General features: G+C 39.8%; 10 protein-coding genes across 24 annotated transcripts in view; 5 read left to right on the forward strand and 5 right to left on the reverse strand.

Annotated features, from left to right (window-relative positions):
* Nucleotides 1-11,457, forward strand: part of usp22 (ubiquitin specific peptidase 22) — a 13,463-nt gene extending 2,006 nt beyond the window's left edge. Inside the window, exons 2-13 of one of the 3 annotated variants that reach the window (XM_055057500.1) lie at nt 785-917; nt 3,392-3,505; nt 4,235-4,435; nt 6,005-6,171; nt 6,250-6,397; nt 6,496-6,598; nt 7,482-7,640; nt 7,750-7,876; nt 7,972-8,063; nt 8,484-8,546; nt 8,985-9,134; nt 9,210-11,457. In XM_055057500.1, coding sequence (XP_054913475.1) covers nt 785-917; nt 3,392-3,505; nt 4,235-4,435; nt 6,005-6,171; nt 6,250-6,397; nt 6,496-6,598; nt 7,482-7,640; nt 7,750-7,876; nt 7,972-8,063; nt 8,484-8,546; nt 8,985-9,134; nt 9,210-9,252 — 1,500 coding nt within the window. In that variant the 3' untranslated portion in view covers nt 9,253-11,457. Of the gene's footprint in view, nt 1-784; nt 918-3,088; nt 3,506-4,234; nt 4,436-6,004; nt 6,172-6,249; nt 6,398-6,495; nt 6,599-7,481; nt 7,641-7,749; nt 7,877-7,971; nt 8,064-8,483; nt 8,547-8,984; nt 9,135-9,209 lie in introns of those variants that run through there. The other 2 variants (XM_055057502.1, XM_055057503.1) reach the window with 2 other exon arrangements.
* The window catches only part of LOC129377515 (uncharacterized), a 288,482-nt gene extending 232,963 nt beyond the window's left edge, over nt 1-55,519 (reverse strand). The window contains exon 1 of the mRNA XM_055057514.1: nt 55,512-55,519. The gene's annotated coding sequence lies outside the window, so the exon portion shown is untranslated. The remainder of the gene's footprint in view (nt 1-55,511) is intronic.
* Nucleotides 12,526-16,882, reverse strand: LOC129377519 (tumor necrosis factor receptor superfamily member 13B). The gene is made up of 5 exons (XM_055057517.1): nt 16,719-16,882; nt 15,207-15,342; nt 14,477-14,593; nt 13,446-13,745; nt 12,526-13,370 (listed from the first exon to the last, which is right to left on the reverse strand). The coding sequence occupies exons 2-5, from the start codon at nt 15,319-15,321 to the stop codon at nt 13,108-13,110; spliced, it is 795 nt and encodes a 264-aa protein (XP_054913492.1). The 5' UTR covers nt 15,322-15,342; nt 16,719-16,882; the 3' UTR covers nt 12,526-13,107.
* On the reverse strand, nt 26,126-35,881 carry sstr2a (somatostatin receptor 2a). Of its 2 annotated transcripts, XR_008607938.1 has the most exons (5): nt 35,331-35,881; nt 31,693-32,359; nt 30,410-30,735; nt 27,591-29,184; nt 26,126-27,243 (listed from the first exon to the last, which is right to left on the reverse strand). XR_008607938.1 is itself a non-coding variant. In XM_055057508.1 (4 exons), exons 2-4 carry the CDS (start codon nt 32,072-32,074, stop codon nt 28,753-28,755), a joined length of 1,140 nt encoding a protein of 379 aa, XP_054913483.1. In that variant the 5' UTR covers nt 32,075-32,359; nt 35,331-35,881; the 3' UTR covers nt 26,126-28,752. The 2 variants fall into 2 exon arrangements, 1 of the variants encoding a protein (XP_054913483.1); XM_055057508.1 differs by having other exon boundaries at nt 26,126-29,184.
* A 5,677-nt stretch (nt 55,520-61,196) lies between the features above and the next one.
* LOC129377551 (somatostatin receptor type 2) lies at nt 61,197-63,091 on the reverse strand. The gene has a single exon (XM_055057579.1). It carries the CDS (start codon nt 62,740-62,742, stop codon nt 61,723-61,725), a length of 1,020 nt encoding a protein of 339 aa, XP_054913554.1. The 5' UTR covers nt 62,743-63,091; the 3' UTR covers nt 61,197-61,722.
* Nucleotides 63,092-67,071: 3,980 nt separating this feature from the next.
* On the forward strand, nt 67,072-73,201 carry LOC129377582 (homeodomain-interacting protein kinase 2-like). 2 transcript variants are annotated; one of them, XM_055057632.1, is made up of 11 exons: nt 67,072-67,304; nt 67,652-67,859; nt 68,798-68,989; nt 69,474-69,655; nt 70,471-70,594; nt 70,780-70,905; nt 70,993-71,055; nt 71,134-71,300; nt 71,370-71,441; nt 71,550-71,722; nt 72,544-73,201. In XM_055057632.1, the coding sequence occupies exons 2-10, from the start codon at nt 67,695-67,697 to the stop codon at nt 71,647-71,649; spliced, it is 1,191 nt and encodes a 396-aa protein (XP_054913607.1). In that variant the 5' UTR covers nt 67,072-67,304; nt 67,652-67,694; the 3' UTR covers nt 71,650-71,722; nt 72,544-73,201. The 2 variants fall into 2 exon arrangements, with proteins under 2 accessions (XP_054913607.1, XP_054913608.1); XM_055057633.1 differs by having other exon boundaries at nt 72,589-73,201.
* Nucleotides 73,202-75,133: 1,932 nt separating this feature from the next.
* Nucleotides 75,134-195,641, forward strand: LOC129377490 (zinc transporter ZIP11-like). 4 transcript variants are annotated; one of them, XM_055057472.1, is made up of 11 exons: nt 75,134-75,213; nt 77,161-77,278; nt 79,629-79,667; nt 98,918-99,076; nt 143,145-143,286; nt 177,510-177,677; nt 190,547-190,616; nt 191,431-191,529; nt 191,599-191,757; nt 192,219-192,412; nt 195,517-195,641. In XM_055057472.1, exons 2-10 carry the CDS (start codon nt 77,171-77,173, stop codon nt 192,295-192,297), a joined length of 1,023 nt encoding a protein of 340 aa, XP_054913447.1. In that variant the 5' UTR covers nt 75,134-75,213; nt 77,161-77,170; the 3' UTR covers nt 192,298-192,412; nt 195,517-195,641. The 4 variants fall into 4 exon arrangements, with proteins under 4 accessions (XP_054913447.1, XP_054913450.1, XP_054913448.1 ...); XM_055057475.1 differs by having other exon boundaries at nt 143,145-143,265; XM_055057473.1 differs by lacking the exon at nt 195,517-195,641 and adding an exon at nt 194,458-194,562.
* Nucleotides 194,199-199,024, reverse strand: asb12a (ankyrin repeat and SOCS box-containing 12a). Of its 2 annotated transcripts, XM_055057480.1 has the most exons (4): nt 198,822-199,024; nt 197,830-197,945; nt 195,504-196,271; nt 194,199-194,592 (listed from the first exon to the last, which is right to left on the reverse strand). In XM_055057480.1, the coding sequence occupies exons 3-4, from the start codon at nt 196,264-196,266 to the stop codon at nt 194,441-194,443; spliced, it is 915 nt and encodes a 304-aa protein (XP_054913455.1). In that variant the 5' UTR covers nt 196,267-196,271; nt 197,830-197,945; nt 198,822-199,024; the 3' UTR covers nt 194,199-194,440. The 2 variants fall into 2 exon arrangements, with proteins under 2 accessions (XP_054913455.1, XP_054913456.1); XM_055057481.1 differs by lacking the exon at nt 197,830-197,945.
* Nucleotides 199,025-200,030: 1,006 nt separating this feature from the next.
* Nucleotides 200,031-204,793, forward strand: LOC129377491 (PI-PLC X domain-containing protein 1-like). 3 transcript variants are annotated; one of them, XM_055057476.1, is made up of 8 exons: nt 200,031-200,082; nt 201,332-201,456; nt 201,538-201,661; nt 202,789-202,913; nt 202,993-203,124; nt 203,272-203,439; nt 203,525-203,705; nt 203,810-204,793. In XM_055057476.1, exons 3-8 carry the CDS (start codon nt 201,586-201,588, stop codon nt 204,049-204,051), a joined length of 924 nt encoding a protein of 307 aa, XP_054913451.1. In that variant the 5' UTR covers nt 200,031-200,082; nt 201,332-201,456; nt 201,538-201,585; the 3' UTR covers nt 204,052-204,793. The 3 variants fall into 3 exon arrangements, with proteins under 3 accessions (XP_054913451.1, XP_054913452.1, XP_054913453.1); XM_055057477.1 differs by lacking the exon at nt 200,031-200,082 and having other exon boundaries at nt 201,169-201,456; nt 201,546-201,661; XM_055057478.1 differs by lacking the exons at nt 200,031-200,082; nt 201,332-201,456 and having other exon boundaries at nt 201,576-201,661; nt 202,746-202,913.
* An 80-nt stretch (nt 204,794-204,873) lies between these two features.
* spata20 (spermatogenesis associated 20) lies at nt 204,874-241,277 on the forward strand. Of its 5 annotated transcripts, XR_008607937.1 has the most exons (17): nt 204,874-205,157; nt 206,878-207,006; nt 207,105-207,169; nt 207,595-207,749; nt 207,836-207,979; nt 208,693-208,894; nt 209,093-209,223; nt 210,286-210,390; nt 211,331-211,405; nt 212,340-212,552; nt 212,678-212,870; nt 213,780-213,948; nt 216,931-217,139; nt 221,276-221,475; nt 223,033-223,113; nt 239,854-240,105; nt 240,189-241,277. XR_008607937.1 is itself a non-coding variant. In XM_055057467.1 (16 exons), the coding sequence occupies exons 1-16, from the start codon at nt 204,967-204,969 to the stop codon at nt 240,046-240,048; spliced, it is 2,457 nt and encodes an 818-aa protein (XP_054913442.1). In that variant the 5' UTR covers nt 204,874-204,966; the 3' UTR covers nt 240,049-241,277. The 5 variants fall into 5 exon arrangements, 4 of the variants coding, with proteins under 4 accessions (XP_054913442.1, XP_054913446.1, XP_054913443.1 ...); XM_055057467.1 differs by having other exon boundaries at nt 239,854-241,277; XM_055057468.1 differs by lacking the exon at nt 204,874-205,157 and adding an exon at nt 205,262-205,319 and having other exon boundaries at nt 239,854-241,277.
* Nucleotides 241,278-261,420: the final 20,143 nt, after the last annotated feature.

Genomic DNA, 261,420 nt, shown 5'->3' on the forward strand with positions numbered 1-261,420 from the left:
CCCATGACCCACTTTTCCCATTTTGAACAAGTTTTACTTCCCGCTTTCACTTTGGGGGTTCAGTCGATCTTTTTGTTTTCTCTCTGCATCATTATTATTTCTTCTTTTTTTTTCAAGCTCCTCAATTTCAGTTCCAGTGTCTCCTGCGGCATTATTGTGTTACGTCACATCTCAGCCGTGAATCTATTTTCATTGATCCGACGCTCCCTCCACGCAGCACTTGTGTTATCAACACACAGAAATCGTAAAATTTCACTTTCGCTCTCTTCTTGCCTTCAATACCTCCTTCATCCTCTCATTTTGCCCTCCCTGCTGTTTCCAGCATTCCGCATTTCTTCTCATTTCCATGCATTGGCATGCCAGCATTTCATCTGCATGCACCCACCCCCCCAGCCCTCTCTGCCTCTTTTCACAGACAAACAGAATGAATGTGTAGCACAATAATAATTCATACCAATCTGAACACACTGTATTTACACTCGAAGAACAGATGTTTTTCTGTTTATTTTAAAAGGAACGATGCACATCGTGTAATATGCCACAGTTAGCCCTCAATGTGCAATCAGTATAGATACAAGGTATGTCTGACAATCTAATAAGCTTCTTTTTCAAAAAGAGAATAGTGTTGTTGTTTTTTTTAATAAAAGCATATCAAGTTAAAAATTAAGTAGAATAAAGAGCCATATAGCACAAAAGCTCACCACAATACATAAAAAAAAAAACAGAACGCAATGTTTTGTTCCGATCCGGTGACCATTATGTGTCCCACCTCTCCGTTCTGCAGGCCAAGTCATGCATCTGCCACATGTGCGGAGCCCACCTCAACAGACTCCACTCCTGCCTCTACTGTGTCTTCTTCGCCTGCTTCTCCAAAAAACACATCCACGAACATGCCAAGAGTAAAAGGCATAACCTCGGTATGACCCCACACACACACACAAGCTAACACAGATTTGTGTCCATTTACTTTTTTAAACGTCTGATGTTGTATGGAATTAAGTACGTTGGGACAAACGGAGCACATTTGGGAAAATCATTGACGTCCCGGGTAAGGGTTTCTCAGAGTTTCCCCCTGGTGGACTGGGGCAGTGCACCAGTTGCCCCATAGTGTTTTCGTATTAAAAATGTTGAACGGTGACAGGAAAGTTTGGAAGTAAAACGACAAGCAAGCTGCTACAGCAGCGGACTAAATACAACTAGCCTCTGTGGGATGTGTATTCATAATCAAGTACCATTATCTTTCAAAATAGAAATTTTGTCTGCTAAAGATTACTGATGTTTTATTATTCGAAAACGACAGGTAGAGTTGAACGTCAGACTGCGTTCTCCAGATGCCCAAAATTGGGGTCAGTTTTCAGTCACTTATTTTTGTGTTTTGTTTTGTTTTCATGTTATTGTCCTGAAATCTTTTTCCAATCTCAAGCTTGAGACGATTTCCTTTTTTGTTACACAAATTCGTCGATTAAATTGTGGAAAATCTACTGGTTTTAATGTGAATTCTAAATGAAATAGTTTTTTAGTGGAAATCGATGGTGCAGTTGACAAGCTTCCCTCCACATGAGAGACCATCTACGCCCCTGACAAGATGCTACCCTGAGCAGTGAGCCGTATTAAGAACCGCCGTTTTCAACCCTGTTTTATCTTTCGTTCATCAGAGTGTGTTTGTGTATAAAGAGAGCTTTTAGTTGTGTGTTTGAACAAACTCAGACCTCAGTGTGGTATGCTGACACATTTTATTAAGGGCGACATAGTTAGGAGTTCTTACGCAAGCTTGTGCAACATAATTGCAACACCTTCAACAAGGAAATAAACCTTGAGAGGCTTGGTGAATGACACTGGTGTATTTGTTTCCCATTGGACGGAATATGTGATAATATAATATATTTACACCTAACACCTTCATTCAGAGGTGCCATTATTAGGAAGGCAAATCACGATGACATTAGATTTTTATTTCAGAAACTCTATTTTAGAAATTTGGATGTTCCTCCAGCGAGTTATGGGAAAAAACTAAACACAAAAACAAAAAAAAAAAACATTTCATCTCACTAAACAACATCATTTTATGAAAAAGACTCCAGATCTGAGCAGAAGAGGCTCCAAGGAGCCAAGAATTTCTTGGACGCTATTTAGAAACAACTAATTGTTGACCCAACGTCGACTTTTAATACTGGCTGCACATCAGATACAATTTCAAAAGACGTCTGTTTTCAGTCGTTTTTAGATTGTTTGTTTAAATACTTTTATTTTTTATGAAGGTTCTTTTTTTTTCTTTTTTTATTTGCTACATCAAAGCCAGAAGTCTGGATTCTAGTGCATCTTGATTGATTTAGCTCATATCTATTTTGTGCTGCTGAATTCTGAAAGCTTGGGGCTGGCAATTTTCATATTGTTTATCACTTTTCTTATCAAATTTTCTGTAAGGATTTTGAAAAAGGAAAAACTGACATTAATGGAAATGACGGCTCACTGCCAAGGGGGGCATCTCTTCAGGGGCGTCCCTAAGTGAATTTTCTTACCACGCCGACAAATGCTGATGGTGCCAAGACAAAATCTGGGGTTGGCAGAAGCTGAGACACCAAGATTTAGTGGGTTTTTTCTGTTGTTGTTTTTCTCCCTATACAGCTTTATCAGCCCGCTCAGGAAGACTCCCTGCTGTGTTCAAAACGTGCACGTCCCACTGAGCCTAATTGTGAGTTTAATTAGGGTGGCGGCTGAATTATATGCTACAAAAATAGTTGAAAAGAAGGCGGAGAAAAGGGACAGATCTCAGCAGAGCGGGGACGGAGTAATTAAGCCGCCCTTAACGAACCCGACGAAACCGGCAATTATTAAATAATCCTCCTCGTTTGCCGTTTTTAACTCAGCCATTTATGTTGTTAGTTTCCTTCTGTGTTTTTTTTTTTCCATCCTCTCGTCGATTGCCCTCCTGTTCCCATGGTTACCCAGTGACCCTCTCGACACAGAGAAATGTCGGCGTTTGGTTATTTCCACCGTTTTTTCTCTTCTCAGATCTCTAAAATCCCTCCTTTCCTGTATCCTTCACTCCGTTTTGCTTCATTTTTCCCTCCACTTTCCATACCTGCAGAGGACATCTGTTGAGAGAGAGGCCCACAGTCTGGTTGTTATGGCGACATCAAACGGGTAGCTGCATACTGTAGAGGAGGAAAAAGGAGTTGTTGTGTGAACTCTTAAAGTGCAGTTTGCACCGTTTCTTCTTCTTCACGTTTCCAAGCGGTGTAGATTGGTAATCTGAGGCGGCTCACACAGACTGCACCAACATCCTCTTCCTCACGGTCCAATGAACCAACGTGTCCTCTGGTTTTTGTCATTGTGCTCTGTCTGTTTGTCTGTCTGTCTGTGTGTGTCTCTCCTCTCTCTGTGTGTTCAGCCATCGACCTGCTGTATGGGGGAATTTACTGCTTTATGTGCCAAGACTACATTTATGACAAAGAGATGGAGCAGATTGCCAAAGAGGAGCAGAGGAAAGCCTGGAAGATGCAAGGTATGTTGCAGAACAGGTCGCCATCGTTTCTACTTCATGGTACTGCATCTCGGTAAAGAACATCGAGCGTCTCCATCTAAAGTGACCTCCAGTCTTCCTCGGGTTCTTCTTCTGAAAATATTTTAATCCGCTCATCTGAAAATGCAACCAGAAACGAGTCTCCATGGTGAATTGACCCAACATTAAGCTGCGTCGTTCTGTTCAAAACATATTTGAAACATTACACATTAAGGCCAAACTGTATTCATTAACTACGTCGCTGTCGTTCAAATGCAGCGTATGCTACCATTAAGGGCGTTTTCACAGGCTTGAAACTGAAAGTGCGTTCAACATAACCTTCCTTAGGTTCCTTTCTTTTGCCTTTTCTCTCCCTCCACTTCATTTTGCTTCACTCCTGTAAGCAGCACAGCACACAGTAGTCTCACAGCCATGTTGGTTTTTAGCTGTGGCAGCTTTCATGTTGTCGTAGCGGTGCGTCATGATCAGTTACATGTAGAGGAAACTCCGAGAAGGTCAGCTGTGACAAAAGTGAAGCATTCAGACCTACATGCCAAACGTCGTGGGTGTGAGGATGATTTTCTATGTTCGATTTTGGAACGACGCTGCTCATGGTGGCAGCATCAGTGTCAGGGTCATCTTGTCGTAGCCCGACAAGCTAACTGCGCTAAAATCTATAGAGTGTGACTCTGCAAAGTATTCGCCGTCACACTGTACAGCTTTGTCCAACAGTGCCGTCGCTAGATCACCCTGCATCCACAAGTCCTGAAGTGAAATTCAAATCAAAGACGCCGATGAATTTTGAAAAGGCGCCTTCATTCTGCGCCACAGGCATCGGGGAAAAGTACTCGACATGGGAGCCAACCAAGAGGGAGCTGGAGCTGCTGCGCCACAATCCCAAGAGGAGGAGGATCACCTCCAACTGTACTATTGGTTCGTGCCTCTGCACACACGCACACACACACACACACACTAAAAAGCACAGGAGCCAATTGCCGTCTCTGTCATTTTGCCAGCTCTTCTGTTTCAAGATGGGAGATCAGCAGAGGCGTAAAGAGCAGAGATGTTTTATTTATGGGGTTTTATGGTTTTGGTGTAGCAGTTGGACCTGATGGATTGAGCCGTTTCACTGACGCGTTCAATGAATTAGACCATTAGACGATGCGGCGTGTAGATTGCTGGTGAATTTGAGTCCTCATATCACGTCAGGGGCGTAATTAGGACGCAGCATCGGTGAACGTTGGACAGCAGCAGCCGTCCGGCCGTGTGCGACGCTGACTGCTCCGGCCGTTACCTTTTAACACCTCGCAGCAGCCTGCCGAGATCTGCCCAGCGCCATTAGCATCACTGGCACCGTTAGAGGATGATGGGATTTCCAGGCCTGGCTGCTCATCAGTGAGAACGCCGCCTCCTGATCCCCCACCCCTCACCTCCCTCGCCTCAGTCAGCAAGCGGTCAGCTTATAGGGGGAAAACATAGACATTTTTAGTTACAACCATCAATGGATTTATTGGGATTTTACGAAGTAAAGCTTAATTGTGTACTGGATGGAAATGATGCGCGGTTTCATAGATGCTTTTTCTTGAAAAATAGCTCAACTTGGCCTGTCGCAATAAATGAATTAATTGCATGATAAATAAAAACGAACTCAGATCATTTCCATGTGCATGATTTATTGTTTTTCCTCTTTTCTCTCTTTCTACCAAAAAAAACTGTTGCAACAAATAAAATAAATTTTATTTGTTGTTTCTGTTGTTTTGTTTGTTTATTTTGGACATTTCAAATGTCTTCGACTTCCAGTTTTAGATGATTATTAGAATATAAAAGTTTATTAGACATTGAGAATGTGTTCTTGCATTATTTTGCCATTTCCATTATATTACTTGAAAATGTTTTCAAGACAACAATATTGTCAATTATCGCAATGACTTAACAATTTATCGTCCAACAAAATGCTCAGGATCAGTCAGATTAGATGGATTATATTTTCAACTCTTCCTGCTGGATGTTGATATGATTTAAGACCAGACTTTGACTGGACCATTTCAACACAGGATGAAATGGTCCTGTGTTTTTAGGACCTGACCTGCTGATTTCGATCTTGGCTGATTTGTAGCAGCAGTGGGTTTGCAAAGTGCTTAATTTTTATATAATGTCTTTGAAACTGCATCTTTTTTGTAATAATTCTATAATAAACCTTTATGAGAAAAGATTCCTTATAGTAAGTTGAGTGATTATTTATTTTCAATGTATTTCAGCCTTTAATTTGAGCACAAAGGTCATTTATCTTAACACAAACCGATGTGTTCAATGTAAAGGATGTTTTATTCCTGATGGCTCAATGAGTAAATGATCTTTGTAAACCCATAACGTCCCAGTGAAACATGGAGGTTTATGGTTCTGACTGGACACAAAGCAGAAAAGTCCGAGGCTTTCAGGCGGCTCCCCTAAGCGTGCGTCAGAATGATTTCCTCATTGATGACCAATGCCGTTGACTTGCAGGCCTGCGCGGTCTGATCAACCTGGGCAACACCTGCTTCATGAACTGCATCGTCCAGGCGCTGACGCACACGCCGCTGCTGCGCGACTTCTTCCTGTCCGACCGACACAAGTGCGAGATGCAGAGCAACTCGTGCCTCGTGTGCGAGATGTCCCAACTCTTCCAGGAGGTGACAATCTTTTTTTTTTTAACTTGCCTCTCAAAGATGGGGAGACCCAGAGGAAAGTTGACTCATTTCCTCGTTCAGTTCTACTCAGGCCATCGCTCCCCTCACATCCCATTCCGCCTGCTGCACCTGGTGTGGACCCACGCCCGGCACCTGGCCGGCTACGAGCAGCAGGACGCCCACGAGTTCCTCATTGCGGCGCTGGACGTGCTGCACCGACACTGCAAAGGTGACACACGAACACAGAGATTCCCTTTGGGTAGATCATGAGGGCGGTGTGGGGTGTGTGGCTGTGAAGTCACGGCGAACGTTTCTGTGTGTCTGCAGACGACAACGGGAAGAAAGCCAACAACCCAAACCACTGTAACTGCATCATTGACCAAATCTTCACAGGGGGTCTGCAGTCTGACGTCACCTGCCAAGTGTGCCAGTAAGTGCCTGTGTGTGTGTGTGTGTGTGTGTGTGTGTGTGTGTGTGTGTGTGGTGTGTGTGTGTGTGTGTGTGTGTGTGTGTGTGTGTGTGTGTGTGTGTGTGTGTGTGAATAACAAGCATGAAGCCCCGCCCCGTTGGAGACTCGGAGTGAAGAGATAAAAGCATGAAAAGTGGAAGCGGTGACGCTGCTCTGCCAATAAAACTCCCGTCTCCTTGTGATCCACCCTGTTATTTATCACTCACATCTGCACTCTGAGCCGCTACACTGCAGCAGCATCAAGACCGCATGTCTGAGACACGGCTCTCTAGCTCCACCTGGTGGAGGCTGTTACTCCTTTTGAACATATTAAAGTCTTTGAGTGTCGTCTGTGGGGCATTCCTAAGATGTCTCTTTTATTTTTTTTATTTAGCATTTACAGAAAGGTTGTAGAAGAATGTGTAAAAAATGTTAGGAATAAGAGAAACTAACTAAAAACTTGGTGCACGTTATGGGCTGATTCAGTCACAATTGATGGCCTAATTAAAGGCCTCTCATTACCAAGAGCATGCCTCCTCTGAACCGATGGGTCCCAGTCCATTGTGTTTTAACCTTGAAAAAGTATTTAAGAGATATACATAACTCATGATACTTGTTGTATTTTGTATTTAAATTAGTTGACCAGCTATAAAGAAGAGAGTTGGGGACGTGAAATTTATTGTCATTATTCATTTTCCTGTCATGTAGGTAACTTCAAGCAGCTTTGTTTTAATTTCTTTACACGCTCTTGCTTCTGCTGGGCCAGTTTGACTTATTTTGTGTCTTTGCCTTAAAACACCGGCTGTCATTCTCTGTAAAGTCACGTTTCCTTGACATCTTTCCACTTCCTCCGTTGCGTCCTCAGTGGTGTTTCGACAACCATAGACCCGTTCTGGGACATCAGCCTGGACCTACCCGGATCCTCCACACCTTTCTGGCCCCTTAGCCCCGGAGGAGATGTGACAGCACTTAATGGGGAGAGTCACGCCACTGGAGCCACGACACTTATGGACTGTCTGCGCAGGTAACCGGCACCAAATCCAAAGTGTTTGCCTCCAAATCTCCTGAAAGGGTTGGGCGGCTGTGCAGATTTGGGTGGAGAAAAAACCCAAAAATAAACCGTCACCTGTCAGGTTCACCAGACCGGAGCACCTCGGCAGCAGCGCCAAGATCAAGTGCAGCGGTTGCCATAGTTACCAGGAATCCACCAAGCAGTTAACCATGAAGAAGTTGCCTATCGTGGCCTGTTTTCACCTTAAAGTAAAACAGTTTTTCCTTATTGTTATTATACTTTTTTAAACGATTGTGTCGATAAACCAGAGCGTAGACCTAATGCTCCTTTGTGTGCGTGTCAGAGATTTGAACATTCAGCCAAACTCCGGAGGAAGATCACTACTTACGTCTCGTTCCCACTGGAGTTGGACATGACCCCCTTCATGGCCTCCAGGTGAGCGGAAATGAAAAGAAGAGCCGGCAATCTGGACATGACCAAGTAAAACAAACCACCTTTTAACTTGATCAACTTACCCTTAGAAGTCCAAAAATCCAACTTTGCAGCATTTAACTAACACAATCTGTTAGAAAAAAAAAATTTTTTTCTCCTAAAACCTTTTATTGGTTGAGAAATATAATAGGACATGAACTGATTAATGTCATCAATTTAGTCAGAAGATTGATTTTCTCTAAATCAATTTAGAATAAAATCCTGACCTGATTGAGAAAAATTGTAATTGGTTCCCCGTTTGAGGCTGGACCTCGCATCCTTCACACTTTCAGTCTGATGTGTTCACTCATGCGGCCCACGCATTATTTGTAACTTGAATGTGACGCATGGATTGATTTATCTGTGTTTTTGTGTTTGTTTCAGTAAGGAGAGCAGGATGAACGGGCAGTACCAGCAGACCGTGGAGGCGTTCAACAATGACAACAAGTAAGCTTTACACCAATGGACACAAGCCTGGTTTCTGTAGTGAAAATAAGCAACTTCTCACTTTTCCCCTGACGTTTTGTAAAAGGTCTGCCTAAATAAAAAAACAATCAGACGGCTGCAGAATGTAGAATGTTGCCCATTAAAGATCCGTTGATGTTTTTGTACCAAGCTTCCAGACCTCTCAAATCGACTCCAGAGTCAGAACCAAACATGGAGTTTTTGTGCTCCTCTCATCTGGGACAAACGTCCAGAAAACCTTCCAGAATTCTTTGAACTGAAGCCTAAGCCCTCATTTGTTTAGAGCTGCTTTTGATTGAAAATAACAAAAACAGCTCTAGAATTAACGTAGCTTAATTCTTGCCCGTGTCTCTGTTTGATCAAATTTTCTAATTTTGAGAGAGTTGATATTTGTCGTTCTTTTCCCCTCCCTCGTTCCAGGTACAGTTTATTTGCCGTGGTGAACCACCAGGGGACACTAGAGAGCGGCCATTACACCACCTTCATCCGGCAGCACAAAGACCAGTGGTTCAAGTGCGACGACGCCATCATCACCAAGGCCAGCATCAAAGATGTGCTCGATAGTGAAGGGTAAGCGGACCTCATCCGGGCTCCACCGTTAAGACGAGGCTTGGTTCTGACCCCACGCTCCTCTCCTCTCCTCAGGTACCTCTTGTTTTATCACAAACAGTTCCTGGAGTACGAATAACCTCCGGGAGGAACCCAATCAGGAGAAGGTGACGAGTGTGTAAGGGAGAGGCATGGAGACGAGGAACGCCAGACTGGCTGAAAACGCAGAACCACCGTTCCTCCACGCAGCAGCAAGACCCTGCTGCAGGGACGAAACCCATTAAAAATGACTCGTGCAAAACCGCTAGAAATACAGACATTTGTGTTCTTGCTGAAGTCATCACTTGAATTCAGGACATAAGGAGGGAAAAAGAAGCTGTGAAAGTCTGCTCTTGCTTTTCAGATCATGGACAGTTGGTGTCTTATCCCGACATTTTTTTTTCTGTTGATCACGACGTAAAACTCCGGGAAGTTTTAGATTTTTTTTTTTCTTTTTCTGTTTTTTTTTTTTTTTTTCAAACCCCTCTTCCGTCTTCGTGCTTGCACAGCCGCATTCATCACAGGCAACGTTTCCGGACACGAGCGCATACATCCTCTGCAAGACCAAATATTTTCAGCACGGAAGTTTGTCTTATTATGCAGTTTCTATCCAGAGTTGGGAATAATGGAAGACCATCATCTGACAGTATTCTAACATTATTCCACAATTATTATTTGTCAGATTGTTGTAGTGGTACTATTATTATTATTATTATTAATAAAAAAAAAAGGCTTCCATTGTTAAAGAGGGGAAATGACCCAGTAAATATATTTTTATACATCTTGCATTCGAATGGTTTGTTTACGGTTTTGCATTCTCTTTGACAAAAGAAAAACAAAATGCATTATTCGTCTGTTGAATCGTGTCGTCAATCATGTTTTTGTGCACAGAAGACAAAAAGATGCTAATGATTTTTGTGAAGCTGCTGCTATTGCCGTATTTTTGTTTGTTTTTCTTCATCTAGTGCTCAACAGTTATTGGCACCGCCGGCTTAGCTGGTGTAAAAACCGATAAATTTCTCTTTTATTGCATTACAATAATCTCACCCCGACAAAATTAAGAAGAGTCCAATTTTTTGTGAAATCATTGTCTTATTTCAGTCACCCCCGTCTTGGCACGCTTCAGCTCAAACCGTCCGATTGTGTGTTAATGCCAAGACATGAGTGTGTAGGACGCTCCGCTTCAGCCATGGTGTGTTTTCATCTTTAGCTGCTACAGTATTTTTCTATTTGAAGTCGTATCGGTGGCTCCTCTGTCTGGGTTCCTCCACTTTAGGAGGAGCTTTAACACAAATTCATTCTTTTTTTCTTTTTTCCCTCCACACCAGTTGCAGTAGGTTTGACAACTGGTTGGCATGTAGACGGTGTCTTTATGGTTGCAATGGACACTTTTCTCTTTTACCTTCCTGTTGGGGGGCCAATCAGTGTCCTTGTACGTAGTGTGGCCAGAATAAAAGAAAGCTGACCTTCCTGTGTTTACTTTAACTTTTTTTTTTTTAAAGTAAAACAGATATAAAAAAAATTCCTTCAGGATATGAATAGTTGTCTCTTTTTTTAAAAAAAATCAACATTATTCTGCATAAATGTACAGTTTTTGTGAGGTTATTTACTGCAGTAAAATATAAATTTATGACGATCTCGACACGGAATGCCAATAGGTTTTTTTGTTCGTTGGTTTTCTGTGACTTTTTTTTTTTTCCCCCTCCCCGCGTCGACGGCATGTTGTCGTGTTGCTGTTTCAGGTAAAAGTCCTAAAGCGAAACGAATGGAAGACAAAGAAGATCGAGTCTGTGTGAAGGGTCAAAAGCCGCAGCGTTGACCCGTCAGCCGCACGCCGCTCCGACTGAGCCGTCCGTTTCCGTCTACGAAAGAGGGAGAAACTCAAAAAGCGTAGAGGAGATGTTTGTATAAAATGTGTTCTGTGTAAAGAGAAAAGAAAAAGACGTGTGAGATCTTGTTTGTATGCACGTGTGTCGTGCGTATGCACTGTACGTTTGTGTACTGAATCAGTACTTGCATTCAGCATGCTGTCTAAGCTGGTATCACAGTTTGATATGTTTTAAAATTTTCTTTCTCTTCTGCTCACATGATGATGATGATGATATGATGTGCGTAAAAGTGTCTACAGTTTGTACGTACGAGACAACAGGTGAAAATTCAAAAGCCGACGGAAGCCGGGGAAACTGTCCTGACTGAGCTCAGCAGCTGTCCCATACACACACACACACACACACACACAGTTGTTATTGCTGCAAAAACTGGCCAGAGTGATGGAAACACTCAAATAAACTATCTGGGAAAATCATTTTTTTGTTTGATTTCTGTATTTTTGTTGTTGTACACACCAAACATTCAGTATGCGCACTTTCACAGCGGCAAACATGACATCATGCCCCACCACGTCCCTCACAACATGCCGCCCTGGGCGGTTCCCCCCCATGGTGCCCATGTCAGAAACCGCCACTAGAATGATTGACAGATGGCTTCACGTCAGCTGGGAATCAGTCATTGAAATAAGCTGATTTAGTAAACTGAAATGTAGCAGGCCATTTGCTGAAAAAAAAACAGCAGTATTTATACAACAGTACACATTTTTCATCTAAGATATACATTTTTTTAAATTTATTGTACCCAGAACTCAAGTGGCCTATTTCTAGCTTCACCTGCTTCAAAATCTGTTTACAAACCCCCACAAAATAGAAAACTATGAAGGACTTTTGTTTTTTGCTACTCAATTATCAATCCGTTACTCCATATCAATATACTCATATTGGCGTTAGAAATGCTGTTTTTAGCCGCATAGTTGCAAGCGATCAAACGTACACTATAAAACTATACTATTGCATTTTAGGCAACATCTTTATTTTCTTATTTTAAGAAAAATTATTTTTCAAGTGCATCTTTGTATTTGTAAGTGATTTAAATCTGGGGTCCGGAAGCGTTGCTTGACTTTTTGACTCCAGATCAGAGTCAAGATGTTGGCCTTGAGGTTGCTCCATAAAACCAACATGTTTATTCGGTTTGTTGACACTTTTATAACCTCTACAATGTTCCTTCCTTGTGCTCCCGCTTCAGACAGCTTCATGCCCTCTTACTGAGACCTTGTGATTTGTATTTAATAATAAAAAAAACCAATCGAGGGTTTGCATATCACATTGATTTATCACTCGACCACTGATCAGCTTCTGTGGTCACTCAGAATTCCCAACACCGTTTTTCCCAAGACGGCTTTAGAAGCTGTAGGTATTCTGCTTTGAGTCTTTTTTTTTTTTTTTTTTTTTTTTAGAAATGACTGCAGGAACCTTTGACCTTTACACCTGCTCTTGGTGGTCAAGTACTTCGGCTCACTTTACCTTTCGGTGGGATTCTCTTTATTTGTCATGTTTCGTTTTCTCAGGCAGACAAGCAGACGCCAATGAAAATGTAGCAAAGCATTTTACATAGAGTCGGACCGCTGAAAGCAAACTGGATGATAGCAAGTGAATCTTTACAGAAGCAATATCCCCACAATTTGTCACGTTACCCTCACTTCACTAATTACTCATTTTTGTTGGTTGGCCACAAAATTCTTAATAAAATCTATTAAGGCTGTGTTTGTAACGTGACAAGATGTGATGGCATTTTACGTCCCTGCAAGCCAGTGCAACCAGAGCTGCCTTGTTGCTCCTCGACTGCATTTTAAGTGTCATCATGGAGAAACTATACAGAAGAATTTCATAACAGACGTCACGTATTGAGAAACATGAGGTAAAAGTGTCCCTGAAAGTTAGTTTCATGTGTCCGACCTAATTAGATCTTAGTATAATGGTTGCTTGTTAGGCCTAAAACGTTGCAGGTTGCCAACAAAGTTCTGCGTTTTACCACTGAGCACTACCTCATCAGTCAACTGTGCATTAACAAGTAGTCTCCGATATCCCAAGGAGAAATCCTCCCGCTCTAGTTTTGCAGACGGACCTCATCCCACTGCTGCCTCCTGCTGGGCCTTTGGACCCGAAGCGCTCAGGCTGCTCCCCATCCACAGGGAGCCCCCGTTTTGGATGTTGGCTCTATGAAGGATGCCCTGCTGGTAGAATGAATAGGAAGGCCTCTGCTGTCTGTTGCTGTCCTGGCTGAGCCCCCTCAGGTCAGGGAAACAGTGGACACACACGCAGGTCTCTGTTGGGTAGGAGTCCTCTGATGACTCACGGCAGGGGGGATAGGTTGAGCTGGGCGGACAATCTGGAAAAGACAGAAACGATATTTCAGGAAATGTAACTACATCAATCGGGTCTGTTGGGTTTCTACCACACCAACCTTTGAGGCTTCTTCCGGTCTGACTTTCTGGAAAGCCGGACTCCTGTCCTGGCTGAACAGCACTTGTCTGCTTCTGGTTTTTGGTGCTTGTGGGTTTGGTGTTTGAGTTTTTGGCCTTTCCTCTCCTCAGAAACACAACCAAGGCAAGACACAGGCTGGAAACCAGCAGTATTGTGCATAAACCTAGGAGGGCGTACAATTGCATGGCAGGATCCAAAGATCCTAGTGGTGGGTTGGTGGTAACAGCCTGTTTGCTAACTTCAGAAGGGAGTCTTTTGGTCGGCGTCAGAGGTGACTGAGCTGAAGGAGGAAACAAAAAGAACATCTTCCTGACGGCTCTCAGTGTTGTCGAGTCTTAAATGCCTGCTACTGCTGCTGGACTTGTTCTGTGCTTTGCTTCATACACAGGCGCTGGATCCTCGACTTTTGAGAAAGGATTGCTTGCTGGAAACATGGACTCGGTTGAAGTTTGAATCGACTGGATCTAATTTTGGCCAATCGCTAATGTTTGACCGTGACTTATGTATTGAGTCTGGTCTATGAAGCTTATCGGATAGAGATTCATAGAGCTTCATAGAGCTATATATGAAGCTATATACGGTGGGTTGCATTGTAATCAACCCACTGAATACGGCCACATCTTATATGTAATGTCAAATGTTCCTGTTGCTCTGACTTTAATTGGCCAACACCAACTGAATGGCTGTGTTCACTTCCTCTGCTGCCATTACCTAAACTACAACCCAATATAGACAGACAACAATTTTTAAAACCACAAAAATCAAGGTCATTGTTGCAAACTCTTCCTCCTGTTTGCTAATTGGCCCATTTGAAATTCAACTAGAAAAATCAAGCTCAGCGGGAGAAATTCTCAGTACTGAAGAGAGACCGGAATCGAGTGGAATTGCGTAGAAAGTCGAAGGCGAGGCTGTGACTTTCTAATTTTTTTCTGCCTGGAATTTTTCTCGAATTCTCTGCTGCAAATCTGGCATTCATGTCAAAACTGGAATCCCTGGCAGAGTGGTACTTACTCGGGCAGTGTGGGGAGCACTCTGCTGGATGTTTGCCACAAATATCTGCACACTTCATGCATCTCCTCAGCAGCCTGTCGTAGTAGTGGCCGGCCTTAGCCTGGCAGAGTGCCGGCTCTTCGGGAAAGAAAAGTGAAAGGAGTTAGAAAAACAAGACTTTGGACCCTTAACATTTATCATTTTTGTAATATCAGCAAGTGCGACCTTCAATGTGGCATCTCCGTGGGATCTTTCACTTGTGACCATAAGTTTACATACACAGGATAAAAAAGTAACAGTTCCTCTTTCCCTCCCCCCCTCAATATCTCTGCACCAAATTTCTCTTGATTTAGGTCAGTCGGAATTACCAAAATTTTTATTTGGTAAACGTCACAATAATGATTGAAAGAACATGTCAAAGTTGACTTTAAGATTAGAAGTTTGCATACATTCCCTCAGTATTTGTTAGCAACTGACTGATTTGACTCAAAGCATTTTGGGATTCCCCCTCGTCATTCAAAGAGGCTGTAATCAAGCTGACATCATTTTGGTCCGATCTCAGTTTTGGGCGGCGAGAAAAAAAAGAAAAAGGTGGCGTATTGCTACTCAATGTGTGTAAACTTCTGGATTCAACTGCAGGCCATAGACAGCACAGAAAATAACTGAAGTGGAAGAAAGAAATAATGTGTTTTCAAAATGTCTTTCCCACCCCTCCCAAAAAAATCAGAAAATGACAGAGTACTTTGCTCACCACAGTAAACGGCACAGCTTGGGGATGCAGGCAGTCGCTGACATAATCTGCGACAGGGCACACATGATCTGGTCAAGGTGTCTGGCAGCTCACCCTCTTTGCATCTTTTATCCATCGCCCCCCAGAGGCCGTCACTCTGAAAAGAACACACACCCACACAGAGCAGACGCCCATGTGAAACAGAAGCACACTTTTAAATAGTCAAAGAGGCCGGCGAATGGTCTCTAATAACTGATCGAGCCTTTGATATGTCACAGGATTAGATTTAGTTTTTTGCTAAGTCTTCTTACTTTATCACTCTCCCATTAAGACTTTGTGGTCTTAACATGGCAAAATGTCAAAAGCTTCCACATGTCCAGCTCCTGTTATTCAAGGAGCTTGTTCATAATTTAAGAAACTTCCAACTGTTGCTCAGATCTTTGATTCTGATATAAGCATTGTATAGCAGTAAGAATTTTATACGCTTTAAAAAAAAAAAAAAAAAAAGAATATTGGAAGGAATATATCTGCAGCCAAAGTGACGCTTTATGCAGATGACGCCGTGATTGTATTTTTCCAGCTGGCTCTATTCTGTCGCAGGTAGCTATGAATGCTTCTCGGTTTTTGAGTCGAAATTTGTGGAGATAAATCTAAACACTTGAGTCATGTAGTTTCATTTGGAAATTGTCTTCTACTTTCCCAAAAACCCCACCTGGATGTCATCTTTTCTTTCAGAGTGAAACTTGAGCATTTAGTTGAAAATAGCTGGGGGTCAGACTGGACTTTAAAATTCAAACTATGGCCTGTTCAGAACAAAAGTTAATTCAGGCTATCCGTTTGAACTTATATATAAATATATATATACCCATGCCAGTCGCATATTATATTATTTGCGTACGTTATTTGTACTTAGAGTTTCAGCTGAGTTGTTTTTTTGTTTCTGCTGTTATAACCAGCGCTTCTTCTTCTGGCCTTTTGAGGCTCTTTCTGAGCAAACGTGGCAAAAGTTAGAGTGATTTCTTTTTTTCCCCCCTCGTCGTAAAAAGAAAAAAAAAAGAGAAAAAGAACAAAAACGTAATTACCAACATCTCAGCTTGGCTTGAGCTCAAACGCATTTGTCTCTTTACAGTTTGTATCTTCTTGTTCTCTCTCTGCTCCAGCGAGCAGCGAAGCAGCGGAGTGTGAAAAGCTCACAGGTCTCCTCCGCCTGCGGCCACCTTCTCGCTCAGGGCTGCGGGCCCGATTTATTCTTGTGTACGCCTGTCACACCCCAGCAACCAGCAGCCTGTAGTGTTTCTTTTTCTGTTTTTTTTTTCTTTCTCGGATTTACCAAGCACCAAGCCTGCGACTACTTTAAACGTGTCGATGGCCAAAAAAAAACACAAACACCTCTTGTTTGTTTCTGTGTAAACTCAACTTCAGAAACAGAAAGAACTGAGCCACTCGACGGATTATATTCAAACTTCCTATGCAAGCGTTCAGCTTATTCAAAAATGCCAAAAGAAAATAGATATTCCAGCAGAGATCACTTACCTTGTGAGACGAAGGGAGGATCTGTTTTTGAAGACAACGGCGTGAGAGAAACACTCCTGTTTTTCTGCATGGAAGCTCATTTGGATATGATGTCGCTGTTTGGTGGGGGACTTCCCCCTCTGTGTGTCTGGAGGACCCCGAACCCCACCACCACCTCTTAACACTCACACACAGAGGTAAGACCCCCCACAAAGTCTGTATATAGTTAGGACTTATCATGTAACTTTGTAGTGTGTCTTAAATACTAAATGAAAAGTATTGCATTTGATTTGCAAGTCTAAAATCCAAAGATCTATATATATATGTATAGCCTATATATATATAAAGGCATTTCAGCAGCTGAGGTATGTGGCAAATTGCAAGATAACGAAGCAGTTACTTAATAACTAACTTTTTTCAAGGACTTCAACTTACAAAAATACAAATTAATCCATTTTATTTTGGGACTGGATTGAGTGCAGAATCTTCAAATGGCTCCTTTATGATCACCATGCCTTACAGAACACAACCATGTTACTGAATAATGAACAAAAGGTGCAATATGAACAGGAATTTCAGGCGGCTTTTAACTCTACACCTTTGTTGAGGATTTTTGTGTTTGTGCGTGACTTTCGATCCGCTTGTTTGAATAAATCAGCTGCTCCGCTCTGAGGAGTCGGGGTCAAAACAGCCAATCAGACGCAGAGTTCAAGAAATCAGGTTGCCGGCCTAAAGGTTGGAGGGGGGGTCAACAAAGGACAAAACAGAGAGCCGTGGAAATGTTTGAATTAGTATGAATGACATGATAATGAATCAGGAAAAGACTGCAACAGTTTCAATAATAATAATAAAAGAGAGATTAATGAAGCGTTCTGATATTTTTGTTTGAATTTTGTCACTGGAGTGTGATTGGCGTAATTACTGCAATTAGAGCCGGCACTAATTGCTTTGCATAAGTAGCTGCTGCGTGAGCAATTCTGGAGAAATGAGCTCAAACTTCATCTGACGCCAGAATGCAGCTGAACAATCATTTGCCCTCTCACATTCCTGCTCTAGTTTTTCTTCTTTGCTTTAAAATGCTGATTTCACCTTTTCAAGGAAGAAAGCTTTCCAAGCCGGCGTGACCCCCGGTCCGTTTGCGACCTCTCCTCGGGTTTTTCGGCAAGACGTCGATCCAAAGCACACCGGAACAAAACCTCTAAACGGGTTTTGCTCCGGTTTTGTCACAAGTCATGTTTAAATCTGATCAGGCAAAACCATGTGGATCAATTCAACCAATTCTGCAAATAAGACTGGGCCAAATCCCTCCATAGTGATGGAGAAGCCTCATTGCCGGTTGTTTAGAGCTGCAATTAAATTTTTATTAGTAACTACAGTTATTTTATGTTAAAATTTGGGTGACCTTTTGGGATTTTTTATATTTTTCATCGAGGGCTTATTGATCAATTCTGTGAGTCATCAGACTTGCATGTGTTTGAAAGAAAACAGAAAAAAAAAAGGAGAAGCGACGCGGTTGAGCTCAGTTGTGCAGTAAAATGAAGCGGCTGCAATGACTCTGCTGACAAGCACCAGTGAACTTCGGAGCATTTCTGGCAGCTGAGAGAAACGCGGGCGAGGAAACGTGGTTTCGCGACGTCAGTGTCTGAATCCGGCGTCAAGCATTTCCGCTGTTTGTCGTCCACCAAGGAGAAACTTTGATTTTATCTCTGGTCTCAGTTCAGATTTTTCCAGCTTTGTTTTATGAACCTTTACTGAATGAACGTACTCAAAATTTGTAATTCTATGTTTTTCTCTGCCCCCCCGCCAAAAAAAATTTCAAAAATCAAATTTCGCTTTCAAACTGTTGACCTTTGACTTTTTACTTCAAATCCCCATGTTTCTTTACCATGTGCGTTTGTGTGACTCACACTGTTTCACACTTCATTTTCTTTGAATTTCCACATAAGCAAGCCTTCCTCAACATCATCTGGATTCGGTTAATCCAGTAAGTAAACCAGGACAGAAAAACTTCAGTCTTAGCAGTTAATGACTTCGTGGCTCAATATTACAGAACCGGTTATTTTTTTCTTGTTCTGTTTCAGCATTTTGCCCAATATAACGAGACAAAAGCACTAATAGAGATGCATCAAAATTGACAGGATGAAATCAAACAGCCCCCAACTTAAGGAGCAGGTCGGGTTTGTTCCTCGTCGAGTGACATCGGAGAGGAACAAACCCGACCAGGTGTCCAACGGAGATTTTCTCAGTCTGCTTCACCGCTGCAGCTGGTCGGGCCGAACGGAAACTGTGCAGTTGCAAATGATCAAAAGGTGTTAGTTGTGTCCTGAGATGCACCTATCTAGTTCCGCTGAGAAATGAGAAAAGTGTGTACTTTTACTGCCATTTGTTTTCGAATGTTTTTTTTTTTTTTGGTCCACCTGCGTGGGGTTTGTTTCAGCCGCGTACAAACAAAAGGAAAGTCGGTGTGAAGCAATTCCCCCAAACTTGGAGCGTCTCATGGAGAGCGGTGCAAAACCATATTTCAAAATTTTTAAAAGAGTATGTGGCCCGACTGCAAACCTGCAAAAACACGGCCACAAGCCAAAGACTGTCGTCCTGTGCAGGGAGAACATTAACTAGAAAAACTACCTACAGTGGTGCATATTACGTTTCTCTCTAAAGAAACGTAATATGCACGTTTTAAAGCGTGTCACGTGTCCTGTCTAGGTCAATTTAACTACTCTATATTCTTACTTTATAGAGTATTTATTCTAGTAAATAAGAATTATCTTATTTAAAAAAACAAAACAATTCTAATACTTAAGTTGTCTTTTGAAAGAGCTGATCGACAACGCAAAATGGCCGCCCTGTTTGTGCCGTGAAACGTGCTGGAAATGTCCTGCCTGTTGGTGTGGAACCTGAGGAATCGGAAGGTGTTCGTTTCAATCACACCTTCAAACCAGCCGAGCGTCCACAGAGACTTGTGCTGGCCCAGATTAGACGCAGCAGATGGCCACTTGAACTCTGAAAAAGGAAGAGGAACCCGCACACACGAAACCAGAGAACAAGGTTTAGTTGCAACTCCAGCTGTTTGTAGTGAATTTCTTGTATCCATATATTTGATTTGATTTTTTTTTTTGCCATTTCTTTAGGTATTTGGTTGCTACAAGTTTTTTTTTTTTTTAAACTCCGTTTATGTCTCATAAAGGCATTTCTATTGCAGTCCTGAATATGGCCACTAGATGGTGATGGAGCGCAGAGTGAAATTCAACCAGACCTTCAGTATTCTAGTCAGAGGTTGAATTGGTTTACATTTTGCTCTTCATAAAGCTCTTAATCTTACAGGGATATTCTGCAGTGAAGATGAAGAACGGAGGTTTTCCTAACACCAGCTGTGACAGAATATTGACGATGAAGGTGTCAGTGTGGCGTGAATGAGAAGCGCTTTATTAAGAGTTCACGTCGACAACCGTACACCCATGTCCAAAGGACGTGAGTGTGCATTGAACATGTCGTTAACTGCTGGCCGAGATTTCCACCCGGAGACAGAATGTGGCCCTTCAGGACTGTGGACGTCTAAAGTCTGGTAGTTTATGTTACCCAGTGGTAAACCTTCTACCTGTAAATGCACCACATATGACACATTTTCCCACAGACGAATAGATGATGTGGATAAAGTTCCCGACTTTTGTCGTTAACACGATGAAAGGTGAGACCTCAGGCGTGGAGCATCTTTCCATATTTGTGTCATGTGGTTTTAAACGCAACGACACAAATGGACATGTACCATAAACAGGTGAACTCAGTGAAATAGCAGTAATATCAGTGCAACAATGTGGTCACTGTTTGAAGAGTCGATTTTCCTGTGAATGTTTATGTGTGAATGTCAATAAAATGTATGTGACGTCACACTTCAAGTTTGTTAAAGATTTATACGAATTTTTTTTCACAGTTTTTTCGGTTGCACGTTTGGACGTTTATTCCCTCTGGGTTTGGATGCTGTGCAGGTGGAAGGATAATTTTTTTTTGGACAGTTATTATGATGTGTAACTTTGGTAACAACATTATTTTCACAACCGGGAGACGCTGATTAGCATAGCCAAGCTACGACGCCCCCAAAGAAAACCTGGCCTGCTGCGATGTCATAGAAAGTTAAATGTAAGCAAATGTTTGTCTTGCTTGTGTCATACATTTCATTAAAAAGGCAGGCGGTCTGTTCAGGGGTCACATCTATGTTTCCTCAAATCAGTTTTACTCCACCGGGTTCATGCAGGACTTTGCGTTTGGAGCGATTCACCTGGAAGCGCCGGCGTCAGTTGACCTATGACCTCTCAAAAATGACAAACTTTGTTTGAGGAACGCTCAAATGAAGGAATGTGCCTTGGTGCAAATGTATCTGGAAGGGATTTTGATTTTAGAATTCATTTTAAACACCCTCAGGTGTCAAATGCCTGGTACTTTTTCCCCGTTCTGTTGAGTAGCTGCCTTTGCAGTTTCTCAGCGAGACAGACGGATGCATTAGGCATCCCAAGCCCATCTCAAAAGACTTTTTTATTTTTTTCGCTTTGATTGGTCACTTTTCCATTTGCTTTTTTGAAAAGGTCACACTCGGAGGCTTAACCATATCTCCCTGAAGCTCCAGAACCGGCTCTAACCCGAAACAACGGAACTGTCGGAGTTAGCTGACATTTTTATGTTGACATTCAAAAAGAAGAGAGCCGCATAACGCCCTATGTGACAGGCCGGTGTCAGTCTGGAAAGTTCTTTTTTTTGAATTTTTTAAAAAAATTTTCCCCTCTGTGCATTTGCATCCGTCCTCTCGCCTGCCAAGGCGACAGCAAAACTCTCCCCAGCACGGCGTCCATTACAGAATACAATGTCTTCACAGTGGAAGTGAATCCTCGGATCGGCGCCGCACTTCCACTCGTGACTCACACGGAGGCGACTCGGGCGGGAGAGCGAATGAGGAGTGATGATGTGAGGGAACGCTGTCGCAAGTGGTTCTCTCTCAAGTGTGGGAGGTTTGAGACGGAGGCCGCAGAGTCAGATTAACCTTTAAAAAAAATTTTAAACAAAAATAATCACGATGAACAAAAAGCGAAACGTGGTGGATTTTTTTGTGGAATATGGAATATTATTCATTTACAGTACAGTCAGGACAAAAATGTAATCATAGCCGTGGCAGATTTATGTTTAGAGATTTAATTTAAACAAGAAATGCATCTTTTTCTCAAAAAAAAAAAAATGCAAAAAATACAATGCATCAAATTTAAGCATCCGCGACCCCAGTCATACCTGCTTGTCTAAAATGAGTCATTTTAGATTTAGCTGTAATGAGAGGTCGTAAATAACCGCAGACGTGTGAGACAAAAGAATTGGCGCATTTGTTTTGACTAATGTCCTAAAATCAAGCAATTTCTGTCAAGTGCAGGAAAAAGATCCAAACAGTAAATAAAACCCTTTACAAATGTATGCTGGATTTCATTTTGAGATGCACAACATTCTCTTAGACACTCGAAAGATAAGACATTGGAAGAGACTTTTGATGTAATTTAGCAAAAAATAAAAACCAAATGAATATTGAGCATTTTTAAGTGTTTTATTACGTCGCGTCGCCTGCAGGTGAGCTATCCTGCTGAAAAGACACAGAGCCATTCCTTTACAATGACAACAGACTGTTTCAGGCATTTTTAAGATGCAGAAATTAAAAATAAAAGCTTCGCTAAGACTGACTCATTTTTCTCCCTCTTTAAAAAAAAAAAATCACATCTTGCTGTTCTCATCATAACAGGGATCCTGAAGGGAGCTGGAGAACACCGAGTCCCTGGAGTCAGCAACAGAGAGATATCAGCAGAACAAAAACTATGTAAGTGAGTTGGAAGTGAACTGTGACGACTAGACGACTGGGTCAGAGGATGACCGTAATGGCTGCTGCCGCTGCTGCTGTGTGCTGCAGTGGTAAGTGGCCATTAACAGGAAAATGGTTCACGGAAGGAGCAACAGCGAGAGGAAACCGCATCGTTAACACACGACCTACTCCAGCTGAAGTTGTGGAAATAATTACTGATGTAACTTTGCCTTTTTTTTTTTGTTTGGTTTTGTTTTGTGGTTATTATCTGTAATGTCACCCAGAACTCTAGCAGAAATATCCCATGTCACCGTTAGCTTGCGAACGTACCAGTGGCTGCTTTGCATTAACCCGAAACTGAATCTGCTGCAGCGTTTTGAATATGTGACAGTTCACTGACCTCTCTGCTGAAAGAACCCAACCCAACCCAACCCTCTGTCTAGCTCAGAGGGTTTTTTGTTTTTTCCCCCCCTTTCAGTGTTTTCTCTTCATTCCACTTGTAGATTTTCTCTCAATCACGTCAATTGTTGGAGCCCCCTTGAGGAATTCCCGGTCCCTTTTTTGTAACATTTGGTCCCATGTCTGCTGGGAGGAGTTTATCCGCTCGACGTTTTTATTTGTTCAAGAAGAAACTTCAAATTCCACCAGGGACTCTATTCCCGGCGGGCCCCTCTGAGCTGCCGCTGCTGAAACGTTCTAAGAAAAGCCAAAGCAATCGCAAAGAGCAACATTTGTCCACACAGTCGACGCGCCACTCACTCACTGACGCACAGACACGGCAGCTGGACCACAGGCTGCGCTTTAATTGCAGAGACAAGAACACTGACCCGTCCGTTTACAATCGCTGATCACATTACAATACAATAAAGAGTCACAAAAAAACATTGGCTTTAAACATAAGCAATGTGAGCTGGGTATATAATATTAACAAAAAAAGATATCTGACAGTTCTCTGTTATGGTTACATTGCCAACCTGTCTGTAGAGTACAAAGACCTTTGGTCGGTTAGGTTTTTTTTTTCTTTTTTGAGGAAAAAAAAAAAACGCTCTGCAATGCCGTCATCACATGAGTTTTAGACAATATGAAGTGTCAAGGCACATAGAGAAAAAGTAACAGCACGATTAAAAAGCACACGTTCACAGCTGTACACCACTGGGAGCAAACACCTTGGAGCCACTCGCCCTACGCTGAAGGTTGGCGTTTCAAAAAGCCGCACGACTGGACCGGTTCTGAAATGCGAGGCGACGGCTCAGGGGACGGGTCAGGACGTCTGAGGCAGAGTCGTTTCTAAAAGGTAAAAGCCATTAACATCTTTCCTGCAGTTAAAAAAAAACAACAAAAAACTTGAGTCTTCTTTTAGTTCAAATCTTTGGTTCCAGAGGCTGAAGCTAAAAGAATATAAATCTGCTTCTCCGATCTCCAAAACAACAAACGTCCTTCCTGCGAATGCTATATTTTATTAATTGTGATGTTTCCGATGGAAAGTCGCTGTGTTCTCTTTCCACTCCAACTTTGTCAGCAGCAACTGAAAAGGGAAAAGGAGCTTCACCTCCAATGACCTTCCAGTGTGAGACGCTTAAAAACATGCAAATCACTCAGTCTGACACAAAAATAAAGAAAAAAACAGAAAGTATTACTGTTAATATGATGATGTAATTAAAAGCTAGTTGTTTTGACCTGAAACCCTTGGAATGGTCCATTTTCAGCACTTGTTTCAAACAGGCGGACTGTTGGCGGCGCACAGCATCCAACCTCCATTTCCTTTGGTAAAAATGTCCTCCCACATAAACAGAATTTGCCCCCTGCCGCCACGGCCTGGTTTTACACCGGACTAGCCGTCAGCTTTAGCCTCTGCAATCCACCGATCCGGGCTCGCGTCTCATGAAGACGCTAAGAAATTCTGTTGTATTGCAGGAAAGATTTTAAGAGTTCAAAGGTGCTGAACTTTCGCAGAACGCCAACGCGTGTGGCTCCAGCCTTCCTCCATGCAGGGGTCAAAGCAGGTGATGGGACAAACACAGTTTATACTGAACGGTGCATCCTCCGGAGTGCACGCAATAGCCCTTCACAAATTAACTTATGTTCACCTGGGGAAAACCTCCGCTCATCTGTACAAATATACATAAATCTGAACAAATCTTTTTTTTTTTTTTTTGTAACATTTGGTATCCATCTCGCTCAAAACTTGTGGTGAATCCTAAAAAAAAAGAAAAAAAAATTGATTTCACAACATGATAAAGAAAGCAGCCAGTAAAGGTTTTCCCATTGCAGCCAATCGGTGCTTCTAGCGCTACATTTGCGCTGGCTTTGGCACAAACTCTCTTGTACCGACATTCGTTTGAACAGCTGTAGGCTCAGTTTTTATACATTATCTACACGGCGAGTGGAGATGCATGAATCACATAATTTTTTTCTCTCTCTCTCACCTGTATGATTAATATTTCACACAGTGAATAGTGCTGAAGGTCACCTTATCAGTTGTACTTGCAAATGAAAGAAGCCAAGTCCATGAAGAACACTGAGGAAGCTAAAATACTGACTGTAAGAGAAACTGAAAGAAACACAGTTCATCATTGCAGAAAAAAAAAAAAAATAAAATATATATATATATATATATATACATGAATCTCAATGAAAAGTAACATGTTTTAATTACTGATTGTGGGTTTTTGTAAACTTTCTATCACCTTTGCTGGGATTTTACGCAACAGAAAAACACAAAACCTTCACACAAACATGTTACGACTTAAAACCTGAATTGTGACATGAATTTCTATTCAGCCCCCTTCACTCTGCTACCTCTGAGGAAAAGCCAGGGTAAATCGATCAACTGTGGGATGTTCAAACTTCCCGCTCTCTGAACCCCGCGGTTCAAACAGTCGGATGTTCAAAACTTGGAACGTCCCACAGATTGATGTTCAAACGTGGTGAAGACAACGACACGTGAATTTGCTCTTCATGGAGGAATTTCCATTCCTCCACAAATGCCACACCTGCCTGAATTTACTTAGTTATATAAAAAATGCATTACTGCTGTCATCGCTGCCAGCCAGATTCTGCATGTAGCAGAAATTGTTTGGACATACCATGTATGATTGGAAGAAATATAGGTATTTGGTATGTAATTTAGGGAAATTTGGCATAATTAGATGACAGGAGAGGAATATTATTGTTTGCGTAAACAATTTGCATCATTAGTCATTAGTGCACTAGACAAAATAAAACCTGAAGCGGTTTGAAACAAATTTGGGGTTACAATTTGCCCCGAGCTTCTCCAGCAACATCATGATGTCGCTGGAGAAGATTTTTTTTTTTTTTTAGTTGGTAGAAAGATTGATGGCAAAAGAGTTGAGAGAGGTCCAAAGGGACAAATATACATTCAGAGATACTTTGGGCTGGTTTGGGTCGTTCATATTAATGTGTCAGAATAGTCAAGTCAAAGTCCACAGCTGAGTTTAAGCCAAAATCTGTGGCAGGCTGAGCAACTGCTTTACGTTTGAATTGACTGAGCCAGAGCTGTTTCTTTTCTGGAGCCGCAAATCCAGAAAAGGTGGTTCTGCTCAGTATCTCTGCAAAGAGGGTCGAATAAAAATGCACAACACATTTTTCAGGTTTTTATTCATGAAAAAAAATAAGCAAAGGAACAAAACAACAACAAAAAAAAAGAAAATTAAAAATTTCCTTCCATTTTACATCGATGTGCTACTTTCTGTTGGTTTGCCACAGAAATCGTTCATCTTATTAGGTCTGTTGATATAATGTGAAAAACATAGAGAATGAATGAATAGCAGAGCACAAAGAAATGTATCTGTGCTTCTCATCTGTTCTGATTATGCAGGTTGATGCTTTCAGAGAGGATTTATCTGCGTGGTTAACGACTTTGTACGCGCTGGCTCCTGAGATATCTGACAAATCTCCCAGCCACCCAGCTGTGACACCAACATCCAGGCGCTTTTGGGAAGCGTCTCCACCCCAACGATTGGAAAGAGAGAAAAAAAAAATCGCCCTGCATGTGTGTGCTTGCTTCCTGGACTCATTCTGTCAACATGAGTGAAGCGATACACAGCAAAGAATTTCAATTATTATTATTTTTCTTTATCTTTTGATGAATCTTCCCCTGGTGAGCAGATATAATTTGCCAGCTACGATTGAGGCTCAATTAAAACTCGATTATTTTAGGGAAAGGTCTGACAAACTGCTATGGATGTAGTACAAATTAACAATTAATAAATATGAGGCACAGCAGATGCTGGTATAGTGCAGAAAACTTTAGTTTACCTGCAAATCTAACCAAGTTGTCTTAATTTTGTTCTGAGCTCACCGGAATATTAAATTTGTTGGCGAAAAGTGAAGATATAACTAACATCCCATGGTCAGTCGTTTGACTGAAACTTTTGCGTCTGTTTTTCTCGCTTCGGATTAAGTGGCAAATCATTTTTATGTGTACATATTGTTTTCCACTGTATCAACTTTACTCACATTTCTTTCCGCTCATTCCCAATCAGGCGTCCAACCACGCTCTGGCTCGCACGTTCATGTTTGAGTGTGACACGGTTTTTCTAGGACCGGTCCTTCTCATCGTCACCGTGAACCTTTCAGGATCGCGGTTCGGTTCTGCTCACCTCTGGCCGTCTTGGATGACCCGTTCCGATTTTGTGGGAATTCTCTCATTCGCACTCTTTCTCTCTTGTCGAGGGTCACGTCAATCCCAACCTCTCTCTTTGTGGGTTTTGTGACACAATGAAAAACAGAGTAAAGAGACTAATGAGGCGCCATAGAGGAACCGGGGTATGGAGGCAATGCTAATCACCAGACCGGCAGCACACAGACTGTACGGGCGACACTGAAAGATTACGGATACTAAAATGCTAATGCCAATTTAAGAAATTCAAATACGTTGGTCTCAAAAGGTAAATAACCTGGCAGATATATATATATATGTGTGTGTGTGTTACATAATGCTTGTTCTTCACACTAGCAGCTCTGTTTTTTATCCAGCTTTACTCACTCGCCCACATATTTGAGGACCTCACTTTCTGCTGATCTCTTTGATTCATACATCTCACCTCGGCCGTTTCAAACTTTATCTTCATCAGATATCTTCATCTCCCTTTGTGTTCCACCGTTTCTCACGCCCTTGCTCAAACGCGTGACGCATTTTTCGGCCTTCTGGGAAATTTGGACACCCTCTCATACATAGGCTGACCAAACCAAACAGGAATCAGAGGGTCACGTTTTACCGCCAAGCAGCGAGCTTGTCAAAACACAACACTGTACAAATAGATATAGGGTCCTTCGCAGCGGTGCAAGGGACGACTCAGTCAGGATCAAGTAGACCTGCACTGTACAAACCACCAACTTCAGTTGACAAGAATATGTAGAAGTTTGTCTTGCCATTAAAATCCATTTCATTCTTGACACACGGGAAGCAACAGTTTCACTTTGTTGCAAAGTTTCCTCTAAATCTGTTCACTATGTACACCGTCATGTTGTTTTGGAGAAGCAAGGTTAGGCTGTCAGCAGAAACGATTTCCCATCCTTGATCATTAATCCGAGATGTTGAATTGGTGCTTACGAGCCACCGCTACTCTGTCCGTAAAGATAAAAAGTCAGCCAAACGAGAACAGAATCCATCAGGAGGTAAAAGGATTCCTCTTTGTTCCCCCTTTCAGTTCTGAATAACCAAACTAATGAGCTGACGTGAATAAAGTATAGAGTTACCCTTGTTGTCTGTGGCAGCGGTTTCAGTCTAAAAGGCTACAGAAAATATAAGTACTCCTTTGTCATTTCCGTCTTTGCGAAGGTGATTCGATAGAGGTTGTGGATCGAATTCAGATTACTCTCCTGATTGCCGATACAGGGCAACGTTGCTCCTGTATTTCTTCACTCCATGTCCGCAGCGGTCTGTCTCATCTTACCGTTTGCTTTAATCTGTGAAGACTGAATCTGACAGGCACCACTAGCACTCTTCTTATTTCAACCAAAATAAATCTCTTGTACTTTTGGTCGATCGGAAGGTAAACAGGTTGCCTCATTTACCCCGTCGTCAGGAGTCTATAAATGGAGCCAATACACTTTCTCTGAACTCTACGAACCCCTTTGTTTTTCTCTCAGACTTTGCTCATGTGTCCATGAGCTGCCATTGCAACATCGCCGTGGCCTCGCAATTCAAACGTGATGCAGCCCCACTGCTTTCGTCGCCTCTTGGGATGCCGCTTCCCTCGCCAATCAGATGCTCGTCTGCAGCTCGCCGTTGAGCAGAGCGGAGTTGTGGGTCTCCAGGTTGGCGTTGATGAGCATTGCCTCGTTGACCATCCGGCTCCGGTCGGCCCGGCTGTCGCTGCGCTCTATCTCGTCCAGGCCCGCCACCTTCTTCAGGCACAGCACATTCTGAAAGCTCTTCTTGAAGTTGTCGGACAGGAAGGCGTACAGGATGGGGTTGGCGCAGCTGTTGGCGTAGCCCAGCGCCACCACGAAGTCAAATGAAGTCTTCACCGCCGAGGTGGGCGTGATGGAGCTGGTGACGGAGGTGACATTGAAAATGTAGAAAGGCAGCCAGCAGAGGACGAACACCACCACCACAATGGACACCATCCGTGTCACCTTGCGCTCGGAGCGCTTTCGCTTGGAGGAACACACTCGTATTCCGGACGATTTCACCTGGTGAAGAGAATGGAAAGTGGTTTAAGACATCCAAAACGCAAGGCGAATCCACTGACGGACACATTCATTCAATTCAGAAATGCTTCATGGATGCCAAAGAGACATTAAGTGTTGCTGTAGCTCACAGTAATACAACATTATTTAAAGAGGTTATTCAATTATTCATTAAGAGCTAAAGCAAATTGAAACTGTTACAAAGACAACACATCGATGCACTTTCTAACATGGCGTCTAATTCTGAAACACAAAGGTCAGGATTTCCAGATATTCATCCATCTTAGATTTACTTTTATGGCACCAATTTATGGATGAAGTGATCTCAGGGGAATTCACTGTCCACAAAAACCCAAACACTGTCAGTCTAAATCCTCCTGGAACATCCAGTCCAATACAGTCCCTCCGAGTTCTACTCTGTCTGGCTCAACTAAAGTGGTCTGAAAGAAACATTTTATGGGAATATAAGTTTAAAATGCTGGGGGAAAAAAAAAAAGTTTTTTTTTTCTTTTTCTAAGGCATTGGACACGGCTTTTTTACAACCTCAATCTTCGTTCAAGGATGCGTTCTACAATTACACAATATGCCGAAAGAACAAATGAACAATATGAAAACAAAGATTTCCCTTCTTTAATTGTTCCCTCAACTTGCTTGATCAGAAATGAACTGTAAACATCTAATATGTCAGCTGGATAGTAAATATTCTTGTCAAGTTGAAGCACAAGTAAACATTTACTGTTCAGACAAATAAGATCTGATTCTCAGTCATATTGGGCTCTGAACTATTTCCAGCTGATTCTCAGAAAACCACTGCTAGTTGTTAAATAACCAGTGATCACGATCATCTGGATTTCACTCCCTTTATGTTACGTTATTTTCATTACTGAAATATTTTTTGCACGGTTGCTTGTCCAGAAAAGAAAATAAGACAACTGAAAAGTTAGTATAGGAGTTAAATATAATCTCAAAAAGCTACATGAACTGGACGTTTGAAACAACACAATGTTCTAGTTTGAAATGTTCCATTTGGTGTAGTTCTTTGTCCAGGCTGAGTTGAAGTAAACACGAAACAATTGATAGTTTAGCTAATTTACCAAGCCGATTCCATACGAGCTGGTTTCAAAAGGAAATCTTGAGTCCTCGAGAACTTTCCGCGCCGGTTTTGTCCAGCTTGTTTTGTCCAGGCCACAACAAATCAAATCTGACACTTACACAGTCAGTGCCTCACCTTGATTATTATGAGCAGGTAGCAGAGACATATCACTGCCAGTGGCATGAAAAATCCAATGGAGAAGGTGTAGAAAATGAAGATCTTGTAGTAGAGGTCCTGGGGCTCGGGCCACACTATGCCGCACACCGGCAGCTGGTTCAGGCCGCTAAAGATCATCGTTGGTAGATTGACTATCAGCGAGACGCCCCACACTGTGACGTTGATTAGTTTGGCAATACGGGGCTTCCGCCATTTGGTGGAGCGAATGGGGTGAACCACGGCCAGGTAGCGATCGATGCTCATCACCATGAGGCAGAAGATGCTGGTGAACTGATTGAGAGAATCTGGTGGAGGAACGAAAAGAGGAAAGTTTAGATGCACCAAAGAAGGTGATCAAAAAGATCTGTAAAATTAAAACTGATATCCATCTCAACCATAGGACTATTCTATATTGTCAATGTAAGATAGTTATCACAACTATCCTAAAACCATTTTATAACTCATTTTTAGATCTATTGTCTCTTATCTTAGCTATTTGTCTAGTTTTCCATTGTCCTAGTTATGAAATAGTTGTTTCTTGACCTTGAAAATTAATGTTTTTGATAGTAAACTGAGCTTGGAAAGACAAGATACTAATGCCTGGATAGGACATAGAGCAATTAGCTTATTCTCACTGGGTAATGACGCTGAAGTTAGCATCTGCCCTGTAGATTCTGCTTGGTGGTAAATTAGGGCTCACTTTTAAAGTTTTGTAGGAGTCTGGACAGCGTTTAATCCTGTCCTAAAAAAAATGAACGGTCTAATTCTGCATTATACAGGAGAAATTAAAGGATTTCTCAAATGTGCATGAAAGAATCAAGGTGACACTGCAGAAATATTTTTGATGTTGGAGTAAAAAAACAATGAAAAGCTAAAAAAGAAAAAAAATCAATTTTAAACAATACTGGCCCTTTAAATAATTTATTCAAGATATTGGAAACCTGTATTTAACATTTTCTACAAGAGTCGGTATAAAGAGCTGCTATAGACAAGGTCTTAGGATTAAAATGTCAACACATGCGTTGCTAAAATAATAGAACCTTTTCATAACTCATAGGTCAACACTCTCCAACAAATTCTGCAATACAGAGACATAATTGTTAGCTCTGGCTAAACGGATTGACAGTTTGTTTTATGGCAACCATGCCAGATAACGACTCGAGGACAATTTCTCAGTTGGGGAAACCTAAAAGTCCTCCTTCGTTAAAAAAAGCTGCTGCCGCTGTCCACAATGACTCATCAGCCTTCTGCTTTCCACCCACCTACGGTCATGATCACCCGGCACAGAGCTTCTCCAAAGGGCCAGCGGACCAGCGCCAGCTGCAGGGCGATGAACGGCAGGCTCATCATGCACAGGACGTCCGCCACCGCCAGGTTCAGGATGTAGATGTTGGTCACCGTCTTCATCTTGGCGTAGCGCAGGATCACGTAGATCACCAGGGTGTTGCCGCATAAACCCACGGCGCACACCATGAAGTGGATGAAGGTGAGGACGACCGAGCTGGTCTTGTCCTGATGGGGCTCTGTGGGGTCTGAGATGTTGCCGCTCGAGTCATTCTCTTGGTTGTAGGCGTCGTACAGGAGGGGCTCGGGGACGGTGATGTTGGGGGACGGTGGGATGTAGGGCCACACATCCAGGGCCATGACTCCAATCTTACGGGTTTAAGATGAAGTTAGCATGAAAGAGTGGAGTCATAAATGGAGGATGGTGATGGGTGTTACTTCACTGCCTCCAAGTACTGATTTCACTGAATAACAATGAGGTTAAAAGGATTCATTAAGGTTTTAAACTGAGGGGAAAGAAACAGCAGCCAAGGGTAAAGGCAAGTGGAAACTTTGTCTTCTAAGAGTCTAGGGACTGGGATGACTGGGGACTTTTATGTTCAAGGAGCCACAATGATCACAGGAAGTACACAGGGCAAAGTCAATCTATGGAGAGAGAAAAGCGATGACAAAAAACATTTAGAGCGTATATCCCTTGACCAGAAATAATGACACTTTTGCAATAACCATGGCAACAGTTACAGCGTGACTTTATGAAACCGGCTGCGCACGTTCACCCTCGGTAACACTTAACGTGTCCTTAGTGGGTATTGTCCCTCTATAGGCTTGACTTCTTTTCTCCCGTCATCTGTAAAGGCAGCATTCAGAAGCTTTTGGGCAGACAGTCGCATCAACAAGGCGACGGGCCATTTCCGTTTTCATAAGACGTGCAGTAAAAATAAGTTTTGGCCATTTTCTTCTGCATTCGAGACGCACAGAGGGGGAGTGAAAACATGAGGGGTTTGTAACAAAACAGCCACAAGCACACAGACTGAACAACATCCTGAATAAGCACACAGGATTGTTTTTCCTTGTTTTCTTTTCTTTCTCTCTTTTTAGCGGCACGTACAAATTTTTTTTGCTCAGTCCCTTTGGGCTTTCTATTTTCCTCTCACTTTCTAGCACAGACCTCATATCGAGTATTGTGTGTGTGTGTGTGTGTGAGGGTGTGTGGTGTGTGTGTGTGGTGTGTGTGTGTGTGTGTGTCCTGCCTCCTGCGCAGATGCATACATTCATACATTCGCCCGAGCAAAAGAGAACGATGGGGGCACCGCGCTGCTGCCAGAGACGAATGTTTATTCAATTGATCTCTGGGACAAACAGCTCTGACACTGTGGCAGGATCACTCACCCCCCCCACACACACACACACACACACACACACACACACACACACCTCTCGTCAGCCCCCTGCGGTGACAGCGACTGTCTCGACGGGGACAGACGACATGAGCTCAGCTCTCAGAGTTGATTTTTGGAGGGATGGTTTTTGTGTTTGAAACGATCCGAGTAAAGATTAAAGACAAACTACCAGGATTAAACAAAGAAAAATTAAATTTTCTTCAAAGGCTCTTTATCCATTCGTTAAAAGTATCAAACTGGTGCGAGTCAGAAAACTGGCCCTTCTTTTGCCATTTTAAGACATAAACGTTGCCAAGAAGCTTGAAATTCAGTAATTTTTATTCCAATTCCCACTTTGCAAAGAACGTTTGGTTGTCACATGGCAATGCGATGTCATTGCTTTGACTTTAAACAGGAACACAACAACTGTTCCTACTGCTACTGAAATAATCAAAAATGTATTATTACAATTATGATAATCCCAACATTATTAAGAGTAACAGTAAGCATCATAAATGGGCAGTTTTCTCGCACGTATTGCGAAAAGTTTTGTTCCTTTTTGCCATTTCACTTTTACAGTGTAAAACAAGCTAATATTAGCTTAGCCACTACCCTGCAGTCCACTGCGTCACAGAGAAGCCACTGATTGGTTGACCAGAATAGTTTTAAAAACAGCGTCTTAATAAAGAGTTAGGGGTGAACCGATAAAACGGCCCCAATTTCCTTCATGATTGGCTCATGCTTTCATGTGAAGCTGATCTCATCTGCCTTGTCAATGCCCTAAAAGTCAAACACTGTCCCCTTTTGCTCTGCGGTGAGCGAGGTTTGACCAGGTCACGTCTGCATGTTCACAGCCAACAGCAGTCACCCCACTGTTACCGGGTCAGCAGCTTTCTCGCCACATTTCAGGCAAAAAAACATCGGCCAAAATCTGCATCAAAGATCGGCCAGAAAACCACAATCAGTGCAACCCTGGCTCCAAAGCATAGTTTAATATTGAACAAGGGACAACCATCCGTCATACAAAGGCTTTGAGACATAAGTCGTCGTTTGGTTAATCTGCACCAAGTGTTTTATGCAGATTTCCACTCAGCCAGGTTTGAACTGATCAGTGTGCAGCAAGAGGTGGGGGAGGGGGAGGGGTTTTGTATTACTCTGTGTTCCATACAGTCAGAGAAACCTGCTGTCAGCCCAGCATCTCGGTCCGCCGTCTTGAAAACGCGCTTACTGAAACCTGCGGCCAAACCGCGACTCCAGCAACCCAGCTCAATGATCTGAGCTGTGGATTTAACGGCTCAAAGCAAAGATTGAGAGCAGAATTTACACCGCATTAGAATGCAACGGTCCACGCTATTTTCTCAATTAAAAACTGAAAAAAAAAGGGTGAAGCTCAGGTGAATTATTATATATTTTTTTTCCCTCTGACAATCTCCCTGCCAATTGACAGTGACATCAGTGAATGCTGAAGCAGCGGGGGGTCAGAAATGATTCAGTCAGTTAACACACCAAGAAAAGAGGTTTGGGGGGGTAAAGTTTCTGAATTATGTTTTATTTTACTATTATTTCTCACTCTTTCTGAAAGCCGCCGTGGTGAAGTTTGCATCCGCTTCCCTGCAGACACCGGAGAGCTCGGATGTCTGGGAGGACGAAGGAGGTTCAGACCTTCTGGAAAGGTGTGGAAAGGTCAAAGCCTTGTCCCTGTCATTACAGAGGACACGTCGCTGCTTTGCTCTGGCCGCAAATAGAAGGTCTAATAATGAGCTTGCTCTGCACCCTGTGTGAGAAACGATGAGGATGAGGAGGAAGCAGCCTGCACAGCTTGGCTTGCTGCAGCAGAAACGTGCAGCTCAACGGGACATTTGGTCATCCTTCACTATATCGAGATATCAGCAATGCAATATTGAATTTCAAAGTGGTGCTTTAAATAGCATGAAACTTGAACTTGGGGTAAAGATAAATATCCTGCATTTGTTAGTTTTTCTTCTTTTCTTTTTTTTTTTTTTTTTTTTGAGGTTACACTTGTTGCCATTGTTTTCTTACCAAAAGAAATAAAAAACTAAAAAAAAAAGGAGCAAAACTTCACATGTAAAGCTTTAGCACTAAAAACCCTGGAATTCATCTGAGTGCCAAAAACCAAATGAGAGATCGCGACTGTAGTTCACTGACCTGACCGGAGCCTAAATGGATCAAGAGCGCAGCGTAGGAAATGTCTTTTCTTTTTTTGTTTTTTGACTTACGTTTAAACCAGAAAGCTTCGTCCTCGCTGTATCCCGTCCGGGTTGGTCCCGCGGCAGAGCGCGCCGAGTCCCCGCCGCTCCCGAACGGGGCTCCGACCCGCCGGAAAGCCGCATCCCGCCGCCAGCCTCTCCATCCATCTGCTTCCTCCCCAGCGCCGCGCTGTTACGCACGGCGCGTTCAGCAGCTTCTCCCAGAGCCGCGCCGTTCGCGCTACATCTCTCAAGTCATCTTATATATACATATAGGCTATATACACATTGATCCCCCCCAACACACACGCACAGAAAAAAAAGAAAAAAAACAAGTCCAGATCTTGGAGGTTGAAAAAGAGAAGCGACGCCGGTGGTGTGTGGAGGAGAGAAGGGGAAAAAGAAGGGAACCGTGCGCTCGGTGTCCTGGCGCCGGAACCTCCGCGGAGACTGAGGAGGAGCGGCGGGACGCAGAGAGATGAGCAGGAGACGAGAGGAGGGTTGATGATGGTCGGAGACAGATTATCAGGAACACCGAACGCGTCACCGTTTGTGCGTTGGTGTGTGAATGTGTGTGTGTGTGTGTGTATGCGGTATTTTGAGTCATGATTTGGACTAAGAAGCCACACACAGGCACACACGCGCACACACGATCAGCTGGAAGTTATATGGACCGATAGAAATGACATTTTGTTTCGGCACAGAAATGTTATTCTACTATGGCCTCTGCTTTCATAGTGAAAACTGCTGTTGCAGAGTGCATATTATTATAAATTGGAAAGTTAAGTGGAGGGAAAAACTGTACTGGAATATAAATCGCAACACACACACCTATACTTATATTGTGTTGTGAAATATTTTTGATTAGTAGATGGTGTTAGTCATCTTAGAAAAACTTAAAATGACAACAAAGTTGTAGAGTTAATCAGAGTAACAACTCCACAATCACTGTTCTAATCTTCATTTTGGTCACCAAGATGGAGAGACGTTATTGACAATTGATTTATAAACTGGTCAAATATTGAATCCAAGCAAAATTGCAATATGACACATTGTGCAGATATGTTGTGTGCCTGTTTTAGCTGCAGTTTGGAGGCCCGCTGCGCATCTTGTCAAACAATAAATTATGTCTTTAACACACATTGAATGCTGCAATGGTCAAATTGCACAGAACCAAACCCTTCAAATATACATGCAAAATTTGAATTATTGAACCTTTTTGGCAATTTTCTAGTTCGTGGAGATATACCTGAAAAAGTCAATGTAGTGCGTACCGTACCTGGACTCGAAGGGCCCGAATGCTTCTCTTTTACATTCCTGAGATATTTCATTTCGCTGATTCTTGCCGAGGCCAAAAAGAAAAAGTCGACCGCAAGATTCAGCGACGAATCGATGCAAACAGGCCGTATCTTCACATCCAATCCTGCTTCCCCTGCTTCCATTCAGGCCTCGCACGTGCTGGACACGACGGCGCGGACCGCTGTGGGCCAAACAGCGCTGGAGGGCTTTGGAGAAAAGCCTCTTCTGCCCTGTCTTTATACGAAGGAGGCCTTTTTGAGCGGAGAGCGGTTGTCTCACCGTGACCTCTCTCAGAGGAGAACTTCATGGGAAAATGTCCTGCGCTCATCTCAAGTTAGCAACACAAAAGTGCAGCTATTATTACCAGCAGCTGTTGCCTTATCAAAGATTTATAGTCCTATTTATGTCCAAAATGACAGGGAGTTCGGGAGATACTCAGAGAGGGGAGAAGGGACGCGGGACGTTAATAGAACGGGATACTGAAGGTCGTCCGTCAGGGCGAGGACCGCCGTCACGAACGAGCGGAGGTCTCAATCGCCGGATGGTTCAGAAAATTCTCATTGGTAGCTGAATCAGGGATCTGTTATAAGAGGCATGTCATTACTTTGAAAAACATGGCTCTCTTTCTTCTTTATTTCACCCCTTTCTCTACAGATTTTGTTGGCTAAACAATGGCGTGTAAGAATACAAGCGTCACTGACTCTCTTTGGCCATTGGCCTGATTTAGGATGAGTAATCATCCCCCTTTACTAAACAAAATCCGCTGCAGCTGCATACTTTTGAAAGTCCTCTAATTCGTAACAAACAGTTTCAAACACCACGAGTCAGCAGGCACTGCCCGTCACCTAGCAACCACAGCATGTTTGGTCATCTGGTTTTACAATGGCTGCTGGAAAAAAGACTCGAATTTTGTTGTTGACTTGCCATCTAGTAACCGTTGGCTACATTCTCATTGGTTGTGCAGCGGGATCAACTTCCGCTTTTCAAACTTGTGCAGTTGCATGATTGCGCTTCTGTTTTCTGTTCAAATCTCAGTTTTTATCTGTGTATTTGCACACACAAAAAATGCAATGAACATGTTTTGTATAGCCCATAGATTATCACAGCCTGATCAAGGAAGCATAATGGTTCACCTTTAAATACACAGTCAGACTAAGAATGGCTTGGCCTTTCATCAAAAGTTTCAATCTCTGGAAGCCCAAAGCTGAAGAGACGTGCAGCTTCTGAAAGTCACACGTTTCAGGATTTTCATTTGTAAACAGTTTTGAAAACCAAGCATCACTTGTCTTACATTTTGCAATCATGGAGTACTTTATAGTGGCGGAGCGAGGCTATGATGACGGCAGGTCTCTAAATATCACATTAACTCAAATAACAGTCATTAGGTAATTTGTGTTTTCAATGCAGAAGTTTATCTCCACTTTCCAAACCTCTTCCTCCCGAGTCAATTAAATTCCCCGTTTGTATTGACTTTCCTAATATGCAGAATTGTTTGCAGACTGTTAGATATTTTTTAACATTATCATTTTGTTGTTACTTTAGTTTATATTCAGTCTAAAGTTATTGTGATTTAGTATAAACTGACCTGGAGGTTACAACTGTCTTCATGCGAGATAGTAAAACTTTATGGTTCTCAGACCCTAAAGTTTTCTCTGGTGTTTATCTACCCGGTCTTAGGTGACAGTTTGACCCAGAGCTGAACTGGGCTCAGATTGTAAATTAGATATCACACCTGGAACTGAGTTGTTGGTCTGTTTGTGTTAAATGTTTTACGACCTCTGTTGTTTGATGCTTTGACAATAAAGAGGGAGCTCACGTGAAAGCAGATCAGAACTCTCTTTTGACCAGCCCGGAGGAGCTGTTGATCGGGATTTCTCCTTCTGCAGAAGCCTGACCATATTTCATATACGTTGTCTGTGGTTATTTTATTGTAGGTTCGAGGAAAATACCTAACACAGACATTACAAGGGGACGTCCGCTCCGACGCGTCTCAGAGTTTATATTAAATTGGGAGAGGAAGTGAGACGTGGCCTCGGGGCTTGCGGTCTCAGGGACAGGCTTGCTCAGGATGCAGCAGCGCATCCGCCCGGCAGAGCAGGCATAAACGTGCATCTGGATAAATCTGAATGAATTACGTCTCACTGCTGGTGGGTAAGTGAGGTGAAGTGGTGAAGCGCAGGCTGCTAAGGTCAACGTCTCACCTTCACTTCAGTCTCTTAAAAAAAAAAAAAACACAGAAGTATCCATTATGTAGAAGTCGGTGGTTTAGCTGTGAGAAGAATAAAAAAAAGAAATGCCCCAGAAGCTTTCAAGAGACAGCATGACCTGAACTGTGTTTGCCTAAGCTGAAGGTTAAAGAGAAATCAGAGATGTTTGCTGCAGGGAGCATTAACAACACATTTCTGACCACTGGGCTGCAGACAAACCTTGTTCTTGTCACGCATTTCTAAAAGAAACCGAAAACACATCGAACGTTCCGGCTGAGAGATCAGATTGAGATTAAATATTTAAGCAGCAAGCTACATTTTTAGCCACTGTCATATGAGTCTGAGCTAAATATTTAGTTTTGATAACTAAATATTGAGCCACAAATTTTATTTCGCTCACTAAATATTTACTGTAATATTGGCTGCTAACTAAAAATTAGAAACCAAAAAATTTAAATTAAATTAAACACTTTGAATAGCAAATCCAAATGTTATGTTTTGCTAAATACTTTATTTGAAAAATATTTAGTTAGCTTGCTACCTAACTAAATATGGTTTGAAGTCTTTATTTATAAATGTAGCAAAAATATGACTTGGGAAAATGAACACCCACATTTTATTTATTTTTTTTAACCAAACATGCTTTAGAGCTGATGTAATTTTTTTTCTCTCCCTCTCTCTGTCTCTCTTCCAAAGGTTGACAATCAAACCCAATCAAAGTCTGATGGACAACAGTGTGACATCCTGTCGTGCGTTCATGCTGCGTTGATAAGAATAAATAAGCGTTTTCCTCAGACGTCCTGAAGATCTTGGCGGTTGCAGACGGTGCGTCGCATCTCCTCTGCTTAGCTCACCAGTTCAAATGCTAGAAGCAGTTTGAGCGCAGCCCTGATCTTATTTGAAACATATTTATTGATGCAAAAAAAAAAAAAAAGACGAATTTGATACTTTTGCACTTGGGAAGCAAATTAGCAGTCTGTGCCTGTGATCAACACGAAAAAACAGCTTTTGAAAAAAAAAACCTAAACGATTTTGCTGCTCATTACCTCGGCCGACGCGGCGCTTTGCAATTAGAGGCGGTTCAAAGGGAATCACTGGAATAAGAGCAATGATTTAATCTCTTTTTTTTTTTCTTTGAAAGTTCTTTATGTTCTGTATGTGGTATGTGCTTTGGTGCTTAAAACAGCTTTCTGCACTTCTCTCCACGCAAATATTTCCGCACGACCTCTGGACTTTGATTAGGTCAACAGCTTCCCTGACTTGGCCTCAAACTGTCACACACAGGAGAATCAACACGACGCCTGGTTTGAAGTCCGCTTACGATAAGGCAAAAAGATCAAACGCTGGAGATCAGACGCTCACCCACTCGCCGCTCTCCTCTCGGTCTCGTCACCATGCAGATGGGAGAATCCACCTGCCTCCTCCACATGGCCACAAACAATGAGAAAGGTCAAACGTCTTCCTTCCACAGAGGTTTGATAGGAGAAGCACACAAACTTGGAGGTTTATATATTTTTTCCCCTTTGAACACAAACGCCTTGAACTGTGATAGCTCCTCATTGGCACTTGGGTTGCCTTTGAGGAAATGTTGGCATTATGTATGAAGCAATTTGGGTAAATTGTCGTCAATTTTCCAGAAGAGCCTTGGATTCAATGTGTTCCCATGACACACGACGTCTTATGAACTGTGATGCCACGAGAGCTCTGGTGGAGCCAGATGCACATTGTTTGAAAAAACTAAAAACAAAACTTCATTCTCAAACTACTTCCTGTCGTCTTCTTCGTAGTTTTCGCCAGTAGTAATATCCAGTTGTTCGTCACGTGACTAGTGTGATGTGAAAAACCACCTCATCCTACTGCGAAAACTTTAGACACATGAGGGTCCCCCCCCCAAAATTGCAGTTTTCATTAAGCACATTTATTTTTGTAATTTCAACTTTATAGTTAATGGAAAAGCATCTGCTTTCTCTGATATTTTACTAAACGGTTTCGAACTGCAGGACCGGTGGTTCAAAGTGTTTAATGTTTACGAATTTTAAAAGCTTTAATTGAGCCGCTACCAGGCCGAGACTTGGTGCTTGTTGAGTTCAAAGTTCATGAACCACTGCTTTAAACATTTCAAGGACGGACACTGATAGGAGACTCCGGCTCTTCCTGTTTTTCTAACCGCATTGTTTTTATTTGGACAAGGCGCTTACAGGAAAAAGCAACTAAACAAGCAGAGGCGTCAAAACCCATTTTCAGCTCCGTCTCTCTGCACAACCAGCCGCTGCTGCCTGTCATCCAGTTCACAGGCCAACATCGCGCCTTCTCCTGGGCCTGCTCCGCGTACGTTTCCAGACTCCCGGCACGCCGAGCGCACAAACACATTTTGGGAATGACTGAGTCCCAAAAGGCGGAACATTGACACCGCATTGGCAGGCAGAACTGGAGGAAAGAGAGACGTAGGCATTCCTTCTGACATGATTTATCTGCTTTTAACAGCCTTGACTCTCGGTGACAGCGCGCCGCTGTGGAACATTGTCAAATTTTTGTTTTGTTTTTTTGCTCTCTTAAGCCACCTCGGCTTTTTGGCCCAAACTTGAAAAAGCTTGCTTCCTCCAACGAGACACAGGAAAAACGCGTCTCAAAGACGTCGTTCAATTTTTTCTGCCTTTAGATGAATCTCGTCGACGGCTTAGGAGCAAACATGTGATCACATGAGCAGAGGTTCATGCGAGTAGCCAGAGTGGCTTGAAAACCTACAAATAAATATTAATTCCAGATCACAATGAGTCAATTTTAACTAACTAATAAACTAGTTTCTCAAGTAATGTTTTAATAATTTACTTGGGACTTTGCAGTCATTTTGCGTCTGAGGTCACTCTGCGTCTCTTTGAATGTGAGATGTGTCCTCTTTGCTAGTCACCTTTCTTTCTTTCTTTGTTTTTAATTGCATCTGGTTAATTTGTGAAAGATTTAGCATTTGCATATTGACAGCTTTTGTATCGGGTTTGAACTCAGAAATGACCTTTTGCAACATCTAGGCCTTCAGGAGGCGCAATATTTATGAAGTGTTGTGATGAAAACGCTTTGCTCTAAAGCCTGTGACGGTGCATCAAAGTGTGAAGTGAATGAAGTTCATCTGCCTGGTTAGAATTCAGTAAATTCAGTTTCGATCTTTAAACCTGAGAGCACCGGGGTTTTCTTTCTTTGTCTTGTTGGAGAATATGGGAAGCCAGGAGAATTCAGCTGCTTTCTGCCGTCGCAGCGTTTGACCTCGTTGACTTTTGTCCGTCTTTGTCAGTAATTTTTACTTGGTCAAACAGGCAAGTTTGGGAAACTTTTCTCATGAAGCAGCGGCAGAGTAGAGCTGTGCTGTTCCGAAACTAAAGTTGAATTCCCCCGAGTCGTTGATAGTGGAGGAAAAAAATCTGAGGCTGACTTTTCTCTAAAATATTCTGCCACGACTAAACCACTGTACGAGAAAAGAAGAGTAAGGACCCGAAGGAAGAAACTCGCTCAGAGGTAGCTTGGTTTGTTATAGTCTTGCGGTAAATTATTCAAGAGGCGGACGAGCTGGAGAAGCGAGGAGGCGGAGCCGGTACCGAAGTAACGAGTCAGACAAAATGGGTTGAAGGTCAATTTAAACACGGACAGGAGGCAGTAAAAGAAAATAAAAAAATCTAAGTGGGTGGATGATAGAACAATCTGGCAAACAGCCTGAATCCTGGGAATGCATCAGACAGTGGGAGAAGCAGCCAACAAGAAACATATCAAAAGGTCAAGAATTTCTCTGCAAGCCTTCCTTGCTAATCGTAAATATACCTGGATGAGGGTGAATCAAGTTTTTCTGGAGGTTATGGCTTCGAAGCGACACACTTTGCCGTCGTTTCTGTGGTTTAAAGTTCTTCTTTATGATGCCAGACAAGGTATCGGAGTTTTCTCAGCTGCACAGAGCCACACAGCTGCATTAAGATGCTGAAAAATTGTCAGCCGCCGCCCTGTTACCAAAGAAGATGGAAATATGTACAATTCAGATGACGCTTAATTTTTTTCATTCAACGTCTTTGGTTTTCAAGGCTTTATGTTGCAAAGCTTTTTATAATCTTTGAACAAAACATAAACGTAGCAGCTGCGGAGGTGTCGCTCAAACACGTCTATGTGACGAAGCCTTTGACTGCCACGTCCTTGTACCTGCCGGGAGTCAGGTCAGGTCAGCTGAGTTATGAGAACCTCTCAGCGTTCAGAAGTGAGACTCCTTTCTTTTATAAGAGCACTTCTGACACCGAGGCCCTGCGCCTGTCATCTGGCAGAGACATGCAGGTGTCAGGGTTGAAATGGAAATTTAGAAGTGACTGTCATATCTGTGTCTCTCTGTCTCAGTCGTGTCGCTTTTGTTCCGTTTGTAGAAAACAGGGACGATTGAAACCAGCGTCTGTTCATGCACAAGGCATAATCAGACGCTGGCAGGACGCTAATTAGCTAGTGCGGGCATGAGTGTGGTCCTTTTTTTTAATGTGCCTGGGTGCTGAAGAAGCATATTCTGCTCTGAAAATGTGAGGTTTGTGCAGGTGAGTATTCTGCATGCTTCCTTTAAGTCTGGATGTTGCTCCGTTTCCACGTGGCCAAGATGGAGGTCAGTCTTCATCAGTGGCTGGAGGGTCCTTTGAGTTAGAGAGAGGTTTGTCATCAAGAGCCTGAGTATTGCATCAAAGTGTGGAGTCTGGGCATGGTGGTTGGAGCAGCTCTCAACACTGTGTTACAGTAATAAAGCAAGGAAACAAACTTTGTTCTTAGACTCAAACTAATCAAGAACTTTTTGAATCAGAGAGTAGAGAACAAACGTCATTTGTTCATTTTTCCTTCCTCCTTTATATACGGACGCTTGCCTACTTTTCCCTTAATAGATTTATTTAGGTTTATCTTCAAAAGATACTTTTAATCGGACACACGACACTCATCGGGACATTGAAAATGATTGGATTTTCAATGACAAAAGGAACCCGTTTTTCCAATACCTGTGCACTCCACGGCTCTGAAAGCCCAACTGGACTAACCACACTCACAAATAATCCTAAATCCACTGCTATGTCCACCAAGACAATCCCAGTCTGTTCAGCTGCTTTCTTTTCAAAAGCTTTCAGTCGTCCATAGTTGACGAGTTAACAGATATTCAATAAACGTTAAAGTTACGAGTCCATGAAACCTTTGATTGTTTACAATCATGGATTTACTCTCTTGTTTGCGTACAAACCTGACAATTTATTAGACTCTTGTGACATTGGGAATAGTTGTTAAAATCCGTCTTTGACTGGGACGCTGTGTTCTCAACATCAGGGTCGCTCTTAACGCGGATCGAACCAAACTGTAGATCTGATGTGCCGGGCTTGAGTCCTCGATTTCTTCAGACAACAGAAGAGTTATGTAAACACAATCACACTGTTCTACTTTATATTTAGTGTGTTTATTTCCACTCGCCCGGGAGCAGCGTTCCAGCAGCGCACCGTAAGTCAAGGCAGCAAGTCTAAATTTAATCGGAGTCATCGGGGCAACGTGCGAAAAGGAGACTTAAACGGGAGAAGAAACAAACGGCGACAAGCAGTCGTCGTCGGACGGTCATTTCCGTAGCAGAGTTCACCAAAGACATATTCAAAGAATTAACGTTTAAGACAATCAAACGGTGAAACGTGGCAGCATTTTACAGCCACAGTGAAGCATGTAAAAGTGGAAAGAACCGCCATGATCCGCTGCAGGAAAACCTACCTGATAACTGCTCAACTTATTTATTTATATATATATATATATATATATATATATATATATATATATATATATATATATTATATATATAATAAATAAATATATATATAAATATATATATATATATATATATATATATATATATATATATATATATATATATATATCTCTTTCCCACTTCTCTTCAGAGTCTCTGACGGTAGGAGGTATATTTATGTTGCATTGTGCTGCAGCAAATAGGAAGGTGATGGTTTCACCTGGAGTCTGGATTTCAGGTGTGCTGTGGGTAAAATTCTCACAGTTCAGTCGCCACATCATAAAGCCTGGCTACGAAGAAAAGCTCGTCTGTTACTGAGGTTTTAACATGTCAAACATATGTATATATCTTTTCTTTTTTATACCATGATTTAAATCCAGTCTCAGATTGACAAAAATACGCCACAGAGTCAATTTGATACTGGTTCTAGACCAGTATTGCTTTTTGATAAAAATTGCTTTAAAATATGGTTAATTGTGCCAAACGCATAACAAGGAAAGAAAATCAGTGAAAAGAAAGATACAAATCTTTCAACCAAAGTTCTTCACTGCTTTTTACAGGATGGGATTAGAGAAAATGAAAAAAAAAAAAAGTCAGATTTGTATTTTATTTTTCTTTTTTTTAGTGGCCCTGATCCTCTTCTGCAGCTTTTGGAGTTGACGTGGAAGTCACATTTCCGACTAAAACCTACCTAAAGGAGGGAATGAAGCAACTTTTTCTTTGACTTGTTTGCAGCAGCGCCTGTCTCCCACCCAAGAAAAAAAAACAAACAACAACCTGGTTTTTATTAACAATTCAAAATCTTTGAGCTAAATTTGCCTTAGTAAGTCTAGAAATTTGTGGATTATGACCCCAAGATCCTCAAACACGTTAGCATAATTCCCCCCCAAGTGTCGCCACTGATGACCTTTGTTGTGAAGAGGTGCGTGTTGCAGTATGTGTCGTTCCCAGCATGGTTCCTGGAACATGACGGGGACTTTGATTCATCTCCTCACCCTTTCATTTCCAGGAGGAAAGTAAACGTCTGCTCGAGCTTAGTGGTTAGAGACCTTGCTTCGAAGGATTTGAAGAAGTTTATTAAAGGATTATATGGCGCCGACTCACTATTGATCATGTAACACAATTGCACACCGTAGCACCTTTACCTCACAGCCGGGCTCCTGAGAGTCCGTCTACTCAGACAGGCCGGCGTGGTTCTCTTTACTCTGTATGCAGTGCTTTCCCCCGTCCGCCATCATTCTCACATTTTACACATCGACTTGCTCTCAAAAAGCAGCGTGTGATGAGCGAGCCTCGACGGACGTTTCACACCTGGAGGGGCCGGAGAAGATGTCCTGCACCTCACATGGGTGCACAGCGTGTCTGTCTCCACAAGACGGCAAATAAAAGCACTGAGAAAAAAAATAAAGCGTGAAAAAGAAGAAACTGAAAAAATAAACGGACACAAAAAAAATAAAAATATGCGACCCTCGTCAAAAATCTTGCTGCTCTTCTGAAATTAGAAGAGCAGCAGGGGCATTTGTGTGCATTTATGTAATTTAATAGTTTTGTGATTGAGTTTGTTGATTACAATTGTTATGATGTGCTTTTTATTACCCAGTAGAAAACAATGCAGTATAGAAATGAAAAATCCTGAGTCTGCAACTTAAATAGGAATACTATTATTCCTTCAATAGTTAACATTCTGTTACATTCATATATCAGGTTAGAGATATAAATCTTAAAATAAATATCTATATATTGAGTAAGATTTTCATTCAGTTGCCTAAATAGATAAATAAAGCTACAGTTGTGGGGGATTTTAACAGGTTATATTTGAAATCAAGGAGACATTCTGAACATAAACATTGACGTCATGCTCCTAAATTGGAAGTGTAAACTCTTGATATTTGATTTTTCAGTATTTTTCAGTATCTGATATTTCTAATCGCAAAAGTCGAGGAAATCATCGACGGCATATTACTGAATTAACCTGAACTGGTGGAGAGAGAAAGACAGGGAGCGAGACGGTCCTTTGTTTGCTTTCTAAAACACGCCACGATAAAGAAACGATGAGACAGTTTGATCAATTTACCCTGAAAAGTCAATTCTCCTCGGTGTCAATAAGTTCTTTGAGAGGACGTCACCTTCAAAAGCTTTGGAATTCTGTCACAGGGACAAATGTCTCCTAATGCTTCCTGTCTGTATTTTCTCTTTTTTGTTTTATTTGACTTAGCTTTCTTTGTGTAATCATGTAGGTGTGTCATTGACGTCAAACCACAAGTCCCCCGTTTGGGTTCACTGGTTCATGTCAAACCGGCTCTAAAGCCAACAGGACCTTGTTGCTTTGATGAGGGCAAACAGGGGCAAATGTGGCTCCAGTTTAATCGATACTTTAAGATGCAAAGTGCCCAGTAAATATTTAGATGTTACTATGACTACTGCAACCACCTGAACATGTGTAGATCACGTGCCAGCTGAACATGTGTAGATCACGTGCCAGCTGTCATCCTTTGTTTTTTCTTCTATGTTGTTTCCATGTTAGAATTTTTTTGAAAAGCCAAAGAATGTTTTTATTTATTATGCTTCCAAAGTTAACATCATTGTATTTCATTGTTATGTTATTGATGAGACTAAAACCTAAAGCATAAAGAATATCAGAAGAAGCTGATTTGACTGTTGATAGAAACCCTTTAGTTTCTTTTGTTGGTTAAAGATGGGTTTGTTTCATTTGAAATGTGCACGAAAAACTGTCTCTATTTTAATAATGTCGGAAAAAATGCAATTAAAATCACACATGAATTAGTTTGTTCACACAATAAGTCATTAAAAAACATGGTGCGTCCTGATCTGCCTGCCACTTCCTGTCGTGTTCTTTGTCGTTTCCGGCAGCAGTAGCAACAATTAAACATTTCAATTGCTCCTACTAGAATTTGAGTTTCTGTTAAATAAAATCCAAATGTTACAAATGGTTTTGTTGTTGTAACATAATAATAATAATAAAAAAGGTTGTGGTGACCCACATGTCACATCATTTTGCAGTAAAAAGAAAGAATAATTTGTGGTCTTTAACTTGACTTTGACTACACCAAAAATGATCTTGGAGTGAAATTGGCTGGAATAAAATAATAAAATTTGAAACAAAGTACACTTTCTTTGATCGGGACAGAACCAGAGGTTAGGTCTGAAATTCACAACAAGTCCTGCTTTCTTTTATATGTCCCATTTGTTGTCAGGCACACACAAAACTGCCTTCCATTTATCGTTTATGTTTTAGCTGTTTGAAAAGGAGACCTTGTATTTGAATAGGCTTTTAGCGAGACATGCACATTCTGCCTCGTTCGGTGGAGCTGCCCCTGATTGAGCTCATAATACCGTCGTAGTGACCCTTAAATCTCCAATCAGCTGCTCAAGATGCATCTGCATCTGATAAATAACCTCACAAGTGACTTAATTATAACACGGGGCAATCCAAGACCTTTGATTGGGATAAAACAACTAAAGATCCTCGGAGAATATGAATCACTGAGCCCCTGTGGTGCTTTCAAAGTCTACATCAGCTTCATTTGATTGTAATGCTAAAAAAAAATACAAAATTTAAAAAAGCCATTGCTGCACTTAAGAATGAAAAGCGAAATCTGCATCTGGAGCATCTAATCACTAATGAAAAGATAGAATAATATGTCCTTAAAAACTAATAATAATAGTTTATTCAATAAACATCTTAAATAAACTTTAAAAATTGAAACTTTTTAAAGTACCGGTGAGGAATAATGAGAACATTTCAAGGTGACACTGACCTGTTGAAAAAATGTTCAACTTTTGTTGTTGTCGTCGTTTCACCTTTCCCTGTCGTTTGCCGCTCCCCATGTGTTGAGCTCATTTGTATAACGTTTTCTTAAGGGTTGCCAGTGTTTTGCAATAACAATTTTTGTAACAAAACTATTAAATCACAATTTTTATTGAAAGTATCGGTATCGGTATTGTTGTCAGTGCCCTGTACGTTCTTGGTATCGCAATGATGATTGCATTTGAGGAAAATGTGTTGTTTGTCGCTTGTTACATAATTGATAATCGTGCCAATGTGAAACACCTCGTTGTTAGCATGTTGCTATTCAAATAAACGGGATTTGGCTTCATTTTATGACTGCAGAAACAGCACTAATCACTACTCAAAGTAGCCCCTCCCCTTTCCTTTCCTCAATTAAGAAAAATACTTTTTGGTATAATTCCCAAAACATTCCAGTTTATGATTGTGTTACTGTAGCAAAAGACGAAATCAGTTGGATGTCATCAAAGCTGCAGTATTGAACTTTTACAAAAATATGCTTGTTTCCATATTTATTAAAACTGTTACCATGTCATGAAAGTGTAACATGAGTTAGACAATCTGTGAAAACATCTAATTCTGCCACTTCCTCCGTGAGTTTTGGCTGCTATCTGAAGAACTCCAGGTAAAAAACAACCAATCAGAGGATTAGTGTCTCAGAGCCATCAATCAATCTCATGTACTTGCTACTAAATGTGCTAACAGTGGAGAAACAACTTATCGTTTCAGGAAAGCTGTTTATCCGCTGTCAAAGGTTGCTATGCTAACTAGTATTAGCATTGCAGCGGGCTGTGTTGTGATGAGCTAGTGGTAGCATTGCAGAGCATGAGAGTGATTGACAACACTGAGACCCTCATCCTGGCTCTGATTGGTTTTTTTCTGACTGGTCTAGTTCTGCAATTTGGAGAAGGCAGAGGAGCTCACATGTCTATTGTATATTATACTGTTAGGGCATAATGTTCATTTTAACAACAGTATAAAATTATTATTTTTTAATTGTATACCTCAGCCTTCAGTGTGGAGGATGCTGTAAATTCACCAAACAAGACTCTCAATCTAACGGAAGTTATTGCCGTTTGATAATCAATACGTTTTAAAAACAACACAGGTATTGTGGACATCCACAAGGGACAGGCATATTGTCCCCATGAATTAGTCAACAACTTACATGTCTCATGTTTCATTTTCCAAAGATGGACAGTTTGGTTTCATCAAAAAAAAAAAAAAAAAATGAAGAAACTTTATGGACAGCGTAATCTCTGTTTTTTGTTGTCGGAGGGCCGTTCCCCTTGATGACCTGGATGTTTCTCCTGGAAACGCTGTCAGATTAGGTTATTTATGTCTTGGCAAAAACAAATTGGCCTCTAACCCTGCATGCTTCACAGTGGGGTACGCCTCATTCCCTTCTGTTTGATCACCTTTAATTGGTCACGCAGCCACATTTCCAATACCTGCCCCTGTTTGCCCTTTCAGACCAATTAAATTAGGCTGCTGCTTATGCCGTAATTAGTGGCAACTCCCTGTTGGAGTACATCTTTATTTTTATCTCCATCTCTGCATGTGAACAAGTTGATGTCGATTCAAAAAGTAAAATGTGGTTTAACAGCTTCATCTGACACACTTATCTTAGATATTATTGAGCATTTATTACAGCTAATGGAATTTATTGTGACACTTTTGACTTTCTCTGTCATATCCACTGTCATGCTGCTTCATATATCAATTATGCAAAATTTCCACACCGGGTCTGAGCCCATATAATCAGGCCTCTTGTGCAAAGCGATCAGCATGCACTGGAATTCTCTGAGATTTGTGAGAGTGCGCACACCTCCAAATTGCGCACACCTGCTGGTTTCTGAGAGACTGGCGGACATTTTGAGGGCTTCAGGCAGAAGTCGAAACTCTGTGTTTCTTTGTTTTCCCGTTGAAGAGAAACTGTTCGAACACTCTGTATTTTAGCTTCCCGAGCTGCGTTTTTTATTTCATTATTTATTTTTATCTGAGTAATCAGATATTCTCTATGATTAAAAAAACTACAACAATCTATTATTAATAACAAGTTGGACTAGCATTTGGGAACAAAATGATGAGACGCAGAAACCCTGCGTATGAAAGGTCAAGGCTGTGTTTCGCATGAAAGTGATTTCTGAGAACGGGATCCTACGGAGGATCTCAGACACAGTTAGCTTGCTGCATTATCTTCCTCTTCCATACGTCTCCCACCTTATCACTGTGGGACTCGGACTCTCATCACATCCCCAGTAACCTAAAAACAGCCCATCGATAAACCTCTTCTACGCTGACCTTTTTGTGATCCCAGGGTAATTTCCAGTGGGAGTCGAGATGATGTTAGTTTCCCTCCTGACCAGAACGCGAGCATAATTGAGACGGATGCGTTCTGTCGCAGACACAAGGAGGGGAAATATGTCTTCAGATGATGGAAACGGAAAAATAAAAAAAATTTAAAAAACGAACAAACCTCCAGGCAAGAACGAGGTTGCTTTTGAAACAGACGCAACAAAAGATTCAAAAGGAATCCACACATGACGGAAGAAGTTATAAAATCTTTGTGAACAATGTTTTGTTTTTCTTTTTTTTTTATTGGTTCAGTGTCGAGTTTGTTTGTCTGGGTATCTTCCAACTTCAACACAATGTACATCAATGGGAATTCATTATTCGTGAGAATGAGTCTCAGAAAATATGTTTTTCAATGAAAACACGCCGGGTCAGATTCCTGTCACACCCATAGACAGGGGTTGAGAGAGCAAGGCTGTTTTCAACCATCTTGAAATGCGTCTGTTTGAGTAGCGGGGGATAAAAACACTAAATGTCTTTGATTAACAAGAAAAGGTCACTGGAAACTTCAACTGACAGCAAAATGAAGACCGGCATGTTCTCCATTTTGAAGAGCGGCTAAAAAAAAGTTCTCTGTGCTGTTTCATCTGAACGACCCCAGGGGAACAGGACGGCATGGATTACTAAGAATAAATTTAAAAAATCTGATTATCTAAAAAAAAGGACTAAACATTCTCAAAGTGAAGGTTGTCCATGCCAGAATATGGTGCAAATAATGCACAAATAAAAAAAATTGAACCACTTACCAATAAAATGATGCAATTATGTTACAGTAACATCACAGTCCGCTATGGATGTGTAAACATTTCAACCTAAAGGTAATCTACCGGTCACTGCATCGATGAACCTAATTTCAGTTCTGGAATCCCAAGATGGTGGCGAAATGGACACACAAAAGTGTTTTGCCACTGTTTTAGTAAATTCTTCAGTGCTAGAGTTGAATGCTGGCAGCTTACTATAGCTAACCGTAGCATTAAAGCTATTTTCCAAACAGCCAAATTCATAGCAGTTACCATACCCTAGCTAGCATTTAGCTTTTACCCATTAGCATTAATTTCAGTTTGGAGTCACATTAATTTTCATGAGAATGTTTCGCGTCCAAGCATGAAATGTAGAAATTACAAGTAATCCAGGTTGAAAGAGAGAGAGGGAGGGAAAAAACACACACATATGTTTCCTCAAAGATATTTTAAACGTGCCGTCTGGGTTTTTGTGAAGATGGGCTTTTTGGGTTTTCATATTTGGAAAATTACTTGCAGCAGATTGAAGTTTTCTAATAAGTGATTTTGTAGAAGTGGAGAAATTCTCATCCAGATGAAAGACAACACTTGGTTAGCCAGAATACATAATAGGAGGGCAGGGAGCGTCTGAGGCAACTCGTGGTAACTCGGAGAATCAACTTGGTGGGAGAAGAATCCGACTGGAAGCTACATTTCAGTCCGAGTCGTTCTCAGGACCCGCCACCGTCGGGCCATTTCCGGTTCAGACGTTCAACAAATGATTGATTCTCAGGCTCCAATTCGGACCTCCAACCCAAACCTTTCGCTTATGTTACTTTTACAAGGCAATTAAATAATAGATCCTTTAGACTCTTGTGTTTGTTTTTCTGATTATTCACTCCAGTGTAAGAACTTGCAGAAACCCTTTGAGTAATAATACAAAGAGGTTCATTGAACCAAATGACTGAAGATCTTTTGTAGTTGTCTACTTGTGGAAAAGCTAAAAAAAAATTTCAGACGAGGACAGCCATCTTAGACAAATTGTACCTTTTTTTTCTTCTTTTCAGCACGGAATCAGACTGGAAACTTGCGTTCATTAGAAGACTTTTTCTGGGAGTGGGGGGAAACCAGGACAAGACACAGGAAGACCTTAGAGGTTTACTAATGAAACGACGGGACAGGCTGGAGATCAGCTGTTCTAGAGCACGAAGACAGTATGAGCAACTTGAGATCAGTGAAAGCATATCGAAAGAAGAGCATTTCAGGTTGAAGTTGGACAATGTGGCGATGGGCTTGGGGCCCTGCTGGTTCCTTTAAACTCTGACCCGAGGGCCTGGCGGCTCACAGGAGGTGAGCAGCGCCATCAGGTTAGCATTGCCTCCCAGGAGAGGCTGATTTATGGCGGATAAAGGAGTTGCTACTGATGATAACAATTACAAAACGGAAATCATAACCCACTGTGACAATGTTTCCAAGCATTAAAGAGCAAAATTCTTTTCTTCTTTATTTTGCTCTCTTCCTCAGTTATAATGAAATTAATCAGCTGAGTTGCTTCCTGTCTCTGATGTGTATTCTTCATGTGTACTCAATAGCTCCAGGGTCAGAGTTAACCAACTGGGGACACTGCTTTGACTCAGACACATTTTACTGCCTCAAGTTTCCACAAGAGAGAAATAAATCAACATTAAAATCAATAGTCTTCACGGAACTTATTACAGAACAAACAAACAAAAAGCCAATAATGAATGAAATGGTCACGTCCACTTTGGGGATTCCAGGTTAATCTTGTAAGTTTATGAAACTTTCCCACCAGCGGTTTTGATGCAGTCGACGACAACGGCGCAAGTACGCGTTGAGGCTTTGCGGCTACGTCCGCTGCAGCAGAGGAATGAGAAGAAAAAGAAAGAAAAAAAAAGAAGCTGAAATCAAAGATCCAGTGCGAGGTGAGAGGGATGGGACTGACACAAAAAGGAGCAGGAAAATAATAAAGAACAAACCCACAGGAAAGAAAACATAGACAAACACATTACACGTAATAAGGAAATGCCCAGACAGCGTGTCGGGCACGCAAACTGCCGAACTGACCTCTATTGATCCGAAACTCGAATCATGTCATGAACAAACACACACACATACATATACACACACATACACGCCTACTCTCTTGGAGGTCCCATCAATATCCTTTATTGAGAAACCTCTCTGGCAGTTTGCATCTGGTCTTAATTACATGTAGGGGTTGAAGGCTGGATCAGTCAGAGCAGGACAGGAGAACCGGTGAAAATACAGTAAGTCTGCTTGTGCTTTAATTAGGACCAACACACAATACACACCCAAGAGATCCCTTCGAGCCCTCCAATTAATTAACATGACTTTTGATTGTGGTAGGAAGATAAAAAAAAAAAAAAAAAAAGAAAGTCGGAGTAAATTATAATTCGCTTTATGGAAACGACGGCGGCTCGCACAAGTCTCCACGCGCTTGGCTTAAAAACCCAGCAGAAGCGAGATGGAAACCACAGGAGCGCACAGCTTGCACAGAAGATTTTGAGCTGTGATGTTCCACATGCAGGCTCCCATGTCTGCTTCGTTGTTTTCAAACTGAGATATTTGGTCCATTAAAATCTGTTCAATTCCTTTGGGCTCAGTGCTCTAGAAGGCTTTTGGGGAGAACTTGTTTGGATCAGATCTACATTATTCATGACAAGCTGCCCCTGACAGAGAGCGACAGACTTCCACCATGTTCTCACTGAGACAATCAGACAAGATGCATCACATTTCTTCACGCTGCATGTTTAATTTTGCCAATGGGTCTTGTCTGAGTTTGAGGTTTTGTGCTCAGATTGGAGTTGTGAGGAAGATGCTGATCCAAAGTAACAACCGTAATAAGAATGCAAAGATAAATTCGTCAGACGGTAACATGGAAACGATTTTCGGAGTTTTGGGTGGTCGGCTGATCCATGCATGAGAAATTGATCTAGTGCACGGATCCGCAAAGGTCTGAAAATGAGCCACTGTCCATTTATTCTTTGACCAAAAGGTCTGAACGTGTGCGGTTGATAATCACCCCACTACAGCCGACTCAGCAACTTTGTCGCTATCTTTAGCAACTTTTCAGGCAAAAAATTTTGGGATGTGCCAAAATCGGGATCAGCACATCAGGCTTTTTTTTAAAGACTGGTTAACAGCCAGAAATCTGGACTCGGTGAACGCCTTCGTCTTTAGCGACGTAACTGCTGTCTCACGATAGAAAAGCATGTGATGACTCGGGCACATTGAAAACTGATTTTATTAAAACCCACCTTTAAACTCAATTGGAGTCAGTGTTTGTAAATTAGAAAAAGTTACTAGCAGACATTTTCAAAGCCAAGACCAAAAACAATTCTATCTCCCATCGCACATTTGCAACAAACATCTTAAGGATGTTAGAAACCTTTGGGTTAATATGGGCTGGTGAGACAAATGTGGAACGTTTTTTGATGGTTTATACAGGTTGTTAACATCTGGACATCTGCATGAACCTGCATGGAAGTTTTTGGAATGGCCTATTCAAGGTCCAAACATAAAAATGTTTGACCCTTGGTAGTCTATTTGTGCTAGAAAAGCCTCTACTGTGGCAACTTCGAAACAGCTCTGCAAGGACTGGGCCAGAATTCCTCCAATAATCACCAGTTATTACAAATACTTGACTGGTTTGTAGCATTCACAGTTTTCTTTTTTTGCATTGATTTGGCAACATTTTTCCCTCAATAACAGAAATCACAACTTGAAACTCGCATCGTCTTTCTCCCGATAGCGATACGTGTTTGAACAGAAACAGTTCAAATTTAAAGATAGCGAGATATAGTTGTTTGTTTTTTGTCGCAGGTTGTCCAAAGACCCCGGCTTAGTAACGTGGGAGTTATGGTGAAAATATTAACTTAAAGCAAGATGTTGAAATGTTTTCATGGTCAGTAGTGAAAGTGCAGAAACTCCCAGTTCAGCTCTAGAGTGTCTGCACAGATGATTCGGCACTTCCTGTATCCTCTCATCGCTACCTGCAGTAACCTCCGACACATCAGCCTCCCGCTCACAGACAGGTGACATGCAGTAAAGGTCGATGGCCTCCTGCCTCCCCGCCAGGCACCGACCGCAGCTTCAAATCAATAACACCAGCTGAAAACAATAATTGGGATTTCTTTTGCACTCTTCTTCCTTTTTTTAGCATTCTGACTCTAAATTAATTTCTCTGAGGACAAAGATCTACATTTTGACGCACATTTGCGGTGAATTATACATCAGGACCGCCTTCGTCCACGTTCAGCGTGTGGTTTCGATGGGCGGCTACCCCCTGTGCATCGCCGGCCTCCGGTTCTCCATTTGTATTCTGCTCGTCTTTGCACTTTTTTGGCAGAGGTCTATAAGCTATCTTTACACTGAGCCTCAAACAGCCAGTGGATCCCAGCCAGGCTTGACATTTAGAGTCTTTCCAGTTCACAGGATGCCCTCTGGGGGGAAATATCAGAGCAGACAGCCATGACGAGACACTTAGTTTGCTTCATCTCACCAAGGGTACGCACAGTGTCTCAGAGATTTATGATTTTGAGTCTAAATTACTGTTCAAATCAAAAAAGAAAAAAAAAAACACCCCAGGGGGAACGAATAGCAAACCTCCACCAAAAAGCAGAATTGTCTTGTTTCATGTGTGGAAATCCCTCAAAGACAACTGTCAACACGTTTACCTCAGCCATGTGATGCGTGTGCAGCACGATTCAGGCCGCGGTTACCGCAGCAATCTGGAAAAGATAAGAAAAATAAACTGTGCATTCTGACGCACAACTTAGTTTAGATATGGAGCTTTGCAAAAAATATTCACACCAGGAACAGATCCACACGGCTCAGTGTGTTTCATTGGGGGTTTTCATGTGAAAGCATTTTTACAATTTTGAAAAAAAAAAAAACGTTAAAAGTTTGGTGCACTGGAGTGTTTGCTCATAAATGTTATGTTACGAAACCTGCTGAAGATTAATCACAACTCACAGTTCTGCACGATTTAGGCGACTAATAAAAACATAATTTTATTCAAGGACAGGCAAACAGATTCACGTCACACTTTTCTGATTTATATTTGTGAAGTTATTTGTTCTATTTATAGTTATTGGTCTGTTACATGAAATGGTAATAAAAAAAACACATTGATGTTTATTGTCATAATATTGTTGAGGATATTAATATTTTTACAGGGTGTTGTTCTGACAAACATTCTCTGCATGAGCAACATTTTGCATGCAAATATGTTTCAGTCACTTTCAATTTAAATTGCCTTTCATCATGTGATTACTGTAATGTTGCCTTTTAATATTACATGACCTTGCACATGAGTCTACCGTATGCCTATTCTTCAGCTGTAATTTCCATGAATTATGAATTCAGTAAATAAATCGGTTGATAAGAGTCATATGGGATAAGATTTCCATGTGCTACACTGAGCTGGGTAAACATCAATATGTTTTTTCTGATGTATATTGTGGGATAGATTATTCTGTGTGTTCATTTATACATTACAAACATTAAGAAGTAGTGCTTCAGTGAAATCTTCAGCAAAGACATTTCAGTTTTTTGGTTTCCAGAGCTGTAATATATATATATATATATATATATATATAACTTCTTAATTCCCTTCTCACCCCCCGCGGGTGGTTCTTATCCTCTGAGCTCGGGTCCTCTACCAGAGGCCTGGGAGCTTGAGGGTTCTGCGCAGTATCTTGGCTGTGCCAAGGACTGCACATTTCTGGACTGAGATGTCTGATGTTGTTCCTGGGATCTGTTGTAGCCACTGCTCCAGTTTGGGGGTTACTGCCCCGAGGGCCCCGATGACCACAGGCACCACTGTGGTCTTCACCTTCCAGGCCCTCTCCAGTTCTTCCCTGAGGCCCTGGTATTTCTCTAGTTTCTCGTGCTCCTTTTTCCTGATGTTGCAATCACTTGGTATTGCTACATCTACCACAACGGCTTTCCTCTGATGTTTATCCACTACGACAATGTCTGGTTGGTTCGCCATTACCATTTTGTCTGTCTGGATCTGGAAGTCCCACAGGATCTTAGCTCTGGTGTTCTCCACCACCTTTGGGGGTGTTTCCCACTTTGATCTTGGGGTTTCCAGTCCATATTCTGCACAGATATTTCTGTACACTATGCCTGCCACTTGGTTATGTCGCTCCATGTACGCTTTCCCTGCCAGTATCTTGCACCCTGCTGTGATGTGCTGGACTGTCTCAGGGGCCTCCTTGCACAACCTACACCTTGGGTCTTGTCTGGTGTGGTAGATCTGGGCCTCTATTGCTCTGGTGTTTAGGGCCTGTTCCTGGGCTGCCAGGATGAGGGCCTCTGTGCTGTCCTTGAGTCCAGCTTTTTCCAGCCATTGGTAGGATTTACTGATATCAGCCACTTGGGTTATTTGCTGGTGGTACATCCCATGTAGGGGTTTGTCCTCCCATGATGGTATCTCTGGCACCTCAACCTCCGTTCCCTGTTGTCTGAGACATTCACTGAGCACATTGTCTGTTGAGGCTTTGTCCCTGATGTATTTATGGATCTTAGTTGTTTCGTCCTGGACAGTGGTTCTCACACTCACTAGTCCTCTGCCTCCTTCCTTGCGGCTCGTGTACAGTCTCAGGGTGCTGGATTTGGGATGGAACCCTCCATGCATGGTTAGTAGCTTTCTGGTCTTAATATCTGTGGCTTTTATCTCCTCCTTTGGCCAGCTAATTATTCCAGCAGGGTATCTGATTACTGGCAAGGCATAGCTGTTTATCGCACGGATTTTGTTCTTGCCATTGAGCTGGCTTCTCAGGACTTGCCTTATTCGTTGGAGGTATTTAGCTGTGGCTCCTTTCCTTGTGACCTCATCGAGGTTGCCATTTGCTTGTGGTATACCTAGGTACTTGTAACTGTCCTCTATGTCTGCTATTGTTCCTTCTGGGAGTGAGACCCCTTCTGTGTGGATGACCTTCCCCCTCTTTGTGACCAGCCGACCACATTTCTCTAGTCCGAATGACATCCCAATGTCCGTGCTGTAGATCCTGGTGATGTGGATCAGTGAGTCGATGTCTCGCTCACACTTGGCGTACAGCTTGATGTCATCCATGTAGAGTAGGTGACTGATATTGGCCCCATTTTTGAGTCTGTATCCGTAGCCAGTCTTGTTGATAACTTGGCTGAGGGGGTTCAGGCCTATGCAGAACAGTAGCGGGGACAGAGCATCTCCTTGGTATATGCCACATTTGATGGACACTTGTGCAAGTGGTTTGCAGTTGGCTTCAAGGGTGGTTTTCCACAGCTTCATCGAGTTTGCAATGAAGGCTCTCAGAGTCCTGTTGATGTTATACATCTCTAAGCATTCAATGATCCAAGTATGCGGCATTGAGTCATAGGCTTTCTTGTAATCAATCCAAGCCATGCACAGGTTGGTGTGTCGGGTTTTGCAGTCTCGGGCAACTGTGCGGTCTACGAGGAGTTGGTGTTTGGCTCCTCTGCTATTTACAACGATACCCTTCTGTGCCGTGCTCATGTGTTTATCCATGTGTTTGCTTATCTTGGCCGCTATGATGCCTGACATGAGCTTCCAGGTTGTGGAGAGGCAGGTTATTGGTCGGTAGTTGGGTGGGATTGGACCCTTTGATGGATCCTTCTGGATTAGGATTGTCCGCCCTTCAGTTAACCATTCAGGGTGAGTCCCACTTTGTAGCAGCTGGTTCATTTGGGCTGCCATTCGCTCATGGAGAGCAGTGAGTTTCTTTAGCCAGTAGGCATGGATCATGTCAGGCCCTGGTGCTGTCCAGTTTTTCATACCTGAGACTCTTTCTTGGACATCTGTCACAGTGATGGTTACCGGGGCTTGCTCAGGGAGGTTGCTGTGGTCCTCTCGTAGAGAGATCAGCCACTGTGCATTGCTGTTGTGGGACGCCTCCCTTTCCCATATGCCTTTCCAGTATTGTTCAGTCTCCAGCGTTGGTGGGTCTGCTCTGTTGTTATTACCCTGCCATTGAGAGTACACCTTAGCTGGTTGAGTGGAGAACAGCCGGTTAATCCTTCTGGATTCATTCTCCCTTGTGTATCTCTTTAGGCGGCTGGACAAGGCTTGGAGCCTCTGTTTGGCAGTCTCGAGTGCTTCAGGTATGGGCATCTGCCTGTACTTTCTGGGTACTGGTCTTTTCATTGCACCCTTGTGGAGCTCTGACAGTTGGCTCACTTCCCTCCTTGTTACCTTGATTTTAGCCTCTAACCGTCTTTTCCATGGTGGGTATTGGGTCTCATGGTTGCTCTTATAGCCAAGTATCTCAAGGATCACTGATGCTGAGTTGTAGATCAGCTCATTGGTTTCTGTTATGGTGTTGGTAGGGATCGTTCTCAATGCTGCATTCACATTCTCAATGAGACTTTCAGATGGTACTTCACTCAGCCGTTGTAATTGGCGCCGGGGAGGCCTGGTTGTCATTCGGGTCATGATTCTCTCTCTCAGGTCAGCAGCTGTCTCGTTCAGCTCTGTTTCGCTCATTGGGGCCGTGTACCCCCTCACTGGGTGGGGACTTGTAGTTAAGTCCCCACAGTCCTGACATCCGGGTTCCTCCCTTTTGCCGTAGCATTTGTGTTGTATCTCGTCAATCTCAAGTTGTGATAGCAGTTGCCGTTTGCGGATGTTGGAACACTGAGCTACTAGTTGTTTAGCGCTTAGTGTTGACTGGGGATGTCGAAGTAACCATTCCTTCCCCAGTCTTTGCATGTAACCTCTCTCACTAGGGTTACTTGAGTAGTAGCATTCCAACAGATCCACATTTTCATCTCTCGCCCATTTCCGTCTTGTTCCAGTAGCCCATTTGTCATCAAGGTGCTCTGGTTCCCCAACACCTGACGCAGACCTTGTTTGGCCGGGCGACGTCTGAGCCGGCATGTTATGCAACTTAGTATCTCTCATGGTATGAGGTAGGCAGTAGCTTGAAGGGTCTTGCCTAAGGACCCAGACTGGATTCGAACCCTGCCCTCTCGGGTGATATACTGATGCCTTATGTATTGAGCTATCCAGTCAGTCATATATATATATATATATATATATATATATATATATATATATATATATATATAAAGAGAACAGGATGAACAGATGTACTCACTTTTACCCCTGATCTTTTCTCTAAGTGTGTCCCGCAGAATACCTTGTCAACTTTGGGCGTTTTCAGTGTGAAACTGTGTGTACTCGAAGCACACACACACACACACAGACACACACGCACACACACGCACGGACACACACGCACACACACACACACGCACACACACACACACCCTCACACACACACACACACACACCCACACACACACCCACACACACACACACACACACACACACACACACACACACACAAACATTGCCAGAAAAGAGCAAACACACTCCACCGCTGCCCTCCCTCTGTATGCTCTTGACCACCGGGACACAACCCGGCTGAGGGAGACATGCAGACGCGATTGGCTCAGCTGGGACTTGTTTACGGCTGGCCACGCTGGTGTTAACCCAAAGGTGGATGACCCCTTTTTATTCTGTTTACACTCAAGCTGTTTTCAGTTTTTTTTTTTTTTTTGTGGGTTAGAGTTTGGGTTTGTGTTTGTGCTCTAAACATATTGGAGCACATGTTGAGTTGTAAAATAATACTAATAATAATAATAATAATAATAATAATAATAATTCTATAGACAAAGTAAGTGGTATATTTTTACTTTGCAAAGACATGGTATTCATACACCAAGACTGCTGAGTAAAATTATCAAAACATAATTCAATTGGGTTGTTTGGTAAGTTTTTTTTTGTTTTGTTTTTTTTTTGTGGGGAAAAAAACATCTTTGGAAGAGATTTTCTCATTTTAACCACACATGAATAATCTTCAGCTGTACAAGAACATTCACAAACAGTACAGAGGAGAGATAAACAGATTCTTAACCAAACACTTTCTCTTCAAATGTGGAAGAACATAATTCATTGCTTGTGAAAATACAGCCCAATGCAAAACCCCAGGCAGAGAATAAAATCAATCAACCACAAGCTCAGGAAATATATACAGACTCACTCTGAGGCAATAATTATGTGCCTTTCATGCTTTAAACAGGATGTAAACAAAATCTCAGTTCGTCAAGAATCTCAACACATTGTATCAAGCAATTATGTTGCTAGATTTATGTACAAAAGTTAAAAAGTATGTTCGGTGCTCGAGAAATGAAGCCTCAGTTCTCAGGCCAGAAGAGTGACATCCCGTATGCTGGTGTCATTTTGGTCGTACTGTTCCACGTTGCTCTGCGCTCCAGAGCAGGATTTTATTCCAGGGCAGAGCAAGGTACGGAAGTGCCTCCTGAATGTGTCGGACAGACAGGCGTAGAGGATGGGGTTGGCGCAGCTCCATGAGTACGACAGTAAGACTGCAAATTCAAAAGCCCTGATGAAGGTTAAGAAGAAGCTGTTATAATGCAATGAAAGGAAGTTGAAGGTGTAAAATGGGAGCCAACACATGCCAAACACTACCACCACCGCCACAACCATTTTGGTCAGCTGATGCTCAAGCCTGCGTCCCTCGTGGTTTGGTGCAGAGGAGAGTTTCTGGCGGCACCGGAGAGAGATCAGCATGGCCGCGTAGGAGACCATCATCACCGTAAAGGGTATGGCAAAACCGATGATGAAGGTGTAAGAGAGGACTCCAAGCCACAAGGCATCCGAGGCAAAGTCCGGACTGCAAAAGCCGTGCTCGGCGGTGAAATGGAAGGCCATCGGGAGAATGGTGAGGAGAGAGAAGAACCACAGAGACGCTGAGACGACCTTGGCGCAGCGCGGAGTTCTCCAGCAGGCAAACCGAAGCGGCTCAGCCAGCGCCATGTAGCGGTCGATGCTCATCGCCGTGAGGCAGAAGACGCTGGTGAACTGGTTGATGCCGTCCAGGACCATGACAACTTTGCACGCTGTGTTCCCAAACACCCACCGGTTCTGAAAGTTCTGGCTTGCAAGAAACGGCAGGCCGACCATGAACAGTCCGTCGGCCAAAGCCAGGTTGAATATGTACACCGTTGTGGAAGATGACATTTTGTCCAGTTTCAAAATGGCAATGACGACGAGGCAGTTCCCAACCAGTCCCACAATGCAGACCACCAGGTAGAGGAAAGCCATGGTGATGCCGAAGCCGTCGATGTTGTCCTCAAAGTATAAATGTTCCTCCACATACGACTGATTGCTGTCCACATAAAAAACATAAGACGCTTCCATTGTGTCTCAGCTCCTTGTCTAGAGAGGCAAAGGAAACAATATAAATAACAATAAAAACTCAGTGACAGTTGAGCTTCAGCAGGGAGGGAAGCACAAAAGTTTTCTTCAAGTGGATTTTCCTCTTGGAGGGAAAAAGTTCTCCGTGGAAGATAAGTAAACACCTCAAGTGAGAAATCTGAAAATCAAGCAAGTTTCTTCAGATTCTTCAACTCATCTATTCGAATCCGGCTTGCCACACTTCGTTTGATCCACTGGCAGGACGAAGTTTTTCATCTGATAGCGGCATGAGTTTCTTCACAAACACTCTCAGAAGCAGGGTGGGGAAGACTCAGACGCTTGCCTGAACACTCGTTTTCCTTGAGAGCCCCTTTATATCTCTTCCTCCCCTCTCGGTGTGTGAGGAGCGTGTCTGCTGCTCCATGTGTGGGAGACCCTCCCATGTACCTCCCTCCTCTTGTTCATCAGCCTCCAATGACTGTGATGAACGCCATGGCTCGCTGCCCTGGCATTTCCAAGACAAACCCTTCAAAACATCTTCCATAGAGCTTATGTTTTCATAACTTTTCTCTACTATCTTTTCCTATCAACATTCGTTTCAGTTTACCCTCTTTTTCCTCCATCAGTTGTGCCTCCCCACCCTCCACCTCTGGCTCCTGCTTCTTTGCTGCCTCACAGTTCAGCGGTGGGTCATGCAACAGAACCCAGAACAGATAATAACACTATCTCGTTGCTCTGAACACCCTCCTCTATGGCCTGTGAGCTGAGCAAATGTGCAGATGGGAAGGAAAAGTCTATTTTTGCGGTTTTGTTTTTTTGACATGCGACATATTCTCCTCCGACTCCTTCCATCATCCTCGTGCCCTCCTGCCTTATTTGTCTTGTAAGGGGGAGAAAGAATGGAAAGTTTTAGTGAGAGATGAAGTGGAGGTAAGGGAGGTAGTGTACATCAAAGGCTGGATGAGGAATGGCCACACATCCTGTTATTGCGTCACTGTGCATAGCTGGAATACCCAACTTTTGCCAAACAATCCTCCAGCACACTCTTACATCATCTCTGCTTACAGCGATTCTGTATCATATCACTTCAGCACGAACATTTCTCACCCTGCGCTGCCCCTCAAAGGTATTCACACCTCTAATTCACATTTTGGCAAGTCTGTTTTCCATATGTGGAGACCCAGCTTTCATTTAGTCCGACTGGATGGAGACTATCATCCAGTGGAAATGCATTTTTGCCAAGTCTTGGACTTTGACTCTTCAAACACACAATCATGCTTTGATGTTCAATATTTCAATGTAGCTTCCATGCCATGATGCTGACAAGAATGATTACACTCAATCGTATTTAGAGGGTGTCAGAATTAATATTTGTACTGAAATCTGAAAACCCATGTGGGATGTGCATTTAATTTTGCAATTATGTGACATTCCATCTTATGTTTGTTTCTATTACATGACCATGTGGAAAAGTACAAATTGAGCAGCTCATATGAATTTCCTCACACATTTCTCAAGACTTGTCATCCGCGTCTTGTTAAACTGGTTCCAATTAAGTGAAGAAAAACACCTTTATAGTCTGCATTCGTAATTGACTTGTTGCTTAACCTACTGACAGGAACTGACAACTCCAATTCTCAACAAAGCCCTCCCCACCCATGAAAAAGCACGACTAGAAAGACTTTGTTTTGGGGAGCTAAATTTGAAAGTTTTTCCACAGTCATATTGCACAATCATTATTTCACTTTGGTGAAATAATGTAGTGTTTCAGCAGACACACTGGCAGTCATGTCCACAGCATGGGACCATTCAAAGTCCTCTGATAAACTCACAACTTCAAAACACTGCAAACGTAACGTTGAGCTCAACGAGGTCTGGGATGACTGCAACAGTCAGACGTGAAAAAAAATCTGATTTCCTTTGTAAAGAAAAAGGCAAAACTGGGTTCCTATTGAGACCTGTGTTGCATTTATTCCCATATCAAAACGATTACACATTTTATCCCCTGCCTGGGCTGGCGGCTGTTTACTGCCCCTCTAAAAGTCTAAGCAGCTATAAACACTAATACTCCACCGTGGAAAAAACAACCATGGGTGGCAATGATGTAAACATTAACAAGACATGGAAAATTCAAAGGAAGGGCGTCATGAGAATTTCAAAACCAGTGTTGGGCTAATGACTCTGTCAAAAACAACTGAAGCATGTTGTTTTCTTGTTTGGAGAAATGTTATGTTGAACAGAAACAGAGTAAGGACAAAGCAAATCAGAAGAAGAAAAATCCCATAAAATGTTACCAAAGTTGTGTGTGTGTGTTGGGGGGTGGGGTGGCGGTGGAGGGTTTTCTGCAGAAAGACATGTATGTAGCACGCGTGAAATTAGTCGCATCATGTAAAAATTTGCTTCCCAACTCTAAACAAATTCACCAAGAGTTTTTAAAAGAATCCCACCTTTTGTGTTCCATACAAAGAACAATGCAATAAACAATCAGTCATTCAGGGTCTGCATCCTTTGAAGGGCGATTATGTCATGGCGTGGCGACAAGGCCTGTCCGAATTCGAAGACTCCTTCAAATGTGGCCTCCAGATGCGTCCTCCTTCACCCAGATTTGAAGGATGGCTCCGGTGTATCCTTCACGGCCCTCCATATCCCATCATTCATTGCGGGCCCCAACCGGGTGTTCACGCAGAGCGGCAACAGCGGTGAAGAGCGACAAATTGTTTTGTGATATCACACTTTAAATGACACAACGTGATTTTGTACGTTTTTAGGCGAGAATGTACGCATTTAGGTCTCAAATATCTGCTCGGTTCACCAAAACATGACCTGCGCTGACATTTTCGGACACGTCTGCTTCTGCTGCGTTGACAGCCAGCTGTCAGCTGGCCGGGCGCTTCGGGTTTGTTATACTGGAGGAGAACGTCTGACTCCTGGTACATTGTAATAAAAAACTCCCACTAGCTTTCTCCAATGAGCTAATGACTTAAACGCCGACATTATTCAGACAGCTGATATCAGGTTGTAAAATGTTTGGTTTACTATTTATTTAATTTAGGATGAGCAAATCGGCCTACTAATTAAAGTTAAGCCTTCAAACATTTTATTTAGTTTTATTTAACTGGAATGTCCTATCTGAGATTTGGAGAATATTATATTTGGAAAAAATGAAAAATTTGCTTATATGTATTCCTGGTAGAAAGGTGCAATGCGTGTTTGCACATTTTAGAATCAAACTAACAGATTTGGTTTTTTACTATGGAACAGCATTTACTATAAAATGCAGAATAATACAGGAGTAACAAATGACTAAAAATCAAACTTTGGCTCCGATGTGATTTTTTTCTTCACTGCTCTCTGCTTCATGCCGTCCAGGTTGCTAAGCAACACAAGTTACACTGAGGTGAAGGCCAGACCTGTCCAAATTCACAGCTTGTCTCTTCCTGTATTAGTTTATTCGTGGAGGGACCCGGTCTACGTAGACCGATCCTTCGAAGGATGCAGGCCTTGAATTCGGACAGCTATTGTCTTCCACTGATCTGAGCCCAGGTTGCTAGGGTAACAGGTCCAGGAAGGAAAACAAACAACTCTCTAACTCTTTCTACAAGATCCTGAGGTGTTATCAGGCAAGTTTTCTGGGTCTAATTTGGGGTCTCGTACTGGTTGGACCTCTGAAACGGAGGTTCACGATCAGAGTACCGGAACTAATGCCTATCAATGTGGAAGAGCAAAACTCTGGTCTCTACCCTTTCTGGACTGGAGACTGCCTTAAGGCGACAAGGTCGCTGTGATTGTAGCTGACATTAACTACTGATCTGATCGTGGGCTTAAAAGAAGTTTTCACGAGTACAAACTAAAGAAATATTTAGTTCAGGTCAAAATTCAGCATAATTTTGACCTCATAATTCGATTTGAAGCTGTTCCATTAATCCCAAAATATGAGATTCTGTAACAATGACCTGCAACATCATATGGAAGTCAGTCACTTAAAATAGCACTCACTTCTTTTCATCCAGACCTTGTGCTCAAAATACATGACTCAGCAGTAGTTTGTCAAAGTGACTCACTCTAATTTTAAAATGTCAACAACGAAACGTGCTAGAGCAAATCAGGGGGTCAACCGAAGATTTCTCTCCTGGGAAACTTTAATATCACTTTTACAAGTCTGGTGGATGTCAAACTAAATTTGTGACTAAGAATTTTGTCTTTTTTTTCTTTGAAGCCTTTGGGGACAAATATAACGCTCCAAAGTCATTCAAACTATTCGTCAGCTGACCTGATTATCTAATTCAATTGTTTTTTTGTTTTTTTGCTTTTTTGGTTTTTTTTAGGGGCTTAGGTTCAGAAACCAAGGGGCTAAACAAACTGTGATGTCAGGAGTCACTGCGACGGAACAGGAACTCGACAGATTTTTGGAGGAGAAATGGAATTTTTCACTAACATTTCCATTCAATCCTTGCTGGCGAATGCACCGACTTGAGAAAATATTTGCTCGTCTTCGACGAGAAACCCCGCTTCATCCATCTCCCTTGAAACGACTATCAAGGTCACGTGACTTTAACAGCCGTACAGTAAGTTTCCCTTTCTTCAGGCTGAAATCAGAAATCAAAGATTATGAGTTTATTTGCTGATTTGTTTGTTGTGTTTCTCTTGAGGCACTTTAATGACATCACATTGATTTATGGGACAAATGGATGCTTTTTTCCAGAGTAATTGGTATCAGCTTATTAATTATTAATTTAATTCATACTCTATGTAAAAGCTATCTGTAAATAGATAGAAAGCTTTATTTCAGTTCAGCTTACATTTACCATATTTACTTATGAACTTTCCTGTACGCCTATAGCTAATAAACAGAATTTATTGTTCATCATATTTCTTCCGTTCTACTTTTCTCTCACAATTCCTCCAATTTCAGCTGACAGATTTAAAGCCTGCGAGCTTTTGAAAGCTTTCTGAAGATGGGGATTTGTATTTCATCTCCATCCTCGGACTACGAGATGGAGCATTACCTGGGCAGTGGCACCTACGGAGCGGTCGTCCAGAGCAAGAAACTGGCCACCAACGAGACGGTGGCTTTAAAAGTCATCAAGAACAAGAGATACATGGAAATAGCAAAGAAAGAGGTGAAAGAAGTAGCTTCAGACTTAGCAAATCTTTTGAATTTGAGCAATGAAATTGTTTTTGCGATTTGCATTTACCACACTTGGCTAGATTTTAATCTGTATTTACAATATGAGCTACTAATTAGGGGGATTTTAATCAAATTTACAATGTATTCATTCTAAATTAGTTACATTTGAATTAACCATAGATGACTTTTTACGAATAGGCTACTGCGGCAGTCTTGCAGTATGAAGTCAGGCCACCTCATTATAGGATCATTTTGTTTGTCTGGTTCATCTCCTAATGTGTGCAAATGATTGGTTTGTGATGAATTAACGAACTAATTAGATCAGGTCAAATTGACCTTGATCTTTATGTTTTCTTTTAAATTAACTCAACAAGATTGCAACCCTCCGTATCCCTGACAACCACAGCTATGTCAGTCACAGTCACTCTCAGTTACCAGAAGCTGGGTCCGAATTCAGGGCCTGCGTCCTTCGAGGTCCCGATTTGTGGTCGGGTTACATCATAGCATTTTTTTTTTTAAAGCTGGCTACAAACTTCAGTACAGAATCTTTCTGCTGAGCTTATCATATGAGCTTCTTCTCAGTCCTAGGAACGGTTGTGGACAGCATGATAAAAAGATGTTGTTGTGATCATGTGCTTCAGGTGCTTTTGCTGTCTTTGCTGTTTTAAACGCCACAAACAGCAGAGACAGAGAAAACTCAATGGAACTGAACCAACCTCGATCTTTAGTCAAATTCTCGTGCAAGATTTGATTTTTGTCAGTTTAGAAGTTATTGGATGTTACATTTACAAATCAATATGACAAATGTTTAAATAACTTTATTTGTTTTGGTTGTTTTGTTTTTTTATGTCCACCAAAATTGCTTGTTAATAGTGAACACCAGCATTTTCTGCTCAGCTCAAATTAAACCTGATAAAATTCACTCATCAGGTGGAGATACTTCAGTACTTGAAGGGACTTGGCTCAGACAAGTTCAACATCGTCATGTTGAATGACTCCTTCACCCATGTGGGATGTTACTACATGGAGTTTGAGAAACTGGATATAAATCTAACGGATTTCTTGCGGAAGAAGCCACATCGCTCCCTGGAACAAAAGGAAATTTGTCCCATCGTGCACCAGGTTGGTGGTCTGTGCAGGGTTGTGGACTGATTGGTGGAGAGGGGAGAGGATCTGGTGCCTATTTCCACTGGTGACTGGGATGAGAGGCAGGGTTTGACCTGGACAGGTTAATTGTCCACAACAAGGCAAAACAGAAACGCACACACTCTCTCCAAAAGGTAAATTAGAAAGACCAGTGGAGGCAACAGTCAAGTTTTTGGACTGAGTGAGGAGGGCAGAGTACCAGGAGAAAATCCAAGCATTCATAGATAGAACCTTTTTTCTACAAGGCAGCAGTGCAACAAACTACAGCACACACCTTGAGGCCCTGTTTCAGTTATGAAAGTAGAAATAAAAACCAAAAAAAGTTGGTGTTAGATTCACAATGATGTATGGAATGTTTGTTTTTCCCATTGAGATCATCTTTTAGTATTTGAATATATTAATGAAGACCAGTTCTTTTTCTAAACTCATTAAATGAATTCATATTTATACTTGCCCGCAGCTGGCCACAGCTCTGGACTTTCTTCAGAGTGTGGGGATCGTTCATGCAGACCTAAAGCCAGAAAATATCATGATTGTGAATGAAGAACAAAAACCTGCGACGGTCAAAATCATTGACTTTGGTTTGGCGCTAAAAAATCCAGAGGAGCAGAAAGGAGCAGTTCTTCAAACCCTTTGGTACAGGTACCAAACTTCTGACTCTTCTGTAACTTTGGACAGCTGAGAATATGAGGAGGAAACAAGGAGGAGTCGTACTTACTACACATTGATTTCTCTGACTTGCTACAAATCACAACAGTTAGTGATCACAGATTACCTCAAGTGAAGTTTTGTTAAAAGGTAACATAAATGAATATTATGACAACGTCAGATAACTGTCCTGAATGGTGTTTTCATTTTGTGAAAATCAAAATTAGGTGTTTTTTTTTAGGCTACAGCTAAGTCTAATGCTAATGCTAACTAGGCTAATGGATAGCCCATCAGGAACCAAGACCAAATCATATTTAAAAGTAGATAATGATTGTTGTTCATGGTACATGTACTGGTGGCACAACACATAATTGGATAACGGTAACCACCCAATACAAAAATATGGCTGTGCAAAAATTGACCAAACTGTATCGTGCTAGCAGCTGTAAAATTTTATTTTTAATTTAGCTTTTTTTTGTAAATGAAAGCCCAATTAAATATAAAGAGAATTTAAAAGTTGATAAATTGGCACTAGCATAAACCACAAATGTTACTGAGGCCAAATTTGTTTCAAGATTGTATTTTAGCCCTTCTGTTAGCTGAATTCTCTGGATTTCTTTGGTTAGCTGTCGTTTTTATTTTTTTTATTTTGCTTTGCTATTGTTTTGTTTTTGTTGTTTTGTTTTTTTTACATTTTTGCAGAACCTATCTTCAAAAATTTAGTAAGATCTCTCCCATCAGTCTCAGAAGGAAACAGTCAGGTGTTTAATATTCATTACATCGGAATTTCTCTATTTGTCTTCTCATAGATGTCCAGAGGTCCTGCTGGGAGCTGCCTTTAGTGGAGCGATAGATGTTTGGTCCCTGGGTTGCATTGTTGTGGAAATGTTTACAGGTTCTGCTTTGTTCCCTGGAGAGGATGAAAACGAAATGGTTAGTATTACATTCCAAGGGGATCCACAACAAAGACTTGACATCATTGTTTTGGCTCCAATACACAACAAATCTTGTATTTCAAAGCTCCACTTCCAATTGCGGATTGAAAAAAAAAAGGAAAGAGGTTTGATTTAACTCTTTTGATTCATCTGGAGTGAATCACATCTGTATTGTGCCCTCAGATGAAACGCATTGTCCTCGCCTTTGGAAATCCACCAGAATATCTGCTAAATTCAGGCCTGAACACCATGCAATTCTTCATCAAAAATGATGGAGAAGAGGAACCATGTGGCCAGTGGACATTGAGGGTAATCTTTGAGTGGCCATTCCTGACCATCAGTGCTTCGTTTCGCCATGTATTTTGAACAAATCTCATGTCGCCATTAATTTTACAGAAAGACACTGAAATAAGAAACGTAAACTGCATTCCACAGAGGACTCTGAATTTCCTCAACATGGTGGGACATTTAAGGAACTCAAGCTTGAACTTGATGATGCTTCCATTTCCTCACAATTTCTGTTTCGTTCCACATCAGTTGCGTGAAAACATGTCAGATGAAAATGCAGGTGAAAGGGAGCGAGATAGTTTTGTCAAGCTGGTAGCAGACATGCTGAAGGTGGATTCAGCCAAAAGGATCTCACCGAGTGAAATTCTTCTGCATCCGTTTGTCGCCAAGAGCCGTCTGGCGGACAATCGCATCCAGTAAGTGTGTCTGTTTTTAGGGACATATTCTGCAGTGGACAGATAAGGACTAACCTTGCCTTTTTGCAGTGAGAAGTCCTCCAGCAGTGCTGGCAGTAAAACAAAAATAGACCAAAATGATAACGCAGAATCTGGAAACAGGTCAGTTGATTGATTTCTGTTGTTACAAAGAAACTGGGAGAAGCTCTCGAATTGTGAAAGTAGCACAACTAAAAATATCTGAACAGTCGTTTGGTTAACTTGCTGTAGAAGCCCAGACGCCATCCCAGCTAAAAGGAGAAAGGAATGTGAGGATGTGGAGATGACATGTCCACAGACGAGCCCATCAATGTCACCTTCACAGAAATGACAAAGAGATGATGTTGTGACATAGATGAAATCGGATGAAACCTCAGCAAAGAAGAGGAGAATAAACCGTAACAGTAAGATTTGTGTGTAACACAAATAGTTAGACTTTGAACATTTAAAGTTTAAAAGTTGGTCCATGTTGTTCATTAAATCTCCCACGGTCTTAAGAGATGGGGTCCTTTGGATCCCACGAGTTTTTTACCCTGTGCGCAGTCCGGCGGGGTTGCACTGACCTCGCGTGCGCTTTTACAAATTTTTTTTTTGTTTGTCTAATGAACCAAAGTAAGAAATAATTATAATGGGTATGACTTGTAGAGATTTGTGTACAGGAAGGCGACCATTTCCTGGCATTTTGGATTGAATGTGTGTGACATGGTTGGTCTAGAAGGGTTTTTAGTCTGTTTATAGAAAAGGAGACCCGTGATGTAGTTACCCAAGTCAAATAAATGTCTGTTTTGAGTAAAAAGTTGGTGGATGTTTAGGCCCTACTTAGTGGTATAAAAATAGAAGCAAAAACATGACTAATTATAGAAAATTACTTTTTGTTCTGAACTTCTTCCATTTAAGAATATATGAATTTATCAGAAAAACATCTCATTCTCATTTTTTTTTAAAAAAGGGACCATCTGCATCATTTGTGAAATGTGATCAGGAGTCACACAAAATCACTGTGATCTGCAAATGGCAACAGTTTGGAAACCCTTGCTTTAAAAATATGAAGATAAAATGAATTATGGCAGAGCTCTGCTGTTCTGCTAGTGGGCTTTCAGCCTCTGTGTGTCATGGAACATGATGGATTTAAGTTTGTTAGTAGAAACCATTTTTTACATTTAGTGATGCTAACTGTGCTGATGGGTAAGATGCTAATAGAAAACGTTTTGGCTTCGCTTTACAGCAGTGACCAAAGAGAGCAAAACTTGTTCTGCCTCATCATTTACAGTGGGATCGCGACGTCAGGAAGAGGAGGATGGACGATGAAGAGGCTTCAGAATCAGACAAAGCCTTCCCTGATAAGAAAAGGAAGAGAGGCTGACTCTCTGGCTTTGGGGGGGAAAAAAAACTATTTTTGTCGACAGTCGTCGCCTTAATGCTTTCAGATGGTCATTTAAATAAGAAACATAAACTCTCTTCCTGCTGGCTCTTATCCTCACTCAGACTTTTGACAAGTCTCTCGGACTGTGTGTGGGGCTTCTTTCTGTTTCAAATGATCAGGAAATAACTTTGAATGACTGATCTGTAGTTCTTCCTCGGCCCCATGTTGAACCTTTTGTTGACGAAGCACTCAACATTGGAACAGTACTTTGTCCTGCATTTCTTACGGCCGCATAAGAAGTCCAACCTGCCTCAGGGGTCGAGGGTCATCGAACAATCCCACATGGACAGATGATCGGTGTCGCTGGCCTTTCCTTCATGCCCACAGGACTTGTACCGGGCAGCTAACACCTCTCTTGTCTACACACATCCCTGACGTGATGTGTCCGGCAAGGCAGTACAAAGCTCTATATGCAAATAGCCGTACACCACAGATGACTGCTGTTGTGAACTAGAACGAATAAAACAAACTAAAATAACCTTTCCCGGTGCATCTTTATTTTCCCTCTATCTTAAATGTCTATTTTTCGGACAACACAAAACGATCCACTCGCATTGCTGCCAAACCTGGCAGCAATGCAACAGAGGTGACAAAATGCTAATATTTGGATGAACAACTGAAATGTTCAAGTTATTTAAGGCGTTTCTTTTAACATTTATAAAGAGTGAACTGGAAAATGGGCAGCGTCACATCAATTGAACCGCAGAATCTTTGAGTGCTTAGCATGTTGCGTAACTTTTTAATCCGTCAGTGAAGCTATTCCTGTTAGTCTGTTCTCCTTAGCTGATGTTAAGTATGAGAAAGAGGAGGCCATATGGCTACATCCACATACTGTATTATTTATCAGATGCGTTGGAGCAGGAATGCTCCTTTCATAGGCTGAACGTCTCTGGCTGAACGCACACAGCTTTGTGGAGTTTGTTTTCCCTTCAACCCCCAGCAGCTTCGGTAACTACAAAATGAGGACTGTGAAGCATTTTAGAAATGTTTGTGAAAAAAAGAATGTTTCCCCAGAAAACAATAAGACGTCTTATTTCATAAACATTTCCCAGAAATGTTTCAACCCCTTTTAGGTAATTGTGTCTTTTATTAAAAAAGAACACAAATTGTTCTGGAGACTGTCCTTGTTAATTGGCTGGTATGTTGCATAAAAACCATTCAGACCAATGAGTCAGCCATAAAAGTAGCTCAAATCAGATGTGGTGCAAGATCTGAATTTTGCAGCTCGGTGGAGATTCCGTGCTTTAGAAACAGAAAATTCTGAATGACAACACAAAAAAGCTCAAAATGTGTTGAATTGGTCCGCGGGTCAAAGTTCAAGACAGCCCGGATCACTGCTGTGCAAAATATCCAAAAATAAACAGAAGCAGAAGTAAAAATCTCAGGTCCTTTTTATATTTTAAAGTCTTCAAATTTTTTAGAAGAAACAGGAAATGTAAATAAGTGATCACTAAAGATCATTTAATGCTCTGTCACATTTTTGTTATTATAAAAACTCATTTAATCTACAATAGTCCTGTTTTCTTACAACACCAACAACATGTGAGGTGTTAGGGAGACAAATACTGCAGTAACACTTCTGATGACTCGATTTCATTAGCAGCATTCAGATGGTATGACTGATAATTTCGTACAACCCGATCAAAATTGGATTCATCTTGAATCTGCTTGTTTTTAAATGTGTGTGCGCAGGTTTTCTCTCTCTGTTGGTGAAACAAGAAAAACCTATTTAAAAAGAGGGATAAAAAAATAAGTTTTAGAAAAAAAAAAAGGAAAACAACTGACAAAACGCATTAAAGGATTAACCGTTTCTGGCAGCAAACACTACTGCAAATGGTTTATTGGACATGAAAATGAGTTACTGGTCTAAAACAACTGCATACTTTTAGATTAATGTCAACCCAAACGTCTAAGAAATGTTTCTGATACCTTATTTAATCTAAGCCACAAAGAGCTAAGGCTCCTTTAAAATGGAAAAAAAAAATCAAAAATCTAGATCTAGTAAGGTGTACCTAACAAAAGTGGCCAGTGGGTGTGTATTTCCTTTTTACCAGTAATTGCTGCCATGTTCATGTTTCTTGTATTTGTTTATTTTCATTGGGTATTTTCTTCAGTGTTTATTGCTTAAGTAACATGTAAATAGACCCCAAAGCTTTTAAAACGAGATTTAATTTAAGTGCAGCGTATATTGTCAAATTGAACAGTATACTTCATTTAAATTTATTTATTTATTAAGTTTCGCTTAACTATATCAACGTGTAATAGATTTTATTACTAATATAATTCTAAATTCGCTTTATGAGGTGTTTTTGTACAATTTTATTAATCTAGTTTCGATCAAAAGCAAAAACTCCCGCCGTCAATGAACTGGCCAATCGGCTGCCAGTGGGGGCGGAGCGTCAGCTGTCATTAACACGTGATCTGGGAAATAGGAAGTAAATACAGAGGAGTCCACAGAGCTACAGGTCGAAAGTGAGTATGGTCGACTTTATTGTTGAAAAACTTCCAAAAAGGTGAACAGTTTCGGGAAACAAATTCAGCCGAATTAAAACACATTATTCCCTGTTATTAAAAGTAGTGGTCGTGTACGAAATCCTGTCAGTATTGTCTGGCAAGAGTAAGAATTGTAAGGTTGTTCGGATGCTCCTCATTTATCCAGTCTTGGTAATAAAAGAAAAGAAGCCAGAAGCCTCTACGTTCTCCGTTAGGACTCGAAACACACCAAGGCAAATTGACGAGTTTTAAAGGAGTCTTTTGAATTTATGTCGCCACAGTAAAGCTGCCCTAATGGCGCCTTTAAACAATGAATGAATATAAATGCCTTTGAGCTTTTAAATCGAAAATGACAGCTGTCACCTACATTTTATTCCTCTTTAACCGAAGCCTCATTAAGTTAGCAACGACACACAGCTGTTAGCATTTGTCATTATAAAATCAGCCGTTACAACTATTGCAAAGTAAATATTCTTACTGTAGGTTGGGTTAAAATCTGGATTAAAGCACGTGGCTTCTGATATTTAAAGGCAATTAATTTACTTGTAACTGACTTAAAAAATGAGAATTTTGCTCTGATTTAACTTCAGACAGTGAAAAATAAAGGCGTTTGTCTTTTTAATTGGAGTATATAAACTTTTGGTGTCAAGTATATCATTTTAATATGGTGAGATTAATGGATTCATTACAAAAAAATTAATATATTATTACTAAAAGTGGGATGAGCTTTATTAACCAAATTAATCATTTAGATTTCTGCAGATTGACATTTGAAATTTTAATTGGTGCTTCATCATTCTGTTAAACTGTTTTTTTTGTTGTTGTCCTTTTGTTTTGTTTGTCAGAATTTTTGAGAAAAATGCAAAAACAAACAAAGGGGCAACAATTATTCAAAGTTTTTTTTTTTTTTTTTTTAGTAAAAGTAAAAACTTCTTGACCAAACTGCAAGTGTTTTGCCGCACATTTTCCTACCTCATATTGGATTTGTCACTTCTGTTGGATTTCTACAAAGCCGGGAGTCGGTCCACTGTGGGTGTGGTCACAGAGAAGCAAATAAAGAAGGGCAGGATATTGTAATCCACAGCAAACAGGATTTTCATGCTTGTTTACATCTTAATTTGGTGAAACAGTCTTAAAGGACGACTCCTGGATCAGGAAACGGATGGTTTCAGGACACACATGCTGATGTTGGAGTTGTCAGTCAAATTTTCTGTTTGAAGTTTCCTTTTGCTGTTTGCCATGAACCACAACTAGAGGTGCGAATCTTTCAGTGTCTTTTGATTCAAATCTGATTTTTAGGGTCACAATGATTTAGGAACATCTTTTGATTCAAAAATGGCATTGATTGGAAAGACTGTATATGTTATGCTAAAACAGTTTGCACTGGGGATATCAAGACATATTTAATGTTTGAACAATTAAAGTAGGTAGATTTAAGTGTTTTTTGGTATTCGCATAGACAATGGTGGTCCCTAACCCTTAAAAATACTCGGGGTCCACCCTATAGCTTCTCTATGTGCTTCACCTGCTTTACCACTGAGCTAAACAACTAGCCTGTTCAGTTGTTTTTCAAAGAATAGACAAAAATGCCAGTCTGTAAATGTATAAGGACTTGCACCTGGAACTGTAGCAAAGAAAGTTCTGGAAAGCATTCAGTTGGGTGAATACAAAGGCATAAAGAATTTGAGCATCGCATATAATGTTCCTTCCACAATTGTGCACCACTTTGTGTTGATTGATCAATAAAAAGCCTTGACATTTTAAACCTTATTGTGATAAAATGGCAAAAGCTTCAGTACATTGCCAAGATAATGTCTTTTAGCCTTAGAGGAGAACTTATCAGCACCATAATCTTCTCGGTTGCTAAAGCGACTGCAGCATAATGGTGGTTTGGTTAGAGACTGACTTTGCATCCTGCTTTGCCAGGTGTGGCACCATGCTGGAAGGCTACAGCCCTGTGATCCAGGCCCTGCTGGGCACTCTGTTCACCTGGGGTCTGACCGCCGCGGGAGCCGCCCTCGTCTTCATCTTCTCCAGCCGACAGGTACACACTGGCAGCTTCTATTTTCAGTTGATAGAGTTTGAAAATGTTTGGGGTATTAGTCATGCATATATGCAAAGCTGAAGGTTGGAACAAGTTAGCTTATGGCTTAATGTAAAAACAGAATGCAAAGCAAATGCAGTCCCTGACTCCCTACCCACAAAATCCTCCAGCTAGCAGCTCCAAAGCTCCTTGATTAGCATGTTACACCTCAGCTTTGCAAGCCAAATAATAGCTGAATTGTTTCTATGTGATCAGAGACCTCAACAACTCTTCAAACTTTTCTCCTGAATCTGCATGGCTTACATATTCCAGCCTAACTTTGCATACAAATTTATTCATACAGCCAAATGGAGGTTTCCTACCCTTTCAGCTGTTCTTTTTTAGTTTTCCTATATTAAATTACTTTAATAACTTTACTGTGCATTCCAAGCTCAATAACAAAGCAAAAGCTTTTTTTTTTAACGGATCTTTTGATTAAAAAGCATGAAATGCATCATGTAGACACCTGATCTTTAGTGCAGGCTCCATTCTGATGTCCTTCTGTAAATTGACGGAATGTAAAATACCTCGGTCGGGCTTGCGAGTAAAAACCCAGTGATCAAAAATTGGAGTTCCTTTAGAGAGTTGCCTCTGGAGAACCTCAGATACATTGATGAAGCCCGCCATCAATCATCTGACAGAATGGTCATAGAATCCGAACACATGACAAAGAAAATGTGATCAAAGGTGCCCCAGCAAGTCTTCGATCTAAATCTTCTGATCAGTCAAGGGTCCTTCCTGTTTTCACCGTTTCTGCCATCAATTTAACGGTTAATAATTTACTTTTCATGAGAAATGTGAAACACTTGTTGATTCTTCAAATTACTTGTGTATAACCAAAACATGTCTCAGTTGTGCACGAAGAAAAAAAAGCATATGCTGTGTCTTGAAAAAGTACTATCCCTTGAACTTTTTTATTTCATGGGGATTTTATGTGATAGTCAAAACTGTCCCATATTTTCAATTAAGATAACCCGCTTATTTTGTTTCCTGTCTTCTTTAATTAAGTGTTTAATAATCTGTTATGGAACAGTTTGATCCTGTCATTTAGAAAAAAATTGGCTAACACTTGAAACAACTGTCAGTGTGATGATAAGATGATGCATTAGGTAGAAGTATGCATCTTGCTTATGCATACACATAGACTCAAATTAATTATTCTTCCCTTCTGTTAAGATATTTGACACATTCTATAATTTTTAAACAGATCATCAGATCATTTTGGTAAGCTGCTTTGCTGGTGAAGTTCTGGTACAATCTAAGATGATCTGAAATATCTGCATTGATGCTTGACATGGTTAAAACTTTTAAACTCAATTTAGAAAGACCACAATCCAGGATTTGACCCCAACAACTTCCTGGTGCAAGCCAACAGTACTACTAACAAATTTGCTGCCCCTTATATGAAAATATGTATTTGAGATATTTGTGTCGTTGTTGAACAAAAGTAATATCAAATAAATAAATAAATTAATAAAATCTTTGAATTCTGAATTGAAATATGGTTTGAAGTGAAGAGGGCTGGTAAAAGATACCAGCTCTCAAGGATGATTTAAAAAAAAGCAATACCATTATGGTCAAGAGATTAAACCATGGAAATGGTTTAATAAAACTGAACGTTGTAGTTTTATTTTAAAAAAAAAAGTCCTGATGAGCCAGTTTTACATAGTTAATTAGTCAGACTGTATTAGCTAGCCTGCACTCTGCTGCTCAACACACACGCTAAAAAAAATTATTTTCTAATGTTATAAACCCAAACCTCAAGTATTTTCTTCTACTCAACAAGCCTGAACAAAGCGTTATGCAAAAGATATTCCGCTACAACTTGAAATACTATTTTTTTTTTAAAAATATGACCTTTTAAATTCAGTGAGTCAAAACTCTTTGAAAAAGGAGCCATTTTCCAAAACAAATAGTTGGAAAGGGATTCTTCGAAAAGCTCCATGACATTCACTCGCTCCTGTGCTTTTACCTGTGAAAGGAAAGATGTATGTATACTTGGTCAATGTTTTCTACTTTTAGGCTTTTTGGTTCTCAAATTACACACTTTTTAAACTACTGTCGCTAGCTTCTCTATTGATTTGTTGACATTGTTGTCGCATCACGTGAGAAATCCCTCTGTTGACTAAGTGGTTTTGCTTCTAAAGTTGTTGCCTTTTCAGTCTTAACATTTGACTCTGTAGACATCGAAGCAATTTTTGACATGTTGTGCCCACTAACAGTTTAACTGAACTATTGCTTTTATGTTGTCAAGGTTTCAACATATTGATTTATCTGACTTGCGCTCATTCTCTTTTTCTTATCTGTTCAGAAGCGGATCTTGGATGGAAGTTTGGGTTTTGCAGCCGGGGTGAGTTTATTGTCCTCTGAACTCTACAGTTCACACATCGGCACGTACACACACTGCAGATCCAAGTGTGTTTCACCACAGTTTGCTGAGTTCCCCCAAGACCTCATATAAACTCTGACACATTCTGATGCCACATCTAATTTTATTAAATGTGAGGTAAGTATTCCCCCGAAGCAGGACTTAGCCTTATCATACGGAAGGTTTTATGCTGCAAATGGAAAGGATCATCTAATCCCCACCAGTCTTTTTCTTTCAATTACATTTTTTCGATTTCTTGCAGGAAAAAAATACGGTTCATTGGCAAATTTAATTATCTTGCCGGTTAGAAAACTAAGCTGGCACTGAATCCTGATGTTGTACACGGCTGTCTAAATCACATTGAAGTCATACAAAAAATAATGTGGAAGCTTGTTCAGGGCTATGAATCTACGAAAGACTTCCTAGAGATCTTGCAAGCTTATAAACCAGTCAATACGTCAACATTTTTAAACTCAATTAATGCTAGCTGAAAACAGACAAATGAAAAGCAATAGAAACTGTTTGCAGATTAGCTTGTTTTTACAACGCCAATAAATCATGTTGGCAACAAATTACACATTTCCAAAACATTGTTAGGTTTCAGTCCATGTTCTGTGGTCTGCGATGTGCCTAGATAAACACTAGGAGTTGCTAGAGCACCTGGCCTTTTTTCTTTGGACAAAAACGTACCCTTCTGAAATCTTTTTTTTTTTTTTTTTTTTTAAACACTATATAGCTATTGATTTCTAAAAGCTTAAGGTTCAGGCTGTGCCTCTTTAACAGTCTTTTTCTGTTTTCGTGATATGTGTTTTCAGAACCTTAAAGAGCAGCGATGGGACTGAGAGTGGTTTGCTTTAGCACCAGGTCTGATATTCCCATTAACCCTCATGTTTGTGAACTTGGGGGTTGTTCTGGAATTAAAAGCCCAAGCATGAGCCAGGTGCTCTTAATCAATTATGCTCTATTATCTGACTCATCAATTAATCAAGTGCACTCACAAATTGTTTTTAAGGCTTCACCTGCAGAGCTGACCACTCCTGACCACTTCTCTAGTGACTTAGTACTTGGCAAGATGCCTTATGAACATTTAAATCCTTGTTTTACCAAGTGCTTGTTATTCCTTTGTACTACGGGTGATATTACAAAAACGGCTGCTTATTGGCCATTTGGGGCATCTTGTTGCACTTATTCTGTCAGGCAAAATTTTGAGTCAAGCAGACGTCTTCATTGTCTGTGACTCACTGCCAACATCCTTGCTAGCTAGATGGCTAGCTTTTTGTCCTATATATTTAAGACCTATTTCTCCAAAGACATATAGGTCTTAAATTTCCTTCATGATGGTCTTGAACAGGTCTTAAAAAGTCTGGAATTTGATTTGGTGAAACTTTCAGAAACCTTGTTTATAGACTGCACCTGTTAGATGAACGCCTTTCTATGATTCTGTAATTGAGCTGTTTGAACTTCCAATCCCAATACCTCGGGGATATTTTGCCCTTATGTGTGATGGTGGCCTTATATACTGTCTAGCAATTGATGGGTCCCTGGTTTGAGCTTCTGCCTCACCTGTGTCTGTTGTGCCCTTGAGGAAGACATTTCACTCAACTTGCCTGGTGGTGTTTGTCAGAACAGCCAATAGCGCAATATACAATCCAGGAGCTTGCCATTATCATTGTGTGAAAGTGTGCATGAGGATTTTATGTAAATAGTCTAAGTGTCCTGAAAAGTGATATAAATGCAATATTTCATTTCATAACCACGTTGAGCTGCATTACAGGCAATAAATTGATGGCTAACAAAAATTTAGTTTTTAATATGGGTTAATTAATAGTGGGTAGCACATGTGGGAAGAATTTACGCTCATGCTGAGTTCTTTTTTTTTATCTGTTTGTTATTGCAAATGTTTTTACATCCAGTAAGTAATTATTATGAACACGTCTTGCCTGAAGCAAATTGATAAAGCGCAGTAATAAAAACAGGAAAGGGGACCAACACTCAGGAGGTCAGGAATGTGTTTACAAATGAAAACGTCTTGGTGAAGAGTGAAAGATTTGCATAAAACAAACTCAGTGCTCTTTCTGTTCAATTCTGCAATCTCTTACCACATGCATATGTCAATGTTCACGCTGCCATACTTGGATTGCCTTATTAAAGTATTCATACCCCCAGATTATGTTCATTCATTCATCATGTTCACATGACATCCACAAATTTTGATCTACATTTTTGGGTGTTATGAGTTAGAAAAATACAGAATAGTATACAGGAGAAAATTAATGCATGGTTTAAAACAAAGCTTTAAAAATGAAGATCTGAAAAGTGTGGTGGGCATTAACAATCAGCCCCACTGAGTTGATGCTTTGAGTTATTTTTCTCTGCAGTTTGAGATGAAAGCCTTTTTGAATGTCTCTGTCAGCATTTCACATCTAGAAACTGCATTTGCCCCTCATCCCTCATTATTTTTGAAAAAGCTTGAACATTTTTCATTCATTTTCAATTAGATTTACATTTGGTCTTTGACTATTCCATTTTTTTTTTTTTTTTTTTTTTTTGGGAGGCGATTTCTCTGTGGACTATAACTTGAATTTATATTTTTACAACTAACGATTAGTAGTTAATTAATCATTAAGTGATTAATTGGGTTAAAATATAGTCTCACTTTGCTGTTTTATTTAACAAATTGAATTGTTTTATTCAATATTAGAAATACAGTGAAATAAAGAAATAAAATACATTAAAAGAGGAAATCAATTTCCTTTTAAAATCAAACATTTTTTGTGCCTAAAACACAATGAAACAACTTTTTGTGTTTTGGCCTGATTACTGCTCTGAGTGTTGGGTTCTTTTAAGAAATTGCCTTTATTTTTTAGTCTCTAGAGGCCAGTTAAGGATGAAGTGATTACTAAATTAGTTAACAGTTATTGAATTAATTTATTAATCGTGATTAATAGCATTCTGAGTCCTAGAGCAGAGATGCGGAACACTGTGGATATTAGCGACTGTGGTAGTACTAAGACTACTGCAATAGAGGTAGTCTTAGCAATACTTATGTAGCAATACGTTGTGCATATAGTTATGTTATGAGCTAGATTTGGCTCAAATCTAGCTCGGAGATTTGAGCCAAATTAAAACAAGCGGTTTTAATTTGCAGTTTCAAACATTTTTAGAGGGAATCTCTTGTATTTCCTGGCAGTTGTGATCCCCAAGTGAATATAAGGGTCCTCTGTTGGCTCATGTCAGTGAGTGCATGGTGATCTACAAGTATTATCTGCATGATTCAGATCATCCTCCAACTTGCATTCCCTGAATCCATGACATGCCACACTCACGCAGTGACAAACAGATTTGGATACAGATGGACACTCATGCTCACAGAACTAAGGAGGAAAAAAAAAAAACAGCCTTTGTGACTACATAATATGGCGTCATGCAGTGTCAGTGCGCAGCATGCCTCAGCTGAGATTGTTGAGGAAGAACCCTTCTGACCTATCATTAATGTGTGGATACATAATTTCCTTCTTTCCTCTCCAGCTTTTCTTTTAGCCCTCTTATATGGACATTAAACTCTTGACGTCTATTGTTAAACTGAGGTGATGAAGCCGACGTCTCCAAGAGATGTTGATTACAATTTTTTTCTTTTTTTTTTTCCCCATACGGAGTGCTGCCAAAATATTGTTTGGCATGCTGGCAAATGATTAGAAGAAGCAGCAATCGGAGACCCTGAAGCTTGGATCCACTCACCACAGTTTTCTCTCTGGGGGGCTAAGTTTTTTTTTTTACTACCACTCTAAACGGGAGATTTGGCAGATTGCTCTAAATGAATGGCTTTCTGCTGTGTGCTATGCGCTAAATTTGTGTTTTATTGATAATCTTGTCTTTCTCTGCGATCACAGGCAACTTTTTAGATCCAACTTGTTTCTTATGTCTCTCACGCTGCAGATGTGAGACACCCAGGCAGGCAGGAGACAGTGAAGGACACCATTCAGCTTAACTGCTATGCAATCAAACTGCACTTTCTAGCAGCAAAACTGAAACTCTACCTCACAGCTACAATTTTATTTTGTTTTCTAAAACGTTAAAACTTGTCTTTATTGATTTCCCCTTCTCTCCCAAATGATTAAAAATAATTTCAAACTTTATTTGAAAACTTTTACAGTAAACTAGTTCTGAACTAAGGAGTCTATAAGTAAGAAATTAAACGATCTGTACTGACATAATTTTTATATGCACAGCACTTTTCTAAACACTTTACAGGAATCAAGTAAAATTTCAAACAGAACCCAAAGCAGCTCAAACACTTATGAGAAATGCATGTGGGGAAAAAAAAAAACAGTAATAGTCGAGCATTAAATAGCCATTTACGACTATACAGAATCAGAAGGTAAATTCAGCATTGTTTTATTTCATGATTATTGCATAATGTATATCCCAACTAATTAACTAAATTTCAGTTTAAATAACAGTACCTGGTCTGTACTCAGATTTATACAACATTATGAGAAGTAGTTGAAAATATGGCAGAATCTTGTATTTAATAGTTTTAAAAACGGTTTATTGGAGAGTGGAAGTAGAAGTCTGCCTTTATATAGGACTCTACAGTCTATTCAATTCAAAGACTAACTCCAGATATATTTATTCCATGCGTATGCACCACATCAGAATCACAAAAGCTGAAGCCGTAGGCAGCTGGAAATGACATTGAAATCTGCCGTGTGGTTTATTTGAACGGACCCCTGCTGTGTTGCTGGATGTCAAATCGCAGTGAACACAGTGTAGTTCAAACGCAATCTGACAAAACAGTGGTGTTAAACATATCCACACATGTCAAGTACCGTGATGTTATCAAATCTATGGCTTACATGAAGTGACCAGCAAGAGGCGGCATTGCAAATTTGCAGCAGCCAGTTCTGTATTTTTTTTCCGAGACGCTGATCTTTTCAGAAACAAAGGTCCGTCGGAGAAGGTTGGTGCATCATGGTTTCCATCTCGAAGAGTTTATCGCCTGGTCATAAATCATAAATTCTGCTCTTAAGATATAATCAGTATGAGAGGCTTCTTCAGAACACCAGTGACATTAAAATCTCTAATCTCAATTTAATTATATTTTTGAATGTGCTGATACTTATTTATAGTCCCACAGCACCGTAGTAAAAATTGAATTTCAGACAATACAGTTTTAAAGTTCTTTAAACATAGATGATTGAATATTTCTTTATGATGAGTCAAAATTCTTGTTTTTTCACCACAGTAATAAATCATGATGAATATCATTTCTTGTTTACAAAATATGTGTACTGATTCAGCCATTTTTTTGTCTACCACGTATCCAAAACGCTATTCTCCAAACCATTAAAAAGTGTTGGACTTCTTCTGTTCTTTTACAACCAAGTGAAAAAGTTCGGCCTGAAGGAGTGAAATGGAAACTTTTTCCTTTTTTTTTTTTTCCCATTTGCAGATAGTAATGTGATAAACCTAACGGTTTTCTTTTGGATGGTTTAGTTAACAATTCTTCAGGCAGTTTTCTTGAAATGCATTTGAGGCACATCTATCAATCTGAAGAACTTTGCCAACAACCAACAGTTTTGTACCTTCATTTAGAGGAAATTACATCTATAAAACCTGTTCTTTCAGTCTGATGCTGGATAAAGAAAACTGATTGCAAATAGCTTTTGAAGGAGTTGATGGAACAAATTCTTTTTAGGCTTTATTGTGGATGATTACGGAGTATTCGTTCATGGGGAGTAGAAAGTTCACCCTCCGTGATGTTTAATACTATGTTGATGGATCTGTAGTGGCAGTCATTTAAAGTTTCCCATTATTGAATGGCTTCATTAATGAACATTAAAATTGAATATGCTAATGAAAACCCCAATGTCTCTGTCTTGTCTTACCTGGGGCTGAATTAGTTGGGATTTAATGTCATTTTAACTGATTTTGTATCATAATTCTAATAGTGTGGTATGTTATAGCTGGGTTACTGAACTTGGAGAATGACTTTGGGGATATTAATAGACCATCAAATATTTTGAGAGTCCATAACTAAGCTCAAACAAGAACTGGGGTTTAAAACGTTGAGTGCCCCTGATATGTGGTTATTATTAATAGTAATAATTGGCATGATTGGCTCAGAAACTCAAAAGATAGATCTCTTCCTAGTCCTTCAGTTCATCATACCTAAACACTATAAAAAAGCCAAATTTGTCCTGGTAACGACTATCTCCTATGTGAAAATAAATATGGAGGACTTGCAAAGGAAAGGAAGCTGTATTTTCGATGACGTGTCAATGCTTCATTCACGCTTCAAGACAAAGCCATCTTTCAACAGCTAACAGGAAGTTTGAATATTACTGCTAAGTTCATATATTTCTCTTTCCTTTGACTCTGCCTTTCGTTTAGAAATGCTGAAAACTGTTGAGAGCCTTTTAGAAATGTTTTCAGGGAAGAATAAAATTCTAAAAACTGTTTAAAAATGAATTTGTATGGCTTTTGTTTGTTCTAATATCGCAAGCTATTGGAAAAACTCTGAATATACTAACGTCAGAGGTTTATAACGCAGATCTCTGATCCATCTGCAATATAAGCTGGTTTTACCAACTGTTTTATATTTCAGTTAGACTGCGGTTGAATAAAGTTTCATTTCAGCAATGGTACATAAAGACGTTCTGTAAAGATTTTTATGTTCCTGTGTATTTTAATGTTAAATTTTAAAAATATCCTGCCAATGTCTTTTGTCTTCTAATTTGAGATTATGGGAAGATGTCTTTGCTCAAAATGCATCCAATTGGCATGCTTCAGACAGAAGTGTTTCAACTTGACACCAAGTGTTTGATCACAGAAGAGTTTCGAAGTGTTGAATGTGAGATTGATCTCTGAGCAAACTAGAACGCTTGCAGCACAAGTCCAGACCCTGATGCACAAATCCTACCTCAAAGTGTTGTTTTTGTTTTTCAGAGGTCTGATCTGCCAGCCGCGTAATCCCACAAGTACATCTCTCTTTTTCAACACATCAGCGCTGTTTACATCCTTCGTGTTTACATCATTTTCTGTTTTGTTGCAGGCATCACTTTGGCTGCTTGCTTTTTACTTGCCGTCTTTCTGGGAATTATTTGTCATTGGGGTGCTTGTTGGCTTTGTGGCCCATGTAGCTGCTGGGCTGTTGGAATATTTCATTTATAAACCCTTAAATTTGCAGACGGTCTCTTACTACGCTTGTGAGAAACATAGTGGTTTCCCCAGCAGCTGTAGAACCCTGCTAGGCCCACTACCAAAAAGAACCACTATTGGGTAAACAACAAAAAAAAACATAGCCAGATACGTAAACACTGCTACTATAGTCAAATTGGTATGTGCTAAAAAACAAAGCTTTTCTGAACTTAAACAAAATTATAAAGTTTTCGATCAACTCTGTTCACTTTGGACCTGCAGTAGCTGCCAAAAATAACCTGAAATTAAAGCGGCAAGTGAGAAAGTGTTTCCTCGGCTTGTAGCAAAGCAATTCCTTTCACAGTTCTGCTCTGCCAACCGAAGCTGCCAGTAAAAATACAGTTTATTAAGCCATAGCAGAAGCAGTGGGAAGAAGGAAAGCTGAACATGGCACTCTATGAGGGCTTATAATGTATGTCATTTTTTAGCCCAGTGTGGTCGAATGCTCTCCCATATAGATGACTCACATTTTAGCCGTATTTCGTCCGCTGAAACACTTTGTGTTTTTGAGTTTGTAAGGAGTGTTTTTTTGTTTTGCGTTTCCATCTCAGATTTTCTTATTTTTAAATAGCTCTCTGAATAAAACAAAAGTTATTTAATGGAAACTGTGCAGAAAGGTTGATGGTTTAAGCAATGAGAGAAATCTTAATGAACGTTCATTAACCAGCTTCTTAATGATGGATGGCACGTTCGGTTAAAAATTTACTTTGTGGCTTGTAAACGGAACAAATTTGGCAATAATATGCAGTTTACTATCCAGCATTTAACTGTGGATCAAATGATATCAATATTACTAACCTGTCTGCAAATAAATACACGAGCAAGGAGGAGCTGTGCTTCAAATATGAACCAACAAAGACCAAAGACTTTAACTGTGAAGCCTATCGATGCAAAGATCATGTCAGATCCTGCAAACAAGGATTCTGGGAGTAAATCTGATGCTCTCATCTAATTTTGGGGCAATTGGTGTAATTTATCATAAGTGACTGGGAAATTTTTTTTGAATAAAATCTATAAAGTGTACTGTACTAAATAGGTTCCAAATACCCAACATTTCTTGGTGTGAACCTGGCTTGACGACCAACAGAACTCATCTTGACTATTTCTAAATATCCAACCAACAATCCACTGTAAAAGGGATTGCGTTGAACCATTTTCTGTTATTTGTCTTTCTCCCCACTGAAAGGGCCTTCAGTAGGTATCTGTCAACAAAAAAAGTTCAATACCAATGTCTCTCCTGCAAATAAAGTATGCCACATTGTTCATTGCAAAAGCAACATTTCTTTTGAAGCCTATTGATGCAAAAATCATGGCGGCATCCTCTAGCACCATTTTAAGAAGGCTCTGCTCTATTAAAAAGATGCAAGTTATGAGATAAAATGTTAGCAGATATAAAAGAAAATAAGGAGCTTATCCAGAATGTGGAGTTTTATGTGTCAAAGTATTTATGTACGGAAGCCAGCCCTGTTTTCAGACACAGAAAGAATTTAAATATTTGAACTTCAAGTACTTTGAAGAACTGGCAATTAGTTTGAAAAACTATTGATGTTGCATAATTAAGTTTTCAGTCACAAGAAAAGGGAAAAGGAAAGAAAAAGTTCCATCTTATTATAAAATTCAAAGAACTGCACGCCAGTATCTCACTGAAATATAATCTGGACTCACTTCTGTATTGAAACTGCAAGATTCTCGCCCATGACAGATATGCCACCTCATTGCAACTGGAGTGTTTGGATGTTACACATCAGCTTAGTATTCATTTTATTTTCAACCAAGAGCCATGTCTGTGAAGAGGAGAATAATGTGGCTTCCAGGCACTGCTGGGGCTGTTTGATCTGTTCTCTACTCCCCATCACATTTGGTCGCTCATCTGTATTCATTTTCATTTTTTTTTTTTTTTACTAGTTTCCCTCACTAATGCATCCCTGAAAGTGCTCCTTCAGAACTCCAGTTCTTTGTTGAACCAATACTGTTTTAATGCCAGGTGGGCTGTATAGTACAATCTTTAGAGGATATATGAAGCTATATTCAAATCAGGCTTTAGCCTCTTTTAAAGACTTCAGAATGGTGAAAGTTTTACATAAAGTATTTTGCAAATGCATTTATTCCCATTGTATAAGTTTTGTGACCTTGCATTCATTTGACCTATTTACAGAGTTCTGCAGCACATAAGGATTGTCAAAATCAAGCTAGCATAAGTGACCTACTTCCCTCTCCCTCACTATTTATTTTTCCAATTAAAACTTTTTCCTGACCTTATGTAGCTCTCATAGAGTTGACTATTGGTAGCAAAGCATATAGATGAATAGAAGCCCCTTTTTCTTCTATATATCCTTGTGGAAAACCCACCCTACTCACTAATTCTCTCATAAAGCATTTCTAAAAATATTTGAAAGAAAATTCAGCTAGAAATACCTAGACACAGCACTACAGATTTATAATTTCAATAAATTAAATATGATGTATGATTTTACATGGGTTTTACAATTACCATTTTGTGATGGTCTATTCCGTATGCACATTCCAATGAGATGTACAAAATATGAGAGTATATATGAAGACTTTTCTAGTGAGTGTCAATAATGGAACATAAATTCCACTGCTCTTTACTGCTGGTTGCAAACTTTCTGAAGTTGTGGTTGTTTTTCCAGTCATTTGTGCAAAAAATATTTAAGCTTTCAAGGCATCTGCATTGCAGCATAAAATATTGGAATACAAAGTCAGGTTTTCTCATAATTCATCGGTTCACACCCTGACTCTCAAACTCTTTGATCTTCCCTCTAAACCAAACAGGTGGTTGCTGCCTCCTCACAGGTTTGAAAAAAATCAAAATGTGGAAAACATTTGTATAGCGGTCCTGCTTGTCAGATTGTAAGCAGTTTTTTTTTTTTTTTCTATTTTGTTTGATTGCATTTAATTAAAACATGTTTGAAATTAACTGCAGGCAAAAGCACTTTGCTTTTTCAAACTATTGAATCCTTGAAGACTATTATTACTATTATTACCTTGAAGACTATTACTATTGAAGACTCTTTTTTTTTTCCTTCCTGCTCAGTCATGTACACGGTCGGAAGTGGGTTTTGTTGTTGCTTTGCTTCAGTGTTAAATTAAGAAGCAGATCGTGTCATACAAAACATTATAATTATAAAAAATATGTATTGTGGACCTGGAGAAGGTCTCCCCTGAAAGGGATTTTGTTTGTGAATGGAGAGTGAGAGTCTTTTGTGGGTCTACATGTGAAGAAATAAATCACATTTTGTGGACCATCAGTTCCTGTCACGTCTATGAATGTTCTTTTTACAAGTTTGAATGGATTTGGTCATATTGACTGTGACAACAGTCAATTTTGATGTCAAATTAAAATTTGAATGTTTAAACATTTAGCATACTAATATCAGCAAATCGTCAGTGCAGAGTCTGGAGAGTGCATCATTATTAGATTGTTGCTGCACCATTTGAGTAATGTTTCAGCCAATTTTACCTGTGGCTTAGTCGCATAGTTGACTATGTGAATGCTTGGATTCTCTGGCTTCTTCCCATTATCCAATTAACCTATTGTGTTAATTGGTCTGTGTAAATTCTCCATGGACGAGCGACCTGTCTAGGGTGTATCTCGCCTGTTGACAGCTGAATTGGTACCAGCAGTCCTCCTGCTCCTTATGGGATAAGAAAATGGATGGATGGAAATGCCTAAACTGTCCGACGTGTAGGAAGGCAAGTCATTTGAGTATTGACACCAGGGAGAAACACAAAAGTGTTACAGGACTAACACTGCTTACTCGATTTACTTAAACTTGATGAGCACATAGTTTAAGTTTGTGTTGATAAGGGGTCACTAAACATTTACAACACTCATAGCCACAAATGCAACATGAGGCTTCAGCAAATTTGCAGACCTCGATATAGAATATTACCAAATCTTATCCTCTCTCTACAGACCCATGTGGATTAGAGACCATAAATTAATTGTATGTGCTTTTGATCTAGTTTGCTAAAAGCTTCTTTTTAAAAAATTTTTTATTTTTAAATGAAATGCTGCAAGATGACATTTGAAATGCTTTTTTATTTTAGAAAAGGGAGACATTCAAATAGATTTAGCAGCATGGCTTTATCCATTTACTTATTTTTGCTGCAGCTTCATTCCTTTCCTGGATTACATGGATTTAGGTGTACGTGTAAGAGACTGCAGAATGCTTTGCACTGGATGAATCACAGAAAGCATGTGGTAGGCTTTGCTGTGTAAATATCTAAAATGCTGCTAAATGAGCATCATTGTTCATTCAAAATACCAGAACCAGTACTGTAATTTAATGTAATAATGGTTGACTTTAAAAAGGACTAAAATACTTTGAGATGATTGCAAACAGGAACTAAAAAAGCTTGAAGGTGACACTTCAGGTGGGACAAAGTCAGAGTCCTTCAGAAAATAAAATACTCTGGGTGGATGAAAAAGACAATGAACTAGTGAGAGAAACACTTTTTTTTTTCCAATAAGAGAGAGCCTTGAAGTGGCATTTCATGTTATTAAAATAGAACACACTCTGTGTGGGTCTGCTAAAAACTGGCCTTTTCTCACCTTCACTGTAGTTTAATTTACATTTGCCCACTGCTGCAGAAAGCAAAACTTTCTAGATGGGGAGACAGAAATATGTTCATATCATCTTTTTTGCTCTTAATATGTAAGAGTCATACTGTCTCAAGTGCTTTTTGAAGTTCATTTTGTAAAGTAGGTCTTATCAACTCGATTCATGTGTGTCTCTGTTCTCGTTATCCAGATATTACTGTTTTCACGTTAAGGCTGGGATTAGATGAGCTACCATCCTCTGCTGGCAAAATAGCTCAAGAGGCTTAAAATACTTAGAGACATAACTTGGAGAAACCCAGAATCTCCTTCCTGCTTGTACAATAGAGTTGTAAATGAGTCATTCAGTTTGCATCAAGTCTTTGCATTCTGAGGAATAAATAAACCCAACACTAGTTTAGTTCAAAGGTAATCTGCTTATTAATCTTCTCACAGAAATATTTTAACACACACTTCAAACCACAGAGATTTACGCTCCTCTGGCACCTTAGTCAATTTTTTTTCATACAAACTGCTAAGTAGTCAATCACATGGCAGCAATGTGATGCATTTCGACCATCTTTACTCGACATGTCGGGGATTATCGGATGTTTGGGGGAAAAACTCCACGTTTCGATCAGATGACAGAAACCTTGAGTCAGTTGTAGTTGCCAGGCCACTATATGGCGCTGTGATCTAGGTATGTCATAGAAACGCACATGTGTTTTTGACCCATAGCTTCCACCTCATTTAGAAAACAGTAACCTACCTCCAATGAAGCAGGTGCTCATGTAACGGATTCCTTATCAGAAGTTGTTAAACTGAACAAGCTAAGTAGTACGACATGGGACAATGCTACCTGCCCTTGTTTTTGCTATTTTCCTGAAAACGCTTTCGCTGGTCAGTGCTCCCTAAGAAGTTTCACTCTGAGACCAAAAAACTGCAGATTTGAGATACTCCAATCATTGGAGAAGTGGAAAGCAGTGGCTGGTAATAGTTTCACTAAAGAGCAGCTCTGTGAGACTTGATCATAAAAATGACAAGGAGAGATGGACTTATTAAGCAGGACACTTGTTTGGAATGGTTTGTGAATTTTCTGCTTGTTGAAGGACCACGTCACAAGATGAAAGTAATTATAAAGGTTTATTGCGCTGACATTTTGAATATGGAGTTTCAAAATGTCCAATTACTAAGGACTGTGGAGACAAGAAAGGGTCTGAGTCTAGTTCAGGAAGTGATATCTAGTATGTCAGGTCAATTGCATAATGTATAAAAAATTGTCAATACTGGAAATAACTTGTATTAATCAGATATTTGCTAGAACATTTAAAGATGTTAAATATGTTTGTTACATCTATGTGTCAATTTGCAAGGATTAGCCCTCAAAAGCATTTAGAAAACTTTCTTCATACATCGTGGAATAAATTCTTGTTTTGCTGCAGAAATCATCGACCAATCGACAGAACTTGCACTTAACATTCTCTGTAAAGCTTGCTGTTATTTTCTGAAATTGACTCCCATTGCTCAGATGGAACCTCCCGCTCAGCTTGATGTTCACTGATTACAAAATTGATTTTGCTGCACCCAGATGATTGCTCTCAAGTCTTGTAGGATCAGAGAACCCCGATGTGCTTGGAAGAGCGGCGTTAATGGCGGCTGCATTGATTTTTGTGGCTTTATGCTTTCTGTCTCCTTGTCTTTCCCCCCCCCCCCTTTTTTTAAATTTTTATTCTGTATGTGTTCTGCCAAGGCACATATTAGAAAATATCATGCTGATTACGTTGACGTTTTCAAAACACTGAGAAAACGTTTCAGAAATACATTTGGCATATTTATGAACCGGTGAGGATGTATTTCAGTTGTGTTTTATTTATTTAAAAATGGCAATTGTTAGCTTTGGTTGGTGTTGATTCAGTATGCTGTGGACACACTTAAAATTCATCCTATTCAGAAATCAAGACAAAGTACAATCTGCGGGTAGCCACTTACTGCCTTTTGGGGATGAATACAAAATAACAAGATGAAAATCTCCTGTTGTGTGAAATCTTTGCTTACTGATTGGTATAGATCCACACTAGTTCTGATAGCAGGACATGAATTCAGTTTGCCCACTCTATTTCTTACTAAGGTTCCACTTCAAATGTGCAACTCTTATTGCAGTAGCGACTCTGCGATAACAAGGTGTGCCTGATTTATTGAAGCAGTCGAAAAGTGTGTGTGTGTGTTTCAATTTGTGCAAACCTCATTTTCTCTGTTTCTCTCATGGGGTCCGGCCTATTCGCCTTTCAGCGGAATCACGTACTTCTGTTTTATCAAAAACCCCGGGTGTCACAAATCAACACTGAGGAACACCATTAGCATTATCACAGAGACGAGAAAATGAAATGAAAGGAAACCAAGGACACAGAAATACCTTGAGTGTATTGCCTTGAGTGGTCTTCATGTTGTGGAAATTCTCCAACCGTTGCTGCTTAACACAGCTGGGAGTTCTTGTGCTTATTTTCTTTTGGTAGCAGATTTCACCAACATTTAGTAGAAGGTAGTTTTGCAGCTTACTACCAGAAGCTAAAATAAACATTTTAAATATTATTTTTGCATATTTCCATCAACAGAATGAAGGTTTCATTAATCTTTATAAAGTAGATTTGCTAGGGAGTAATTCTGTTCAGTTCCAAGTCTCACACTCAAATTTCAGTTCTTAAAGTGAAGGTGTATATAGAGATTAGGAGGTCAGGATAGTCATTAACACAAGAGTCAGAGCAAATATATGAGAGCAGTAACTTGGGTCCTTAAGAGTCCTAACAAGAGGATGGAAGGTCAAAAAAGTGGCATAAAGTTGAGCTGGCTGGATCATAACAATGTACTGTTATTTGAAGTCATGGCAAATGCTACCAGCATTGATCCTTAATTACCTTTTGTAGCTAACAGGGTAAAAGTTAACATTGTTTTGAAGTACTTGGCTATAAGACAGATCAAAAGAGAAAGGCAAGCTAGCATCCTGAAGCTAGTGCTAAGATAATTTTACACAACAAAGGAGCAAAAATGTCAGATAGCATAAGCTAACATTAGCTGTGTACATGATAGCTAATTACAGATGCTCATCATAGCTGGCAAAGTTTCCATACTGCTCAACTATCCAGTTCTACTGTGGGTACAAATTAAATCAGAAAAATGCTCTTCAGTCAACATCTCCAACAGATTTCCATTTGTCTACTGTGGCTAATGGTAAAAGTAGTAAATGTTAGCCAAAGTTGAACCGATGCTTAGCGAACCTATTCCAATCTACCCTGCTGAATGTTTACCATCTAAGAAAAGGTGTCGTAAAATTGGCTGAAAAACAAAAGCTGGATAGGGCTGATGTAAAAGAATCAATCTGAGAAAAAGATATTTCTTTGCTGCTCACACTGAAAATGATTTTTACTGTAGGAAATTAAAAGACATATAGGAATACAGCACAATAACAATCAGCTATATTTAAAAAAAAAACTAATTGCAAAACTTAATCAACGTTGCATACAGATATCCATAAAGGATATTGATTCTTCTCTGCTGCCCACTGTTTTGCTATACAGGGAAGTAACTTTTAAATTACCTTTTGTTTTTTGGCAATGAACAAGTTGACATTCTTTTACATGTAATCTGTATTTTCCTGAAGGAAAGTGGATTCTGTATCGGTCTTTCTGAAGTATTTGCATCAACACTGTGACCTGCTTATTGTTTTTCCTGAGCAACATCTGCCCTGGTGGCAACCTTATCCCACATTTGGATCCTGTTTACGAGTCAAGCATGGCACTTGCTTCACTGTGACTGAAACTCTTCCATTGAATGTCTTGATTCAGTAAATGGCTCATTTTGTGTCTCAGTGATTCTTGAGAAGAGGGACAAAACAGATCCCATGGATAAAGCACAAAATAATATATATTTAGTTTTGTCAGATGGTGAGAAAGTTATGGGTCAAGTTGTTTTAAAAAAGTAGTTTTCAAGAAAAATGTTGCAACTGGGAACCTGCACCTTAGCATTTTTACATGTCTAAAACAATATTTGAATAAATAAGCTTGAGGAATAATTCAAATCTCTTCGGAAAAATGTAAACCCATTTTGTCCCTTTTCTCAAGAATTACTGGTCGACATAATGACTTGTGGTTTTTGGCAAGTTCACAAGCTCTTACAAAACAAGAACTGTTCTTGTAATTTAATCAAGAGTATATCCTGTCATTAAAAAAAATCAATTTTTCATTAGTTACTGCTAAAATCATTTAAATTAATTGCATTTTGTCCAGTCACTTCACATAGGAGCCTGTTCTCAATAGAAATTCTCAAAGTTGAAGCAAAACATCTTTCCGTGTCTCTCAAAGCTCATAGCCGTAACAATAAATTATTTTTGATGCCAGTAAACAAGGCGTCAGATATAATCTTTTATTTATTCTCTCAGAGCTGAATGGCTTTACACTCCTCTGCTTCAGAATGCATTTGTCATAGATGTGTTGTTGAATACTAAACACAGGAAGCAGGAGAGAGCTTATTACAAACCTTACCTGGAAAATGTCAGCGTACCTAAATATAACAGAAGCAGCTACAGTCTCATTTCATTTGAAGAGCAAGGATTAAACGCAATACTCTTAGTAATACATTTATATATGAAAAGCTTTACCCATAGACATCAAATATATGCATGAGCTGAACAGTATTATCATTTATGAGAGCAGGAACTCCCAATGCTTGGCCAGTGGTAAGAACTTAAAAATAAAAGTTGGAAATGAATGTTGGAGCAGGTGGTCAGGTTGCCTGGAGAGACTGTTCCATTCAGGTTTAATGAGTGAAAGTGGATCCTGTGAAATGGGCCTGTGCTGTGGCAACTGGAAAGAAGATGGAACAAAGGTTGAAGGGTAGAAACGTAATGGAAAAGAAACAGAAATAGAAATGTTGGTTGTAGAGAAATGTGTTGTAGATATTTGTTGTTTAATTTGTCCAATGCAGTTTAATCTTGAAATGTTCATATAAAAAGATAAACCATTGGTTCTCATTGAACTTTGCTAATTCAATGAAGATAAAAAAAAACACTAAAAAAACCCCAAAACAGTTAAATTTATGTTACTGAAGGTTCTGCAAAATCTTTTCTTTTTTTTGCCTTCTCATATCTTAAGACACCCAAGTCGGTTTGGTGTTCTCCGAGGGGTTAAGTGATGTTGCATGATTGACATTTAAATAGGACATTTTCTGCTTGCTGTCATTTGGAAAGTGCAGAATCATTTCAGTGATCTTTCAACTCCATTTCTCGCAGTCTGTCACACGTGAGAAATTTAATTCTTGGTCTTTCTCGACATCACAGCTTTCATCTAAATCTTTTGCTAAAAAGAAATTTTTAGTTTCCCTTTTTAAAAGGTTGTGTAGGAAACTGTATGGTTATTAGTATGACGTGGGTTTTTAGGTTGAAAATTTGTTCTCTTTTAACTACAGAAGCTGAAATAAAAAAGCCTTTAAATTTGCTGTCATTGATCAAGGTGAAATAAATATATTTATAAGATATTTTAACATACAGTGTCAGTGAATCACTGATATGTTTTCTAATCGTAATAAATCATGACTTCTGCTTTGAAAACATACATTTTTAAGAAAACCAGCATACAAAAACCAAAACCTCATTTTTAAAATGGCCACAAAGCTTACAGTTACATGCTTAAAAAAATAATATTTTGTTTCAGGTCTTTATGGCATCTTGTATCATTACAGTGAAAACTATCATGGCTTTTCCAACTTGTAAAATGGAAGCCCAGACGGGTTAATGAGAAAACGGCTGGGAATGGAAGCGCCTTATTTTATAGGTGATTATTGCGAGAATTTGACTGGTGCCTTTTGACAGTTGGACAAAAACCAGAAACGAACAAAATGAGTTTTCGGTCCCCAGTATTGCACTAAAGCACGTACAATCAGTTTAGACATTGTTATGCAAAACCTAGTGCCTGAGGCTGTGAAGTTGCACAATGTCCAACCAACTTGATTGGTTGGACAATAACCTTAAATTGCTTTTGATTGGAAGCTTCTGTCTTGTATTTCCCCTGCTGTTGGATTGTGTAAGAAAGCTGGTGTCAAAGGACCAGTATGAGGTTTTGTTCATATACAAATTCACGTTCGACAGAAAGTATACCCTTTACCATTACTGGGGTTTTTACACTTACATTAATTTTACCTTCGTCTTGTCTAACAAAAACCAAACACCATAGATTGAACCATCCCATTAAATGTTAAACATCTTTAAAAAATCCTGCAAAACCTTCAGCTGTTGTACTATTAAGTACTGAACAAATTTAGCGGTGATAAATTGGTCTTGTGTTTCCACATTTATATGATATTTAGCGTCGTCATTGAGAACCATTTTCATGTTCAAACGAACCAGGTATTTGAGTAGCTCTGAACACTATTGGTCACTATAGAGGACCCTGAACTTACAAATCACAGTTTAATATTCACACAAGGAGAAAGTGGTGACAAAAGAATTTGTGCCAAGAGTGAGCCTACATGACAAAGATTTATGTGGCATTTTGTCCAGGGAGGAGGAGAAAGTAACAGTAGCTTGGATACTGTGGTTGTGTGGCAGAGTTGTCGCCTTGCAAGGTTCGATTCCAGCTTCCTCCTGCCATATGTCGATGTGCCTCTGGGCAAGGCACTTAACCCCAAATTGCCTACCGGTCTGCGTATCGGTGTATGAATGTGTGTGTGAATGGGTGAATGTGACTCTAGTGTAAAGCGCTTTGAGTGGTCAAAATGACTGGAAAAACGCTATATAAGTTCAGTCCATTTACCATTTACCATTTACACAAACCAGGTCTCCACTAAGAGATTTAAAACTACTCTCAGGAAATGTACTCTCTGGCTTTTTAGTCTGCTTTATTAACCATTTGACAATATTTTTCATTAGAAAAGACAGAAAAATAAGCAGACTGGGCTGCATTCAGGTACCTGTTGTAGTTTTGCTCAAAGGAATACTTTACATTTACAAGTCATTTTAAAACATGTTAGCAATGAACAGAAGTACCCGAATGTCTCACTTTCACTTGTCCTACTTGTGAGGGATTAACTGTGAAATGTATAGCTCTGAAATCGTTATGCAGATGACAGCCACCCTTTTGTCCAAATCCTCCTCACAATTTGCTTTTGTTCGTAGAAGAAATGGAAAAAGTAAATGGAAATGCCACACTTGTGGCAAAAGGCAGAAATTAAACACTGATGCACAATGAAACACCAGCTTAAATCAACAATTTAGCCATAACTCCTTTTGCTCAGACACTAAGAAAAAAAGCTGGGCTGTAGGTAATCATTTGAGTAAAGCTGTTTATGGTCCCTGATCATAAAACGCAGCAAAAAGATGAAATAAAATTTCTATGCTTGTGATTGGTCGTTCAAAATCTGCATTAAGTGCAACTCCAGTGCACTTAAACAAAAATGTTCTTCTTTCTGTTCTTGCTTACCTTAGGTAATGTTGGCTGCATCCTATTGGTCATTGCTGGCACCCGCAATCGACATGGCAGAGGATTCTGGGAAGTACGGCTCGTTCGCCTTCCTACCGGTGGCTGTAGGATTCACACTTGGAGCAGCTTTCGTTTACTTAGCTGACCTGGTGTTGCCAATGCTGGTAAGAATCTCATATTTGTCTGAAAGGATAATGAGAAAAACTATTGTGGTTGACATGTACTGAAAACGCATTTTCCATCAAACTGATCGAAAGGACTGTCCATGGATAAAGCAGTACAAATACTGTGAGAAGTTTCTAGAAATAGTTAGTTTTTTTGTTTTTTTTTCTTTTGGAAGTACTGAAGTTAAACACTCTTGTGTGCCTCAGATAATTACATAATTGGTTCTGAGAGTGCTGCTCTTCAATGACTATAAGCTATGCGAGAAATACTTATGGCCCAAGTGATATTTCTGTTTTTTTTTTTTTTTTTTTTTTTTTTAAGGGTTCGAATCAACAAAAACTTTTTTTGCTGTGGATTTCAGGAAATTGTAGCATTCAGTGCTGGGGTTGAGGTAATAATTTCCAGAGAAATAATGCAGGGGAGAGGTGTTAGAAGCTGGAGAAACGAGAAGTTTCCTCTGAGACTGCCCTGTTTTTTGAAAGATAATGGGAATGTTGATTTTTATGTAATGAGAAAATTCAGCCAAACACCAGATGTCTCAAACTCCAGGGACAGTGCCTTTCAGCGTTTGGGCGAGTCTCTCCAAAATGCTTTCGGCAAAATAATTGGAACATTAACAAAACTGTCGGTCAGGATTGCGTTGTATTCAGGTCCTGGACCAGAGGAAGGTGTAAAAGTAACAGAACACAGACTCCGACACCCCTGCTTTACAGAAACACAACAAATGAGTAAATACTGCGATTAAAAATGGCACTATTTAAGGGACTGTTGCTCACATTTTGAAATATTATCGATACTTAACAAATGAATTTTCATCTTATAAACTGAGGCATTTTCTCCCTCAGCTGGCACACAAAATCCTTTTTCTTTCTGCTTCATTTCAACTGCTCACATGAAGGGTGAGAATTAAAGCTGGGATTTATTGCTTCAAGTTAAAAAGGCAAAAACAAAGACATTTAGGGATGTCATTTGACTTTCGGGGGACAGAAAAGTACATTTGGAAGGATGTGAATGAGGCCTTATGTAAGCTGTTGCCACTTGCGGTAGCCAGAAAGCCAATTACCTCTACAAACTTTGCAAAGCATCTTAAAGACTAAACTCATTGTTTATGAGGAACGAAAGAAAGCTCAGTAAAGCTTCCTTATCTATAGCAAGGTAATAAATGTGTCAGATGGAAAAAGTTAGCATTATCTATTTAAATATCAGTAACTTGCTGCTAGCCACATTATGGCCTCGACTTCCTGCAGGTACGGACTGACGCATGGCTGGAAGACAACAGCTTCCAGCCATTCTGGTGTATGAGAGGACCAAAAATATAGAATGATAAAATAACATCAGGAAAAACTTGATAGACGCTACACAGTTCAGTGTCAACAAATAATGATAATTCAAGGGTCAAGAAGTGGCAATCTTTAAAGTTTTGGTTCATGTTGAAAACACAGACTGAAGCGAACAAAAGTCAGCGAGAAACTTGGTATAGCAATTAGCCTGCTCGCTTTTAGGAACCAGAAGATGTGTTGAAAAACTATAAATACAAACACTGGATAGAATTGTTGCTAAATATATTAGCATGAAACACATCTCTAGTTGTATATAAAAAAAAAATTTAAAAAAAACTTTCCAAGTTTTCAATGTATGTACTTATCAAGTGGTGTTAATTCAAAATGTGAAGAATTTAGTAGCTAAAAGTTGAAAACCCACACTGAAGCTAACAAAAGTTGACCATAAACTATCCCTACTTAGCCTGATCACTTGATTCAAAACTGCAAACAGACACTGCGCAGGATTATCGCTAACTATATTAGCATAAAACAAATGCTTATTTATATTATCATGAACCCTTTTCAGGTTCGTACTACTACTATTGTCATGCTCTTGCAAATTATTTGTTCATGTCTGTGTGTGGAACCATCTTTGATTCCAATCATAAGGCAGAGAAAAGTTCAACTTTAACAGTCATATTTTACTGGACACATTTTGTGGAAATGTGGAAAAATAAGAAATGATGATGCCTTAAGGTTCTGTCTAAAAACATCCCTTTAAAGGGAATCTGAATTATTTGGTTTGGTTGAAGACAGGCAGAACTTTTCTGTGCTGCTAGAGTTTGAGCAGGAGAGAGCAGCTGTTGCCTTGAGCTCCTGCAGTCACACCGTGACAGCAGCCGTGACACAGATTATATATGAGGGAGCGGACCATGCCTGCTTGGGCAACATGACACGCATTCGAACAAACATGGAGTCCAGCAAGAACAATGGAGATTCAGACGTGACGTGGCCGTCTTTTTCTTTCTCGTTCAGATCCTCTTTGGCTTGTCTCTGGTCTGAACTTCTGTATACTTTAATTTCATATTTTGTTTGTAATACTAATACTGTGGGGCCTTACGAAGACCCCAATTTTTACCACATGGTGACTCCTGTTACGCCATAGAAACATCTGAAGGATGATGAGGTTGGAAATATTTTCTCTCTCAAATTTTGAACAGATCTGGTTGAGTATCATCTGAAATCATACTTTTTTTTCCCTCAAGGAGCTAGAATTTGCTATTGCTGATGATATATTTGCCACCCATTAGGTACAGAATAAACGCAGTTCTTTTTTCCTTTTGGCTTTGAAACACAAATAGGACCTTATGACAAGTGCTGTCTAGCTTGTAGCTATTAAGATCGCATTTATGTCATGTAGGGTTTTTTTCTCTCTCTCTCAGCCAGCAGCTAAATAAAAAGCAGACCTTTATTTACCTGGGTTTTATTTGTACAGCTTAACCTTGGGCTGTTTTAGAAGAAAATATATTGTACAATAAGGATTTTGTTTTGAAGAAAATATTCAACCACAAAATAAAAAATAAAAAAAATAGAACAGTTTTAATAAAAAAGTCTGCAGTTAGCTGAAGTCGGTATTTACCGATTATTCCTTTCGAGAAATTATAAATTGGCCAAAAGTCAGTAATGGGTTCATCTTTTAATACATATTTTATGCCTTATTGCACACTTGTTGTTGTCAAGGTATCACTGGTGACATGATGATATATTTGCCACCCATTAGGTACAGAATAAACGCAGTTTTTTTTTTTCCTTTTGGCTTTGAAACACAAATAGGACCTTATGACAAGTGCTGTCTAGCTTGTAGCTATTAAGATCGCATTTATGTCATGTAGGGTTTTTTTCTCTCTCTCTCAGCCAGCAGCTAAATAAAAAGCAGACCTTTCTGTGCCACCTTTGCTATATCAGTACTCAGTTTTCTGAGATGTAAAATCGGAGACTTCTTTCTCTTTCTACCTGACCCAATGTTTATTGGGTCAATCAGGTGAAAGAAAGGCCATAAGTAAGCATAACTCTGAGAGGCGTGAACATCCACTGGCCTTGGGATGTTGATGAATCAAGACATGTACTCATTTTGGCTGTAGCTTATGAAAAACAGCAGACATGAAGATGTCACCTGGAGCCCTGGGGCGTATGTCAGAGTTGTCGCCATCTTATTGTCCGGGGAGACGGCTCCTCCCAACGGTTCAGCCTGGAGTACATGAAGACGCCACGAGCCAAAGATGGCAGACACTTTAGCTGCTTCTAGATGTAATAAGGAAAGAAAGAAAACATACATGCTGAACATCCCTCAGGTGAAAAGCTGATTCTGGAATATTTTAGAACTTAATTGCCAACAACCCGCAAGCTAGAATAAAACTGAGGTAATACTGCTCTAACTGTACCATGCACTATCATTTGTCACTATTTTTCAGGTACATGTCACAGTAATTTCTCGTTAAAGAGGCATGGCTCATGTTTTTCAGACGAGCCAAATAGTGAAAGAAGGGAGAGTCATCAGACATTAGTTCCCTATATATATATATATATATATATATATATATATATATATATATATATATATATAGTCAATGAAATTAACTATTTTTGTATGAACTCGATTGGAATAGAATTGCTATGTGTAACATTTATATATAGTAATTTTATTGCTATATATAAAAGAAAATGTCCTTATTCCATGTATTTGGAGATAAGTTTTAATTTGCCATTATTTCAATGCATCTTAGTATTTTACTGAGGGAATGTAGGATCTAATATCCACTTTTTTAACCCATGAGTACATTTTGTTGTGTACTTGTACAGTTGTACAACTTTTTTGAATCTGCCATTATCTTTTGCAGTGAAAGTTTAGCCAAAGTTCAAGAAAGTTGAGAACGCAGAAATGACAAACTATTTGAGACTTGAATTTGTTTATTTTGATATCTTTAGCATAATTATTTTTGCTTATGTTAGCTCTTTGTGCTAGCTTTTGCTCATTGAGGACATTGCCATAATGCATGTTTTGAATAGTACTACTACATAAAACGTTTGGAATTGTTTTTGCCATTTTCGTCTTGGGGTACACCTAATCCAATTGCATTTAGTGACGTTCTTGGCACTAACTAATGTTATCTGATGAAGCTACAAAAATGGCCAAACAGGAAGTTCCTCAGACATATTTAGAGAGACGGCACTAATACGAGTTGCTGTCAGAAGAGCCTCCAAATGGGGGTAAAAAAAAAAGGGTCGGCTACAATAGCGAGGAATTCAGAGCAAAGCATTGAAGTGCCACTTCATACACACCACTACTGGATGATTTAAGTAAGAAAATGAAGGATTTAAAAGCCTTATCTACTTTAACACCTGAAAGACAATTAAACTTGCATATATGCATTGACTTGTTTTCTTGCCATCATTTATGCCGATTTATCCTTCATGCCGTTTCGAGTTCTGCTTCATGCAGTTATTTTCTGCTTTTACCCAAGCCCCCTGCAGAACCTAGTTTGTTTCTACTTCACCACATTTTCCACAGCTCCTCTGTTTTTCTTCACTTTTGCCCTCTCTATTCTGGGCGGCATGTCATGGTGACAGTCGTGAATACATTGAGCTGCTACAACAGCAGAAAATTAGCTGGGAAAATGGTGGCAAACGGGGCACTGACGTCCCCCCCTCCAAGATCTCCCACAAACACCGTGGGGGGCCCATCAGTGTTTGGACAGCTGCTGGTTTCAGTTTTACGGGAACACCGGGGCTGAATGAGAAGAATGATGAAGGAAATACAAGATGAACACAGAGGAGGCAGACAGGGAGAGAGGGATGAGAGCGATAAGTTAACAGTGAGACTCAGGGTGAGGATGTTGGGAAACAAGTGAGCTAGGTCAATGGCAAGAAGGGGCAAAAAGGGTAAAAGGGGCTTTTAGCTTGGTGATGAAACCAGGTAACCAGAAGGCTGTGGAACTCTTCCAGTAATATGCATTTTTGCTCCTGACAGTATTTTCCACAAGAGAACGTGGGAGAAAATACATTTGAACAAAAACATAGATGTTAACTTTGTTCATGTGCCACACCTTGTTTCATCATTAAAGATCCTGTGAAAGAATGAACAGTTATACAGAAAGAAATGGCTACACGAGTTTTTATTACAGAAATTCAAATTAGTCTTTTTTTGTCCTTGCTGTTGTGATTTTGTGCTTTTATGCCTTTCTGTCGAAACCAGAAACCATGCTGTTCTATCTGTAGGTAAAGGAGAAAACACAGATTGTGTTTGATGTTTATCAACGGGCAGTACATTGTGAATCAATGTTTTTTCAATTATATTTTGTGTCATTGTGGCTACACACCACATACCAGGACAAATATACTGCAAAAAAGAATAGGGGGAAAAATGTTAAAAGAATCTGCAGATTTCTTTAGAGTTAATTTATTATTTTAAGTTTTCTATAGCCTAACATTACCTAACATTGTTTCCTATTTAGCCATGTATGTTGACGTAAAAATGCACCTAGTGTCAAGACATTAATTTTGTTGAACATTAAACCCTGTCACACTGTTATTTTTTTAATGCTACAGCAAAATTCATGTGATGTGAAAATATTCATTACGAATAAAATTGTAAAAACAAACATGCTTTCAGACATTACCATGCGAGTCTCCCTGTAAGCACCAACTTCATCGTATGTAGACGGTTACAACAACAGGGATGTGCATGATTGGATTTCATGACAAAACACACCCCTCACCAGCAGTGGATGGGTTAGGGTTAGAGCCCACTCATGTATGAGGAGAACATTCAGGCTTTAAGGGCTCGATGAAGCAACAACCACTGGCCTGCCTTCTGTCAAGTGGCTGGCAAAATTTTGAGCTCTTGCATGTAGACATGCACACATTTTTTTTCCTCCAAACTTTCAAAGGACAGATAATGTGGAAGCTCTTGCAAAGCAAAGGGGTTCTTTAAGGAGGACTCTACACACTGCAGGAAACTATTTAGTTCAAAGGCCAGGAGAATCATCAGGAAAAGTCATGAAGGCCCAGACAGATGATATTCCATTGATAGTTATTGCTTTGAAACTTTTCCTTGTGCTTTTCATAAGATTTATTTGCATGCATTTGCAGAGCAACAGATGTGTCTGCTCACCTATTACCTCCCGTCTGCCAAACCTATGACATATCGCCATAGCATCATACAGTAAAGAGAGGCAATAGAAGTCTTGACGGGCAAGGAGCATTGCATCATGGTAAACCGTAAATCTCCTGATTTATGCTTCCCGTCCTCTGGGTACACAGAGTATTTAATCATGGCTATAGAAGACACAACGACCAAAGCAAACACATGACATCTTCACTGTTTGCTGTGTCTGGGATAGAACTGAGGACAGAGTTTCACCCTCTCAGATTGTGTAACAGAGAGCTGGTGTAACTGAAGCCCTGACAAGTAGGATTCATTTAAACTTTTTCAGTTTTTTTTTTCTTTTCACAGAATAAGAAAAAGGGATGTTATCAAATCCATAGATACAAGTCAGTTTCCCAAACTGTACACTTATTTGTTGAAATTACCAAGGTAAAAACTCCCTCCAGCAGTCAAAATCAATACTTGCGTGTCCTTTCAGCCATAGTACTTAACAGCTTGAACTTACAAAAAATCAATTTGCTTAATGGAAACAAACCAAAATGAGAAAAAACAAATTTAAAAAAAAAAATATTTTGTGCTAGGATGAGGTGCTTTTTCAGCCGTAATAATGTATTTCGTAGTACTGCATTGGAATCTGTTGCTGCCATATCTTTTTTTTTTTTTTTTTTTATTGTGTGAACAAGTTTATTTGCATAATTTTAATTTCATTTAATGAAAACGCCACAATTGTGAAATTGTATGTTTTTGACATTAGCAAAATGTAGACAAAGATTTGTGGACATTTATAATGGAAATGCTCATTTCTATGATGCTACTAATGCTACTGATTCTATGATTTTGTTTTTTTTTTCTTTCCTAATTTAAAACTGTTTCTAAAATCTACATCTATAAGATGTTAAAGATTTACCAGAAGTATATGTACGGAGACCATATTTTATTAATAAACTGCATCACCAGACCAGAAAAAGATGAAATCACTTCTACTAAAAGTTGCAAAAGCAAATTCTAAGTAGCTCCAAATAAATCTGCCGACCCCATGACCCACAAAGAATACTTTCAAATCACAGCACGGCTTTTTGTATGCCTCCCTTCTCCCGCAGCTTTAATTCACCTCGCCTGTACATGTAACTCTTTTCAAGCAGGGATCTATTTCCGAGTTCTAAGCAGAATGAAAGCGGAACACATTAAAAGGAAGAAATATATAAAAGGTTGTAAAAGCAATTTGCCTACAATAAAAATCATATAATGACCAACCTGCTATTTAGATAATAAAAAAAAAACAAAAAAAAAAAAAAAAACAAAAAAAAAAAACAGGTAAGAGCATCATAAAACAAATGTTGCAGATATTCTGACAGAGTTCTGCTGAAGCCATTTCTGCTCCAGCAGACTCTGGTTTCCCATTAGATCAAATGACTTAGACAGGAAGTCATCAGCCGTGACAAATAAGAATGAAAAGAGGCATCGCATCTGGACGGCTGATGTGTCTATTAAATCTAACAGAGCTTTCCTAATGAGACATGCAGTTTAAGTTTTCTTTCTGAAAAGTATTAACAGAACATTTATATTGTACTAAGGTGGGTCCAATGAAAGTTGAACTACAGTTTGCCACTTTAGTGCCAAACTGTGCAAAATAAAAGTGTTTATGAGCCGGTCTTAGCAGCTGTACATATAAGCATATATATAATAACAGAAGATGAAATGTGAATCAGGACGTGGTTACGTAAAAGGAAGGAATGAAAGAAGCAAACAGAGTTGTACTGTCATTAATCCATTCTGATAGCACTTCCCAACAGCAAATATGATGCATACGGTTTTTGACAGAGCCACTTGACAAAATGATTCATTCCGCTGGTTTCTTGTTTGTTTACCCGACTTGTTTTCGGCACAGGAGGAATCCAGAGATGGGCCTTTTTTGGATGTTGGATGATGTCTAGTTGAGTAAAAGCCCAGCATGAGTCATTTGACCGAATGCGTCAGTGGCTCTCGGTCAGCAAGACATCCCAGTTTTATTAATTTTCTGTTTATATTGAGAAAAACATGACATTAGTTGTATTAGGCTCTGTATTGGAGAAAACATTTGCTGAGAAACTTATCTTTGGTACGCCTTCGCTGTCATGAACACATGATTTTGAAGGTGACGGTAAAACCAAAGATCTCTTCTGACATCTTTCACGGGTTAAAGACACTCTTCAGCCCATTTTTTGCCATAATTAACCTGTAAAAAATAAACAATGTTTAGCCAGGTGGGAGACCATTTAAAGCCTGGTGGGATATCAGACTAATGATACAAAACCCTGCATCCCTATGTCATTCTGGCAGCACTCTGGCCCAGGAATGCTTCTGATGGCAGCACCACTAGGTGTTGCAGAGGTTGTTGCTGAAGGAATGTAGAGTTACAGCAATAACAGATCACCGCCTCATAGCTTTTGTTGGGCTAGGGGTGGCTTGCCATGAGGTAGCATCACCGACGAGATCTCTACGAGCGTCATTCAAGTCATGAGGGAAGAGCTGATTTGGACAGACGTTTAATCTTCCCTCTAGAGATCACACAAACAACGCTCATCCCAGAGTTCAAGTAACTAAAGTTACAGTCCCTTGGGAGGACAATGTAGCTGCAGCAAATGACTTCAAATTATCCACTCAGTTTCTGAGTTGGGTTTGGAAAATTTGACTGGACTGTGTCCATTCACCCTCTGTGACATCAGAGTGAGCGGATTGTAGGAAAGTGAACTCCTGAAAACTTTCCAATGTTCCAATGTAGCAGAACACATGTAATGGAAGACTTGAGCTTGGTTATGTAAAAATTGACCTAAAATAAAATGCCAACATTTTAAATGTATGAAAATGTCATAAAAACACAACCTGTAATTATCACCTGTGACTAATGTGAAACTAGAAATTATTATAGTGCATCCTACAATTAATAAAATGAGGCCATTTATGCTGAAACTGATCCTGTCTATTTTTAAAATGAGAACTTAATGTTAAACAAGTCAAAGGAATAAATCTGTGACAAAACATAAGCTATCACTAATTACCCCAGTTACAGTAAGTGACGAGCTCATGGCTACTGCTCATCACTTTATCCCAACAGGCGCTTTGGGATGAAGCTCCTGCTATTAATGAGGTTAAATTTGATATGGAATGTTTTTGCATTTTTTGCACTTGGACTGTATTTTTTACAATAGCACAACATAAATTCAAGTTGAATTGTAGGGAGAATATGGTTTGCCGTGGTCGATTGAATGGATGTGGTCTGTGTAAATGGTACAGATGTATTGGTGCCTTCACAGAAGAGAAAATTGCCTTTGCCATGTGCGCTAATGCACCCATTAACCATCATGATTCAGTCTTTCAAAATGTACCATAATGACTAGAGAGCATGCAGTAATGTGAGGTCCATCATTTCCAAAAGATGTTTAAAACTTTTCATCATTACAGAACAAAGCTTTTTACTTTGTTGCCAAAGTTTCTCTAACCGGATACAGTTTTTAAGGTGCGCTTAAGAGTTATGGTAACTCAACTTTTCTGCATATGGGACAGATCTATACCATTTTTTTAGCAATATATTGTCACCTTTTTCTTAAAGTTTAGTGTTCAGTATATTTGAAAACCACTACCAGCAGCTTTAGAAAGTTTGGCCTGAAATTCTTCAACAGTTTTTTCTGATGTTTTCTGCAATCAGAACTAACTCTCGTTGACGTGGCTCAATGTGTTCCTTATCTCCAGACCACAGAGGCGTCATGTAAATCCACCATAATCACATTCTTTCCCAAAGTTTCCCCTTGGCTTTGCTTTGGGTCCGTTCTTGCTGAACAATCCTGTGGAGATTTCTCTGCACAAATGCAACTGACAGTGCAGACAAAACAACAATGGATGACAAAGCAAAAACACATTTCTCAAAATACGACAGTTTCACAAAAATATCAACATGTTTATAAATGCATTTAATTTTCACTGAAAGAATGGGAACTTCATGTTGTTGAACAGAATTTCATTGTTGTTCAGATTTCTACTTGTGTATTTTTCATTATGACTTCATCAATGTGGCATTTAGGCATAAATGTATTTTCTTTGTACAAGGCTTTAAAAAATACTATGAAAAAATTAGTTCTGTGTTCACATGTTTGTACATTTCTTCAAGAGTTAATCCTCTCAAAGATTTATCTAAACTTGGAAGACCCTTCACATTGGCTAAGGATTTCAATAATGTTTCATTGCATTATCAATATTAAATAGGGAATAGAGATATTTGCACCATTACGCTGCATGTAAAGGGGGCTGAAAAGAGATAATATTCTCACCTGCTCTCTTCAACTTCTACCTGGTTCCCTCTACAAATGACATGCACTGTATTGCCAGAAGCTCAGTCATCCAGATTATTGAATTCAGCTGTTCTGTCATTTCAATGTCCACAGGTTTATAAAATCTAGAACCTTGGCATACAGACTGCTTCCACAAATATTTAGGAAATAATGGGTTTCTCTTAGGAGATTTATCAATTTCAGCATGGTGTCACAATAGAATGCCACCTGCACATTAAGTCCAGTCAAGAAACTTTCTCGCTACTAATATATAAATATGTTCAAAATATGAATGCTTTTTTTTTTCTTAATGTGACACAATATGGGGTATCTATACTCTTATAATACGATTTCAGCTTGTAGCTGAAATCGTATTACAAGAAATACACTTACTGGTTTTATTTGTTCCTTAAAATGTCTTATGCTTATTCAGGCATGTTCTCATTAGCACATCACCATTAGTCAAATTGCTTCTAAGCAAAAAAAAAAAAAATATGGCGGCGTATGTAACACCCCTGGGTGCGCCTGTCGCCAATCTGCTACAGCTAATATTCCAATTAATTGCTTTCTGTTGAGACTGTTTTGAAACACAGTTGAGGCGATGAGACACAATCAGGCAGAAATCCAGTCAAGCAAGTGTTCCATGTCTTTGCCCATTTATTACACTGCAGGTTAGTCATTTCCCTATTCTATTCTTCTCCACTGTAGGCCACCTCCTTAATAAATTTTTTTAAATTGGCCACAAAGGCTTTCATCTGTTGACACCGCTCCACTCTGCAGAGCCATGTCCTGCTCTTGCTCTTTGACTCCCTCCTACACCTGCTTTTTTGATGTCGGACCCTTATAATTGCATCTCAGAACATCATTGCTCTGTGTCGTCCCTCAATATATCACCGGTGGCCTTGCTTCCGGCCTGCCGCTGCGACCATTTAATGATGCGTGCGTCGTCTCGCTGAGATCCATTCAATTTGTTTGTAATCTCCTCTCTGCCATGTTTATGATAGCCTGAGAATAAGCGATGAGTTCCTTATCTAAGGTGTCGGCTTGGTCTGTGGAGCATGTTTTGCTGAGCGCGTGTTTAGCGAATGACTCTGGGGAAACATTGATACCTTATCTCGTCTGTGTTTGGGGGGGAAATCGCTGTGCCGCATGTCTATCTGATGCATTTTATAGGTTTGGAAATCACTTGAACTTTAACATTGTCCTGCACTGGCTGCGCATTCTTCAGCAGCATTGATTTCAGGTGATTGCTGTTTTTCTATCTAAAGAGATGTGGTTGCTGCATGCCATGTGGGCCTGAGAGAGGAATGTCTGCAGGCTTCAAAGAAGAGCATTTGAAAATCAATTCGTTGTCCATTACCCAAAATCAAGGATTTTTTTTCCCCTTTTGTTTTTTCTAGGTTATGACTCAACATGAGCCCTGTGATTAGATCTAATGCATATAAAGATGCCTTGCAAAATTGATGCATTTTGTTGACATTTTGAATGTGATAAACCAGAAAGCTTTTGTGCAAGTAAAAGGATAGATGTTCTCCCAATCTGTCACAAATAAGTCTGCATAATGTGCCGTGCTTTGGAACACAGAGGCCTGTCCACTGAGAGAGAAGACCACCTTCTCATGCAGAATGGTTGTCTTTTGGGGTTATGTTCCTGCCTACTGTGCATGTCCAGTATTGACATTTTTGCCTGTTTTTCTGTGTAAAATAGATGATCAACTTTCTACAAGAGCCAGTTTTTCCAAATATTATCCACATATTAAATTGTAAGTTCTTATAGTGTTAAGTCAAATTATCAGATCTGGTCTCTTGAAACAAAGCTTCCCCTGTTTCTTAAAAAAAAAAGTTTAATCAACAAAGAAAATGTTGATGTCAGACTGTGATAACCTAAGTAAATACAAAAATCAGCTTAAAAGTGATCATTCTGTTTAAGTGGTCCATTCCCATGTAAATATATAAATGTATAAATGCTGCTCTTGTTAAATAATCAGTAAAGTGTGATGAACCACATTCAATTATGTGGTTCATCACACTTGAATGTGTGTCACAGAAGAACCTAATTCTTCTGTGACAAGAAGTTGCTTTTTTTGAACCTTTCTGACAACATAAATTAATATTTTATTTGTAATGCCTTTTACACCCTAAGATCTCAAAGCCACTTTTTTAGTCTAAAAACGGTTAGACAGTGCATGTTTTAAGGCTTTCTGACTCCAACACTGAGAACTTCTGTCCATAAAAAACATGAAACAATGGGAAACTTTTCCAGGGGCAGTCAACTTACCAAAATTACTCAAAAATCTCATTGACAACTCATCCAAGAGGTCACAAAATAATCCCAGGCATCTCGGACACTACAGATTTTCTACAGTTAAGAAATGGCTCCCATTGGTGAATTCAAAGCCAAATGCATTGCTGATTTGGAAGAACACAGAGGCTTGTCCAGCTTTTGCCAAAACATCTCTCAATAATGTGGAAATATTTGTATTGGTGAGATGGCAGATGTGCATTTTGTTACATCTGGCATAAAAAATATCCTAGCATTTTGGAAAAACAGCCATCACACCAACAGCTGAATGTGGCAGTGTCGTGGTTGTAGTGCTGCCTCTGGATCGTTATTGACGCAACCATGAATTCTGCAGCCTGGTCCCAAACAGAGCGCTGAAGGGAGATGAGAATCGAGCTGAATTATGTGGGAAAGCAATGACTAGGATATGAATTCTGCCCTCTAGCAGAAAATCCTGAAGGAGAATGTCTAGCCATCAGTTTGTGACATTAGTCTTCAGCTCTTTCCTGCTTTGCTCTGACAGTGGTATGTCTTGCAAATCAAATACCCATACCAGTTACCTAGGTAATAAAAAAAGTCACACTGGCCTCTGGAGAATTGCATAAAATGAACTTCATAATCTAATTTAACAACAAACCCTTTCAGACCCCAGGGATTAACTGAAGCCTCAACCCCTAAGGTATGATTGAGACTTGAGTTTAAGAAATACCAAAATGAGCTCTTTCGGTCATTTCCTGCTCCTTATGAATGCCTGAAGTTATTTTGATTTGTCCAGATTTTGTGAAATTATTTTTAGTCTTTCATATTGACCCACCACTTACCTTATTTTACTGATACATTAACATAAGATTTAAAAAGACAAGGTTACATGGAAACAACGTGTTTTATTGAAGTCACTTTTTTTAGTTCCTATAACCTGCTGACATGAGCTGCAGTTAATTTCTGTCTCACTGTTCTTCATTAAACTCTAATAATACCTTCGAGGGAGAGCTTTATTGGGAATTCTTCTGTTCAATTATGCAGCTTGTTTTCTTAAAACTATGTTGAAACATTAATCTGATCATAATTGGGAGTTCTAGCGTGATGCAGATTTTGTTTCTGCATCAGTCAAGCAAAGCTTTCATTTCAGTCATTGACTTGTTCCTTGGCTGCCACATAGGGAAATAGAAGAAGCACGTACAATGCAGCTTCATAAAAAATGTATACCTGGCTATGAATGTTTAACAGGAGAACATTTTGCCTTTAACTTGCAGGTTGGTCTAAAAAAAGTCCTTCGTAGAGGTTGAAAAATGTAGAAATGTGGTTGATAAAGAATTTTACTGCAATTTCAATTTTTTATTGTATTGAAAGTCAGAAATGTTTCAGATTATCAAAAAGAATTTAATAAACAATGTAACCAGAGAAAATACAGAATGCAGTTTTGATGATTTTAGCAGTTGTAGGAATTCCCTTTGGCAAAAGTCCATGAGCCGTTTCTCCCTGTAGCGCTAGTAGGCATAAGCATTTATTTTGGTTGTATTTACCTGTAATAACCAAGGCTACAGTCCATTTGTACTCTGTATGATTTGTACATACAGAGTACAAATGAGTGGCTTTTGGAGTGGTATCCGGTCCACTTACATCCAGATATACATTTGAACCTCACCAGAATTCACTTTAACCAAACTGAGACACTGGTTTTTACTGGAGTTTCCTTTTTTGGTCCACATTCACACCTCTCCAAACAAATCAGAAAAGAGTTATACTAAAGTGGACAAAACAGGTCTGGTGTTCATGTACCCTAAATGGTCTTGAAACCTACATATTCTGGTTGAAAACAAAACTCTTATGGCGTCCAGGTCCAGAGTAAAGCCAGCCCAAATCATCGCCCCACTACTACAATGGCTTACTGTGAGTTCTTTGTTGAAATTTTGTGTGAACTTCATGAAAACACAGCTGAAATATCTTCTCAAAAGTCATAGGGATCATTTACATGGTAAATGGGCTGTAGTGTTTGTTTTGGTAACAGTGTTTTTTGCCTCAACTTTTGCGCATATACAATTTCTTACCAGTTTTCTTTCCTTGAACTGACTGAGTCAGATGACGTTTGCAGTTTTTGGATCCTCTGGTTTCTTTTCTGACTGTCTGACTGGGTCGTCAATTCGATCCAAGAATAATTTTTGGTTCACCACTGTTCTAATCTTTAATTTCTGAACAATGGCTCTTACTCAAGTCAAAAAGGCTTTAAAACAGCGTTGTGGCTTTGACCAGACTGAGATGTCAGTGTTTCTCACCTTCCTGAATTTCTTTGTTGATGTGTTACTTTTCGAGATGTTTTAGCACGATCACATCAAAAGCGCAGGTGAGTACTTGAGTTCCCAAAATGTTTTAATACTCCATTTTGAATTTCAAGTATTGCCACCATTGAGTTGGCAATTCATTGAGTTTGAACTCCGTCTGCATGTAATTAGCATGTGATTTGCCTCTGCAATTACGCAATCAGCGCCTGGAACTGTCTGTGCTGTTGACTGATTACTACGTCTAAAAACTGCAGTTTAGTCACAACTATCAGCCTGCTTACAATTACTTCTGTTTTCACAAGGCAACATTTTGCATAATGGATGCAAATACAACCTTGGAATGATGACATGAAGTGCTCATTACAAGCTAAAACTTTGGGTACTTATATTTGTCATTAATGTTCATGAATTAAAATGCTGCAGCTCTATAAACGTCAAGTAGTTGCTTTAGTGAATTATAATTTGCTCTTTTTAAAAAGATGGAACTTTATTTGTATGTTCAGTTTGTCTGCAAGTGCAACTCTGTGTGCTTATTTTATGCTATGCATTTTTTAAGATCTAGAAACACTAGAAACATGGGAACAGTCAATTAAGGTTAAGGAAAGATTTATTGTATAACTCGATAACATTGGGATGTTTCGTGTTTTTATGTGGCAGAACAGAAAATATGAGGTAGAAAAGAACGAGGTCAGAAAATCTCAGAGGAATTTTATGGTGAAGAGGAATGCAAAGATTTAACCTTAATGGTACAAGAAGTAACAGAAATGGGTATGGTTTGTACAGAGGCGTTTAACTGTCAGAGCTCATAAATTCAGGAGCGGTATTTTGTTCCAACAAGAAACCTTTGTTGATACGACAAGATGATGCTCCTGAATTTGTCACCTGATCTTTACTGATCTTTGGTGGTTGTTTTGTTGTATGACAAATAAGTTGGATAGCAACGGACTGCTGTGGATTGAGGTTAGTGACGCAAGTGTTGCAGTTGTGGTCTGAACTTGGAAGAGACTTGAGGATCCAATAAAAACGTCCGTCGAGGTAGGATCAGGGTTGGCAGTACTAAGATACAAAGAGACATAAAGAGCATAGCAGCTTGAAGGATTTGGATTACAGCAACAAGGTTGGACAGTCTGGCACTCTTGGAGTCCTGATGTTAAATTTTTAAATGTAGCCAGATGATATAATTGGAAACTGATGAATTCTCCACAGCAGGAGCACAACAATGAACACAACCACTTGAGGATCGCAACAGATGTTGCATGTCAGACTTGTTTGCTTTTTTTCAACCACATTTAGATGGGACATTTTCATGTTGGTTATTTATGTATAAACATCAGAAATCAGTTGCTTTAGTGAATTAAAATGTGTTCTTTTTAAATTGATGGAACTTTATTTGTATGTCCACATGAGGATCACAAGAGATCATGAATGTCATACTTTCCTCTTTTTGATTGAAATCGCTTTTTTCTGTTATGAGCAGCATCATGTTTAAGAGTTGTTTGGTATCTTCATGTATTTTTTAGCAAAATGTTACTTGGGCTTTGGGTTTTAATTTTTCTAAAAGAAGACCTGAAGACGTTGCGTAACAGGAATTTAAAGAGTGCCTGTAATTATTCAGGTACTAATTATTGAGCTACAATTCTAAGGATTTATTCACAGTCCTCTGCTCATGGCAAACTATTTATGCTAGGAGACTAAATTCATTCTCCAACAAAAAATATCCATACATTACAAAGTGTTCGACCAATGAGTCATTCTTGTGGTCACCAGTTTGAACATTTTCAAAATGTATGTCCTTACAATGACAAACTTTAATGTATTTTAATGGAACTTTTTAGGATCCACCAATGCATAATAGGGATTTATTTAGTAAAAGAAAGAGCTTATTTTATTTTAAATTTTTTTGTAGAAGGGAATTGTCTAATTGCAGCATTATGGCTTTAGAGGCCAGGACTTGGGCCACTCCTGCCAGTTACCAAAACCAAAAGGCAAGACAATGAAGTTATTGATCAAGAAGGCCATGCTAATTCAGGAGGAGCTTCAAAGATCCACTGCTCTGGTTGGAGAATATGTTGATGGAACGTTTACAAAAGAATAGCAGCAGGAAAGTGACAGAGTCTCTAATGCTGTTTGCCACAAACCAGCTGACAGAGACCTGATTTGAGATGATGGGACAATAGAACAAACTACAAGACATTTCTGGGGGAAAAACAACTTCACTTTTCCAAAATATTAATGCAAAGGCTTCTCTTCTATCAGCTTTCATGAGTCCCTTTTGTTTTGTTTTTTTTGTGTTTTTAGGACTTTTACAGTTTGTAGCATTTTATCTTGTTTTAGTAATGGTTTGCTTAATTTCGACTTTAGGACACGAAGATTGAATTTGGTCTCTTCACATTTATAATACATTTGTTAGAATGACATTGATGCAAGTTAGTTTTAGCCAGATTTTTTTTTTAAAAGACTCTTTCAAACAGGCATGTATTTAGTTGCCTGCTTTGCGTCACTGCATCAAGGTGAAGATGGAGTACTTTCGTCATGCTTGACTTGTTTGAATCCTTGGACTGATGAAATACGACCGTTTTCATTTTGCAGATCGGAGATTAACAAGGACAGCTCTTGTTAGTTTCATTCACAGTCTGAACTCCTCAAATTTATGAATCAAGCATGACTCACGCCTGTGTCATGCCTGACAGTTTGACAGGACGTTTCTGGTGCAGCTCAGAGCTCGATCATCATGTACCGAGTGCAGGATTTATGTGCCGAGAGCAGAAGGTAGAAAAAAGGTTCAAGTCCCACACTCTGCATGGCTCTCAGTGAGATTTGTTCTGTTTCAGTCAGGTTGACAGGGTGCTTTCGCAAAGGATGATTCTCCGAGTCGTGCATTATTAATGGCTCTTTGCCCCACATTGAGACCACCTCTTGGCTTACTCACGTCAGCAGTAAGCATTTCCTCCTGCCGAATGGGCCTCTGTAAGTTCTTTGTGGAGGCTATTTTATTCATTAATGAATATATATGGCCTTTTTAATGTAATGAAAATCTTGAATTGTATTAAGCAGTATGAACTTTTGTTTTCTTAATTGCAGTCATTTCAGCTCAATGTGAAGATTATTGGTGGAGAAAAAAAACCTTGAATTAAAGTATGACACTGCTTGCATGAAGAAACGAGAAGAAAGCACCCATCATTTCACCAAAGAATTTATCTGTGTGTATAGTTTATTTATAGGGTCAGAATGTCATAGCTTGACCAATTAAAGTGGTTTCTGAAGATAAACACCAATTATTGATGTTGGAGGGGAAATTACTTATGGCTACCTGGGCTGTGTGAATAAATGAGGCTGGAGGTGGAAGGGAAGGCATAATGAAACAAAAGGTCAGAGGTGTAGTTCTTTACCTTTACCCAAAACACAACAAGTTGGACATGAAGGAGAAAGTGTAGGAACTGGAAAGTTGCAACTAACTGGACTTAGCTTTTATATCTGGACCGGGTCAGTCATCATTTAACTTGGAAGGAGAGGGAACGTGGGAATCAGAAGTTGCAGAACAATGAAGTTGCTGAACAATGTACAACAATGTTCTACTTTTTAAAGCAAAACTATTATAAAGATGACATTCAAAAAATATTTTTGCAATCGGTTAAATTTTTGCGTTTGTCGTCAGCATCTGTACCTATGAGTGAGTGTGTGTGTACCCAGTAGACAAAGTATTTTTGCTTTAAATTTCTTTAAGCATCTGCCAACATTTCAAAACTCAGCATGTTGCATTGCAGACAGATGTTTAAAGTCCAAAGAGATAAAATGTCATCTGTCATAGAAGATTTTTCTTTTTAAACAGAATGTTATACTTTAGTGGTACTGAAAGTAAGTAACATGAAGTCACCCTCACTCTGTAACATTATCCACACTAAAGAATACACACACTCTTAGACCGAATTAGTGGACTTTACTAGAAAATCACTTGGGAACCTTTTCCCTTAAACCCTTCTGGGTTTTACATAATGATGAGACTAAATCTGCTTAGTTGTGTTAGAATCTCAGTTTTTGACCTGGTTGCTCGTAACATTGCAATGTGTAATTTATCTTCTCAAAGTCTAGGAATTAAAATCACTATTCTTGACAATTTTCTGCTTTATTTTTGTTTGCTTAAAAGGCCTTACTTTGCTGTATTACTGCCTTTCAAATAGATTTTTATTTTTTAGATCATCCAAAACTAGATCTGGTACAAAACTTTCTGACTAGGAGTATTTATTTTTTTCTTCTGCCATTGTCCTTGACTCCTATTTTACCTCCTGTCTTTGTGGGAGTGTGGTCATGAAAACTGATCTTCAGCGATGTACAGTTGCTTGGATTTTTCCTCAGATCTTCCTGGATGAGTCATGTTTGTTGTGAAACGTGATGTCACTTTCGGAAAGATATTTTCCAGATCTGCCTTAGTGGGATAACTAACGTGGTGGTGGGAGTTATCGGCACAACTGCTATTTTGGAAATAAAACTGACATCAAGGAGTCCTGAAGGGAATAAATATATTCAGGCTGGTTTATTTAGCTATGCAGCTGTAGGAGTGCTTGCAAAAATTACGGTGTTTAATAAAATTATTTCCCAACCACAGTTTCAAGTGCTCTACGTAGTGCAGATAATTTCCTGTTAGAACATGACATCAAAGACAATACTGCTTTCTTTAAGTCTTCTGTATAATTTTCAACTTTATTAACTCTCCTCTTTGTCCTTCTTTTAGTTCATGGTAGCCATTTGAAGTAAGTGACAGAGAAAATAGTGGCTGAATTTCAGGGACTGTTTATTCTCTCCTGTCTTATTTCCCACAACTTTAAAACCTCAGGATCAGTACGAATCTTATTGCATTCGTACTGCATTCGCCTTTGCAATGTTTGTAATCTATTCATCTAAATTAAATGAATTCAAGCTTGAATCTATATCCACTGGTAAGTGTTTTTAAAATGAAGCTCAAGAAAAGTTTTTAAAATGAAGCTCAAGAAAAGTTATTTTTTTCCTGCAGAGGTGGTGTATAGTTAGTTTCCCTTTCTTGTTCTGAAAGATTTGATGCCATTGGCCTGTTGTGATACAAATTGTGCACTATAACATGTTTTTTTTTTTTGTATTCCTTCTCTTAAAAATGTAATCGAATTAGACTAATGTTGAAAATTTATGAGAATCCTAATCTGGAGACTTCTGGACTCTACAAAAAAAAAAGGATTATACAGGACTGTTTGGATCAGTTTCTAACTGGGTTTGGAGTTGTTGTTTTTTTTCTCAAAGTTACTCAGCCTAAATTTGGCAAATCCTTAAGGATTGCTATTGGGTCAGCTCTAGCTTTCAAAGCTTGGGGTAGTCGTACTACTGAAGAAATCAATTTTCTACTAAGCGTTTCTCTACACGACTCTCTAAACTGGCTCTGCTGAGTTCTACTCCTGTACATTTTCCACACTAACCTGCTTCCTTTGACCCATTTATGTCAGTGGCCTCTTCAAAGGGCCTTTCAAGACTAGATCAAACATTGTGCACTGGCCACTTTACCTTGCGTTTATAGAGTTTGACCTCCTTTTTACATTAAATCTTTGAGATGTAGATTTAGCAATAGATTTGTCAGCTTCACATCAAATCACCTCTTCCACTACATCCCAAATTACTTATACTGGATTGAGCTCTGGTGACGGTGGAATGAAATGGAATGGAATCGTAATTTTGCTTGAGACCAGGATAAGATGATTTGACTTTTGTGAGTTGCTGCATTATCATCGTAGATAATGCAGATGGTCTTGAAGGTGTCGTCTTGGTCAGCAACAATAATTTGGGAGGCTGTAGTGTTGAAACCAAATTCAAATGGTACTATGTGGAATATTGGAAAATGTAGTATTGCATTATAAATTACAGGTTAATTATTTCAAGACTAATCCTCAAAAAGATTAAGAGGTTTGTCTTCCACACAGTTTTCTTTGCACCCGTTTAGTTGAAGCATGGGTTTAGATTCTGCATGTATTTACATCACAGAATCATCTGCATAGAGCTTAACATTAATATCTGCCTAAATGTATAATGCACAGTCTTGGTGGGATGTAATGATCAATAGTTCTTAATTTTTGTGTGAAAGGGTATTCAAACTGGCCTCTTTTGAACACTAAACACGTTCAGTTCTTAATGTGTAGGACTTGTAATTGGTCACTTGACCATGAATAAAGGCATTTAACTGTTGAAGGGTAATTTCTGATGAGCTCAGTGTTCTTAAGGCAGACATGTTGATTATTCAGTCGTGCTCAACCTTGTGTCCTCAGCAGCCTTGGCTGAACACAGAGGCTTTAGATTGTTGGGTCCTAGTAGACTATGACGGCCATGCCCGGTAGCTCCAGTGAACATGTTTGTCTTCCCGCTGTGTGTGTGTGTGTGCGCGCGTGCTCGTGGGCGTGGGTGTGTACTGAAGCGCGAGTGCTTTCCCTGGTGGTCGCAGCCTGGGCCGCTCTGCAGGCAGCAAAAGTCTAACAGAGCTCCCGTGATTCATGCAGCCAGCAGCGGTTCTCCACCTCATTTATTCACAAAAAACGCACATGGAGCTCATGCATGTGTTTGTGTGTGTGTTTTTTTTGGAGGGTGTTTTTCCTACTGCTCTGGCTTACCTATGAATAATCATTTCCCTATGAAATGTCACCTTCCAAACTCAGTGGCCCCTGGGCTGATCAGAGTGTAGGGTTTGGCTGTAGTTGGGGGGCATCTGTGGGTTTTTAGGTCAATGGAAAGAGCATTGAAGAGTGAGAATGCCTGGCTCTGACTCTGATACATTGGAGATATACAAATGAGTCTGGCCTCTGAAGAAAATGTGTGGAAACAAGATGATAGCAACTCTACAGCCCTTGTTAGAGCCTCCGTCCCTCCACTCATGCATTTGAGAGGGGCATTGTTGCCATGGAAATCTTTTAAAAATCCAGAGTCCGTTTATGGTGTTGGACAATTGTTGCACAGTGAATGCCCTTTAATACCTGTGTCCATTAAAGAAACAATACATCCTATCGACTGAACAACCCATTAAAAGTTTAAACTTCGAGGGACTCTAAAGTGCTACAATATAGGAAAAATGTATCAATAATAAAAAAAGCATACTCATTCTAGTGACTTTACCGCATTTATTTTAATGTCCCAACTGAAAAGTCTCAGTGGTGATTAAAATCAAATCAATTTCATCACTAATCTATAGGACAAATTTTATCTGCAGTATGAATAACACCATTACATGAGGCTTCAGTCAGCACTGATGAATAAAACAGCAAATCTCCCAAAATATTTAGGTTTACTTTGAATTAAAAGAATAAATATAGAACAGATGATAGTAAATCATATTCAAAATACAGACCTGAGTCCACATGGAACCTGTGCCAGCACTCTACTAAATCACATTTGATCCGAGTTAGTTTCCGCTTGCTGCCAAAAAAAAAAAAAAACGCAAAAAAAAAAATAGAGAGAAGAACTGGAAGCTACCCACTTATTGTTGATTGACCATTAGAATTGAACTGACCTCTATTCAATTAGAAGTGAGCTCATTAAAACCTAAATATGTTAAACTCTCCAATATCAAAAGGAAGACAACTTTGTCTAAGAGTTTTATGACATAATGGTCATTTCAATGGAAACATTTGTGGAAGAAATCTGCAATTCCTAACTTTGCCCTTTACTGCCTTTTCAGTCTGAACAGTCTTGATTTCACAGGAACACAGGACAGAAACGTAACATCATGTGTTACAGTCCAAGGTCGTAGGAAAATGTACATTAACTTGGTGACATTGTATTAGATCTGGCATCATCTGTATAGCCATTGTAACTTTTTTTGTGTGTTAAAGTCTGAGCTAAATGGAAACTGTAGATATTAAATAGGAGTATCCCCAAGATAGAAATATGGAGATTTCGGCATGTGATTTTGTTCATTCTGATGAAAGGTTACCTGGTGAAACAAAGAAGTCTCTGTCCTTTAAGTAAAGCTGTCATGTGCTGAATCAAAAACTCAGACCCTGGTCTCTAGTCGCTCAAGCAATCTACCAAGGTCAGCAGTGTCATGTGATGTCCTGTGGTCCAATCCAATTTGTTTCAGATGTCATTGAACTCGTTGACGAGGGAAGTCTCCATACGGCGGTGAGCACAGAAACCAGACTGACAAACGTCAAAAGCTATTGAAGCCATTTCACTGCTAAACCCAGCTGTTTGAATAATCTTACTGATGAATGGAAGATTTGGAGACATCTTGTCCAGATTGCTGTTTTTCAATAATGCTTTGATTTCCTGCTGTTGGTAATACCTGTGGCGAAACGGTTGATAAGAGGGATGAGTTTATTATTTAAATCAAATCAGATGCTATGACAGGCAAAGCTTTTTTAAACACAACCATGTCCTCAAGACATGGTTGCAAAGTTTTGGTGTCATCTCTGATGGATAAGATTAAGCAACAATTTTTCATGAAGTTAAACCAATATCTCGACAGTCTATCCAGATCATCCCCAGGCTGGATTTGCCCAGTTGGAGATTTGATGATTTAAGCCTCCAATACAGAGTTGAAGTCAAAAAACAGGTTTTAAAATCAATTAGACACAGTTTGTAGCCTCAGTCTAATGAAGTCTTTCAATGGAGATTACGTAAAGATATTCAAGTCTGGCATTAGACACATCTTTTGTCTCTGAGTGATACTTTTCAATGCTAGCAGACTTAAAAGTTATGTTGCTATTGCAGGATTTCTCCCAGCTTCATTACTGGCATTTCTATGCTGGTTATGCAAAAAGTGTTTACTCTGGGCATTGTCTCTTGGACAGGATTGTTTTTCCAAGTGGCTTCATTAGTGCGGGAATTATGGGACCGGTTTATCAGGCAGTGTGCTTGTTCTGATAAGTGTTCAGTGATGGTATGGATGCAGGCAACAATTTAAACGTCCTTCATTCAGTTCCACTATGTTCTCTAATTCTCCCACTGAAATAAGCCAAGTGTAGGACTGCAAATTTACATCGTTTTTCATTTCACTTTTGTAGTGAATTATTATATCCAGCACTGGAAGATTAATTTGGTCCAAGCTCCAGCAGAGCTTATTTGAATAAGTTAACTGCCAAATGACTCTTATGACTGAGCTGCTTAAAAAGTTGTTTTGGACTCGAGGTACAATACATCCATGACAGTAAATCTCATACACAAGATTTGTTCTTCATTGGGTGTGAAATAAAACTCAGTCATGTACAAACATTTTATTTATGTCCATACTTAAAACCAAAATAGTTGCACTTGAAAAATAGTTGCACTTGAATTTCTCATTAACAAATGTGTTTTTCATAATGAAAACCTTTACACAGTCATAAATTTACACCACTATAAATAGGTGGGAAACTTTTACATTTCACTAAGTGCCTTAAAAACAACTGTAGAATCTTGAAATTTGAATCTGGATGTATTGTCTGGATGTATTGCCCATGACAATGTGTGCACATTGTCATGGGCACACTGTAGCTCATGGGCACACTCTAGCACTACTGAAATGAATACCAACAATTGCAACATGAGCATATATTTGTCCTGGAAAATGCAACTGGCACACTTTCAGGATTCACCAAATTGTTCTTCCCTGCTATTTTCTACACTGATTAGGTGGGAGGCACTTAAAAGAAATGGGATAATCTCAAACACACTATGGCTTTGTTTACATGAGTTCACTGTGTGGAAACTGATGTTGTTGGATGTTAATAGGGGAGAAGTTTTCATGTCGGGGCACTATATGCCGTTGCAATTCTTCGTCGCCTCATGGGTCCGTTCAGTATCTGGATTAATCACAAAGTTTATCATCATCTCAGTTCTCACATCACAGAAGATGCGCTGAACTCCAGAAATGTTCCACACTGAGAAGAGATTTAAGAATTATGTGAAAGAAAATGTTTATAATGGCCTCCTTTTTTTATATACCCAACACCTGACATTTTGGCATGAGGTGTAGAGACCCTGTCAATGTTCTTCAGACTTTCAAAGAAAACATTAGTACACATGTATGGATGACATACCCACATACTGAAGGCCTTCACCAAGATACTGATAGTAGCTTTATAATACAAATGTCCAAAAGTGATTTTGCACAAATCATATGTTGCATTAATTTTTATCCTTATGCAAGTTTAATGATGGCACACTGTAGATCCTGCTGTGTAATGAAGATCGCTCAGAATAAATGCTTGTGGTGCTTTTTCATTAACACGAACTAAACACCCAAGTTTCTCTAAAGTTTTGCTTCATCTAACTCGTTCTGCTACGTTCCACATTGGATGTTGGTCCTTTACACTAGAAAAACAATACAGGAGCTATTAATAAAGATTGGAAAGGAAACTCATCAACTTCAAACCAATTCCCTGGCAGTACTGAGATCTCTGATGGCTTCATAATCTCCCTTTTGATAAGCTCCTGCTTTGTTCATTCCAAATAGTAATATTTCACATGGGATCTGTTTGGTTGCTTTCGTTCATCCATACAAATTGACTAAAAATGGAAGTTCTTCACATCCTTAATGGATATTTGGAGTATTAGAGTAATATATGTTTTGCATGTAAAACGTCACTGTTATTACCGCTCTGAGTCTTTCATTTCAAAAGTGAAAGACTCCCAATTGTTGGCAGGATTTGTATGCATAACAAATAAATGATGTCTAATATGTACGATAGGATAAATTGGCATGACTAGGAGAGCGAAGGGAGTGTTGGAGAGTGAAAAAGGGATTTGGGATCAACAAAACGGTTATAAGCGCATTAAAGTGGGATTATTGTCGATACATTGAGCAACTGTCTTGCCTTTTTTTCTCTCCCCCTGTCACGCTAACGATATGGGCTGTCTCTTATCGGGAGATGAGGGTGTGATGTATTCAGAGCACTCTCAAGCTTGCTGTTTCTTCTGTTGCTTCAAATCAAAGGAACACATGCCAGACAGGCATCATGACTCTTTACAAGAGTGCTGTGAAAATAGAGCAGGGAAAAACCAAGCCCATTTCTGACCACAGCTGGATCCAAATGTATAAGGAGGTCGCATGTAAATAATTTGGAAACTTTTCCAATATATTCAGAAATACGTTCTCATTTCCTGAGAAAATCTTATCACCTTCCTCATGTGTCACTTCAGATTTTCTTATTCTACCATGTCATTCTCAAACATACATTTCAAATGGCAGACTCGATTCACTGAAATGCATACTCAGTGAAAAACCCACCATTGTGGGTATGTGTGTGTATATATAGTGTTTATAATAGGCCTTAAGGTAAGGCCAAATTAACTTCTACACAAGCGTCTTGTATTCACCGATGACAGTCTGTTAATTTTAGTCCATATTCTGATTCATTCTTTTCTTTTCTACCAACTCATTTAAGCCGTTTTACTGCACCAAGCTGCATTTGCTACTTCTTGTTTTTTCTTAATTACCTACCTAGAGACGGCTCACACTAAATAAGAAGTAACCCCACTGCAATTACATTGAATTTTCTCTCTGTCTCTGCCAAGATAAACAATGTAAGTGACTGACTGACTCCCCTCTGTGCTTTCCATCAGAGGAAGAGGGAATTGCTTGGCTAATTCTAATTGTCCCATATTGGCTCTTTTGTTGGTTCAGATCTTGTAAAGGAAACCCTCCGTTTAGGACGATACACTCCTAGATTTCTCTAAATAAATGTGCTTTACCCTCATGAATTTAAAGCACTTCTTTGTTCATGAATGGAGTGATGCATACAAAGCATGTTTGGAAGTTGCCCAATACATGTGTCGCTGTGCTTCACTGCACACCTCCCCAATTATGTGAAGCTATTTTGGGGATTTTTTTTCCACTATTCATATTTAATGCTGGAATCTGAAACTTTCTTGGACTTGAACTTTACGTTGTTGTTGCATATTTTGTGTAATTTATATATTTTCACTGCTTTATGGTAATACATTATGCCCTTCAGCTGAACTTTTGAGATTTAACTCAAGTTACTCGCTGCTACAATATTCACATACAGAATATTGATTGATTTATTATTATTTATTGACTAATAAAGAATAATTATCTCAAGGTTAGCTGCAAGGTCACCTTACATTTGGGTAGGGCTAAACAATAAATCATAGATCATAAATCTGATAGAATATTTAATATGTAGAATATTTAATGAACTCCGATCCAGAGCCACACAGCATTCTGGGAAGTCTAGGCAGAGGAAAGGCTTTAGCTACTCATGACAACCAAGTAAGGTCGGTGGCGTGAACTAACTCAGTTTTGGGTTATCTAGCAACAACCTGTTGAGTAACTTGCTCAGAGGCAGTTTCATGTTTTGCCACTGTGCCTCATAACGGCTTAAAGAAAAAAAAACAGCATGGAGTGAAAACTGTGTAAAACAGTAAAGATCATGCCATATTTAACGCAAAATAGTCATCAATTATTATCAATATTGACATTAATAACGACAGATATGCTATGCTTATATTGTGATAAGTTTTTCAGTCATATCGTCCAACCCTACATTTGGGTAACAATTAAAGCAACATTGCACAAAAAATAAAAACAATCTAAGTAACCATAACTACAACATAAAGTACACACTAAAAACACATAAAGTTGTTGTGCAAAATGAGAAAAGTCCAAACATTTGGGTTTTAAGACATGTTTTTTGAGATTGTACAAAAGTCTTGAAGGATGGCATTAAAGGGTGGAGGAAAAAATCCTGTTCTCACGGTGGACAAGTGAGTTAAAGGAGTGGATTGAGAGGTGGACCTTCGCCTCCGGGAGGGTGCATAAAGTTCAATTTGAGTGAGATATCAGGTGGCGCGGTTGAATGTTAAAACTAGAATTTTAATAACTGTCTGGATAATAATGAAGTTTCTAAAGCAAAAATGTGGTATGATGCATGGATGGGGATTCTAGAGGTGAAGTGAGCAAATGTATTTATTCATTTTAACCTTGAAACTTTTATTAGAAGCCAGAAGTTGAAGAAGGAATATGTTAAGCATGCCATGAAAAAATGTTACAGTAATCAAGACCATATTTGACAACTGCATTCTGAGCAGTGGTGCTGTGGGGGTGAGTGAAACCCAGAGGCTGTTTGTGTCCAGGGGGAGGAAGTAAGTAGACTGGCTAATGTTGTTTAGTTAGGCAGTGAAAAAGAGAGTGTAACAAAAAGAACAAACCCTCTACTTCAAAGCGGGTATGGAAAGTAGAGTTGTTGATTTGCGAAGAAAAACTGCCTGATTTGGAGAGTGCAGATTCGATATAGGGTAAAGAAAGTTTGTTCTATTTACCTTGAATTTGTATGCACAAATTATGTGCATACAAACATAAATGTTCTGTAAACAATTATCAAGGGGGAGACATAAAAAGTTTGGTATTGGGCTTAGAAGAAGAGGAGAGCTAGATGTTTTCTGAATATCTCGCCCAAAGGAAAAATTTAAATGATGAAAAGAATAGGCCTGAGGGCAGAGCCTTGTGGTACACCCCTGCTCACCGAGTAGGACATTTGGTTGCTTTTTATCCAAATATAGTGAAACCAGATTCAAACTTTTTATACAGATTAGTCAGAGAATTGTGAACTTGTAAAGCTACTTAATGCAAAATTTTACACAGAAATGGGACGTTTGAAAATTTTTTATTTAAGTTACTGGTATCTGAACCGGCTTGCAAAATATCAAGGCCAGGTTACAGAGCGGTTTCTGTCTTCATCATTGGAAACTCACAAATAACCCTCACAATTGTAGGAGAAGTATCATATCTCTTTTACGTTTAGATTTGATACAAGTGAAAAGCTTTGAGTTAACTGTTCAGTTTGTCTTCTGCTTTTTATGGAAATAATCACTTAGCCACATTGCAGTTGGACGTCAACATCATTAAACGGTCCATCTCTTCAGTTTGTTATTCAGTAAGGTATTTACACTCAGGTTTTGTGCTTAAACGTGACGAGTACAATACGGAAAATATCAAGAAAAAGTGCATAAAATTGATTTATTGACATTACTATCCCAAGATAGCCCACTGTCAAACCAAAGCTGTTGTGGATTTTTAACTCTTTTTACACTTCAGTAAAAGATTTGACAAATCACTGGCAGCCTTCAGTTGCATTTGTACTTCTTTTTTTTAAAAGATAAAGATAATATTTTTCCATACTTGAGCGCAACATTACCTTTTTTATAGGTTAATTTATGTAATTTCTAAAAGACTACCAAACAAAATTTGGATCATATAAAATTCTGTAGTTTTCTGTTTTGTTATGCAGAAAATAGAAAATTGGGTTTCAATCAGAAACAACTAGGATTTGTAACTAATTTGTTCTTTTTTTTAAGTCGATTTTTGTGAATTCAAAAAATCGACCTTCAAAGGCTTTCTGTGTTCTGCTGAAAGTCTTGTTCTTTCTTGCTCTGTCACTACCTAAATAATCATAATAATAATAATCAGTAGGCATTTTTTGATGTATACTAATAAAGTTGAATTTTAAATAGCTTTTTATGCCTTTTGTGCTTCCCTTGATATGTGATCTCCCACTCATTTCTCAAGTCTTTAAAAATAACCCAAGACAATTTCAGGAATTGAAATAATTGATTCTCTTTTGCTAAAATTGTTTGAAATACCTCAAAATGAATTTTTTTTTTTGTCAATTTTAGCAGAAGGTTGAAGAAGCAGAGCTGGCGCAAAACGATGCAGAATAAAACCTGAAATTAAACCCACACTGTAATTCTTCTATAATCGAAATTGATACATTTTGTTCAGTGACGACATTGAACGCAGCTCAGGATTAGCTGCAAACTGCTGCTGTGTTGCTGTCTCCATAAATAAGGCCTCGCCCCACTGGCTCTGGGATATCAGCGAGCTGGAAATGTTTTATTCATGCCAAGAAAGTACGTGCTCCGTTTACGCAATCTCTGAGCTATAAATATAGCTACAGTGGTTTAGAAACGGCTTCCGTTTAGCTTTGGTCTGCACCATTATGGAAATTAGCTGCATGCTAATTGCTTTAAGATTAGCACAGCTGTCATTCACAGGTTACTTGAAATAACAGAGCGCCTCTGAATCTGATCATATGCTCCCTAATTTATGTTACAGTGCGACATAAAACATCTTACATGTGTCTGTATAAAATTGAAATTGTGGAGTTGTATTAGTAGAATCAACCAGGCGCATTTATGGAGAAGTAATCTGTATTTTCAAATGGAATGAAAGAAAATGTTTTTATCAGTTTGCTGGACAAACTTGCCTTCAATTGGGTGAGAAAAGCCAAGAACTCCCAAAAACATATTTCTACAGCATGTTTATGGATTACCGCATGATAAGTTAAGTGCATGACCCCCAGCCAAATAAAGAGTCGCTTTCCAGGGTGTAAACAGCCTTAATGGTGAACAAGCTGTCTCCAACGGCTTGGGGGACTCGCACATCTGTCAGATGTGCAGACGATGTGACAATGACGGTGCGTGTTTATAGGGAAAAGACTGAAAGCCATGTGGGTTGGATACTGGACCTCCAAGATTTGTTTTTGCAGACTGTCCAAACTTCACTTTCATTAAGCTGATGATGTATTCCAGTTGGCTTTCTGCTTATTGGTCTCGCTGGGCCAGTTCCTACTGTGTTTCCACCAGATTACCCTTGTTTTAGAAAAACGGCGCCCTAGTCGATTTTGTCTCTAGGCGGATTTAAAGTCTTAACTTTAATGCGCTGGCCATGTCTCTGCAAAGACTTTAAAGGCAGGAGCTGTACAACCAGTGCTTAACAAATAGTATCGACCGCTTCTGCTCAATCTTTTGTTGTTGTTTGTTGCAGTGGACATTTCCCAAATATTTGCTTTTCACTGATCTAAACAAATCATAAAGTACAACTAAATTGTTGGAAATCCACCACAGGCTTTATGGTATTAGATTTTTATATGGAAGATCAGCACAGTGTAAAAGATGGGACAAAATACATTTTTATATATGTATATATTCTCCAAAATAAAATCCAGGGCAGCTGGTTACCATCTTAGTGTAAACTGAATAAATTAACCCACATAAATAAATTGATCAACTTGAGAGTTTTAAAGCCAGTCAGGTTATAAAACGATTATGAAAACAGTAAATTTATAAAATCTTGCAGTGATTATAAATTGTTTGGCTTTGTTAAACCAATTTTTTAAATAAAAATACTAAATAAAAGTTTTTTGTTTGTGATATTGTTAAAATCTTCTTTTGTCGGGCTACATATTGGGGTCTCCTATCGATCATTATTATAATATGCAATATTTTCTCTCTTTTCAAGACTTTAATTTAATATCACTCAATTACTCTGACTCAAACATTTTTACAATATGTTCTTAGTTCTTGTTTCACACAAGATTTACACCTTCATTTCAATCTAAATGATCTCCATCTTCTGCTTTAATCATTCACTCTGTCAACTAGTTCAATGTTCATAGCAATTGCACAGCTTGAATTGACATTTGAAATTGAAGTCGTTTCAGGATGGAAGAAATCTCTTTTGGTCTTTGCTTTTAGCTCCAGCCTCAGAAAACCTTTAGATCCAAGATCGCTAGCAAACTGCTTTTAACCTTTCAACTGAACTTTGCTTAAAAATTTCTGAACCATCCCTTCATATACCCAGAATGGTTCACCGTCTGGCCAGCTAAATCAATAAAAACACATTCCTCTATACACTCATGCGCCAGTGCTTTATTTTAGCCAGTACAGCAGCTGTGGGGGCTGAATTTGAAGCTTTTGTTATCACACCAAATGCAAGCAGGGACTTGCTTGGTGGGCGCATGTTGAGAGTGGAGAGAGCTTGTTAACGTTCTCTCAGGGTGTTGTTTTTAATTCTTCACCTACCTCCTTTTGTCTTGGGATGTGTGTGTGTGAGTGTGTGGATGTGCAGGCATGTGCGCGCGCAGTTTTTCAACGCTATGGGAACCTCTCGATAGAGGCTGGCTAAGCGTGTGCTCCAGGGTCATTATTGTGCAATTACTGCAACTCGCCCATCTCAAGGCCCTTCACTCTGTCTGTAAACAGCTAAAGTTTGGAAGAGCATTTATGTTCTCTTCTTCCATCCCTTAGAGCTTAAATGATGTGGGGACCTTATTAAACCTGTTGGTTTTTGCAAATTTCACCTTTTCCATTATAGTTTTTCTGAAATTCATTTTAAAAAGTACGTATGTATTGTATGAGTAGAATTTTTTTTTTTTTACAAATCGATAGCTAGAGGTCAACATTTACAGTTATTCTGTCACAAATGAAACCTTTAACAAGATGTTAAAATGTGTTTACCCCTTTTTTTTAAGAACTCAAAACTAAGTATCATTTTTTACATAAAAAAAACCTTATTAAAATGTTTTTTGAGTTTGACTTTACACCAAAATACTTGCCACATAAAAAATACAAATAAAAGCTTGTGCAAGCTGTTGCAATAGACATTAAATCAATTAATTGAACGATATATTAAAATGTGCTCATTAATTTCCATTTGAATGATTAGTTTTTCTTTTCTCTCTTGCTACTAAAAACTGGATGACAGAAGTCTTCAGTCTGGTGTTTTGGTCTCACTGAGTTCTTATTTTTTGGAGGACAAGTTTTTCCTATATACTTTTTAATTTATTGTTTCTTTTGTTTTCTTTGTTTATTTTGGATATTTAACATATCTTCCTCTTCCAGTATTAAATATTCATCAGAATTTAAAAGATTTTTGATCTTTGAGAAAGTATTCTTCTATTATTTTGCCATTTCCATTGTGGTACTTAAAAATGGTCTAAAAAAACACATTATTATTGCATTAACTTCTGGAACAATTTATTTTCCTGTAAATTTACCAGAACAGACCTATTTGCCCACACTTTAACAATTTTCAGTACCTTATTTTTGTACAATTCCAGGAACATTTCTTTTGTGTCCCTGCAATTGCCGGCTTGTGGTCTAAGTGCATTTATGTAACTCCAAGTGGTCAAATTCAACACATGAATAATCTGAAGTCTTCTCCCCACTTTGATTTTCTTCTATTGATTTTTCTACGTATAAAAATCAAGGTTCTTCGGGAAATATTGTTCATGGTCTTGGTTCTGCAAATTATGTTGGTTTTTACTAATGGGTGACATTAGCGCAACATGCTGAATAGGTTACTTATGTGCATCTTTTTGTTTCACAGAATGTCAATTTGACATCCTAATTATCCTTACTATAATTCACACTTGGATATCAACAGGAGCCATACCTTGTTACGCACACTAATATATCTGTGTGCTGGACTGTGTGTGTGCTCATTGATGTCAGAGCGGCACTTTTCTTTTTCTCCACTGGACTAATGGCTCATCAATTAGTAGCAGGATACCAGACTTGACAGGATGTCAGCCCATCTGCACATTTGTACACACCTTCTAATGTTAAGCTACCATGAAACTGTGTGTGTGTGTGCGTGTGTGTTTTTTTTTTTTGCATTTTTTATTTTCTGAGATCCATTTTTTGAACAACTACTGTTTTGTGAGGACAGATTTTACCTTCTGGGGCCCAAAGTCAGGACCTGTTTTTGGGTTAGAGGCTTATGTTTCAGACCAGTAGCTTAACAGCTACAACTGTCACACTCTTGCATATTGGCCACACAGTAACAATGTTGGATGATCCATGATGACCACTTATGGTGTTTTGTCCACTCAAAGAGCTTCTCTTAACTTTCCAAGCACTAGGCTGCAGAAGAGAATCATCAAACCTCCTTGTTTCTTGTCTTTGGTCATAATGATGTTCGAAGCCAGCTTAAAAGGCTTGACATCACTTCTTAGGTTTGACCAACCGCCTTTTGTGATGAATGAGTGTCCAAACATATGTTTCAAAATGACATTGTTTTTGCGTTCCAATGCAAAAGTGGGGCTCCTGTTATACATGGCGACCGTGAAAGCTGTTCTGTTTCGTTTTGTCCCTCTGCTGATTATTTTAAATGTCAGTGTGGGTAGAAAAGGCCATTGAACGATCGGCATCAGCGGGAAAAGTGCTCATCTGTGAGGAGGATGACAGAGGAAGCAGTAATTGCTGGACACAAAGCTTCAGTTTACATTTATTTAGATGCAAATGAATGTATTAAAAGGAAAATGATAGCAGTCGGCACATCACAGTGTTCGGGTCTTAGCATATGTGATATGGGGAGCGGTTGTTTCAACAGCTGTGTGCATAAAGAGTGTTTTTATGATTACAGTGCCTGTGGTGCTCTTTAATAACAGTCATGCTGACCTATTTGCTTGATGAAAGGGGGAGACATTCGAACCACAGAAACTGACTTTAGCCAGATGCATTCAGCAGTGGAAGTTGCAAGGCGCAATCTGAGAGTAGACGACTGCTGGAAAAAATAACTAAAATTACTGCTGAATTTTCTTGGGCTTGAATAGAACGCTACCCTGGGGGCACTTTCAAACTTGTAAATTATCAAACTCCACAGAAGTCAAGTTTTCAGATGTCTGCAAATGATTCTTGGAAAATCTCTACAGGGAGGTCTGGATGGTTTGGTAACTTGAAGGTTTTGGCACCTTTATGTGTTACATTCTGAAATGTACAACATGGAAGATTACAGCACTGCGAAAAAGTATTTGTACCTTATGTTAGAAACAACATAATAACTTCATTTCTTTCTTTTAGCTATGCTTTTCTACAATTCTTTTGTTGTGGGTGATATATTGATGCAGTGTACAACTTTGACTTTCTATCCACCCGAATTTATAGTCACACATGCTAATATACACATATACTTCCCTCTGAAACATAAATAAATGTCTTTTCAATTCAAAATACAAAATGAAAAAATACAAATTAAAAAATACTTTATTGATCCCAGAGGGAAATTAAATAGAGCAATTTTCAGAGAAACTGTATAGTAGCCATGTTTTGGGAAGTTTGACCTCTTCTATTTGCAGACACGGGTATAACACCTTTAGATATACTTCATTTTTTTGTTTTGTACATATAGTTGAAGCTAAATGCTAGCATGCTTTAGCCATTTTTAATTTGTTTTCAGGAGGCTTGTCTGGTTGCAGCAACCAACTGTGACCGTGCAGATAACATGAGGGATTCAGATGTTCATTTAAAAATCATTACATTAGGAAAGAATTGTGTGCTTCTGCTGTTGATGTACAAAAACATCCAGAACAGATAACTATCTTTTTCAACAGATAACGATATCTTTTTCTTCAACAAATTCAAAAGATTTGAGACTTGATATCAGAGAGCATGAATAAAGGAGATAAAATTGAGGTAATTTAAAAAAAATCACCTTTTTACCTACTTTCTTTTACGTTTTTCTGTTAAATAACCTTTTTTTTTTTTGAGTTGAAGAAAGAACATGTAGACACATAATTTGGCCCACCTCATGTTATTGTGAACAACTTCCAAAGAAGATATCGCATAAAATAAATATAGAATGGAACCACAACCTTTATCTCTCAAACAATATTTAATACAAGCTGCATTTTTATTGCCTGCTTTCCTTTCAAGCTGCTCTGAATGCTACAGCCTTCTGATGTTATGGTGCCTGTGGAAGGGAAACAGCCGTTTGGAAAGCAGATTATAGACATCATGAATAATTTAAAACCGGGTCATAAACTTGCCACTTTCAAGGTTTTGTGACTCTAGTGAATTGAGTAAAAGATTTCCTAAGCTATGTGTTTGGTGTGTTTTTGCTTTTTTGTTTTTCTGGCTTTCTTACATATATTGGATGATAAAAGAACTTCTAGTATCAGACGAAGAGATGCGTTTATGACACCGAAGAAACCCGCATTCGCAGAAGAAGAACGTAGGCGTCGCTCAGCAGCGCACTGCTTATGGAAGTAAGAATGGGTTGGATTTTGAAGTTTCTGTTTAGTAGAAGTTGACAGTATTATCACAAAATTACGACTTCTTCTTTGTCAGACATTGCTTTCATCCAGATTTATCACATTTGGCTTCACCTGGTGCAGAATTTTGATGCATGGATCACGTCAATGACGAAAAGTCAGATAAAATGTAGGGCTGGATCAGACACATCATCACTGATACCCAATTTAGATTTCTTTTTTATTGTATTGGAACCAATACAGGTGGATCTTTAATAGAATGTAGCATGACCGTTCACACTGTATAAGAAAGTGGCGCAAATCCAATTTTTGGGGTGTGTGAAAAGTTCTGACTTGGCGTGTTGAGACGGTCATAAAAAACTCTGATTTGAGTCTCATTTTCTCTCTGTGAGATCACAGCCTTATCGTCACCTTAGCTGCTTCAGATGTTCTTTTCTGACCTCCCAGAATGACCTGTTGATCCACATTATTTTTTCACACAAGTTGAACTAAATTTTCTTTTTTTCTCCAGAGGAAATAATTTCAGCTTATGTCTATCCACTGGTGTCAACCTTTATTCTACATCTCAGTGACAAACTGCAGCTCTTCATGCTCATGTGGTCTGCTACATACAGTTGTCCATGTGGGAATAATGGGACCCTGGAGGGTTTTTCAACCTTTTTTTTTTTAAATTGAAATCTCCAAGAGGCAGTAATTCTGTTTTCTTTACAGACGTGAGTTTTTTTCTGTTTTAGTCTGAGCATCAGTTAGATTTAGCTCTGATTCAGACTTCTTAATTAAATAGACCGACTACAGCAAATCAGAGGCAGAGATGGCAGAAGAGCACCAGTAGCTATCAAGAGAGAGCGAGTGTGTGTTCGTGCGGGTTTCCGTGTGTGTAAATATGTGACAGGATGTTGGTGTGTCTTTGATGAAAACAGGACAGTTTCTACACGTTCCCCATCCTTTTTTTTTTCTCTTTTTTTTTTTTTTAAACTCATCACTTTCTCAACTTCATCCAACTGTGTGACAAGTCCTCGGGGACAGTTCTCCAGCTTTCACACAGAATAAATCACGTAAACATCAGATAGTGGACTTTTTTATTGCAGAGCCCTGCTGCAGTCCATTCAACTTGACAAGAGTTTGTGTGAAAAAGGACAGCGTGATAAATCATGCGATATGTATGCCGTACAATTCAGCTTCGATATACATATATATTTATATGTCTGTTCAGATGTGATTCAGTCCCAGCATGCAGTCGCCGGTGTTTCTTCACTCTACCTCGCAAAAGTTTTTCAAATCGGTCGTATTGTGAGAACACCTTTTGTCCTCTTCAGTTGAGCTCACTGACTGTCGGATTTAGTTCTGAACTCTGACTTGAACAAGCTAAAACTTTAATGCAATTCAAGGACTCCTCAAACAGGTCAGGTGGTGAAATAAAGCTCAAATCCAATTTTCCCTAATATCCTGCCCTTCCACTTTTTAATAAATCCACTATTCAATTTATTACCTCTAATTCAAAATAATTTTTTCTAGTTAAACGTGATTCAAATAGTAGAAAAGCTAATAAAAAAAGAGCATTTCAGGCCTGGACTATAATATTTCAAACTATTTACAGATTCTTTGAAACCACTTTATTATTGATGAAACCTCTGCACAGTATCATCTCTTCTTGTGAGTTAAATCTTTTAGCTAATGTACAGAAGTCTGTTTCAAATTGTGTTTATGTGGCACTAGAGATCCTGAAACTGTCAAGGCTTCAGCACATATGTTCTTTTTTGAATTATGGGCATAAGACATAAGGCCAATGTAAAAAATAAATAAATTTGCATTAATTTCAACTCACTCCATTGGTATTTTATCCGGATGGTCCTCCATTAAATAATCCCAGGCCCTTTGATCTCTCCAGATGCTTTCCAATTTTAAAATTTATCAGTTTCAATTCAGCAGTGGCACTAATACAGTGGCTTTTGGATATGCATTTTGTTTTCTTGTAGCTAGCTAGCTAAAAATTGGCTTCCCACATTTTGTCCCACAGATAAAAATGTATCTTCCCACATTTTTGATTTGACCAGCTAACAAAAATAGCTGAAGAAAAAAAAAGGCTAGCTAGCTTGCTAGCTAGCTAAGACAAAAGAGTGGGAAGATGAATAGATTGGGACAGGTAGATGTAGCTGAAAAGGGGGAATTCTTGCACCTGCTGAATTTGTTGGCTAAATAACCCACAGAACATGCATCATGCCCATTAATTTGATATCAGCTCTGAGCCTTAAATGATGTATTATGACTTTGTCCAGGCATGGTGATGCAACGTTCAACTTTTGACTTTTTAACAAGGATTTGATTCATAAATTGCGCGTGGTACGGTGTACTGCCCACACTGTGCGCATCAGTTGGAAGAGTGTCTGTAAATAGATGAACAGATAAAAACAAAGGCAGGGATTTTGAGTGATAAACAGAGTGGAATTGCTGCTGCTGGAGGCGTGTTAATGGAGAGCCAGGACCTGCTGATGAGATTGTATCATGGGCTGTCACCAAAGGCCACTGTAGGTTAATGACATTCTTGGAGAGGGTATGCGAGCTAATCTATGATGTGACGCACATTCAGAACACACACATTTTCGGATGAACACACTCTTATTCATACTTGCCCACTCGCATAGCAGCACATTGCATGAAGTGACGATTAACACGTAAACAAGATGCATTAAGCAGGGTTCGCTCTCGTTTAAAAGGGAGCAACAACTTGCATTAAAAGGTTTAAAAATAATGAGTGAACTAGTAAAATCACTCATTGAAGCCACTTTGTTGGCTGTCGGTCACGCCACGCTCTCAGGCAAACAATGACGCCAAATGTTCACTTGTGTCTTTCCTACTGTTTCTGGATCTTACCAGGTTTTTAAAATAAATGACAATCGTTTAGTGTCCTGTAAAAGTATGAATTTTTTTTTCTCAGTTTGTCGCACTATAACCACAAACTTGACTATTTTATTGGAACAGCAAATCAGAAAAAGTATGGCATGCCTTTGTATTCAGTCCTGCACAATCGATGCTTTGTTAAATTACCCTTTGCTTTAATTGAGAGATGAACTCTCAATTATAATCTGGTGTGGAAAATGCAACTAACTCACTGTTAAATTTGGTCTTTGAACCACCTTAAAATAAATGGGGCTTTGAGACAAAACTGTATACATACAATGTGCCGCGTATTTGCAGGGGTTTGGGGCCGCAACCACCTGCGAATACTTGAGACTCCCCCTAAAATTACATATGACTTTCTATTTTAATAGGTTATGCTCAACATATACCTTATTAAATATCAATATACGCAATGGAAACCATCTTGGAGAAGCTAACATCCACAGCCTTTCTTGTCTTCCTTCACTCTTAGGTTAGAGCCAATCAAAAAAAAAAGAGTGCACCAGTCAATAACATGTCAATTGGCATTCAACCTAGGTGTTTTAGCTTCTCAAACTCCATTTAAAAAAAAAGTATAGATGATCTAATAATCCTGAACTACAAATAGGCATTGTTGCACTTTATAACTGTTGCTGTAGACACTTCTTTGACTGCTCTGCAGAATATAATTAGCACCTTTGTATAAATGGATAGCAGCAAAGCTACATTAGCTTCTATCCAGTCAAACGGACAAAACACACCATCCAGTAAAATGTTAATTTACCATTAGTCACTAGGCAACTAATCAAAGCAGGAGGTGAAAATTGCTACTCCAGGCTTATTCTGCATGTCATGAGAACAAAACATCTTTAAAAATCCTTCCTTGTGCAGCTGTAACACTTTGTGCTTTTTGGTGGTTTTAATAACACTGCCTTACTGTGGCTTCTGCTGCAGCACACCACAGACTTTTATATGACAGATGATCAATAAACCTTGATTCTTTTCTTTTTTTTAAAAAAAAAAACAACATATGAGAGTTTAGGGGGTTTTTTTCATGGCATTTTTTTTCTTTTGAACAAATCCCCTTCTGCAACAGTAACCACCAGAACTGGCGTCCCCCAGGGATGTGTTCTCTCCCCACTTATCTGTGAACAAATGACTCCTCCTCAGCAAGTCTGCCTCTGAAACTCCTGTAGTTTATGACACTGCTGTCTTTGGTCTGAGCCAATGACCGGGTTTAGTGGTTGAAAACCAAAGTCAGATTCCTTGTTTGTGCACACATTTGTAAACAATAAAACTGATTCTGATTCCGATTATTTGGTTTTTATTGCTGAAAAGAAATTAGTCACTTGCCTCTCGGTAAGAACATGAAACCATAATGCCTAGAATTTGCCACATAGAGGATAATACCATCTCAGTGTTTTGGCAGATTTTTAAGATCTTCTTATCCTTCATTTTTTGAACTCACCCCTTCTCCCAGACATTTCTTAGACTACAGTTCTTCTCAGCTCTGCAGAAGAATTTCAAATCTTCATAACTTTGAGTTAAGTTTTTAGGAATTTGTTTGGAAAGATTCCAACATTTCGGCTTCATTTTATTTAGATTTGTGTACGCAGTACAATCAGAAACATTTTAATCACTCAACCTGCTTTTAGGCCAGCTGTGTTGCAATCAAGGCAATTGAAACAGGATGAAAAATAAATGCCTGCAAGTGTTATTCAATCTTTTTTAACCCCTGCTTTGGACCTTACTCTGCTAATGGCTTGCTAATGAATATACTGCCTCTGGGTTCATTAAATTCACCAGTTTCCACAAACCACTTAATTAAGCCCACACCTGTCTGTGTGGTTAATTTGTTGTTTGGTCTAGTATTCATGTGTTAGCTTCAGCTAGTTTTTGAAATTTAATTGTTTTTTTGTTTTTTTTTTTGTTTGTTTTTTTTTAACATTGTTAGGGGAAGGTGGAATTTGGCATAGCTGATTCCTCATCAGATGTTCTTTCTGCCATTTTCTGAGCCCTTTAATGACTCGGAGCGGTAAATTGGTTAAACTCTTGCTCTTATAGATGTTCTCACGTATGCCGATTACTTTGTTTTGCACATTTGAGTTGCCTTCCCTTTTGGCAACTCTCCCTCTGGGCTCCTATGGAGACAGTGTAGTTTATACATTTCTTCATTTTCATGTGTTTTGGCCTCGTCCACATAAACACTGTTTCATACCACTAAAAATTATTTATGAAAACTCCATATTTGTGTTTGTGTGCGTATTTGGGGAAAATTGAGATTTCTGATCTCATGTATTATAACTTGTGACAAATAATGCGTCAGTATATCCACGTACTTGGTTTGACATGATTCCCAATCAACATTGTCTTGTGTTTTATTAACTTTGCATTTAACTTTATTTAAAAAATAATTGAATTTATTCTTTAGTCCACACAAGTGAACTTACTGATTCCATGTTTAATTCCTAAAAGGAAGTCTGGTTGTTTCGAATCAATCTAATTGACTGACCTGGGTCTGAGCTGTGCGCTACACTGCCCCCTATGGATTTGGCATGTTTAAAGCAACAATAAGGGGCGGATTTGTGCTGGTTCTTATGGATGAAAACCTTTCTGAAATAGATCCGGTGTGTATGATTTTGCTGTTTTACAATGGTGCGGCGCAGACTGTGAAGATCTGGTTACCTGTGCACAGTGCCTTAGAAACTTTAGCTACGGTTGTGTTCATGAGTTTACATACCCCAACAGAGGAGAGCAATAATGATTTTAAAACAAACAAAAAAAAAAACATGCTGGGATGTAAACTTCTACGTAATGCTACCACAAACAAACTTGGAACAGCAAGTGAAGTAAAGTTATGACAACAATGTTTAAACTAGAGCAATTTTAGAAAGAAAAAGTAGAAGTATTTTTAAAGGACAAGTGGTGAATAAATACAAACTTAACTATGTCACAAAGAAGATTGCACACCTTTCATATTTGACTGTAAATATACATAGTTTTTCTCACACTTCCACTGAAATTGGCTGCTTTTTATTGGCCAACCCAAATTAAGCTCAATGAACTGTGTAATGTAACATTTTATGTGTAAAAGTGCAAGGCCCCCCGACGAAAAGTTAAATTGCTGATTTTTATGAGGAGGAGGAGAAGGTTGGATTCATTTTCTGTTCAGACAAAAACTGTTCATTCATATCTGCAGTTCAAATTGAATTTCAATGCTGCAACACAAAGCTGAGGTGTGGATTCATTTTGAAAGTGTGGAGAGTAGCAAGGTTCACTCTTGAGTTAAGTTGAGAGGGGACTAAATGATGGTTCATGGAATCTCTCCTGTTGCTGCCTGACGGATTACTGTTGGAAGTAGCAAGGTGGCTGGTGGGGAACTGCAGGTGGCGGCTGGCATGTGTTTCCTCAGCCTTACAAGAGATGTGGGAGTAAACCTGAACAAGGACAGCAGTTGGAGCAAAATACAAACAAAAAGAAACAAAACAACTGAGCAAGGAGTGACTGACGATGAACTGAGGACAAACTTTTCAGCCGTTCCTTTGCAGTAAGTGGCAGACAGAGATGCGTTGGGTGGGCGTACTGCAGGAGGGGAACTGATGAAGCAGAGGTGTGACTGCCTGATTGAAGTGGAATCTGGAGGGATGCAAGTGGTGCCAGACCCACACACACACCAACTCTTGCAATAGCAGAAATTTGCATGCACAAGCACCCAAGACCAAACAGGGCACAGGGGTGGTGGGGAGGATTGTTGGAAAGGAATGGAGTGCACTGCTGGAATCATGATGGGGAGTCTTTGGATATTTGAAAGCTATTAAGTCAAACATCACTTGCCCCAAAAACATTTTTTTGGGTATGTTTTATGGCAAACACTCAAACTTCTCTGGATATAAATAGCAAAGTTTCATTCTGTCGGGAAATCCAAGCTAACAAGTCACAGAGCAGCGACGTTTTACCAAGCCTTCATTGAATTAAAAGTAGCTTTTAACTTCCCTAGACATCACTACAGGTGACTAAATGATGTCATCACTTAACTTGTATAGAAACATTGACACTCTTAAGAGAGACGCAAACTGTATCCAGAGAGTACCTATAACCCAAAATATGTTCATAGCGCCTCGTGAACATTCCTCTGATTCTTGATTTGATTGGTCACAATTACCAACCTTCTTCCTCCATTTGGACCTGAGACATGCAGGACCTAAGTAGATCATTCTGGATTTACTTACGTCTTTATGTTTTAGTCTAGTTTTTAAAATCTGGTTTGGTTTTCATCTCTATGGTTGACAGTTTTAACCCTAATTGCTTTAACCTGTCTTTTGTGTATAACCTACATTATCAATAAAAATGGCAAAAAAAGGAGACAGGAGGCAAATATCTTTTATGTTAGACAGAGCAATTGTACACTATCAGCCATTGTTACTAGAGTATGTGTTCTGATGCACGTTAAAAGTACTTTTGAAAGTTGTCAGCACTTACACAGGTATTAAGCATACTTTTAATCATATATATTTCTGTATTTATGGGGTTTTTTATTGGTCTGATGGAATATTTTAATTTTAAACATCATGTTTTGATTAAATGTAAGCAGAAAATCGTCATAATGAAGGCTCATAAAGCCAGATAGTTCTTTTACCTGGGTGGCGAGTTCACTGGTTCCTTTTCATGTCATGTATAATTATCGCATAAAAAACGTGACTAGAAATTAAACTGATTTCCAACTTAAAATGACCAAACATGTCAGTTTAACTGCACCTGAAATGCATGACTGCATGCAGATCACTTCCACAATGAATATGTTTTAAGATCAGCATAATGCTGCAACCTCCAATTTTTAGGGTTGGGTTTGTTGTATTAAGTGTTAAGTTACACACATAAACTCTAAATGTTGGACAATAACAGCCTACATAAATCCATTTGCAAAGCGCTGTACCATAAGTCACTTACATGTTGCTTCAACCACCCTGAAATATACCATGTTTCAATACTTGGTGAGATCAGTTACAGAGATGAATTATGTTTATTTACTTATTTGTATTTTTTTAATAAAGCTTTTATTTCTCAATCTGGTGATTTAGGTCAAACCCAATTTGACCTGACCTTTCTGTCTTCTGCCATCATCAGGGCGTCTGCGCCGACCCCCACGCCGCCTTGGCTCTGCCCCACGACTCCAAGCTGGGAAAGGAAAAAGACGAGGATCCGTTGCTCCATCTGCCAGACACTGATGAGATGACCATCAGGATAGGTAGAGCTGGACCTGTCACAGGCAAGCCCTCCCCACCCACCCTCTTCATATACCCACATCGGCTGTTTTGTGCTCCAATTCAGAAGCTCAAATGGTACTGCATGGAAATTTAAGAATTTGCACCTGCAGTTATTGGGGTCACACTATTTTTGACTTTTTTTTCTTTTGCCACTATGAAAAAAATGAATGATTTTGCTCTGATGGAAACCAAGAGAAGGCACAAAGAGTGACTCCATTGGCTAAGAAACCTTACTTGACCTTCTCTGATGGCTGTTTACCAGATCTTTCTATGGTGCCTTTCTTGTCTCTTTGTCTTGCCTTTAATCTCCTAGAAACTGGATTGATTGGTTTCAAACTTTTAAAGGTTACTTGAACAATAACATTTTCTGTGCTTGCCTGAAGATTACAAAAAAATTATTTTTTACTTTTATTTACAGTATAACATCAGACTCAAAGGAGTCTGATGTTATAGATCATACAGTTAAACTGTAATAGAAAGCCATGCTCTACTGAATGATGTGGACCAGTGTTGCAGTGACATGTCATTGCAAACAAATAACTATATGTGAAGATTGAAAACAAAAAAAACCCCACAATTTTTGAACAGTTTTTTGATTGCTATTCTCAGTTGAGTCTGAACGATATGTCTCTTCTATTCGGTGTTTCTCTCTAGATCTCCTGGGAAATTATCCTGCTTTTCTAACGATAATCACACTGCAAGTAATCATTCCAAGCATGCTTGTCATCTCACTGTCACTACGAACAATGATGGCTTTATCAACACACTTTCTGTTGTGTCTGACTGCTGCAACAATTTTTTTTCCACTGAAGGGGAAAATGTACTAACCATATCTTGCAAGAAAGATGAACTAATCAATAGATGCATACAAAGAAATCAATGAATGTAAATAGTTTAAATATCAACTTGGTTAAGACTGTAAATCTAAAATTATCAAACTGATAGAAGTAAAGCCATTACAAAGGCTTCATGGTGAAATATTGCAATTATTTAATCCAAACAGAGGACAAAAAAAAATTCTGTCCTCCGTTATCACAAACTAACATTTTTGGACGCAAAGGAAAAAAGGCCCTCTTGGTTTACTCCTCACAATGAAACCATTGGTTTGAGTTGAAGCAGAGCAGCTCCACATGAGAAACATACTTAAAAACTCTTTGTAACCACCTCGATTGAGACAAATTACAGTATAAATATACTAAACACAAAAAGACGGCATCAAACGAACGTTTGGGTAATTGCAAAACAGCTCCCTGTCACATTTTGTTGCATTATACTTCTAAAATTCAAGATGTTTTATTCAGGTTTTATGTGATAAAACAACCCAAATAACCTGGTCTGATTAGTATTGATTTCAGCTGCAACATTTAGATGGCATGGTCAGAATTTGGCATAAATAAACATGAAGACATGTATCCATCCTCCCTTTCGTCAGGGTAAGCAGTATTGACATGCTACACTTTGGGCGCCTTACTGGCAGCTAGCATCGGTTCCAAAATAAAGACTATTGTGCACCCAGCGGAGGCTACTTCCCTGTCACAGAAGGCAACATTATTGTGAAATCATAAATATATTGTATGAAATGTATGAAACTCATTAAGCTGTACTTAGAAACACACACATACACAACTAAAACGAGGCAGTAGACTTCATCAAGAGGTTCATGACTGTTGCAAACCTACTTTTCATCATTTGGCCTCCGAACTAGAAGCTCATTTAAAGGGGACTTTAGTCTGCAGGCACCTCCGCACCTTTAAACTTTAGACTCTGTGAAAGAACAAGGGAAAAAAAAAAGGAACAAGATAATTTATCCCTTTGGGAAAGAGAACACAAACTTAACACCTCATCTGACTTGTATGTCAGTAAAATTCACAATCTGTGTCAATTACCGTCTCCCCCGGAGTATCCCATCATTGCTTAATTAACAATGGAAGAAAAGCAAGGAGGAAAAATGTCACTGCTCACAGGCACTGATTTTTACAAGAGACGTTCCAAAGCAAAACCACAGTCGTCTTCTTTATTGAGGTTAAACTTATAAATGAAATGAAAGTAGAAGTTAATTGTAGATTGTTTTGTTTGTTTTTAAAAACATTCTTATTTTTAATAGTGTACAAAGAAGCTGAGCTCTTATGTAGTGAGTGCTTCTGCCTTTACCAGCAGGACAAGCTTTGCTGGAGCTCATTTGAAATAATCAATTCCCGGTTGGGTGTCCACAGTTCGCAAAGACGCTGCATTAAGAAAGCTTAATGCACGCTTAAAACTTCCATCTAAACAGAAGACAGACGTCACTGGCATTTCTAATTATATCTTATTTCCTGTTGATTCACAGATTAGCCAAATAAGAAAAAAAAAGGGGCGTCTCATTCAATTAACTCACACAGACTGGGAGTGCTTGCTGGCAAATTAAATGTCTTTAATTAATCCAAATGGCTGCAAATATGGGTTATTTTTGTGACAGTCTGAGTACTTCAGAGGCACTTTTATGTAACTTACTTGCACCTCTTTTAAAGTCTGTACATTATTGGCAGCGGTTGCATAATGATGGGTTTTTTTAAACTTGTTTTAAGACCCAAGGGAGGTTCAGACGTACATTTTTAGTGCTGATTGATGATAAAAGTATTTGCTGTGATGTTGCTTTAAATGACCTGTCAAAACCAGCTGTGTTTTAAGTCTAATAATAAAATGTCTCAGCACTAAAGAGCATTTAATAAACAGTTATTAAATGTGATTCCATTAACCTTATAATAGGTCACTTTGACATTTAGGACATAAATTAGCTCAATGGAAACATGTCAATTTTGAAAACTCCTTTTTCAATAAAGTTTTGGCCCTCAGATGAGTTTTTTCTTTCTTTTTTTTTTATCGAAATTAGTTTATTTCACAAAACTGCAATGGAAACTTTTTTTTTTTTTTTTTTTGAGTAGCATGATCAACAACTGGACATTACCGCTGGCAGAAATCACAAAGAAGACTACAGGAAGTAGTTGAAAGAAGAGGATGAGACATGTTTTTAGTGACTTATTGTGTGAACAAAATTATTCATTTAGGATTTTAATTAGGTTTCTTATTTAATGGAAGCACCGCAGGTGCAAAATTGTCTGTTTTCCGACACAAGCATGATTTCGACTGTTTTGTGCGCGTTTGTAATGGAAGTACAGCTCATGTCTTTATTTATCTGAATTTAGAAAAATAAAAATCTCATTCCGTTTTTAGTGAATATAAATACATTATTTCACTTTTATACAGAGGGGATTTTTGAATCATGTTCTAATGAGATTGGGTTGAAAGAAATGCCTTATTGCTGATATCTGGACCCCCATATTGCACTATTGCTTATTAAAACCATGTGACATCCTTTCCTGGAGGGGAGAAATAATATAAGAAAAAAACGTGAATGCACTAATGTGAATGAACTTGACAAAAGATATTGTTAAAAACCCTGGGCTCAGAAATAATGTGGATATGTGGATAATGTGGCGGGAAGTCAGCTGGGTGGCTAGATATATTCACGATGGTAGGAAATGACTACACGGTCTGTTAGTAACACTTCCTAATTTGATTCAAAGCCCTCTTGAAATAGTCTCTTCATGAGACACACAAAAAAGAAAACATCACCCTGAAAGACCAATAACAATTACGGTTTTAATTCCCCCAGGAAAAAGGGCTGACAGTGAAAGATCAATTACCGGGCTTCGCTAATTTAATGGACAAATTAAAATCATCTTCACGGCAACATTCTAATGGCAACCTTGATTCTGCTTTTGCTGGAAAAGCAAACTCTCATCAAGAGGCTACATGCCGAGCATCTATTCTGCTCTGGCAACATCCTGGGCTTGGAGGAAGCCAGAACCTGACACGACATCGAAGCTCACAAAGAAGTCACGACTGGGTGAACGGCATCGCCCAACTGTCAGTTAAACCTGACCGAGTGACAATCCCCCCGACGGCAAAACCTGTCATCCTAACATATGTTTCCGCAACAAAACTCTGACCCGAGCGTCAAAACAGTCGATGCGTTTCAGTCACGGCTCATCAGCGTCAGATCTGCGGCGCTTTGGTTTCAATATAGCACCCGCAGAGCAAGGCCTAATTGTAGCCTTGGAGGTTTCTGCTAATGATATGGGTTTAAAACTGAGGAGGGAGTTCGCGCCGTCGCATGCTGCTGGGCGAGAGGACGGATATAAGAAAGGAGGGGGGAAAGACACCATGCTGAGTACTGCAGTACTTCTGGACTGTACTCATATGCTGGTGTTCAGAATTTAAAGCATTTCATGGCCTAAAATTAAAACAATTACCAAACTTTACCTTTAACCATGAAGTATAACCCTTCTTTATCTCTCAGATTCTTTGTCATTTTGTTTCAACTTTTTGTCTTTGCATTAATTCAGTATGATTGAAATCTGAAATCTCTTCTCCCTTTAAAGTCTGATTTAATTCTGTTGCCTTTGTTTTTATCTGCTGTTGGGTTTCATCTCAGTTAAAATCTTTACAGCACTTTTCAAACGTTTCTCTTGGTTCCAAAGACTCTTCATGATTTTTTTTTTCATTTTTTTTAAGCCATCACAGAAGACAAACTCAAAGCTGGATCAATAATTTGATGTGAGGTATATGAATGTGGACGGTATACGGTTGCCTTTTTGACACATTTTTTCTCTTCTCTAAGTTTAATTATTAATGAATTGCTTAATTTATTGCTGTGACAAATGTGCTTAGATAATTATGCTGCAAGAAAAAATAAAAAATCCCATGGCATTCAGAGGGGAAAAGAGTGACATGGAAGAGAGAGGGCTCAGACAGTAATAGTGGGATTTTCTACATGTGCAAAAACAGAAACATTGGTGAAAGAGTTAAAAAAAAGATGGAACCAATTTTAACTTCATAAAATCCTTTAAACAAAAACACTTTCTCATAAAGCCAAAATGGAGTCCAAATGGATTGATTAATTTGATGTTTCTCCCATGATAGTTTTGTCTAAATTAGTACAATTCGCCTTCAAATTCACCAAAAACAGTTGCCTGGAGAAATCATCCATACTCCAACACAAATTTCTGCATAATTAGAAATTGGAAGCTGCAGGTACGTAGCAGATCAGCTCAGGCTGCAAAGTTCTGGAGAAGTTAAATAAATATCCAAAACATAAGCATCCCTCAGAGCTTTTTTTCAATCCATCTAAAAATGGAAAGAGTATGGCACAACTGCAAACCTACCATGAATGCAGATGTATTTAAATTTACTCTGGTAAGCTTTTTAATCCCAACAATTTGGCTTCCTTTCTGCTTGTTAAATCCAACGGCTTGTTTCCAGATTGTCAGCAGACAATAAGCACCATCAGTTCTCTCTCTCAACTTTTATTCAGGTTTTTTTAAGTTGATGTTCTTCTTTTGCTCACTTGTAATTTGTCCTCAATTGCCTGAAAACCAAGCTAATATTCTATATGACGCACCAAACTGAAAGTCTCTGTACTTTCGCACTCTGTTGGTTCTTGAGAACATTTTCCCCTACAATGCCACACCATCGCTTTGGAATTATAGTTGGATGAAAGTTTCAGATTCTGTGTTGTCGTATTGACATTGACTGGACATAGTTTGGTCTCTGTTATTTAAAGGAGCAGTTTTGTAAACCACCCACATCACAGCTCGGTCCAATTTAACATGGTAGCTTTGGGAATAATTGAAATCTGTTTGCTGTGTGTGAAGCATACTGTTCAAGTCACTTTGAATTAAATTGCTCCATTTCTGCTTGACTTCATTGCAGGAGAGCGAACAACAGTAACAAATCCATGTGCAGAAAAGAATAATATTGCACTGTGTTCAGTAAGTTTCCAGGCCATTTCTCCTGCTGTAGGAGGAGGTGAAGCATGTTTAATAGATCATATCGCTTCTTCTTGTATCTGAAGTGGCAAGAAATCCCTTGTTAGCAAGTATCCACTCAAGGACGCAAGAAATCTCTTGTACACACATAAAACAATTCCAGTTTCTTCTCATAAGTTATGCATGGTACCCTAAATATTCCAGACAGCATTGAGGCAGATCAAACTACGCCGTATGATGATCTGTTTGTTTACTATTCCTGATTGGATCTTACGATGTAATGTAAAGTGGCAAGTGGGAATAGATCTAAAATTCACAGTGCATGCCAAGCGGGTGAGTAGCGTGAACAATTTGACTCTCCACAGGCTGTTTTTCATATTCTGCAGAGTTGTTCTGGTTTTCAGCTTTAATCTCACTGTGGCAAATGCATTATATGTGCAGACAAATTCTGAACACAGAATATTTAATGCATTTTCTAACATTTTGTCTTGGACTCTACAATGCTTGTCCTTTGGACTTTTGCCTCCTTGTTAGTTTGGTGGTGAATCAAGTTTAATGCAAGTGCAAGGTGTTTTTACTGAAGCTGCACCATTTAAAAATGAGGCTGTTTAAATGCTATTCTAAAGAAGATGAATGCCTTGCATAAACCATATTAAAATAAATGAAATATGTAGAAAAAAAACATTTAAATTTAGACTATTGACAGAGTAGAAGATATAATAAAATGCTAATTTAAATCAAACTACTAAGAACTGATAAGTTATTTTCTTATTTAAATCAAACTATTAAGATTCAGGTTTATTTGAAACCAGTATTAAACTATTATTCTTTTAATACCGATTAAAAGAAACTGACCTTCCTATTTTAATTGGAAGTGCATTTCTAAAGCAAAAGTTGATGAGACCATCAACTTTCTGAAAATCTGTGAAATGACTAAACTGATGCAAAGGCAAGCAGCATAAAAACATGATGCTACCATTTGGATGAGTTTTCTGATGGATGTCTGCACCTTTAGATCGGTAAAAAAAATATGATGAATTACCTAATGAAAAAAAGTCAGGCAGCAGTTTTTCTGTGACTTTATCTAATATATGTACATATTTTTTGTATCATAAGATGATTTCTAAATGTATAATATGTGGCTTGTTTGTCATTTATCAATTGTTCTGTAACCTTTTTTTGAATCAGACTTGCAAACTTCTGTTTTTTAAATATGTATGAAATCCTTACCCATCCACTATTGGATGTTCTACAGCCACTCACTGAGTGACTATAAATGACTGTGAGCCTGTTATTACAGAGAAAAGTGAAGGAGGAATTGTTGTAACACTTCACAATCCTAGAAAGGCGATTATTTAGAAATTGATTAGTGGTGATCCGAGAACAGAGCCGTGAGGAACACCACATCAGATTCCTGTTCTGTAAGATTCAACGTTTACCGAATGTGAAAAGCAGTCCCAGTTTTCTTCAGCTGGTGAGAAAACTAGTTGAAGAAGCTACATGACTGCCTGGCACCAACAAGTGAAGTTCTTGACAGGCCTTTTTTCAGACTAAAAGAAAGCAGTAGATCCTTAATTATTTTAAGGGTTCCAGTAATTGTGCATTACAATCAAACAAATTACATTGCAATTACATGTTGTCTTAGGCATTTTAATAAGTCAAGTAGGCTGTCAACCAGTGAATATAACTCAGACCAATATAGGAAACACCAAATGGCAAAAACTCCAAACAATTTTCAATAAAGTGAATGTAATCATGAAACTAACTCAGAACTCCAAAACTAACCAGATCACAATAGGGTGTGTTTGAAGTAATTACAAGAAAGTAAGTAAATAAGTCTGCTGCATCATGGTGCCAGCATTGCCAAGACTAGAAACAAGCTAACATTTCACCACTAGGTGGAGTGATTGCAAGGACATACTACCATTGATTATGTACTGTCACATTAACACAAGTAACTAATAAGGAGAGAAATTCAGAAATTAAGGAATCATCGCCCATTAGGAAATCTGAGATGATGTACTTGATGGGCTAAAAAAGTGTATTGGGACACCCCTGTGGTACTCATTATGAGAATTCAAGGTCAACCACAGCCAATTACCTCCAACCAAGTCAAACAGGTGCTGAGAAACCCAGCTAAGGATACGGAAAAACATGCAGGCGGTAGTGAATGTGCCCTACATACACACGTTTTCACACACCCCCAGGAACAAAGATGCTGTCAACATGGCCTATCTTTACAAGTGGGGACATGGGGGGATGCCATATTTGTGATCTGAGGGATGCCTTAATGCTTACTACCAAGCATATGATGATTCCACTCATTAGTTATACTGAAAATGTTTCGACAAGACAGAGATAAAGTCTGCCTGTCAGATTCCTTCTTACACCCTGAGAATACCTAAAGGTAAACGTTGTTGTTGTTAGGAATATCCTTCAGCAGCAGAACATCTGATTTGCACAGGCTGGGCAGTGGAATCGGTATGTGATGCTTGATCAACCATGTTGAAAACTGAAAAGTAAAATCATGTTAGTATAAATGATGAAAGAAGATTGCCCTGGTGAGGCAGAAATGCAAAGAGCAAACACCTGGATGTCATGCAACATTTAATATATCACCATCAGTACAGGTAGCTACTTTGGGAAAGCTACCGTTTGTCTTTTTTTATCTACCTTAAAAGTCTATCACAAAGTGCTGCTCTTATAGTCCATTAAGGTGAACACTCAACACTGAAGTACTAGGAAACAACTTTATTTGCATTGATCTGCAAATAAAGTTTTATAGTACTTAAAGTGTTGCGGGAGTCTTTACCTCACCACATCTTTGACCATCTACATGGACCTTGGGGAGATGAACCAGAAACATTTTGAATCTCATAGTTCAAACATTACATAAGAGATGGTGGGTTTGTGACAACTAGTCTGGCAGTTATTGAAAATTGTTGGGTTTACAATCTACAATAATCACTGTTAACTTTCTTAAGGTAGTTTACCAACCAAGCATCATTTCAAAGCACGTTGACGTGAAACTGAGGTTGTCTGATTAGCTGAGGTGATCCTGACAACTCTGACAGTTTAATCCATCTTTATTTTGAATAGTTTTTTGGGGGTTGTTGGTTCATTAGAACAAAGTTGTGACATGTACAACGAGGTTCTGAAATTAAACATTGACAACACTCCACAGAACCGTAGCAAAGCTTACCTTGCTACGATTCTACCAAGCATATCTTTATTGCTTGGTAGAAGCACAGTACTAGTCTTTAAGTTCTGCATCACAATTAGATTAAGTTTTGTTGTTCAGAAAACACTGATTCAGTCACTTGCACTATGTTCTCTTCTGAGTTATTTAAATCCAAAGAATATTGACATACAAGCCAGCTTTCTTCAAACAGGTCAAACAAACCAATTTGATTTTTTTTTTATGTTCATATACCAGTTGAAAAGCCAAACCTTCTTCATGCGTAAAGAATCTCCTCTGTGTGGAAAGTTACTAATCCCTTCCTACTCAGATTGGTTGGAATAACATACCAGTAAGATTATGCTTTATCTTATTTTTGCATTGCCTGGTAGTGATTATCTACCAGACCTGAAAACTATAATTGATGTTTTCGGAGGCAATTTACTCCTGCTTAGTATTTCTTCTAAAAACACTGCAAAATGACAGAAGAAAATCTCAATCAGTGATACTGCTAAAGTAGCTCATGTCTTTATGCCCAAATTTGTCCATGTTATTAGCTTTAATGCTTCAAACCCATCTAAGCTGCATCAAAGCTGAAAAGAGCCAACTTTGTATTTATTGTAGTTGGAATAGTTTGTCTAAAACTGCTCATTATCAGACTGAAAAAAACAGCTCTTGGTTTCTTTCACATTTTTTTTTAGCTTGTATTTATTGGCTGGTTTCTCTTCAGAAAGTGTATCATTTTGGATGTAACCGTTTATTCTGAGTGTTTGTCTGGGCCAATAAAGAAGGTATTCATCCCTTTAAATGCCAAAAAGTAGAGGGTATCTCCATTAGCATTATGGTTAAACTCTTGATAATAATCATTGATGACAGCAGTGGCGTAATCGTATGATTTACTGTTCAGACCTGATGTCTTGGCAGGTCTGGATGTAACTAAAAGAAATTTACGATATTCACAGTTGACATCAAATCAGTTTCTTTAAATGCAACCCACGTCACAGATTGGATTGTCCGCTGAACTTCATCACAAATGCATTCAGTGGTTTAAATTATGTTATTAGTCAAACGTTGACATTTTTGTAGTTAGGTCTGCAAACTTATGGATGTACTGTTGAACAAGCTTTTATGACCTACCATGAACATTTTTCTACTCTAATTGAACTTGTTGCGGGAACCTTTATCCGTCCCGGATGGGAGCCCTTTGTTGTTTTTCTTGTTTATGTAGATTTTTGGAACCAGGTCATTCTTTTGATACTTTCCCCACGACAAGAAGTACCACCAGGGAAGTTTCCATAAAAACCCCTTCCGTTGGGAGCTTTTATCACTACTAACGAGTACTTATGTCCTTCTGCCGCATAATATGAAAGATGTGGGATTGCATTGGGACATCCCAACTTACATGTAGCTCAAATTAGACATGTAGCTCAAATTAGATTCTGGCACTAACATCTCTTCAAACAGTCGCTCAAGAGACGCATTTCAACACGCAGATTAACATCGACTCCGCCAGCCGTTCAGAAAATGAGGCCGATGATTAGCTTTCGGGCTTGAAATGTAAAAAAAATTGCGTATGTCTGGGAAAAACATGTTTCTGGCATGTCGCCCACCTCTGCTGGTGTGTTGCATCTGAGCCCGCTGCTCTATGATGAGGGATACTAATGCGTTCTCAGCCTCCGAGGAAAGAAGCAGGAAGGTTTTATGAGGGCTCTAGAGAGACCCGTTGTTCCCCGTAGAGTTGGACCAAAGGGGAAAAAAAGCAGTCAACACTCCAGGCTAACTGTAATACTCCGACACATGTGTCACTCGCTCTCTCTCCTGTTGTTCTGCTATCATTCATTTCTTGCTTTTCTTCAGCTTTGGCTGGTACATGGTTTTTAAAGAGAGGAGAGGAGCTGTTTCTTATTTCTCGCTCTGTTTTAATAGGTTTGTGTGAGTCTGGAAATGAATTCTGTAGCATTTAATTAATCAAGAGAATTTCTGCAAAGTTGTTCCATGTTTTTATAGTTTCTGTGCTCAGAGAGCGTTGTTTGGCAGCCACTTAATTAATTTCTCCAGGTTATCATTGTAATATCAGATTATTATTTTTTTTATCTGAATGGGACCTTTATGGTTAAAATAAAGTAATGAGCAGGCTAATCATGATACAGTGCATATTACAGTTCTCTCAAGGTAATTGATGAAATGAATTTTTTTTCACATTTGTTTCATAGATGCAAATAAACTTCAGTTTTATTGATCCTCATAATTGGCCAAATGCATTTAACATTCAAGCTTTTGTCATCACCAAAGATTAGAGTTTGTGTTGTGAATTACATTTATGAGTACGGCCACTTTGAATTAATTTTGATCAATAATGTGCTCTAGAATGATCATCATTATACATGTAGCCTGTTTGTGACTTGGATACATGAGCTGGATATGTTACCAATGTTTTTTGGAAACCTGCTCGGTTTAGACAACAGGGATTGTTATTGATCCAACTGTGGTGTTAATGAGTGGGCTTGGGTGTCATTATTAAATATATTATCCTGCTGGTAACTTGATAAATATGAAATTAGATAACTGAAAATATCTCCCAGTCCCGTAGGTGTGGGGTGTTCAAAGTGTGGCCAGTGAACCATTTGTGGTCCACAGACTGATTTTGTTCATCTACACCAAAACAATTGTACATAGTATCTCTTACTTCTTAACTTAAAAAAAAAAAAGATTCAAATTAGTTTCATTTTGAGCAGATTAAAAACTTGCAAATAAATAACTTGAATTGGTTTCTGTAATAAAAAAAAAAGCTATATATGTCACTTTCTACTTGAGTTTGGTGGGCATCACAGTGGTGCAGTTGGTAGCACTGTTGGCTTAAAGTAAAAAGTTTCCAGGGTTCAAATCCTGGTCCCAAATTCTACATTGAATTTGGGTATTTATGTCAAAATCCTGTTCTTAGTCCATTTAAAAAAACCACAGGTGCAGGTTAGATTGAGGCTGAGACAGGAAATGGAGACAACAGTCTCTAGTATCAACTCATTTTTCACCATGAGAGACTGACTGACCACCTTCATTATTGGAAACAAATCAGATGTCTCTTGATCAAGAGAAACTCGAGGGTTTCCCTTTGCCCCCGTCTTGTAGGGAGCAGTCCATGTTCTTCTATAAATCATCACATATATCATCATATAAAGCAATAACAGTAAAAGTGAAATGCAGCATGTTGATGTTTGAAATCTATCTCTTGGATAGATGTATTACTACATCAATGTTTGGAGTTGAACACTAAAATATGACGTGTTCACAGCATGGGGTAAACTATATTTTGTAGCAGTCTTGGCAAGATATGGCCTGCTTTACCTTGCACCATCTGTCACAATTACAACTTGAATACATATATTTAATATCCAGTACCTGCACAACCACAGTAGATGCCAGTATGCACGTTAGATGCATACAAACTTGGGTCATTTTTAAGTTTTGGTGAGCCACTTTAAATTCACAATCCAACCGTTTAATCCACATCCCAATTATTATTATTATATTAGCAGTTTGGATCAACATTTCATTGGCAATGTACTCATCCTACTTCAATGTTTTCACATTTGTAAGCCTTACATAAGTTAAGGGATTTTTGTAATGTACCAGTACAAGTCAAGTTTATTTCTACAGCCTATGTCAACAACAAGGCAGTTTATAGGGCTTTACATGATAAACATATTACACAATAAAGAAAAAAATTTAATTAAAACATTACATTGCAGTGACAAAACAAAGAAGTAATAGAAAGAGGCAATCTGGACAAGAATAAATCTGTGTTTGCTTATTATTGTTGAAAGCCAGCTCTAGACAAATGGGGTTTTTAGTCTTGAATTAAAGAAGTTTTGTGGTTTTCTGAAATTTCTTAATTAGCAGAGCATAAAAGTCCTGCTTAATTGTGAGGGTGGAGGAACAGCAAACATGGTTTTCCAGACAGAATGTGTTTTAAAGACAAGTAGAGGTTCTGCACTTCACAAATGGGGTGTGATTCAGACATGCCCCAAAAGACTTTCATCTGTAATTGCCAAAACACAAAAAGTCAATTTGATAAAAATGAAGTTGAAACTGTGTGAATACCATTTCATGTCATTATAATTCCTAAACCTGACTGTTTTTCTTTCTATGACATTTGCAATGGAAGCCAAGTGCATGCAAAACATCACCTGACAGCAAACAAAAAGCAAAAACACAGCTTCACTTCTAATTGGAGTCTTGTTTTCTCTGGGCTACATCTTAAATGTGTCTGAAAACAGAGTTATGGTGTTAAACTGTGAGAAAAACAGAGGCAGATGGACAGGCAGGTAGGAAAATGAGCACTTGTGCATCGCTGCTGGAAGACGACTCTCCTCTAATGACCCGTTGAAATGTGCCAAGGGAGTCTGGCGTTGGTTTTTACTACAGGCTTTAGGCGCGGTGGGCAGCAGTCCCACATGATGATCTTTGTGTCGAAGCACAAAGATCATCATGTGCAATTTTATTTTTCTGCAATGTAGAAATGTGGAGTCCGCAGGAAGGAAATAGATGTGAGGGAATAGAAACAAACTGAAAACACTCTTTAGATCGTGACCACGCGTCAAACGCTCCAATCACTCTGCTGTCTCCATAGCTGCTGTACAGATTTATCAATATAAGCACGGCACAGTTAAGACCTCATCAAATATTAAAGCTCCCCCAGACTTCATGAACCATGTGTGATTCTGGTCGAGTTGGAGAGTCCAGCCTGGTGTCGGAGCATTTTGTCATGCCTTGTAGGCTTTCACATCTTTGCTCTGTGAGTAATTTGCGACCAAACTGACTCGACCTTACTCTGACTATTTCTATGAAATGCCTCTGGCCATTTCGTTATCGCAGACGAGCAAAAGAACAACTCTCACTCACCTTTAGGAACGTGGTTCCACTCCCCCTCAAAAAACTGTTGCTCAGTACTGCCAGAGTTCATACAAGGTAAAGCCAAAGGCAGATTTTCTCTGTAGTAGAGCAAATATGAGAATTTTGTTGAGTTTCTGCAAAAGACAGAATTCAAGGACCAGGTGCAAAAATATTTGTAGTTTTGCATAACAGCTGAGTCCTGAACAGGTTTTCTTGCACAAAGCAGCAAAATGTAACTTTCTATTTGTTTTCATACAGTTTTATTGTGCTTTAGACCATTTCTTTATAATTACTTTAGTTTCTTTACATAGTGACTGAGTACAAGCAATCTTTAGAGCAAGTCATCTCTATATTTTGTATACAAAATATATATATATTTTGTATACAAAATATATAAAATATAGAGGCTATAAAGGAAGTTCAGATAGATTTAAAGTCTCATTCCATACATAACATTTCATGTAAACTAGTTAGAAAACACTCACACACCAGAATCTCCACAAAAACAATTCTATTAAAAGTAAAATATAACATTTTTACATGCCAAATAATAAACTAAATACACAATATGTAAATTTTGTAAACAATATAATTTGTTTACAGAAAATATTTGACAATAAATTGAGCTCTAAAATATAAGTCCATAACCCTAAAATAAGACTACAACATCCCAGTTATTTTCTTTTAGCTTTAGCTAAATCTTATTTTTCATGTAATGTCGATAATTAGGTATGAAACGAGTGACAATGAATTATGTGCATTTCACTACAAGTTTCTGGTTTTCTTTGCTCCTAATTTCCATCAAATGAAAATGAAAGCAAATAAGCAAATAATCCCTGTTTTTTATTCTAGAGCAGTAAAATAATTTTGTAGCTTCTTCATGACATTTCCCATTTTAAGGTTATTTTACTTTGTATGGATCTTGAAATTGTTTTTATCAGTAAAAATGTCCATCCATCCATTTTCTGTTCACACCTGTCCCTATTGGGGTCTGGCGGTGCTGGTGCCTCTCTCCAGCTGCGTTCCGGGCGAGAGGCGGGGTCATGCCAGTCTGTCAGAGGGCACAGTAAAAATGTCCCCTTATGTTTTCACTTTCTGGAAAAAACTCCTCCTGACTGCTGTAAATGGCTCCGAGGCTGCATATTGGACACCACTTTCTTGAAGTTGTCATATTACTGGATTGGGGGAAAAACAAACAAACAAAAAAACATCTATAACTTTTTTCTTTCCGAAGTAAACATAGACAGTAAGACAGAAGGTTATTGATTCCTGAGTAGTCTCAGAGTAGAGAATGCCATTTGGCTCCTAATTGGATCAATAGTCTCTGCTGAGAGATGGTTTTCTGTCACACCTCGTCTCCGTCTTCTCACCTCTCGCTCACTCACAATCACTTCTAATGAGACCACACATACGAGGCGTAGCTGGCCTTACCAATGCGCTCTGGATAATTTTACTGCTTCATGGACATGCGATCGCCATTTGCTCTTACATAATATCCACATCAGGGTCAAACAGTTGCCAGGCAACGATGGCCAGCGAACATATGAGAACGTAGCTGCGCCTGTTTTCTTTCTCTGTCGATCGCCGTTGCTCTCTGTTCTCACTCATCTCCTTCTGTCTGTCATCACTCTTCTGCGTCGGACACATTCTCGCCGCCTGTCACCGGAATCGCATCAGAGGACGTGGCCGGTTTTAATTGCAAACTGCATATTTTATTGTTTTATATGAATTGCCTTCTGCCAAAGACTCTGTATTGTGACAAGAGCACTCAATCAAAACCGTCAAGGCTGTATTTCCGTACTTTTTTTTTGGTCTGACATTTAAGTTGAGATTTTTCCTTTTTGCATCAGAAATCAGTGTGTTTATGTAAAGCACTGATAGGGATGATGACTGGCGTTGAGGCTGGCAAAAAAATTTGAATGATGTAAAAAAACGTCAAATATTGCAGGCGTGTGTTATGATAATTTCATGCCTATCTTTGCTCTCAAATTGTATTATTTTTTTAAAACTGCCAACATCAGCATGATGCAACCTGTTCTCTCAATGTGCCAGAGTTCCTGCGAATAAGGAGCATTTGAGAAAGACATAAGGACTTTAAGATCTTAATGTCTGAGGTTTGGCGTCTTGATTTTGACCTTAATTTTATCACAACTTCATCCATCGCAGCGTTTTAGTCTCTCTTCTTTGCACCTCTCCTCCGAGTAGCAGCCAAGAGCGAGAAAAAAAGAACCTCCAGAATTATTTTACTGTTGTAGACAAACAAAACGCAGCAAAGCATACTTATACTTAGTTATTCACTGCTGAAGCAAAGCATAGAAAAAATGGCCTCTTCAGTAGGAGTCCCACTTATAGAACATATTTCATTTTATTCATAGTCCTCTACAAAAATCACTTGTGCACTTTATATGGTTCTGCAATGACCGCTTCATTTCTGAAGGTTTGATGGGTGTCTTATAGACGGCCAGAAGCCACTCGATAAATGAATGAGGCTGATTCCTTTGAGGGTTTTTTCGGCTCAATGAAAACAATTGTAGAGACTGGATAGTGAAAAGGTTCCGAGCGGTGTCTGACTGAATAAAGGGACGAGACGCACATTGTCCGTTCCCAGTACTGATAACAGTCTGATCACGGTACCATACAATTGGCAAATTCTCTCTTTTCCGGCTGGAAATCAGAAAATAGTTCACTTTGATGGAATTTCATTCTCATGGTTCCAACTTTTAAGTCAGGTGAGACGCAGCAGAAGTCCACTCCCACAAACAACTGAGGGTGTAGATAATAATATTGATTAGTAACATTCTACCTATGCCGTGGGTTTACCTATAGGTATTGCCAGTGTGGCAGCGTCCATGACCCCGAAGGCAACTCTGTCATTTGCAACACCTGCGTCTGCCAAGCAAACATGTATATTATCTAATTAGCTGCTGTGGAGAAGCAGTCTACCATTACATCCCCCATAACCAAGATTTCCCTACTTTCTGCTCTATTTTTTTCTAAACTGAGCATGTCCTCTTTTTTTTTTTTTTTTTTTTTTTTTGTCATGCATGAAAAATACTTTAATTACATTACTCACAGCTTTTTCTGCCTCAACATGAATTTACATAATTAGCTGAAATAATTACACATTTAAATTAAGGAGAAACTTTTCCCAAATGGATGGATTGGCTTAAAGTTTTATGTACGCTTGCTCAGCAGAAGGGATTGCTACCAAGGTAATGATTCGATGCGGTCAGCTTGACTCTTTTTGGGACCAACGTTTCACCAGCTGGCTTTATAAGATGGAGTCTTTTTCCGTAAAGTAGTTTTTGGCCTACAAGATAGAAGTAAGTTGTATGAAGTAAGTTCCACTTTGCATCGTCAGTCCACAATTTGTTTGCCCAAAATATGTATCTTTTTAAGACTGTTTCAGAATCGTCCCTTGAAGATCTTTTTGCCCAAGTGTCTTCTTTTTTTTTTTATATTATTAAATTATAAACACTGTTTTAACTGAGGCAAGTATGGCCTTTAACGGCTGAGAAATTGGTCTGAGTTTGTTTTTTTTAACCTACCACATGAGCCATCGTTAAACTCTTGGAGTGATTCTTGTGGGAAGCTTCACTACTGCTTCTTGTTTACTCAATTTGTAGATCATGATTGTCACTGGCTTTCCAGGCCGATGGATGTCGTCGATTTTGTTCCGACATTTCTGTAATTGGTGTTAGATGTGTCGCTTTTTGAAGTGACACATCTGATGGATTTGATGGAAATTAGGAGCTAATCTGCATGAGAACAATCTTTATTGTTCTCATGCAGATTTAGTTTAAATGGCTTCCACAGGTCCAGCAGTAATAAGACCCAGCTTTGGCTTGTCAAATTGTAGTTAGCTTTCGGGAAAAAAATAAAAAATATGTATCACAGTTAACTCCTGGTGCAAAGCCAGATTGGTTTTGGTTTTTTCCTTAATAAATAAAACCACCATTTCAACATGCTTCTAGTATTTTCTTGTTATTTTTGAGTTTGACTTTAGTCTCTTGTATGATCCCTTGATGTTGACATTTTCTATTTAAATAAGCCTAAGCTGAATTGCAAAATACAGCATTACAGAGCGTCTTACTCAACAACACAATGGTTGCTGAGTACCAATGCTAACATTTACCAATGGTGAATTAAGCCAGTAGTTAAGAAAACCCAAGGTTCTCAAGCCTTTGTTGAATCAAAAATGTTTATTTTGGACTCAAAATGGAGGAAATGGGACAATAAAAGGCTGGAAAAAAAGTTTTTTTCTTTCTTGGAACAAAACATGACCCCAAATGGGACAAATGGCCCTTCAGAACCAGCAGTGGGGCCGTCTTTGTCCAGCTGCTGCTCCCTTCAAAAGATAAATGTACCGCTTTGTCCTCATGGTCAGTAATTACTGGATATTCATGCCTGGCTGAAATAATTTGTGAGCTGGTATGTTGGCTGTTCTGTCAGACGGTTAATCAGCACTGTGAGGGACTTTGTCCCAGGCAGTTTCTCATACCCACCTCTCTCCGTGCGGCTCCGTGTTTAGCATGTCCATATTGAAATTCTTGTGATAATATTCACGTGGCTAGTTGCGAGCCACACATATACCTCTTCAAATCATGACTGGGATCTTGTCATTCAGATATCGTCAACACCTGATGCAGAACCATTTTCCATTATCTTCATTTCACATTAATTTTGTCCTTTAACTCCCAGTATGCCCAATTCCACAACCTCTTCATTTAACCTATCCCTCCCTCTATCTTCTATTTTTTTTACCTCACCTTCTTTTACTCTTTCCTAAGTTTTTCTTTCATTCATATATGCTTTAAAAACTACCTGACTTATCTGTAAGGATATCCAGAGCTCATGAAGTTTGTACTGGCATCATTTATATATCGTAAAGGACCATTAGCTTCTGTACAGCCCATAACTCCAGCAATCAGTGCCTCTGCCAGTTGAATAACCATAATGGATGGAAGCTGTCAAAAAAAAAAAAAACCTGGAGGGATTAATTTTATCTTACAAAACAGATTCTTCACACAGAATCACTTTATTTTGTTTCTAAAGAATACAACCTTAAGCTATGTGAACCTGAGATTGATTCAGAACCTGCTGTTGGTTTTGACATTTCAGGTGAGAAAAATAGATGAGAAATGACATTAAAGACTTTCGCTGCTTCCTGATCTGTTCTCCACTTTAACTTTAAGGCTCTGATCATCAGAGAGTTGCTACTCAAAAGTCAGGATGAGTTCAAGACTACAGATGGAGAGCTTTGCTGAGGTGACGTGCCTACATGTTTTTTAAAACCGCACAAATGCAAATTTGTAAGGTATGTTGTGCATTTGCATTGTTTGATGGCCTCTTTATCAGTTAAAAAAAATCCCCAAACAGTGTTTAATTTTTCTTCTATTTCACAATTATGTGCTACTTTGTGTTTAGCTCAAAAAATCTAAATAAACCACAATAAAGTTAGTGATTGTAACATAAAACGAGTAACAAGCTCTTTTCAAGAGCCAATGTACATGATCGCATTCAGTCTTTTGTGAAGTGGCATTTGGTTGTTGATTAACTTGAATGATTGTTTCTAATATTTCTGATTGTGTACTTAATACAATTGAGACAAATTATTGGCTGTTTGGAAGTGTTTAATTGGAAAAGGATGTTAAGTGGAAAATTAGTTTTCCACTTATCATCCTTTCTTTTAGTTTTGTGATTGAACTTGAATATTTTCTGCTTTTTGTGATTTTTATTTTTCCTTCCTCATAAAAAAATCAGCTGCCGTTTCAGAACTTAAGAACTTCAATTTGTCTCGTTTTGTTGCTTTCACAGAACCAAAAACCTCCTGCAAGCATAAAAAAATGAAAAAAGTGAGATTTGAATATTTCTACATTTTACTTTCTACTTACAGAATAACATTTCCACAAAGTAAAAGATAAATGCTCTCAATTGTGGTATTATACTCCCATTATCATTACCAAAAGTTTACAATTTGTCTAAAAATGACAAGAATATTAATTTTTAGACCATTTACTCTTGAGCGACTTCCAGCTAAATTGTCTTCTGATAGCTATGCTCTCGTTACATTATATTCTCAGCATAAGACAAACATCAGAAATGAAGCCACTAATGTAGTATTATGTATTATCATACTTCCCACATCTGGTCAACAAGTTGTTACCCACCTGCTTCAGGTTGTGATTCATTGATGACAGTAAAGCTACAAACTTTATAATTGTGTTCTTTGGGTAGAACCAGCAGATTAACTGGTTCCCAAGCAGCAGCTCTGTTTTCATCACATCACTCTTTCCCAAACATTTTCTTTATTATTTACCTTGAAACTGACAAACTTGAAAAGCACCTTGCCTTTGATAGCAGGGGTGGCAAGACTTCACTCCACTAGGGAGGTAAAGCATAGAGCCAGTGTAGCAAGACTCAGAAATGTGTGTTTACAGACACTCTTCATCCAGTCAGAGCGGTTTTGGAAAAGGAAAATGGGAAACAATTTCAGCCTCTAGATGTGGTGGAGACATACTGCAGAAATTAATTCTGCGAATCATTAAGTCAAACGGGACTGAATACAAATGAACACCACATTTCAATTTTAAAAACCAAGCGTCCTTTTTCTTTTTCCCCCCTTTCCACTTCAGAATTCTGCCCTGCTTTCAAATACATTCTCAACCTACTTCAAAGAATAACAACAAAAAAAGCTCATGAACATTTTTTGCAGCGTGCTTTGTAAAAACCTCAAAGTCTGGAGTTAGACGAACTTTAAATATTCTGGGTTACGTAACGGAGCAGAGGCAGGCGAAACCTGAAGAAGCCAAATTGGATTAAGAAAGACAGCGAGGCATGCTTGAGAATTAATTCTCCCTCTATAATAATTCATTTTGATTAGATCTGAAGAGAGAAAGATGGAGAGATAGAAAAAAAAAACATGAAGTAAGATAGTTTGGGGAGCTGGTCTTTCCGTTGTTGGCGTTCAGGTAACGGCAGTCTCCTTGTGAGCACCCCAGTTCTGGGCAGATTTGGAGCTGAGGGACAGTGGTAATAAATCACTGGGTGTCACACTGTTTGTTGTTAATTAGCAGAATGACGTTACGAAGGCTGCTCTGGGAGGCTGTTGCCAACGACAACACGGCTGATGACAGATGACGAGCGGGAACGGGGACGCGTGCTTGGTCTGGCGCATTTATGTAGCAGAGCACGTACACACGAGTAGGGGGGCAGATCTCCTGAAAACTACCAGCTGGACCTTTGCATTTATTTATCGAGTCCCCCAAAAACAACAAAAATGCATCCAAAAAGTATAAATTTGTGGATAGAATCTCATTATAATGGTGCTGCTGGTGTGGCTTAGAAGGCTTTAAATGTTTATGTTTTCAAATCCGCGTTTCACAACCAGAACGGATGCAATCAATCATCCCCGTCAGCTTTGTCTCTGCAAGGAGTTTTTTTAATCTTGTCGTCTCGCTAAAACATTGCGCTTTTCAGATCAATACTCTCGACACGTCATTTGCATATCAATAAAAAAAAAACCAGTCGACAATCCCCAAGTTGAACATCGTCCTTCTCCTGAAAGTTTTCCACCGAGAAACTGGGAAAGTCTTGAATGTGTTGATCAATGCGCCGCAACAAATTCTCCTCTCTCTGCATTAAATGTGATTAATCTCCATTCTGGGTTCGTTTATGTCTGATTATTTAGTCGATTAAAATTTATCACTCAGATGGCAAAAAGAAATTATGTCCTCTTACTCCTCATAGAAATCATTCTTAAGAGTAAGCATTATTCACAATTATTTCTGAATACTACATGTAACAGTTCTCCAACGGATCACACTGCATTTGTTTAAGTCAAAGTCTCAAATTTGACTGCAGTATTGCACCATTTCTTCGTTTTGTGGTTTATCGGCTGTTTTGGGGATCATGGGCTGCTTTGCCCTGTTTGGTAAAAGTCATAGCTACCAACAGATTGCCTCCTACATGACTTTGGAAAAAATATTGGCATAAAGAAGAGTTTGCTGCTCCCCAACTCTTGTGGTTCCCTGAAATGAAACTTGGCTAACTGGAGTTGATGCATCCCATTTGATTTGGGAGAAGAAGCTTTGATGACTCGTAGAGTTTATGATCACCAAAATCTACAAACTCTAGAGACCACCTCTAAAAACGCTTGTAACTACCTATGTTGTTATTTCAAGCAGTGGATCTACTTTAATACGTATTAATACTTACAATGGAAACTGTTTTTCCACTACTGCAGAAGCTCGTCTTCCTTATTTCCGCTCTTGGGCGTAGTACCAATCAGTGCCAAGAAAAATAAATGGTGCTCCTGCACTTGTTCCTTTGCAAATGCCATGGTTTTTCAGCTTTCAAAACTGCATTTTCTTTCAAATATTTCAGATAAAACCTTACAAACCTTACAAATTTCCCACTAATAATTAGGAGAAATCCATATTTAATCTAAAAATAGATCCCTAGTTGCTTCTGTCAACCTTTTCGAGCAGCTTTACTTATTGCTCCTTTTTCTTACTTCTCTTTCCTGAATGTTTACTATGCTGAGGCTTGTAGACTGTCATTTGCAGCTGATTTTATTCAGCAATTTCTCTGAGCAAGACAGTTTTGACCTTGGCAGTAACATTTGCTGCAACAACCACTCCAGGGAAGATTGGTGTTCCAAATGTTTTCCTCTTGTAGATAATCTAAGTGCAGAAATACACACTTTAAATTGTTCATAAATGGATTTATTACCCCTTTTCAGACCCATGAGGTGCAACAATTGTTTTTCTAAGGTCAACATTGATGAATTTTCTCCTTGGAATGCGTCAACACTCACCCATTTGCTCCAAAGCATCTACTGCTCTGAAGCAAATAGCTTTACCAAGACTCTACTTTTGCACAACCAGATCAATTTTATGTTCCGATGTGTTCTGATGGCTGTATGTATCAAGTCTCTTATCTGAAGCAAGAAAGTATTTCTTTGTCTTCTTACTCTTGGAAGAAGATTTTAAAGTGAAATGGTGCAGTAGGAGACAATCTGTAGACAGGATTGTGCTATTTGGCATTTGTGTTACGACTACAACAGATGACCTGAAGAGAGAGGCAGAGCTGAGCTGTGCCGGCGAAACGTGACTCGGTAAAGTATGAGGACTCGGAGGAGGATGAGGATAAGGGTGATTACTGCTGCTCGCTGGAGTGGGGAAAGCGAATGATATAGGGTCAGCAGGGCCAGAGAAAGGAATGAGTTAGTCTTGCAAGATTTAAAAGGAGAAAACACAATCAGCATGGGCGGTGGATGGACGGGGCTGATCTGTGTCTCCCCTGCCTCACTGCAGGGTGGAGATCAGAGATGGGGGTGAGGAGGCTCAGTTCTCTGAGTGTGGAGGACATGAGGGCAGCTGTTTTAATTACAAAAATACTGTAGGAAAAATTCGTACACAAGGTGCGACTACAAGCAGATTTAACTGAAATTCAAAGATGTGAACACCCACTGTATGTCACGTTTTAGTTTTCAAGAACAAGCCTCGCTCAGTGGGGCTCATTACCACACGCTGGTGTAGATTGATGTACAAGTTTCATAAAATTTGTAAAATGGATGAATGAAAAATATGCCTCTGTCAAATTTTAAAGTAGATTGACCAGTAAGTCAAGAGCCTCAGCTTTTGACTGCCGGTAGAGACTCTGCTTCACTGCAAACCCTGTTGATCACCCTCTTAATTTTTCCTGAATTTGTGAAACGGACCCAAAGATACTTGAACTCCTCCGCTTGGGACAGGACCGCTTACCTCACCTAGAACATTATTTCAGACCCTCATCCTGGCTACACATTCAACTGCGAACAGTTCTAGTGAAGGCTAGAGATTCTGATCTGATTAAGCTACATAACATCATCTGCAAAGAACAGAGACGCAATCTCCTCAATCCCTTCACTCAAACTCTGTCTATAAAAGTTCTGAACAGAACAGGTGAAATGAAAACTAGTCTGACTTACTACCAGCAATGCTCCGTTCAGCTGTAATTGTGTTCTATCTCACACATCATCATGTTGAACATCTTTTGGACCTTGCTATGGATTTCATTAAAGATTTAAAGCTATGGGCTTACCTCTACTTTTTTTATTTTTTCAGCACAAAATTTACAATTTGTTTCGCGAGGCATGTTGTTGCACTACTAGGGCCTTATAGCTTTCAGGCCCAGGCCCATTACCTCTGCTGCACTTCAAGTTAAGTGCAGAATTCAAAACCTGCTGTGGGATTTTGCATATTAATCACATCAAAACAGATAAATCAAAGAGGAGGAAAATGATGGCACACCTGTTTCTTGGTCATGCACACATTTGATAAATGATGATGTCTGTGTCTGAGATTTATTATCAAGGTCAGAGAGACCCCTGGGAGAAGACTAATCATCTCAATGAAAGGCTTCAACCAACCTGTCAATCTGACTAAAAAGCTCCTATGTGTCGGTAGTTTGGCAGAGACATAGTGACGTGTGCGAGATGCGTGGCTTTCCTCTCCATACGTTTGTCATCTAAAGCATAGCTGCTGTCACAAGAAATCACAAAATCAAAAACGGAGTATGGATGTGTTGCAGTTTCGTTTTCACCCCATCGTCCCCAGTGAAATTACAGATCAGTGATAACCTCAGCAAACACTGTCCGGTTCAATGGACGTCTAACTGATTGCTGTTTTTACCCTCTATTACCCCCAAAAAGGATTTTTGAAGGTGGTCATTATTTTTCAATTCAGGAAAGCCAATTTAAATGTTTTTTTTTTGTTAAAACCTTGTAAGGAAACACTTCATTTGAAGGGGTTGTGCATAAGACTGACAGGACACTGTCATAAATATAACGCCTATATTGAACACGAAGAAGTCTTTATGAATGTTTATGACTGCTGTCATGAAGAGTCCTTTGGTAAATAATAATTTTCAATGAAAATCTGCTTTAAAAGTTGCATTACAGTGTCATTATTTACCAAATAATACAAAGATGGCACTTTCAATGGACCTTTAATGCAAATATGCATTAAAAGTGTCTTTTGCACTTCATGACACTTGTGTCCATTTTTAGTGTTTTTCAAATGGACACAGGCAACTCTTAACCTTTCACCTTTCAAAAACGTTTTTTGGAGTGAGGCGTTTTCAGAACAACTTCACTGCAACTATGAATCAAAAATGACCTGTTTTGACTATCAGCTGTTATTTTCTGATAATATGCCTGCTAGCATATAATCATTTTTCTAGTTCATTTTATTTTTTATGTTCCCCATGTCTATTTTTAATCCATTTTTTATTGTCTGTCTAAAGCGGACAATACCTTTGATTGGATGTTAAGCTGTTTGTGAGAAAGGACTGATCATCCTTTCAGATTGTCTTTATTTCCATCATTCACTAAACTACATGTTAGTTTTATGAGTAAAATTTAGAAAAATTACAGCTTTTACCATCCCTTTGCTGTTATCTTTAGCACTTTTCTCTTTGTATCAAATTCTACACTACAACAACCTTGGCCAGAACTGATAGCCTGCCTGTCTGCTGTCTGAGTTAAAAAAAAAAAAAGCTCTTTGTGCTGCAATCTCTCTGTCAGCCTTGTAGAGAGACAGCCAACCAGAAACACACACCTACAGAAGGCTAGTTGCTTCCTTGAGTAAGATAATAGGCCAATTTTCGTGCTATTACTTGAGTTGGAGCTTATGTCTTTCCCTTATGTTAAAATAAATAACAGAACTACTGCAATTAAATTGCAAACTTTCTTTAGACCCGGTCCAAGATGTCTAGTTAGCTTTCATTTAATGCCAAATTCTTAAGTGTTTCATAATTTCAGTGATTGGTCACTGACCATTCACTAAACTTAATTTGAGACACACTTTGTCTATGGATGTGTTTGAGATGTGAAAAGATGTAATAATTTCTCTATATATGCATATTCTTACTTAAAATAAAATAAAGGGAAAAAAAAGAAAAACTTTAGTGGTTTGAATAGACGCGTCCCAGCAAATTGTCCTCATTATTGCTTGAAAATGAAAAACGACATCAGAGAAACAACCGAAGCCTTCAGGGTTGATTCATTCCCCCCTAGACTTACCCTGACTAAGCTCTCACTGGGAAATAAATACAAAAACCAAGGGGGATAAATAAATGAAATGTATATCAGTCTTGTAGGCACTTATTTTCTTGCAACTGTCCTTTTATTCTGGACATTGTGAGCGACTCCACATGAGTAGAGTGGAGCAGCCCCATTTCATCAGCAGATGCTGAGTGTTAACTCAAATTAATCGCTTGTGTAGATTGACAATAAACTACAAGAAAACGTGTATCCATTGCAAATTTGAAAAATATTTCCCCTAGACAGAGGCACACTTTGTATAACTTAGGTTGAGAAGGATTGCCTCCTTTGTGATGGTGAGAAAACGGTACACAGTAGTTTTTAATAGACCTAAAGGCATCAGGGTGTCCTGATACTTAGGAGGCAAACAGTTTAAATTACAATTAGCATAACGTTTACACTGGCTGAGTTTCCATTAGAAATAAGAAACTATTAAATCGCATTCAGGTGATATACCGTTCATGATCCTCCAACCACTTCCTTGCTTCTTCTTTGTGATTTTTGCCAGTTGTAAAATACGGTTGTTGTTCATGTGACAATAAAAAATATTGGTTTCCATTGTACCCCCAAAAAAAAAGACACCTTATTGTAGCACCAAAACCTTGTTGGAAAGCAAAAGTTGTTTTGAAATCCGTGAGTTTTCATTTTTGATATGTGGAATTGAACAATTATGCAGTCAATGCAAACACAGCTACTGTGAAAATGTAAAAACAAAAATATCTTATGAATCCTTTAAAGATAAGCAGTGATATTATTTTCTCCCCACCTGTACAGAACCTTTAGAAAATGATACAAAAAAATTTTGAGAAGGAAGAAACCAACCTGGTGTGTGTTTCTGGCATTATTGTCACTGCCAAGCCAAGAGGAACAAATAAACAGTCAGAAAGTCATATTTCTATTTTTTACTGTTTTGTAAAAGCCAGACATCCTATTTCACAGTGCAAACATTAAAATCCAGTAAATAAAGCAAGTCCAAAATACAGATTGAAGTTGGCTGATATTATCCTGCTCTTTCACCAACACCATCATATGCAAGTATTTACAACTCTACTTGAATTAAATCTCCACCATTAATATGGATGCTTATTGTTTTAAGTTTTTATGTGACTTAACTCTTAACACCAATTACCGGGGTGGGGAAGAAAACTTGATTCCAATTATTTCTTATTTTGTAACAAACAAGCTGGAAGGTTTGCAGTTTATAGTCAAATTTGGCTTCTGCTTTCAACTCACTACAGAAATATTTCACACTGACAAGTAATTATACATCTAACAGACGCTTTTGTCACACGTCACCTCTGACAACAGAAATCCCTGGCGAGTAGTTTCAAAGATTTATTTATTTATTTCGTGTTGCTCACCTACATACGAGGTCGTCACCGCTACGTTTTTTTTTAACATTTAACTCGGCGCACCAATCTGTTTGTAGTCGTGCTCACTCTGCAGCCCTTCACAATCCTTAATGTGTTGGAGAGGAGCTGAAAGTAAATATATAAATATACAAAGTGGTAAATTCCCTTTATCTATAAAAAGACATGAATATATGCTGTTTGTATTTGCGGGTTGAGAGGCTGATTAACTTGACTGTGTTATAAACCTGACACATTTCTGTGTCAGCTGCAGCCTATTTATGTCTCGTAACGGGACATTAGTTTGACTGGCTGTCAAGCAGCATTTGATTTAACCACATTCCTTTTGTTAGTGCTGCCTCCAAACGTCTGCACCTCTTCATTTTTTTTTCTTTTTCTCCTTATGTTTTTCTGAACATAAAGAGGCCATAACCTGGCAGTTATGGCCTCCTTATATAGCTGCTTTAATAAATAATTTCCAAATTTTCCACTTTTTAATGCAACACATCCTGTTGACAAACACATTTGCTAGGAAGGAATTAAAAAAATAATAATTCAGGTTTAATGAGTGTTGCAACCTTTTCAACCAACTTTGGCCAAGTCTCAGATATCAGGCATGAAAAGAGTACAAGGCAAATCCACTGCATCGGATTTTTGCTATCATACAGTGAAGTAGTCATCAATAAATGGGAAAACTGTTTTTAATTTGATCTCATTATGCCTTCGTTTAAATGGGAACATCACTTAAGATTACAAATAAGCTCATTTACAAGAGACTCCTGGCCAAGAAAGCTGCAACAACAAAAGTTTGACATGCAGAGCAACTCCAGTATTCATGGGGGTCAAAGTTCTCAACCTCCCACAAAAAGCCAAAATTTGTAAATACTTGAGATAATTGCATATTTTAAAGGTTCACATACCAGGTTTATCTTAATATACATTAAGAACAGAGGAAACAGTCTTCGTACTACATAAGAAGTTAATATGTTACGGTCTTCTTTGTCTCCAGACTGACAGCCAATCAGACTGGTGACAAATAAAATGATCCGCCCTTTTAAAAAAAAAAAAAACATTGGTAACATTGCGCCTGGGTATTTCATCTTACCAAGCTGCATTTTTTGGCAAATAGTCAAATTTTGGAGTTACGTTCCAAACTGCACATACTAAACCATGAACGGGTAGGAGTCGTTGTGCTATGAAAAATAATTATTTAAAAGTAACAAAAGCAGACAGTAAAGTAAGTGGCAGGAGTAGAAAAAAACAACTGGAAATTTTACCAAAATATATGAAAACAGAATAGAAACTGGCGAGGAGGTCCGCAAAGTGTGCACCACTAATAGTGCTCCAAAAAGCACTTTTTGTTTTCTGCGCGACATTAATCTGTTAGACGTCAAAACAAAGCCTTGTGGGAAAAAGTTGAATTCCAAAAAAAATTTTTTTTTTTTACTTTACTACAGCTGTACTTTATTGGTAGTTTATCATTTGTGTTTGTTAATTTATAAAATTGGTTTGTCTGACTGTAAAAAATTAAGTTGTATTCTTATGTCCATATATGAAGCTGAAAGGCTTTGGCAGTGGTTTTAATCTCGCTGGCTCTCTGTCTACCTTGGCTGGAAAAATGGACGGCGTTGTAACGTTTTGTCCCTCAGATGATAAAATTCAAATTCTGAAAAGACTAATGCTGTGGTAAAGCCTTTATTTTGCCAAACTGAATACGTAACCATTTTTATACGTATGTGGGTAATTACAACGTTGAAATTTGATCTTTAAAAAGCAATAAGTGCATTTAGGGATTTTTTTTTTTAATATGAGCTATGAAGAACTGTCGATAGCAGCAACATAAGGGCATCAAATTTTAAATTTCCTGGTCATCCTCAGTTGTAGCTTTATTCTTAAACATTTTAAATTTGAGTGTTTTCTCACATTGTGGTACAATCGTCTTTATATTGTCAAATCAGTTTTACAGTTTACAGCAGGTTCATTGAATCCATGTTCACATTGAATTTTTTGAGGTTCTAATGTTTTCTTAGACATGAATATATGCTGTTGTATGAATATATGCTGTTGTATATGCAGTCCTTGTACAGTTGATTTTTACTGTATTTTCTTTTCTTACCTTAAATATACTCAACATGAAGATGTTTGCACATAGCTGCTTCATAACATTAGTTACATTTTTATTGTTCGTAATTGAAGATTGGCTAATATCATACAATAAAGTGAACACGAGTCAGAAACACAGCTTCAGCTACTTCCCCACAGCTATCATTAGCAGTGAGCGATACAGCAATGTGTCCACAGGGTGTGCGCACACAGCCATTTGTTACAGCCTAATGGTTTGGGAAGTTCAATTGGAGAGAAATGGACTGAGGGTTTTTGGCCTTTGAAAGCATCCTCTGATTGAGGGTGTAACCAGAGGGCCCTCCAGCAAGAGTCCAGATCAGTTGACCTTTCCAGGCCAGATAATTCCTATTTACTGCCGCCTACATGGCCCAGCTTACACAGTTGGAACGCTCTCACCGAGGTCAATTGCTCGTGTTCGAGAATGTGTGTGATAGAGACGAATGGAAGGATGGTCAGAGGAAGGGAGAGAGGGAGGAAACAGGAGGATTAAAAGTTTGGACGTTAACAATAAATCAGTGTCTTGTCTTGTTACGGCCAGCGAAGTAAAACAACTAATTAAAGCATTTATATCGGCTGCTGTTTCTAAAACGGTTTCTTTTTTTTTCAAATTGTAAGCATTCTTTTAGGCAAAGAAAATAAAAAATATCAGCAGTTCTGCAACTCACTGCCACAGTTGTATTTTTGTGAGCTGTAATATATTCATATACATGCCAGTTTATCAACTTGAAACACTTGAACATTTTGATGTTTAACAGCAGAAACAGGGCCTGGAGTTTGAAATTTGGACTCAAGATTCACTTAAATTGCAATTACCTGTAAAATTACCTCATAAAATTACATTAGATTTGTGCCCTAAAGAAACATGCTTTTACTTTGACTAGACTACCAGACTTGTAGTGTGAGACTTGAGTCTTAACTACAGTCTTTATCTCCACTGAAACCTCTTTAAAATTACAAGATTGTTCCAGGACAAAATAAACTAAACTCTGTTAATTTAACCCAAAAAGCAAACGGACAGATGACACCAGGAATAGGAGGAAAGGTTAATAAGACAGACTTACTGGATACAGAGTGGAGAACCAAATGTGTAAATGATGTGTAAATACTCTAAGCATTAATTACGACACAAGATACTGGAATAAATCTGTAAGGGTAACACATAGGTTGGGAAAGGGACAATAAAAGTATTGAGACACAAAACACAAACTTGACTGAATTAGCATAAAAAATTCTTCTTTTAGGAGTTAATGTAGTAGTAGATGAAAGTGGAGCAATCGTTGCTGTTTAGAAGTCAGTGGTTGACGCGTAATGATGAACTGCTCATTGGCAGTTCATTTCATAAAGGCAGCAAAGGAATCACGGAGTAAATTACTCTCTCTGTTGCTTCTGCATTCACATAATGGAGTCATCTCATTTGGAGTGACACATGGAAATATTCCATCATTGAACTATTATTAGCCATTAGTCACGATGCTCAGAATGGATGTAGCAATTAGTTTGAAAGATGCTTTCCACCCCCCAGTCTTAGAATTTGTTTTCTTTTGTGTAATTCTCCAAAAAGGCTTAGCGCAAATTAGGTTGTGTTCAAGACGCTAAAAGTTATTACAATGCAGATTAGGGATCAGTATCTGTCTTTGTATTCATTTGTATTCTATTTGCAAGAGAGTGAGAAATGTAGCTGGCTGTACATTTATATTTGATGGCATTGATGCAAATTGGGTGGGGCAGAAAGCATGTTGATCTCGTCTTCAAAACCCTATTTATCATTTAAATGGTTTTCTCAAAGTCTGTCGGGTTGTTTGTTTTGAGTCCAGTGTGTGACACCAACTCTTCAGTGCCCAGTAGAAAATGAAGTGATTGAAAGAAACATTAATTTTTTATATCATTGAAAAAATATAAAGGTTCTTGAAGGGCATATCAATCTGGGTTTTTCTGCAATGCGACTTCTTACTGTATTGAGGATGGTGGTACATAGTAGCTATAAAAATTGCCAAAGAGAGCACCTTTGTACTGGATTAACTTTATGCTTACAAACAACACCAATGGCTAACTTAGTGATCTGTTTAATCCATGCATGGGAGATGTCATTAACTGTCTTGTCCTAATTTCTCAGGTCTGGGTTTTTTCCTTCCAATAGTTTTATAATCCAAGTGGAATTCCAACCAAAGCAAAAAGTTAACAAAGATAATAGGACTTCCCCATATCCGTCTGCATGCACTAAAATCCTTAATGTTTCTCGCATAGGTGAATGACCTTTGTAGCGAACTTGCTATGTCTTAAAATACTAATACATTTTCAAAAATCTGCCCAGAATTTGTGTTGTAACACCTGGCTACACATTTCCTTGCAGGATTACTTTTCTTTTCTTTTTTTTTTTTTTTTGTGTGTGTCTTTAGGCTGAATACTAATGCCTCTCAAAACAGATCAGTTTTTCAATCGACGCCCGAGTGATAGCCATAGAAGTTGATTTACATCTCTCACACTGAGCTGCTAAGCTGAATTAATGTTCATAACTTAGCAGAGCAAAGTTCAGATTTGCCTTTTAAAGAAGAAAACTGTTCATTCTACTTCTAAATGGTTTTTCCTCAAGGGTTGGGTCAAACAAGCTTTTCAGCCACTAGAGGTTCATCATTATGAGTCACGCCGTTCTTACTGCAAGGTGAAGACGTAGAACGATGAAAGAAATCAGAACATAAAGGGTATATGTTGAATATTAATGGAAAGAATTTGAAACCCTCTCTGTTTTAACACCTCCAGCTACCTGGTAAACTGCAGCATGAAATTGCACATTCAGAGCAGTTTGCCAATGGAGTTTTCAGCAGTTAAAGCAAATAAAATACAGAGTGGAGGAAAAATATTGGACTTCTCCACAATGTGAATTGTGACGTTGTTTCATAGAGCTTTCATAGTGTTCCTCACAATGGTAAAAATGTGCAAAAAGGCATAAGTCATCTTTATTGCAGCCGTATAAGCTCACAGTAAAAATGAAAAAGGAATCACGTCTACAAAAATGTCTATTGCCATCCCAAATGGTTCTGTTAAAATAGATCGACATAACCATACTTGTAATTCATCATTTTGTTTTTTCCTGAAATATAGCTATGTCCCTTGTCCACTTTTCAAAATGAAAAAAACAAGAAAATACAACCTTTAATTAAAGCAAATGGTGTTCATAAGTCAGAAATTAATTAAAGTTTACGTAAATCTACTCAAGTATAAACATGTTAAAGGTATGCTGTTCTGATTGAGTACAATTTTGGTGGGCGTCCCTTATTTTTGTTTTTGAAAGGTGGCAACCCTAGTTTTCAGAAAACCCTGCAACGCCTTCATAGATTACACAACCATAAAAATTTTTAGACAATTATAGGGAGGACTTTTCCCATATTTGAGAATATAACTTGTTGGATTGTCATATCAATCCAACAGGGCAATACTGGATATTTGTGAGACGAATACTCGTCCTGTTACACTATTTTTGGTGTGAAGGTTGCTGGGAACGCTTCGAAACACGCCATTTTCAATCGAGATCATTGAACTATGAAAGAATAGTGACCCAAAATAAAGTCAACATTCCTCTGCATGTAGAGAACCTGAGCTGAAGAGAAGACAGAATGAGAGCTAGACAATCTAATAAAAATAGGGAAGGTCTCAATCTGAACAAGATCGAGAAAGATCGTCACCAATCCACTACAGAGCAACAAAAGACAAACAATACGAACCTTTATAAACTTCCACTTAAACTTTAAAGTAATTAAAACCTCTAGTAACTAAATCATTGCCCCACCCATGCATGGAAATTCTGCAAGGCCCATAGGGAAAAGCTTCAAAGGAATTGATCACAGTGCTTTGTTGCTGTAGAACCATCCATTTGCCATTACATGTACTCAATTCAAAGTTTTTGCAACTGTGCTGCAGTCATGAGAGGTTGATTTATTTTAGACTACCAGGGCTCCAAGTAATTACAGAGGCCAATGCATATTTGCTAAATGTATGTAAAGCCCATTTTGATGTTCGCTGATTTGATATGCAGATTTCCCCATGTCATTGTAACTCCCTTGGGACTTTCGCGGCCTACAGCAGCTTTCTGGATCTGCCAAGCAATCCAATTAGAGCCAAAAGGCGGCTTTTACTCAGAAAGTGCTAATATTTACATGTGATCTGACCGCATTAGGAAGCAATACTCAATAGCTTCTTGAGGGCCTCATGGCGATCTTTTGAAGCCGGGGTCGGATATGTAAATATCCTCGTCGTCTTCCCAATAGTCAATCATAATCTTTTTGTATGTGAAGAAAGGAGAGACAGGGGCTCTGGAAGAGGAGTTGACTCGCCACACAGCTGCCCATTCACTGCATGAAGTGGGCCTGCTCATTTGATTTTCCACTCTGGAGCCTAATAGACATTGTCAGTGGCAGCTGGCAGTGTGCAGCTTTCAGGCATTGTTCCACCAGCTGACAAGCACTCCTGTTGGGAGTAAACTGAAGGCGTTAATTTGAGGCATGCTGAAGCCCTTCAGGGTTTTTCTAACCTTTTATCTAGGGCCACTTCACTCAGAGGAGAGCTTTTGGTTTTGTCTTGTCACATTTGCACATTTTCACACCTGGAAGCTGCCCGATTCAGCTAGTCTTATCTACTCCATAACAGAGTAACAGATGCCATTAGTATTGCTTGTTTTGGGGGGATGGAGTATTGAGAAAGTTAGGTTTTAGGTGCATTCTTCAGGTAATCCATTTCTGAGGATGTTGCTTAATGTTTGTGTTACTTTATCTTTCTGTGATTTTCTTTTTCACAGATAAAACTGAATATGGAGAGGTCTACCAAAGAAGAAGAGGCCCCAATTCAGGCCACTTTGATGGACAAGAAGCAGGAAGTAAAACACCAGAAGGAGTTGGCCAAACGGCCAACAGGTGGCGGCGAATTCTCCTGCTTATCCTTGCCATCACCATCCATAATATCCCAGGTAAGAGGGAGCGAGAAAAAATAAAGATTTGGAAAGTAGAAACAGCTGAAATACCAGAATAAGTTGCAGTACTGTGCTGCATAACACTTTGTGGCAAACCAACTCGACTTGGAAACGAGATTTTCCCAAATCGCATCAGTTTCTAATGACACAATTTTTGGGAATTGTATCATTGTAATTTTTTTTTCTTCTGAAATTTCTAAATCTTAAGTCTTAAGTAATGTGTTAATATGTAATAGGTTCTATAGTTGACCTCCCACCTATTTATGGTTCAATATTCAGATATTTTCCAACGCACATCTAAAGTTTTACTGAAATGCAGCTTGGGAAGCTGAAATACCAAATTCAGAGCTACTGGATACATTATTGGCTGGTGTGTGCAAAGCAGCCAATCCAGAAGTGCCATTTATTTTTCCTGGGTGCTGATTGGCTATGCCCCCAATTTTGGAGACAAAGACGTCTGTGCTACGGCTAAGATGATTTCCACTGTGCGTGTTGATGTTTATTACAGCGTATTTGATGTTTGAACTAGTAAAATGGGCAATTATAACTAACCTTTACTGTTATTATAGACAGATTTAAAAGCAAAAAGCTAATTCCACACGAGTGGTTGACTAATGAATCTAAATCGTGCTTCCTCTCTTGGTCAGCTCAGTCAGTTGACGTCTTCCTCAGTAGTTGGTCATGCAAGTTGGTCTTCACAACAAAAGTTGTCTGTTATCTTCTATGCATCATTCAACTTTATCTTTTTCTTATGAAAAACCTGAATTGTAGCAGGAAGACAGGGCTTTGGGAAAAGATGTGCAGCCATTGTCAAAGCTGCTCATTTTCTTTTTTCAGTTCAAGTGTAAAATCCACAGTCGTCCTTTTAACGATAATAGATTGCGGTTTGCTGATTGGTGGCAGTTCCGGTATCCCATAAAGAGCAGTGCAACAAAGGCATGGGTTATAATTTGCCATCTGCTGTGCATTTTAGTACTAAACAAAAATACAAAAGACTGAACTGAAATATGCTTTGAGATTTACAAGAAAAGAAAAACGTTGGCAGCATTTTTTTTTTTTTCTGATATTGGTAGAAAAGCATTTCCAGTTGCTTTTGCTGATGAAAGTCTGCTCTCTTGTTTCTGTCCGAGACACAAGCAAGCTGGACTGGAAGTGCTATAATTGGGAACATTCAGGGTTAAATGTAACTAAATGGAGCAGGAGCTTGACAGAGCGCAGCCGAGGGTTTTCTGAGTCGGACTGACAAGGAGGTTGATGGGAGGGCTCAGAGAAATTAAAGGAGAGGCAACAAAATTACAGGTCTGTAAGTTTACTGTTTTCACTAAAAGGAAGTTTTAAGCTGTAGCCACAAGTTCTTTAATTTCTTGATGCCGTCTGCACTGATGTATTGTATCAGAAGCTTCATTAGTGTTACAAAAAGTGTGTAGTTTGTCATTTGCTTTTTATGGAACAAATAACAAAATATTAGAGCTTTTATATTCCTTTTATTTGAGCCTCTTCATGTTGTAAGGTTTTCCTGCAAAGTGGTGTCCCGTTATTGCTGGGAAGAATTATATAATTTATAATATTCAAGAAGTTATTATTGACCCTGTAGATGAATGCGAGTGATTCAGTCTCAATACCTTGTGTTTAGCTTTCAGACTCTTATTTTGAATTTGAAATGAAGTACTTCCTTAGTAATTTTCCACTTGTCTTGAAGTAGTTGGTGAGTAAAAGGACCAGTTTCAGGACCCGACCAGAACCTTGAGAAATAATGAGATTTAGTTGTATATAAAAACAGGCTTTAATGCCAGAAAGTTAGAGCACATAACACCAGTTTTAAAGTCCCTCCTCTGGCTCCCTGTATCTCAAAAAAATAGATTTTAAAATACTGTTGTTAGTTTACAAATCACTGAACGGTATAGCACCACAATACATCAAAGATCTGAGTTGTATCAACCTTCCAGACCTGTCAGGTCTTCTGGTTCTGGTCTGCTCTGCATCCCCAGAACCAGAACCAAGAGAGGAGAAGCAGCTTTCAGCATCTATGCACCAAAAATTTGGAACAAACTTACAGAAAACTGTAAAACAGCCGAAACCCTGACTTCCTTTAAATCTCACCTAAAAACACACCTGTTTAGAATTGTATTTGAAACGTAATATGTAACAATATATTGTTTATTCTATGATGCATGACTTTGTGTTTTTGTGTTTATGATGTGAAGTACTTTGAAATGCCTTGCTGCTGAAATGTCCTATACAAGTAAAATTTGATTTGATTTGAAGGAATGATCAAATATTACCAGCCATACATGTCATACAAATAGAACAGATACAGAGCCTCATTCACCGTCCAGCGCTGGGCAACACTTATGGATGGAGCCAAGTGAGACCAAGACTGTAGCACAAGTTCAGCTTTTTATTCTTCTCTGCAACCTGTACCCTTCCTAAAGGGTCCCCTGAACAGTTTCAGTCTCTTCATGTATGACTGCCGACAGGCACACATATACATGGTTATGTACGCTGCAGTGTGTGTGTGTGTGTGTGTGTGTGTGTGTGTGTGTGTGTGTGTGTGTGTGTGTGTGTGTGTGTGTGTGTGTGTGTGTGTGTGTGTGTGTGTGTGTGTGTGTGTGTGTGTGTGTGTGTGTGTGTGTGTGTGTAAGCAGTTAAAAGAGATGGAGGAAAAGATTTAACAACAAAAACACCCACCACAGTCGTTTATTCTTTTGAGTCAAAACAGATGTGAAAAAACTTACCTTGGACTTCACTCTGTCAGTTCTAACAAGCCAGACCACCTTTCCATTTGGATGATTTTCTTTGTTCTTTTTACTTTGATGAAAACAATGCACCTACCTCTGTATGGCAGTAAAAGATGCCAAAGAGAAACAATTAACTCCAGGGTCACCGGCCCAGTAAACACTCATCAACAGAGTTTTTGCTGTGTGGTTAGGTGAGCCTTTTAAAGCCCAGTTTGTCATTTTAACACAAACTAAAAGCAAATAACAGGAACTGAATTTTCCACACTTTTTAACTCTCTTCACACTGCCATCATCATTCAGTAGAATGAACGACCATGCAAAAAAGAAACTGTTTTTTAGCATGAACATTGCTGTGTCAATGTAGTACAGACCCCCCACAATGCCAAGAATTAAATGTAACCCTCTGTAACTGCCAGTCGTTATGGTCTCAACTAAACACAGGACACTGAATAAAACAAATTTCTGCCAGTAAGAAAAGCTGGATGCGTTTGGTCGCGCAGTGCTGATGGAAAATCGTTTTCTCATCCCCACATCGCAGCTGCTCATCCAACTTTTTCTTTTCTTCTGTTTCTGAGAACTGTTTTCCAGGCTGTTGTCGAAATCAGAATCAGAAGTGTTTTGTGGTATTCTGTCGGCTTCGAGTTCTTGGCTGACAGCAGTTCAGACAAAAGCACTTCTGGATATTAGAGTAGTCTGCGACCTGAAAAGGGCTTTTCAAAGAGAACCAAACGCCGGAATGTAAATCAATGTATATGCAAATCTAACCTCGTTAGAAATCCTTTGGTTTGGTTTTAATTAGACTTCTTGTCACCTAAACATCTCTAGAGCCAACACTACAGTTGTGCATTTATTTCAAGCCCTAATTTTGTGAGTCTTTCTTTCTTTTTTTTTTCTAGCAGCACAGAGAGAGTTCCTCTTAACTATTCAAGCTTCAGCTGTCATAAAGTGTCACAAGTTCTTTTGATCACAAATTATAAAGTCACAGATTTTGCTGTAAGTGTCAAAATGTTTCTGTGCCTGATGGTGATGATGGATGTATTGACTGACTTTGAAGTCTTTCCTGCTTTTGGGTCAATAGAAAATGTAATGTACCAGGACTTTATGATGCTTCTTTGTATTAATGTCCTGCTTTAAAAAAAACATGGAGGATTGTAGTCTTTCAGGGGCAGATATCATTTGAATTGAAGTTAGCGCGTTGGCATTAGCTTCTGTTACTTATGCCAGTATAACTAAGTTTTTAGCTACCAGTCCCCACCACTGATTTTTTTTTTCTGTCACATATCTGAGGTATTCAGGAAAGCGTTAAACAATCGTTTCCCTTATAGGACTAATATTCACTGCTTCAACAGGCTGTAAGGGCACTGACACTTCAGGTGGTCAGTTTTTTATTTTTATTTTTTATTCCTTTTTGCTTTTGTTGATTAGTGGAAAAAATACATTATTTGCACTGATTACTTGATTCAAATTTAATTTCTAGAGCACATGAAGTAGGCATTATTCTGTGGGCAATTAGCCATCGAATTGAATCACAAATTGATTCAATTCAGTTTCTCTCTCTTCTTTTACTTTTTTGTTTTTGTTGCATCAATTCAATTGATTTCCGTTTGTCCTATAAACACCAGGTATTTTCTTTCTGTACCTTAGGAATACACTGCCCATTAACCTTAGATTAAAAATCATGTGAGAGAATTATGCGGTTTGTGAAGCCCGATTGCATATTATTACGGGAGCCGATACCAAAAAGCATACTCATTAAAGGATGAAAACGCCATTCATTATGCAAGACATGTTGCTGTGCAGAGACTTTTTATGCAGCCGTAATGAGGCCTGTTTGCATGAGACCCAAAGGGGTTGCCTGTGTGAGTGCCTGCTGAAAAGATTTTACTTTGCAGGTTGAAGACGACCTGTCTGTGCTCTTCAATTGGCCCTTTGAAGAGACTTCCTAATTACTGTCGCGGTTTCATTGTAGTGAAGCGTTTATGGATTATATTTTCTAAAGCTTAAACACGATGCATAGAGTCGGATCAATATGAAGGAAAGCGGTAACCTTCAAACAGGCCATCATAAACTGTATCAGTTAATAACTACTTACGTTTCTGTAAGAACACGAGTCAAATGGCCAAGGGTTTTCTTAGATAATCTCAAAATATACTCTGCGTCTCATGAGAATTAAACCTATGCAGTGTTGAAATTGACCGGCAACTGATCAAATATAGTTTAATATTTGATTGCATGACAGGCTTGTCTAAATTTATCCCTAATAATAATGTTGCTAAACTTTGATAAGGTGCAAAATTGTTTTCATTTATTCATCTGAATCAAGTTGCTCCGCCAAAGCGATTATGATGACTTTAACAGCTCCTCCGCTCAATTTGTGAGTGTAAACAAACTGCAATTATAAAGCTGAATGCAACTGGTCCACTGAGAGTGTTTTCATCAAAAAGTACTTACAGTTTCGAAAGGACTTGGTGTTTTTTGTTTGTTTGTTTTAATTTATTTTGATGATTTGTTGTGGGTTGGCTAGTTTGATTTTTTTTTTTTAAGTCAAATAACTCACCATGATCCTGTACCAAGGATTTAAAAGTTAATTTCCAAACCTTTTAAATGTTCAATCATCCAGTTTTAACATTCTGTTTTCATTTCTACATTTCATCACAATCGATGTCAGATAAAAATGCTCTGAAAAAAGGCTCATGAAGAGCAGAACACAATGTATTAGCATTATAATCTCAAAAGTAACAGACACTGAATTGTCTTAAGCACGAGAAGACTAAAAAATTTAGTGAATCTTGTATTTTTGCTTAAATCTATGTAGCTAAATCCAAGTGAAGTAAATGTTAGAGTAACCAGGGTTTCCCACACTGTTATTATAAGCCTGGCGGGCCACCAGGCTAAACATTGCTTATTTTTTTTAAAGTCTCTTTAAAATGTTTGCATTTCTAACACTTTATAGTTGGTGTTCAGGTATTACTTTTCCATCCTGTTAATAACACATAATTATCACGTGATATTTTCTAATATACTGTCAACTTCAAACATTGTTTGAGCTGCAGCTGAAGCTTTTTTTTTTTTTTTTTTTTTTTTATAAAATGTCAGGGTTTTTCTTGTACTCCCATCTACCAAGGTGTTGACAATCAGTGATGTGGACAGAAAAATATTCTCATATGATGTAAAATATGACATTTCAGCCCAAACTTTTGGTGGTGTGGGTAAACCATCAAGTATGACATTGATTTTTTAATAAATCATAATACATATGGATCTTTTTCTCTTTTTTTAGCTATATTCTTCCCATGTACCCTGTTTTGATGCAGCACTGAATCTGAAATATAAGTTAAAACTCTGTTTAACCATTGGTTCAGTCATAAACTCTGGAAGATGACCGACCCCTAAAGACCTAAACCTAGAATTGGCCTTAAGATTCAAGACAGCTTCTTAACTCAAGATGACAGATTCTGAGAAAACAGACATTAGCAGCAACGTTGATATTGATTGACTTGAATCATTTGATATTCAGCCTACACTGCGGTGATCTGTCATTTTCAGTGTGGAGTTTGAAATGAAGGCCAGAGGCAAGATTATCACAGTTGTTGCCAATGTCTGAATAACTCAACAACATCGATTGAACTGACTGATGAATCCAGCAATGATGTACATGTGTCTGTGGAAGACTTCTTTCCACTGGGCAAGACACTCTCAGGCAGGAATTTCAACTGCTGCATACTGTGCATTAGCCATCAGTGTCAAAGAAAACTTTGTTTTCCAGCTTTTCTGCAGCTTCATTTTACCAAAACAAACACCATGTTGAAAGGAAAATACTAAAAAGTCATTGCTTTCTGTGACTTGAGGCAGTTGAGGCTACAAAAAATTCCCTGCTAATATATTCTTGCTTGCTAGCTGGATTTTTAGCGTCTAATTTATTTTGATAATTTGTTGTCGGTTGGCGAGATGGCGTTCATTTTCACCTCTGGCTAACTTCTGTTGCCAACCCGTACAATGCTACCCGTGTTCTGTTCAAAAAGGCTTGGCACTATGGGGGATAAGAGGCTGTAAAGAGGCATATGCAGTGTCCGGTGTACGAGGCTGTGATTATATATTATATGGAATTTTCTTCTGTACATTTCTGTTGTGATACAGGTCTTAAATTTCAATCATAATTTTCTGAAAAAGTCCTAACTTTGGTTGATTTGGGTGAAACACCCTGTTTACGCCTCTCCTGTCCATTTTGATGTGGAAGTTCAATATTGCACGAGTTTCCTTCACTGGAATTTTAAATAAAAGAAGGAAAAATAGGTCGCAGTGCTTCAACAGATATAGCTATCTGTTGAAGTCTTATAAAGCACTCAGCCTGCTGAGGTGAGTAAATCTTTATTTAAACTGCCTGCATAGATATCAGGACATTAAGGTTATTAGGTCATTGCTAAGACATTTGGGTCGCACTTGTGTAAACGTCATAGTAATAATGCAAATCTGCAGCCTATGAGTGCATCTCAGAACTGTTAATATTATGCAAAAGACTTAAAAATGTCCAAAACATGTGTTTGAGCCTGGCTTAACTTGATGTTGAGGACCTTTGTAGGTCATTGAAATGCAGGACAGATACTTAATAATGTGATACAGCTATTAGTATCTGTCATAAAAAGCTAAAATCCAAGTAAAGAGCCATTTAGATTATTATATTGTCCATTTAACCATTAACATAGCTTATAAATGTTGATGCCATTACCATTAAAATTGACTTTGTGTTTAGTTGATGATATTAAGTGTCTTTTAGAAGCAGATGTGTCCTTTTATGCTAATAGTGTGTAATTTTTGCTTCCCAAATTTCCAGTGTTTGGTAGCTCTCTGACTTCTTTGAAGTGCTCTTTCCCCTAAGTAATCATATAATTTAACATTATCCACAAACAGAGGTCCACACACTCTTATAAGCCCATTTGCTGTTTCAAGGTGATGAAAGCTTACATCTACTTTACGCCAAAATCTAGAGTCGGCATTAAAACTGATGTGGAGGAGTAATTTGTTGAGTTATTTTGTGCTGAAATAAAAACTGGCCATATAGCGAGTGCATCTTATCAGGGCATGATGAGTGCTCTTATTAGTTTAACACCCATCTCTCTGTCGTTGGCTCAATAGAAGTCGTCGCCCTGAAGGCATAAGCCTGCCGTTGAACACCACAAAAAGCAGCTGCATAATAACAGGGTCTGATCTTCAAAGTGGTTGTGAACACTGTTGGTGCACTACAGAGACAAAACCCAATATTCATGGCCACCCTTAGGCTTGTTCCCAATTAGGGTGATGGACAAATCAAGGTCATGGCAACCAATATTGACAGCGAGATTGACCAAAATAAGGCAAATGGAACGTATTTTCACTAAATGGCTTTATTAGCTAGAAGATCACTTTTGGAATCAAATGATTGTTTCAGTTTTCAAATGTTTTGAGTTTGACCAAAGCTTTCTTGGGCCGAGAGGGTCCCTTCTAGGCTCATGACATTTTTGATCACTTGATACATCCGTGATTTTAGATTTTTGAGCTTTTCTGTGTATGAGCCATCACCATAAAGGATTTGTTTTAAGAAGTCAAAGACCAATGAAATTTGGCAAAGATCTTTGAAGGACAACTGTAAGACAACTGGCAAAGACTTTTGGGTGCATATCAAAATAGCTGAGTGTCCCTTTAAACAGTTGTACATGAGGACAACTGATCTGATTTACCAACCTTATGCCAAGCTCTGAAAAAAGACCCAAGTCATCTGTGATTATCTTATGAGTACTCCAGCATGGAAAGTACTGGAACATTTTGGTCTCTGTCCACAATGAAGCCAGTTTTGAATTGGACTCCAATGGTCCCTGCAGAAGAAGAGCTAGTGGGTGTGCAACAGAACTTCAAGCAATGCTGGGATTTATAGTTACACACAGATTAGCTAAATGCCAAGAAAAATGTTAAGGACAGGCATGGCAGCAATCACATAACTTGGTGTGATTAGAGAAGTCGAGATGAAGGCGTTCAAATTAAAGAAACTATATTTGTTGCCAAGCATGGTGCTAGTACCAGGATGGTTGTAACATGATGATACAAAAACAAGTCCAGGTAATGATAAGCTAATGGCGAGGGTTTTGACCACAACCGTACATCATCCACAGAAAATCTTACCTGTAGTCAGTTTCAGGCAATGAGCTGAACAGAAGACAAGCAGAGAGTGGAGGCAGAGATGCTCGGCTCGGTGGAGAAAGGTGTCAGCAGGTGAGGAGTGGAAATTAAAAGAATGTGGAATGGAATTGAGTGACTGCTGTGACAATGGTCTGTCAGTGGCGGCACCATGAGACGCTTAAAAGAGCATAGAACATTTAGAAGGGAATGGGGAGGATTGACTGCTGCTCACATGTAGAAACAAATTTAGTGGTAAAAAAAATTCCTCCCCGGTAAAGTGAATGCATGTCCAGCATTATCCATTTTATAACTTTACCCTGATAATTTTTTGATTAGAGCAAGGCAGATAGATGATTGATATGGAATTGATTTTCTATGATTAAATCATGTCATAGTAACGTGTGATTATGCAGAGAGCTAAATCATTCTGTTGCTCTTCTAATTAGGCCACAAGTTTCAAGTTTTTCTTTATAACAAATCTGAAAACTTTTACTATCCTCTGTGCTTGAAGTAAAATGTTGAGCTTGACTGTCCGTGACAAATGTGTTTGACTCTTGGGCTAAATAAGGAAATTGTTCAACAATTCTTCTTGGTTGTTAAAAACTCCCAGATATTTCATTAGAGTTATAAAAATGAAATAAATCTTAATTTCTTTTTGTTTTTAAGGGGGTATTATGTATTTTCCAGCCACATGGCGCCATTTTATAGCATAATCAAGTTGTAAAAATGCTGCGTACCTCAAACATGACTTCAAAAGGAGTGTAACTTTGAATGCAGCAGTTGCACAGGGGTAAAGCGATCTACGGTAGAAAATAGATGGTTAAGGGAATCCAAAGAGCACCAAAGGGTTGTTTATTCACATAATTTAGCCTCCGGATGTCTGCCTTCAGTGAACCGGATAGAAGTTGATTGGAAGCAGGAAGCACTGTTGTCAGAGGCAATCACAGATGTTACATTATGATGAAGTGTCTCCTCGGCCCTCCAGACCCACAGCTGTCTCATCTCACTTTGTTTCCTTCCATCCTTTCTGTTGCTGCTTCTTTTTTTTATTCATTTTTCCTTAGACTTTCTCATTTTCACATCAATGAAACCAGACTATTCATTAAAAAAGGACTTTGGTGCACTTTGGTGATAAAGTATGTGGGGTGACTGGATTGGTGGGTAAAGTAGTCCTCTTGGAATGGAAGGTCGTAGATTGGATTTCATCTTTCTCCTGTCACATGTCAATGTGCCCCTGGGCAAGGCACTTAACCCCAAGTTCCTACCGATCTGTGTATTGTCATACAACTGTAGTCAGTGATCACTGTGACCGAAAATGTGCTGCGTAAGTTCAGCCTGTTTACCATCATCATTTTACCCATTAGATTAACTTATCAGCAGGCGTCGGGTAGCTTAGAAAGTGGAAAAAAAAAAATCAGGAGTTTAGGCAAGGAAGGTGTGTTTACAAAAATAGCAGGAGGGAAAATTTTTGTTTACGCACTGTGAAGACGGAAGTTGTGCTCATGTCTTCTTCTGATATTCTTGTCCTTTGGTGGTTCCTGTTGCCATGCCACCACGGGCGAGGAGATGAACAGATTTTTCAGGTTTCGCTCGTTTGACAGTCCAATGTGAAAGTGACCCTCAACAGCTGAAAACGTAACAAGGGTTTCCAATTTTGGTCAATTGAACAGAGTCTCCCAGATTATGAGGTGTGAAACCACAGAAAGATTTAGGAACGGTTGAGTGTTTAAAGATTAATGACTTGACATGATTGCTCTGTAGTGTCCTTGGCAGAAGCAACCAGAGTTTGACTGGGTAACTGGTTCACTGATATTGTGTTGTGATAGAGAGTTCGTCCAATCACCTGATAAGAACCTCTGAAAAGTGTCAGAGGTTCTTTCACATTTATCAAAGACTTTCAGGATATTTCTGAATGACCTTGTTTCAGACTTTAGCTTAGAGACCATTATACAGATTTTCATTTTTACAATGAAAATCTGCATTGCCCACTGACTTAACCATCCACTGTATTCTCTAAATACAGGGCAGCCATCTGTTTTTGGATTTTAAATATTACTTCAGTGCCATTGTATCTAATAATTATGCTGTAAATATATCTGTAAATGGCATAAATAAATACCAAGATGGACAGCAAGGTATGCCTTAATCCACTGTGATGGACAGCATTATTTAGCAGATTAGGAAGTCTCCGGGGTATCTCGGTGTTAAAGTGTCCACTGGGAGGAGTGTCCAGCACTGACTCAGAACTTGCTTGAGGTACAATATGTTCCTTTTATCCTCAGATCACCTTGGGATCTCCCAGATAGAGCTGGAGAGATTCACTGGGGACATTGATTTCCATGGTTTTCACATGTTAAACAAATGAATTTGTCTAAATAAATAGTTTTGTTCACTATTCAATCTAACCCAAGGCAGTGGATTAGGATAAAATTTAAATTTTCATGTGCGACCCTTCTACAGTTTGTGCCCATGCCTACCACCCCTAATAAAAATAATCTAGGCACACCCCTTGAGTATGGTTGGTCTCACAAGAACTCACAACTTCTCACAATCCCACTCTTGTGTGCTATGGTACACCTACTCCTACTGTAACCGCAGAGCTTGCTACTCTGGGCACAGCTTACAGGACTAATTAAATGCCATCGAGGGTGCAGCTGCAGCTCTCAGCACCACATGTGGTTGAATAGTCCATGTTTCTCATTTTCTATTAATTTGGTGAGGGAGCTGAAAAAAAGAACATCAGAGTTGCTGCAAATGAAGACACAAACTGCTGGGAAGTTTCTTAAGCCGCATAATGTGTAAGAAGTGCAAGAAGCCGATCTATTAAAGCAAGAGCAAATCCGCCCAATCGATCGAGATTTCATTCAACCTCCATTCCCGCTCAGTCCTCGCAGGAAAGATGAAGGGCTGTATAAGGATGACTGTGGGCCTACAGTCCCCCCCACTTTCGCGTCAGCGTCGTGACCCTCATGTTACGTAAGGCTCTCAGCGACTGACCAGCCCACACCTGTCCTCAAGCCCAGACAACCTGTAATCAGTGTGGAGAGGTGCCGTGACAGCGGGAAATGCAAAACAGCCAGTAGATCTGTCTTCACGGGTCACGCAAACACATTCCCGAGCTTCTCGAGCACACCGACGCGCTCACAGATACATCGCTCACCGTGACCTTTTCGCTTTCGGTTTGAATGAAGAGCGCTCAAAGCCTGTGTGACAAGCATAACGAATGAGATAACCAGGGCGACGGTGGAGGGACGATGCACAGGGTGGTCAGAACACAGAAGAGACTGAAGAGAAGCAGTGGCCATGTTTCAGTGGTCACAACTGCAACAATCCATCATAAGAACAGCTTTAATCTCCAAAATCGGGGGTCGTCTAAGTGGGAGCTCGTGGTGAAAGAACAAGCAAAACTGGATAAACTGAACTTAATTTAAATTGCAAACATGTATTGAGGAAATAAAGTCACAAATGGATGTCATATGAACAAAATTATATCAGTGACACAAACCATCACACTAGTCTGATGGAGCGATTGTAGCACTTTGTTTGCTCCCGTCTTGCACAGGATTCCTAACAAACCTGACAGTGCTTTTCACCTCTGCAGTGCTTGGATAAATACTTTTTTTTTTCTACAACAATTGACTCTCTGGAATACATAAGTAGTTCAACAAACATGTTTCAGAGCTGCCTCTGCAGATTCACCAGGGCTGGAGACCTGAATGTAGGCAGCAAAGAAAACAGAAGGAAACGACGCACCGTGGAAATCCTCACTGTGTTCAGTGAGATGACAAGCCTGTGATTTCCTTTTACTTTTCTTTCATTCTTCTGTTCCGTATATTGTGCTACCTGTCATATTGAGTCATTTGCTGCTTTATTTATCCGTTTTCTAAGGTTTACCTTTTTTCCTCCTCCTCTTTCCTACAGTGTGGGATGCAAAGTGATGAAAATCAATCGTCTGTCATTTCTTTTCTGCCTCTGCAGAGGGCCTGGCTGTTGGGGTCGGTTTCGGAGCCATAGGAAAAACAACTTCTGCTACCTTCGAGAGTGCCAGGTAAGATGACTATCAAGGTTTTTAATTGGTGAAAAACTCGGTCCTTAATTTGGGTATTTGGTTCAAACATATTATGTTAAAAGATTTTAACATAATATGCAAAAAAACATTCATTTACGGTTAAATATGTTTTAATGTTAACCTTTTAAAATTTGTTAGTATGAATAAGTTTCAAATAAACGTGTTTTATGTTACCACTAGATGCCTGCTGTTGCCATCTAGTGGTTACATCGTGGAATTACCTGCTTAATCTGCTCCTCAGCAGAGCTTTTTTATTGCAGATACGCCTGCAGCATAAATAAAAAATTAGTTCGTCATCTTGGGGCGGCAACCAGCTGGTTCTTGGCCTTCCACTGACCAGAAAATCTGATTACATAATTCTGCTGTTTTATGCTAACTTTGGAGAAAAAAAAATCTGTCCTGTTTTATTAAATATTGTATAATTTCACTGTTGAGCAGGCAAACAAAATCAGATCAGAATTTTGTATTTTGAAGTTCTTTTCATTTGACCATTTTTGCCAACAAGTTTAGCAACCATTTGGTCTCGGAAGACATCGAATTGGTTCACATGTTAGTTGTACGTCATTTATTGTCAGTATAAATGCAGCTGTTCTACAAAGACTCAAGAGGTTTGTGAGAGAAACATCCATCAAAAGCCATCAGTTGGTTATGGATGCAGTAACAGACCAATAATCCATCTCCAGGACTGATAGATGTGGTTGGTTTCTGTAAATCTTATCAGTCCTTTTCCAATCTGGAGATATTTTTTTTTAATCAACATTTATTTGATTATCGATGGTTTGCTCTCCTTCAGGAATCTGGCTATCGGGATCGGCATCCAGAATTTCCCAGAAGGCTTGGCGGTGAGCCTGCCTCTGAGGGGCTCCGGGGTCTCGAAGTGGACGGCCTTCTGGTAGGCAAACCTCCTCATCGCAGCGCTCTGTAAAGGTTCTGGCCTCCAGCACATCACTTTGTCCACCAGGTACGGTCAGCTCAGTGGAATGGTGGAGCCCATCGCCGGCCTGCTGGGCGCCTTCGCTGTCGTACTCGCAGAACCGCTGCTGCCGTACGCGTTGGCCTTTGCCGCTGGAGCGATGGTCTACGTCGTCATGGATGACATCATTCCCGAGGCTCAAGTCAGGTCAGTGGGAAGATATGGCTAACGTTTGGACAGAAGGCTGGAGTGCTAACGTACAGGACCGTTGCAGATTTAAAAAAAAAAAAGACGAGAATACATTTCCGCAGAAGAACTCTCGGTGGGCAAGAAAAAAAACCCACAGAAGTTATGAGATTTCTGAGCACCAAGTTAGAAATTTGCTACAAAAAAAAACTGAAATTTTGAGATAAATCTCAGAAACTTTGTCAGAATATCAATATCTCCAAACTTCAAAAATTTGCAAGGAAAAGAAAATCTCAGAAATTTCCTAGGAAAACATGGAAATTTCTCAGAAAATCTCCAAAAGTCAAAATTTTTGATTTTTGGAATTCATAAATTTCCTTGTTTTTTTTTCTCTCGAAGATTTTTTCTGACATTAATCCTTTTTTATGAGTCATTTACCCATCTGACCTCTGCTGTTATCTCTCGTTTATTGGTGTTGCCAGCGGTAACGGCAGACTGGCTTCATGGACCTCCATTCTGGGATTTGTGGTGATGATGTCACTGGACGTGGGGCTGGGCTGAGGACGCCACGGCGACCGAAAATAAATAAACCACGGCTCAGAGAAGCACAGCTGACCTCAGTTTTAAAGAAGGGAACCAGTTGCTGAGTCGAATTACCGCTACTTGAAGTTGAACTGTGAGCAAAACTTTTCCATGCAATGATTGCTGTACTTGAACTGACATGTTTTCTATGAGATTCTTATCATTGAATGAGACAGGAAGGTTTCGTGATTCATGTGCTGGTGAAGGTTTTGTTTGCTGGTGTTTTTTCAGAAAAAAAATATTTAATATGACAGCTTATAAACTGTCTTTTTGTCTTTTTTTGCAGCTGAACATGGCATTATGAGATTTAATAAGGTTACATCATACTAGTAACTTAAATGTACTGAATCTGGTGTTTCTTCCATTCTTTATATATTATAATTTACATTTGCCTTTGGCACAATAAATTGGCTCAGGTGGTTTTGCTGGGGCTTTTTGCAGGGCTGTGTAAGTCTCCTGCCACCTACTGGTCGATCAGGGGAATCACACCTGCTTATCTTCGGAATTTTTTAACAGGATTTGTTTTAATCTCAGGTGGTAAAAACTAAAAAATATATTTTTAATGTAAGAGTAGTGCTACTTGGGCATATTTTTACCCTTGTAGAAGTAAAACTAGTCAACAAATATAATTGAATTAAGAAATATTTAGTAAAAAAAGAAAAAAGGGTTACTCAAAGTAATCATAAGGTTGTAACATTTGATGAAAATGGTGTAATCAGACAAAATGCATAATAAAAGAGCTAATTCTAGTTTTTTTAAAACAACAAAAAAAAATGTGTCATGAGCCAAAGTGGGAAGGGAAGCATTACTTCAAAATACAATCGGCAATAAAATTTCTATTTTGGATTAAGTTTAAACAAATCTGGACTACTGTTTGTTTTTTGTTGACATGGTTGAAGGATCCTCTGAGTTTATTTAGAAGCCTTCATTCAACTTCTTAAATATTAAAAATATGCTGACAACTGTTTTGTACTTTATTTTATTGGGGATTAATATGTAGCAGCAGGAGATATTCACTGAAAATCTATCAAAACAAAAAGCTTCCAGGTGAAACCATTTTGATTGTGACTCCATAATTACTGGTGCTTTTACTTTTAAAGAAAATTCGCCTTTAAGAAAACTTTGAATATATTGAACATTTTCTGTATTTCTTCTCTGACTGACCTGTAGATGTACTAATAGAGATGGTTACTATTGCTTCTGAATATGAAATGCATCATTTGTGGCAACATGGTTCAGTAAATGCGTTCCTCAATCAAGACTGACTGCATGTTTTGATTTAGGAACGTATGCAGTAAAATCACAGATTTAACAATATTAAACCTGTGAAGGTATGTCACTGTACAAGAGGATGAGTTCATTTTATGCTTACTACATATATTTTTACGCAGCAGATCTCATCTTTGATTTTTCTTCTTTTAAATGCAACTTCATCTATTGCCATCTAGTGGCCACCTTCAGGAGTTGCAAATGTAAAAAGCACAAAGTGACCCAGTGATTTTATTTGTTGGTCATTTTTAGAGAGTTTGTTTACAGGGACGGATTAGGGCCACTAAAAGCAAAAAGCCAGTAGTTTGAAGTTTATTGTCACAATGCTGACATAATGCATATGGACACCTGGGAGCTACCAGCTTCAATTACTTTTATTTGTTTTTTGTTGACATGGTTGAAGGATGCTTTCTATGAGACTTTGAGCAACAGTCCAGTCGGTTTCCTCCATCGCCAGGTGAGAAGCTTCTGCTGGCTCTGGAGTGATGCGACGTTTGTAGTCCATGTGCAAAGTGTTTCTTGATGCGTTGACTCAAGACTCAGTCCACTCCCTGCGAGTGAATTTTCCAATTCTACATGAGCTTCTTTTTGGAATAAATTTCTGACATAAATAATCTCTCCAATCGTATTCTCGTTTATTGAGATACACCTGTACAAAACCCGAGTCACCAACGTCTAAGCAGCCACATCTTTAAGAAATAGAAAAAAAGATTTAACCTTCCAACTGAACACTCTGAACAGAGCAGCCCATGAAGAGACGGAAGCGGTTTTAAAATGCGTTATACAAAGACCTGCTGCTGAACTGAAATGAAGACATGATAAAATAACGCACACTTTTTTTTTTCTTTTTTTTTTACTGAAAATGGACAGGGACTGTTTTATGCTGCAGGAAGTGCTTCAGACTGGTCGGCATGTCCAGCTCGTCGATGCAGTGGATCTTGTTGATGCCTTTCAGGTGTCTTCGCACAGCGAGTCGGCACTGTGAGATCAAGGCTTTGGGATTTCCTGAAGATGGAAAAAGAAGAAAGGGGGGAAAAACAAGTGTTTTATTAAAGGAATCTTACATCAGAGATGCGTCTCACTATCTGACAATGCGTTGAAGAGTTACGGAGGCAAAGCGAGTCCTGCTGGGATCAGGCATCGGAGTGTCGTCGATTTCTGATCACTTTGATTGGAGAAATGTTCCCTGATTTTAAAACGACGCTTGCAATTCCACTGAAGCCAATCTGTCCTTGTGGCAGTAGACGGATCACAAATGTTTGGTTACGCACAAGGGAGCGTGCAATTCAGTGCAGCTGAGAGACTGCTGCGTTCAGGCCACAGCAGGTGAATTTCTTCATAATATAAGTGCAATTGTTTAAACATGCTGTTCTTATATATATAAATACTAGTTTTACTGGAGCCAATTGAATGTTATTTCAAAAATTGAGGGGTAAAAAAGACTAGTGGGATTTTTTTTTTACTTCAAACTGACTATCCAAAAACTCTTAATTAGCTATTTTTAATAACTGATGCATTACTAAAATGCTATGCATAACTGGTATATTTTTATGTCTTCAAATGTACATTTGTATTTTATAAATAAATATTGGTCTCTTGTACATTTCTAAAAGAGACAAATGCTTTTTTACATTTGTTTGTTATTCCTGTTTCCAAATATTTTTTGACTTTGTGTGAAGCTACGTCCTCCAGCATATCTTTGACTTGCTGCTGCTACACCTGAATTTCCCTACTATAAGACAATAAAAATGATTCTATTCTACATGCAATTTATGGGACTTTTCCTTCTACTTCTGCATTGATCTGTCGGGTAAAATACCAATAATCTACATTCAACATGTCAGGCTGTGATAAAATGATGAGGGGATATGACTACTTTGACTGTAACTTGGTTATACTGAGCGGGTTTTGCATACCTCTCTCACTCAGGAGCAGCTCCACTGCTTCGTTCTGCTTCGTGGACTTCTCGATGATCAGCGTAGGGAGATAGACATTCGCGCCGAAGTCGATCAGCAGCTGGATGTACTCCACGCCGCAGCCGTACCTGAGGCACATCTCCAGCACCGTTCTGGGCGGCTTGGCGAGACTGTGGAAGGTCGCGTCCGTGCAGTTGTAATCGGGGTCGGCGCCGTGGAGGAGCAGCAGCCTAAAGCACTCCATGTGTCCGTAAACCGCAGACAGGTAGAGCGGCCCGCTGGTCACCCTGACGTACGAGGGCCACACCAGAACCTTAGAACGAGAGTTGGCATCGGCGCCATGAACCAGCAGCTGCCTGAGGATCTCCACGTCGCCCTCCCTGGCAGCGGTGAGGACCGGGGAGCTGTTGTTGGACCTGCTTCCGTTGGGGTTGGCGCCAGCTCCGAGGAGGGCGAGGACACAGTCCAGGTATCTTCCGCGAACTGCGTTGAAAAGAGGCGTTTGGGCTTTGACGTCTACAGTGTCTACAAAAGCGCCGTGGGCCAGCAGAACCTGCAGGCAGCTGAGGTGTCCTTTAGACACGGCGGCATGGAGAGGAGTGCCTGCGATGCCCCAGCCCCCTCTGCAGTTGATGACTTTCTTGTAAATCTCCTGGCAGAGCATATTGTCGAGGAGTATGTCATTGTTTTGTAACACCGCCTGCCTGAGATTGGAGATTTCCTTGCTGTATTCTTCTTCCTCAGAGGTCCTCAGCTGGTACATAGAACCTGGTGAAAAGATGCTAAAGTCAGAGAACCACAGAACTTCCACCTTGGAAGGACAAGGGCTGACTTTAAGGCACAGCGGATGGTAAGGCTGTCAAGACACCTTCACTGCAACAAAGAGTGGCATCTTTTAGCTGTCACCAAGTTTCCATAGCAACCATTTTGAGAGAAAACATCTTAAATTAGCCTATGCTTGGCATAGAGCAAGATAATCTGAACCCTGGGCTATAAGAGAAATGATTGCTTGCCAGAGTCATGTACTCTGTTGAAGTTTGAACTGACCGGATCTGATTTTACCCAACCGCTCACGTCTGACCGTGACATATGTGATGCATCAGCTGCACTGTGATGCTAAGCAAAAAATGAGCCCGTTGTAAGCAATCATCCCCGACTGCGAAGAGAAAAGTGTTGATCCGAACAACATCTTTGTCAGTAGTAAAATGTCTTGAGCCTCTTGCTCGGTATTTGGAAATGTGGCCATGTACGGCATTGTTCACTTCCTCCGCCACCATTGCATATAGACAAACTACAATTGTAAAACATCAAAATAAATCGTTGTCACAACTCCTTCTGTTTTCTGATTGGCCCCTTTAAAATTATGAGCAAAGCAGCCAATCCAGAAACACCATTAACTTGACTTTGTGCTGATTGGCCGTACGCCTAAAAACGGATAAGGAAGATTGTTGTAAAACCAACATGGTTTCCATTGTCCTTATTAATGAATATTAAGGTGTACTATCTGTTTGAACAATAAAAAATACAGCTCTCAGGGTTCATGTTACATTACAGCAACAAACTCCAGTATTTTCTATTAGAATGAGATGTAAGCAGCAAATTAATGCTGTGGGAAAGAGAAGCTGGATGGAACTACTTCAAGGACCGTCCTGGAAGAAAACCTGAGAGATGCAAATGACTGAGCCAGATGTTGGCTCCAAAGAAAAGCACGCCACACTTTACAGATTTTTTAACATCAAAATGTGTTCATTTTGCTTCATAATGATACACTTCTTGGTACTCAGTGAAATACAAGACAGCTGAAGGTTTCAACGTGACAAAACAGCGAAAACCTTGCAGAGTCTTGTCTGAGCAAAACTCCGGCGAAAATCTTTCTCGCTTTCTGTGCAACACCAGAAACGCTTGTGTGCGTTAAAGCTGAACATCGGCCAATGTTTCCATATTGATCTCAAAGATCTTCCAAATAATTCGGCGTGAGAAAAACAGCACACAGTTGAGTGCAAGCATTTATTTCTGGATTGTTGTTTTCGTCGTTCGTGAGCTTCGCCGACGGGAATGTTGCAAGTTACGGAACATTCGGTCCGGTTCTGGTGAACTACATGTCAGCCGAACCGTATCCCATTATTTCAAATCCTCAATAATCAAATCGAAACCTCTGAAACGTCACTGAGAGTCACGCGCTGCTCTGTACCGTCAAATATCCGTGGATTGTCTCAAACACGCCGCCAGCAAAAACGGCGCAATAACACATGGACTTCAATGTAGAAAGACGCAGAACCCTTAAACTGCTTCACACCACGAGTCTGTGTATTTATCTTCATACTACCTTTGCTGTGTCACAATGTTTCCCCCCTTCTTCTTCATCATCATCGCTCCGCTTCCTTGTTGTGCTCCTGCTCGGTGTCTTTGCTGCCCCCTGGTGTTCAGTGGAAGCATGTTTTCCTATTGGTTGCCAATATTGAAACCATATATTTTAGTCAGGGAATTAGGTTTAACCTGCAGAATAGTGCGGTTTCTTTGATCTTAGGCTTCCCTTCATTATGACCTCGGTATGTTGGAAACAATCAACTCACTGACACAATTTAAACATGTACAGGGGCGCCAGAGGATAGTTCCCTTCCCTTTTATACTTGAACTTTATTCAAACATAGCCAGCAATCTTGTTTCATGCTAAAGTATTCAGACCTTGTTCACTTGGTGTGTTCTGTCAGGCTTTAAGTTCTGATGAAATACACTAATACCTGCTCAACAAAAGGTATTAACAGGTGTGAGACTGTCTTAAATCTGAATGTAGGGAAGACTAAGTTTCAGTTTTTTGGGTACCTATTGCCCTACAATCACTCATGAGCAAGACAGAAAGAAAACTCCTCCACTGGGAACCTTATTCTCCGATCTACCATTTTCTAATTAAGAGCCATTGCTTCAGACTAAGAAATACTGCAATAACAGCAGAAAGTTAAGCTGTCTTGCAGATGTTTCAATCTAAGCCCCTACACCTTAACCTTTCAATTGAGGTGTCTTATACCTTAATTTCTTTGGCTAATGTTAGCCTGTCTTACTGCATGTGAAAAAAAAATTGTCCAGAGGGACTGTCAGCAATAGAAGGAACATAAAATGTGTCTTTAGTGTTTGGACTTCATGCACCATAAATAAAGAACACATGTGGGATTCATAGACTTTGGATTGTGTCATTCAGGTCATGATTAATACAAAGGTGAGTTTAAACAACTTTTTTCAATTGAAGAACGCCATCATGTACCAAGAGTTCTAAATTTATAATGCATATTAATAGCAGTGCAGACGAGGTTATGAACAGACCTTGATACTGTAGTACATTTGCTGTTGTGTTTCTGTGTTTCAAAGTAGCATTCAATTTCTTTGATTGATTTCTTGATTTTGGAGTCGAATGCTCCAAAAAACAGGAAGTATTGGAGCAGCAAACGCCAACATTGGTGGACAGGAGGGGTACTGATCTCAGGGAGGTGGAGGAGGACGCAGTGTCCTCTACAGCACCACTTCATCTGTGGAAAAAAAAAATCAAGAAACTGTCAAGTTTACAGCTTAACACCATATCCTTTTACAGACAATTAACCCTACAGTACCCTCAGGTGCCCTGCAGCCCTTCCCTCAGATTATACTTTCTTCTCAGGTACTCAGCAGGCGTTACTAATCCGGTCTTTTCATGTCAGGTCGCAGCAGCTTCTTAATCCGTTCAGCTGCTGTTCAAATTCGCCACAGTTCAACACTTCGACCTACTGCCAAGACACCCAACTCTCTTCTCTTCACCACCTGGTGCCAGATAATCCTAGACTCAGAACTAAAACCGCTTGATGAAAGAAACGCGTTCAGAGCAGCAACAAGTTGCATTGAATGTATTTCAAAATGTTCTGATAGTCGTCCTGCAACTGATTGCTCTACCAGAGCAGTTAATCGCTTCTGTCTACCTGACCCCCAGTGAGTTTAGGTAGATTTAAACTGTATATATCAGTATATTTTGATGATATCAAAATACTTTAATACTGAACTGGGTCAAAGAAAAGTCATTATTATTTTTTTCTGTTTCTCATAAGTTGAAAAACTATCAGGCGTCGAGTCAGAATTAGAGCCAATAATTGCCAGAGTCCCAAATATTTTGTGCATAATTAAGAATTAAAGATTTTTATCTTTGTAAATTTTCTTTGTAACTTACAAAGATAATTTACACGTCAAAACATCAACTTGACATGTTTTGAGTAAACTCTGAAACATGTGGAACTCCCTTCCTCCCTTTTTAAAAAATTAATTTCTTAATCCTTACATGACATTAAACTGCATTTCAGCAGCATGAGGACATGTTCATGAAATAATAACATGCAAATGCCCATAAAGACCCACATGCCAGGACATCTCTGCTTCAAAGTTAGATGATGCTGCACCCACGTAAAAAGTTATTAACCTTTGTGTAAATATGTACGTTTTTGCTTAAATTATGAATTTCAAAAGCATTTCTCCTGCATTATGCATCTCCAGGAGGTACTCCAGTGACTCTGGGACGTGTTCCTAGTAGGGCTGAAGACTAAATGCATCCCAGCATTCCCCGGTGAGAGAGTTGGCCAGACTGACCCCCTCCTCAGAGGGAGCCATCGTTCCGTCTCCGCTCTGAGTAATTGGACTTCTCTCTCTAGTTTATTGTCCTGATTGCTCACTTTGCTAAAGAAATATGTGCTTTTCATAAAAATTTCTCCTAAAAAAAAAAAAAAAACTTTATTGAAGTGGCAGAAATACCTACCTATTTATTACCGGATCAACAGCGGGCAAGTTTGTGCAGCGGGTAGTGCTGTCAGTGTTTGAGGCAGACGATGGAGCAGTGAATGTTTTCGGTCACTAGAGGGCAGTATGGTGCTTGCAGTACCTTGCCATGTTGGAGGCCTGCAGCACAATTTAGTGTATTAATGTGAAGTAGAAAGGAAATGACAAATGGTCTTTCTTGTAGGTTCGGAATAAAAATCTGAAAAGTTTGGGGGATATTTGCTTATATTTGGTTTGACCAGAACCTTTGACCTATGTGTAAAATACATGTGGTGAAAATCTGTCACTGTACATCACTCTAAAACTTGTTTCTGCTCCTGTTCTACTTCCTGCATGGGTACAACAAAGAAATGTGTCCAGACTGAGCAGGGATTGGTCGGCTGGTTGTGGTGGCATGGTGGGGGGGGCGGAGCTTTGGTTGTGGCTCAACCGGTCTGCCACACACAAACATGTCATTGGAATTTCTGTAGCTGAAAGATTTCTTGATTGTCATGCGACCAAACATCCAACTTGTAGGGCTGTAATTCTGAGTAGTTCCTTTCAGTTTATGAGTTTATGTGGTGGAAAAATTACAAATTACCTGAGCTGTTTGGGTTACATGTACAAGGTTGTTTCCCACAGCTGCATGGGAACCACGACTGTTTTCCTTGCTTTGGATCCCTTATCCTTGCATAAAACTCATGTGTTGTCTCTGCCTGGCAGAGCCTTGCATCCAGACTTGCGTCATTATTGATTGTCTTAGGAGCTCTCTGAGTTGTGCACAATTCATGAATAAACCTGACTGAGTGATTTTCCCTGAACAGTGTTTGGAAATGTATTTATTTTTTCCACGACAATTTAAAAAAATGTCCTCGTTTGTGTTTAGAGACACTAACGCTGGGTCCAGATCAAATATGATGCAACCAGTAGCTGACCTGCTCTAGTGGCAGAGTTTACGTTGAAAGCTGAAAGACTTGTTTTGCGTTTGTTTGGGTAGGATAAATAGTAATGATTGTATGAGGAAGTTGCACAGGAAATCATAAAATCTGAACACCCAACAGGAGAAACAACTGCTTCTCTCCTCCCACAATGGTTCAGAGAAAAGTAACAATTCAGCCACTCATGCATAGTAAGTCACAGGTGCCCTGGCAGACCTGACCGAGGAGGAGAGGTATACCTCAGTGGGGTGAGTACCACCTGGAACATTCCCATTTCTGTCTCTGAGCTTCGACAGGTGAGGTTTCCTCTTGGATTTTTCTGTTTTCAGGAGATTAGGAGTCAGATTTTTGTCGTCTGATCTAAAAGAGGAAAAACCATGAGCTACGCTGATTGGATGTCGCAACTGCCAACTGAGCTTCACACCGTCCCTCTGTTCAAACTGGTCATACCAGGTGGGATAATCCGGTTCTGTCAAGGAGGCAGGAACGTAGTCATGATGAAAGAACGTAGGCTTGTTTTCTATATCAGAATCTAAGCTGATCCTAGTCCAACTTCTTCTAATCGACACAATTTAATGGGTGTAATTACACTCATGTCTGTCGCTGTTGCATGCATTTGAGGGATGGAGTCAGGCTTGGCACACCAATCAGTTCAAGATCTACAGAAAACAAAGTTTGTTTTCTGGAGATCTCAAGAAAGTTATTGGAAAATTAACTTCTCATTGGTATTCTGTGATTTGTTGTTTGTTTTGTTTTTTTCATTATTATTTTTTATACATGAAATAGAACTAGAAATATTCAGTGAGTTTTTCCTCCGAAGCAGACTTTATCAAAACCATTCATCAAACCTGGCTAAGCCTGAAGACTGAGTGACCAATATCTGATGCTTGTTGCTGGGCGCCGACTTGAGTTTATACAAACGCCTCCGCTTAAAACGTTGTCTACTTTTGTAACACAAATGTCCAAAATTGTGATTTTTATGGTTTGGGTCAACATTAATTTGCAAGTCCCTTTTTAGGAACAACCAAACTAATATCATAAAAATAAGGCAACCTTCAACATGATCAATATGTTCAATACACTGAACATATGTTCAGTACTAAATATTTATTCGTCAATATTGAATATTCAATGGTCAATATTCAATTGAATACAAAATATTCAAACCCTCAAAATTGTTTTATTGAAATGAAACAAAAATGCAAAACTCATTGCATCTTTTAATCTGGCGGAGGTGTACCCTGAAGAACTTGCTGCTGTGATTGCAACTATAAATGGTTCTACAAACTGAGTCAGAGGACATGAATGCAAAAGCTATCACACTTTTTAGATTTGCATTTGAAGGAAATCCTAAACCATTCATTTAAGAAGTCACTGAACTTCATAAAGTCTCAATAAATCCTTTGGAGTCAGCGCAATGGGTGTTTCCGATGAAAAAGTAAGAAGAACCTCAAAAAACAGCAGCACTAGCAGCCCGAGTTATATTAAACTCAACATTTTAGGAAACCACACTTGAATACGAGTGGTTATCTTGTAGACACCAACAACCCAGAGCAGTGGTTTTCCTACATCATCTTTAGGAAGCCATGACTCGATGAGTTATGACCTGGACATCCACTCTCAAATCATCGAGCCCAAGAGACTGAGGAGGTTCAGCAGAATCTACTGCCTACGTAAAATCATCCACACTTGGGGAGCTACTCAGGTAAGGAATGTTTTAACAGCAAATGTATTTCTAAGAGAGATGAAAAAGGGGTTTAAATTTCCAGGTCTTTTGATCACAGGAGGTGTGCATAACTGAGCAGCTGAATGCCGGAGCTCGCTACTTTGACCTTAGGATTGCCCGCAAGCCAAACGACACAAATCCCACCAGGCTCTTCTTTTACCACGGCCTGTACACCCGAACCGATGTTGAGGTAAACACTCAATCTCTGAAGGGTATTGAGTGGACCAAAGTCATTCGTGTTTCTTGGGGGGTTGTTCACTCATTGTGTTAAATATAATAAAGAAGCTTTGATTGAATGTGGCTGTGTATTCCCTTTCCCATACACCCCTAATTTCAGACTGTACTCAGGGAAATAAACACGTGGGCAGAGAGTCATCCTAAAGAAATCATCATCTTGTCTTTATCCCACTTTGAGGGGTTTGACAAAAATATCTCCAAACAACTTCACGACCACCTCATCACCTTCCTGAAAAACCTGTTTGGAAGCAAACTCCTCCCAAAGACGGTAATGTTTCTGCTGACCATCATTTTGGGCATAAATCTCTCAAAAGTATTCCTTCTTAAGGGACAACGATAATGTGTCACCACAGCACTCTCCCACCCTGATGAGCTGCTGGAATGAAGGCAAAAACATCATAGTCTCGTACGACCACATACAACTTCAACCTGTGTTATGGAGAAAAATAATTTATTACTATGGCAACAGCATGGACCGTGCGGTAATTACAGCCAAGCTCTGTCAGGCTTTGGAGAAGGAGAAATCCTTCACGTGTGAGTGTCTCTACAACCATTTGTTGGCTTCGTTCCCTTTTTAGAGACTACGACCTGGGTCTCCACCGTGCCTCTGAACACATCTGTGTCCCTTCCTTGTCCAGATTTCTTTGTCTGTGGCTTGAATCCGACCCTACCTCACAACTCCGGAATCCTCTGGTACATCCTCCGCATTTGCGACAACTTCACCAACGTCGTGCGAAGGGGCCTGCCAAAGCTGCTACGGTGGGTGAAGCAGCAACACGACAAGACGCCAATGAACATCGTCGCCTCAGACGTGGTGACCCGAGATGATTTTGTCGCAACGATTGTGAAGCTCAACTTGAAACGGGCGACAGGACAATAAAAACCTCTTTAGTTTATTTGTTGTTGTTTTCTTTTTTGTGAGATTAATTTTTGCATTTACTTCTCGACGCTTTACGTTTTGTCGACGCATCGTTTGTTTTTATCCTGGAGCCAAATAAATGCAGCAATCTTTTGCATGAATTGGCATCAGATGGCAACATTTAAATGTAACAGATTTAATGCACAATTGTCATGTGATTTCCATAATTAACTTTTTTTTAAGAGTTAAAAGTTCTGATCAAATTAAAGACATTTACTTTGAGCACAAAGGCTTTACGTGGGATTTGTTGTTTCTACAGCCTGAATGTGACAACGCCAGAAAACAGGAAGGAAATAGAGGAAGAGAAAAAGAGGAAAAGAAGGAGAAAAGGAAAGAACACAGTGAGGTGTGACTTGTAGAAGAAAGGAGAGAAAGTGAGGCGGTGAGCAAAAAAGGAAAGGCGTAAAGAAAAGCGACACGGAGTGAAAGAAAAACTTAACTGATACGAGAAAGGAATAGAAGTAGGACATGAGGAACAAAAGAGGAAATGTTCAGAGAAGGGAGTTTGAAAACAGGACTGTCAGAAGGGAGGGAAGGAATGGAACAAGGTGGGGAAATTGGTTTGTAAGAAAAGCATAGATGGAAGGAAAGCAGGAAGAAACAAGGGAGGAAAAAGAAGGAATGGAAAAAAACAGAAGTTAGTTAACGTGAGCTGAAATATTTCTCAAAACTTCTAATCTTCTTGAGTATTTTTTGCCAGACTTTGAGAACTCTGCAGCCAAGTTCAGTGCTTCGTTTTTACTTTTTTGGCCTCGAGCGCCATCTTGCGTCGAACGAGAAGAACTGCAGCAATAGAGCGCATGGAAGTGGAGCCTGCTGTATGTCAATAAAGCGGCTAACGCTAGTGCGCTACAGTCATGCACTTAGTGGATTAGGATGTGGAGGCAGGCATGGCGCTGGTCGGCGTTTAGAGACACTCGCGCGGGGACCGCTCGCTTCGTGGCCGCTGCCAGTCCGCGGCGGAGCTCAGCTGGTCCCACGAGGAGTTTCGAAAACATTCCCCATCCACTGAGAGGCAGGTCCCAGCTGCTCCTCCGGCCACAGTCGGTGTCGGCCAGCTACCTCAGGTAATAAGGCTAGAGCAGAATAGTTAAATGACGCTCCTGTCAACTGACAACGAGAGGAAAGGAGCGCTCGATATTTTCCAGTGCGTCATTGTCGTTTGGCTGCTGGTGGAATTAGAACAGTGGAGAGTTAAGCGCCACTCGAAAGTCCATGTCGGAAAACTGGTATTTAACGTGACAAAACGTTAACCTTTGTCAAGAGGAGTGCACTGCTGAACACAGACGATGAATTCAAGTTAAAAGACCCTCTCCTTAAATTCGGCACAGATAAAAATGTTCCAGCACTTACCTTCATAGCTGTAACATAGCACGCGTTAGCTTTTGTTACTGGTTACCATGAGAACGTCTGGACGTGTCTTCGCCGACACTGACAATTAGCCATACCGGTGTCAAAAATTCATATATTCATTGCTTTTGTAATGTAAAGATTTCGGCCGACAGCAGGGAAAAGACTCAGTCTGTCGTAAGGCGTACGCTCATACTTACACAAGGACGAATCTGCACCTGTGGGACTAGTTGCATTAAAATGTAAAAGAATTAAATGGAGTTCGCTTACCTAGTACTGCGCAAATGTAAAATAGGTTTTGTCTTGCACCCATTTGGCTCATATCGACACCTTTAGCCGTTAGCATACTGTGACTATAATAGCTTTATTATGCTAGCATTCTGCAGAAGCACGGTGGTGGTAGTGCAGTGGTGTGGAGCTTCCGTTTCAGGGACTGGACGAATTGCTTTAATTGGGGAAACCATGAATTTCACATGCTAACAGAGAATAATGAAGGACCATGTCCAGACATGAGATTTTTTTTTTTTTATCTTAAGCTCAGGCGCATAGGCGTTACAAACACTTGAAGGCATTTGTTGCTGCCAACATGGCTGTATAAATATTATTACTCCTCCCTATAATTGCTCTTGTAGCTATTTTCATATAGCTTCTAGATATGTAGCTATATCTTGTAGCTACAACTCTTGGTTGCAACCAAAATGTTTTGGTTGCAAATTTTATGCAAAGTTGCATAAAATTTTGCAACCAAAGTTTATGATCTTTCGTTGCAAAGATAATACAATTTGCAACCAAAGTTTATGATCTTTGGTTGCAAAGGTAATAAAATTTGCAACCAAAGTTTAAGATCCTGGTATGTTTCTCAAATAGAAATTTGACGTTCGGCCTTCCTGATTGGTGCACCTGCCTAGAGATAGCAAATTTCTTAACCTTGTAACCTATACTGTGTAAATTTATCACAGTTTAACGCCAGACAGCTGCATGTTTTTTTTCTAATAAAAAATAAATTAAGAAATTTTATTCAGTAAAAAAAAAAAAAACGTTATTTATCCTGAAGGGAAATTGAATGCTGACATAACTCATATCATCCAAATATCTTCAAAGAGTCATTGCTTCTTGTGATGCTGTGGGCAAGGAGAGGTCTGGCAATAGAAACAAATAGTGTGTAAAAAAGGGCTTAAGTGAAAATCTGCAAAATATGCCAATTTTTTTTATGCGATGAATTGATTAATCATCAAAAATAGTCTATAGAATAGTCAATTGATAAATGAGTCATTAGCTGCAGCCCTGGTCGAGTTGGAACACTAGTTAACAGTGTGTCCGTTTTACATTTTCCACTTATACATGTCAAAGTGATACACAGTAGTACCAAGTTTGTATATTGAAATAAAGATAAAGCTACTGGTTGTTGTAGTGGCTGTATTTTTGCTGTGTGCACAGTCCGTCTGTGTTCCTGAGCATGGCATCAGGGAGTAGCCATCCACCGTCCACGCATCCCAAACACACAAACAGGTTGGCCAATGAGCGGTCGCCATACCTGCTGCAACATGCACACAACCCCGTCGACTGGTGAGGCCCTTCAAACCTGACATTTATTCATTTTAAGAAATTGGAATGTTGAAATGTGATTTTTTTTGTTTGTTTGTTTGTTTTGTCTGATTTTGCAGGTATCCATGGGGACATGAGGCATTTGAAAAGGCAAGAAGAGAAGACAAACCCATCTTCTTATCAGGTAAGATGTTCAATTCAACAATATTATTATTATTATTATTATTATTACTTAATCCCAAGTGATTGTATTTTATTGTGTTTCATTCAGTTCAAAACGGAGAATCTAAAAAAAATAAAAAATATCAGTGTGGATTTTTCATGAAATATAAAGAAATGCTTTAATTCAATTTCATCTACATAGAGCCAATTCATAACAAAATTCAACTGATTTCAACTTAATCATACATACATGTATTCCAGTTCTAACCAGTTATCAAACTGAACAGTAAGCTCGATTAATTATTCAAAGTAGCTACCAGGCTCTGATTTTGTAAGACTATGACAGTAAAACCTTCACACCACTTATCAAAAGATTTACACTGAAGTGACAAAATGCCTGTTCTCAGCACTCTGCATTTGCTCTCTATGATCGTCTCCAACCACCAGTGGGCTATTCGACGTGCCACTGGTGTCACGTTATGGAGAGGGAGTCCTTCAAAGATGAGGAGATTGGAAAAATCCTCAGTGACAACTTTGTCTGCATCAAACTGGACAGAGAAGAGAGACCTGACGTGGACAAGGTCTACATGACCTTTGTGCAGGTTTGTGTATTTGTTGTTAGACTTTTTTTCTCAACACAGGCTGTTTTTTGCATTTGGTTGTTTTTATTTGTTTATTTTCATGTCAGGCAACAAGTGGTGGTGGAGGCTGGCCCATGAGTGTGTGGCTAACTCCCGACCTTCGACCTTTTATCGGAGGTACTTACTTCCCCCCGAGGGACCAAGGAAGAAGACCGGGCTTCAAGACAGTTCTGATGAGAATCATTGAACAGGTGGCAGCACTTTGTAGAAACACTCGATAATTAAACTAAAAATGTTAAGAAGTGACTTAAATATTAGGCGTGCACCAATAGGTTGGCCCACTTTTCTGAATTTTGGGAGAACGGCCCTCACTTATATGACAAACAGGTCTTATATGCCTCTGCAAATGTCTGAAAATCTGCCGCTGTCCCCTTTTACTCTGCTGTGAGCCGGCAGATCAGCCCACAACAGCTCCACTAGTGTATCAGGATTAAATGCCAAAAAACACAAACATTTCCCACACAAAGAACAGAACATCTATCTGTCAGATTGTTTGTGTGGAGTCCCTTTAACTGAACTAAAACATGTGAAATTCTGCAGCATATCTACATGTGAAGGTTGACAAAACCAAGCTAGCATAACTGGCATACTTCCCTCACCATCGCTATATATATTTTTTTAAATTAGAACTTTTTTCTGACGTGTGAATTGTTATTGTGTCTTGATATTCCTTATCTAGATGTCATAGTGTTGGCAATTAGTAGCTTAGCACTGCACCCCTTTTCCTTTGATGCATCACGCTTACATTTAAGATTTATGTTATGTTGACAATTTGACAGCTAAAACCAACTGCAGTCATTGTTACAGAGCTCCAGCAGGGAGCTGGGGGCAAGATCTTGCATGCGTGACGTCACGTTGCAATGTGTTCATTAAGAGGCTCTGAAAAGTGGCTTCTTCTCTGCAGTGGCAGAACAACCGAGCGACTTTAGAGTCCAGTGGTGAGAGGATAATCGACGCTCTAAAGAAAGGCACAACCATCACTGCCAACCCAGGAGAAAGCCCTCCCTTGGCCCCAGACGTTGCTAATCGCTGCTTCCAGCAGCTGGCCCACTCCTATGAGGAAGAGTACGGAGGCTTTAGAGATGCTCCAAAGTTCCCCTCACCAGGTAGACTCACCCGGAGCCAGAGTGCTCATCTGCAGCTCTCTAGTTTCCATTTGTTGTGATGGGTTAGCTGAAATGGCTACAGAAAATGGTAGCTCTTCCAATCCTCGGTTCTGTTTGCACCATAGTTCAGACATGCTTCCCAGATGTATAGCAGCTGGATGAGAAGTCATGTGAGCTGGTCTTTCTGTCCCTCTGCAGTGAATATGATGTTCCTCATGTCTTATTGGTCCGTGAATTGCTCCACCTCAGAGGGGGTCGAGGCACTCCAGATGGCCTTGCACACACTCCGAATGATGGCACTGGGAGGCATCCACGACCACATTGCACAGGTTGGTATCCAAGCTGGGAACGTAGGAAATTATAAAAGTTTGCAAATTTACCTTACAAATATTGTGCCTTGTAAAAAAATCAGTTGCTGTAAAACCAAGCTAACTGGTTATAACAGTATCAGACAGTAGGCTCGATGTAAGAAAGAGCAAATTAACTTTCTGACTTTGTGATAAAATGGTACAAATGTGTTTACGCTGTTATGTAATGAATGTGATATTTTTGCTGTGAGCAGAATTCAGTTTATTTTTCAACCACAGATTCATAGGAAATGCCACCTCAAGGCATTGAACTTTACAAACTGATCCAGTTCCTATCCAATTGGATATGAAACCATTTTGGGTCAAGTTTAACCTCTAACAAATTCAAGTCATTTCAATACAACCTAATCATTTAGTTCAATTGGAGCCTGATTACCATCCATCCAATCAGAAAACCATACAATTAATGTCAGTTGATTAGATTATTTATGCCAAACTGCTGAAAAAAAATGGTTAACTACCTTTGGAAACTCAACTATCTGCATGTCTTTCCTTACTTGGATATGTTTTATGTACGTCTAGTAAATATGTGGAAAAGGCCTTAAAATAGACATTTTTTAAATTGCTGCCACATTGTCTTGTGTCAAAAAGATTTAGAAGAAAATCCAACCTTTATTTGAGTGCTGTGCACAGCCCCAATTTACTACATTGTCTTGTAATCCCAGTCTGACCAGGCCACACAGTTACAGTTAAAGTCTCAGTTGTATTCAGCAAACTCCATGTTTCCAACTTTGACAGTAGCACATTTAGGGAGACCTGACTTCTAAAGGGGTCAGTGACCCTAAAATGCCATTCTGTGCTGCGGTTCTCCAAGCAAGAGTTTACTGTAGATGTTTTTTTTTTGTTTTTAACTTTCCTTCCCCTTCTCCTCAGTGTACTTTGTGGTGAGATAAATATTAGTTGTTAGAAGCAAAGTGAAGCAGTTAGAGCTTCATTTCCTCAGTCATACAGCATTGGTGTTTGCTGTACGTCTTTTCTAACAGTTTTACGGGAAACGACTTCATTCTGCGGCTGTTTTTCCAGGGTTTTCATCGTTACTCCACGGACTCTTCGTGGCACGTCCCTCACTTTGAGAAGATGCTGTACGACCAGGCTCAGCTGGCTGTGGCTTACATAACCGCTTTTCAGGTTTGGGTTTCTCTTCAGAATCAGCTTTATTGGCCAAGTTTGTGCTTACAAACAAGGATTTTGACTTCAGTTTCACATGCTCACACTTCATAGACATTAAATGTGAACTTCATTAGAGGAGATAAAAGCAAAGTAAATGTATATGTACTTACACTCATTATGTGCAACATATATAATAGAAGAGTGTCAATGTGTGTATTTCTGTTTCACAGTAAAGTAGCTGACTACTCTTTCTGTAAGGTGTCAATTGTGTTCATCAGAGATGCAACACAGGAGATAAAACTTTCTTGATTTTGCAAATGATGCTCTGTAGTGTTGACCTGAATGTAAAAACCCAGACAGTTTGTGTCCAGGATGGCAGTGTTGTAGACTGTACCTTAAATCACACTGTACCGAGGTACATTTTTGTTGTGGTAGGAAGTACAGTCTCTGCTATACCCAACTGTGTCTCTGTGTGATAATCATCACAGATCTAGAGAATTGGTAGATCCTAAAAATTGTCAGTGAACTACGGCAGACAGAATGTTGAGGACGGTAAAGAAGTTATTCACTGGCACTTTACTGAGCCAGTCAAAAACCCTGAGTGTGAGACTTGAGTGAGCCTTCACCATTTCACAGTTGATGGGGTTTTGTTGTGTTTTGTTTAAGATTTGATAAAAACTAGTGAGTCTCAGTTTGTGGCATCTTCCTCAGAGTCTGCTGCACCGACCTGTTTAGTTTTTGGTGTGTAGACTCAAACTAAATAACAAAGAGCAACAGGCACAAGTTGAAATACAGCCTCATATACTCGCTGTGTGTAATGATGATGTACAAGTAGGCTGAGCGCTCTTGTAAGGTTCTGCAGGGAACATCCTGTTGACAAATCACAAGACGACACCGCGAGGGGTCGAGCTCTGGTTGAATCATAGCCCTCATGCAGGTGTTTTCCATTCTTCTCCAGGTATCAGGTGAGCAGTTCTACGCAGACGTGGCTAAGGACATCCTGCTGTACGTCTCCAGGGACCTGAGTGACAAGGTGAATCATCGACAGCTTGGCTGCTGCTGTCTTCTGTGTGAAAACTGTCTTAGTTGCTCTTGAGTACTGCTAGTATGTTCGTACGTCCCTTGGGGCTCTGAGTGGAACATTGCTGACAAATCCTGTTAAAGCTCTCCTGTACAGGTCAGCCTTTCTCCTCTTTGATTAATGAGGGGACAGGAGTGAACAGAGCATACAATTAAAACCATACTGTGACTGTTGAATTTTCTGAGATTTATGAAGTAATTATAATCTAATGAAGTACTGTGCCCAGGATCATTTTCTGTAGAGAGTCTCTGTGTCAACAGAAATAACTTATATCAACATATTTATGTCTTAAAAATCCTGTAATTGTCTTTATAGCGTCGTTATTTATTTATGTTGCCGGCAACATTTATTGTCCCCTCTGGTAAAAATTTATGAGAATTGTTAAATCTTAAAATGTAAGTTCTTTTTTCCAATGTCTGACTGAATTTTTAAAATATCTCATCTTTAATTTTCTAACATTTATTCAGTGGGGAAAAACGTCTGCCAGCAAATAATTATTTTGATCAAAATCCCTGGTTGCAGTATTAGTGGTACTCTTTCAGTCAGTACTTTGAAGTATTTAATTGTCATGTATTGATTTAGTTTAATGATTTGGACCATTATTTTGATGAAAGAACCAACTTTCACTTTAATAACTTTCACTTTAATAACCACTGTTTATTGTGCCAATGGTAGAATAAACTAAGTAGCTTAGCAGATGTTTTTTGAAACGTTTTTCCAGGTATTTTGTCTCAACTGTTTTTTATGTGAAAATTTTTGTCCCCAGAAAATTTCTGCCACGGTTGACTCCTCAAACATTTTTAATGGATTCATTTATTTTAGATCCTTTTTAGCACATCTTTACCCATTGTGTTAATAAATTAGCACTGTTTGCATTGTTTTCTAGTCTGGAGGCTTCTACAGTGCAGAAGACGCTGACTCCATCCCAGCATCAGGGGGGCTGGAGAAGCGAGAGGGGGCCTTCTGTGTGTGGACAGCCTCAGAAGTGCGGGAAATCCTGCCTGATGTGGTAGAGGGCGCGGTCGGAGCCGCCACGCTCGCAGACATCTTTATGCACCACTACGGAGTCAAGGAGCAAGGCAACGTTGCAGCTGAGCAGGTCTGGTTGTATTGTTTTAACATTACGGCCATATCTGCTTTTGATGGTTTCCGCTCGTCGACATGACGACCGCCACAGGCGTTCAGGGTCGGTGTTGGTGAAGACGTTATGCTCTCTATTGCCAGGATCCACACGGGGAGCTGCAGGGGAAAAATGTGCTGATAGTCCGTTATTCAGCGGAGCTAACAGCTGCTCACTTTGGCATCACGGTTGAGAAATTCAACGAACTCATGACCTCAGCCAGAGGCAGAATGGCAGCAGTGAGGCAGATTCGCCCGCGACCCCACCTGGACACCAAGATGCTGGCTTCCTGGAATGGTAAAGTCCAAGTCTGACAAGGCAGCGAAAAGTAAAAGCAGCAGATCTCAGATTTCAATACCTTATTTATTTATTTTTACTGCTTGTCATATCACAACCAAAACATTTAATGTATTTTATTAGGATTTTATGTTATCAGCACAAAGCGGTGCCAAAGTGTGAAGTGGAAGCAATCTTTTCTTCATTCAGTGAAGGATCAATAGTGGAAAGTCTTGTACGGTTTCCAGTTTGGATCATAACCCGCATCAGATGACAATCTAGAGACATACACTGAGGTTTGCAGGTGTGACGAGATAAACCATGAAAGTCTTTCAAGGTGGAGAAAAAGCGTTTCAATTAATAAAACTTTTGTTTTTCCACATTAACGTGGCACTAATTTTAACGCTCCTTGCCATTGTTTTGCCCATTATCTATAAAAACGCAGTTCATTACTAAGCACACGCATAAACAGTCATGCTCACCCACAAGTTGGGTTCCTTCACCGGATGTCTCCTGACGGTATGTTAGAAAGGTAATGAGGCCCTGCCATCCCGAGAACTTTCCAATTAGTCCCGAGCCTCTTCTTCTCCTCTCTAATGAACAAACTCCTCCATTAATCACCTGTCCTCCGCTGCCGCCGCACTTTGAAGACCGGGCTGTGCACCATTGGCTTTGATACTCTACATGAAAGAGGTGTGGAGGGATGGACAGAGGAAGGAAGGGAAGGATGAAGTGAAGGATGAGAGAACGTGGGGAAACTTCAAAGAGAGCAATAAGGGTTTGGGGGGCAGAAATAACTGCGCTGGGAATTTTGGCGCGGGCTACACATTGGCACCTTGGCAAGGGAACGTGATGTTTTAACATGAGATGAAGTTATTTTGGAGCTAATCACCACCACAAGCATCATTATTACCACTTCCTCCCTTGCAGGCTTGATGCTGTCTGGCTTTGCTCGGGTTGGAGCCGTGCTGGGGAACGAGGTGCTGCTGGAGAGAGCGGTGCAAGCGGGAAACTTCCTGAAGGAGCACCTGTGGGAACCCGATCAGCAGAACATGCTCCGATCTTGTTACCGCGGAGACCAGATGGAGGTGCAACAGATGTAAGACACAGTACTTTGTGAAGTAGTCATACCGCTTAAACATTTTCCACATATTTTATCAGGAAGTTCCTTCAGGATTTCATAATTATTGTTTTTTTTTTTTTTTGCAATCAAAATGACTGATTTTTTGGTGCTACTTGAGAAATATTTTTCAAACTAATTTTCTTGTTTCTTTCCTCAATAAACCCCTGCGTATTTTAACATGATTGGCCTTGTTTTAATTTCATCTTCAAAGGCCTATTGAATAACTGATGATGCAGACTAAATATCTCACGGCTGAGACAAGAGATTTTCTTTTTGCTCTTAATTCCAACTAACTAAATTACTATCATTCAGTAAGTGCATTACAATGTTAATATTTTTAGTCTCAGAACACACCCTTAAAGTCAAATATTGACTCTCTTGTTGATCCAACACAACAACTTCAGTTGTTGGCCTTGTTCCGTTGGCGAGCCGCTGTGTCCCAGTTACAGTGAATGAGAGAGTGTGAAATGCTATCGAATCAGCAGAAAAATGTGCCAAGAGTCCCACAACCTGCTCGATGGAACATAATCAATTCGAAACACATACGTGAACAAATACACACTTTGTGCCTAACCGCCCCGACCTTGTTCCACAGCGTCCGTCTCATTCATTACCGTCCTGTTCAGAATGGTGTCGTCTTCGAAAGTGCTTACAGAGGCTCATTTCTCAGACCTGGTTCAGCTTCCATACATACCAGGGCAGGTACGGACCATGAGCCCATTTACCAGGAGGAATGGTAGGAGCTGAGACTAACTGGGTTAATAGGATGTAGAGTTGATGCTGTGGATTTTCTGGGGCTCCTTCCTGCCAACCGAAAATGAAATGCATTTACATCTTTGAGGAGCAGAAGGAAGGTGGAGAGTAGTTTTACTTTGGGAATGAGCTGTTTTGTTACCAGTAATGTTATATGAAGCTGGTTTGCTAAATATAAATTAGTTCCCAATTTGTCTGGAAATTGCCTTCCTTCGCAATTCGATTTCTCCCATCCAGGTGAATTTCTTCAGTAGAATTTCAATAGTGCAAATCAGCAAACAGAAGGAAAAGTTGTGAACGATGAATTTCCTTGCTAATTTAAAGATTCCTGCCTATGAGTTTAGAAGCAACAGCAGAAGAAGTCAACAAAGTCGTTCAGCTCATGTTGGCCACATTTCTAAATTTTGAGCAATTAAAATTGAACCAAGAGGAAGTGAGGAAGAGAGGGGGCGCTGTTTGTCTAGCCAGACTGTGAGTTCCATAAACCACACTAAAAAACTTTTGTAAACGGACATATATTGTCAGTTCAACCGTGCCGTCCAAAGGACCCTGGCTCTTAAAACATTTTATTGCTAGCAAAATAGCAATGCCACTGTGAAGCATTTCTTCCTTCCCAGTGGGGTATAGTTGTTTACAACACGCAAATTCTGGTAAGCTTCATAGCGTAGCTTCCTGGCGTATTACTTCCATCATGACTAAACATAAGCGGCTGGGTAAAATCAGATCCAATCGTTTAAACTTTAACAGCATCTCACTTGGTGCACAGAGCTGCCACCTTGTGGTTGTAGCATTGCAGCATGTATTAACATCATCTTGTGAACAACTTCTAGTGTTGCTTGTAGCTGCATGGTTTTTTCGAAAGCACTAAAGCCAATTCAAACAAATTTGTTTCAAGTATTTTAATTTATATTTTGTAACAACTGCTGTGAATATCAGCCCCCCCTCCTGAACATTTGCAACCTTGTGATACCCCTCCTGATTCTTGCTGACTCCTTTTATCTGAACCGATGCCGCAACCGATTTCTTGTCTCACTGCAGCGTGACTTCATAGCTCTTTATGACCTCTCAGAAGAATGCACTTCATCTCCTCCAAATCACTTTTAGGTTTTCACCCTCGCCACCATCAGCCTCGCCTGACGCAGCACTATCTGGCCTCCTGTCACAGTCCGTCCTCGTGCACTCACTCATGGGGGTGGGGGAGGATGGCATTGTGAGTACTGGAGGGAAGGGGGGACAGTGGAATAACAACAGTTTATAAAAAGTGGTGACTCAGTATTCTCAGGGGGGACGAAAGTGCTTCAGAATCAGTATGAGCTGTACATAGTTGTTTTCAACATGGAGAAGAAGGGATTGATGACTCTAAAGAATTTGAAACAGAGATGTACCCTTTGCTCTGTAGATGTCTTTCTTGACTAAATGGAATTTCTGATTTGTAAAGCTCAGATTTACTATTCATCAAAGCACGAAGATTAATGGAAAAGTTCTGTTAACTCAGTAGATTTGTACAAGGAACTACCAAGACTTAAACCTGCCACAAGTTAGAGAAAAAACACCATCACTGTTCACTGTGAAGCCCAGCTTTCCATTGGCCAAGAAATTAACTCCCACTCTATAAACAATAAGGGCCCCACTGTTACCATCTTGGCGACTACGTCACAGTGTCAGTCATAAATAAAGTCTGTGCTATTTCATAAAAAAAAATCATTTCTGCACTCATTTATAGGATATTTATTGCATGTGATTGCTTATTTATTTATTTGTTTGTATCTAGTCATTTTGAAATGATCACTCTTAGGTAGATATATTCTTATTCAAAAAGTTGCATAATCACTACCTCCTTGACAAATTTTAATGGTATTCATGTCCTTGATGAGTGCGTACAACATTTGATTTAGAGGTGTACTTACTATTTCCAGATCTGTCTTTTTATATATTGTAAATCATATCTATGTCAAACATATAAAAGTTTATCTTTTTCTCTGCCCTACCTGAGAATGTGTTTGTGGGTTGTTGTTTTTTTCCTGGATTTCTATTCTGGTTTGCACAGACAGTTACTGAATATAATATGAAGTGTAAAAAAAAAAAAAAAAATCCTGAACTACTTTGCCAGTGGAGCTCTTCACTGTGCTTTTCCACATTGCTCCAACGATTAATACTTAATGATTAATGCCCTCATTTCATCTTTTCCCTCTGTGCGTCGCCCAGATCCCCGCCTATCTGCGGCTTCCTGGACGACTACGCCTTCGTCGTTTGCGGCCTGCTGGACCTGTACGAGGCCACGTTCCAGACGGAGTGGCTGCGGTGGGCCGAGGAGCTGCAGGCCAGGCAGGACGCGCTGTTCTGGGACAACCAGGGCGGAGGTTACTTCTGCAGCGAGCCCAGCGACGCCGCGGTTCTCCTGCGACTGAAGGAGGGTGCGTGATAGCCTCGCTCATTGTTTGCGTTAACGAGCAACTGAACAAGTCCGCCTTAATAAAAGTGGCTGACGTTCAGAGAAAACCAAAACATCAAACTTACTGTTTTAGTGAAGATTTCCAAATATATCTTCAACACAAAAAGAGATGCTAATTTTTATTTATGTATTTTTTTTTACGAAGAGCTAAGATGTTTGATTTACACTATCTGACCAGTAGAAGAGGTGAGATATGGACAAAATGTTATCACAATATTTTGTGGTATAGAAGTTATGATAAATAAAACTATTATTTTTTAGCGAACCATATGGGTCTAACTGCATATCACAGGATTTGTGACACCGCAAACACAAATATTGCTCCAGAAAAACATTCCGAATTTAAAAAGGCCTCTTCAGCATGCAGTTACTTTAAGAAAAACTATAATTAATGTCACTAAACTGCATTTAACCATATTTTAAAATTTTCTGACATTTATTCAATTTTCTCGAACAAACAGTGGAGAAAATCTAGCTAGCTTTTTCTTGTCTATCAAGAGAATTTATCAGCTGTCTATCTCTCAGTCGTGTTAGCCACTGGTTCACTTCTGTTGCAACCCTTTTGTACACTTCCTTCATCCTGTAGGTCTTGAATTTTATCTATTACGGTCTTAAAAAAGCTTAAAGTTGAGTTGGTGAAACTCGCATGAACCCTGCAGCAATGCTTGGTGCAGATCTGTGTTGACGATAAGTCAGCATCGTTGATGGTGTAGGGGCTTGTCTTTCACCTCGATGTGTTTTCAACGTTTCATGAGGGGTTCTTGAAACTCTGTCTGCATCAGTTTTCTGTAGGGGTTTGTAGCTTCAGGGGTGAAATAAAGAAAGGATTGATGGACAGGTAGATGATTAGAACTCCTGCTGCAGTGGACCTTTGTGCTTTCGCCTAGTCTGAGGGATGGAGGGCGGCGAAAACTGAATAAATTCAAGGTTTGAACTGCAGATGGCTGCGCATCACAACGGTTTGGCTAAAACAGCCCTGATAAAAAGCAGAGGTATGAACAGATGTCTATCATTGGAACAACAGACAACGTTGACGGATTGTTTTTGTCAGAAACTCACTAATTTATTCGTCCATCATGAATCTGTTACTTACCCGCTGTTACCCTACGCCATATTGATCGTTTCAAGCTCAGAGGATCTGAAAGGCTTTACTGTAATATCCCTGCCACTTTGACTCATCTGCTACACTTCAGGAAAAGAGGAGCAGGAGATGGATGGACTGATAGGTGACTTGATGAAGGATAAAAGATGGGAGGATTATTGAACTCCTCCGTCCGCCATAAGAACACTAGCAACCATCAGTCACTCACGGCGAACCTCTTTGCCATAAAAGCTCCTACTACGTTGATGCTCAGCCTCTTGAGTTGCTTTGATCACCAGAGCTGTCAAACTCATCTACAGTCTGTCTTTCAGTCCATCTGCTTCTGACAGATTGGAACAGCGCCGCAAAGTACAGCAGGAGTCTGAAATCAACTTCCCCACTCCGCTCCTGTCGTCTCTCACTAACCTCCTTATTTTTTCCCTCTTAGTTTGTGACTCTTCATATAATTTTGCAGCCTTTCAAATAAGAATGTATCTTTTCAATGTTGCATGCTGGTAGGTGGAATCTCAGATATGAATATAAATTGCTGCAACCTTGACGTGCACTCGAGCCTGTCTTCAGCTGCTAGCAAGCTATTGTTTACCTTTGATCCGTCAGGTCCAGGCTTCTGGTTTGGATCTAGTCATCTTTTGCATTCAAAATGTCTCAAATTGATGACTTAATTTAGTTTTTTCTGTTGTTTTTAAGGTACACTTGATTTGGTGCTTCTATATTTATTGTCTTTCCAGGATCAAGTTACTAACAAAGATATTCTGTCATCTTCGAGTGCTTCTTTTGTTTTTGGGTTTTCAATCAGAAGTACTCCAGGCTTAGTTTTTTTAATCCAATGTGCTTTTTTTTTGGTTTGTTTTGTTTGTTGTTGTTCCTACTTTTTTTTTTTTTTTTCTGTCACACAGTGAGAGACAATACTCCCGGGCCAATACGTTTTGTTTTGCTTAGCTGTCTTTCTTTTTTCATTCAGTTATCATTAAGAAAAAATAGGGAGAAAAAGCTGATATTATTGACATTGTAGTTTCAATACAAGTGTACAACCAACATTTATACTTTTTCAACTGTTTTATGGAAAATAACCAAAAGGAGCAGTACACTCTGTAAAGACGTTGGATAATTAAAACGACTCTCTCTTGTTCCTGTACGAAGTCATTGATAAACATTTTGCTGCTGTTAACTTTGTGTGCTCCCCTTCCAGTCTGTTTGTACCCAGCTGTGCCTCTTTCTCGGATTAGGTCATTGCTGCCATTAATTTGTACTGCCTCCCGTCTCCCGTCTGCCTCCCGTCTCCTGGTAGGCAGTACATACATCACACATGAATGCATGTAAATATGTAAAAGTGTGCCCCGCTTGTACTTTATTGGAGCTGACACAAGAGTGGGTTCCCTTCTGAGGGGACTCATGGTGCCATTACGGCGTCTGCGCCGCGTCGGGTTGAAAGCCATTAGCAACACGGCGTCGGACGCCTTTCCCAGCAGCGTAGCCTGTCAGCTGTAGACAGATTACCTCCAAGGCGATGCCTCTGTACGTGTCTCACCCTTTGCAAGCCTCCCGTGTGTGTATGTGTGTGTGTGTGTTTGTGTCGGAAGAGGAAGGTTAAAATCATCCACACACTCTTGTCTTGCTTTTCTTTGAATTTATTTTCAGTTAGCTGAGTTTCCTGAGACTGCAAACTGTTTCTGTCTCCTGAGGCAGCGCTGCACTTTTCAGACGTACTCCCAGGTGAAAGAAATATATTATAGATGCATCAAGTTGGAGTACATCAGGTTAAAAAAAAAAAAGACTGTTTTATGACTTTAAAACTTGATGAACGTGTAGGCAGTGTTTTATTCAGTGACTGTATTCTTTGTCGATGCCAGCAGCAATTCCCTCCTCAACTCTCCCTCTCTTTCTCTGTGTGCGTTTGCGACCTCCTTTCAACGGTGCTCCTTAAGAGAAGGAAAACGTGATATGTGGAAAGCAACACACTCGCCTACCAAACCCTGTTGTGTGTGTACTTGAAGGTTTGTTGAAGTCTTCCCCACCACAGGGCTCACAAAGAGCTTGCAGCTGGGTGAAATCACACTCATTCTGCAAGTCTCTCATGTGTCAGTGCGCACGTGTCTCTTTGTGATTTTTAATTCATGCTTGTCACAAAAACGATGGAATTTGCGTTATACAGTTACGTTCATGTGGCTTCGGCTGAATAATTCTGTCGGGTCGCTGTTGCTATTGTTAGGTTGCGTCCAAGGTACGCAGTCGTGCGTAAAAATGGCTTTGTATTCTGAAGCACTCAGAAACGCAGGCATTATTTTGAGATGCAGATGTGCTGAGAGGTTAAAGGTCATTTGTAAATTGTCCTCAAGCTCTAACCAGACCTTGGTATGAGATAAGAACCAATCACTTCACAGACCACATCAAAACCCCTTATAGCTACTGGGTGAATATGTGTATTTTAGGGGCGGATCGAACACAAAACACACCTTTTTAAGCTCTTAATGATTATATGAAAACTTACATTTACACAAGTCCGTATTTTCCAGTGTTGGTGGAGAAAATGTTCCACGTTTAGACGCCACCGTCAAGATCCGCTGCAGTTGTCATGCCAGGGCACTTGATGGCACTATGGTTTTAGCATGTAGTTGAAATTTGCATGCGCCTTTTGACCACCATCTTCCACCTCATTGGTTTTTATTAATTGATGGTTAGTCGATCAATGGGATCGATCAACTTTAGATTAATCAACAAATTGTATCACTTTCATTGGGACTTTCTGTAGGTCAGTGATCCAAACAATATGTCAGATCAATACAGAAAGGGTTCAGTAGACATAAAAATCAATCTTCTTCCATGACCTAAATTCTATGGCAAACATGTAATGGGAGCAAATGAGACAACGGCCTAAGAGAGGAGCCAGGTCTCCTTGTTCCTGGTTTATATATCTACAATTTTTTCAATGAGGAATGGTCAGAGGTCGATACCTACTAAAGGCTTATGAAGTTATTGGACCTTCCTGTGTGTCACAGATCAGGATGGAGCAGAGCCCAGCGCCAACTCCATCTCAGCTTCCAATCTGCTGCGACTGTCCCACTACACCGGAAGACAAGAGTGGCTCCAGAAATCCCAGCAGCTGCTGGCAGCATTCTCCGACCGGCTGACCAGTATTCCCATAGCTCTGCCTGAGATGGTCCGGGCTCTCATGGCCCAGCACTACACACTTAAACAGGTACGCTGCTTCATTACGTTAAGATCAAGACTCTTATTGGGTCGCTTTTCCTAATCCTCCTGTACAAGATTGTTAATATTGACAGAGTAGTTATAGACCACTGTGCAGTACCCAACCCATCTGTTTCTCATCTGTCGGTCGTGAGGCCTGAAAGACAGCTTAGCTTGCGGGGGGAGCGGGTTTGTTTACCTGAATGTTCCCTGGAACTCATTTTCATGTCCGCCTACTGAAAGTAGTCAGTGTTTCTGCTCGCATGACAAATGGAGCAAGCATAATAGACACGGCTTTTACTGAGTAACAAAAACTGAACAAAACATTATGCAGCACGAGAGGAAGAAGCTGTTTAAACAATGAGCGTCTGCGTATTGATTGCTCTGGAACATTTCTGTTCGGGAACGCTGCAAAAAAGAAATGCATCACTAAGAAAAAGTTAAAAAAAAGAGAAAGTTCTGTAAGGAAAGGAGTGTGAATAAGCAGGAAGCTATTATTTTAGTAAATGATTGTGATTTATATCTTATTGTATGCATTTTTTAAAAATTCTGTTAAATGAACTTCCTCACCAAAGCAAGTTTGCTCTGCTATTTCTTTAAAATTTACCCGGTTTTGGTTTCAAATCTGCATCTTTTTGACATTTCAATCTCAAGATTGATCTTTCCATTTTAGGTTTTAGAGAAGGTAATCACAGCACAGGTGCGATCATGACTGATATGGGATTTTAGCAGCGTTTTAAACAGCTTCTGGTTCATTTAGAATGGCCATGACAAGCAGATTCAAACCAGGCATCAGAGCTTTCCCCTCATCCACCAGACATAACTCCTGGATGGTTCCTCGAAGGAAAACACAACTGAAAGAGCAATTGCTTTTCTTGCAAATACCACACTCAACAGATGTTTAGGAATTTCCCGTTCGCGTGATTTACAAAGCCGGAAAAGCGAACCGCATTTTTTCCACCTCATTTCAACTTCACCAGGTTGTCTGAGGACAAGCCCCCGCTTCGTCCCTGGACACAAGGATTTTTTCTTTTTCTTCTCATGTTATAACTGCCCCTGTTGTGCGCTTACTGGGTTATTTGAGCTGTTCAAATCGGGTTATATAATCGAGTGTTGAAATATTAACATCCTCAGTTTAGCCTGGAACCACTGAAACCGGGATGCTAGCAGGACGTCGTTGCTCAGTTGCTTGGTCACGCGGCGGGAAACGGTTTTGGAGTGAAAGGAACGGGAGAACACAGATGGCGATAACAAGGTCTGGCTCCAAGGTTGGGGCGCTTCCTGTCCATCATACATGACCTGCAGAGGATGTCTCAGGTTAATTGGGTGAAAGGTAACGAGCAAAGGATTCAGGCAGTTTCAGAGAAACCACCTGCCTCCCTTGTTAGTACTACAAATAAAGCTCCGACCTGCATCACCTCCTTTCCCTCTTCCTTCCTGTTATAAGCCAACTTTCAGCCGTCTTCTTCCACTCTAGTCATGCACTCCCCCATCTTATTATTTCATAGTTTTTTTCCTTGTGTCACATTTTTATTGTCTTCCTTCGTGTTTTTTTCCTCTCCCTCAGATTGTGATCTGCGGTCACAGGGAGGCTTCGGACACCGCAGGGCTTCTTGCAGCTGTCAATTCCCTCTTTTTACCGTTTAAGGTAAATACTCAGCTTTTGTCTACAACGTAGATACATTTCATTTGTGTGCGTCTTCCCTTTCCTAGTTAGCTTAGGCACACAGTATGATGGGTCTGTTTAAACACTCCACTGCATCCACTAGTAATTCAAAATGTCTTAGCTTAGCCATACAACTTCCCAAAAGTAGGATTCTCATTAATGAAAGAAAATGTATTTTGAGGTGGAAGTTATTTGTGGAAATGGGATGTACCATCACAGAGCTAAGAGATTGCCCATCTCCCCATGACTCCCACATAATCATAGACAAAGCAACACAACTTTGTTGTTTTGTAAATTATGAAACATTTACTAAAGTTTTCATAGTACAGAACAGTAGATCCCCAAATACTGGTGGGACCACAGCAACCCGCAAGCTGCTGATAGCCGCAAATACTTGAGACTCCCTCTAAATTCTTACATCTGCTTATTTTAATAGTGCAAACACTAATTGTGCCTTATTATATACAGTGGAAACTGTCTTAGCACCTCCACAGAAGGTAATGGCTTCAGTCTAAAATTTATCCAAGAATACACTCAATCAGGGTGAAGAAAAATAAATGTGAAATTGTGTTTTTTCAACATTCGCAAAATCTTGACGAAGATTTGCCACTAACTGAAATGGAAACGCAGCTAGTGTCTTCAATCAGACTGTTTCCGACTGCAGATCGCTCCTCACCACATCACCATCGTCCACGACGACTCTTTGAAGACACTTCGATGATGAGTTACGACAGTACCCAGTTTAACTTCAGGATAAATAATGTAACATTGAATTGAATATTGAATTGGGTCTACCATTTTCAAACTCAGAGCCAATGCTAAAGAAAATACTTGCTATCCAGTCCCCTTGTCAGTACTGTGGGTTCTCATCTCCCCGTATTGGGAGCAACCCCTACATCGCTCGGGGTGATTTAGTTTATTGAGCCGATAGTGGATTTTCGGTAGATGCTTATCATTTTTCAGACACATAAACACACAGAGGCTGAAACTGGCCTAGATCAGTGCCTGGGGTGCTGGCTGTTGTAAGTGGCGCCCTTTAAAGGTCAGCCTGATTCTCTCTCCATCCCTCTGCTCCCTGTAATGACTTCAAAAGTATCTCTTTTCAGGCATTAGTTGACCTAAAAGCCTTTTTCTTGTCTTGTCTAAGTTGTAACTGCAGCTTCAAGGTTTTGAAGGGGAAATTTTTGTTTGCTATTTTGAGTGCTGGTTCTTTTGCCAGTCTTGACACCCAACGATTTGCGAAGAACTCAATAACTCTCAACCATCCAACTGTTTATGTGATCCTGGACCATATTTCTCAGTGCTTTCACCTCTAACCATTACAAAAAAAAAAAATGTCTCACCACTTCATGATAAACTTTGATTTATTGGTTGGCAGATTTGATGGTGCTTCCAACGTCCTTGGATCCTGATGAAAATGTCTGGAACAAGTATAAGAAAATCCATTGAGGGTGAAAATGGCTTGCTGTGGGAAGTGGAAAAGCACATACTCGCGCCCAGCTTCATACCTCACTGAATTGTTCTAACTCCATCAGCCAGCACCCAAAAAACCTGGAACAATGAATTAAAGCAGGAGCTGTCCAGTAACACACTCCATCTCTTCCCCCTCCTTCCACACAAACCGCCAGGCAACAGAGCCCCATCTGAAATATAAATGAGATGTGCAGTATCAGCCAGTGGCAGCAGTAACATCAGGCTATTCCAGATAACTGCAGAGAGACAAGAGACGTAGACTGACATGGATAACAAGATGAATCTATTATTGAGCAGGATGCATGTTGAGGATTATCTCATTCAGTCAGGGCTAGATGCATGATGCACTACAGTTTATTATATTTTAGGTGACAATCCTCAGATGGCGCTCTAACCTAAGAACATCGAATCAGTGGCGAGCGCAGAGGTGGAGGAAATGCTTTGAATAGCTAAAGCATCTCCAAGTCAATTAATAGAAATTCGATTCAGCTGACTGCCACAAGAATAAATGTCGGCATTGTGATGCATTCCTTGACATAAAATGAGACTTAACTATAGAGGCCTGGTCAAACCACAAGCCACAGTAGAGGATACATAATTTGTATATGGGACAGCATCTGATTACATCAGCTGACGATGCTGCAGCTACACTTTCCTATAGCTACTCTATCCTATAGCTACACTTTCCTATAGCTACACTATCTTATAGCTACACTATCCTATTCATGACCGCAGTTTACGTGAGCAGTAAGGCAGACTAAATAGCAACCCTGTTCAGTCTGCTTTAATCAAACTTTAGTTTGATTTCTTAGTTTGATTGTTCTGCTGTTACCCCCATCGATCTACCCATTAAAGCTGACTCACATTTCTTTTCTTTGCTCAAGAAACACATTCCCACAGCAATATGCCACCACTACCACGTGTACAAGGGTGTTGCAACTGATAACAATTACATGATGCAAGACATTTTTTTTCAGAGCTTACTTCACGAAGTTTTCAAGTGAGGCCTGAAAAGCAACGACAGTGGACTGTCGATCAGTGATTTGCCAGGTAGTGGAGTCTCTGGTTTCGTCACGAGAGCAACTACCTTACAATAATGTCGACCCATCAAAAGTCACAAAAGCAACTGAATACGTATTTAAAGGCAATAGAAGACTGATCAAACTGATCTACTTTTCTGACTTTTGGAAGGGCCCAATTATATGATAACTCCACCCACTACAGCTGTTAATCAATTGCAATGAAAAACCGACCAAACTGTTTAGCGCCAGGGCAGTCCACCAGCAGCCCATTGTATTTTTATGTCAAAAAATGTGAAATGTTTAAATAATTTGGCGGTGCACAAGCTGTCATACACTGCGGGGGAAACCCTCAATAGGCGATCCTTAAAGAAGGCCTCGATTTTGTTTTGAAAGCTAAAAGGCTCAACAGGATTTCCTCCTCAACACCTGCTAAGTCCAGTGGTAGGGCCGTCCATTAGCGGCTCACCATGTTTTTGTGTTAAAAGTTACAAATCTAACATGCACTAGTAGGCATCATAGTTTGGACGGGAGGGGGGAAGGCTGGTGGCCCGCCAGGCTAAGACAATATTACTCTGGGGGAAACCCTGGGCTGAAGTTGCATGTCAACAACCTATCGGTCAATGTAATTTGTTCATTTGAAGCTCTGGTGTTATCCTTTGTAACTTCAATAGTTACAGAGGATAACCAGCATGCCTTTCTCTGTTAGTGGGCATCGCAAGACAATGGATGTATTGTTTTTTTCCACTTAAGTTTCTTGCAAACAATCAATGCGATTTTTATAGAAGATGACAACGGGACATGTTAGCAATTGTAGTTTATACTTAAGCAAACACACATGCTGGTAGATGTTTTCCTCAACACATTTATTTAGCTTTTGGCATGCAGACTTATTAAATACATATTGTGATTAATTCCTTTTTGTTTGGCAAAAAAATAAAATAAATGAGCACATACACTAAGACCAGCAGAACAAAATGTGTATCCTGTTATGTAATTCGTAAAATTAACTGCTGTAATAGGGGGATGAAGAGGGAAGCGAATAAAACAAAGTCTATGCTGGGGTCTAGGGAGGGAATTGCTAAAACGCCAAAGAATGGGATGAGAGATTTAGGGATGTTTAAATGAGATAAATGGAAGTTGCAGAAGAAAGAAGGCGTGAGGGGATTGTGCTCCACGTAACATTAGGTAGCTATGAACAGAGAACATGTCTAGTTTATATGTAATTACCTCTAGTCTGTTTCCCCTTATTTTAAGCAGGCACAAACTAATTATGTTGAATAGGGAGCTAAGAAATGAACTCATGCTGGTCTAAGCACACACACTGCAATCTTTACTTTATTTGATTAATCTACTATTTAATTTCACAAGCACTCCGAGTATCTACTGCACTTTTTTGCTTGTTTGAATCAATTACAGCACTCAGCCATGCTGAAACATTGAGCCTGATTGTAATTGCTGCATTAAATTGTGGTTAATTTTTCTATCAAGCAGAAATATATCTTGATTAGAGACAGGGCGAGGTTTGCTGAATGTGCTGATGGTGAAACTACAGGAGGGTGGGAGTTGGAAAACAATTTGAGATGCTTTCTTTCCATCAATTAGCCAGACCCGAGCACTTACCAATTTCTCCTATTTGGGAGCAATTGTGTGTGTGTGTGTGTGTGTGTGTGTGTGTGTGTGTGTGTGTGCGTGCGTGCGTGCGCGTGTGCGTGCGTGCGTGTGCGTGTGTGTGTGTGTGTGTGTGTGTGTGTGCACACGCGTCCCCTATCTATTCAACAAGGTAATGCATAACATTTAGCAAATTGCAAAAATATCAATGTCTCTTGAACCTTTCCACATTTTGTCACATTATAAGCAACAACTGCTGTTAGATTTTTACTATTTCAATGTGACAGACCAACAACAACAACAAAAAAACAGTGCGTAATAGTGAAATGAAAGGAAAATTATGTTTTTCCAAAATGTTTTTAATAACAAAAGTTACCATGGTGACATATTTTGTATTCAGCTCTGAATTAATTCTGTGTTAAAAGAACAATCCCAGCTGCCGGTCTTTTTGGGATACCAGCACATGTAAACGCTACTAAAGGCCCTTATTTTGCAAAATACAGCAATAGTAGCTCAGAGAGGAAGTGGAGGAGCGCAATACTTTCACCGATTATCTGTCTCATAATATACTGTCACGACATGGTGACAGTTTTAGCAAATGTAAAAAAAAAAAAAAAAAAAAAGAGAATTTATGCTTATGCAAGAAGGTTTATAGCTTTTTGTTGCCTTTCAGTTAAATTCTCCAGGACTCGTCACCGTACTGGTAGAAATACTACTGAGGTGATTCTGTAGTATTTCTTCTTTACAATTTTATTGCAAAGTGCTGGCTTTTTGACAGCCGTTGTGTCTTCTGATGACGAGGCTGGGATGGATTGCTTCGTGGCAAATGGTGACAGTGGTTTAAAACAGTTTTGGATTTTCTGGTGCCCTCCATCGTGTGTTGAATATTGTATAACAAGAACAACAACTCCCACTGGAGACCCGATGGCTGCCGGCCTGAATGCCGCTGTTAGATCTGCTTATTAATCATCCTTCATTCGTACTCCCCTAACGCCTGCCACACAGCTCTCACTTCTACAAGTGTGGTCAGGTGGTTAGGCGGCCCCCTCTGGAGGTTATTTAGAGAGGGAAACCAAGTGACATATGTGTGATCCCGGCGATGTTAAGAAAGCACAAGTAACGCGAGTGAAAGAGCGGAAAGTATTCCAGGGATTATAAAGGATTTAAAAGACGAGGTGTGAGAATTTCTTAGGGGGAAATAATTATGGGCGGACATGTTTCTCATCTCCCCTTGTCCTTGAGGAAGAAGCGTATTAGCGGGTGGAATGGTAGCTAAATATGACGGGGGAATTGAGGAACATGGCCTTTTCAAGCACAGAGAGACTCCTTTTTGAAACCATCTGCGAAGGGGGGAAACATCACAGAATCCATAACAAGACCTCAGAGACCTGTGGAAGAGTTGGCGGGGGCGACATGGAGTGCAGGGATGAATGAGCTGGGTGGAGATGCAGTCAACCGCAGTGGAGAGGAGGATTAGAGCCAGGCGCTCTCACGGGCCGCAGTGGTGATCTCTGAGATTCCTCATCTCAATCTGCTGCTTTCGTTGGCCTTCCCACTCTTTAAAGCTCCAAGTAAAGAGAAGCATGCGCGTGCTTGCCTCCTGATTTTTGTTGCAGAATCGATCCGTCTGTACTAACCCGTAATGACCCGCTCCGCTCGATAACCAGCTGGAGAGCAAAGCACAGGTTGACTGACAGCTGTGGGAAAGTTCTGACCATCAGCTAGTCACGCATCCTCTTCTCTTTCCCCTGCTGCTTGCAGATCATCAGTCTATATGCTACACTTTCACATATCTATTTTATGTTAATTCACTCATTTCAACCTCAGAGGTCGCACACAATTTCTTACTGAGTCATTTCCACCATTTGCGAATGCGTCCGCCAAAGCTTTTGTGGGGGGAAGGAGGAGCTCGCACCTTCGCAGTCCTAGCAGCTTTCCTGCTGTTGTTTGAGATGCTGTATAATCCGCTGAGCTCTTTGCTAATCCCAAGTGTCAGTTCACTAAAAAACACCCTGGCAGAACACAGAAGAAGCCAGTGTGAGAATACATCACGCAGCCTACATTTCCCCCTCTCTGTTAATATTATATGCCATTGTAATAATGCGTGAATCTTTTCATCTCATGTAATCAGTGATCTTGCGGGTTAACCAATTTGCACAAATTTTATTCAATTGTTGCAGAATCCTCTTGGGCAGTAGGGTGGGGAAGTGGGATAATACACATCTATTGACATATTAAATGTGTACCGTGAATGGATAATTCAATTCCCATTTTCAACACTTTTAATGGAGTTTAAGTGCCTTGACTGAGTATTTCTAACCCTTCAACATTTTTCCACATTAGATTTTAAGCGTTAGACCAACACACAGTACTAAATATTTCACTATTTCTGTCAATTTCATAAAGAGTCCATCTGTGGGTAACTTAAGCCCAATTGTTCTTTAAGGGCCTCAGAGAAGGCCAAGAGCCAAATGCTAACAATGGAGGAGCTCCAGAGGTCAACAACCCAGGGGATAATCTATTTATTGGGTATTTATTAGTTTCTGGTCTTTATGGAAGAGTGGGAAGGAGAAAACCATATCAGGTCCTATTTGCAGTTTGTCACCAGTTATTTTGGAGACAGAAAAGATTCTGTGATCAGTTCAGTTCAAAATTGGAAGAAACTGATAAAGAGTCTTGACACTGTTATAATGTCAAGATTTGAAAAACGCTGTACAAGGACTCTCTATCCAATCTTACCAAGTTAGTTATTTTGTAAAGAAGGATGTTCAAAAAATGTCAGCCTCTATTTGTGCAAAGCTGGAAGAGCATACCCAAAAAAAGACCTGCGGCAACTCAGCAGCGAGGAATACAAACGTGCACCTAATTTTTCAGGTCTTTATTTGGCAAAAATGGTGAGAATTTTCCCTCAAAATGTTGTGCTAGTTTGTGATGATCTATTACATAAAATAGATCAATGTTTGTTTCTGTAACGTGAGAAAACGGGGGAAGGTTCAAAGTTTGCAAGTGCTTTCCCACAGTTTACAGCACTGTTTAAACACTGAAAAACATTGCTTTGCTCATATGAGCCTGTAAAATCTATCACATAAACTTAAAAAAGGAACAGTGGAAAACTACTACAGCTAAACAGTTTGTTTGGACCGCACATATTTGGAAAGCTCAACCAGGATCGCGTTGGCAGTCGGAGGAAGGAAAGCAGTTCAAAGTGTTTCGTTCATGAACAGTGCCAGAACACTCGGCTTCAACATTTCTCTGATGAACGGATACGACACAAGCCGCTCGGTCAGTCGCAGTTCAACTATCAGAAAAACAAAGAAAAAAGTGGATTGTTCCCACTGGTACCATCTACTATGACCAATCTAACGCTTCCAATTTGTTTACTGTTCTTTCCCTCTATTATTTCTTAAAAATTGTATGAATAAAGCCCAAGTTTACTTGAAGCACCTCAAAAATTAGGAGTCGAAATCCAGATTTTAATGTCATGGAGATTTTATGTATTTGAAATGTCAATAATCAAAGCGGTGACACGAGTGTTGGGTTCTTCAAACGTGAACTTTGATGTCTCCGGTCACAGTGTACATTAGTGTAGCGAGATCATTGTGCAAAGTGATCAGGTGCACATTAATTTGCCACAGAGAGTTATTGGCTTCAAAGTTACACCAGGAATCAAAGAAATGGCTTTATAGCCAAGAGAACAATTTTATTGACCTTTAAGAACTTCATGTACTCCGAAAGTGTCCACCAACCGCCCGGATCGTCTGTTGTTGCTGCCAGAGAAGTTCTTGATTAATTGTTAACAGGTGAGCGAAGATCTGCTTTGGGACAGATCTCTTGACAGGAACAGCAGTAAAGAAGTCCCGTCTGTCCAAAGAACGAACTACAACCCTGGTCAGCAGAAGATGGAGTTATTTTTTTGGAGTGAATTTGTTCCATGTAGAAGACGAGCCCAGCACCTCGATGAAGCTTGAGTCTTTGTCTGAGGTTGAATCAGAAAGGAATCGGACTTTACCACGGCTCTGCACAGTATTGCCACTATGAATAAGGCTCCATAGGGGCAGCTTCATGCAACAATTTGAGGACAATCTGTTTTACTTAGCACCATGTAGAAAAGTGCTAATAAAGACTTAGCAAAAAAACAAATTTTGGACCAAAAATACTCACTCCTAGAAAAAGTTTATTGATAAACTTAATTATTTTTCTTATTAATAACACTTATGGGATATATTTGTTCACTGTTATAAACCTTGACCAGTTTTTGTTGCATAAACACATCGGTGCAGTGCTACATGAACACATGGTAGGAAACATGACTGGGGTTAGTGACAAGATGGAAGAAAACAACATTTTTGTTAATCCTGATTCTGGCTCACTGTGTGACATGAGGTCTAATGAAACACGTCATATGGAGCCCAGATGTTACTTTTTGTGCTTGGAAAAAAAAGAACCATTACATCAATGTAATGTCAAAGTGGAAAATGGCTTGTGCACTTTGGTAAAGTGCCATGGAAAGTTTTATTGACTAATAATAATGCAGATTCCCCAGTTTGATATCCGTCTTACTTTAAAAATAAAAACGGAAGTAGTTGTCTTACTTTTTAGTGGTTTTGTGGACTAATTGTGGACAAAAAAAATCATATTTTTTTACAAGAATATGAATCAAATAACCTGAATAATAAAATGCTTTATTTAGTTGAATTGACCCTCCTTTCTTCTTCTCCTGTGTGCATACATGACATCGACCTTATCGCCCCCTGCAGGGCAGTGGTGAAAACTATATTTGATTGGAACCACGCGTCTCTGCTGAGATAAAAATGGTACTGTTACGTGTGTATTCCTTGTACATGCGACCTCGTATGTCAGACTTGACCGCAGAAGCATTGTACGTTGACATGATCTGTTTCTTTCATCTTAAACTCAGCATGAGCTGATGAAGTGTGGTGTGGGTGTCAGGGCCTGGCTGAAGAGAGAGGCTATTAATTCCACCCAGACACCAAGGCATCTTCAGCCCTTGGTCCACTCAGCACTGATTTAGTAAAGAGGGTTTGTGTTGAGGCTGTCAGCAGCTCAGAGTGAGGCCCAGTAAGAAAAACAAGCTCCAGACGTTTTTATGTATTAGTTTGCTTTCATTTTTTGGCTATACTGTGATAATAATAAACCATGTGACATTTTTTTTAGGTCACTGTATGGCTGTGATTGTGTGTCACAGCAATTACATTCCCACAAACACAAATACCCCTCTTGAGAAACATTCCTATTTGATGTATTCTCCTTTAAGACACAAGTCACATAATGTGTGATTTTGCATCACTACAATACACACAGTAAATGCTTTTAATCATTTCAAGCTCTTCATCAAATTTTATAATCTATCAATATTTATTGATACGCCTTGAACAAACAGTGGAAGAAAATAGCAAAAATAACAATGCGGACAGTTTTGGGGGGTTTTAAAAATGTTTTAACTGAAATTTACTGTGGCAACGGTAAATCAAAATGACAAAGGATACGATAAACGGCCAAACCTATCTCGTATCATTCCTCCTTAGGCCCCGCCCTATTTATTCATGAACTCAAAACTCTTTCAGTTCACTGAAAACAGGAAGCATCTAAACCAGAAGTCTGAAAATTGTAGCCCAAGATTTCTGACATGCACAAAGAAGTTTTTTTTTTTTGCAAATAACTTTACTTTGTAGGAAAAAAAAGTGATTTAAATGGAACAAAAAGGTTAGGGCTAGGGTTAGGGTAAATCAGAGGAACCAAAAACACAACAGGTGGTTGAATACTAGTGTGTTGAATACAGATCTGATTTGTATTCAAATCATTTCAGATTTTTATTTTTTTAAAATGTAGAAATCTATGTATTCTTGTCCCTTTTCCTTTGTAGTTTTGGACTACTTTGTGTTGGTCTGACATATGCGATCCTAAAAAAAAAAAAAAAAACTGACAAAAGCATAAGAAAAAATTTTTTTTATGTCAGAAAACATTTTTTTTTTTTTTCTTAACCACGTTTTACATTCAGGCAGCACTGAAATTGCAGTAAATACCAAGTGATATTTTTTTCCAGGAGAAAATTTTTCCCCATCATTTAAGACGGGGAAATGAACGTGATGGGCAATTTCTAACAGCAAAACAAAGCGTTATATTTTCCTCCCCGTTTCTCTGGATTTTATGTCCAGGTGTAACTTCATGTGTCTGGTTTTGTCTCGGGGCTTCGCTGCCAAATCAGCCTTCCTGTGAACACAGAACAAATAAAACATTTTTGTTTTGTTTTTTTTCCCCTCATTTGTGAGCGTTTCATCAGAAGGCGTTCCTCTCTTTCTCAGGTAGCGACAGCAGCTAGACGTGCGCTCGGTGTGTCACTCTGTCTGCCTCCCTGTCTAAGCTTGGCCCTGTAGTTGCATTCAGGCTAAATGAGGTCATAACTTAAAATGATTCTTAAAGTTGTGTGTTTGCAAATGACTGTCAGCGCAGGTACACGCTGTTCTGAGCTGAGCGGCTTTGGCAGGAGTTGGAGAGGCAGAGTGGGAGGGAGCCGTTGGTGCAGGGACGTCTAACGGGTGGGAGTTAGTTTGTGCGTGTGTACACGTGTGAATGTGTGTGTTGTTTTGTTTTTTTTCCAAGGAGTGCCCAGTATGGGGGGATTAACCCTGCGGGAGTTTGACTGTGCTCTCATGTGCAGCCAACTGTGCTGTCTGCTGCAGCCTGCGCAACACGGGCTGAGAGGCAACACGCTCTGCTTTCAGTTCATCACGTTCGCACTTTACATGTCTTGCTGTCTGTCTGCGTCGCCCTCGGCCTCCATCACTCACACGCACACATCCGCGCCGTAGACTGCAGCGTGACCTTTCCGTCGAGGGGCACGAGGCCCGGACGCGGCCCGGGCCCGGTTTGGATCCGCACGAACCCGACAGCAGAGAGAAGCCGTCGAGACGGGAGAGAAGGGTTCGGCTCGGCAGGGAAATCCTCTCCTGTCTCCATGGCAACGGTCACTCGATTAGGACCACATCCCAGCACAATCGTTACCGAGCCTCAACTGGTTTGTCAGTGCGTGATTGTCTGCAGGTGCTTCTAGCCAGTGAGGAGCAACACAGATTCAATTTTCTTTAAATATATTTAGCCAACTGAATTTGCCCCCCATTCAGAATGATAACTCAACTGTTTGTGGTATGTTAACAAAGTGGAAGTGACTGGGTATGATAGCAACTCTGGCACAAAGTGGTAGGCCACATCCAGAACCTGAACCGGGGCCAGCCAATACTGAGACGCATAATCAATCAATCAAGTTCAATAATGTTTATTTGTGAAGCCCATTTTGTGCAACAAGGTAGCTTAAAGTGCTGAACATTGCAAAAAGTCATAAAAACAACAAAAAATCACCAATTGAGAAACTAGTAACAAGCATCGCATTTCTAATCAGTACACGTCAAAATGTTGCTCAATGTTCTAATTATTGTCTCAAAAGCAACTCCAAACAGGTGAGAGCACAACATAGTGCTGAGGTCAGCCATTTTCTTCTTAGTCAATAGTTACAAGCCTCTAAGCTTAATGTAACCCACAAATTAGTTCAACAGCAATGAACAGAGAGCATCATGGGATGCGTTTCAAAGGTTCAGCGCCAGATCCAATGCAAAGAGGAATAAACTTCCAGGTGCAATTTGAGACCGTTTCTCTAATCCTCACACAAAAATAGATGGATGGATCGATGGATACATAGCCACAATGTTTGTTTGTTGTTTTTTTTTATATAAATAAAAATCTTACAAGTATAAGCTAAGCTTACAGTCAGCTCCCCTTTACTCTGATGTCCATAAATACTTCAGAGACCCATAAGTGATAAGTTACCAAGGTCAATTTCAGAGCCACAGAAATGAAGTTCCCTGAAAAGAGGACAAGGTGACCTGGCAGAAAATCTTCACTGCCCTTATACATGATTGCATGTTACACATTTCCTTGCTTTTTATCATTTTCTTAGAATTTAAATGTTGTTGGTTTTTTTGCCACTGTAGCAAAACAATTGTTGATGCAAAATTTTCTCAGAATAACAAGTGCGTTCCCCTTGTTTCCGTATGTCATACATTATAACAGTAATATTTTCTATTCTTGAATATGGTGCTACATATCCACATAATGTCTCCGCACACAGCACGTTGCAGAAACACTGCTTGGACTGTGGCTAATTATTTAGCTTATACAAATGAGGCCTCTTTGTCGCTAAAATATTTAGTGACACTTTTTGATGCAAAATCGAAATGTTTCAGAAACTAGAGTGGTGGAAAGATAGGAGGATGTTTGGTTGGCAAAACAGCAGAGGTATGCTAGAAGCCACTTTTCCAATAAGACCCTTGTGTTGGCATGGAAATAATGAAATTTCATTTTTCTTGTTTCTGAAAAGAACGTTGTGTTAATGAGAAAAGAATGTGCATTAGCACAACTTTTCACAGTGGCTGGAAAGATTACTCATTATACGGGGTCTACGTTTGCAAGGAACACAAAGCAGAAAGACGACATTTAATTAAGTATTTGTTTGTTCAGCGCGAGTCAAATCATTAGCGACACGTATATTGTACATCCCCCCTTCATCTCCAAACAGAAAAGACAGTGCAAGGGAATAAAATGCCTGTACCAGAAGTGATGTGATCTGCCATTAACATGGACATTTTTTAAAGAACAGAGTATGAAATAAAGGTTTTTATTTAAAGGTGCTACAGTTTTATTTCACAGAGCATTCTGTACTTGACTCTGATATCACCCTGTACTACATTGATGGGACTTTTATTTTAAAATGTGAAGCACCAATCGAGTTGTTAACATTTCAAACAAAGGAGCTGTACAGGTTCATATTGAGAATCTTTTGTATAATCGAGGTTATTTTATGCCATTTGCTGACCTGTTAACAGGGAAACCACCAGGCAGGAAAACTTCCTAATAAAAGTCTTTCACATAGCGCCGTAACCTGGACATGCTCTGCTCACAAAGTGGATTTTAGAGTGATCTCACATGCCAAACATGTTTCTTTACTAACTTCACATCCACACTACAAAACAACATTTTCCTTTCCACGTTCCCAGTGTTTGCAGATGTTCTATATTCATGATCAACGTGTTGAATTTAGGGAGCACAAAACACAATAACTCGCACGTAGCATTCATGGTAAAGTTTTTCTTTAAATTCAACACTGTCCAGCAGGTTGTAAGGCTGCACTCACACCAGTCCTGTTTAGTCCGTTTCTATTGATTTCCCTGTGGAATCTAGAAAGTCTGGTTCGTTTGGGAAACTAATGCAGACTAACGAGGCGAACTCTGGTCCACCTACAAACCGAGGTCTCGCTTCGGTTGGCGTGAACTCTGGCGTGGTCTGAACGCATATGTGGTTTCAAGCAGACCGGAGAGCAATCCAAAGGCAGGGAGCGAACTGTAGCGCAGGGCATTCTGGGTAAGTATGACCAAAATAAATGTGTGAGTCTAGCGCTAGGGAGAGAAATCCTACATCCGCTAAATTTTGACACTACTCTATTTTTGTTCAGACTCTGTGAAGTAGGAAGTTCTGAGGTTTTCACGTTGCTTTCTTCAGTGGTTTTTGGTCTAGCGCCATCACAGGCGAGGAGGGGAACATGTTTTTCAATTAGTTTGGATGTTTTTACGGACTGTAGGGTGAAAGTGAATCACATCAGCTGAAAATGTAACACATGTTGCAAATTTGGTCTCCAATCGAAGCAAATCTGCCTGACTATTAGGTGTGAAATCAGGCTAAAATGAGTTCATTCTTACCTCAAGTCTACAAAACACAAAACAGATTCACCCCGTTATCGTTTACCCCACAGTAAAACTGAGGGGGAAAAACCTAAGTTTGCCCCTCATGTTTCTGGGTATTGGGGACCCCAAACAGAAAATGGACTTAAATCTGTGAAGAGCCTGTCTAAAAATGCAAAACATTTCTTTGAATCTTTTTAAAGTGATCTTAAACAACAGATCACCATTTTTCTGCAGGTCAGCCAAACTGTGCTTAGCGCCCCAGGCTCTGTTCGATGTGTTATCAATCCAAATTTTCCACTTTTCCTTCTTCATGGCGTAAATTCCAATGTTAAATATGTTCTGCCCATCACACATGACAGTCACCTTTACGATGCTGTCTTCCACTCCATCCTCGCCTTTCCATCCTTTCTGGCCCGGCTTGCTGTTTATGTGCTCATCTCGCTCGGTTCTGAATCTGGTGAAATGACACATGTTTGACAGGAAGCAGCCTCGGGCACAGACAGGGCAGCCCTCTTTAACTTCACTCTGCTGCCTGTCTGGCACCACACTGAAATACTAACATGCCGTCATGAGCAGAAACAAAGTTGAGGTAACTCTTCCATCCGCTCTTTAGTCATCATGAGACATAATCAACGACCAATAGCTTTGGCTCTTAAAATACATTTCATTGATAAGCTAACATGGACGTTAGTGGACAGGTGGACATTGCATTGGTTCACAGAAGCTGTTCTTCGTACTGGCGAGTTTATAGGACCATGACAGTCAGTCAGCTACAACTGAACACAGCAGTTTGGGAATGTTATTTTGGGTTGGTTGCAGACTGTGTGTGTGTGTGTGTGTGTGTGTGTGCGCGTGTGTGTGTGTGTGTGTGTGTGTGTGTGTGTGTGTGTGTGTGTGTGTGTGTGTGCGTGTGTGTGTGTGTGTGTGTGCGTGTGTGTGTGTGTGTGTGTGTGTGCACGCAGCATTTTATGGCTGCACAAAAAAGACATGCTAGATAATGATCCAACCTGGAGGGTTTTCTTGACACTAAATGATTGAAACAGTAAGGCTTAAGTGACTGCATTACTTTTTCTTTTTTCTTTCTTTTTTTTTTTTTTTTTTTTTTTACAGACTTGGACTCAAGAAACACTTAAGTAGCAAAAACAGTCTTGACTTGATTTAGACTCATGATCAATCTTTGTCATTCACCCACAAATGTTCTCACAATCACACACAGATATGCAAATCTGCAGGCGACTTGGGTTAAAATGTTTTGCCCCGGAAATGCAAACGAGGCAAGAGGAAGGTGGAATAGAACCAACAACCGTTGGATTTCAAGATATCTGTTCCCTGAGACGGACTTGCCGTGAATATGATGAAAAATTCCTCAACACTCAGGTGAACGTCGAGGAAACTGGTATAGCTAGTAACAGCAGATTGTTCTGTGAATTGATGACTTTGATTATTGGACCAGAACTTTCTTTTTAATGACTTGAGACCTGACTGATTTTTCTCTAAGACATTTGAGCATGGACTAGGACTCATCCCACAAGCATTTGAGATGTTTCTTGGAATTGCTTCACAAGGACTTCAGACTTTAATTAAGAAAACAAAAAAAGTCCAAAGCTTTTCATTATGATTGAGCCTACAGAACAAGATTTAGAATGTGTCGCTATGAATACAAATGTAAAATCATGTGTATTGTTAAACGGTTAATAGATGAACCATGTTGACTTCCTGAAGGCAGAGTTTCATAAAAGATTTAAAATAGAATAAATAAAGAGCAGGAGCTTCTTAAAGAGACATACGCCCAATTTCAAGGCATGAAATAAAGTCACATGTCTTTGAGTCTGTACTCGCTTGACATATACAGCATTTTTATAAGTGATGGTAACATATTTACTTTCTTGTGCTATAAAATGGGACTATGTGCCTGAGAAATGCCTAATACTGCATTTCTCATACAATTTGGAATATTGTTTAAAATAAAAGATTTAATAAATGTTAAAGGCTTGCATATTATTTATTCTTCTTTGGTTATGTCTTATTTGTCTTATTGCTCAGAAATCTGGGGAAATGCAAGTAAAACAATTATTGAAATATTAGTTAAGCTGCAAAAAAAAAAAAAGCTGTAAGGCTTATTAATGAAGTGGGATACCGGGAACCAACGGATAAACTTTTTAGTCAAAGTAATATTTTAAAATTTAAAGATATTGTCTATATAAAAATACTGGAAGTAATGTTTAAAGCATTGAACAAAAATCTCCCTTCAGGTATTCAGAAATTAATTAAGAGAGAATAAATATAATTTGCGAGGTTTGTTTATATTTGAATGTGCAAAAGAGAAGAGCCAGATAAAGTCTAGATGTATTTCAGTTATTGGTGTGAAATTGTGGAATGAACTGAATGATGAATTTAAGTTGTGTTCTTTTTTAGTAAACTTTAAAAGAGTTTTAAGATGTAAAATGATAAAATCTTACGCTATTATTTAGACTTACATATGTATTGTGAAAATATCCTGGTAGGTTATAGGGTAAAAAAAAGTAGGGTAGGCAAGAAGAAGCTTATTCCTTTTTTGGTAAATTGTGGGTTATTTATTGTTATTTCTTTGTTGTTTCTAGTGATGTGGACAGTTTACCAAAATAAAATAAATGAATGAATGAAAATACTACCCTTTAACGGTTGTGGAGGCATCAAGTTCTGACACCAGCTCCCTGATATGGCGTTCTTTGACTAAACCGTCTTAACAGGATAATTCTTCCTCCTTTCTTGATGTCTTTATTTTTAAGTCTCTTGATTGAAATGGTGGACATGCAGAGCCGAGTGTTTTAGAGCCAAGCCACTGACTTCTCTCTCCCGCCTCCTTTTTGTTTTGTTGCCCCTGACAGGTCGTGATGCACACCGATGGGAACCCAGAGAGCTTCCTGTGCCAACGTCTGCCAGCGCTGTCCTCCATGACCCAGCTGGACGGCGCCGCAGCAGCATACGTCTGCCAGGATCTCACCTGCTCTCTGCCCGTCACCGAGCCCCAGGAACTGCGGCGGCTGCTCCTGGACGGAGCCCCGGCGCAGGAGAGCCTCTGACATGGGAAGGACAGGACTGCATCCTGCAAAATCTGCTGCTTCCGGACTTTCCCTTCAGTGAATACCAAAGCTTTAGAAAGTTCTGGTGCAGTGCCTTGCAGACGTAACAAAATAAATTCCTCTTCCTGGTTTTCTTCCAGATTTCAGCTTCTTGCCATCGACTCCTGAGCAGCTTCCCTGAGCTGAAAGTAAAGCGTCCCCACAGGATCATGCTGTTATTGCCAGGTTTTACAGTGAGGTGCAGTGAGTTCAGTGGCGGCTTTAACATGTAGATCCAAAAGTTCAATTTTGACAAAACCACCCTTCTAAAACTTAAACTAATTTTTCAGCCACAAAATTTGTTAAATAAAAATAAAATGCAAAAATAATTTTGGGATTTTTTTTGTTTTTGTTTTGTTTTACCTAAAAATAATAAGCCTGTTTTTAAGCAATTTGTAAATCCCTAAAGATCAAAAACATAAAAAAGATGATTCCCATATTTTTGGGGATCAGTTGTTTTTAATTTGATGGCCAAATTTTTCCTTTTCTTGAATTGTAATCAGGGGGGGCAGTTAAAATCATTTCAAGGGCCATAAAAGGCCCCTGGGCCACACTTTAGACACCCTGTCCGTGAAAATGGACGTGCAGGAATTTATTTAAAGACATCTGAGTAAAAGGGGGTTAATGTAAAAGGCACATATATTTATTTTTTTAATTGTGAACCACCATTTTCCTTCCACTCTACCTTCCATTGGGACAAAACATAAAATCCCAATAAAAAACATTCAACTTTATGGATGATGAAGCTTGAACATTTCAGTGGACACTTGCAAGTCACCATGTGATGCAAACATTGTCTTAGACAGTCTAATATTTTCTATTAGTGGAAAAGCGTTACCTCTGCAGCAGCATACTATTGAAAAATATGCAACACTTGTACAAAATACTGAGGCTTGACTGTAAATGCCAGACTGCTAATGGAACACAACTTCAATCCACCGATGTGAGCCATACGGAAATTAATTTGAGCCGCACTGTTGTTGTCCTATTACCCAAATATAAAGGTAGAAACGAGCCTTTTTTTTTTAAAGTTAAAACTGCTTCATGTACCAATTTCTGTAAATTAATAGCAGCAAACAAGCAGCTCTTTGCCACATTATTAATGCAACTGTTGTGGATTTTATCCTGAGGCTATGACATGGAAAAAAACAAAAACACAATGCAAATAAAGCATGCATTTTTTCCTCCTGTTTATTTAATAAAATTATTTTCTTGCATCTGAACAGTAAAAGCGAGGCTTCTGTTGCTAAATGTCTTCTGGTCAGAGCGTAGAAAACGTGGTGCTCTTTTTTTTTGTTGCAATTCTAAAAGTTCTCAAGTTTCATACACTTTTCTTTGGCAGCTAAATTTTTCTCTTTTGACAACATAAAAATATGTTTGACAGGAGCTTTTGGGATGGCCTGAAATGAGAATTCAAGACATGCAGTGGCTGGGAAAGTCCTGGAGGTTTGTAGATTTTCTTGAAGCCTTAACTCTGCTTCTTGGCCCCACAAATGCATTTCAATTAGAAATTTGACATCAGAAATATCATCAGACGCCTTACCAAAGATAAAAAATGGACCGTTAAATTATGAAGTCAAATGTTGTTGCATCATATTTGATATACATAGTACTTTTATAACGACTGACATGAACATAGTTGCTTGATTATGCTATAAAATGGCACCTGAAAAATACATGGTGCTGCCCCTTTAAATAAGTGTCTGAGAGCCCAAAATTGGCATAGACTCTCATGATGTATTAACGTACACTTGGTGATTGAAGTTTCTTTTCAAAGATGTTGTCCTCGAAAGAACATGAGAAGCAGGAGCAAGATGGCGGACCAGGTTGCCTCCCTGGAGGCCGTGGGCACAAAGCAGGAGACGAGAAGTGAGGAGGTGTCGGTCGCCCGCCAGGTGAAAGGAATCGCCCTGCAGGAACACCTGCACCATCTGTTGCTCGTTTCCTTTTGGCCTCCCTTCCTCAGGTCTGGCCTCAACACGGGCCTCGTCGCCTCAGGAAGCGAGGGAGTCATTTTAGCAGGGCAGAACAAAAACAAGTGCCAAGAAGAGAAGGGATATTAGACACTGAGACAGACAGCTGAGAGAATCGAGAAAGCGGGAGTGCAATTGTTTTGGGGTTTTTTGTTCCATCATAGAATGTCCCGCTCTCACTTTCCCGAATGTGTCAGATTGGGAGCAGTCGGGGAGGTTTGCCACTTCGTGGTTTCTCATCCTCCCTCTGTGTCTCAGCCTATCATCTTCTCCCAGGTTGGGAGCGCTCGCCTCTCTCCCCCGAGCCCGTTAGCTCCTCTGCCTCCATTTGTTCTCTCCTTCCTTCTTTCTTCACTCATCACTCATCCCGCTCCCTTCTTGCGTCCCCTCGTTATTGTTCCCCGCTAATTGTTTTGATGAGCTGCACAAGCTAGATTTTAATTAGCACTAAGATTAGCGGTTGGCCTCAGCAAGCCCGCTATTCCCGCTGATAATAAAGTCATAACCTACATGCCAGAGATATGCAGCGATAGCAGTAAAGGCTTTACTTTATCCCTCTATTTCCTTTGTGCTAAATGCTCTTCTGCGGTGCTCGACTTTAGAAGGTGATAACATTTTACGTTCGTAGTAAGACATCATGTTGTCCGTGGGTTGTGAAATCATACGATGTCTTAAAAGCCGCTGATGCTGCTGTAATTTCTTTCTTTCTTGCCGTCTGAAAGTGCTGAGTCGCCCTGTTGCAGTCAAAACCCATTACGAGCATTTTAGCTTCATGAACTTGTTAATACGCTTGTTTGTTGTCCCGCTTAAATATTTCGAATCATCCAGTTTTGCCATGAGGCGAAAAGAATCTGATTAAATCCAAGAGTCAAACGGACCTTGTGGGGAAACGCTGATCGCCCGTCACCTTTTAGAAAGTGAAAGATCAATTTTCTTAGCCATAAGTAATCAGATCAATTTCAGATTTGTTGTGAGCAAGGAGTCATTTAAACAGAACCTGTCTGACAACATGAAGTAGGTTGCTGTATAACTCAGGAAGCAGATGACCAGTTTTGGTTCTTTCTTGCTGGGTTGACCTCTTACTGGAAGCAACAGAATTAGAAACTTGTTTGTCCCAAAGGCGATTTGTCCTTCAAATCAAGAACGCTTAGAAAATAATTGGGTCAAGTGTTTGATATTAGTGTTTTTTGAATGTTATTTATTTGTGTATTTTTAGTGTTAGGGGATCATAATTGTTCTCTAACCAGCTGCTCTTCAGAGACATGGGAATTGTTCAGTAAAATTTGATTTCTACTGTAATAGGTCATGACTTGAAAATTACACTGACCATCGTTTGCATTGACGGTTTAGAAAAATCTTAGAAAATATCACTTGCGTAATCATTTGGAACATGGTGTAAAGAGCTTCAGTTGGAGTTAGAAACTCATAAAGTTACCACTGAACCTTCTTCTCCACCTTTTGACAAAGATGGAGATAATTCCCTGGAGACTGAAGTTATGTTCATGCTTTTGAGAATGTTGCAGTCTCCCCGCACTGGCCCCAGGAGGTTTAGTCCCTTTTGCTGCACTTCTTGTGACTGATACGCGTCAGTGTAAATGGGTTCAAGAATTGCGAATAATTTTGCAATGAACTGTAAAATCACAAACCATGAAGCCAGTGGAAGTGGACCCAGGATTCCTCGGTCCAGCCAAAGACGGAAGAGATGTCTCGCAGTGACCCGTTACTTTGCCCGGTTCTGAATCTCGCATCATACTGACCACCTGGGCAGCACATGGACTTCAGTTAAAAGTTACCTCGGGCATAAACAGTCAGAACTGAAGTAAAAGTGATTGTTGACAGGTTGTGTTGAATCACCTGTCTGTCTCATGATCTGCATGCTGGAAATTGCTAAACAAGATTTCAAATAACACACATAATTCCTGCCTTTCCTGTTTTGAATCGCCTGCATGTTGTGTAATTTGCGAGTCCTGAATGTTTGGAACGAACTGACCGCATATTTGTGTGGGCTTGTGTTGATGTGAGTTGGAAAGGGAGATGAAAACTTCAGTTTCTCTATTTACAGGTTTGTGGATTTGTGTGATTCCTCCGGTTAGCTTGCGTCAGGAATGCGTTCTGGTCTTTGGATGGGCATGACTCGGTTCTGCGTGTGCGTGTTTTGTCTGTTTTACAATCTGTGTTTTCGGATTTACGCAAGCCTGTGTAAAAAGAGGAGGAAAAACCAGGCCAGCCTGAGTTGCGTGTGCTGTTTGTTTTGTCAGATATGGCTGCCGTGTCTCAGGCTGTGATAATGAGGCCACAGGGGACCGTGAACAGAGGCACGCCGACTCGGAAAGAGGGAGAATATTCAGAAGCGGCGGAGTGAGGTTCGTGTGCGTGTCGAAGATGAGAGTCCTTTCATTCTGCTGTTCTGTCGCCGCGTTCAAAAGCCAGCTTTCGCTCAGGTCTGATGTTATCCTGTGATGCGCTTTAAACTATTTTTGTAGTTTCATTTAGAAACGACTGAAATAAAGTTTCACTTTAAATGGAAAAAAACTTATTGATCTGTAGAAACTTAAATTGCACATCCACACTGAGATCAAGATTGATTTTTACATTTTCTTTTTTACAAAGCGACTCCTGTGCCGTCTGGTCGTATTTAATAACCTTTGAGTTTATTTTTCCAAAAACCAACTTTTTTGTTAGAGAAAATATTTATCAGACGATGCTATAAAAAAAATAAATAAATAAAAACCTTTGCAGAATCTGTTCCATGTTTAATTTCCTCTTAATCTCAGAGAAACATGGATGAAAGGAGAAGTTCAATCTCTGGGTTTTTTAAATTGATGTTCTTGTTCATAGTGACCTCATCATGTGGCTTTAGTGAAAAAAATAAATAAATCTGCAAATAGGCAAATTTACCACTAATAGTTTGGAGTCGTGTTCCATGGAAAAATTAGCAAATTGACTAAGTGGTTTAAAAAAAAGGAAATCGAGTCAACCAGTACCGGTCCACAGAATCCAAGCACACGTCGATGCTGTTTTTCTGACCAGAGACTGGATTGACAAAAAAATAAAAAACATCTTGTAATGAAATACTCTGACTCTTGTCCCCATGCTTTGTACGGGCCGGGACGGTTCCAAATAACTACATGGACTTTACCCTGTTCAAAATTTTAACGCAATTAATTGCATTTTTTTTTTTAAAACACGCAAAGGTTTCGGTTGGAACTTTTATGTTCACATGTTTCTAGTACCACCGTGAATCTGTCGCACAACCGTAAACAATAGTGATGGATGACACAGCCGCATCTTTTGGCCCAATGGGGTTTGTTTTCTGCTACGATCCGAAAAAAAAACTCTTCACAATCACTCTACCAGGACAGTTGTGGTTGGTTATTAACTTAATCCAAAACGTTTTAACGAGAGTTGTTATTTAAAGCCGTATTTTGAAGGCCCTTGTTGTGAAACGCCTAAACCAGGCATGTCATTATTTGGACCTGACTGAGCTGCATGTGTGGAAGACGCGGTTGTACACATGCATATAAAAGCAGCCTGAGGACAGTAGCGTTGTCACGTCGGTGCCCGCCGCCTTCTTGCCCCTTAATGCTCTGCACTTGTGACATTTCAACCAGCGCTGTGCAGATGACAGATCTGAGTGGACAGGAGTGTTGGATCACAACTGAAAACTGCACTGCATGCAGCAGTCAGGAGCGGCAGAGCGCATCGAGCCTCGCTCCGTCTCGCCAGCTGACAGAAACAGACGAAAAAATAAAATCTGAGAAATTAAATAAGAAATGGAGATAACGTGTACAAGGTGAACCTTCCTAGGGGTGGCCTGAGCCAGCAGCCACAAAAGAACCCTGAGTATCTTTTGGAGAATCCCAAAACCCAAACCGCATTTCTCTCATCTTTAAGCCAAAAGCAACACTAATGCCTGTCTCACATTTCCCAAAAGCATCTTGATGATCCCCCAAGAGTTTTGGGCAAAAGTTTGTGGACTGATGAGACAGAAGTAGAATTTTCTGGACAGCGGGTGACCCGTTACTCTGATGAAGACTTAACAGAGTGCTAAAGTAATTTGTGCTAATTTAACCGTGTTCCACTTTTGTAAAACCACTGAATTCATATTTATAAGGAAGAAAAGCTTAAAGTTGTGAACATTGTTTAGCCTTGTAAGTACATGTAGGTAGGTAGATAAAGGTCTTCACTGAGAGAGAAGTGGAATCAAAATCACATTTTCTGTGGTCGTTTTTTTTTTACTTTCGACCACTGGTATGTCGAGAAAAGAGCTGGAATGAAGCCTCACCGGAGAGGTGACTCGCTACACCTTTTCAAGTCCAGCTTCCTGGAGCAGGGTGACAAATGAGAAGAGTGTTTTAGCACCATCCTAAAAGAAGTGGAACAGCCTTCCACTTCTTTTATGGTTTGTGATCATCTTGAGTTCCGAGAATACATCTCCCCTTTTTTCTGAAGAACAAAACATAAACTGCATGCTGGCAGCTGCTGGATGTGTTCTCGCCTTACCGTGACTCGGCTAACAAGAGTTAGGGGGTAGAGGTTTACTTTGTCACATTCTTTTCTTTCATCTGGAAGAGAACAACATCTTATCAGTGGGTTATTTCTACAGTTTCCCTCGCTTAACAAGGAGCCCCTGAATCAAACCTGTCCCCCGACACCTCCGGCCTCTCTCTCTCTCTCTCTCTCGTCCCTAAGTCAAAGGGAGACTTAAGCCTCTGTCCGAAAAAGAGCTTAGGGAGGAAGAAGACGATGTGTCCATGTGAGCCGTTTAATTGCAGCTCTGCAGACAGCGTTCCATAGGAGGAGCGTGTTCTGTTGCTTTTTGCCCGGTCTGACCCACTTGCCACCAGCAAGAGCAACTGAACTCACCGCCTTCAACATGCAAAGCAGCAACGGTCCGCCGAAAATTGAGCTCGCTGTTACTTCAGTGTGCGTGTCCGGTGTGGTTGTCCTCCGAGCCGTAGAGTCTCCGACCTAAATCTCAGAAAGTGTCGCCATGTCTCAGCAACTTCCTCGTCGATTCCGTTTCTTTGCACTTTGTCTGGGCTCGTAAAACTCGCCAACAACAGTTAGTCCTGATCTGTTCTTTTTGTCGACTTTTGTTTGTGATATTATTTTTGGGAGGGTGAGGCATTGCATATTCGGACAATTATTCCCTCGGGGTTTGGATGCCGTGCAGCTGGAAGGATTTTTGCTCTTACTTTTTTTTTTTTACTTTCAGGAGAGTTATTATGATGTGTTACTGTGGCAACAAGGTACTGTTTTTATATCTAGAAGCAGCTAGTTATAAAACAGCCCCAAATCCCGGAGAAGGTGAAAACGGTGCAGAGCAGAACGCAGGGGGAGAGAGAGAAGGAAGAAGTTCAAATCATCTCTTCCGTCGACCGAAACGGACAAGGATGGTTTTCCACAACTCCACAGTTCCTCTGCCCAGCTTTCATACCTTGAATATGACATGTAAAGAGGAGTGGCAAAAGCAAATGAGGTGGATTAGCAGAGCTCCCCAAAACCCGACGGCGTCAACAAGTACATGTGAAATTGAACTGCTAGCATTTCGACTAACCTAGCATGTTTTCACCTCGTAAACATGCCAGGTTAGATTTGAAACTAGTTCTGTTTTGCCTTTCATGAAACACATGAACCTGCTCCACATTTAGCTCTCTAATGAAAGCTTAGATCTTCCTCTGTAGACCATATAAACCGTAGTCCGGTCATTGATGGAGACGTCATTGGCATTGTTTACATGTATTTAACAATGAAACATCTGACTTGGAATAGCTAATTCAGTAAACTAGTAGCATACCGTGACATGGGTCCATGGTTGCTGATCCTATCTGGCTCGCCTTTCTCTTTCCCACTCTGACTTTCAGGAGAGTTCAGAGATGGGGGAAGGAGATACGTTTCGTTTGCCTCGTCAGTTTGATATTTGTGGCATCTTGTGACCGAACCAGCCCATTTTTGCAGATGACCATGTTGCGCATCAAAGGACTGCGGAAGCACTTATATTATTAACGGGTTATCCTAATGAAATTCAGAGCTTGATGAATTTAAAGCAACAGCTCATTATTTCAACTGGACCTGACTCTTATTCTCAGAGCAGAAATGTTCAGCCTTAAGATCAGGATACTTTAAACGTCCCGATTCGGACTTCAAAAGCATCCAGCATCTTGTGCAGCCAAGAAAACAAACATTTCAAACTGAAGATAAATCCTCTGCATTAATTCCCGTTTAAAGCAAAACATAATCCCTATGAAACAACCTTGATCTTTTAGGTTAGCAGAAACTCTTTCATGTGAAGCTGCATCAGCGCCTCCTACAGTCACAAAGCGGTGGTCACAGAATGAGGTGAGAGACTTTTCATTTCCAAATGAAATGCTGGAACCTGATCTGGAAGGTTTTTTCAGTTCCCTTTTTTCTGAGGCTGGTGTCAGTCAATATATTCATTCAAAGGCCAGTTATACTCTATATTACATATATAAAAGATGTTTTTACTGAAGTTTGTCGACGCAGTGCTGTGTTTCCCAGTATGTGAGCGTGAAGTGGTGCGTGATGTGCGTGATGCGGCCTCTCCTCTCAGACAGGTTTGTTTTTGAACGCGGATCGATGCAGCCTTAACTTCGCTTCGACTTTGAGGTAGCGGCTAACATTTCGGCTGCGGAATATCAAAGCAAGCAGATGTCAAAGGAGAGAGAAAAAAAATCTATCTCATGTTTCTTTCATTGGCCACGAACGAAAGCTGCATCAATCCCCCCCGTGCTTTTATTTTGACTGGATGAAAAACGATAGCGCCTTGGCTCGTGCTGCAGCTGTGGGTCGACCCAAGTTTTGATTCAGTTTTCCAGTAAAAACAAATGTCACATGTATCCAATCACGGCTACTGGCGGGCCGAAGAACAGAGGCGATGCGGAGCGGGAGGAACACACACCAGAACTAATCGGAACCTCGGCGGCAGAAACGCAGCGGACGCGCCTTCCTCCCGCCCCGGTCTCACCTGCTTTCCCCGCAGATCCATCATGAGCGGCCGCGGCCCGGCGCTTTGCCGCGCGGGGAGCTGGAGCTGCGGAGGCCGAGCAACCAGTTCATCATGTTAGCCCAGTTTAATGAAGGCAGAAGGAAAGAAATGACCAAAAACAATCCTTTCACCCCCTCTTCAAAACTCTACTTTCTCCCCTTTTCCCTCGTTGTTCTGCCTCCTTGTCTCTGTCACAGTTTTGCGCCAGGCTCGGTGAGAGGAACACAAGCTGCTGTTCAGGGCGGTCGGATAATTACATGCTGTCTGCTCCTCATTTCGTCTGTTAAATTGCAACCCCTGTCAGTGATGGTGAAAGGTAGAGGCTACCGTCACTGATGCTCTGTGTGTGTGTGTGTGTGTGTGTGTGTGTGTGTGTGTGTGTGTGTGTGTGTGTGTGTGTGTGTGTGTGTGTGTGTGTGTCTGTGTGTGTGTGTGTGCGCGCGCGCGCGTTCATTTTGCTGTTTACTAAACCAAAACTGTTTTTGACAAGTTTTTTTTGTTTTTGTCTTTTTAGATAAGATGGTTAATACAAGAAAACAGTCAATCCCAGCATCAAAGGTTAAATATGCATGTATCTTTAACTTTTACATGTTTTATTAGGTTGAAGCAACAGACTCAATGTTTGGTTTTGTTGTGTGTGTTTGCATTTTTTTCCCCCAAACACACACACACACACACACACACACACACACACACACACACACACAAGCCTTCAGAGGATGAAGACTCTCTAATATTTAATATTGCTGTTATACCTGACAACTGATATTTACAGATATAGCCAATACGTTGTATTTTCCTACTTTATTAACACAGTGAAAAGAACTGAGTGGTAAACACGATTCCTAGCTTTGTGTATGTTACTGACGCAGAGGAAAGCAGGTTGGTGATAGTTAGAGGTGATCTAAGGTTTTGGTTTTTTGGCAGGAAGTCAGAAAACAGAATTGTACCATGACTGTCTGTCCACTTCCTTCCTGTCATCTTCATCATCTTTTCTGCCAGTCGTGACATCTGATTGATCACATGATCATGATTCTGAAATACACTAAATCTGATGCAGCCGAAACAGCAGCTAATCCCAGTGCAAGTGCTTTATTGAAAATCTTTTTTTTTTTTTGTTTGTTTGTTTTTGTTAATTGTGTTTCCATTAGGTTGATTTGGTCATTCCAGTTTGAGCGATTCTATGGTCAATGGAAATGCACCGAGAGGTGATTTATGTGGTGATGAGCTAATTAGAAAAGCCAGCGTTGGACTGAAATGGTGGACGGTAAGTCATGTAGGGACTGTGGTTGTGATTCAGAGCAGCTCCGAGAATTTTAGAAATCTCCAGTGACTCGGGGGGCAGTTTGGGCCGCAGGGGCAATTTTATTACCATAGCTAAAGGAGAACCCTAGAAAGTCCCTATCTGAGTTCAACTCGGATCACAGGACATGAAAAAAAACCCCATCTCAAGATCATGACAAGTTATTCGAACATTCACGTATCCTTGCATTGGCACAAGTAAAGGCTCCCCTTTCACTTTTAGTAAATCGTACATTCTTCATTTCTTAGTCAAATCACAGAAGCAGATGTGCATTGAGTTCGAATGGCTATCGAGTCATTTGCGAACACAGACCACGTGGGTCTTGATGTTTCGTGGCCTTGACATTTCCTCGACATTTGTTGAGGCCACAGGAGGTGAGATTTATATCAAAGACCAGCGCAGTAGCCTGATGGGCAAATGTCAACAGACTCCAGCCATCTGTTGTGCATGGCGCCGAACACGAGATGAAGTGCATCATGGGACAGTTTGACACTGATCACTCCTGCCTCGACGTGGCTCTTTGTCAGGGTGCAGATTATTCAGTGTGTGGTATCCATAAACTTGGCGCTAAAATTCCTAAACTTTGAAAGTCCAGTAGGAATTCCCCGTGTTATTGGCTCGTCCACCCTGTTGTTTGGTCTTTGTCCAACAGACCGGCACAAAAGAGCGAAAGCAAGCGCGCTCGGCTCAGGGAAAGACTGCTGGAATCAAGACGGTCATTAGTAAACACTCAACAGAGCAATCAGAAAGATATTTGGCAACGTTTGGCAATTTCTAACCTTTGCCTGTGGCCTGGAATCGTTTTCGGCTTCTGACTCTGTGAGTAATTTGAATTCTAGAGAAGTCGATACATCATGGTGCGGCACACAAGATTCCTCAGCCGCAAAGCAACATTCCCTTCAAAAGTTCTTCCTACACTATCTTTGAAATTACAAACAGATAGACCCCTCTGATAGAGACGGTAAAGAGATTTTGATGACAGATGCTTAGACGGACGCATATTGTTAGCATGTGGGACTTCATAATTCAGTCCCACTCTCAACGCCGTCGAAGATTAATCCAGAGTCTTAGCGCCGGTATTGTCTGGAGACGGACTAAACAGTTCTGATTAAAGCCTAATTAAGGTGAGTCAAAGTTTAAAGAGGAAGACGAACCGTCATAGAGCAGAAAACCCTCTGAGGTCTTCCTGTCAGTGTTGGCGCACAATTTCTTGATGTCAGCAGGATTTTCTTCTGCTCGCTAAGATCTTCCACTGGCTGACCTTGAGCTTCCGTTATCTTTTCAGTATCGACTGCTTTTCACAGAACCTGGACGTACTCCTCCGACATCTGCCTTTCCTCAAGCAGACCAGTGGCAAGAAAAAGCTGTGATTCATGTAAACTGGTATTTTGTCGGATGACTTGTTACAAGACGGTGAAAACAAATGCATTAATCTTTGCAGAGTAGGAATGTGGGAGAAACACAGGAGGAAAAAAAAAACAAAACATCCTAGCAGCCATGTTTTTTGAGCTGTAGGACGAACCGGACCAAGAGAAGCCAAGTCCAGGATGCGAACTCAAGACTTCCTCATTGCAAAGCAGAGGTACAATCTTTACCTGCGCGTTGTAGGTTATGAAAAGAGGATGTTTGGGAGAAAATTAAAAGCTGGGTTTAATATATTTTTTACACAGACATCAGCATTTTACATTGCATTGCATTTTAATATAATCAACTGTGTGGTGTGAAGTTGCTGCAATCTTGTCAGAATGAGTCGTTATCTGTTCAGAGTTCACACAGAACATTACGCCGCAATCCCCAAAGGTCAGAGGTGAAAATTCAAATGAATTGAAAGCTAACATTTGAAAATAAAAGCTAATCAAATTTGGTTTATTGATCACTGGGTGAACTGTGACTGTTGGCATGAAGCCCTCAGCGTTGAGTGATTTGGACCTACAGTTTCTGATTAATCATGAAGTTCTCTATGATTTACAGTTCATTCCTGCTCCTGCCTGTACAGAGCACAGCTCAGACAGTCTGCTGTGGCAACCGGGTGGCGTATTGATAATTCGATTGCTGTTGCGTTTCCATATGACTGCCTGCAGCTGGGATGGCTCTGAAATGAGCAGACGCTTTTCTGCAGCTCTCAGGGATGAGTTTTGTCCTGAGGGCTCAGCAGAGGTTTGACCATCAGCATCAGCAGGACGGGCAGCTATTCAAAGTTAATTCTGTTTGTGTTGTGGTGGAAAATGACTACAAGTTAACATCAGCTGATCATGTTACATGAAATGAATGGAAATTTCACAAAGTGCTGAGCATAAAAACATGCAAGTAAATGGTGTCTGTCTAATTGGTTTTATTTATTATTAAACAACTGCAAAATTGCCCATTCTTTAGCGCCACCATAACTGAACCAGTGATGTACCAAAATGTGAAAAGGCTTTTTAGTTTAATGTACAAATCAATGCATATCAAAAACCATAAGGAATTAAAGATTGTCCGTGAAATATACTTAAGTAGGTGGGCATTTCCGTTTTTCCACCAAGTTGCACAAACTCTTAACTTCAGCCGTAACCTCTTACATAATATTTTCTGTACTTAAAGCCCAAAACCTCAGGAGGCATGTCACATCTGTGAGCTGCTCCACAGGCTCCCGGCCGCCTTGAAATAAAGATTGATTAAGTGGAAGTCGGATTCCATTTTGATGAGACATCCAAACTCCAAACAGAGCTGCGGCCGCAAAGAACATGGATAAAAGCTGCGGATCATTTTTCTTCTGGATATGTTGCAGCGGCGGAGCTAAACACTTGCGTGGCTTCTCGCTATTGTGGCCGTAACTCTCTCCAGACCGCTGGAGATGAAGCCGAAGGCTGGGAGGGGGAAGCGACGGCGCACAAACACAGAGCGCCCGGATACGGCCGGAAAGCCACACACTCCCGTCGCCCTTTCTTTAGTTAATGAAGCGCGATGGTCCTGACAGAAGAGACCTACTCAGAGAACGCACACATGCTTCCAGGCCCACATCAGATCAGTAAATGTGACGCCGTCAGGGCTCTGTAGGTACATGCTGTGGGTTTTCTGTGGCGTATGGAAATGTTCTCCCACCTACAACGGCACATCTGCTTCCCCCCTGGTGAAACTCGCCTCCTCCCGTCCGACCTGCATCCAGATGACATTCCAGCCTGGCCGGTCTCACCCCAGTCACATGATAATCGGGAGCAACGCATTTCCATAATAGACTGGTGGTGGACAGAGACACGGGAATGAACGGGAAGCGTCGTGAACTCTCCATGCCTGTTTGAACTCCGGGTCGTGTCTTCTTGGGCGTGTAAAATCCCTCGCGCTTGGCTACGCATATGTTTTGTGTTGCACTTCACTTTGTAGAAACAGGACTGAAGATAAGGTGCTTCCATAAAAATTGCTATCATTTGGGATAGCGTTAGCATTTTAAATGAGCTAGCGCTACTTAAATCTGGAAAAGAAACAAAGTGAAACATACAGACATAGGCTGCGTTCACACTGCAGCCTGAAGTGACCCAATTCCAATTTTTACTTTGGGGATTTTTTAAACAATGCGACCTGTTTCACATCTTTCCATGACGGTGTGAACAGCACAGGCCGTATTCTTTTCGAATGCGACCCGGGTCCGATTCAAATGCGACCCGACGTTCAGGTCACATTCAACTGACCTGAACGTCACTGACACTCAACAAATGTCTCTATTCTGAGTCTGAGTTTCCCATATTAGAGTCATTACGTTACATTAAGATCTGCAGGCTCCACCCTCCTCTCCCCCGTTCTCCAAGGGACGGATAGCTACTTCCCGTACTCTCAAGTTCAACATTTGACAGGTACGCACTCTCTCCAAGATATTTCTACCGCTGAACAGAAAATGCCCGTCCACGTGTAACTTCTATGACGAGAGAAAACAGAGAAACTAAAAATAGTGGCGGCATTGTCTAAAATGTCAAATTAAACACATTAAAAAGCAACAAAAATTTAAACTGTCAGATGTTTGAGTGCATGCATGGATTAGCTCTAGGTATGTCTGCTCTAGTGCTTGTTGATGGAAGACATTAATCTATAAGATGTGACTTTTAGGGTCATTTCCATTTGTGTTTAGGCCAGTGACGGGTAATTCACTAACAGGATGTGTTATTTATTAGGAGCTTTTAGTTTGTCGTGTGCTTCCACAGGCGATGATTCGCAAGCAAAATGCTCGAGACACTGCAGCGTGGAAGATACAACCCAGAAACTGACAGTTTATTGCCGAGTTATTTTCCTGAGCAACTGGGCATCTGAGTCGCCTAGACAACATTCAAAAGTTAAGTCTTTGGGAAAGCAAAAAAAAAAAGTACAGTGGGCAAAAAAAAAAGCTAAATTAACCAATAAACATCATAGTTCAACCAATGAGTCTTTGTTCAAGACTCAACTGTTCTCCCAAACACAACTCAAAGTGTTGATGTTTCTCCATCAATAAGGACAAGAACACAATCAAATTTTGAGGTAGATTAAATTGGGTAAAAAAAAATTGCTGGTTTTTCTAATGTCAAATGATATAATTCATGACCTTCCAACAAAAGTATTGTGACTGCGGTTAATGCTTGCTGCAAGTGCACCGAAGTTTGCCATTTCAGATAACTTCATATTTCCTAGTGGTGTTCATTTTCTCTCGTGAGCCTAGAAAGCTTGAGACTCGTTGACACAAGAAAATTAGAAAGTTCTTGAAGATTTAAAGATGGCAGACACGCCGTGACGATTGGAGATTCTTTCCCTTCTTATTTCAGTGTTCCTGTCGTTCCCCGCACTCACACGGAGTTCAATAACTCCTACACAACGTTCCAATAATTCGAAACACACTCTTGCCTTCACGCGAATGGAAATATTGATCCCCGGTTCAGCTGCTGGTTTCATTTCGGGGAAACGGCTGGGGAATGATATGAACCGCTTTTGTCTTTAATTCTGGACGGCACTTATCCTTTCCAGAGACGGTCGGCCATTTGCGACATGAGAAACGGGAAGAAGGAAAAAACTCGTCCAATCAATCGGGGCACAGCTGGCAAAGCCTCGGAGAAAATCATATTAGCAATGTAAACACTTAGATTTTTTTTCCTTTTCTTGTTTCGATGACAACAAAATGATCGTTTTGGTTGCTAAAAAGGTTGGGGAAGTCTGGGTATTCTCTGTACTTTTTGTGTGATGTTCAAACGTGAGGAACATTTTCTGCTTGAACTGTGTGGACTTTATACACAGAGATTTAAAAAAAACGACAAAGAATCTCTCCGAATGCATCCCTTATAGTTAGCTGGCAAATCAGTGCTATAGTTGTCTCAGTCTTTTCTCTACACTCCAGAGCAGGATCCCCTCGTCATCTTGCCAAACCCAGGGGACGGCATCTTGTCCTCGGCTGACTCTCTGAGGTCCCCAGAGGGAGCGCCGGGTTCCCGGGAGCCGAGGCTGACGGAGTTGGAGGAGGTTCAAAACGAGGAGATGAAAGGCAACGACTGCAGCGCTGCGGGGCCCCAATACGCTGCCCTCATGTGTCGTACTGCTTTCCCCAGTTTTTGCCCTGTTTTGTAGCAACTTTTATTTGTGTGCAGTTCACATTTAGGTCGAAGTCTTTGTCTTAATTTGTTTCAGTTGGTGTCAGGGAATCAAAGAGAGAAACAGAAGTAGGTTGTGGGGCTCCCCGGTCTCAGCACTTATCTATTAGTCATCACGGTGCGTCGAAGCCATGCCAAAGCACCGCTGCTCCGGATGCCGTTGACCTCCTCACCTCTTCTTGCTCGTGGTTTTTGATCCGTCTGTCCTGCATTTCGGGCCCCGTTTCCACCTTTCCTAATTTCTTTTTCTTGGTCTCATATCCCACCTCCCTTTTTCTCCCCCTTATTTTTATTAAACTTATTGTTCTGATTCATAACATCTTGTCCTATAAGCTATTCCCCACGTCAGACAATCTCACCATCGTTTCCTCCCTATTCGCTTTTTGTGAAATTAATTGTTTTTGTCTCATTCTTTCCTCTTCTGTCTCCCTTTCTCCGTTTTCGCTCCCGTGTCAGTGTAGACGTATAATTTATGAAGTGCTGAAAATGTTCCCTTCTGCTGCACCGCTCTGTAACCAAGGTTACCAGACATGTGAATCGTGTGCCGTTGGATCCCGACTCCTGGCGCGGGACGGCGGCCGTGAGCGGCGGATCCCCCGACGCAGGTCCGCGTCGCCTGACGCCTCGTGTTTAGCATTTTTCAATTAAAAGCGATTTCTGCTTCTAAATGACGGATATTGCTGTTGACCCTCTTCTGGCTGCCATAGCCCGCCCACACACACGCATGGGAGCAACCGCATGAGTCACAAAGACGGCTCGCTATTACAGTATTGTTTGAATTGCATGTGGGCTAAAATAAACTGCCATGCTCGTTTTCTTTTATTTATTATTCAGCAAGTAAATAGAAATGTGAGTCCAGCCGCAATCACCTTTTGCCCTTCCTGTCCCATCCGGCCCAGAACATTTGTCCGGCCAGAGGTCTTTTGTAAGTGGTGGTCAGGGCAGTTTTTCCAAAGTTTCCAAACTTTAAGACAATATGTTTGTGCATAACAAAGCAATGGGGGTAAGCTTTCACTGCGTGACAAGATGAAACAAACTTGGATGGACTGGGAAGATATAGTAATACCCCTTGAAACTATTGGATATCCGAATTGCGTGCCTATTGTTTTAAGGCCTTTCTGACGCTCCCGGACGCGTCACGTTGATCTTCAGCTTTTCGGATTTCTTTGGACAGATCAAAAACTTCTGCACCGCAACTGTCACAACTCTGTAGAAGAACCTATATCTGGATTAGAAGTGAGACTGCAGAAGCTGTTAGACGTCAATGGCTTTTCTGAATCTGAACTGTACAACATTCACAATGACTCGGAATACATAGATCAAAATGAATTGACTCAATATGCTTGATTATGTTTTGGGTTTTTTTTCTCTCGCTCTTCATGGAAGTAACATTTCAGCTGTCAAACCTCATTGGAACGTTCTTTCTAAACAGAATACTATGTACTGTTTCGATACGTAGTACTGACAAAGCCAGTAACTGAATGCACTCTGGTTTTCATCCCATCGATTGTTCTGCAGCTTGTTTATCTATTTATCCCCGTTTCACACCCAGATGAAGCCACTAAAGACGCTACTACTTCTGTTAACTGTCAAGGTTTTTTGTTGACATGCGCAGTGCCTCTGGAGTATTTTTCTGTGTATACGCTGTCTTCTCAAATCCCAGTTGGTCATGGCAGAAAGATACTCACACTAACCCAGGTTCTGACAGTGTTCTGATGTTTTCCACTTGCCTACTCAGAATGAGGAATTGCTGTAAAGTTAATGAGTTAATACCTTTTTTTAGCCGCTTGGGATTATCAACTCAACTCGACTCTGTTGTTTGGCAGCCAGGATTGAACTGGAAATTTTCTGTATGAGTAGATTGAATTAACTATGTTTCGTTATGAAAATGCATGTTTGTTTTGTGCCTTGAGATGACACTTGGTGAGAACACGGGTCTCATGAATTAGAGAATGTGAACTGATTTGATGGAAAATTCTATCTTTGTAGCCTAGAAATTACACGAGAGGGCCTACATGATTAACTTTGACATCAGTCATCCAACCAACCAACCAACCAACCAACCAACCAACCATCCACCCACCCAACCAACCAACCAACCAACCAACCATCCATTGGTACAATGTGCCCACTTACCCTCACCTGAGGGGAATTTGAATTGGTCAATTGCATAACATGCTTGTTCTTGCAATGTTGAAGAAGACCCAAGCAGCGTGAGAAGGGGGGAGCCTTTCTTGGGGTAACCTCAATACAGAAGAACCCTAGCTTAGAGTCAGACTGGAAACCATCTGGCTTTTTGGCAACACTTGTATGTAATTAGGGGTCAATACAAAAAACACCCATTGGATGTTTTGGGCAGAGTGAATAGTTCTTAAGATGGATTGTAGTGTCAAAGCCAACCAAAGGCAGACATGTCATAGATTGATTCCCTGTACTGTAACTGATCTTATTGTTGACACTATAGGATTGTAAAAATTTATGTTTTCATTTAAAAAAAAAAGATCTTAAAGGTCACTGAGTTTTTTTAAAATACTGTTTCCAAGAGCAGTAGGAAGATTAGCGTAGACCCAAAATAAAAACAGGGAGAAACTGTTTGCAAATCATTTCAACCCTACGAAGCTGGACTTGGACACAGTGAAAACAAAAATGCTGAGTTAGAGAAACCTGAATCTCTGAAGGGGGAATACACAGGCATGTTATTTAAAAAAGACTGTTGTACATTACTGAACACACAATAGAAGATTTCACCAAGATTTTCACCAAGACACATGTACACAGTTCAAAAACATAACACATTTATTCACAATCTAAGGAGAATGGGTCCATTTTTTTACAGGTTTTCCATCATTGCGTGAGCAAGATTCCTTTGTTGGAAGATTTTCGGTTGCCTTAAATGTTTTCCACCAATGTTTCCCACTTGATGGACTCCAAATAGATCAAGCAGTTGAATGAACTTCTACAGACTCTCCAACCTTTACAGAATAGATGGACGGCAACAACTGCATCTCTTACGCCCAGTACACATGGCAAGATTTCTCTTCTGTTTTCTGACCCGATCTTCCCCTTCTGACAATCTTAAGGATGTGCCGATTACTTTGATAGCCCAGTATATAATCTTTGGAGATTTTAATACCAAGTGTGACATGTTAAGAGTGATCTAGTCTGATTGGAAGGATGACATGCTGGTTTGAGTTGTCCTGATATCCCAACATGTGAGGTTGTTCCCCGAGGACCAGCCAGCATCCTGCCTATGAAGGTGCGGTGACGGCAACAAAAAAAAAGAAAACCGTTGGCAACATCTTTTCCATTTAGAATAGTTCACTATCACCATTGCTTCTCTCTAGTCAGGCATTTTTGATCCTATTGGCTGCAGTCTTGAGTCAAAGGCTTCAGTACTCTTCAGTACTTTGAAACACCAGCGTTCGTAGGCCTGTTGAAGTTCTGAACTTTGAACCTTTAGCTTTTTCGCAACATGTGATAAAACACGTCGCCCCTTTTATTTTGCCGCTACCTCTCTCTTGCCGATGTGTTGCCGTGGAAAAGCTGATGTCACTTATTTCTCTGAACTAATCAGAGTGTGTATACAGAAAAATCAAAATGTGTTGACAGGGTGTTTTCTTTCTTCTTATGTTAGTCAAAAAGTGATGAAAGCACACCCCCACATACTCCTGTTATGACACACATACCGAATTCTTTTTTTGGGGGGGGGGGTTGTTTTGATATTTAAAAAGTATCTTTTTTTTCTTGATCATCCATCAGAGAATGACCGTTTGCCAGCTCTAAATGAGTGCAGGCTCACTGGCACTTAATTTCAGAGTGGGCTGCTTGGCTAAAGAACCACCGAGTTGAACAACATAAGCAAATAACTTCCTGGATCTCACGGCAACCGCAGCCATCACATTCAACTTCAGCTGATTTTGGTGATTAAAAGGAAACAGCTTGACATATTTTCAACACACAGTCATTTCAACTGAGCGGTTTTCCTTCTGTCCGTTTTGGTGGGTTGACGTCTCTCCCCTCCCCACCCCTCCCCCGCTCTGGACAAATTGAATTTATACATTAACTGAAAATTACCTTCTAGCCTGCCGTTTTCAGAAACATTTGCTTCAAATTGTCCGAAACCATTCCCATTTTAAATAAATGAAAGAAAAATGATTAACGTCCACTATGACACAGATCTAGACAGTCTTCATGAGAGCAACAGTAAGAGCTCAGTCTCCTTAATACACCTATAAACTTAAAAGATGATAGACATGACACCAATCAGTTGAAATGTTTTTTTCAACTGAATGAGCTCATTTCAACAGAATGAGCGTCTGACGCTCATTCTGCTCACTGATACCAATCTTAGCTCCACACTTGACAGCGGGAGCTGAAGCTGTGTTGTGTGTTTTTGTTTTCTCCTTCCATGCAAAGTCTGAATCCATCCCCTTTGTCGGTTTTGTTCTTGGCGAAGAGTTCCGAAGCATTTCTCAAGTTCGGGTTCTGTATTTTTCCAGACTCAAAATGATCAGAGGTATTAAGTTTTGGCTCCTTTACTGAAAGTACAGACACAGAGGCTCTCTGTGATGGATGGATGGATGGATGGATGGATGATGGATGGATGGATGGATGGATGGATGGATGGATGGATGGATGGATGGATGGATGGATGGATGGATGGATGGATGATGGATGGATGGATGGATGGATGGATGGATGGATGGATGGATGGATGGATGGATGGATGGTGGATGGATGGATGGATGGATGGATGGATGGATGGATGGATGGATGGATGGATGGATGGATGGATGGATGGATGGATGGATGGATGGATGGATGGATGGATGGATGGATGGATGGATGGATGGATGGATGGATGGATGGATGGATGGATGGATGGATGGATGGATGGATGGATGGATGGATGGATGGATGGATGGATGGATGGATGGATGGATGGATGGATGATGGATGGATGGATGGATGGATGGATGGATGGATGGATGGATGGATGGATGGATGATGGATGGATGGATGGATGGATGGAATGGATGGATGGATGGATGGTGGATGGATGGATGGATGGATGATGGATGGATGGATGGATGGATGGATGGATGGATGGATGGATGGATGGATGGATGGATGGATGGATGCGGGGTACCTGGTTGATGAGGACATCAAAGAACCTGGGGCTGATGAAGAAGGGACAAAGTGATTAAATGATGGACGGATGGACGCATAAGCTGCATTTCCTTTACAATGTGTGCTAAACGTGGATTTTCCACAATTGCCGAAATGAGAAGCCCGATTAAAATCACACGTGAATAAGCTTGTTCACGCGATACGTCTTTTAAAAAAACCTGCAGTGTGATCATGCTCTTACCACTTCCTGTCTACTGTTTCATTTCCATCATTTCCAGGTCCCTCTTGAAAAGGAGATCCAGATCTCACCTGGTTAAATAAAGAAAATACCATTTTTAA

This window comes from Poeciliopsis prolifica, unplaced genomic scaffold, assembly GCF_027474105.1.
Source record: "Poeciliopsis prolifica strain line A6 unplaced genomic scaffold, Auburn_PproV2 SCAFFOLD048, whole genome shotgun sequence".
NCBI classification, from domain to species: domain Eukaryota; kingdom Metazoa; phylum Chordata; class Actinopteri; order Cyprinodontiformes; family Poeciliidae; genus Poeciliopsis; species Poeciliopsis prolifica.

Coding starts and splice junctions, on each gene's coding strand:
- spata20 (XM_055057467.1), top strand. CDS start 204,967: ATGTGGAGGCAGGCATGGCGCTGGTCGGCGTTTAGAGACACTCGCGCG. Junction 208,895..209,092: donor TCCAAAGTTCCCCTCACCAG/GTAGACTCACCC, acceptor GTCCCTCTGCAG/TGAATATGATGTTCCTCATG. Junction 210,391..211,330: donor CTTACATAACCGCTTTTCAG/GTTTGGGTTTCT, acceptor ATTCTTCTCCAG/GTATCAGGTGAGCAGTTCTA.
- LOC129377490 (XM_055057472.1), top strand. CDS start 77,171: ATGCTGGAAGGCTACAGCCCTGTGATCCAGGCCCTGCTGGGCACTCTG. Junction 77,279..79,628: donor TCATCTTCTCCAGCCGACAG/GTACACACTGGC, acceptor TTATCTGTTCAG/AAGCGGATCTTGGATGGAAG. Junction 79,668..98,917: donor GTTTGGGTTTTGCAGCCGGG/GTGAGTTTATTG, acceptor TGCTTACCTTAG/GTAATGTTGGCTGCATCCTA.
- LOC129377491 (XM_055057476.1), top strand. CDS start 201,586: ATGAGCTACGCTGATTGGATGTCGCAACTGCCAACTGAGCTTCACACC. Junction 203,125..203,271: donor ACACCCGAACCGATGTTGAG/GTAAACACTCAA, acceptor CCCTAATTTCAG/ACTGTACTCAGGGAAATAAA. Junction 203,440..203,524: donor GCAAACTCCTCCCAAAGACG/GTAATGTTTCTG, acceptor GTGTCACCACAG/CACTCTCCCACCCTGATGAG.
- asb12a (XM_055057481.1), bottom strand. CDS start 196,266: ATGTACCAGCTGAGGACCTCTGAGGAAGAAGAATACAGCAAGGAAATC. Junction 194,593..195,503: donor GCTGCTCCTGAGTGAGAGAG/GTATGCAAAACC, acceptor TTCCATCTTCAG/GAAATCCCAAAGCCTTGATC.
- LOC129377582 (XM_055057632.1), top strand. CDS start 67,695: ATGGGGATTTGTATTTCATCTCCATCCTCGGACTACGAGATGGAGCAT. Junction 68,990..69,473: donor TTTGTCCCATCGTGCACCAG/GTTGGTGGTCTG, acceptor ACTTGCCCGCAG/CTGGCCACAGCTCTGGACTT. Junction 70,595..70,779: donor GAGAGGATGAAAACGAAATG/GTTAGTATTACA, acceptor TTGTGCCCTCAG/ATGAAACGCATTGTCCTCGC.
- sstr2a (XM_055057508.1), bottom strand. CDS start 32,074: ATGGCCCTGGATGTGTGGCCCTACATCCCACCGTCCCCCAACATCACC. Junction 30,736..31,692: donor CCGGGTGATCATGACCGTAG/GTGGGTGGAAAG, acceptor TTCCTCCACCAG/ATTCTCTCAATCAGTTCACC. Junction 29,185..30,409: donor ACCTGCTCATAATAATCAAG/GTGAGGCACTGA, acceptor TCTCTTCACCAG/GTGAAATCGTCCGGAATACG.
- LOC129377519 (XM_055057517.1), bottom strand. CDS start 15,321: ATGGATAAAAGATGCAAAGAGGGTGAGCTGCCAGACACCTTGACCAGA. Junction 14,594..15,206: donor AAGCTGTGCCGTTTACTGTG/GTGAGCAAAGTA, acceptor TCTTTCCCGAAG/AGCCGGCACTCTGCCAGGCT. Junction 13,371..13,445: donor GACCGGAAGAAGCCTCAAAG/GTTGGTGTGGTA, acceptor TGTCTTTTCCAG/ATTGTCCGCCCAGCTCAACC.
- LOC129377551 (XM_055057579.1), bottom strand. CDS start 62,742: ATGGAAGCGTCTTATGTTTTTTATGTGGACAGCAATCAGTCGTATGTG.